Raw genomic sequence first — 288,358 nt, 5'->3', positions numbered from 1 at the left:
TGATCAGGTAAGAGGTTTGGAACAAAAACGGATATGCTGCTTTGCGATTGTTGGACTTTTATTTTGACAAGTTGTTGTTGTTCTGTCTTCCGCATTCATGAAAGGTTTGGTATGAATGTTGAGTCATGTCTCATGAAACAGTCATGAATGCTTTATGTGCAGTTTATGACAGCTGCTATAAATGTGCTACAGTATGAACTCACCCGTCAAGTAAAGTGTTACCGAAGAAGTTTAAGAAAGTCAAAAAGACGCCACACACAATAAATAAGACAATAATTAGTACTAAGAACACAATAAATAAGTCACATAGGTCAGCAGCAACACTAGTGGATAGGTAGAATGGAGCTATGTGGTAGTGTTCAATATTGCTGTTGGAAAGACGCTATTGAGGTGCCTGGTGGTCCTGGTGCCAATAGAATGGAACTTGCGGCCTTAAAGGAGCGGTTTGTAGGATTGTTACCAAACGTTCTGTAGTCCAAAATCAAAACACTGGTGAACGTCCTCAAGACTACCTAGACGCGAGCCTCTTCTGGGTTGCCAGATGTAATGAAGACTTTAACGTTAACGTTAAAGCTAACGTTAGTTGACCTGCAGCTGCTTTAACGTTTCTCCAACCATGACCCAGCTACAAATGAAGTGAATGCGTATTGTAGCAAACACATACACATTAGCGTAGTGTGTATGTGTTTGTGTGTGTGTGTGTGTGTGTGTGTGTGTATGAGTGTGTGTGTGTGTGTGTGTGTGTGTGCGTAATGTGTGTATACTGTAATGTGTTTTCTGGCACATGAGCACATGCGATGATGGCACATGAGCAGTGGTGCAATAACAGCACATACACACAGCCAAGGACTTTACCCTCTGAGCCTGGAAGACACACACACACACACACGCATACTAGTGTGTATATACAGTGAGGTGAAGCACACACTAATCCCGGCGCAGTGAGCTGCCTGCAACAACAGCGGCGCTCGGGGAGCAGTGAGGGGTTAGGTGCCTTGCTCAAGGGGTGTGTGAGTGATCATGAAAACTGATTGGTTACTGGACAGGTAAAAAATTTAATTGTATCGTTTGCCCCCTCGCTGTGTGTCATCAGTGTCGATTCCCTCCAAATTGAAGAACAGCAACTATCAGTCAGTAGTTCTACCATACCGTGTGCGATTACCAGCATAAAAATGAGTAAACGAAGCTTCAAACAAATGGGTTTATTTCAAAGATTTTCTAAAAAGCCTAAATGCAATGATGCACAGGCGTCCTCTGCTTGCCAGCCGTCTCCGGTACCGTCTGAAACGGCTAGCGGCCAGGCTGAGGCACAGTCCTCCACTCCTCCAGAAGCACCCCTTAGCAGCAATGGAACAATCAGTGCCAACTGTCCAGGCCCCTCGCAGGAGCCGGCTGAGACAGCATTTGTCACTGAAAGCTCACAACTTAACTCAACATCCTCTCAATACAATCTCACCTCATCCCCCTTTCCCCGTCTTCCCTCCACGTCAATGATAAATGCTAGCTGTTCATCCTCAGCTTTCCAGACAGATGAACTATCCCCAAGCTCTGCTAGTGCTATGTCCCAGGTAGTTAGCAGCCCACTAACATTAGCACCAGACTTGTCAGACATTGGCAAATTTGAGGCAAATATCCTCAAATGTGCATCAGACTCAGTCAAACTCCATGTCTTGCAGACCCGATTTAAACCACACAGAGGGTGGATAGCTCCCTCAACACTGATTTTTGGTTAACAGAGAAAAGTGGCAGAAGAATTTGTCAATGAGTCGAACTATCCAACCTTGCGCTACAGTCTGTGTCAGGATAGCCTGCTTTGTGTTGCATGCATACTGTTTTCATCCGGTGAGTTAATTCTCAGGACTAAGCCACTCCGAGATTGGAGCAATGCAAAAAAAATAGTTGCGAAACACATAGCCACACAAGCACACCAGGCGGCCCAGTTGCGGGCTTCAGAATTTGTCCAAATATGCACAGGTAAAAAGCCTTCCATTTGCGCAACATTGGATCGCTCCCTCCAAGAGACAACAGAACGTAACAGGCATGGTATAGAGCATCACAGTCCCGCCCACAGGAGTTTCCGGAAGTAAGAATTCAATGCAATTTCTCCATTGACAATTCGGTTATAAGCCATAAAAACTTAACTGCACATGGTAGACTCAAAACCAGCTACGGCTGTACTAAGCGATTGTGTATGCTCATATAGACGCCAAAAGTTCACGGGGCACTAACCTCGTTTTGAGATAAATGTCTTTTATTCGCGATGTCTTGGATAAGTACTTCATTACCCACAATCCCACCGTGATGCCTCTGATTGGTGGAAAGGCCGTTCAGTCATAGTTTGAAACTTGAATCAGCGAAAATTATTGACAAGATGGCGGAGTCTTTTACTGCCTATGGCGAAAATCTTAATGTGAATAAAAACTTTCTAGACGAACATTGGTACTTGTATCAACAAGGATTGTGGTTTATATATCACACGAACTTAGTCAGGGCCAATACACCATCAAATAGAACACTGTAAATGCTAGTTTGAACACTTAACTTTTCAGGTAGCCGATAGGCTAGCTAATCATTAGCCTTTCAGACATTAGAATGTCATTATAATGCTGCTAACATTAGCCTACATGCTGCAACACAGGTATGAAATATATCATGTTTTAGTGACCTTGTTGTTTCTATGAACATGAATTGTTGTTTATATGAAACATCAACTTAGACGAGGCATAAAAAGCCCTGTATATCCCCATTAAGAACTTAAACCTTTGAACTAGCTAGCTAGCTGATAGCAAAGCTGGATGCTACCACCGGGTAGACACTGCAGTAAAATGGTTAGCAAACCGTCCATGCCCCCGGCCCGTGAATATTTCAGTTTCAAGGACGAAATCAACAGTGTCCAAAGGGGTGAAAACCACTTTAAATCGGGTCACATTATTGACTGTTGTGTGTCGAGGGTCAGCTTGTGGGTTTTGTATGGGCCAGCATGAGGAACAAGACCTATCAAACCTACGCCCCTCAGCAACAGTTTGCAAAATCCTGAATGCGATCTACCAACAGCCGCAACTAATGCCACCGCCTTAGTAACACTGCTTCAACGCAAACGAGATACAGCGTTTGGGAACTTGTGGGAGCAGGGCTGTGCTTTGGCAGCCAAAATTGAAGTTCACCCCTCTGTCCCCCGCATTGTGGCATTGCAGACCAAACGGTCAAACACACCTGCATCAAGCCCAGAACACTATTGGCGACTTAACATTTTCCTTCCATTCATTGACCACCTCACAACCGAAGTGAGAGACCGCGTCTGCGTCCCACTGCCACGCCTGAAGGGCCAGTATTTTGCTGCCAGACAAACTTTCGTCCTTGACCAACACGTTATGGCAGGACATAAAAGAGGAGTTTAAACAACTCATGCCGGATGTTAATGGTGCTGACACGGAGCTGGAGCTGTGGAGACAGCTCAATGAGCTACAACCAAAAAATAATGACATTTGTCAAACTTTGGAAAACATGGGAAATTTTTATCCAAACGTTCACTCCGTCTTGAAAGTCTTGCTTACAATGCCAGTATCCACGGCCTCTGCTGAGCGGTCATTTAGTACATTGAGGCGTCTCAAAACTTACTTGCGGAGTACAATGACGGACACTAGACTAACCGGCCTTGCCCTCTTAAACATCCATTGGGAAATGACAATTGACTGCAAAGAAGTCCTAAAACAATTCGATGCAACCGGTAGAAGGAGAATTAGCTTTAAATAGGCATTTTTTTAAACATTTCGGACACGGTATCATGATCTCCAAACCCTCCTCCCCATTTCAGGAGAGTGACAGTATGACCCTCCAGTCGGGAGAAAATCAACATTAATGAAGGTGTACAGTACACCAAGTTTGTTTTGTACTCCGGCTTCTGTCTGGCGTGGAACCGAGGCGTTCAAACGTCAGTCATACGTCAGTGACATGCCCCTGTGCAGGCGGGGACTGAACCAGAGCCCGTCTCTCACTTGAACTCCACTTTGCCCTCATAGACATGAACTAGGACGACCCATCTTGATACGCATTAATTATCTTTGCTAACACTGCTGCTAACACTACTGCTAACACTGCAGCTAACACTGCTAACACTACTGCTAACACTGCTGCTAACAAACACTTATATGAACATGGAATGTTGGAAAACTTTTGTACAAATGGATTTCTTTGTCATTTTGTTTAGATTTTCTTCTTTGGAGTCAATAATGAAGATAGTGACAGTAAAGGGTGCTTAACACCCAGTACACTACGGGTGACCCGTATTCGGGCAAATACAGTGCCCCCCACCTCCCCCCAACAACCCCCATGCATTTCTTTGCACCTTATCATGAACTACCATAGTCATGCTATATACCATTTTAAAGCTGAGAAACTCAAGAATCGATATATGTAAAGCTTTCCATGAATTAACATATATTTCGTGTGTAAAATATAAGTTTATCCCGATATATAACATATCAGAATACCCCCCTCCACCACCCCCCAAAGTTGCTGCGTTCATATTTTGTCACTTGTCTGTATGGCCGTACCAATAAGTTAGCCCAGCATGCTTGGTCTTGAAATTTTCGTAAGAATCCATAGATGTAAAATATCTACATTGTTATATTGCCAATATATTGAGTAGTTGTACACGCCAGTACAAACAAAACAGATACATACGAAAAGAAGCGAAGTAAACACTTATTTTTCGCGGAAATCCAGATATTTCGGTTTTACTTCCATTATTGTCGCTGGATTCACGGTACTCCGCGTGTTCACGAGGCTCTGTCACTCCCCGATGTGAGTCGCTACCGGATGTGAGTCGCGCATGCGTCACTTTGCTACTTTGCGACTACCTGTGCTGTTAGCCACAGAATAATGACATTAGCCTACACAGCAGTAATGTATTATTTAGCGTAAGGCATCACATTTTCACGGCATGATCAATAATGTCAGTTCTAGATTAGAGGCTGAAGTAGCCTGCTAGCGAGAGACTTCTGTAATATCAATACAAATTGACCTACATAACGAAGTTTGTTCACTGCTGGCAAGTAAGTAAGCAATCAAGCACAACAAAGGCTGTCACTTGAATGGCGTTTGCTAACGTTAGCAATCAAACAATCTTAGATAGCTAAAACGTTTTTGAAACAGAAAAGTTAATTATTTTATGGATTTCAGTTGGATCCCTTGGCGTTATGCCGTAAAACCTATCAATCTGAGCATGCGTGACTCACATCGGGTAGCGACTCACATCGGGGAGTGACAGGCTCTTCTTCTTCTTCTTCTTCTTTCGGTTTTTATGGCGGTTGGCAACTAACTTTAATGGTGCATTACCGCCACCAACTGGACTGGAGTGTGGTACTGGAGTCTAATCTTTCCTAATAGGATGCAAACAAATAAAAACAAACAAACAAAACAAAACAAAACAAAACAAACAAACAAAAAGATCATACTAAATTCTTTTAATTAGTCCTGTATTCCTCAGGAATCCAATTACATAGTTTACACACATTTCCCCTGTGTTTCTTTGCAGAATTTCTTCTAAGTTTAGCCTCAGCTGTTCTCCTTGTAATTGTGAGACTAGTCTTTGTCTTTCTTCCTGATATTTATAACAGTGTAAAATAACATGCTCTATAGTTTCTGGACTACCACAGAATTCACAGTTGCCATCAGCATGCTTCTTCATTATTAACAAAGTTTTATTTAAACGTGTGTGTCCATACCTCATTCTAGAAAAGACATCCTCCTCCTCCTTGCTTCTATTCGTATTTCTGCTCTTTCCCACCTTATTCTGAATATTATAGAACTGTCTTCCAGTCTGCCCACTGTCCCACAATGTTTGCCATTTACCCTTAACTATGTTTTTGACCATACTTTTAATTTCTGCTTTGCTGTAGTTCACTTCAACATCTACATTAGCATGTCTAGCTGCTTGCTTAGCACTTTTATCTGCTAACTCATTTCCTATAACTCCTATATGAGCTGGTACCCATACCAGAGTTATAGCAATTCCTGACATTACAAGATTATTTGCAACTTTCAGTATATCATATACAATGTCCTGCCTTGACTTTGACTGAAATGTTTTAATACTGATCAAAGCACGAGGCTTCTGATTCCATCGATACCCATTACATGTCTGTAGGACCAATGAGAGTCGAGATAGATGCCATCAAAGCCAATGAGTCACGTAAGCGATGAATCTGACAACCAGTCTTTGAATGGTCATAGCGCTGCGTCTGAGTGAGCCAATGAGATGGGACCTAGATGTCCGTGTAGCCAATGAGGAGAGCTTTCTTTAGACATGTGACACATCGTCACATTCTACTTCCCTGTCGGCTAAACTCAAGGCGCATAGCCCATGCGTAACCAGATTTCGAAGCAGTGGTTTGGAAGTTTGTTACTAAACAAGCAAGAGACATGTTTTTGAAGGTTTTTGTTCGTAAAACATGCCAAAGAGACAAAAAAAAAAAGACGAAACATGTCGAATTTCTCGGAATGCGACTCCGAGGAGGAGCAGAACTTTTTAGCTGGGAAGGACCCCGATTTTGAGATGTGAGTAGACTACTTATATCCATATACAGTTACAGATACAGTTTAGTTTGCTTTTGTAATGTTTAGTGCATAGTTTTTCATTTAGCTTTGTTTCATAGTGTGAACAGTGTGAACAGTGTTCTGGTACCTGGGGGAGAGGGGAGTTAGGTGAGAATGCAGTGTGTGTTTGTGTGTGTGTGTGTGTGTGTGTGTGTGTGTGTGTAAAAGAGAGAGCAGGGGGAGGTGTGACCTGAGTACACACATTTATATCATTTGTATAAGTTGTTGGGAAGGGTTTTCATATACTTTAGTGGGTCTGAGCCTAACTTCCATCTGTACAATTGTTTCAGTGACAGCGATGAAGACTGGGCCCCGCCAAGCAAAAAAACAAGAGCTGAGGATCCTGTGTCTGAGGAAGAGGAGCCGGTGGCCGAGACTATTTCAGTTGTTCATAACACGTTCCATTTTGTTGACCGTGGTTGCCAACAGAAATACATTTCTATTGCTTTGAATGTGAATCATTTGATGTTTCGTTTGCCAGGGTATTGTTATTTTTTACCTTTGTTTCATTTTATAATACAAATGTTCACTGCATTACCTTGTTTGTCCTTTTTTCATGGAAATCTCAAAGGCGTAGGAGCAAAAGTAAGAGTTTCAGGTCAGATAATGCTTCTCTGGACTCATGGCACAGCCACTGCAAAGCACTCCAGGTACAAGCAACATGACACAGAGAGTGTAACCTTTCATTTGACACCAAGATCATGGTTCTACATAAAGGGGTTCTTGTATAGGAAGAATTTTAGTTTTGGGTAACCAAAGGTCCTTTTGGAGTCTCCAAATGGACACTTAGCAAAACGCATGTGTATGCCCACACAAATATGGGTCCCACACAGTCATACTTCATCCTATAAGGATCTACTTTGACATACAGATTCACAAGACCTGGTAGTGGGCCTCAGTGGTGTTTTCAAGAGAACATAAGTGACCAAGAGGGCAGAATGTGGTCATTTCTAGAGATGTACATAACCGCCTATAAAAAAAACTATCATTCTACCCTTTGCCACTCTCTGATAGTTCATCACACAGTCAATCTATTGGTACCAAAAAATTCTACAAGGCCTTAGCTTTCCAAAGAGGTCAGGCACTTGATTGTAAGTCAAAGTATGTGGCAACAGGGCCATTTTAAGTAGGCGGTGTGCAATTTCGAGAAAAAACTCAAAATAGGGGTGGAAATGTATAAGGTTAACCAAATAACAAACTTAAACATGCTAACAAATTCTAATACAAGTTAGATGTTTAATACATCAGATAAAACAATGCATCAAATATAAAGAAAATAAAACAAACCCCAAAGAAAGAGAGAGAGAAAGAGGCCAGAGAGAAAGAGAGAGAGAGAGGCCAGAAAGAGCAAGGCCTCCTCCAGAAGCCTAGCCAGTCAAAGACAAGAGGCAGAATAGAAGAGAAAGAGAGTGAGAATGGAGGAGAAAAGAGAGAGAGAAGAATCTGTGTTCTTCCCCTTATATCTAAAACAACTTAACATATTAGCATGGCATTAATCTGGAATCACCAGAGCATCTCTCTTATCTGAGAGCAGGGGGTGTGGGCGCATCTCCTCAGAGAGGCCATCAAATATCCCAGGTTACAGAAACATCTATGCATTAACCTCACTGTTCTACAACTGACAGTGTTGTATTTCTCGCATGGAGACTTTAAAAATTATATCACTATCAGACATGCGCAGATTAGCTTTTCTCCGTTTCAAAATACAAATACAGTTAGAGTTCAGGTATTTTCCTGTGGTCCAGGAGAGGCCCGGGTGAGTCAGCAGGGGGACAAGAACAGGACCAAATGTCAGCTGAAAACAGAGGCTTTTTAGTTCACTGTATGTATAAACGGGGTGCTGTTGATTACAAAGGCTTTTGTCAATATGAGACCTTTCCACTGGTTTATGCAAATTGCAGACCTTACAGTGATACTTAGCTGGTTTTGAAGCAAAATGATTTGATTACGTATACTATGTGTGGAGAGCATTCACTCGTCATCACTTTGATCATCACTTTGACGGAGGTGGCGTTGAGAGGCTTTTTCATCTGAACTCTTCATATGCACATACTGTACATTCTATAGGTCTCACGGAGAAAGACGCAGCACTTCCTCCCCTGTGGTCAGGATCTAAGTGTCTGTGGTAAAAAAGCAGTCTGCACATGCTCAGACGGCACGTACTGGTCAGTGAGTTCTTCCTGTTCTAACAGCTGATCTATCACCCACCATGCTCAGCAAATAGGGGCCCCTTCTGTGCTCAGCATGAAAGAATTTGTGGTGAGAACAAACAGAACAGACAGAAGTCTCTCATACGTACACATATAACAAAATCAGATTGGCAGATAGCGGACCGCTGGTGGTATGCCGCTGGTGGTGTGCCACTTGTGGTCCGCCGTTGGATAACCATCTCTTTTCATTTAACTTGTCATGAATATTAAGAAAAGTTAATAAAATGACGGAGTATAACTGAACAAATGAAAAAGATTTTAGACCAATAGTGGCAAAATATTGGCCAATTTGTCTGCAACCCGCCAGCGGACCGCCAGAGAACCGATGAGCAAAATGCCAGCAGACCGCCAGCTATGCCCCCAATGGACCGACAGTGTTCCGCCAGCCTCTTGCTAATTGGAATACTGCATATACATTCTATATGTGTCACTGAAAGACGCAGCACTTCCTCCTGTGGTCAGGATCTAAGTGTTTGTGGTAAAAAGCAGTCTGCACATGCTCAGACAGCACGTACTGGCCAGTGAGTTCTGTTGCTGAGCACGTTCTCAGCAAATGTAGGGGCCCCTTCTGGCCTCAGCATGGAAGAGTTGGTGGTGAGAACAAACAGAACTTCTAAAGTCTTTCATACATACATGATATTTCTGACAACTTAACAATAAATGCAAAGACCTGATAAATCTGGTGTGCCTTGTGTCTTGGTTCACAGACCTTTAAATTGCAAAATCAAATCTGAATCAATAAATATTCAATCAAATAGAAATGAAGAGAAAGGGAGCGAGAGATCTGACTTTGTTCTCCTTTCTAAACCCTAATAGTTACAGAGTGGGCGAAAATACTGCCTCCTGTCTTTACTGTTTTAAGCAGTCGCTACAAGCGAGCATATGAGCTGTAGGAGGATAATCAAGGTGGCACTACTCCTAACACGGCTGCCAACACTATTGCTAACACTACTGCTAACACTGCTGCTAACACTACTGCTAACACTGCTGCTAACACTACTGCCATCACTCCTGCTAACACTCCTGCTAACACTACTGTTAACACTACTGCTAGCTGCCCGTAGGCAGTGGCATAGTGGTTAAGGAACTACTGTAGGCTAGCTTGCAGCTGCCTGAAAAGTTGTGGCTTCAATTTCCGGCTTCCACCGCATTTAACCCTTGTTGCTCTGGGGACAATGGTACTTGTAATTGACATATGTAAGTCCCTTTGAATAAAAGCGACATCTAAATGAATACATGTAAATGTAACAAACACTTATCTGAAAATAGAATGTTGAAATTTTGTATGGATGGATTTTGTTGTGATTATAGTGTTATAGTTTAGATTTTTATTTTTAGAGTCAACCTGAATAATGCAAACACACACACACATGCAGACACACAGACACACACACACACTATTTAAAAGAGCAAATCTCTTCCATGCTCCCAAGGTGCATTCATATGTGCTTTTCTTTATTCTATAATGCTATGTCTCACTGAGAAAGATGCACCACATCATCCTATGATCAGGAGTTTGTGTTTGCACAAGCAGTCTGCACATGCTCAGACAACACAAATCTCTGGCCAGTGACTACTTCCTCTTCTAACCACAATGTATCACCCACCATGCTCATCAAACACTCACTCTGTGGACTGCACTGCTGTTTATTAATGCACTTAGAGTGCAGTTGTCGTCTACCACTGACACCAGTCAGTGTGGGTTTTTTTCACCTGTCACAAAGTTTCTGTGAGCAAAGCAGGGGCCATTCTGTGGTCAGCATGAAAGAGTTTGTGGTGAACAAGCAGAGCAAGCAGTGACCTATTTAATTTTCTCTCTTTCCAGTCACAATGTAACACCCACCAGGTCAATGTGTGTCTCTATCGTATGATTGGTGCGGCCGATGTGTGTCTCTATCGTATGATTGGTGCGGCCGATGTGTGTCTCTATCGTATGATTGGTGTGCAGCACTTTTCTCTTGTGCAACTGGTAAGTTTCAGCTATTCTACTAATTCATATACTTAATGCCTTTTAATTATCCATGAAAACCATAAACAAATGATTGACATTTTAAATCAACTTTTATTAAAGTTTTACAGTTTTTATTGCCTTTATATGCAGAATGAAATTATGTCACAAAGAGACCTCTAGCACTAAAAGAAACAGAAAGTTCAACATAAATGATTTGCATTTATATGAATGCTCATAGCGTTGCAAAGTAGGCATACAGCATTGCAAGTAAGTATTAATACATAGGGAAACAATAAATCCAGATAACAATAAATCTGATCAAAAATAACAGAAAATCTTCCATCTGTTTTCCAGAGAGGAGGCAGTCAAAAGGAGATTTTGCAGATACATCATCTAGGTCACATTAGCAGTGCATTGTCTCATTACTTTCCAGGGAGTTACTGAGAGAACATGCAATGGTGGTGGAGTTGGCAGATAAAGTCCTTTCTAAATGGACTGGGAGGCCATCCTCACACGCAACAACAACATGCTTGGAATACCTGTGTCCCCGATATTCACATTTGGGCCGCTTTTTACCCTTAGACCTCTGCTCACAATCTACTACATGAAATTTGTCGACACTCTCTCTGTAGCTTTTCCCTTTTATCTTTATATCTTTTCCCTTCTGTTTACAGACTTCTGTAACTGTCTTGCTTGAGGCAATTATGAAAGTGTTTTTAAATTTGCACTTTGAACTGTGTGTCTCAGAAATTTTCCTCTGATTGATTATTTTATTACAATCTTGTGCACCCATTTTACTAATAACGTGTTGTCTAATGAACTTTTTGTGTCTCTCATTTTGGTCTGGTTTTGGTCTGTTTGGTCTTCTTCTCTTCATGTGGGAGGATGATGAACTCTGGGCCATGCCACAGACACACAGCAGGATCACCAGCAGACACGGCAGGAGCTGGATCTTCATGATGAATCTTCAGAGAGCCTGGACATCAGGACAAGCATTAAGTCGGACTGGACATCAAGGCAAGCATTTAATCTGACTGGACATCAGGGCGAACATTTAATCTGATTACTGTAGACATCAGGGCAAGCATTTAATCTGACTAGACATCAAGGCAAACATTTAATCTGACTAGACATCAGGGCAAGCATTTAATCTGACTAGACATCAAGGCAAATATTTAATCTGACTGGACAAATGATTTAACCATTGTACATGGGTCCTATCTGCTGTTTTTACAGACAGCATGTTTTACAAGTTTCCATAAATGCCTTTTTATCTATCAGTAGAACTGGAGCATGCTCTTTTAGATGATCTTAAGTAGGCTATTCATTAAAAGCAAACACAAGTCTCAAAAGCATTACACAGAATAGAACTCACCCTCTCTTCTGGTGCTGAGCAGAATGGTGGTCTCTGCGCTAAGGGGCTTTATATGATCACACGGCAGGAAATGGTTGATGGTGGTCTCAGATGAGGCCTGACCACACCACTCGGTGAGTTGCACAGTTTTGAAAACGAATGTTAAGGGTTGTTTTAGGACATGTTTGAGTAGCCTACTACAGTATGCATATTGCCAGCCACCCTGAGAAGTCAAAGGCGATTCAAAACGAGTCAGAAAAGTCGAGACAGGACCAATCGTCAAAATTTCGGTGTCCACCACTCTAAGTCATCCAAAACAAACCAGAAAAGGGCCTTAAAGTGCTAAAAACCGGAATTTTCCTTTAATAAACAGTTGTGTGCATTAATGCAGTCCACAGAGTGGGTATGTTTGATGATGAGCATGGTGGGTGATAGATCAGTGGTTGGAGCACATATGCTGCTTGTTCACACCTTGAGGCAGACCACAGGATTAGGTGTTGCATCTTTCTCAGAGAGCTGTAGTATAGATGATGAATTTCTCACGCACTAAAACAACTATCTTCAACCTTACCTAAAATAGGTTTGAACGTAATTGCAGTTCATATAGTGTGTGAATGTGTGTACACAATACCCAATTAGGCAACATGTTTGTATTTTTCCATTATGTAAGCCTCACTAAGGGGCCACCTTAGTCATTGTTGCCTTAAAGACCCGTTGCAATAGTCAGTGTATTTAATGTAAAGTTGTGGTTCATCTAGTTCATGCCGTAGTTGAGACCTTTCAGCATTTCAAACCTCATAGCTGAGTCTCAAACCAAAGAAAGACCACCAGTGAACTACAGTCATGTCTCAGCGGAACATAAAAGCCCCGTTTGCTGATGAGCTGTCTGCCACTGAGGAAGGCCTCCTGACTAACAGTGGTCTGTGCCTCTGTGTGTGAGAGAAGTAGTGGGGTGCTGGTCCCTGTTTTGTGTTTGTGAGAGTGTGTGTGTGTGTGTGTGTGAGTGTGTGTGTGTGAGTGTATGTGTGTTAGGAGGGTCTCCTGATCAGCAGTGGAAATAGAAGAAACTTTTGAATTTATTGTGACAATTGCTTGACAACAATCAATATTGTCACATGACCTTGAAGGAAACTTTTTTTTATAATGATGATTGATTGAAACTTGTGCTGCTTGAAAGAGGTTGGGGAGTGATGACCTCTCTCTCCCCCATGTCCTGTGATGACCTCTCTCTCCCTCATGTCCTGTGATGACCTCTCACTCCCCCATGTCCTGTGATGACCTCTCACTCCCCCATGTCCTGTGATGACCTCTCACTCCCCCATGTCCTGTGATGACCTCTCTCTCCCTCATGTCCTGTGATGACCTCTCACTCCCCCATGTCCTGTGATGACCTCTCACTCCCCCATGTCCTGTGATGACCTCTCTCTCCCTCATGTCCTGTGATGACCTCTCACTCCCCCATGTCCTGTGATGACCTCTCTCTCCCTCATGTCCTGTGATGACCTCTCTCTCCCTCATGTCCTGTTGTCCTAACGCCTCTGTCTTTGGTCTGTGTATCATCTGTGTGTCTCTCAACTTGTGCAGCACTTACCGGTTATGATGCATACTGGACATTAAGATAGGGTCTCAGTAGCAAGGTGTTCCACTGACCGGTTATGATGCATACTGGACGTTAGAGAGGCGGCTCAGTAGCAAGGTGTTCCACTGACCGGTTATGATGCATACTGGACGTTAGAGAGGGGCTCAGTAGCAAGGTGTTCCACTGACCGGTTATGATGCATACTGGACATTAAGATAGGGTCTCACTACATCCCTGATAGTAACCAAATGCTTAACACCCTTCCTGACTCAGAGTCAATTCCTTGGTTGTGTGTATGTGCTGTTCCTACACCACTGCTCCCTCTAGTGGCCAGGAGAGGAGTCGCAGTGTGCTGTGGTTTCAGACATGGGTCCCTCTGCATTTGCTTGGTTCTGTATTGACAGCATATCTCATAAAAGGCTACAGCAGCTTCACACCAACACCCTCAACAAACAAACACACACTCTACAGGATCGACATTACAGGGACCAGTACACTCACACACAGACACTGGGCGTGCGCGCGGGCACACACACACACACACACAGGGACGTCACTAGAATTTAGAGACTGGGGGGGCTTAGCCCCTTTCAGTTTATGCAATTTGCGCACCAAAATGTTTTCATCACATCTTTAAAGTGCTTCTTTAATTCATAATTTATTACAGTAAAGAATATAGCAGAGTATCGATCAGTGCCTGTTTTCTGTCTCACCCTCTTTTCTTTACCTGCCTCCTGCTTCCCTCTACTGACTCTTCAGGATGTCCTCTTTAAAAATATATAACCTATATTTAAATACAACATCCATAATATTCATTCAAATTATGTCTATTTCATTTATAAGGCTGCAGCCAGCTAGTTAGAGGGGAATTCCTGTGTAAAATGGAATGTTTAGCATGAACTCTTTACAGGACTAGGAAGGTGGTAGGCAGGTGGTGTCCACTATAAAAATAACAAACCCACTACTATTAATAATAAATCTCTCACTATGCATTTACTTTCACAAAATTGCAACACGTCACTCACATGTATTAATCATCATCTCTTACTAAACATATAAAACGTCCTTATTAATGCCCTATTGTAATTTCACCCCTTATCAATCCTTGACCTTTCTTTTTGTTTTTGTTTTTTTAAAGAAGGGGGAGACTCAAACACGCGCGCGCGCACACACACACACACAAACACCCTCGTGCACACACACACACACAAACACCCTCGCGCACACACACACACAAACACCCTCGCGCACACACACACACAAACACCCTCGCGCACACACACACACAAACACCCTCGCGCACACACACACACAAACACCCTCGTGCACACACACACACACAAACACCCTCGTGCACACACACACACACAAACACCCTCGCGCACACACACACACAAACACCCTCGCGCACACACACACACAAACACCCTCGTGCACACACACACACACAAACACCCTCGTGCACATGCTGGCGAGAGACACAGAGGAACACTAAGTGACAAGTCTCGGCACGCAACACAAGACAGTCCTTTTTAATAAACTATCTTTACACTTACGAAGTTAATGCCTCTATTTATATGTAAGGGCCCTCATTGTACTACCAAAGAAGCACCGGGCTACTTTGAGACTTGTTAAATGGATTTCTATTCAACCCCTCACTGCTCCCCGAGCGCTGCTGTTGTTGCAGGCAGCTCACTGCGCCGGGATTAGTGTGTGCTTCACCTAACCTGTGTGTTCACTGTGTGCTGAGTGTGTTTCACTAATTCACGGATTGGGATAAATGCAGAGACCAAATTTCCCTCACGGGATCAAAAGAGTATATACTTATACTAATACTTACTTACTTATACTTTTGGCTGGTCGTTAGTTCATGGACACAAGTAGACTCGACCTGTATGCCTAGTAGATCTTGATTGACTTTGCAGGCTCCGTCAGCATCAGCTGCTCTGCCACTCATCGCGCTCTGCTTCTCCCTCACACTCCTCAGGTACCTTCGTATATCCATCTGGTCAAATGTCACTCTGTGATCTGTAGTCTCTTATGTCAATTTCTCTCTTATTTCTTGGTCCGTTACGCTGAGTGCCAAGTTGCCAACCCGACCCTTCAGAAAATGTAACGTTAACGTGACCCCTCACCCCTAGCCCCTCCCACCAGCGCTCTCGGAAACAATATCCAAATTAAACACAACTTCTAATTGTATTAGTATTTATTTCAACTCATAGTCTGGTTTATTATGTTAAGTGCAGGCATGCTACAATTTCTTTAACCAAAAGAAAAAAGAAAATACAATATTTTTGTACTGTAGGGGGGGCTTCCTGCACAACACACACACACACACACACACACACACACACACACACAGACAGACGCACACACACACACACACACACACACACACACACACACACACACACACACACACACACACACACACACACACACACACACATATAAATAAATATAAATGTGGTTTAGGCCTAGAATACTGAAGTGCAGCACGGATGCAGAATATGAACTAAACATCTTTAAGCTCAGTGTTCAGACCGGCCACAAAATGTCCATGGCCCATCGGAGATCTCCAGCTCCAGATTAGCCACTCCGGCGGCTATGTCTGTTGCTATGTGAGAGTATGGAAATGAAGGAGAGATAAAAGAATAGCAAGTGCTGCTTCTTATGCATATCGTTGTGAAACAGCAACACGTCAGTGTCCTCTTATGAAAAGAAATAAGAACAATCATCACCATCATCATCATCATCACCTTTATTGCCAGACTCAGGGTCCATTCAGAAGACACAGACAGCAAAGAACAAATTACATACAACATACACTTAGTCCCATACGCTTAGAGCCGGTTACATTTCAAAAGTCTATAAAAAAGAGGAAGGAAGAAAACAATACTTGGATGGAAGAGAGACAGAGATAAAAAAAGAGAGAGAGAGAGATAGCGAGAGAGAATGAGAGAGAAAGAGAGAGAAGTTTCCCCTTGACCAAATGCTGCAAACAATTAGTCCCATATGCCTAAAAAGCTCCAGATATACAAGGCTTTGTTCATCTGAGTTTTCTAATATGCTGAATGTGTGATCTTAATGAAAATGTTATAATTAAAGATGAGAAATCAGGGATTCTACTAGTTTAAGTGTTTAGTCTAATTATTAGTTAAAGTTATGATGAACAATCATTTGTTTGGCCTTGTTTTTAGAAATCATTGTTTTACATCAATATAATCAGTACTAGTAACAGAATGTAACTCAAGTACGGACAAAAACACTTTGGGTAGCGAGCAAAAGTCTTGGCAGTCTCCCTGCACACTGCATTTGCCCTCCTGCTGGAGCAGAGGGAGCATTTCCCCAAAGAGGCTGCAGCAGCTTCTTACTCTGCAGGGACCAGCAAACACATTGCAGCACACACACACACTCACAAACGCGCGCGCACGCACACAAGCACACACACACACACACACACACACACACACACACACAAGCACACACACACACACACACACATACACACAAGCACACACGCACACAAGCACACACACACACACACACACACACGCGCACGCGCACACAAGCACTCACACACACACAAACACACAAGCACACACACACACACACACACACACACTATAGGGATAGAACACACACATTACAGTGATCAGCACACACTCACAACAGAGACAGCACATATATACTGTATACACACACACACACACACACAAGCACACACACACACACACACACATACACACAAGCACACACACACACACGCACACAAGCACACACACACACGCGCACGCGCACACAAGCACTCACACACACACAAACACACAAGCACACACACACACACACACACACACTATAGGGATAGAACACACACATTACAGTGATCAGCACACACTCACAACAGAGACAGCACATATATACTGTATACACAATGCTATCCCTGCACCAACTGCAGCACTGCTCCCTCTAGTGGCCAGCACTCCACAGTGCACTGCCAGTTTAGATGTTGGCCCTCCTGCCGTGAGTGAATCTGCAGCTGGATCAGTGCAGATGCTCCATGTAAACACATTGATACAATATAATGTGCTTAAGGTCCAGGCTGCTGAAGTGCAGCATGGATGCAGAATATGAACTAAATAATATCTTTAAACTCACAGTGTTCAGACTGGCCTCAAAATGTTCATGGCCCAACGGAGTTCTCCAGCTCCAGATTAGCCACTCCGGCGGCTAGGCCTGTTGCTATGTGAGAGTATGAAAATGAAGGAGAGATAAAAGAAAGATATCGTTAAGCTGTCAGTATTCAAACCGACCTCAAAAGGTTAATGATAATAACTAGCCACTCCGACTACGCATGGCACATGTGAGGGTGTGGAAATTAAGGAGAAATACAGTGGCCCTTCTCATGCAAAATATCAAGAGACAACAAAAGGTCTGTATAGTTCAGATATGCGTGGGGCACAGAGCATATGGACAGTAAAAGCTATTGACTTCTTAATATTTATTAAGGAAGGAATCATAACAAACCCCAGGCCTATCACCATCAGGCTCAACATCATCGTCATCATCATCATCATCATCATCATCACCTATATTGCCAGACACCGGGTCCATTCAGAATACAGACAACATAGACATGACATACTGCAAAGATTATTTTTTTATTTTTGTTGCCATTCAGGAGAGGAGACATAGGGCAGCCGTGGCCTACTGGTTAGCGCTTCGGACCTGTTACCGGAGGGTTGCCGGTTCGAACCCCGACCAGTAGGCACAGCTTAAGTGCCCTTGAGCAAGGCACCAAAACTCCTCACTGCTCCCCGAGCGCCGCTGTTGTTGCAGGCAGCTCACTGCGCCGGGGTTAGTGTGTGCTTCACCTCACTGTGTTCACTGTGTGCTGAGTGTGTTTCACTAATTCACGGATTGGGATAAATGCAGATACCAAATTTCCCTCACAAGATCAAAAGAGTATATATACTTATACTTACAGTATAGAGAGGGGCAATTTGGGGCATGTAGTGGGGGTGGGGGCATTAGCGGTGAAGGAGGCTATCTGGTGGACAATGGTGAGGCATGTTTGGTAAGGTTGATGGTTGGTGAGGCATGTTTGGTAAGGTTGATGGTACTGTAGGTGAAATCGAAGTCTCAGGCAGAGAGGGGCCAACAGAGCTTATGAGTTTAGGAATTTGGGGAGTGATGGCCAAATGGAAAGGGGATGGAGAGGGAGTTATTACCAGATGGGCTATTTGATACTTCTAGTGAGATGGGATCCAATAATAGGTTTTTCCAGATGGTTGTCTTGACGACAGCTAGCGAGACCAGCAGAGTTTTACTGTTAAGGTTGTACTGCATTTCTATAAAGGACAATTATACCAGTGTTTCCATAGTGATGGCAGGTATCATACAGCATTAATAATCACCTTGATGCTGCCAATAGAAGCATGAGATGCCCAGTTGTTAGTTTGACCTTTTTTGTTTGTACTTGCATGTGGACTTTGGTAGCCTGGTAGCTACTTATCCATCTGAGTGGAATCTGGGAACATACAGTATTTCATTCATGAACTTCTGAAGTAAGAAATGATATCTAGAAGACCCACCAATTCCATTTAACAAAGGCCACTTTATTTCTGTGTTTGGCACATAGTGAACCTGTGCCTCAAAACGTTCACAGCCCTACGGGATTCTCTAGCTCCAGATCAGCCACCACGGCTATGCCTGTTATGTGGATATGAAAATTAAGGAGCCCCAGAAGAATAGCAAGTGGTGCTTCTTATGCAAATGTCTGTGAAACAGCAAACGGTCCGTATAGTTCAGATAGTTGTGTAGCACAGTGCAAACAATGGACAGTAAAAGCTATTGATTTCCCATTAATAAGGTCATTATCAGCTAATAAGGTGGGCAGCCGTGGCCTCCCGGTTAGCACTTTGGACCTGTAACTGGAGGGTTGCCGGTTCGAACCCTGACCAGTAGGCACGGCTGAAGTGCCCTTGACCAAGGAAGAGACCATGCAGAGACCAAATTTCCCTCACAGGATCAAAAGAGTATATATACTTATACTATACTTATACTAAACTTATACTATCCTTATACTATACTTATACTCTACTTATACTTAAAGGGAATAATAACAACCCCCTGCCCTATCATCATCATCATCACCACTCGTAAGACACAGACAACGCAGACATGACATGCTACATACATTAAAAAAGAAAAGGTAAAAATGGCAGAAAAATAGAGAAAAAAGAAAAACCATTGCATTCCTATAAAAGATGCATACCAATGTTTCCAAAGTGATGACTGGTAGGCCTATTGTAAGGCACTAACCCTAGGATTTGCCAGCCGCATAACAATATTGTTCTGGCAGACGTTCAGGTGAGAAATGAATTTGTGTATCAAAAAGACTCAAACATTTATTCAGATTCATCAGCTTGCTGCCTGACAAATAAGCCAAACTACGCAGCAGTCAGAATGGTTCTTCTTGACCTAAATGAAGTTTTTCAAGTTAAATGTTAATGTGGGTGGGATGTTGACACAATTAGCTTGTTTTTTTGGTGAAAAGGGACTTCATATGCAGATATGAATTTTCAAAATGATAAACCTCAACTTTATCCTTTAAAGCAAATAATTCTGCAGACCTCTTGGCTATGGCTCGCGGGCAGCAAGGTGTCTCTGGACCCCACTTTGAGAACCACTGCACTACAGCACCTGGGTTTGTTAAGTAATATCCTCATACAGTCATTACAAGCAACCCTAAGCATCTCCATACGTGCCTTTTTAAACTTAGTACAGTATATGCTTAGTGCTGGTTAAATTTCAACAATCCATACAAAAAGAAGGAAGAAAACAGCACTTGGATGGAAGATAGAGAGAGAGAGAGAGAGAGAGTAGAGTTCAAAGAACCTTTTCACTAAGACAGATTTTCCCTTGACCAAATGTTACTATATGTGGAATGTTATTTAGCCCCAATATTCATGGTCAGGAAAGGATGAAGAAGACGCTGACTGATTACTTGACAATACATGATGTAAATACACATCACATCAAATACATTCTGTTGCTGAATATGTCCCCCCCCCACTACAGTCACTATGGGAGAGTAGGCAAATTATGAGGTTAAGGAGTAAAGGGTGTGTCTCATGCACCCAGAGAGAAGCAGAACAAGGTCTATGAGGTTCAGATAGCTGTGGGCTACGGAGCTTGACCAGTACATACAGGGCCGGAGTGGGGCACGTCATTTTACTGGGAAACTGGACGAATTCTAACTGTGGTCTGGGTCTACGGTGCCTAATAAGGTTTGGATATTGCACAGTGGCCTACTTCAGTTGGTAAAAAGTGTCACTAAAGTACATCACCTATTGCCCACTACACTACCTGTTAGACAGATGGGTAAGGAGGTGAGATGAGTCTTTGCAGGATAGGAGTTAATAGCAAACTTTTCCTTCAACGTAAGAAGAGCCTCCACTGTGCTAATACAAGTTGTTACATTACAGTAATAATCACCTTGATGCTGCCAATTGAAGCATGAGATGCCCAGTTGTTAGTTTAACCTTTTTTATTTGTACTTGCATGTGGACTTTGGTAGCCTGGTAGCTACTTATCCATCTGAGTGCCTGTTATGTGGATATGAAAATTAAGGAGCGATAGAAGAATAGCAAGTGGCGCTTCTTATGCAAATGTCTGTGAAACAGCAAATGGTCCGTATAGTTCAGATAGCTGTGTAGCACAGTGCAAACAATAGACAGTATAAGCTATTGATTTCCCAATAATGCCATTAAGGTCATTGCAGGTATCATATAGCACTAATAATCACCTTGATGCTGCCAATTTAAGCATGAGATGTGCGGTTGTTAGTTTGACCTTTTTTGTTTGTACTTGCATGTGGACTTTGGTAGCCTGGTAGCTACAGTACATATCCATCTGAGTGGAATCTGGAAACATACAGTATTTCATTCACAAACTTCAGAAGAAAGAAATTATGTCTTGAAGATTAAGAAGGGCAAAGTACTGTAAGGCTGCTTTATTTCTGTGTTTGGCATATAGTGAACCCGTGCCTCAAAATGTTCACAGACCTACGGGATTCTCTAGCTCCAGATTAACCACTGTTACTATGTGGGTATGAAAATTAAGGAGCCACAGAAGAATGATAAGTGGTGCTTCTTATGCAAATAGTTGTGAAACAGCAAAAGGTCCGTATAGTTCAGCAGTGTAGTGCAAACAATGGACAGTATAAGCTATTGATTTCCCATTAATATCATTAATAAGGTCATTATCAGCTCATAAAGGGAATAATAACAAACCCCTGGCCCTGGATGGAAGAGAGAGAGAGAGTTTAAAGAACCTTTTCACTAAGACAGATTTTACCTTGAGCAAATGTTTTGGAATGTTATTTAGCCCAAATATTCATGATTAGGAAAGGATGAAAAAGACTCAAAGGGCTGACTGATTAGTTGATCTAAAAATGAAATACATTCTGTTGCTGAATATGTCCTTCCCCACTACAGTCATATGGGAGAGTACATCACCTACAGTATTGCCCACTACACTACCTGTTAGACAGATGGGTAAGGAGGTGAGATGAGTCTTTGCAGGATAGGAGTTAATAACAAACTTTTCCTTCAACATAAGAAGAGCCTCCACTGTGCTAATACAAGTTATTATATTAATAATCACCTTGATTTTTTTTTTTTTTAACTTTGGTAGCCTGGTAGCTACTTGAGTGAGATCTGGGAACATATTTCATTCATGGAATAAGCAGTTAGGACTAGCAGACAAACCAATTCCATTTAGGGCAGCCGTGGCCCACTGGTTCGAGCCCCGACTAGTGGGCCGCGGCTGAAGTGCCCTTGAGCAAGGCACCTAACCCCTCACTGCTCCCCGAGCGCCGCCGTTGTAGCAGGCAGCTCACTGCGCCGGGATTAGTGTGTGCTTCACCTCACTGTGTGTTCACTGTGTGCTGTTTGTGTTTCACTAATTCACCGATTGGGTTAAAAGCAGAGACCAATTTCCCTCACGGGATCAAAAAAGTATATATACTTATACTTATACTAACAAAGGGAAAATAAGGCCACTTTATTTTTGTGTTCCTGTGCCTCTCATCAGCAACCTTGTTGTTGATGATGACCCCTTGCACATCATCAGGGCCGATTCTGACCCATGCTCTGCTGACACTTTTCCCTTAAGCTCCTCACTGTTCTGACAAATGCAGGCTAAAAATATCCAAATATACAAGGCTTTGTTCAACGGAGATTCAAATATACTGAGGGTGTTGTCATGTTATATAAGGAGTTGTCATAATTAAAGATGACGAATCAGGGATTCTATTAGTTTAAGTGTTTAGTCTTACATTCAGTTTCAGTGAAGAATCCTTTGCTTGGCCTTGTTTTTAGATAGCACTGTTTTACATCAATATACACATTACACACTACAGGCACAGACACATGTACGCTTGCACACACGCACAGACACACACATGCACACCAGTGTTGCGCGGTCTGCCCGAAATTAAGCGGTCACCCGCGGTTATGAGTCATAAACAAAATATTTTAATGATATTCGGGTCATTTGCGGGCGGGTCAGTTAAAATTAATTAAATATATATTTTCTACAAATAGGCCTACTTAAAATATCACGAGAAAGCTAGCATCAATACAGTAAAGCATCAATACAGTAAAGTCAACAGTAAAGAAGCAAGACGCGAGTTAAAATAATAAAGACACCCCTTCAGGAAAAGCGATATAGGCTATGGTTATGGTCTAGGCCTACTTCTTGCGAAGCCATTTAAAAGTATGACAGCCAAAACGGGCAGCCTGCAGGAATAAATGTTATGGCACAGACTACACAGCCATATCTACCGGTATGTATAGGTTCGCGCATGCATAAAAGTTACCTTAGTTCGTTGTGTTTGTGACTTTAAACAGTGGATGTGCTTTAGTAAAGCTTTGTGTTTCATTCAGCATTATAAACCAGTTCTTACGCTAACGTTTTGACCAGCAATGTATCTCTCTTGCCTACCTCGCCTCACCATTTCTGTTTTCGAAAGAAAGATGTATGTCCATGGCCTTCAAATCTTATCCTAGTGTTCTTATCCTTTGTGCGTTGCGTGCGTGCTTGCGCTCTTATTCTCATTCTTTCTCCTGCGCAAACATTATGTCCTGCATGCTTACTGCGTGTAGTTCTACTGCATCAAGTTTCGTAAATAAATTAGTTTGTTTTTACAGAAATGGCCTACTGTCACACTGCATGCAGCCTATAACCAAAAGCACACATTTTGTAAATAAGCGGGTCGGATCGCAGGTCGGGTATAATTTTGTCCTAATTAATATTCGCGGTCCGAGTTGCGGTCGGGTTGATTAAAATATCGGGCGACCGCGGGCCGCTTGTGACCAAACCCGCGCAACACTGATGCACACTACAAATGAATGCTCAGACCAAAGCCTCAAAACGTAAACCATACCTTAAACATAGTGTAACCACAACTTAAACACATTTTATGCTTTGCACTTTGTTTGTAATTCTGTTTATAAGATATTTATTGTGAAACACATGGTTTCTTATATTTCTTCATAAACGAAATATCTTGTAATCATTGGGAAAGCACTTCAATTCAAAATGCAAAACACATCTGGTAATTGTTAATAATACCCAAACACATACCTGAAAACACTTACAGAAAAAAAACTGAACATCAATCAGTCTGAGACTTAGACTACACATAGACTTAAAGTAAGCCATTGTGTACTTGTTCAATTCTCACAGTTTTCAGACTTTAAAACGTTGACAGCCAAAAGGAATTCTCCCGAGGCTAGCCTGTCACTATGTGAGAGTATGAAAATGAAGGAGAGATAAAATAATTAGTAGTGTGTCTCATGAACGTTTAGTAAAAAAACACTTCAGCCCACCCCCTTCAGTCAGAGACATTGGGGACAAGGCTGTTGGGACTATCAGTCTCTTGATTTGCATGCAATGAATAGCCTACTTCCTTTGTTCTTTCATTCAAAATCATGAAGTTACAGTAAATGTGTCATCACAGTGTTGCTCTTAGGTGATTGGTCAGTCAATGATGGATGCGATATTTCGGGTTTAAAACCACTTGGTCCTGACCTGAGTATCATACTTTTCCTGGAGGACTCCCATCACAGCCACCATGAGGAAGATTTGTGTTGTCCTTACTCTACTTCTGATAGCAGGTGAGTAGTGGTTGGCATGCTAACTTTGGAGGATATCTGGGCAGCATAGGGCATAGGCATTTTCATTAGGTGAGAAGGGTTATTTTTTAACATTCTGCTGCTATTTCTAGGTCATTTGTGAATGTTTTCAACTTAAAAAAATACATGACTGACAATACAATTACAAATACAAATACCAATACATTATTGGTAACACTTTATAATAACTACACACAATTCATTATTTATTAAGCATTTGCAAACAATTAGTAAATAGTTTGTTCATCATTTGTAAAGTATTGTTCCTACATTAATTCTCATCAGTAAAGCATTTGTACAAAACAGTTATAAATGGTTTGTTCATAGTAAATCAGTCTAAAATTCTAAATTATTTGTAATACTTAATAAATTACGCAATAATAATTTGTTGATTAAGTAATATTTATATTATTTAACAGCTGTGACATATACACATGCAAAAATGATTAGTTAGGGTGTGGATACATGTTTTATAAACCATTTTCAGTAACACTTTATTTTAATGTGTCACTGTTACAGTGTAGGCTACCCACCTAATTAGGTACAGTGGTACAACCTGTGTAACATGTACTATCAGGTACTATCATTGTACTTGCATTATGTATTTGTTGGTACCTACATATAGTTGTTACATTGTAATACTGAATGCTTTTACAAAACTTTGCCAATTTGCCTAAATTTTCATCAGAGGCAAAGAGCTGACCTGATACCTGCTGGATGGGGTAAATCTGGTCATGATAGATTTGATATACAAACCATTCTTAGCTCCAGTCAAGGCCTCATTGTCTTCAGTGTACATGTAACGGCTGTGCTACCTTGTTGTTACTCTTTGATACAGTGGAATAAACCTATTAAGTGTACCAGTTAATTACTTACATGTACATATGGCATGTATGTTGTGTCTTCGATGTCTTCGATGTCTCAGACACTCCGTGAGTAGGCCTAGTGCAAGGTGTTATAGCTTACAGTTATTATTTTCATGTAATATTAGTGAAACATTGCTTTCCCGAAATTGATGATAAATGTGCGCATATATCCTCTGGTAGGCCTATGTCGCGTGCCTCAGCATATCGTATAAATAATCATGGTGGGCCGCCATGGCCAAAAATGCCCGGGCCATTTTTTGTTCCCAGTCCAGGGCCCACTTCCCCGAAAGCATCTTAAGCCTAAGAGCGTCGTAAAGTCCCTCTTACGAACGTCTTAAGATTTGCCGACTGTTTCCCGAAACCATCGTAGCTTAAGAGCATCGTGAAAACACTCGTAGATCTACGAGTGCTCCAGAGTACTCGTTACCGGCTAAGAGCGTCTTAACAGTACTTCTCACTGAGGTCACCAACAGGACATACAGAGGAATTACAACTTAGAATACATAATCCAATTTAGGTTCCCATTCTTTATTGTGTTTACCTGTGATGAATCAGATTTTGGCGTGCAAAATAGCCTACATTTAATGGTCATAATAATGTGATGAAAAGCGGACAAAAATGCAATCAAGTTATGAAACGAGACGTTGCCAGAATAGTTTGACATTATCTTTGCTAAGTGAATATTTTATTAGGCCTATGAGGTAAAAAGCAGAGAAAGCAACATGTGGTTTAGTCTGTAGCCTACTGCATCAAAATCTAAGCCTACACATTTCCTCTCTTTCTTACTCGATTAATGTGTAGATCCGAAGTTTAAATGGTAGGCCTATAGCTGTGACGTGCAGTCACCTGACATCACCGTCAAATCAGAGGATATTTCAGAACTATTAACGTGGACAGCTCCCCTTAAGAGCATCTTAAGAGCAGTGCACGCGCGTTCACGCTACGAGCATGTTCGGGAAACAGTCGGAAAAACCAAACGAACGATCGATGAATCGTAGAAAACCCTCTTAAGAGCGTGTCTCCGTCGTTATCGGGGAAGTGGGCCCTGGACCATTCGTAAGCTCTCTCTTAGCGTTGTTTGAGCTATTAAGACGCTAGTCGCCGCCACTGTGCAGCAGTCTTTAGAAATCAGCGCAGCTCAGTAGCCTACAAGTCAAACTGGTAGGCCGACAGTATGTATAATGTTGTGGCTCAACGATGATTTTATGTTATGGAAATTTTAAGACTAACAAAATATGTTCGCAATGGATGCAGGTCTATTTATGAAGTTTAGTTTATTTGGTATCAGAACTAATATGGTGGTAATTAGCCTAGCCTATTTAGTAATGTCATTAAAGCGTTCAAATTGGCAATCACTTTTGATAATTAAAAGCTGGCAAAGAATTTACCTCTAAATTGCTAAGATCTATAAATGGGTAAGCATGGTGGTGTCCAGTAAGCGACCAACTAGGCCTATGGCAGCGATCCAACGTGTGTCCTTGTATTGAATCAAAAACGCCGTGTAGTCCATGTCGCTCCATAGCTCTTTTTTGTTGCTGTTGCACAAGTTATTCTGAAAGCTGGAAAACGGTGTCACCTTGCGCAAGCTCACCTCGTCCAGCAAAACTTCAAGTTCCTCTGACGAGAAGCTTGGTGCCATTTCTTTACGTTGCTTCCCCTCCATACTGTATCTAAATCTCTCTCTGTTCATTGTAGATATGGCTGCTTTTTATTGAAAACATTAACCAATGGCATTTTTTTAATTTGAACCTTGAATTTCCCCTGGGGATCAATAAAGTATGTATCTATCTATCAATACTGCATTAAACAGAAGTAACTGCAGCTGCTTGCCAATCAATCATAATTGTAAGGTACCTTACCATTAATATAAAAGTGTATTACATCATTTTAAGAAGTTGTTAAACCCATGTCAAGAAGCGGCACAAGTGGCACAACGGGATAAGGAGGGTGGATGATTAGCGAGGGATAGGCCTACCCGGTCTAACAGTCACAACATATCGTGTGAACATATTACTGACAATTTGATAATTTAGTTAATAGTTTATATTTTACTGATAACTTAAACTATGTTAAAATAAATGTTACTGGAATAATTTGAGGAATGTTTCATTTGCATAGAACGTGTTGTCAGAGGCGATTGTAGAGTCTGTGGGGGCCCCAAGCAAAAATTCCAAGGGGGCCCTACCGACAAGTTTTATGACCATTATGTTACATCACCATTAGGTTTTTATGTTAAATAATAAAAATACAAAAACCGTATTATAAAAATTATTATATTTTGAAATGTATCTCACAAAATATAATTTTGAGTGCATGGTGTATGCACTCATAATGATTCTCTACATCTTTTTACTGCATTGCCATGAACAAAGTAGAAGCAAAAAAGGGGTTTCTTTGTTGAACAAATTGGGATGCAATGTGAACCTTGAATTGGATGCCATGCAGGAATTTGCTAGGATTTCAAAACCGGATGATGAACATGCTTTGCCACAAAAACAGACAAAAATTCGTAAACGTGGGGTAAGTCCAGCTATATGGAGTTATTATTTTGCTGTCACTTTGTCTGTTTTATAACCCAGAAGGATGTACTTGATATAAAATGATAGCTCTGTGTCTCCTCTTTCATCTGACGTGCGTGGCATATCTATCCGATCACGGGTCCGCGAGTAATTCAAACGAGAATGGGTGTGCAGCGTTGGTTTGTGTACATGACGTTATTATTTTGCAGTTACTTCGTCTGTTTTTATAAGCCCAAAGGATCGATATTCATGGTACCAATGGATAGCCCTGTGTCTCCTCTTTCATCTGATATGCTTGCCATATCTATGCGATCACGGGTTTGCGAGTAATTCAAACGAGAGTAATGGGTGAGCAGGTGAATGCAGAGAAGTATAGACTGTAATATATGATGCAATTTGATTTAATTTTATGATTTTCTTTTATTTTCATACTTGATCGTACAGACAAGTGCGTAGTCTCGTTGGAAAGCCCCACTTCTGCTCTGTCACGCAATAAAAGTTTATCTCGCTGCAATGAACAGTTCCGGAGCAATGTAACAAAGAAGAAATGGTCTATTTTTTGATGCACTTCGCGTCAATCGGGTTCTAACAAATTAACGCGTATGCTTGGTCCTTACTGCATCGCGAATCGTGATTAACATGTTATGGCTGACAGCCCTAATACAAACATATTATGTTAACCATCTCCTTGCTTAACTAGTTGTAACTACCGCTAGCTAGCTGAAGTTTACTGTCGTATAGATGTAGCAAACCATGTTCAATCTTTCTGTCAATTAACATTAGCCTACTATAACTTCATTGAGTAGGCTAAATGCCAAAATCCGATGTTGATCCGTCATCACTGCACCCTCGATTGACGTTTACCACAGTTGCCTAAATATGTGAGGATTCTTTGAACTTTTTTGAACACAGATCCACTGTCCATAAGGCCATAGCATAGGGCCTACATGTGCACGTACTGTTTGTACAACAGGGCAGGAGCACGCAAAATACATCATTCAATCTCTATGGACGAAATTCTCGCTTGACCCACAGGCAAACGCGCTGAGAACAGGTCGGGGGCCCCCTAGCGGCTTGGGGCTCCAAGCAGTTGCTTGGTTTGCCTGTTGACAAGGTGCGCCTCTGCGTGTTGTGTTTCTTAACGCCGTCATGCACCTTCACCTGAAGTAGAAAATCGATTCCTGAGCAATCGATGTCAACTAATTCAGCACCTTCACTTGGGACAGCGCCTTTGTAACGTCGAACGTAAGAGGCAGTGTGTTAAGAAGCTTCCTAAGGGACACTTCGGGGAACACACTTAGGAACATAAACAACTTTGGTAAGATATATCTTTTGAGTCTTCTTAGCGCGCTAAGAGTGAGCGTTATCGGGGAACCGGCCCCTGGCTCTTAATCAGGGTAGGAATTTCACGGCGGCCACAACGGCCATGGCCGTCGTAGCCCCTTGCGTTGGCCGTGATGCCCCTTTAAAAATCAGAGGTTTACAGGCCACGGTGGCCTTGGTGCCCCATCTTTCAATATTCTGCTTTGCGTCCTACTAATAGCGATTTTTATTTAGCCTGTGGCCTGTCAAAATAATCTTAGCATTCACAGCGCAAATTAATTTAGTCTTTTACGCAGTGGAGAAAGTGACAGTGCAAGAAAGAAAGTGCGTCCAAATTCACCCATTCTTCTCAGTTGAACTACTTGCGAAGTAGCCTACTCATCATCACACAAACATCACAAGTAACACATGAAAGAGCTTTTCCTCAGCTTTTAAACGATGTTAGCCGATAATTGCTGTGTTGAACGGTTCGCGAGAAAAGTAAATAATATAATTCAATTTAATCATTCTACTGAAGGTTTTGCGTCCATGATCTCCCTACCCATTCATCTCTTATACTTCACGAACCCTTCTTTTAACACATGACAAACCATATATCAGAATAAACAGCAGACTTTACCGAACACAAAGGTGTAAAGCAGTCCCCTGTACAGTTAGCCGTTCCAGCGTAATCCAGTTTTGAATTTGCAGTAAATTTCAACATGTATGGATGTCTCCAAATTTGGTCTTTAAGTTTTACAACGTGGTTAAATTGTTCCACATGATTTCATAACGGGCCAAATACAAAATAAACGTTACAAATATCGCGTAGATATTGGTAAACCAGAGGACAGCTGACTAAGAGTTTGTGAAAGTAGCCTTAATGATCACAAAATGCTATGCATGCATCTAGGCTATTTGAGTTTCTTAAAGCTGAGCTGTGCTTAAATTGTTCAATACATGATTTCATAGCAGGCCAAATATAAAATAAATGTTATATATAGCCTAGATATCTGTAATTATTAGATGATCAGATGATTTACAGTTCTATGTAATATGTCATGTTTCATGTTTTTGTAATGTTTCATACAGTGATGCAGGTCCACTGCAGTGAATAGGCTAAATATGGTGAATGGTGAAATTCCAAGCCTGCTCTTAATAGTCTGTGGAGATGCCTCTCGCTAATAATGAATCCCTCCAATGCCAGGCTTTTCAAAAATGTCTTTGTATTTCATTCCCAGCCTAAAATAGCACTCTACCATACTATCCCTGTCCATTGTGTGACAGCGCCTGTTCCTGTTTGAGGAGTTGCGCTTGATTTGCTCATCCAGCTGTCCAGTGCACAGCCTATAGGCCTACCTATTTCGTGGGAACGAATTAATATTTCGTGGCCACAAATTACCTATTTCGTGGCCACAAATTATCTATTTCGTGGGAACGAATTAATATTTCCGAGGTGTCCTGTTATACAGAATTAATGGACGAGGACGAGGGGCAAAGAACTCCCCAACTCCTCCGACTTGCCTCCGCCCGAGTCCATTAATTCCGTATAACTGGACACACCTCGAAGGCCGTTATCCGCTTATCACCCGGTACGTTCTTATGGGTTAAGCATACAATCTGACTCTCTTAAGACTACACATCCTGTTCAGCTGTTTCCTCTGCCCGAAACTGTTCTCACTATGGTAATTCCCTATTAAATAATTTAACCATTTAAACTATCCACCTATTTAACCTATTTAACCATTCCAACTATATTAGACCACCAACTACCTTGCAACCAACATAACAACCACCTCAAGTACCCTAGCAACAGCCTAGCAACCACTTCCTGTTACAACCTAGCAACAAGTTAGTTACAACCTAGCAACCAAAACAACCAATGAGATTAACCTAGCAACCAGCATAGCAACGGCCATGGTGCGATTTGTAGGGGGGGGATGGGGGGGATTTCCCCCCCTCTGGTCTTGATATCCTCCCCTCTGCTTAATTATTTTCATCGCCGGGGGGGACAACATTTATCCCCCTCTGCCCCTCATATTGATTAATGCTACTTCATATAAGTAAAGCGCTGCAACGTGAGAACAGTCTAGTAGGCTAGCCTACATAATAATCTGACATCAGAAACGCACTGTCACCGTCAGCACTCATGCTGCTGACACAGTGGCTGCGTGATAACTTAATTTGGCCTTGATCGTGCAGGACATTTCAGAATGTCGACTGTGTAATCCATCATAAATGGATAGTTTCAATGGAAAAGTTAGCTGGACAAATGAAAGAAAACGAGGATTCAGTGAAGCATATCGTCATATTTTAGAACCTTCAAAATTAGAAAACTGATGCAACTGAGATGTAGGACAACTCCACGTAGAGAAGAACGTAGGCCTATTGTCCGAAGGAACTTACATTAAATGAGGAGATATTTGCTGAATGTCACAAAAAGTGTTACAGAAATTGCTTGGCATCGCTTATTCAATGGCTCTCTACCGAAACACCTGTAGTTTGCGGAGGACGAACGAGAAAGCACTCGTTTGATAAATCAGCCAGTAGGCTAGGCCTAGTAGACAAATAACTTTCAGAAATAATCTGTACTGCAAAAACGAATGTTGGTGGGTATTTAAACTATCTAGCGGGTGTTTTAACAGCTGCAAGAAATAGAAGCTTCATGGTCTTTATTTTCTGGTTCGTAAATTATTTTCATAAAACTTCAAGTTGCCTTATAACTTTACTCTCCAAACTCTTCACTGCACTGTAGCCAATTAAATGACAGTATGATAGTAGGCTATTTATTTTCTGTAGGCTACAATAAACACATTTATTTTTTCAACTTTTGCAATATTACGCACTTGGCTACTGAACGCAAATCAGCAGGAGAGAGAATGCACGTAGCCTACACAGCGTTTAGCGCAATGTGTGCTATTTGGTTACCAACTAACACAGCCAATTCACTAACTCAAGACTTCAGTGCCATCATATACAATTTTACATAACAAATACAGAAAGGATGGAGGCAGCAAAAGTAGAGGAGTCATTTCAGATGGGGCAAGAACAAGGTGAATTTGTATGCTTGTCAAAACATAGTCCTACCCTGCATTAAAGGAGCTGATCATCATACCAAGCACACTCGCTGTTTAAAGTCATACACCACAGTAAACTAAAACTAAGATAAAGGTAAATGTTACAAAGGTGGCAAAATTAATATAGGCTATTATTAGCCATGACATTGCTAGGCTATGAATCGTTCATTCATTTAAAAAAAAAAATTGGGGGGGTTACAAACTTATTCAAAATCATCCCCCCCTCTGGTTTATATACAAATCGCACCCTGGCAACGGCCACACCTAAGTTAGCAACAGCCTAGCAACCACCTCAAGTACCCTAACAACAACCTAGCATCCATGTCAAATAACTTAGCAACAGCCTAGCAACCACTTTTACGATGACAACCTAGCAACCAACATAGCAACCAACATGATTACCCTAGCAACCAGCATAGCAACGACCATAACTACCCACAGTCCACAGTTACCATAACTTCCATATTTACAACCTAGCAACCAATATAGCAACCAACGAGTTTAACCTAGCAACCAGCATAGCAACCACATAACTAACCTAGCAACAGCCAAGCAACCACCTCAAGTACCCTAGCAACAGCATAGTTACCATGTAAAATACTCTTGCAACAGCCTAGCAACCACTTTTACGATGACAACCTAGCAACCAACATAGCAACCAACATGATTACCCTAGCAACCAGCATAGCAACGACCATAACTACCCTAGCAATAGCCTAACAACCACCTCAAGTACCCTAGAAACAGCCTAGCAAACATGTCATATACCCTAGCAACAGCCTAGCAACCACCTCAAGTACCCTAGTAACAGCATAGCAACCATGTTAAATACCCTAGCAACAGCCTAGCAACACTTCCACGATTACAATCTAGCAACCAATATAGCAACCAATGGGATTAACCTAGCAACCAGCATAGCAACCACTTTTACGATGACAACCTAGTAACCAACATGATTATCCTAGCAACCAGAATAGCAACCACTTAATTTGTCATAACAACCATCATATGTACCCTAGCAACACTATATCTGCATTCTTTGTTTTTACTCTGTATGATATTTTACATCATATGTTTAGCATTTTCATGCACTGGTAATTCCTTGGGAATTGCATTTCTTGTATTTTAACATTACCATTTTGCTGGGCTTGAAAATTCCCCATCGCCAAAGTGGGGAGTGAGTGAAGAAGTTTGAGAACCACTTGAGAACTGATAGCCCCAAATATATTTACATCTTTCTAAAACTGTTTTCCTTGTGTCCCCTGCATGAAATATAGGGCCTAGTATAAACATAGATAGCTACTTGTGCATTTACGTAGAATAGCTGATGGGGTATACTGCCTGGTCGCAGCGAATGAAACAGCTGTTTCTTTCGTCCCTACATAGAGATTTGGCCTTATAGCCTGTTAGGCTTCCCTTGAACAAACATGCAATGTGAAAGTCTGGGATTGAGGAGAGCACTAAATGGTCTACTGAATAAGTATAGGCATGAAGTCGAACCTTTAATGAAAAACACTATCAACTTAGCAAATTAAAATGCTAATGAAAATTGTTCATCACATGTAATTCTGTGATAAAAATAACATAACCGTAAGGTATTTGGCTGATAGATGGAGGTTAATATGCTCTATGTTTTGTCCAAATGTCTATCATTGTTGCACTTGAAGAAAACTGGAATGTTTGATTCGTCCCATTTTCGTATCCTACCTGCAATAAATGGAAGATATATTTTCCTTCCTACAGGTGTGTCTGTTGGAGACATTCAGAAGAGAATTGATGGTGGGAGGACGTGCAGTGACGATGAGAAAAAACAGTTTGTATTCCTAACAAATGAGGACTATATGTGCAGTGGATCTGTCATTGGAAATGGTCAATGGGTGCTCACTGCAAAGCACTGTGATACAGGGTACGTTGACAACACATCGGAAGATCTTCTTCTTTAGTTTATTGGCAGATTACTTTGTTCAATTGTTGCATACCACCAGTGTGTAGACTGTTGCAGAACCTTTGGCTACTCCATCAAGCATATAATAATGCAATGCATCAAAGCAATAATAACAAAACAGAAACCAACAAAAAAACAACCAAACCAAACAAAAAAATATTAGATTCTACTTACATTAACTTAGTCTCTTTCAGGAAAGTAAATAAGGGTTTAATTCTGTCTCTTTGCATTCCTTGTTCCCCAAGAATATCATCAATGTTATCGTCCATTTCTTACCATCTCACAACGGAAGTGTTTCCAGAGGATACTTAAAAGTGATGAACTTTCCCACCTTAAAAGTTACATTTAGGAAGTTAGTCATCTTGCTGTTTTATATTCAAAAGTAAGCAATGTAAATTATTGTTTTGTCTTAATTATTGTATTATAATTAGTAAAGGCTCATGGAATGAGTAGTAAAACTATGCACACAGTCTTGTAGCCTACCTTAGCTGGATGACCAACAGAACAATACAGTAAACAAGGTTTATGTAGTATTATCATCCTTTTTTTAAGTTTGCATATTTGTGTTAGACATATTGCTTGCAAAGACTATGAGCATCTCCACTAGGTTGAATTGGTAACATTAATTACAATGGAACCTGCACAAGGTTAATTACTACCACATTAATTACAATGGCACACCTGCACCACACAGCTAGCACTTATGCCCCCTGAAGGCAGACTCCAGCTTCCAGTTTATTCAGCTATACACTGCAACAAAAACAACCTAACCAAGTGTTATTAATCTTTTATTAAGTTCAAAAAAGATTTTTGTTAAAGATCAAAACATCTATTTGGTATTGTTTTTAGTATTATACTGAAACTCTTTCTACTGAAAACAATACCAACTATAGTTTCTCATCTTGATATAAGATTACTAACACTTTAGTATATATACTCTTTTGATCCCGTGAGGAAAATTTGCACTTGGTTAGATTGTATTAGATAAGCAGTTTTTGCAGTATTAACCCTCTAGGTGCCATGGTCGAGTTTACTCAACAAGATGCATCACTAAAGAAATCGGCTGATTTTGTCAAATAGGATGTCATATTTCTTTCAACCTCCACTCCACTAGATGGCAGACATGTCATACGTCATCCCCAACTCATAATAATGTCATGCTTTTAAACAAAATCTTCGAGCTAGAGCGCATTAAATCAGTGCGAGCAATAGCGGAGCTAGTGTATGTGTGAGCCATTTTATCAGAGCGATATTGTCAATGTCAGCGAGTATTTGCATTAGATTATCGTCTAATGGCATCAAAAAGTTTACCCGTAATTAAGTGTTGGGTCTTCTATTCGTGGACCCTGATTCTGAGGGGGAATATCTGCCTTCAGAAAATCATATTGATTCGTTTAGTGACCAGGCTTCAGATGTGTCCCTGCCTTGCAATGGTGCAACTGGACAAAGTGAGAGTTTAGCCCTACACCAAGCACAAACGTTGAATTCTTTTCCCAATGTAAATGGTCCTTTGCCCAATGTCAGTGGTGGGAACAATGTTTCACGGGGTCGGAGTGTTCATTGGGAAGTTAGCAGGCGTTGAAGGTGTTTTAAATGTGATGCCTGATTATATGATATGTGAATTGTATTTTCTAGTTTTACCTTTTCATACGTATGACACTGATATGCTGTCTGATTGAGTACATTTGTCAATAACCATGATTTCCCTTTTAACAGAAAATTAAGCAGCAGCTACACAATTATGAACATCGGTGGACAAACTCAGACTTCATCTGATCTTAAAGTACATCCCAAAGCTGATCTAATGTTGATCAAGTTAACTAAAAAATGGACCAGCATTCCCCTAGCCAGTGCCACTGCGTGTGCAACCATAAAGAAAACCTTCTCCAAGACAACTCCAGTCAACTTTGTTGTTGTTGGCAGGGAAACAAGAGGTGTGTGTAATATTTTTATACATAAAATGGGGAAGTTTAGGGTCATTCTATAGAAACATCAAATTTTTGCATGGCAAAATGTCCAAAACAATATTTATTTATTTTTACATTTAAAGCTGCAGTTGGCAAGTCTGACAGATTGAGGGGACTTAGCCAAAATTCTGAATGTTTACAACTCTCATGGCCCTCGCCCACTACCACCGAGCACGCTCTCATCGAATTTAGTGCTCGTCAGTGCGCACCAGACTGCACCAGACTAGAGCTTAGATCGGGCCCAAACAATCAAGCCCGACCCTACCCGAGCCCGTGCACATTGTGCCCGAGCCCGACCCGGCCCGACACATTAACTGTAATTATGAGCCCGAGCCCGATTTAAACCCGACATTTTTTTTAAATACGTGGGCCATTATAACTGACGTTCTCAACTACAATTCCGAGCTGTTTGAGCTACAGAAATCTGTTTAGAATTATATTAATGATTAATGCAACGGAGGATGAAGAATGTAGGCTAAACTATGTTTGTTTATTCAGAATGGAATGGATTGCAAATGAATCCGAATGAAGAAACGTAAGCCACTTACAACGTAAAATGATGTCCCTGCAGCAAAACTCAACGCATTTCTCTGTGAGCGCTTGCCTCGCTCTCAGGTGTACAGTGTATGCTTGGAGAAGTGACAAAAGAGGACATTGAAGGCTGGCTATCATTATTTCTGCCATGGCAAGCCTGCTTCATGTTCATCTTAAAGTCTTTTTGCTGTCATAGGTGAACATTGTGCGCACTTAATGCACGCAACAAAGCATACCAGACAAATGCATACCTCCGACTTTTCTCCAAACTTGCTCTAAGTTATTTCTCCTGTTTTCATTTTTTTTCTTTACATCTTCAAGCTTCACGTTGCACTTAAGCTACACAATACAGCACAGCAGGCCCGGTATGATGCATGCGAGTGGAGAAGCTGCGCATGACACGTGTTGCAGATGACATTACAAATGACATTTTGTAACTCTGAGCCTAACTTGTATAACTTTGTATACACTTGTTACTTAGGCCTACTTTGATAAATATAGGCTATAATATTTCTGAGTCTGACTATGGCATAGCTTTAGCTCCCCACCCAAGTAGGCTAATGATTAAAAAAAAAAAAAGCTTGATCAAGGACCCGGCCCGGCCCGACCGAGGATAGTGGCTGGAAATATCGGCCTGACCCGGCCCGCGGGTCAGGTCGGTTCAAGTTCGGGCTCGGGCAGAGAATCTAAACTCTATACCAGACTGTGATTGATATTCAGATCTCACACAGCCCTGCTTTGATTGGACCAGAAGAACCAGGAGCTGTGGATTTTTGCAAAACAAGCTCTAGGTGGAGGTAGAAGTGCAGTTTTTTTTTCTAAAACCGGCTGATTCATGTTGTTCTGTCGGAGCATACTGTAGTGTCGGTTTCAGTGAATATGATCAAAAAAATCTTGCCAACTGCAGCTTTAAATTTAGACCACATTATCATTGAAGTAATTTGCTGTAAGAATACACATAAGTTAAGCTTAATTGTTTGTTAAAATTGTACATTTATTTTAGGTTTTACATGTCATCTCTGAGGCACTGGTGTTCATTTACATGTACATCTTTGTCATTGTAAGCTGTCACTAGCATTACCAAAAAGTAACACCAGTGATGGTAACACCAGTGACAATTTCGTGGGAAAACTGCATTTTACAAAATGACTGCTGTAGGGAATAAAAAAGTCAGTTGTTAGTCAGGCTAGATTCACTATAGTATGTCAATTGAATCCATTTGTATTCTATTTTCTTTAATTGCCCTGAGAGTTAAGAAGTTCATACCAGTGACTTTGACTAAGAGCTTCAATAAGAAATCATTATATAAATGCTAAAAATTCTGATATATGAAAGGAGGCTGTGGATTTAACAAGTGCCTTTCTCCATAGACCTTCAGTTATTAAGTAAAAGGAAGTCCAGTGGTGTCATTAGTATGATTGCTTGTATTTCAAAATAAGAGTTGTTGTGCAGTAACACCAGTGGCATGACACCCTGGGACAGATACATTTTTAATAAAACAATCACATTCATTTGATATTTTGTATTTAAATATTGCTTATAACTAATGTGATAGTTATGCATGCATTGTTGCAGTGAAACTATTTCAAAAACATGTTTTTTTGACCTCCGAATTTGGACTCAATCTGTATACATTCAGTGTTGAGTGTTGGGACGGACAATTTTGTGGTGCTTGGAATCCTATAAAATCGATTTAAAAATAAATACTGTCACTTTGACAACAGCTTTGGCAGCAATTTTTTAAAAGACAAAGAAAATACAACATGGGACATGGGTACAGAGCAAAGACATTAACAGCACACTACCACAGAGGACACAGAGTCAGAGACAACAGAGCACACTAACAACAACAGCACACTAACAACAGCACACTAACAACAACAGCACACTACCACAGAGGACACAGAGTCAGAGACAACAGAGCACACTAACAACAACAGCACACTAACAACAACAGCACACTAACAACAGCACACTACCACAGAGGACACAGAGTCAGAGACAACAGAGCACACTAACAACAACAGCACACTAACACAGAGGACACAGAGTCAGAGACAACAAAGACTAAGGAGAGCTAAAATATATTAGAAAACTAGAACACTAGAAGCAGTGACACTGCTCAGTGTAAGCAAGCTTTAAAATACTTTTAAAAACATTTAAGGAGAGTAAGGAGTCCATGTTGAGTGTGTGTTGAAGCTCATTCCAAGCATGTGGTGCAAAGGATGAAAAGGCAGATTTTCCCAGTTTTAGTTCAAAATGACAAAAGACTACAAATATAACTGGGAAGTTTGCCCATTAGGGCCTTTGCTATAAAGATTAAAATATGGATTTTTCTTCTTAGATGCAATGAAGTGCATTGAACCTTTTCATATAGCATGCAGTGATGTGTTCTAGAAGGTGCTCCTATTACAGTACAAACCGCAACGCAGAGTGATACACCACATCCAGTTTCTTTAGGAGGCCTAGAGAGGCATGCATATATATTAAGTCACCATAATCTAACACTGATAAAAAGGTACTTTGGACCAATGTTTTTCTTGCAGTAAAAGGAAAGCAATTCTTTAAACGGAAATAAAAACCTAACTTAGGCCTCAATTTCTTTAAAAGATTATCTATGTGAACATCAAAAAATAACCTGTCATCAAGCCAGATGCCAAGGTATTTATATGAGGTTACCCTTTCTATATGAGTGCCATCCAGTGACAGTATTGTATGGTCAGAAATTGGCCGTGCCCGTGTGAAAGTCATATATTTTAACTCCTTATTTTAGCCATTTAATTTATACTATTTTCAAGTGTGTATGTACTGTAGTGTTTAAGGTAAATCTGAATTATGGTTCTATTGTTTGTCTTAATGTTTTCATATCTTGTGTCCTAGGTGTTATAGGAGACATGAAGGAGTGGATACAACAGGTTTTCAAAGTTAAGTGATGAAATTGCATTTTTGGTTATACATTTGTTTTTAAATTTGACCTCAGATAATTGTTATGATCAAAAAAGGTAATGTGATGTGTGTATCTGCATATTCATGCTTTGGTAATTGCTTATGACCACACCTGTCCTACAGTGACATTGACATGACATTGTGTGTTTTTTGTGAAAATGTTTTGCAGCTATGACTGTCGATAATGTATGTGTTCTCTTAGTTTGCTTGCGGTGCAAGAGTAGGAATTATTCACACCTCTGGCAAATATTGATTTAATGTTTAAATTTTCTCTTGACCAATAGGTTTGTTGTGACTGAAAATGACACTGCCACATGCCAAGAAGTTGTAAGAGAATGTAGTAGTAGCATAGAAATCAAAGAAAGAAGCATTTTCACATTTTTTTATGAAAATGTCATTCAAAATACTCTTTCTAAATAATCAATGGAAACATCTTTATTTGCATTCACAGCTCTCAAAATGGTTCTTATAACACCTACCAAGCCTCTCCATGTCTCCACAATGATTCTAGACCACACCTTTTTCACAGCAATCCAGGTTTTGAGGCCATTAACTTGGCCTTGTGCTCATTTTTTATGGATTGAGGTCTGGACTCTGGCTGGGTCGCTCTTAAATTTTTATATTGTTTCTTGTTCACCATTTATTTCCCACTTTGGCTGGATGTTTTAGATCATTGTCTTGATATAGTTTTTTCTCATGATGCCATTTAGTTTAACAATGTTACCAGGCCCCATTGTCTGCAAAAAACAAACCTAATACATTTCTACAGCTATTCTCCACTGTGGTATGGTATTTTGGTGGTTGAAACGTCCACCCCATCCTAAAATGGACCACTTGGTCATCATGGATGCTGATCATGGATCACTGTTCTCTAAACATGTACAACTCAGCTGAACCTTTATAAGGGCACACCTAGAATTTAGATTTTAGTGATTTCATTTTTTGACCAAAGGGATATGATCTGAGATTGGCATAAAAAAGAAGCATTAAACCCCAATGACGCCATGTCCATTTCAATTGTGGGGGTGAGAAATGTATTCTTTTGAGATGTTTTTCAACTAGTGGGACCTAAAGGATAACAAGGTTAAGGATAGGAAGGTAAAGGATAACACTAAAACAAGGGGCTACATTAAGATTCTGGAGGAAAAACTCAGGCAGACAAAAAGGTTACCTAGTCCTATTGACGTCCAAATGGGGTCATGGTTAGATGTCCAAATAGCGGACCTAGTTTGCATGTTGTGCAGTTGTCCAGAATTGGTCTTGGACCGACTGACGCAATAAGGTATATCTTTTGGGCTTTTTTATGCGTCTAATCAGATAGGATAGTGGAGAATGACAGGAAGTGAGTGGGAGAGAGAGTCGGGGTGGGATTCGTTAAGGACCACGAGGCAGGAATCAAACCTGGGTCGCCGGCGTACGGTGCAGGTGCCCCAGCCAGTCACGCCACAGCTGGGACCACGGATGCAATAAAGACATGATCTGCATCTAATGACGTCTAATATTTAGTGGGACATGTCAAAAAGATGAAAACGTCCATGTCCCCGTAACATGCTTCTACCATTCTGTCATTTTCAGTCAGAACAAACATATTGTTAGATAAAACATTATATCAATATTTGCCAGGGGTTTGAATCATTTTGTTCTTAAACTGTATATATATATCATAAAAATTGCAAATAAGCAAAAAACAATGACAGTGAGTTTTTAATTATACAGGGAAGAAAGAACAGCCCAGGTGTGGAAGCATTGCTATTGAGTTGTGTGTTCAAGAAACCGAAACTGGTGCCATATGTTTCTCTGGAAAGAACGTTGGAAGTTCTACCATCGGGGTAAGTTCAGGCTAACTTAAATCTGCAATAAGAAAAACAACAAAAATAACTAATAATGAATGCTCCCAAAGCAGACAATAAATAAAATATAGCTGCAAGCAGCAATGAGGGGGCCAAGCAGAATAGGCTGAAGTAGCCACGGTGACAAGATAGAACTCAGCAGACACCCGGGATCAACAAGGCTGAAACAGGGCTGAGTATTGCCACCGCCTCCGCCAGCAAGCCCCCCCACTTAATCACCCCAGCCCGTCCCACCCCGTCCTGCCCTGCCCTGCCCTTGCACGCACGCATTAGAATTAACTGGATGGAACATGTTGTCATCAGTTTCACATCAAAAAATAAAAGATTGATAAAACACATCGGCAACTACACATCAAAATGCATTATTGCTAATTGCAGCACCCCCTACAGGTCAAAGGTCACCAATTTTTTTGAGCGTCCTCCTAATGGGGTCATGAATATATGTAGTAAGTTTGGTTATGATACATGGCAGGGTTGCTGAGATATGAGCTCACTTCCAATTTCGATTGGCTGTTACGGGCGAATGCTTTTGGCAATTGTTCCAGAGAGCAATATATTGATAGGTTATGGTCTGAAGATGGTCTGTTCCAATGTTGGTGAAGATCAGATGAAATTTGCGACCTGTGAAAACTTTTTGATGTTTATGATTAAATCTAACATGGCGGCCGAATGAATTACGATGACCTCACAAGTTGGCCTGGGTCGGCCTAAGGACCTCCAACAGTATTACCAGACACCACTAGTACATTTTAATTCCAAACACAACAGCAGCTACAGGCCAAAAGGCATGTTTCTTAATTACAGCGCCCCCTAGAGGTCAAAGGTCACCAGATTTATTGAGTGTCCCCCTGGTTGGGTCCTGAGTCCATGCACCCAGTTTGGCTTTGATACATGCAAGGGTTGCTGAGATATGTGCTCACTTCCTGTTTGGCGGCTTCGCTGCAAATTTCGATTGGCTGCTACAGCCAAATGCTTCTGTCAATTGTTCCAGAAAGCAATGCACTGATAAGGCATGGTCTGAGGATGGTCTCTGCCAATTTTGGTGAGGATCCGCTGAAATTTGTGACCTGCGAAAACTTGTACGTGTTTTTGATTAAATCTAATATGGCGGCCGAATCAATTATGATGACATCACAAGTTGGCTTGGGTCGGCCTAAGGACCTTCAACAGTAGTACCAGACACCACTAGTACGTTTTAATTCTAAGTACAACTGCTGCTACAGGCCAAAAGGCATGTTTCTTAATTACAGCACCCCCTAGAGGTCAAAGGTCACCAGATTTCTTGAGCGTCCCCTTGATTGGTTCCTGAGTCCATGGACTAAGTTTGGTTATGATAGATGAATGGGTTGCTGAGATATGAGCTCACTTCCTGTTTGGCGGCTTCGCCGCATATTTTGATTGGCTGTTACGGGCAAACGGTTTTAGTTCCGAAGATGAAAATCGATAACTTTCGTCCGGCTTGGTCTGAAGATGTTATGTGCTAAGTTTCGTGAAAATCGGACAAACTATGTGAGGCGTGAAACTTTTTAAAGGTTTTTGACAAAATCCAAAATGGCGGAAAATCCATCATGCCGGAAATTGACATCATAGGTTGAACTCAGCTTGGTCCTCTTGAACGCACGTCCAACTTTGGCCTGTTGGTGGCGCTAGAGCGCTGGTGGTGCCGGCATGAAACTTGGTGAAATTAATTATTGGACTGTCCCCAATCAGTGTGCCAAATTTCACAACTTTTGACCAGTCGGTTCTATAGACTTCAATGGCAGAAGCGTAATAATAGGGAAGAAAACATAGAATCACTATGGGTTGCCTCGCAGCTTCGCTGCTTGGCCCCCAATAATAATAATAGGAAAAGATAGAAACACAATGGGTGCCTTCGCAGCTTCGCTGCTTGGCCCCCAATTACGTTTCATCTTTATGGACTAGTCTGACAAAGTATAAATACAATTGTAATGCCTGTCAAATATTAAGAAAGACAATTGAAGGCAAAGAGGGGGGAAGATGTAAAGATGTGCAGGTCTGGAATTAAAAATTAAGAGACCACTGCACATTTTTCTGATGTCATCCTACGGTTTCTAAGTGATATTCAAATGAGTTGATGGTCATATTGAAAATTAAGAGACCACTGCAAATTTAAATATATCCGTCAACTGTCAAATGTCACTCAGCAATCGTAGGATGACATCAGAAAAATGTGCAGTGGTCTCTTCATTTTTTTTCCCAGAGCTGTATGTTCATATGAGTGTCAGAAGAATAATTTTGTGGAAATGCATGGATTCCAGTTGCTGCTACTGGAAGCAACTTTCCATGGAATTATTTTTGGAATCTGATCCTTTATCATACCTGTTCATTCGTACTCGTCACTCGACTTGTGACTAAATTCAAGATGGAGGTGAACGGTAAACTTCCTGAAGGTACTGTCTGTATAAATCGTCTTGTAAATAAACTACCAGTGCTTTTTCAAAGTTCTCAATGTCTCGTATTAAATGTCAAGGCCCTCGGAAGTCTACCAATGAAGTATGGAGCTACTTTGAGCCTCGTAAATGGTGTAAAACAGTGATTTGTTTGCATAGCTAGGCCGATGCCCGAGGCACCCCCTTTGAAAACATGTTGGTAGCATTGGCTAACTAGCGCCAGATTTCGGAGTGCAGGGGCCAAGCTGAGATGAGCTATGAGACATACGTTCACACTCGGTATCATCTTTCCACACACTTTAGGTCAATATCACACCGGAATTCTCCTTTAATGTTACCCTTAACCTCGTTGACAGACAGATAACTCTCAGTTCAAACGTGTTTGTGCCGATAATTGATGTTTACTAAAAGATTTCATCTTTTTAAACGTGTTTTCTGTACTCACGCCGGTGCACCTCCATTAGATTACATGCAATCGAAACATTTTCCCCCATGGGGGTGTTTCAACCACGGTAACCACGGTAACTGGGGGCGGTAACCACGATTATGACTAGATGCCGACTGTATGCATTGCAGTATTGTATGTTTGTATTTAATGAAAATACTATCCTGTTGAATTGTAACTGTATTTGCTAAGTAATTGTCTTTATTTTCTGTCTCTTTCATGTTAAAGGGTGATTCAGGAGGAGCGTATCTGTATAACTCAGAGTTGTATGGAGTTCATTCGGGACGAGATACATATGGAAATCCCATGGGTTTATCCATCTGTGAAAAGGAAATCAGAGACTGGATTGATGATCAAATGAACAACAATCCATAATTGTTATTAAAGGCTTAAATGTTGTCATGTTTGTTCTTGACTTGGCCAAATAAACAGGTGAAACAGTCCAGTTTTATGTGTCCTACCTCATTACCTTTGGGTAGTTAATGTTGAATCTATGCAATTTTGGTTTAACACCACACTGAATGTCAATAATGTTATTATACCCAATAACTACTGTGCAAAAGATTAAGTTTATCTACTTTATTTTCTGAGATATGGAGGATTAAAAAAGATCTGTGGTCTTTCCAGAGAGGACGCAGTCAAAAGCAGATGTATTTCACAGATACTGTACAGTGGGTCCCATTTAGAAGTGGCGACTTAATTTTTATACTTATACACCATTTTTCACTCATTACATAAAGGCTCCTGCTTATTCAAGTGTAAAAAACACTAAGACAGCCAGTGCCGGCCCGAGCCTTTTGGGGGCCCTAAGCAGAATTGGATTTGGGGGCCCCCTCCCACAACGCAGAGTCACCTGTGCTTGGCGATAATTGACAACTTCACACTATAATGTCATATTATAAATTAATACAGTGAGGTTATGTATTAATACAGTGACTGATTATGAACTACTGTCCCCCTGGACACAGATGCATAAGGACCCTCTCCCCCTACCCTATTTGTGCAAATGTGGGTACAAATGGGTGTGTGTGTGTGTGGGCGGGGGGGTCTGGTTCTGGGGGTACTCTCCCAGAAAATTCTGAATTTGGTAAATGTGATTTCCTGTATTCTGGTGCATTTTTGGGATGGTCAGCTGGAGAAGGGCAGTACCTAAATTTGTTCAGATTCATAGCCTTTTGCTTTTTGACTTATATGACTTCACACAACTACTTGGGGTTCAGGGTCCCTTGACCTCTTGGGCTCGGTAGGCTCATTCAGTAATTTATCCTTGCTCATATGGCAAAAATGTTTTGGGGCTCCGCTCTAGGAGGCTAGTGACTGCTGTGAATAGGGCAGCTGGCAACTAGGGAAAGACCTTGTGACAGCACGGAAAGACGGCTGACAGGAGGGAATAGACCCCGCCGGGGCTACAATGGGTTAGCAGCTCATTGTGGCAGTAGCCCAGGCTTCACTAAGCTATGGGCTGCACCCTACTAAGCTACAGTACGACATAATGAAAAAATACCCCTAGAGTCAGCGAGAGCAGGGGCGGAAGATGACTCACTTGTGATAGACATGATTACTGACCCTGGAACGAATTTGATTACGAGTAAGGAAAACATGTTTGTGGAAGCCAGTAGTTTAGAGAAAACTGAGAAAAAGCTGCAGATGTGTGTGTGTGGTTGGCAGAAGGTTACAAGTCTAAAGGGCCTGAAAATTCATCAAGGGAAAAAGAAGTGCTTGGTAGAGGGAACACAGGGTCCCCGCATTGATAGCTATTTCTTAAGAAGTGCATCAAGTCAGTCGGTTGAAGTTCAGCGACAGGAAGAAACCCACAGTTCGCAGGACATCAGTACCCCTGTTGTTGAGGTAAGTTCTAGCACTGAGGCAGAGAGAGAGGCCAGTCAGCCAAGGAGGGAGAAGATTAATGGTCATAGGCCTGGGGTTAGATGGCCAGGCGCAGCAGAATGTAGAATGTGGGAAGATGTTAATAGTGATTTGGTCAGTATCCTGGGTCAGCTCAAGGGGACGGCTGAAAGCAAATTAGAGAAAATGGGAGACATTATTTATAGCTATGGCAGACATCCCAAGTCTCCCGGAAGTTCCGGGAGTCTCCCGTATATTGATAGCGGCTCCCTGACGCCCGCAAATTAGATAAAATCTCCCGGAATCTAGAGTGAGCGATCAAGAGCGAGCATTCGAAAGCGCGTGTGCATCTGAGTGTAGTGCGCACACGACGGGAGAGAGAGAGAGAGAGAGGGGGGTGGTGCGTGTATGCCTGAGCGCATCCAAGAGAGAGAGAGCATCCTGATTGGCCTGTTTCGCTAAATCAACCAATCAGTTTTCAGTGTAGGCGGGCTTTAATTGATCTCTTTTCTCCCGAACTTAATTAATCAGTTCAGTGTATGAATAAGAGCGTCATAGCAGAGTCAGTGCCTCAAAAAAAAACGAAAATGTAAGCTACCCTTGTCTCATAAGAGTAAAAAATAATGATAGGCCTAGTCTTGCACGCTGCCCTGTTTGTAACAGTGACTTTAGCATTGCCCATGCCAGGTGAAATGATTGCAAAAGACATGTTGAGGTGAGTTTAAGTGCCAATTAATGTGCATATTATTCAGGCCTATAGCCTAGATGGCTAGTTGCCAATGCTACATGAAAACACCAAACTACCAAAATCTAAATATTTTCTATCTATAGGCCTTCCTTATTTGGTGTAGGCCGACTGACTAGTCGTGATACCTCTCTGAAATGACTTTTTGCAGGTTGGGATGTCTGCTATGGTAAGGAAAGATTTGGGACTATTGAGAGAAGGACAAAACGGCAACATGAGGTAGTTAAATCTAGGCGCCAGCAGGAGATAGATAAACTTATCAAGGAGAGGAGGCAGCTTAAGAAGCAGTGGAGAAAAGCTACAGATTATGAGAAGGAAGGTATTGACTGTCTACAGGCAGATGTGAGGGAGCGGTTAGTAGTGCTAAGAAGAGCTGAAAATATTAGGAAAAATAGGAAGAAGAAATCACGAGCCCGACTAGCATGGCACCAAATTCAATTAGCAAAGCGTGAGAAGAGAGACCTGCACGTTGTGTTCTTGGATTTGGCTAATGCTTTTGGGTCTGTGCCACATAGTCTGTTGTGGGAGGCCTTTGATTATTTCAGAATCCCAGGTAGCATTAAAAGCCTAGTAATACTTTCTGGATATTCAATTATGTTTTACTACAGCTGATTACACCACAGGTTAGCAACAACTTGAGATAGGAATCATGGCCGGATGTACCATCTCCCCACTTGCTTTTACAATGGCAATGGAGGTCATCATTAGGGCCTCAAAATGGGTAGTGGGCGGGGAGAAGTTGCAGGGAGGGCCACGCCTCCCCCCGATTCCCCGAACAGGTTGCTGGGTAAATTAAATAGTAATCTGCAATGGGCCAGAATGAAGGTGAAACCAAGTAAGTCTAGGAGTCTCTCAATTATTAAAGGGAAGGTAACAGATAAGAAGTTTGCTATAAATAAGGAGGTGATTCCTAGCCTGGCTAACGTCATACCCTCATCTCAAATGAGACGGGGTCTGGAAACTAGGCATTCATTTTCTCGTATTTGAAACATGGTTAACGAATGCCCAGAGCCGTTTATTGGGCGCTACGAATGTCTATCAAATGCGTCTGTACGTAGCTCATAACGGCTTCGGTGTGTCGTCATCGTCTTGCTGCACCCTCCCCGCTCTGTGATTGGTCCCCTATCTCAGGCGAAAATTTGCTCCATGGTGTCCAGGCTGCCTTGCAGCGCGAATTAAATCGCGCGCGCAAGGCAGCATGGGAAAACCCAGGCTAGGTGATTCCCACAGTTCTGGAGAAACCAGTGAAGAGTCTGGGAAGGTGGTATGATGCAAGCCTTAGTGATAAATCACAGGTTGAAGACTTGAGACAGGTCACTAGGCAAGGTATTGCAAAAATTGACAAGTCGGGGCTGCCAGGTAAGCTCAAGCTGTGGTGTTTGCAGTTTGGTTTGTTGCCTCGGCTAATGTGGCCATTGACAGTTTATGAAGTTCCTCTGTCAAAGGTAGAGAGGTTGGAAAAAATGATCAACTCCTTTGTCAGAAAATGGCTCGGAGTCCCACGCTGCTTTAGCAGTGTAGCCTTATATGGGAAGGGTATTGTAGAGTTGCCAATATCTAGTCTGACAGGAATTTAAGTGTGCTAAGGCTAGATTGGAATTGACTCTTACTCAGTCCAAGGACCCAGTGGTGAGGAAAGTTGCACCCACAGTTAATGCAGGGAGGAAGTGGAACCCAGAGCAGGCAGTTAAGCAAGCTCAATCAGCATTGAAGCATAGAGATATAATGGGCCATGTGCAGCACGGGCGGGGGGGTCTAGGGGTGGGTGCAAGTAAACCCTTGTGGAGTAAGGCTTCTGCAGGAGAAAAGAGGAAAATGGTAGTGGAGGAAATGCATAGACAGGAGGAGGCTGTAAGATGTACTAAGGCAGTGTCGCAGGCAAAACAAGGGCAGTGGGTGAACTGGGAAGGGGTGGAAAAAAGACGGATTAAATGGAAAGATCTATGGGGCATGGAAGCTGGTAAGATCAGATTTATGTTAGGTGCTACATATGATGTGCTCCCATCTCCCAAGAATTTAAGTCAATGGTTTGGTGAGGATGATAAATGCATACTTTGCTCGTGTGTGGGCAGTCTCCACCATATCCTATCAGGATGCAAGGTAAGTCTCACCCAGGGGCGGTATACGTGGCGTCATAACCAGGTATTGAAATGTGTGGCAGCGGCAATAGAGGATAAAAGAAGAGAAGTCAATTCATTAGCAGCTAGTAAAGGGGTAAGGCAAATTAACCCTTAGAACCCTAAGCTGTTTTTAGGGCATTTTCACTACCTTTATTCATAAGGATTTATTCTGGTCATTGTAAGTGCCACACACATATATTATATATTATTTTTTTCAGGAGAGTTTAGGCTATTCAGATCTGCCATCATTTCATGTATTAATACTAGCATTGATTTTATTTTGATTTTTAAAGAATTAAAATATAAAAAGTGTATTATAAAAATTCTTATATTTCGACATGTATCTCACCACAGAAAGCTCACAGCTCTACATGCATTTCATGTGTGTGCAGGGCAGACTGTCCTGAATCGGGCAATATAATTGCCATGTTGGAGGGATACTCTGGGGCTGAGCAATTTACAGAAATATTTGCTGTGTGATTTACGGAAATAAATGCCATTTTTTATTTAGTGATGAAAAATGACCTTTCTGCGCTCCATATCTGTGACACGAACTGATCTGACCTGACTTGACCCGAGGTTGCGTGTTAGCCTGCGTGCCTGTGTGTATGCAGTCATAATAATTCTCAACTCTTTACTGCATTGCCATGAACAAAGTAAAGGCAAAAAAGGTGTTTATTTGTTGAACAAATTGGATGCCATGCAGGAATTTGCTAGGATCTCAAAACCGGAATATGAACATGCTTTGCCATAGAGAAACACATGATAGCATTGGATTATAAACATGCTTTGCCACAAGAACAGACAAAAACGTGGGGTAAGTCCAGCTATATGAAGTTATTATTTTGCTGTCACTTCGTCTGTTTTATAACCCAGAAGGATGTACTTGGTATCAAATGATAGCTCTGAGTCTCCTCTTTCATCTGACATGCGTGGCATATCTATGCGATCACGGGTCCGCGAGTAATTCAAACGAGAGTAATGAGTGTGCAGCGTTGGTTTGTGTACATGACGTTATTATTTTGCAGTCACTTCGTCTGGTTTTATAAGCCAGATGGATCGATAAACATGGTACCAATGGATAGCCCTGTGCCCCCTCTTTCATCTGATATGCTTGCCATATCGATGCGATCACGGGTTCGCGAGTAATTCAAACTAGAGTATTGTGTGTGCAGGTGAACGCAGAGAAGTATAGACTGTAAATATGATGCAATTTGATTTAATTTCATTATTTTTTTTAATTTTCATACTTGATCGTACAGACAAGTGTGTAGTCTCGTTGGAAAGCCCCACTTCTGCTCTGTCGTGCAATAAAGGTTTCATCTCGCTGCGATGAACCATTCCGGAGCAATGTAACAGAGAAGAAAGGGTGTGTTTTTTGACGCACTTTGCGTCAATCGGGTTCTAAGGGTTAACTTTGTACGTCAGGGGGATAAACCTTGTTCCGCGAAGGCCAGGTGTAAAACCGGCCAGTTGAAAAATGGGGCGGGCTGGGAAATGAAGGTTGATCTTGGCCAGCAGATGGCGGTACCTCCACATTTAGTGAGTACTAAGCTACGTCCCGACGTAATTCTATGGTCGGATTCAGAGAAGATAGTTTACTTCATTGAACTCACTGTTCCTTGGGAAGACAGAGTGGAAGTGGCCAATGAGCTGAAGAGAGCTAAATATACTGAAATAGCAGAGGAGGCAGCTAAGCGAGGTTGGAGTGCACGATTAAGGCCTATTGAAATCGGTGCACGTGGGTTTGTGGCCAGATCTGCTATTGGCTTGCTGTCTGAATTGGGCATTTGTGGTCGAAGTCTAAGGCAGGTGGTTAGTAACATGTCTTTAGCAGCAGAACGGGCAAGCGAATGGTTGTGGGTAAGGAGAAGTTACCCTTCCTGGGGCGCAAGCTAAGGTAAGCTAACTGGCTCATTTGTTTTGGTCGTGGGTAAGGAGAAGTTACCCTTCCTGGGGCGCAAGCTAAGGTAAGCTAACTGGCTCATTTGTTTTGGTTGTGGGTAAGGAGAAGTTACCCTTCCTGGGGCGCAAGCTAAGGTAAGCTAACTGGCTCATTTGTTTTGTGTTTGTGATGGACTGTGCCTAGGTTGATTGTACTTGGCTAAGGTTCTTTATGGTTTATGGTTCAGTCCGCATCAACGGGACGGACCGACCTAGCCAACATAGACCATGCCTAGGTTGGTTAAGGGTATTTGGATGCTTGGATGCTTGTTGTGGTAATATGGGGCAGCATGGGGCGTAAGCTAACTGCTAACTGCTGGCTAATTTGTTTTGTGTTTGGGATGGGGCCTAAGCTAACGGGCTAAGCTAACTGGCTAATTTGTTTTGTGTTTGTGATGGGCTGTGCCTAGGGTGATGGTTGGTTGGCCAAGGTTTTTATGGTTATGGTTCAGTCCACATCAACGGGATGGACCAACCTAGCCAACCTTGACCATGCCTGGGCTGGTTAAGAGTATTTTGGGTATTGGATATTTCAATGTGGTAATATGGTGGCAGCATGGAGGGGAGTGTCTCCAGGACGCTGGTTTCACTGTTAAGCCTTCATGAGGTGTCGTGGGCCTAACTTAACGAAACATCGGTGAATGAGGGTGCCCACTTGATAACCCCAATGACATGCTATATAGGCTACTGCTGTTGGATAGGCCATTTGTATTGTGCTTGTGACCATTTGTTGGCGGATTTGTGGGTAGTGTGCTTTTTAAAGTTAAACTTGAGCAGGGGCTTCTGAATGTGTTTTTACCTTGGATTTTGGATCCTGGATTCAGGCATCTTGATCATGAAATCAGAATTTTCTTGTTTTGAATTATTAATTGTTTCATTTATTTATTCATTGATGTCACTTGTTTACGTTAGTTATTATGTAAAAAAAAAAAAGAAACTCGATTGGGGGCCCTCTGGTGGCCAGGGGGCCCCAAGCAGCCGCTTAGTTCACTTATGCCTCGGGCCGGCCCTGAAGACAGCAATAATAATATAACGTGAATTGACCTCATTTATTGAAATACAGATTAGTCTTAGTACTTCGCACTGCTTGTCCAATGAGCAAAGACCCTGTAGCACAAGCGGCAGCACCATAACACATTTGGGTCTCAGTGCCCATGGAGTCCCAGGCTCAGCACCATAACACATTTGGGTCTCTGTGCCCATGGAGTCCCAGGTTCAGCACCATAACACATTTGGGTCTCAGTGCCCATGGAGTCCCAGGTTCAGCACCATAACACATTTGGGTCTCTGTGCCCATGGAGTCCCAGGCTCAGCACCATAACACATTTGGGTCTCAGTGCCCATGGAGTCCCAGGTTCAGCACCATAACACATTTGGGTCTCAGTGCCCATGGAGTCCAAGGCTCAGCACCATAACACATTTGGGTCTCAGTGCCCATGGGGTCCCAGGTTCGATTCCGACCTACAGTTATTTCCTGATCCCACCCCATCTCTCTCTCTCTCTCTCTCTCTCTCTCCCATTGGCTTCCTGCCTCTCGCCACTTCCTTATCAGCATAAAAATATAAAGTTAGACTCAGACTCAGACTAAGTAGTGAGTATATACAGTAAGTTATGTAGTGTGATGATAACAGAACAGGTCAGACTCAGACTGGGTAGTGAGTGTGTACAGTAGGTTATGTAGTGTGATGACAGAACAGTTCTAGACTCAGACTCTGCTGAGCAGTGAGTATGTAGTGTGATGACAGAACGGTTCTAGACTCAGAATCATCTGAGTAGTAAGTGTATACAGTAGTGTGATGACAGAACGGTTCTAGACTCAGAATCATCTGAGCAGTAAGTACAGTGAGTTACATAGTGAGATGACAGAACGGGTCTAGACTCAGACCCGTTTGAGCAGTAAGTACAGTGAGTTACATAGTGTGATGACAGAACGGTTCTAGACTCAGACTCATCTGAGTAGTGAGTGTGTACAGTAGTGTGATGACAGAATGGTTCTAGACTCAGACCCATTTGAGCAGTAAGTACAGTGAGTTACATAGTGTGATGACAGAACGGTTCTACACTCAGACTCTGCTGAGTAGTGAGTGTGTACAGTAGGTTTTGTGGCACAAGACTTTAGCTGTTAAATGTCTACTCGGGTTGGTGGTGTATTACTGGATACACTGTAAAGAAATGTAGACATTTCAAGGATGATCTGAATTAACAGTCTTGAGTTACTTTTGTCCATGACCTCTGAGGTCAACCTCCCTTAGGGAATCTAGAGTAATAACAGCTTTTCTTTATCATGACATCTCTTTTATTTTCATTTTATGTAATCCATGAAGAATATCCTGTTTAATCTGTTTTAGTTCTATAAATAGTGCTAAGACTTTGTCTAAGACAGACTTGTTGCTCTGATGCTCGGTAGGATGCTTGTGTGTTAGTAACCTGCCTCCGACGTTGTGAATAAAGCTTTGTACTCTGCAGTACAGTCGGCTTGCCTGTGCATTATATTTTGCCTCTTTGAGGATTAATACTTCATTTTTACCACAGTTATGTAGTGTGATGACGGTTCTAGACTCAGACCCTGTAGTGTGATGGTGGTTCTAGACTCAGACCCTGTAGTGTGATGATGGTTCTAGACTCAGACCCCTGAGTAGTGAGTGTGTGCAGCAGGTTATGTAGTGTGATGATGGTTCTAGACTCAGACCCTGAGTAGTGAGTGTGTGCAGCAGGTTATGTAGTGTGATGGCGGTTCTAGACTCAGACCCTGAGTAGTGAGTGTGTGCAGCAGGTTATGTAGTGTGATGGCGGTTCTAGACTCAGACCCTGAGTAGTGAGTGTGTGCAGCAGGTTATGTAGTGTGATGGTGGTTTTAGACTCAGACCCTGTAGTGTGATGATGGTTCTAGACTCAGACCCCTGAGTAGTGAGTGTGTGCAGCAGGTTATGTAGTGTGATGATGGTTCTAGACTCAGACCCTGAGTAGTGAGTGTGTGCAGCAGGTTATGTAGTGTGATGGCGGTTCTAGACTCAGACCCTGAGTAGTGAGTGTGTGCAGCAGGTTATGTAGTGTGATGGCAGTTCTAGACTCAGACCCAGAGTAATGAGTGTGTGCAGCAGGTTATGTAGTGTGATGGCGGCACTCTGGTTCTCACAGGCCTGATAAGCGCTGGCCCAGTGCCACTAAAATATCAGCCTTCAGTCAGCTCATATCTCATGCCACAAATACCACGCTTCCCAAAATACCGAGGGGTAGATGACCTCTGACACATTTACTGCTCTTGCTATTGTTAAGGTTTTGTAATTGTTATTGTTAAGAGTAAATGCGTAACTAATGACCCAAAACAGACCACAGCACCCCTACATATGAGTCCAAATACCCACAAGGACCCGGGGTCGAGTTCGGTCAGGGTCATTTCCCGATTTTACCCTACAGTATCTCTCTCTTCCTGACAATCTCTAAATGTCCTATCATAATACCCCCCCCCCCCCCCCAAAGAAAACATTATGGCATACCTGATGTGTAGCATCAGACCACTCACTGATAGATACCATTACTGGAGATGCAATTTAATGGGCTAAGAGAGGGCCAAAACAATCATCTCTTACATTATGTGCTGCCTTAAAGACTTACATAATGATGAGAGAGGGCACTAAGACCAGAGCACACTTGGAATGATCACAACCTCACTGCCTCCTAGCAGCATTTGAAAAGAAGGTTGAAAAGAATATCATAATTGAAAATTGCATGAAATTCTAAATGCATTTGTCGTATTTATGAATATCACAACCAAATGAATACTGAAACATAAGAATAAGTAACTATAAGAATAAGTAACTATAAGAATGATTTGGTCTATTGCCACACGTTTAAAGAATTTCAAAAGTATTTATCATATTTTGCAAACTTGCATAATTTTAATTAAGAGTTCTGAGCCAAACAATCAGGGGAAATGGCTCCTCCCATGCCAGCAAAAAACAGAATTAGAAGGTTTCTGGAAAGGATAAGTGTCTTTCTCTGGAAAAGAGTTTTTGTCAAAATTCTACCTACATAAATGCAGTTATTGTTGCATTTTGCATGGCTTGTTATTTACGTTACCTAAACCAAGAAAACTAAATCAAGGTGTAACTCACCCTAAATGTAAGAGTAGAGTTTTGATTAGGGGAGTTTAACTATGGGAAAGGGGTTGACAGGCCACACCTGACCCAAAGATAAGACTTCTCTCGAGGTATGGTCTGCAGGTGGTCTCTGATTGGTGGAGCAGTGACGGCTGTGACACATATAATATACCTGAGGAGAGACCCCAGTACTGTGCTTGATTTCTCTCGTCTGAAGGGAAGCGATGAAGCTGCTGATTCTGACCGCTCTCCTGGGTCTCTGTGCTGCCCAGCACAACCCCCACACCAAGCACGGCCGGACGGCCATCGTCCACCTGTTTGAGTGGCGCTGGGCCGACATCGCCGCAGAGTGTGAGCGCTACCTGGGGCCAAACGGCTTTGGAGGTGTTCAGGTGAGGGGCAGTGGTTTACAGGGTTACCATGGCAGCAGAATAGAGTTCCAGATCTCTCCAGATGTTCAGTGTACATCTGTACAGCTAAATGATGATGATATTTATTTAGTCTTCCCTTATTCTGCCTCCTTGTGTAACTGTTTTTGCGGTGCTGGGACTATGAGCAATGATGTAGGGAGAAGTCACTTTCCTGCATTTAATTATATTGCACTTCTATTCAGGCAGTGTACATGCTTATAGTGCGATGCTACATAATGATGGCCATAATGAAAAGTGGCCAAGCATGTGTGTCTCTGTGCCCCCAGATCTCCCCTCCCCATGAGAGTATCGTGGTGACCAGCCCCTGGAGGCCTTGGTGGGAGCGCTACCAGCCCATCAGCTACAACCTGTGCTCCAGATCAGGCAACGAGAATGAGCTCAGGGACATGATCACCAGATGCAACAACGTTGGGGTAAAGACAAAAACGCACAAAAAGACCAATCACTCACCCAGTGTGTGTAGATACACTTATGTGTAGTTGAAAATGCTATATGATCCTGTTAAAAAACAGTATAGACCGTACAGAAAAACAGTACAAACAGTACAGAAAAACAGACCGATACCATTGCTTTAGCTGAGATATGTAGTATGTTTCTGCATCAGGGAGGTTGTTCAATTAGTGTTTAAGGAAATTTACCTTGACAGCTATGAACCCATATGTATACATCTCCATAGAACCTTCACCATAACCACAATGTATAGATGTCCATAACATTAACCCCCCTAACCACCCTAACCTGCGGTGTACCTGCTGTTGCAGGTGAACATCTACGTGGACGCCATCATCAACCACATGTGTGGCGCGGGGGGAGGGGAGGGACAACACTCCAGCTGCGGCACCTGGTTCAGCGCCAACAGGAAGGAGTTCCCCTCCGTGCCCTACACCTCCTGGGACTTCAACGACGGCAAATGCAAAACCGGCAGCGGCAACATCGAGAACTACGGGGATGCCAATCAGGTAGAGTGCAGATGCCAGTTCAGATGCCATGTGTTTGAGAACTACGGGGATGCCAATCAGGTAGAGTGCAGATGCCAGTTCAGATGGCATCTGCCAGTTCAGATGGCCAGGTGTTTGAGAACTACGGGGATGCCAATCAGGAACATATGCCAGTTCAAATGCCATGTTTTCATTTACACTAACGTTCAAAAGTTTGGGGTCACTTATTATTTATGTATTATGTATTACAATACACATTCTTATGAACCTCTTTACTTTACTCATGTACTATGCAGTATATCCTTACTTGTGTTTACGAATTAATGATACATTTGATACATCTTTGAAATAGCTAGTGTTTTTATATAAAAATGTTACGTTAGTGTGAAAAGACACTGTATATCCATTCCATTCTCAAGACAGTATAATATGATAGATAGATAGATAGATAGATAGATAGATAGATAGATACTTTATTGATCCCCAAGGGGAAATTCAAGGTCTCAGTAGCATACAGACATCACACACAACATGCACTTACACTTATAACAGCGTTGTTATTGTCTGTAGGTGAGAGATTGCCGTCTGGTGGGACTTCTGGACCTGGCTCTGGAGAAGGACTTTGTTCGCGGGAAAGTGGCCGACTACATGAACAAGCTGATCGACATGGGCGTGGCCGGCTTCAGGGTGGACGCTTGCAAGCACATGTGGCCTGGAGATCTGAGCGCAGTCTACGGCCGCCTGCACACCCTCAACACCAGGTGGTTCCCCGGAGGCTCCAGACCCTTCATCTTCCAAGAGGTAAACACACACACACACATACACATACACCCACACACACACACTCTGAGACACACACACACCGACACACACACACACACACACACATACAGTACACCGACACACACACACTCTGACACACACACACACACACACACACACCGACACACACACACAGTCACACCGACACACCCACACACTCACACCCACCCACACACACACACACACACAAACACACTCACACACATCAGGGGATGAACTTCAGAGATACACAACCACCATAAGTTTGGTGACCAAACCAGAGGCACACCATCAGATACAAAGACAGCATATAGCAAGTCTTCTTCCACTGCACACATTAGACCACAGAAACCTCTATCCAACTAAAAGGACCACTATACAAAGACACACTTGGAAGTGCACAGGAGTAACAGCAGTCTAGAGTAGATGGCAAATCCCAGTGGCCAGGAGAACAGGGGGTGTGGACAGGGGTACTAGAGCCCTGTAGCTAAATGCCAAGAGAACAGGAGGTGTGGACAGGGGTACTAGAGCCCTATAGCTAAATGCCAGGAGATTACGGGGGTGTGGACAGGGGTACTAGAGCCCTGTAGCTAAATGCCAGAACAGGGGTGTGTGGACAGGGGTACTAGAGCCCTGTAGCTAAATGCCAGGAGATTACGGGGGTGTGGACAGGAGTACTAGAGCCCTGGAGCTAAATGCCAGAACAGGGGGGTGTGGACAGTAGAGCCCTGTAGCTAAATGCCAGGAGAACAGGGTGGACAGGGGTACTAGAGCACTGTAGCTAAATGCCAGGAAAACAGGGGGTGTGGACAGGAGTACTAGAGCCCTGGAGCTAAATGCCAGGAGAACAGGGGTACTAGAGCCCTGTAGCTAAATGCCAGGAGAACAGGGGGGTGTGGACAGGGGTACTAGAGCCCTGTAGCTAAATGCCAGGAGATTACGGGGGTGTGGACAGGGGTGCTGGAGCACTGTAGCTAAAACCTGCTTTTTTTACCGGCAGGTTATTGACCTTGGAGGAGAGCCCATCAAAGCCCATGAATACTTTGGGCTGGGCAGAGTTACTGAGTTCAAGTATGGCGCCAGGCTGGGGGGAGTCATGCGCAAGTGGAATGGAGATAAGCTGTCCTACATGAAGTAAGTCAGTAAGACTCTAAAACATATGCAGACTGAGTAGTGAGAGAGCTCTGTGTGATTGCTGTGGCCTACAGTAGCTATTGGTGCTTGAGTGAGGTCTCTGTAATGTTGCTGTGATGTTTTTGTTGTGTTTTTACCTCAGGAACTGGGGTGAGGGCTGGGGCATGATGCCGTCAGACAAGGCTCTGGTGTTTGTGGATAACCATGACAACCAGAGGGGACACGGTGCTGGGGGAGCCTCCATTGTGACCTTCTGGGACTCCAGGTATGTTCCTCTCGCCTCCTGCTGCCCCCTACTGGTGATGGGGAGACACTGCTGAGGAGTTCAGCCTCAAACGTTGTTAAAATGGCAGGTAGCCTGCGTGCTAAACAAGTAGATTATTCAGTAGAGCTCCATACCATTCACCTTCCAGTATGAACTCTCTCCCATCTTCAGGCTTTACAAGATGGCCGTAGGCTTCATGCTGGCCCATCCCTATGGGTTCACTAGAGTGATGTCAAGCTACCGCTGGAACCGTAAAATCGTGAATGGAAAGGTACTTTGCTGCCCTCATCTACTTCCGTATAGTTCAGCTCCCCAAACCCTGAGTACTGACTGATGATTTCTTCTCTGGTGGTCTCTTGAGCTGAGCTGCTATAGTGTAGCCCTTACTACTGCTGGGCTGGTTCAACAGTGCTGTGTGTGTGTGTGTGTGTGTGTGCTCTCTCAGGACCAGAACGACTGGATGGGGCCTCCCAGTCATGGCGATGGAAGCACTAAGCCCGTCCCCATCAACCCCGACTCCACCTGTGGGGACGGCTGGGTGTGTGAGCACAGGTGGCGCCAGATCAGGTGAGACCCACACACACACACACACCTGTGCGAAGATGCAGCTGGCAATGGCAAGCCTTGCACCCGACACATTCCTGTTTTCAATTCATTATGTACAATTTTCATTATGTAGCCTACATTTAAATTAAATGTACAATAATTACTTTTATTAGGCATACATGGAATTGTTTAGCTACTATTTAACATGAACTTTTGGTCATCTCAGAAACATGGTGGCTTTCCGTAACGTGGTGAATGGTCAGCACTTCACCAACTGGTGGGACAACGGAAGCAACCAGATCGCTTTCGGACGTGGAAACCGCGGATTCATTGTTATCAACAATGATGACTGGTGAGTTGGCCTGATATCAGTGGTGCTAATCCAATATGAAGTGCATTTATTCAATACAATATCTATAACACAATATAACACCAAAGGCATGGTGGAACAGTCCAAAATCACTGATTTTGTTCCTGATGAAGTAGTATTTCACATAGCTATGATGTTACATACCATCCACACAGGGCATGTAAGACATTGCTGATTCTGACTATCCCATAATGCTCCACAGGAACCTGGACATGACTCTGAACACTGGTCTCCCTGGAGGCACCTACTGTGACGTCATCTCTGGTCAGAAGGATGGCGGCAGGTGCACCGGGAAACAGGTGAATGTTGGGGGAGATGGCCGTGCCCACTTCAGAATCAGCAACATGGACGAGGACTCCTTCGTCGCCATTCACGCCGAGTCCAAGCTGTAAACGTCTCACGTGGCTCTGAAGACTTTCATACTTACATACATGATATAATATTAAGTAGAGATGCTAGCAGTACATACATGATATAATATTAAGTAGAGATGCTAGCAGTACATACATGATATTCAGTAGAGATGCTAGTAGTACATACATGATATAATATTAAGTAGAGATGCTAGCAGTACATACATGATATAATATTAAGTAGAGATGTTAGCAGTACATACATGATATAATATTAAGTAGAGATGTTAGCAGTAAAGGACCATATACATTTGCTGACAACTTAACAATAAATGCAAGGACCTGATAAGCCTGATGTGTCTTGTTTCACAGACCTTTTGAAGTAAATTACAAAATCAAATCTGAATCAATATTCAATCAAATAGAAATGAAGAGAGAAAACCCTAAACCCTAATTGTTACAGAGAGGATGAAAATACTTCCTCCTGTGTTCATATAATACTTCCTTCTGTTTTTTAGCCGTCGCTACAAGCGGGCATATGAGCTGTAGGAGGACACTCGAGGGGGCACTACTGCTAACACTGCTGCTAACACTAACACTACTGCTAACACTGCTGCTAACATTACTGCTAACACTAACACTACTGCTAACACTGCTGCTAACACTACTGCTAACTAATACTGCTGCTAACACTACTGCTAACTAACACCCCAGATAGCAAAGGAGCGTCGAGGGGCGTTGAATCCACGTTTGTTTGAAGCGGCGGAGGTTGATTCAACGTGGATTCAACGCCCCTGTGCTATCAGGGACTGCTGCTAAAACTCTAACACTACTAACAAACACTATGAACAGGGAATGTTGAAAATATTTTGTGTTTTGGCTTTCTTTGTGATTTTGTTTAGATTTTCATTTTTGGAGTCAACCTGAATAATGAAGAAAGTGACAGTAAAGGGTGCTGTGTAAATAACCCCTTTTTAAGAAAGTGAAATATTCAAGAATATGGAAAAGCTTGATTACACCGCAACCCAGCTTTCACAATTTGTGTGTTTTTACACATGAAGAGTTCAGATGCAAACTGTTAAGTTATGCTTCACGATTGCAGCTAACGTTGCATTCGGAGGAAAAGTAGAGATGAACCATCTTTAGCCGTCCTTGGCATATTTATTGTTGTACTGCAGACACATCAGTCTCACGGTCATACAGCTTCTAGTTCAACTACGGCAAATCAATTAGAACAAACATAATGACGCACACGCGTCCTCTATGGCCTGCACCGTAGCGCCTCCTTGTGGCATAACATATAGGCATACATAAACACTGAACAGTACAGCATTACATAGCATTGCATACAACTGAGGACATAATGAACATATCTTAACACAAACCCTTCTAAATCCATCTGACCACTTTTCTTTTAAATTAGCATTTTTTCTATCAGGCTCCTATAGGTTTTTGCCCAATCATAGAAAAGAAAAGAAGGCCCATGGGTAACGGGCGAGGAAAACTCCCTAGAATTGGAGATACTAGAAGAAACCTTGAGCAGATCCACAACTCAAGGGCCTGACCCATCTGCCTATAGGGTCAGTTACAGAACAGTAAGGTCTGTATACATGATAAATGCATAAGTTAGTCAGATGTAGAGAATAGAACATGGTGTTTAAAGCCACCTGAGGTGTATGTTACAAGAGGTGGGATGTTTACATATCCGGTAGATAATGCATGAATCCTGTTTAGTGTCAGAATTAAGTTCAAATAGTCCAGTGTAGGAAATGGAATTGTCCAGGGGGATTAGGAGTTGTCATAGGGCAAGAGGTGGGTTGCTAGGCTGTACGGGCCAGCTTATCCGGGCAGGGGGGACAGTAATAGGCTGATAGGGCAGTTGTAGGGATGGGACTTTAGGTGAGATGAGGGCCAAACACACGGATGGCTGATGACTGGCGATGGTATACCTCACTTATTAACATGGCATTCATCTGGAATAACTAGGGCATCTCTCTTATCTAAGACAAGGGGGTATGGGCGTATTTCATCAGAGAGGGCATCGCATTGCAATATCCCAGGTTACAGAAACATCATACTCATTAACTTTACTGTTCTACAACTGACAGTGTTGTACTTTCCAAATGATATCAGACATAAGCAGATCAACATTTCTCCATTGACAAATGTAAATGTAAACCAGTCAACGTAAATGTAAAATGTAAATGTAAATCAGGTTTCTGGGCCCAGTATACTTGTGTATACAAGGAATTTGGTCTGCATTTATCCCATCCGTGAATTAGTGAACACACAGAGCACACAGTGAGGTGAAGCACGCATTAACCCGGAGCAGTGAGCTGCTACAGCTTACAGCTTCCCCGTTTGGGGAACAGTGAGGTGTCTTTCTCAAGAGCACTTCAGCCGTTCCTACTGGTCGGGGGTTCAAACCGGCAACCCTCTGGTTCCAAGCCCGAAGCCCTAACCAGTAGGCCACGACTGCCCCAAATACAGTCAAGGGCCTGTCACATTACACGTGGCATGCACTATGAAATGCATTATAGTCAATGGCTTGCGCACGCAATAACTGGTCTGCCGCTTTGCCGCTCTTTTGCACGTGCTGCGGTCAAAGTTCAATCAGGTTGAACTTTGACCACGGCGCACAGTAAGTCATTGGTATTTTGCGCAGAGCCCAGCGGCAAGCACAACAAAAATCTTTGAGACGTTACCTCAACCAAGAGCAAGCTAGCGGCGAGCGCAGCGCATACCGTGTACAATGTGACACGATTGCCCCAAATACAGTTACAGTTCAGGTATTTTCCTGTGGTCCAGGAGAGGCCCGGGCCTGAGTTAGGCCCTCAGCAGAGTGACGAGAACCGAGACCAAATGGCAGCTGAAAACAGAGACTAGTTCACTGTATGTATAAAAGGGGGTGCTGTTGTTTACAAAGGCTTATGTCAATATGAGACCTTTCCACTGGTTTATGCAAATTGCTGACCTTACAGTGGTACTTAGCTGGTTTTGAAGCAAAATGATTTGATTACGTATACTATGTGTGGAGAGCATTCACTCGTCATCACTTTGATCATCACGTTGACGGAGGTGGCGTTGAGAGGCTTTTTCATCTGAACTCTTCATATGCACATACTGTACATTCTATAGGTCTCACTGAGAAAGACGCAGCACTTCCTCCCCTGTGGTCAGGATCTAAGTGTCTGTGGTAAAAAAGCAGTCTGCACACGCTCAGACAGCACGTACTGGCCAGTGAGTTCTTCCTGTTCTAACAGCTGATCTATCACCCACCATGCTCAGCAAATAGGGACCCCTTCTGTGCTCAGCATGAAAGAGTTTGTGGTGAGAACAAACAGAACAGACAGAAGTCTCTCATACGTACACATATAGCAAAATCAGGTTGGCAGATAGCGGACCGCTGGTGGTGTGTGCCACTTGTGGTCCGCCGTTGGACAACCATCTCTTTAAATTGAACTTGTCATGAATATTAAGAAAAGTTAATAAAATGATTGAGTATAACTGAACAAATTAAAAAGATTTTAGACCAATAGTGGCAACATATTGGCCAATTTGTCTGCAACCCGCCAGAGAACCGATGAGAAAAATGCCAGCGGGCCGCAAGCTATGCCCCCAAAGGACCGACAGTGGTCCGCCGGCCTCTGCATATACATTCTATACTACGTGTCACTGAAAGACGCAGCACTTCTTCCTGTGGTCAGGATCTACAGTAAGTGTTTGTGGTAAAAAGCAGTCTGCACACGCTCAGACAGCACGTACTGGCCAGTGAGTTGTGTTGCTGAGCACGTTCTCAGCAAATGTAGGGGCCCTTCTGGCCTCAGCATGGAAGAGTTGGTGGTGAGAACAAACAGAACTTGTAAAGTCTTTCATACACACATGATATTTCTGACAACTTAACAATAAATGCAAAGACCTGATAAATCTGGTGTGCCTTGTGTCTTGGTTCACAGACCTTTAAATTGCAAAATCAAATCTGAATCAATAAATATTCAATCAAATAGAAATGAAGAGAAAGGGAGGGAGAGATCTGACTTTGTTCTCCTTTCTAAACCCTAATAGTTACAGAGTGGGCGAAAATACTGCCTCCTGTCTTCACTGTTTTAAACAGTCGCTACAAGCGAGCATATGAGCTGTAGGAGGATAATCAAGGTGGCACTACTGCTAACACTACTGCTAACACTGTTGCTAACACTGCTGCTAACACTGCTGCTAACACTCCTGCTAACACTAACACTCCTGCTAACACTGCTGCTAACACTAACACTACTGCTAACACTGCTGCTAACACTCCTGCTAACACTAACACTGCTGCTAACACTGCTGCTAACACTACTGCTAGCTGCTTGTAGGCAGTGGTAGTGTAACGGATGCCAGCTAGCTTAGCTGTGCTTGTGGAACGTTGGTAAACCTCACTCCCCGACGCCTCAAAAGTGCTGCTGGCATGCAAGCCAGTAGCCTGGGCTATTGGCTCAATTGTTAGCGCGCTCGTCTCCTGATCCGTGGTGCTGCTGTTTTCGTGCATTTAACCCAGAGTTGCTCTGGGGACAATGGTCCTTTGAATAAAAGCGACATCTAAATGAATAAATTAAATTTTGTATGGATGGATTTTGGTTGTGATTATAGTGATTTTTATTTTTAGAGTCAACCTGAATAATGCAAACACAAACACATGCAGACACACAGACACACACACACACTATTTAAAAGAGCAAATCTCTTCCATGCTCCCAAGGTGCATTCATATGTGCTTTTCTTTATTCTATAATGCTATGTCTCACTGATAAAGATGCACCACGTCATCCTATGGTCAGGAGTTTGTGTTTGCACAAGCAGTCTGCACATGCTCAGACAACACAAATCGCTGGCCAGTGACTACTTCCTCTTCTAACCACAATGTATCACCCACCATGCTCATCAAACACTCACTCTGTGGACTGCACTGCTGTTTATTAATGCACTTGGAGTGCAGTTGTCGTCTACCACTGACACCAGTCAGTGTGGGTTTTTTTCACCTGTCACAAAGTTTCTGTGAGCAAAGCAGGGGCCATTCTGTGGTCAGCATGAAAGAGTTTGTGGTGAACAAGCAGAGCAAGCAAACAAGCAGTGACCTATTTAATGTCATTAATTTTCTCTCTTTCCAGTCACAATGTAACACCCACAAGGTCAATGCGTGTCTCTATCGTATGATTGGTGCGGCCGATGTGTGTCTCTAATGTATGATGGTGCGGCCGATGTGTGTCTCTAATGTATGATTGGTGCGGCCGATGTGTGTCTATCGTATGATTGGTGCGGCCAATGTGTGTCTCTATCGTATGATTGGTGTGCAGCACTTTTCTCTTGTGCAACTTGTAAGTTTCAGCTATTCTACTAATTCATATACTTAATGCCTTTTAATTATCCATGAAAACCATAAACAAATGATTGACATTTTAAATCAACTTTTAAAGTTTTACAGTTTTTATTGCCTTTATATGCAGAATGAAATTATGTCACAGAGACCTCTAGCACTAAAAGAAACAGGAAGTTCAACATAAATGATTTGCATTTATATGAATGATCATAGCGTTGCAAAGAAGGCATACAGCATTGCAAGTATAGGGAAACAATAAATCCAGATAACAATAAATTTGATCAACAATAACAGAAAATCTTCCATCTGTTTTCCAGAGAGGAGGCAGTCAAAAGGAGATTTTGCAGATGCATCATCTAGGTCACATTAGCAGTGCATTGTCTCATTACTTTCCAGGGAGTTACTGAGAGAACATGCAATGGTGGTGGAGTTGGCAGATAAAGTCCTTTCTAAATGGACTGGGAGCTCCTTCTCACACGCAACAACAACATGCTTGGAATACCTGTGTCCCCGATATTCACATTTGGGCCGCTTTTTACCCTTAGACCTCTGCTCACAATCTACTACATGAAACTTGTCCACACTCTCTCTGTAGCTTTTCCCTTTTGTCTTTATATCTTTTCCCTTCTGTTTACAGACTTCTGTAACTGTCTTGCTTGAGGCAATTATGAAAGTGTTTTTAAATTTGCACTTTGAACTGTGTGTCTCAGAAATTTTCCTCTGATTGATTATTTTATTACAATCTTGTGCACCCATTTTACTAATAACGTGTTGTCTAATGAACTTTTTGTGTCTCTCATTTTGGTCTGGTTTTGGTCTGTTTGGTCTTCTTCTCTTCATGTGGGAGGATGATGAACTCTGGGCCATGCCACAGACACACAGCAGGATCACCAGCAGACACGGCAGGAGCTGGATCTTCATGATGAATCTTCAGAGAGCCTGGACATCAGGACAAGCATTAAGTCGGACTGGACATCAAGGCAAGCATTTAATCTTGCTAACGTTAGTTGATCTGCAGCTGCTTTAACGTTTCTCCAACCATGACCCAGCTACACATTACGGAAACATTGAAAACAAAAAATATCTCTATAACCAACCTAACGTATTTAGCTGAAGTTAGCGATGCAGATTAAGTTTAGCCTAGGCTACCTGTCATGGAGAAATATGGCCAGCTCTGCGTCAGACTTGATATTCTTCGTTTGACGAAGACGTCGGCATCTCAGGAAGCTCCTCCGATGTCCATTTAATTTGTTTCTTGTTTTAATTTTGGAAATTTGCCTGCCTCTCGTAGGCGTTCATGACTAGGCTACAACTGACAGCAAGTTAGTTTGCTAATTTGGCCTTTGCTAATTTGGCAACACAAATAGGAGGACACGCCAGCCCATTATTAATACGCTATTCTAGAATTCCAAGAGATTCCGCCCCGTAACTCATTTTTTTACAGGTTTTACGGGTTATAGTAATGTTGACAAATAAGCCATTACTTCAATTCATCATGTTTCCTTACTCTCGACATATGGTGATCATTTTTGGAATGGTTACAATTTATTTTCCATTATTTCCTACATACTGGTCCTTTAAGTAAATTATGTTGCCTGTCATGTAATGGCTAAAACCAGACGCAAGAGCAGATCAAACTGGTCCACAATGATAATTGCTATTTTGTCCAGTCAGCTCAATTGCTTCTCTCCTCTGCTGTCCAGACTCTCTGAAGATTCATCATGAAGATCCAGCTCCTGCCGTGTCTGCTGGTGGTCCTCCTGTGTGTCTGTGGCATGGACCAGAGCTCATCATTCCTCATGGGAAGACAATCAGTTGAGGAACGATATAAGATGTTCCTCAAGCAACATGTGATTGACTGTACCGAGATTATTAGTGATAGAGAGATCAAATATCCCAATGGTAAATACAAAGATGCAAACACTTTCATATTTCCCACAGAGCAGCAGCAGGTTAAGAAACTCTGTGGAGATGAGGGAACACATTATGGAAACAAAAACCTTCAAAAGAGCAAGAGAAGATTTAGTGGGGTGGTTTGTTGGTTAAACCCTGATGTTTCCCAATGTTGTAAATACTGGGGACAAACTTTCAATTCTGAGCATATTGTAGTTGACTGTGTTGAGGGCTTCCCAGTCCATTTTGAGCCAATATAACCAACTTTATGTGTTCTGTTTAATACCACCCTTGGAAATAACCATACAGTGCATTGCTGATGTGGTCTAAGTGATGTGATAATGATGTTATCTTTCTGCTTGCATACATATAGAATAGATACAATAGATGAATAAATATTTTTTTTAAATGTTCTCTAAGCATGGTTGGGTAAAGTCACTTCTGTTGACATTTCAAACAAAACAGAGAGCTAGCTCGCCCCTCCATCCCTGACATGAACGCACATCTCGTCGATGATTGGCTGAAACAGTTTGTTATGTTTCATGGTCTAGGCTGGACCAAGCTGTTTTTGTTGCCGATTTTGGAGCCTGTGACGTGAGAAAAAATGCTTTATCTTAGAAACCGTGTGCCTTACTTGCGGTTTAGAGCACATTTGAAGGTAATAATGGGCTGTTCCACTATCCTTAGACTTAAGCTTACCTAGAAATGCTATGATCTACAATCTTTTTGAGTAGACTAAGCCTACTAGCTTGACATTTCTTTACACATTTTACAACCCGAAAACCCATTTTTTAACATGATTATATTTTCATAATGAGACAGTATCATGGGCGGACTGGCCATCTGGCATACCGGGCAATTTCCCGGTGGGCCGACGCACCTTTTGGGCCGATAGAATAGGCTATAATTGAATCATTTTGGCCAACGATCGGCCCAAAGGAAGGACAAGGTTACATTTCCATATTGACACTATTGATCCAATAACAGCTCACGTCAGGCCCCACCCCTCGCATTTTGGCTCAGAGCCAGGATTTTGTAAGCGCATCAAAAGTTAATTGAAGTTGCCTACACGAAATTGCGGCGGGTGCCGGCCGGTAGTAACAATAGTGCAAAAGTAACTCCAATGTAGAAGCTTCAAAAATACAATATATGTCAGCAACATGTTGAAGTTTGTTGAGTTTGAACGAGGATGTAAGCAAGCATACAGAGCAGAGGGACAGTGAGCAGGTGAGCAGGTGGTGGAGCCTAGTTGAGGCTACATGATAAGAACTCAGTGGTGGAGCAGGTATGCTATGTGTGACATGCCATGCTGATGTAGCCTGCAGCAGGAGCTGTTTGTTGATTTGGGGAGGGGGGCTTTTACTTTGACAGAGTGATTGACGGGACGAATAAAGTCTCGTGTCCGTGGCAAAGTATCGTTTGATCTCTATGTCGTTCATTAATAAAAGGCAACACCTGTGCTTTTGCCGAGTCGTCGCTGGTAGAATACTTGTCCTCAGTTCAGCAACGAAGCATAGCATCTCGTTTAGGACGACTACTGTGGTGGTTTAGAGCTTTCATACAGACTGGGCGCATAGTAACTTTGATGGACAAGGGATATGCCAAACAAACACTGGAAGCTCCGTACCCTTGCTGTGTGTGTCCATTATTAGTGCGAGCTGCATCCACACGACGAAGCTGAAGTTGGCCGCACATTCAGAATGCGGTGTAGTCAAGTTTCCGTTCCACCTTAAATATTGCAATTTTCTACCGACAGGGGGCAGTGCTGACTGCAAATACGCGATGACACTGGCATTTGCCTAGTAGCAGACGAACATAGGCTACTCCTCACAGACGAATAAAAGCCTTTTTTTCTGGTGACTCCATTGTCGACCAATCTTTAAGTAAATGATACATGCTTTCTGTCAAATAAATCGGTTCATATTGCACTTGTTTTGGGGGGGCTTTTCTGTTTCTTCTTTACATGAGCTATATTTCATATTTTACAATTTATGCACTAGATTTGATACCCATTGCTCACACATGATTTGCCGTGAGATATTACACCACATCCCGATACAACAGTCTCTGAGCTTTCATTTGACACCATGTATGGCCAATTTCGTCGTGAAAATTCACCCTTTTATTACAATTGAAATTCCATGAGCTGTTTTTCATATTCCACAATGTATGCACTAGACTTGATACCTATTGCCCACACAACATTTGCCGTGAAATATTACACCACATCCCGATACTACCGTCTCACAGCGTTCATATGACACCCAGCATGCCAAACTTCGTCGTGGAAAATTGCCATTTTTGTTACATTTAAATTACATGAACTATATTTTATATTCCACAGTATATGCACTAGATTTGATACCTATGGTCCATACATCATTTGCCGTGAAATATTACACCACATCCCGAGACTACAGTCTCTGAGCTTTCATATGACACCTTGCATGCCAAATTCCATCGTGGAAAATGGCCATTTTCCTTACATTTAAGTTACATGAGCTATATTTCATATTTTACAATTTATGCACTAGATTTGATACCCATTGCCCACACATCATTTGCCGTGAAAAATTACACCACATCCCGATACTACAGTCTCTGAGCTTTCATTTGACACCATGCATGGCCAATTTCGTAGTGGAAAATGGGCCTATTTCATAGATTTAATTTACATGAGCTATATTTCATATTCCACAATTTATGCACTAGATTTGATACCTATTGCTCACACATCATTTGCCGTGAGATATTACACCACATCCCGATACTACAGTCTCTGAGCTTTCATTTGACACCATGCATGGCCAATTTTGTCGTGGAAATTTACCCTTTTATTACAATTGAAATTACATGAGCTGTTTTTCATATTCCACAATGTATGCACTGGACTTGATACCTATTGCCCACACAACATTTGCCGTAAAATATTACACCACATCCCGATACTACCGTCTCACAGCGTTCATATGACACCCTGCATGCCAAACTTCGTCGTGGAAAATGGCCATTTTTCTTACATTTTAATTACATGAACTATATTTCATATTCCACAGTATATGCACTAGATTTGATACCTATGGCCCATACATCATTTGCCGTGAAATATTACACCACATCCCGAAACTACAGTCCCTGAGCTTTCATATGACACCTTGCATGCCAAATTCCATCGTGGAAAATGGCCATTTTCCTTACATTTAAGTTACATGAGCTATATTTCATATTTTACAATTTATGCACTAGATTTGATACCCATTGCCCACACATCATTTGCCGTGAAAAATTACACCACATCCCGATACTACAGTCTCTGAGCTTTCATTTGACACCATGCATGGCCAATTTCGTAGTGGAAAATGGGCCTATTTCATAGATTTAATTTACATGAGCTATATTTCATATTCCACAATTTATGCACTAGATTTGATACCTATTGCTCACACATCATTTGCCGTGAGATATTACACCACATCCCGATACTACAGTCTCTGAGCTTTCATTTGACACCATGCATGGCCAATTTTGTCGTGGAAATTTACCCTTTTATTACAATTGAAATTACATGAGCTGTTTTTCATATTCCACAATGTATGCACTGGACTTGATACCTATTGCCCACACAACATTTGCCGTAAAATATTACACCACATCCCGATACTACCGTCTCACAGCGTTCATATGACACCCTGCATGCCAAACTTCGTCGTGGAAAATGGCCATTTTTCTTACATTTTAATTACATGAACTATATTTCATATTCCACAGTATATGCACTAGATTTGATACCTATGGCCCATACATCATTTGCCGTGAAATATTACACCACATCCCGAAACTACAGTCCCTGAGCTTTCATATGACACCTTGCATGCCAAATTCCATCGTGGAAAATGGCCATTTTCCTTACATTTAAGTTACATGAGCTATATTTCAGAAAAAAAGAATAACTGCACAATGGATGTAATTACACGCTCCTCGTGATCTTTGTCAGTTTTTAACAGTTATGACTGACAGTAGAAGTGTGAAATAAGAGAGCAATTTTCATTTATGCTATACATGAGCACACATAGAATTTGTGAGATTTTTTAAGTAGTGCAAAGTCTGTTAAATCTGGATGTGCTGTATGTCACGCCAAATAGGGATCAAATCTGCATAAATCGTAAAACATGAAATATAGCTCATAGAATTTCAATTGTAATGAAATGGGGATTTTCCATGACAAAATTGGCCATGCATGGTGGCAAATGAAAGCTGAGAGACTGTAGTATCGGGATATGGTGTAATTGATGTATGGGCAATAGGTATCAAATCTAGTGAATAAATTGTAAAATATGAAATATAGCTCATATAAATTACATGTATGAAAAATGGCCATTTTCCACGATAGAATTTGGCATGCAGGGTGTCATATGAAAGCTCAAAGACTGTATCGGGATGAGGTGTAATATTTCAGGGCAAATGATGTGTGGGCAATAGGTATTAAGTATGGTAAAATATGAAATATAGCTCATGTAAATTAAATCTATGAAATATGTCCATTTTCCACAACGAAATTGGCCATGCATGGTGTCATATAAAAGCTCAGAGACTGCAGTATCGGGATGTGGTGTAATATTTCACGGCAAATTATGTTTGGGCCATAGGTATCAAATCTAGTGCATAAATTGTGGAATATGAAATATAGCTCATGTAAATTAAATCTATGAAAAAGGGCCATTTTCCACGATGGAATTTGGCATGCAGGGTGTAGGAACGCTGTGAGACATTAGTATCGGGATAGGGTGTAATGTTTCACGGCAAATGATGTGTGGGCAATAGGCATCAAATCTAGTGCATCATTTGTCAAATATGAAATATAGCTCATGTAACTTAAATGTAAGGAAAATGGCCATTTTCCACGACGAAATTTGGCATGCAGGGTGTCATAGGAACGCTGTGAGATGGTAGTATCGGGATGTGGTGTAATATTTTACGGCAAATGATGTTTGGGCAATAGGCATCATATCTAGTGCATACATTTGTGGAATATGAAAAACAGCTCATGTAATTTCAATTGTAATAAAAGGGTGAATTTCCACGACGAAATTGGCCATGCATGGTGTCAAATGAAAGCTCAGAGACTGTAGTTTCGGGATGTGGTGTAATATTTCACGGCAAATGATGTGTGGGCAATAGGCATCAAATCTAGTGCATAATTTGTCAAATATGAAATATAGCTCATGTAACTTAAATGTAAGGAAAATGGCCATTTTCCACGACGAAATTTGGCATGCAGGGTGTCATAGGAACGATGTGAGATGGTAGTATCGGGATGTGGTGTAATATTTTACGGCAAATGATGTTTGGGTAATAGGCATCAAATCTAGTGCATACATTTGTGGAATATGAAAAACAGCTCATGTAATTTCAATTGTAATAAAAGGGTGAATTTCCACAACGAAATTGGCCACGCATGGTGTCAAATGAAAGCTCAGAGACTGTAGTTTCGGGATGTGGTGTAATATTTCACGGCAAATGATGTGTGGGCAATAGGTATCAAATCTAGTGCATAAATTGTAAAATATGAAATATAGCTCATTTAACTTAAATGTAAGGAAAATGGCCATTTTCCACGATGGAATTTGGCATGCAAGGTGTCATATGAAAGCTCAGAGACTGTAGTTTCGGGATAGGGTGTAATATTTCACGGCAAATGATGTGTGGGCAATAGGCATCAAATCTAGTGCATAATTTGTCAAATATGAAATATAGCTCATGTAAATTAAATCTATGAAAAAGGGTCATTTTCCACGATGGAATTTGGCATGCAGGGTGTCATAGGAACGCTGTGAGACGGTAGTATCGGGATAGGGTGTAATATTTCACGGCAAATGATGTGTGGGCAATAGGCATCAAATCTAGTGCATAAATTGTAAAATATGAAATATAGCTCATTTAACTTAAATGTAAGGAAAATGGCCATTTTCCACGATGGAATTTGGCATGCAAGGTGTCATATGAAAGCTCAGAGACTGTAGTTTCGGGATAGGGTGTAATATTTCACGGCAAATGATGTGTGGGCAATAGGCATCAAATCTAGTGCATAATTTGTCAAATATGAAATATAGCTCATGTAAATTAAATCTATGAAAAAGGGTCATTTTCCACGATGGAATTTGGCATGCAGGGTGTCATAGGAATGCTGTGAGACGGTAGTATCGGGATAGGGTGTAATATTTCACGGCAAATGATGTGTGGGCAATAGGCATCAAATCTAGTGCATAATTTGTCAAATATGAAATATAGCTCATGTAACTTAAATGTAAGGAAAATGGCCATTTTCCACGACGAAATTTGGCATGCAGGGTGTCATAGGAACGATGTGAGATGGTAGTATCGGGATGTGGTGTAATATTTTACGGCAAATGATGTTTGGGTAATAGGCATCAAATCTAGTGCATACATTTGTGGAATATGAAAAACAGCTCATGTAATTTCAATTGTAATAAAAGGGTGAATTTCCACAACGAAATTGGCCACGCATGGTGTCAAATGAAAGCTCAGAGACTGTAGTTTCGGGATGTGGTGTAATATTTCACGGCAAATGATGTGTGGGCAATAGGTATCAAATCTAGTGCATAAATTGTAAAATATGAAATATAGCTCATTTAACTTAAATGTAAGGAAAATGGCCATTTTCCACGATGGAATTTGGCATGCAAGGTGTCATATGAAAGCTCAGAGACTGTAGTTTCGGGATAGGGTGTAATATTTCACGGCAAATGATGTGTGGGCAATAGGCATCAAATCTAGTGCATAATTTGTCAAATATGAAATATAGCTCATGTAAATTAAATCTATGAAAAAGGGTCATTTTCCACGATGGAATTTGGCATGCAGGGTGTCATAGGAACGCTGTGAGACGGTAGTATCGGGATAGGGTGTAATATTTCACGGCAAATGATGTGTGGGCAATAGGCATCAAATCTAGTGCATAATTTGTCAAATATGAAATATAGCTCATGTAACTTAAATGTAAGGAAAATGGCCATTTTCCACGACGAAATTTGGCATGCAGGGTGTCATAGGAACGATGTGAGATGGTAGTATCGGGATGTGGTGTAATATTTTACGGCAAATGATGTTTGGGCAATAGGCATCAAATCTAGTGCATACATTTGTGGAATATGAAAAACAGCTCATGTAATTTCAATTGTAATAAAAGGGTGAATTTCCACGACGAAATTGGCCACGCATGGTGTCAAATGAAAGCTCAGAGACTGTAGTTTCGGGATGTGGTGTAATATTTCACGGCAAATGATGTGTGGGCAATAGGTATCAAATCTAGTGCATAAATTGTAAAATATGAAATATAGCTCATTTAACTTAAATGTAAGGAAAATGGCCATTTTCCACGATGGAATTTGGCATGCAAGGTGTCATATGAAAGCTCAGAGACTGTAGTTTCGGGATGTGGTGTAATATTTCACGGCAAATGATGTGTGGGCAATAGGCATCAAATCAAGTGCACAAATGGTAATATATGAAATATAGCTCATGTAAAGTAAATCTATAAAATATGGCCATTTTCCACAACGAAATTTGGCATGCAGGGTGTCATATGAAAGCTCAGAGACTGCAGTATCGAGATGTGGTGTAATATTTCACGGCAAATGATGTATGGGCTATAGGTATCAAATCTAGTGCATAAATTGTGGAATATGAAATATAGCTCATGTAAATTAAATCTATGAAATATGGCCATTTTCCACGACGAAATTGGCCATGCATGGTGTCAAATGAAAGCACAGAGACTGTAGTTTCGGGATGTGGTGTAATATTTCACGGCAAATGATGTATGGACCATAGGTATCATATCTAGTGCATACTGTGGAATATGAAATATAGTCATTTAAATGTAAAAAAATGGGCATTTTCCACGACGAAATTTGGCATGCTGGGTGTCATATGAACGCTGTGAGACGGTAGTATCGGGATGTGGTGTAATATCTCACGGCAAATCATGTGTGAGCAATGGGTATCAAATCTAGTGCATAAATTGTAAAATATGAAATATAGCTCATGTAAAGAAAGAACAGAAAAGCCCCCCCAAAACAAGTGCAATATGAACCGATTTATTTGACAGAAAGCATGTTGTATCATTTACTTAAAGATTGGTCGACAATGGAGTCACCAGAAAAAAGGCTTTTATTCGTCTGTGAGGAGTAGCCTATGTTCGTCTGCTACTAGGCAAATGCCAGTGTCATCGCGTATTTGCAGTCAGCGCTGCCCCCTGTCGGTAGAAAATTGCAATATTTAAGGTGGAATCGAAACTTAACTACACCGCATTCTGAATGTGCGGCCAACTTCAGCTTCGTATCCACACGGAGGTTGGACTGCTTTACGCAGGGGTTCGGGAGTTTATGTCAACAGCGTTACCATGACGGAACAGGAGCGACTGTGTTGGTAGTGATAATAGCCACTGTTTTGTCTTGGTTTATTTTCGTTCTGTTTGTTTCTTTTACTGAGTGCCACACTGATTTTGTCCATACTGGTGTTTGAAGGCCTATGTTTGGCCCGTTGCAAGGGATTGCGCTGTAGGCCTAGCCTACGTTGAAACTAACCCTTGAAATCATAGATAAGTACCAGCCTACTACCATAAGTATTTCAATACGGAGACTGTTACTCCGGGGCATAGTGTCTATGCTTCCGGCTGTATTAGTTCATAGATTTACTAACGGGTTTACCCATTGACTTAGCGCATCCATACTGGAAACTGGTACTTCTGAGCCATAGGGTTCTATGACTCGTATAGGTTGAATTAGATTTGCTATAACTTAGCACACTTACACTGTGAACATTTAGCAGACTCTTACAGTATCTGTGATACCCTCAGACCTAAGCTTTAAGTACTACATTAATCCCCAGAAGGTAATAATCTTAAGCAGGGCTCCTCACTCCTAAGTGTTTGCTGTGGTCACCCTTGTTTGCTCAGCTTGTAGTGCACCTTACCTTGGCTTAGGCCATTTTGCTGTGCTGTGAATCATACATTTCCCTTTCTTTTGTTTTCTTTTGTGTCCTGTGTGTCACTATTTATTGTGAGGAGACCCCGTCCTGGTTGATCTTTGTGGAGGCTCTGTAAACTTGAAGCCTATGTTGAGTGCCCTACCAAACTGTCATCATTGCTATTTTTTTAAAGACTTATATGTATACAGACTTTTTAGAATATTGAATTAATAAATTGTGAATGTTTTTATTAGTCTTGTTCTAGAGATTGCTGGTGACACTTGACAATTTGGAAAAATAAATATATTTTTGTATCAGTCTCAACTCGTTTCCTGCGTGCTTTGGTAATTCTTAGCTGTAGGTCACACTGACGATGATGATTATGATGACTTATTAATTGCAATAATGTAATGATATGATAATGATAAGTCCGTGCTGTGATTATAATAACAAATAGCGCAACTTAAATGTTCTAAATGAATGATTTGCAAACCTGGACAGCAAAAGAGTGTCAAATCGATGTTAATTGTTGGTCAGATTGATCAGTTTCCGTCAGACGCCCAAAATTCAACATCGATGGCATGAGTGGTGGTTGGTCTCTCAAAGCAGAGCGTAGAAAGTGTTCTATCTTGGAAGGGTTATCATGGTAAAGATGGGCTAAAAGACTGTAGACTGACGGAAATGTACTGTAGGCTACAAAACATCAAGTCATATTTATGCACAAGCCAACTAATATACAGTAACCTATATGATAGGCTACTGGAAGACATTAAAGTCAAGATAACTAGATGTACCGCATAGCGGTACAAAATATGACCGCTGCTCAGTCCTGTACATCCATTCCTCGAAAATAAATCATATTAATGAATTTGTCTCCATCTTCTACTCCATCCCCCACTCTTGAAACTTTTGTGTATGCTTGTTTGGAATGTGTGTTTGCACACCTTCCGCACACAAAGTAGCCTACTGGCGCTGCAAAGGTGAATAGATTTGTTTCTGGGCCAAAAAATGTGTAGCATTGTTATAAAACCTTTAAAATCTCTAAACAATCACAAGTAGGGCAGTACAGTCCATCCAGTGCAACTGGACTGATGAAAGTTACACCTGTAGGCTACATTGTATTTGGGAAAAGCAGAAGGTAGCAGCATAATGTATTTATTTATTTATTATTAAACAAAACAATCCCTGTCAGTTCCATGCAGTTTTCAACAGCTATCAAGAAGAGAGGTCATGTCATGGATTTTTGTGAATGTTTCTTCTTCTACATATGCATAAGTTTAGTCATCTAGTTCAAATGATATTCAGCTTTATTGTCAATGCACAAATTAAATACCAGTAGTCTAAAACAAAATGCCGTTTTACCCAGTGGTGCAAATAACTGACATGTCCAAAAGGGCCTTCATGAAATGCGTTGCGAGACTGTTCATGCCCATTTTAACGGGCAAAGTTGAAGAGCTACTGTCCGTTATTGTTTGTGCAAATAATATGCTGATTCATGTTCCCTTGAATTTTGCAACTATGAGGTCCATGGTTAAGCTCAATCTTTTGACGTAATCTTTTGATTTTCACCCAGCCTAGTCCATTGTAGGCGCCCGATAGAAATATTGTTTAATTTTGCGATTGAGATATCCACGCACTGGCGCCCACCCTGCGACGTGTTCGCCCCCCGGTTCTAGAGCTATTCTAAATGCAAAAATGCATAGAGGGAGTTATGACAAAACCGTGACTGTTAACAAACTATAAGCTATATAAGGTAGGCCCTATGCTAGGCCTATAACACAACACAAATTGTCACTAGGCTATGCTGGCGACCCAAATAAAATCTCCTTTGGAACCAATGGCTTACACCTTACAGTATCAAGCTGCCACCTCTTGGCGAAAAGTTAATAGTTTTGCATATCAGTAGTAATACATTTCACGTAGCTGTGTGAATCACGGAAAGGGCAACACTTCTAAATGGAACCCAACCCACTGTACAGTAGCTCAAGGTCTGTGGCTAAAGCAGCCATAATGAAAGCGTTATCATTGTTTGGATACTTCACACACACGTTTTTTAATCGCATAGACTACAACTACCAAGCTGATCAAAGCACATCGACTCCCCTCTCACACCCTAAACACGCACTTCGAACAAACAAAAAGCGCCTCAGTCTCACGGAATAGCCATAGGCAAAACTGTATCTGACCGGTGTAACGTTGGTACTAAATCATCCATCGCAAAGAATGATTTTTGTAGCACGTGCAACAAATATGTGTAGGTACAGCCCTGCCCTGAATACATCTCAACATGCGCTCTAAAACATCTGGTTTAAATGGAGATCACGGTGCGTTAATAAATCTACATTGCGGCGAGTTGACACAAATTATTCACTTTGACGAATTTATGTAGTTTCAGTTACTTTACTTTGAGCCATGCTCTCCCTTACTTGAATCACCTTTGAAAATAGAGGATTGCAGTAGCCTATATCGGCTTCAAGAGGAAATGGGAATTACATGTCATGCAGAAATCATCATACGTTCTGCGGTAAACTACTGTAGCCTACAGTCTTGTCCTTGTAGGAAGCGTAGTGTCTTTCCAGCCCACTTTAGATTAACTTCCAACAAAACTAGATGTACCGCAGAGCGGTACAAAATATGACCGCCGCCCAGTCCAGCACATTTTTTCCACAAAAAGAAATCACGCTGAAAGGCCTATATGATTCTAACTGTCTCACTAAATTGCATTATCCACACTCAATTCTCACTGATATCTGCTAGACAACAAGTACCAAAACATGATTAGTTCATAGATTTCACATGTAAAATTCATTTTATACAACCCCACCTCCATCTTGCCTGTTCATAATTCTGAGAAAATCTTGAATTGTGTGCATGTGTGCATGTACATGTTTATGTTATGTGTGTGTGTGTGTGTGTGTTTGCCTGCGTATGTGTGTTTGTGCATGTGCATGCATGCATACATATGTCTACTGTGTGAGTATGTGTCATACGTATGATTACTGTGAATGTATGTGTGTGCGTGTGTATCTGTTTATGCACATGTGTGCACATGGAATGGGTTAACATGACCCCTGGAGGCAAACATACGGACAACATTGGTCATCCTAGGCCAGGGGTGGGCAACTAATTTCCCCAAGGGGCCACATGACAAACTGGGACTGTTGAGGAGGGCCGGACCCAAAATACCAAACTCAAGTCTGAACTCAATTCTGTTCAATTATATTTTGTTCTTGTATAACATTAAGTAAATCATATGGTTTTGTTTACTACTCGTAAGAACAGATGAAAATGTGAGGGAGACAAAGGAAAAACAGCAATATTTAATCTATGTCCAGTATTTAATCCTCATTCTCGAAAATGATTTTTTGACATTTTTTTTTTCAGTTTTCAAAGACTGATATAAAAAAGTACTACAATATCTATATAATTAGGCTAGGCCATGGAAATGTGAAGGAGTCAGTACAACCAGGCCTGTGCCACCATTTCATCAACACTCAGCAATATTTCATCATTAAATCATTACCATCATTAAATTAACTCTATGCAGAATTAGACTATGAAAATGTGGAGCAGACAATAGTAGGCTGTCATTAGTTAATCAACAGGCACAAATAAAACTATTTTGAAAATGTAGGCTATGTTTTTGCTTTAACTTTATTCACAAAACTGTGATTGGTCAACTCCCCCTGTGTGTTGAGCAGGCTGCTTCAAGCAACCTGTAGTAGCATCATACCAGTTCGCTAACATAAGCTTTGCGAATAAACTCAGACATATTTTGGTTACAATGACGGGGTTATCCGATTATAAACTGTCTATCTGCCAGTAACGTTTTGAAATGAACACTTCATATCGCCAACGAGCAGCAGTATAGGAGTTCGTTCTAACAACCTTTGCGGTGGTGAGCCACGCAGACATAAGAGACATAAGACTTTGAAATGTTTACGCCGACGTGAAGGCAGCTGCATTGTGTCGACGCAGAAGCATAAATTCTATTCACCAGCACATCAGTGAGGGTGTTTACGAGTAGCCTATGCATCCACGCACAAATGTATGGCCGTACAATTAGCAGTCGCTTTCAAAATAAAAGCAACGATATTGATTTGTGTGCATTATGTCTACGCTAGGCTCTTGACTATTGTTTTTCACGGACCTACGCGGGCCGGTCAGGGAAAGCCCACGGGCCGGATGTGGCCCGTGGGCCGTATGTTGCCCATGTATGTCCTAGGCCCTACGGTTCTCAAGATATTCACAGAAAACTGTGTCTGGCCTACCCTCCTTTCGGGGGGTCCAGTCCAGCGGGGGGGCTACAGATCAAAACGAAAAATGACGGTTCCATGCTATCCATGTGGGGGTACATGCCCACCAAGTTTGGTGTACCCCGGTCTTTCAGTGTCCCGGGAATCCTTGTTGGTGTACGTCACTAAATGTACAAATAAATTATTTTATTGTAAGGTCCCCCATGAACGAAAGTACACAAAACTTGGCATGCATTTGGAGGGTGTCATAATGATCCTACACTTTCAATTTCGTGCAGTTTTGACCATGTCAGCCAGAGATATTGTGATGAAAACACCTAATTTTTTGCTTTTTAATTTTTAACTAGGTGGCGCTATACATGAAATAAGTGGTAATGGGATGGGTTGACATGGCCCCTTGAGATCAACATACAAAAAAAAGGTGGACCTCCTAGGCCCTACGGTTCTCGAGATATTCACAGAAAACTGTCTCCGGCCACCTACAGGCCAGTTGGTGTATAGTAACATAAATTAATTTATTGTGTGGCCCCCCATGAACGGAATTCCACGAAACTTGGCGTGCATTCAGAGGGTGTCATAATGATCCTACACTTCCAATTTCGTGCAGTTTTGACTAAGTTAGGTCACAGATACCTGCGATTACAACACCTCATTTTTACTTTTTTGTGTTTAACTAGGTGGCGCTATACATGAAATGAGTGGTTATGGAATGGGTTGACATGGCCCCTTGAGATCAACATACAAAAAAAAAATGGTCCTCCTAAACCCTACGGTTTTCGAGATATTCCCAGAAAACTGTGTCTGCCCTACCCTCCTTTCGGGGGGTCCAGTCCAGCGGGGGGGCTACAGATCAAAACGAAAAACAATGGTTCCATGCTATCCATGTGGGGTTACATGCCCACCAAGTTTCGTGTACCCCGGTCTTTCAGTGTCCCGGGACTCATTGACGGAAATTTGGGCATGCGAAAAAGAAAAAAAAAAAAAAAAAAAAAAAAATCTGACTAAACCTATATGACCGCCGCTTCGCTGCGCGAATAACATACTAGTTAATAGATTTGTTAAAACATTAGCATACAGATTTTATGCAAACTACTAATATCTAATTAATGATGAAAAAACTGTTAACTTGTGCCAAATAGATATTTTAGTAACAATTAACAAATATTAACAAAGGGTTAGGTAATTACTATTTTGCTATTTATAATGGCACCTTATTTTGGAGTGTTACCGAAAGAAGTCTTTCGTTTCGGCATATGCAACTTATTCGCTCAACTAAATCAAATCAAATCAAATGTTTATTTGTCACATACATTATACAGGTAGCCTATAAATGCAGTGAAATGCTTGTTCCACTGACTCCAAGACTGTGCAAAGGATATATCTATAAAAAAGGGAGATGAATAAAGAAAGTCCAAAGTGCAAAGTGTTTAGGCTATGCTGGTGCTCCTGCTACAATCCTCATTTAGAGTCCTGATAGCCTGGTGGTAAAAACTTTTCCGCATTCTCTCCGTGTTGGACTTCAGGCAGCGGTAACGTTTCCCAGACCATAGTATAGAGAAGAGGCAGTTGTTGGGGTGACTGGGATCCCTAATAATTTTTCTGGTTCTCGACTGACATCTCCTTATGTAAATTTCCTGTAGGTTGGGTAGGGCACTTCTGGTGGTACGTTCAGCTGATCTCACTACTCTCTTCAGAGCTTTACGGTCTAACTCAGTGATATTTCCATACCAAGCTGTTATACTCCCAGTGACTTTCAATGGTGGTTCTGTAAAAGTTCTTCAGTAGTTGTTGAGGTAGCTTGAAGTATTTGAGGCGTCTGAGGTGGAAAAGACGCTGATGACCCTTTTTCACCAGTGAATTAATGTGCTTGGTCCAAGTCAGGTCTTCAGTAATATGGACTCCAAGATATTTAAAACTCTCTACCCTTACCACTTTTTTGGTCTTCGTAACATTCAGAAGGAGGTTGTTTTCCTGGCACCAGTTAGATAACCTGTCTACTTCACTTAAGTAAGCCTGTTCATTGTTCTTTGAAATGAGGCCAACTACTGCTGAGTCATCAGCAAACTTGACAATGATGTTGGAATCATGTACTGCTGTACAATCATATGTGTAGAGGGAATACAACAATAGATATTACTATATTATTATTAATTAATGTATATTAATGTAGAGGCAATACAACAATGGATATTACTATATTATTATTAATGTCACTACTACTGTTGTGCAGCAATGTCATTCATTCATTCATTCAATCACAAGGGGGGTTATCACATCGACTACTTCGTAAAAAGGAAATGGGTGGATCTGTGTGAATGATCCATGCTACAGTGGTGGTGAAATGACATGTCATAGCAGTGAGTAAAGGCTTTGAAATGAGGCATCTCTGTGCTCATGAAATGAGAACAGATGGTAACTTACAGTATGCCAAAAATCCGGTTAAATGTCCAAAAAAGAGTGAACCATGGACTGAGACTGAACCATAGAGAGGGGTGAAATAAAGGCTGCATCATTTTGCCCATCCTGTTTCATTGAAAACATGAATGTTCACTTTTTTGGATGGCAATAGCAGCTGGTAGCGTGGACATACTGATAGCTTTGATTAACGCATATTTATGTGGAAAGCTACAGTAGCTCTACTTGGCCGTCGACTGCCTAGCTGTACATGCCTCATGTCAAGGACACTTTTACAATGTTTCTTTTTTTTCAGTCATGAATGAATGGCTTGCTATTAGTTTGCATATCAAATTACAGCTCCTCTTGGAACTGTAATTTCCTTGTGTTTTGCTACAGGGGATCTGCTTCCCATGCATTCATTGGTAACAACTCACACCAGGCACATGATGACATCATCAAGGAGAGCAAAACGTGTAACAGCGGTCCTCCTATAAGGTACCTGCTGAAAACTAACAAAGAAGATATAGCAGATGGAGTCAGGAGATGCACCTTTGGCAAGAGGAAGCTGGAACAAGTCAGTAAAACTATATTGCTAATGGGGGAGACTGGAGCAGGAAAATCAACCATGATCAATTTCATGGTGAACTACATCTTAGGAGTTCAGTGGGAGGATGAGTACAGGTTTGAAATAATTCCTGATGAACAGAAGAGCCAGACTTATTCCCAGACATCTGACATGACTGTCGATGAGATCTGGGGTCACAAGTCAGAGGCTGTTCCCTTCCCCCTCACCATCATTGATACACCAGGATTTGGAGACACAGGAGGCATCGAGAAAGACAAAGAGATCCCTAAAAAGCTGCAGAGCCTCTTCCAGAAAAGTGTGCAGAACATTGATGCGGTGTGTGTTGTGGTCAAGGCTGATACAATTCGTCTTACCCCTACTCAGCGCTACATATTTGAGTCAATCCTTTCTGTCTTTGGGAAGGATATTGAGGACAACATTCCTCTCTTCACTCATGCAGACAACAACAAACCTCAAGCTTTGGGAGCAATAAAAATGGCAGAACTGCCATATGCTAAAGATAACACAAGTGAGCCAATTTACTACAAGTTCAATAATGACTTTTTCAAGAGTGATGCACAGGAAGTTTCCAGTGACAGTGAGGATGACAGCGATGATGAAAATGACGATGATGCAAAGAGGAACTGGGAGCTGGGAGAGAAAAACATGCTGATGTTCTCTGAAACCCTGAACATCATAGAAGCAAAAAGCTTGATGTTGACTGAGGTAGTTTTGTTAAAGCGAAAGGAATTGGAACTGTCAATAAAGCAACTTCATGAACACTTTGAAACCTTAACATGCAAAGTTGAAAGTATGGACAAACTTATGGAGCAAATAAAACAACATGACGATGATATGCAGACCAATCAAAATGTCACCCATTAGTTTGTAGAAAAAGTGAAAGAGAAACAGCCCTCTCCGAAGAAAGGAACTAATTGCAATGTCTGCAAAACTACCTGTCACTATCCGTGTCGTGGATGGGGGCGATGTCGTGTTATGGTAAAGGGCCAGTGTGTTGTCTGCCCTCGTCATTGCAGTAGAAGTGAGCACTGCAATGAGAAATTCAGATATGTGTGCAACAGCAAAGAAGCAGAGGTGTCATATGAAGAGCTGTTGGAAAAGCATCAAATAATGGAGAGGAAGTCTAAGACATTGGACATGCTGCTTATCCGTCATGAACAAGAATTGCTGAAAACAACAGATGCATTATCTCACCACGGTGTCAGTATGCATGTAACAGCTCAGGAATTGGAGCAAACAGCCTTAAGACCAAATCCAATGGGTGAGGAGGAGTACATTGCCTTTTTGCTTAAGAGTGAGAAAGACCCAGAAAGGCAGAAGAAACTCAAAAACATGGACGATTATATAAAGATGAAGAAGTTCCTGTTCAAGAATCCCCATGATGTGAGTAATTATTCTTTCAGAATACATAATGTTAGCGAAATCCAGAACAAAGAGCTGTTGAAGCATAATATATCAATAAATTAACCTTGTAGTTTCTGTCACAACAGGATGCCAACATTTGAGACCAAAGAACATCCATGAGACCCTCAGCACTTCAGACCACAATCACATCTACAGAGAAAATCGTTCACTCCCCCATAAATGCACAAATAGGATGACACCAGACATAATTTCACTGCATTTCTTACATCCAGTAACTATATGCATGTGACAATAAACTTCCTTGTATCCTTGTATCCTTGAAATTAAAAGGCAGCCCCTCCTTTTCCCAACCTCTGCTGACATTCCCCACAACATTTAAACTGACTACCTTTTACTACATGCACAAACACACTTAGACACACTTAACTTCAACTGTTTTAAATTCTGCGCAGTGCCAGCAACCAGTGCCGTATTAAGGAGTTGTGAGGCCCGGGCTATGTACCAGGAGGAGGCCCTATATCGCCTAGATCTAGCCTGACGAGCCAGACTCGCATTAAAATGTACGGTCTGGGTACTCACCGTTTGCAGTGCTCAGTCCGAGGGGCGGGATAATCGGTTGTCTTTCAAATTCCCTCTGCACACAATAGGACAGCGCTATGAGTCCCATGTTTCCCACCAGCGGAGCTAGTTGGCTAGTTCAAACTTTTGCCAACTCACAAGCCAACGGAGAGTTGCTAGACTAGTCCTGCATGCGCTAGGGTGCGTCTAGATTTTGTTCTGCTATGTTGTTATAGATGCACTTCAAAGCAGTCAATTTTTAAAGTGCTAACATTGTTCACAAAAAGTTTGTGAAAACATGCACATCAGAAGACTGCTTTACTAATGAAACACATAATTATAACATGTTGAAGTATGATGCTTGCATGAGAAATACTTCTCAAAACAACAGCAATTATATAGGTGCCATTGTTTTGGGATGTTTCCCCTCATACAAGCATCATACACTGGTTGACAAAAGGAAAAAATATTGACATGCTTTGAAATTTCATTGAATGCCTGAATGTAAGGATTTAGGAAACACAATACCAGCTTTTTTGTATGTGTACAAATGTCGGAGCAGATAGACGTAAATCACTGATCTGGAGATATTTAACAGGAAGACTTATTATGCTACAATAGCTTTTATATTCAAATTTGAATATACTATACTCAATGCTAGACACCTCATTAAATAGTCTCTGCTCTGCTTTTATGGAAGTTGCAAGAATTCACATCGTTCTATTAAATATCATTAGTTACATAATTAAATTGCCTTCCAACAGGTTGAAGCGGAGCTTTGCTACCAACGTTATCGAGTGGTTTCAGTTTCTCTCGGCCAGACATGCACACACATTAAATGAACGCTCATACCACCACTCAATGGTATGTCTCTATTTTTGATGACACCAAATCAGCAAGTATTTCTTCCTGATTGCAGAAACTTTTTCTGTCGGTCCGCAGTTCCTTGATCATTTGTACATTTTGATAACAAACCAAGACACTACCATCATTGCCCCATTATAAAAAAGGATAACCTGTTGACCATTGACAGTTTTACTTTCTTTGCTGATATGTGCTTGCTGTACAAATTAATTCATGACCTTGCACCACCACCACTCAAGCAATGAGTGTCACTGCAGGGACAATGTAAGAGTATCCAGGGCCTCAATGAGAGGCGATTGTTCCGCTAAATATAGGAACACTGCTTTTGGGCAATTAGCAATTGTGCAACTCTGAACAGTTTTAAAACTTATTTGAAGACTTGGCTGAAAGAGAATCAATCATGCGATCATTGAACCTGTTTATAGAACACCAAATTTATTATGTGATTTGTATGATGTCTGTAATGTTGTTGTTGTTGTTGTTGTTGTTGTGTTGTTGCTGATACTATCTGTAATGTTATGTAGGTATTTTATTGTCTTTTTAACTCCTGCCAAGGGACCACATATGCAAATTAGCTAACTTGCTAACTCTGGTATAGAACTAGTCCTGTACATGGTCCCTGTCAACTAAACTAAACTAAACTAAACAAAGCACCTGGCATAGCCTAATTTCACACCATGGATCCGGCTCATAGTTTGAGAAACACTGGCCTAGATGCACATGACACGCATATAAGCCCTCGAAAGGCACACGCACTGACACATCAGCGCTTTGATGTCCAAAGCAACAGAACCACTATGCAAACTTGTGATTGTGAACTGATTGTGAATTTTTTCCATTGTCGGAGTAGCGGCACTTGACCTTTTTTCAAACATCCTGCCATTCCGACATGAGGTCATTCAACTCATTGAGTGCCAAAAACGTAATATTACGTTTTTAGTTTTTTTTTTAATTACAAAACTAGACACTCTAACACACCTTATATGTGATTTTGGGAACTCTATGATGAATGGAAATGAAATATATGACGTTCGAAAACTCATGAAAACGCACAATCTGGACATTTTATTATAACTCGGTTGCCGCTTTGGGTCGAATCAGTGACGCATGCACGTCAGCTCAAAACCAGGCCATTTTCGTGGGTCTATCACTAGGTGGCAGTCTCGCCAGGTCACTTTCCGGAAACTTTACAGGCAACACTTCATATTTCATGAAAGACGTTATATCTCCATTTCTAGAAAAAAAACAGCGATTTTGATGAAAACTAGCCACTGTTTAGCTTGCGATTTCTCAGGAACAAAAGAAATACACGGTTTGCACCCACTGAGAGCTTAAAGTCTCACCTTTCAAACGAGCCATTGCATGTGTTCATAGCTATAACACAGAATATGCTGTGGCTGTACAAAAATCATCAACAATGGTCTAGATTGCTGGCACTCTAGGACAAAGCTTCCAAAAACAGCTTGGCATTCAATGAGTTAACAGAGGCGTAGCCAGGATTTTTCAACGAGAAGTAGGGTGGGCCTTTATTTTTTTATTCCAATATCGGCAGTAGCCTAGGCCTACAACAATCGTCCCAACTTTAAACAATACACAATTTCATCACAGCTCAGACAATACATGGCAAAAAAACAATAAAAGGCTACATTGATAAATAGCAGGGGCATCGACAGGATTGAATTCTATAATAGCCTACGCACAAGAACTTTAACCGAATGAAACCTAAAGGTTAGTCGCGTCTCAAGGAGTCCAAAAGTGCGCCTCACACACACCAGCTCTGTTGAACAGTGTATTTTTCGTGTTTAAGAGCTAAAAAATGTTGATTAGAGAGTCACATTTGAAATGTAGCCTATAGCGTGTGCATCTCAGAGGAAGAGATTTTGGAGAGAGAGAGAGATGATTTAACCTAGGTGATGATTATTTGTGTCTGGTGGTAATTAGACTTGAGTATGGATACCTAAGAATTGTTTTGAATAAAAAAAATGAAGACAATGAATGAAATGTAAAGTAGGTTCTTTCATGGGGTTGATTTATTATTAATATTATTATTAACTTTATTTGTTATAGAGGGACAGTGTACACTAATTGACATTTTACAAAGAAAATGTAAATGCATAGCCTGGCGGGCCATCCTATATCATTGAAATGTATAGTCTGGAATCGAGCCATTCACCTCGCTTAATCCAAGGGGCGGGCAGAGAATTGTCTTTCAAACTGCCTAGGCATGCAATAGGCCAGCGCTACGACCATATCCGTATCCGGTCGGCAAAACGGCAAATACATCTTCGAAAGAAATGACTTAAGTGTCTTCTCTTTCTTTTCCTTTTCTTTTGTTTCTCTTGTTGGTTCATTTAGTTATTGTTTCATTGTAAAGCTTATGTGTAAAAAAGTTTTACTTGTATTTTTCTTTTGGCTAACATACTTATTGAGTGCAGCCCTTGGAGGGAGGCCCAAGATCTGCCACGCCTTCTACACCTGATTGTGATTCTGTTTTCACATAATGGGCGCTCCTGTCCATGCTATGCAAGGACTGAGGAAGATGCATGAAGCATCGAAACGTTAGTCCCTTTTGTGCACCTTAACTCATTGAGTGCTGCGTTGAGTGCCAAAAACGTAATATTACGTTTTTAGCTTTTTTTTTAAATTACGAAACTAGACACTCTAATACACCTTATATGTGATTTTGGGAACTCTGTGATGAATAGAAATGAACTATATGACGATCGTAAAACTCATGAAAACGGACAATCTGGACATTTTATCTGGACATTTTATCATAACTCGGTTGCCGCTTTGGGTCGAATCAGTGACGCATGCACGTCAGGTCAAAACCAGGGCATTTTCGTGGGTCTATCACGAGGTGGCAGTCTCGCCAGGTCTCACTGACCACTTCCCGGAATGTTTACACGAGTAAGTAACAGGCAACACTTCATATTTCATGAAAGACGTTTATCTCCATTTCTAGAAAAAAACAGCGATTTTGATGAAAACTAGCCACTGTTTAGCTTGGGATTTCTTAGGAACGGAGGCGTGTAGAAATACACGGTTTGCACGCACTGAGAGCTTAAAGTCTCACCTTTTAATCGAGCTATTGTACGTGTTCATAGCTATAACACAGAATATGCTGTGGCTGTACACAAATCATCAGCAATGGTCTAGATTGCTGGCACTCTAGGACAAAGCTCCCGAAAACAGCTTGGCATTCAATTAGTTAATTAAAGTTTATAGCTACTACATTTGTGCTGCTCCGAATTTTGACTTTTATTGTGGCACATTTTGGATGGCAAGGAAGATGCCCATGAAATGTTATGCAATGCCATGTCCAGAAAGCAAAATATCCTTGTCAGATTTTGATTCCTTATAAACACCTCAGACAGACTTAGTCTTATAACTCCCACCAGCATTTTTTTTCTTAAAAAGACCAAAATATCCAACACATGTAAGAGAACTAAAAGAGAACAAAGGGGGATAACAAAGATAAAATAATAGCCCTCCAAAACTGTAAAAACATTCTTATTCTCTCTTAAAATGGGAGTTTTAGTCAAATAGGGATATTTCATAACCTGCTAAAAACAATTGCCCATAAATCCTGTATGTATATATCCTATAATTATACTTTTTTATGTTCATTCCCATGAATTCTACCATTATCAGTTGTAAAACCAGTATAGGCCTATGTACTGGTTTACCAGACATACCTCCTATTTTATGCCATGCCATCTCATATAACGTTGTATGGGCCTGTTGATGTCTGCTGACAAGAGCTCCACAGCGCCTAATCCCAATTGCCCTAAAACTGTGGTCAGATGATGAACTTTAACCACTAAAAAGCCGCCAGGACAATAATTCCAGCGGCAAAATTGGGCACACCTGATCAAACACTTCTCCTCTTAAAACTGACAATGCAATGTCATTACAGTATATTAGTAGCCTAGGCTATTGTAAGAAAATAAGTAGGCCTAAGTCAAATAAGTAGCCTAGTCTACAAAGAGGATAATAAAACAGATCGAAGTCGGTTTCATAACAAAAAGCGGCTTGACATAGACAAAGAAATGTAGACTGTCAGTCCATAGCATTAATAACATTTACGATTAAGGTTAGAAGTTTATTATATGCCATTAGTCATGCAAATTTCTCATATTTCCCATGCATACACTGGACTAAGAGTAGGCTAAATAAATGCAACTTACCGGGATGACGGATCAAACGCAATGAAAATTGTTGCAATCAATGACGGCATTCCCGCGCGAATTGTAGCCTACTGTACATAAGACATGTATAATCGATCACATCATTGATTGCATAGGTTTACACTAACGACTTGAAAAGTCAGTCAAGTGTATTACTCATTTATTCTATTCTAACTAAATTAATCTGATGGACTAAACTTTAAAGGAACCATATGTAAGAAATGTATTTCATTTAATCATAAAATGGCCCTGATATGTCACTAGACATTAAGAAATCATGTTCATTTCAAATACGTTTATCACTGACAACAGTAGTCCGGCCAGGATATTTGTCATTTAAAAAGTGAAGTTGCAGCTCTCAACTGATGTTGATGTTGTGTTTTGTCATGTCATGTTGTGTTTTGGCCTGATGCGCCACCCTCCACCTATCTACTAATCACAAAGTCAGTAGTGTTTCGGCATCCGGGTTGGCAACCTCGAGTTAGGGGGGAGGGGGAGGGGATACAACGCTCTACGGTAATTTGAAAGTGATTGTAGTACCAGTTTTGGCCACAATCTTACATATGGTTCCTTTAATGCTTTAACGCTATTCACTTGTTTGATTCATTTTCTACAGGTGTTAAGGGAGTAGAATTGGTAGTATTTCAGTTATATTTGTTTTAAAATTTGTTTTAAAAGGTGGCAAAGCAGTTTTCTGTGTGACCCCCTTTTGTCAAATTTCATTGATCAAAACAGTGCTCTGAGAAGTGTAATGACGTCACTCGTCAGGACCAATGAGGGAACTGGGAGTGGTCGAAGGAAATCGTGAAGCTGTCCGCGCGCTGTTGGAAATAACAATTGATTATAGAACCCCTGTTAACCTAATGATTCTGACCCCGCTAGATATGGAGAAGTTTCAGTCAAAGTAATATTACTATCCATAGTAGGCCGATGTAGGCCTACCCACGATACTGTTACAAGAATGCCTTCTAGCTATTTAATTAGACTCAACTTTCCCCAAGAATGGTGTGCGAGGCCCTCCTCGGCCGACTAATTCGGGAGGCGCCTTCAACTGAGTAATAATCCTAGTGTGAAAGTTGGTCAGAGGCTATAGTGCTGGCCTGGACCACTATACTCATCTGGACAGAACATCTTACCGAAGCTACAGAGGGTTCAAGGTGTGCTAAGGTTAGCTGTCTAATTCCAGACTACTAATAAAATCAGTAGTCAGTAATCAGTCAATACGATGGCCAGTTCTCATGGTAGCATGCCTACTTTCACTGAGTTAGCCCCACGGCCCTAGGGACTAATCCTAGCCCTTCCCCCTGGCACATCTTAAACTTTGAGGGATATCTAAAGAAATTCTAGAAAACTATGCGGGTCAAAGCATAACAATTTATTTGTCAGGTACAAGCTATTCATCCAATACATTATAGAAGGTAATCTAAATGAATAATGTGAAAGTTACGAAAACAGGTTAAAGGAACATTTAGGAAACCATATGAAGCAATCAGAGAATGAACATACCAGCTCAGAGGATGATGACTACACACCAGAGTGGTGCGGGAGATTCTGACTACAGAATGGCTCCCAGAATGCTCTGTGAGCCGCACTTAAATACTAGTTAGTTTGTGGTTGGTTACTTTGATATGGATCACATGATTGGAGGTCAGCTGATTTGGGATCACATGGTTGGAGGTCATCTGATTTGAGAGTACTTTGATGAGACTTGAGACCATTGTCAAGACATGACAAGGTACACATTAATTACATTTCCTGCTTCCTAGTTAGTTTCTCCTGTGAAAAAGGCAAAGGTTAGAGATATAATCAAAAGTTGTTGTAGCAGCAATATGTGACAATGGGCCCACCATGAGGTCATACCATCATGTGGTAGGGTAATTAATCAACAGTTCACATGATCAGGAGTTTGATCAGTATAGAAACATTAGGACTCCTTACAGAAGAACCAACCTTCGTAGGTTTTCGTATTTGTCGGAAAAGCCCGGAAAAAAATCCCCATTGCGCGTAAGATTACACGCTCCCTTTCTGCTGGCACAAATCAATTGGGACTAAAGGCGTGAAATGACACGCGAAAACGCAAAACGGCGTCTGAATAACACGCTAAATGACATAAGAAATTGGTGTGTCATTTTACGCCGTTTGGTGATATCAGGCTGTCGGGAAAGGCCTACCGGCAACGTAACAGTGTAATTAACATCACAACAAGCATAACATGCTACATCTAAAAGTAAAAGTGTTTATTGTATTGGTGGAATGTATGTGGTGGACAGTAAATTTGATAGAAAGGTAGCCAACCTGTAGAAGGGGTTCACGCTGTCCCACTGGCAAACAGGAAGTGGTGCAACTGCTCCCCTATTTCAGGTAGTGGGGTACGGTTGGCTACCATTGCATAGGAGAGCCACAGGGGGGAAATAATGTGCTACGGGAATGTTATTAAGTAGTACATTTTCCGTATGCATTTAAAGCTTATGATAGTATGAATTTGTCACAGGGAATGTGTTGCAATATATTTTGTATATTTTTGTCATTTCTCATGTGTAATATTGTTAATTGATTTAATTATGTGTTGGTATAGCCTAGAGGTGGGGTTTTGGCCTATTTATAGGGGCAGAATGGAACTTGTGTTGAGTATGTTCTGGGCTATTAGAGAGAGAACATTCTCTGTGCTGTGTGTTGGGCCAGTGAATTTTGGTATTGCCAATTTACCTGCACATATATATTAGTGCATCGTTGCACTTAGGTTTATTTTCTTGTTTTTGCAAAGTTTTTCTTTATTTGTGTTATTATTTAGTCACTGTAAATACTTTTTGCACCTCTGGAATTTTGGGAATAATAAATCTCCCATTGTGGGCCCTCCCACTCCTGGTCTGCTACCATCCTTGCTGCCCCCACTGCCGTCCATCCTAACAGGCTTTATATGATCACACGGCAGGAAATGGTTGATGGTGGTCTCAGATGAGGCCTGCTGACCTCAGACTGACAAGCCCCCCCCCCCCATCACCTCCATCATGCTGCTTGGGTTGGTCTCAGTGGATGATCACTAATGTCTCAGTGATCATCCATTTTCTCAGCATTTGTGGCAAATGGTGGTGGATCGAGTCTAATAAGAGATGGATAAACTTTATTTCTGAAATTTCAGAGGTGGGTAAACTGTGTTTTCTTGTATTTAGTCTTCACTACATCCCTGATAGTAACCAAATGCTTAACACCCTTCCTGACTCAGAGTCAAGTCCTTGGCTGTGTGTATTTGCTGTTCCTGCACCACTGCTCCCTCTAGTGGCCAGGAGAGGAGTCGCAGTGTGCTGTGGTTTCAGATAAGGTTCCTCCTACATGTTCTTGGCTCTGTATTGACAACATATCTCATAAGAGGCTACAGCAGCTTCACACCAACACCCTCAACAAACAAACACACTCTACAGGATCGACATTACAGGGACCAGTACACTCACACAGACACTGGGCGTGCGCGCGCACACACACACACACACACACACAGGCACACAGGGACGTCACTAGAATTTAGAGACTGGGAGGGCTTAGCCCCTTTCAGTTTATGCAATGTGCGCACCGAAATGTTTTCATCACATCTTTAAAGTGCTTCTTTAATTCATCAATTATTACAGTAAAGAATATAGCAGAGCATCAGTGCCTGTTTTCTGTCTCCCCCTCTTTTCTTTACCTGCCTCCTAAGACCTCCTGCTTCCCTCTCCTGACTCTTCAGGATGTCCTCTTTAAAAATATATAACCTATAAGATGAGAAATCAGGGATTCTACTAGTTTAAGTGTTTAGTCTAATTATTAGTTAAAGTTAAGATGAACAATCATTTATTTGGCCTTGTTTTTAGAAATCATTGTTTTACATCAATATAATCAGTACTAGTAACAGAATGTAACTCAAGTACGGACAAAAACACTTTGGGTAGCGAGCAAAAGTCTTGGCAGTCTCCCTGCACACTGCATTTGCCCTCCTGCTGGAGCAGAGGGAGCATTTCCCCAAAGAGGCTGCAGCAGCTTCTTACTCTGCAGGGACCAGCAAACACATTGCAGCACACACACACACTCACATACGCACGCGCACGCACACAAGCACACACAAGCACACACACACACACACACAAGCACACACACACACACACACAAGCACACACACACACACACACAAGCACACACATACTGTCATATGTGCGTTGTGGGGGTAGCCAGTCCAGAACATGCATTATGGGAGCCACCCTTTCCTGAGGCCCTAGAGCCACAAAAAAAATCATGCATGATCAACTGATTTTTCTTAACACAAATGTCACTTCAAATTTCCAGTATGACAAAGTTTAGTTTTGAGCATGACCGGATCGTCACATCTGGGGACTTTTCATGGCATTGGTAGATTTGGGGCCCCTTCTTCACACACCCTGGTTAAACCTTACTCGTGGGTCAACTATTCACACACTCCGGTTAAACCTTACTCGTGGGTCAACTATTCACACACTCTGATTAAACCTTACTCGTGGGTCAACTATTCACACACCCTGGTTAAACCTTACTTGTGGGTCAACGATTCACACACTCCAGGTAAACCTTACTCCTGGGTCAACGATTCACACACCGCGGTTAAACCTTACTCCTGGGTCAATTATTCACACACCCCGGTTAAACATTACTCCTGGGTCATCAATTCACACACTTCAGGCAAACCTGAAGTGTTATTAGTGTTATTATTCGCAACCCCCAGGTAAACAGTTATCCTCAATCAACTATTCACCTACACTTAATGAAAATAAGCTTGAACTTCACAAACATTAGCTAAACTTTATGTAACCCTGGTTAGTCAGCCTGTTCAATAACAGTGAATAGGCATGACATCAGAACAGATAGAAGAACTGCAAAAACACTTTAGAAATGTATCTACAACTAGATAACACATTAATCACTTTGTAATATTTTAAATATTTTTAGAAAATAATTTCTTAATATTTACTTTTAAACATAAGTCTATCGCGTGAGCAGATAGTCTTATGCAAGACGTTAGAACCAGCCCACTTCTTCTTTGGCCAATACAGAAGACAGTCAAGGTGGTGAAAGCCAATGCATTTACTTCGACCACAATTTGATTAATTTAGAAGACATTGAATCTGAAACTCGAAGAACATCTATTGCTTTAACATCTTTAAGAGAATCACTACTTTAAACAACTTCAATCTTGATAACATCTATTTGAACATTGACCTCTGTCCGAGCAACCCGGAGACCTGTCATCGCCCTGATTTGAAACTTGATACCGCATTGGTCAGGTTTGGTCTTGTAAGTATTGTTTGGTACACCTAGCACTGTAGTTGTTGTCGTTCCTAGTAATTCTGATTCCACTAGTGAGTATTTAGTATTTAGTATTTATTCTTTAGCCTTATATCCCCTCCCTCTTTTTGTTAGCCCTTTTGTATAGGAGGGCTACATTTACTTTTTTCCTCCCACATCCATTGGCCCTTCAGAATAGAAGTCTTTATTGTCCACTACTGTGGAAATTCGTCTTTGGCCTACTTTGGACTACACAGCAGGTACAACATGATGCAAACACACACAAAGGCTATACAGCAGGTACAACATATAGCAAGCACAAACAAGACTTCAAAGCAGGTACAACATTATAGCACACACAAGCAAGTCTACACAGCAGGTACAACATATGGAGACATGGAAATGTGCTCCACGGTACCAAAGTCATTCTATAATTTGGGGTAGTCTTGGTTAAGATAAGGTTAAGTAGTGTCAGGAAAATGAACACTGATAAAAAAAAACAACACAAACTAGTAACAACATAACATATACCAAGTAGCATCACTTGTTTTATTCAGTTAAGAGAAAGAGGAACAGGAACTAATCAGTGCCTACAAATTGTTTGATGTAATGCTCCTGTGAACAAAATAGTCTCATACACACTGATAAAACAATGAAAACAGATTTCAATGTGTTAGTGTTATTTTGAACACAACAGGCACTGTAGCAGTGTACCTACTCGATCTCAAGAGCTCTGAAAGGGTGTCCAAACAAATTTAAGAACTTTTATAAATGATTTGCATGAGGTAGACTGTGTACATTCAAACTGCCACAAAACAAAATGCAGTTTTTAAAGTGCTTTGCAGGTCAAAAATATGCCACACTTAAGGAAAATTCAAATCAAATGTATTGTGAATACTGTAGATAATGGAACTGCCCTAATCCCGGTATCTTTACAAATTGAAAATGTAAATGAATGTGCACGACCAATAGTGAACCTCTATACAGGTAGCTTTTTTTTTCTCTCCACAAAATCAAAACTAAAAAGCTGAATCACAGTTGCTTCACAAAATCAAAATATGTTTTAAAGGGATGGCAGTGCCTAACAGCTTACAGTTGCTGCTCAAAATGTCCTTTGGAGGTTGTCTCAAAATAAAAATACTGAAAAAATATACACACAATACAAATACAAAAAGCTCACTTTCCTTTACAAATCAAAACATCAGATGAACACACTTAGTGGAGTTTAGAACTGTAATTCTAGATTAATTCTATTTTTGCCTAAATAACAGATTTAACAGTGTAGTTTTTTATTCTCATTTCATTTTCTTGAGAGCATCAATGCGATTTTTTACATAAAACTTAATAGCTTTCCAATCTCTAGCTTTTAAATGAAGAGGCTCAGATTTCAGGCAGGTATTGCAATCAGATTTCCCAGGCACACGGCATGTCCTAATGAAGTTCATCATATGTTTTTCAACTGCGTGAATTTCTTCAGCCTGCCACATTTTTCTCATGAATGGTCTGCGTACTACATGGGGAAAAACCCAGGCTTATAAATAAAGAAAAACATACCTTTTTACAGTATAATCTTTGTTGTCCTCCACCTAGGTTGTCAGAAATAAATACCTTTACACAATCTGGTCCCCCTTTTTGTCTTGAGGTCTGTCTCTGTTTTACCTTTACTTCCTTCAAAATAAAATGAAATAATCAGATTCATTAAATACAATAGTTACATAACAACATTTAGATTGTGCAAACTGTAGGCTTAATCTATTTCCAAGAACTTGATTTAGTTTACTTATCACAAACAGAAAAGCCACTATACCTTTCTTTGACTTGTTGCATGTGTACAGAGGTGATGCTGCCAGTGTCTGGTTCTTCACCTACATTTGCCATAAAGAGTCAATCAATTAATGTCTTACATGCTATGGGCATGAGACTGCCAGCTAGGCTAAAATTCTGACAAGTAACTCTGACAAGTAACGCTGACAAGAGCAAGATACTCTTCATTAAGTTTACCAGGGGGTGCCGGCAGGATTTGATTCCGTAGAACGCACAAGAACCAACCCATTTGTATGCAACATTTAGCCTATACACCACCATAAAACTCTAATTAAACTTTACATATGTCAATCTATATCCATTGTTAAATGCCAAGAGGCACATTGGTGATAAAACACTTGACTTAGCGATGAAACTGTTTTTTTTGTCAGATTGTCATGGGGCATCGCAGTCTCCACATTGGTGTTCTTCAACTATATCACACTACAAGTTTGTTCATCATTCACAACATTCATATTTTGACAATGTGACAAGAAGATCATGCCACTACCTGTCTGAAACAATGTAGTTTCATCCCACCAGTCATTAATAATTTACCTTCAGACTCATCATGTTTTTAAATGTTACTTCATATTAACTGACATGAACCCTACATGAAACATTACCGTCTACAGCCGTGAGAGAGCGCTCTCAAATGCACAAGTTCTGTGCACTTTCAGTCAGATTAGTGCTTGCACTATGCCTGAAACACAGTGCATACCTAAATCCTCAAATAATGGCCGGGATTCTATTTATAGCTGGGCCTCAGATTCAAACAAATAAAGGTCAGTAATAATTTTGTTTCCATTTAACTCATAAAAGAGCTCTTCTTAATATGCTATATTGTTGGTTGGTTTAAAGCAGGGGTGTCAAACATAAGGCCCGGGGGCCAGATCAGGCCCACCAGCAGGTTTTATACGGCCCCCCAGATGTTCTGGGTAGGAAAGGGAAATTAGAAAAAACTACAAAAAAGAAAACTAACCTACAAAAAAAAAAGAACTACAAACCATCCTCAGGAAGGAAGATGCTGAAAGAACTGACATGGAAGTAGGTTATTTGAAGAGGGAAATAGCGTTATATATGACAGTACATGAATTGTATTTGTTTGCTTATAAGTGGGTATGGTAAAGGAGTATATTAAACAACACCCATACCCATGTAGAAAAATGATAATGACCATGACCATGACGGCTCTCACGAGGGCCCATTCCAACAAATCTGGCCCACTACCTAATATGAGTTTGACACCCCTGGTTTAAAGGATAATTCCAGTATTTAGCACTTTGAGTCCCTTTTCTGGTTTGTTTTGGATGAACTAGAGTGGTGGACACCGACATTTTGACGATTGGTCCTGTCTCGACTTTTCTGACTCGTTTTGAATCGCCTATACTGCTTCAGAGTGGCTGCCTACAGGCATGCACAAACATGTCCTTAAAACAACCCTTAACGTTCGTTTTCAAAACTGTGCTCACAGAGTGGTTAGTGGTGTTCATTGATGTTCCAAAACAAGTAGCGTAGCGAAACAAACGAAAAGTAGGCCTATGTGTCACAATAAAACGCACCACATAAGAAATAAAGGCCTAGCTGCCTCTACAAGCCTGCCACAAATAAAGGTGCTGTGCTTTGCACAGCCTAAATAAAAGACCCCAGCCATAATTTGAGGATTTACGATAGTCTGTCTCCTAAACGTTCCCCACCCGTTATCTAGACATGCATGAAAACATTTGAAAACAAAACTCACTGCCATGTAATATTTGATCGCTGTTTTGCGATCTTTCACGTAATGAATGCGCACACTATAGAGTGAAAGTAGGCCTACTATGCGCTCCATGTCTGTAGCTGTCTGTTCACGTCCGCAATAGATTATAACGTTCCTCAAATGGAGAACACATCCATGTTCTCTCGTGTTATAGGCTGTCATGCTTCTGTGTTTGCAAAATTCCTGACGGCTCCTGATTGCTAAACCTTTGTTTTCCTTTCCTGTCGATAGCGGTTGGTAGAAGCACCTAGGCCAGGGGTGGGCAAACTGCGGCCCACGGGCCGCATCCGGCCCGCCAAGCACTTTCATCCGGCCCGCCGAACATTTCATTTGGTTATCAGGCTGCTCGCTATTTTTTTCCTGCGATAGAGACGACGTTGGTTAGCTTTACTGCAAACTGCTTTTCACTCTCCTTAGAGAATGTTTACAATGTAAATGTCAAAACATCATGTTAAATAGAGATGATAGACCTACTCTTAGTTATCTCTGCAGCAGATCTAACGTGAACGTTATGCGATCCATTCTGTGCTCACGAGAGGGAGAGAGAGCGGCAGGTTCCAGCTGGCTTGTCATTGTTGATATATTAAAAACAAATACAGATCGCGTCTAAATGTGGAGGATGATCTCCGTGTGGCCGTCTCCACAATTAAACCAAGAATGGACTTGCTGTGTTCCGCGCATAGCGCGCATCCATCTCATTAGATGAGATTAACGCTGAAACATAGTTGCCAAAATGTAAATTTGCGCAGCAACAATGTACATATGTTTACAACAGTTTGTGGATATTACCCTGACTGAGATATTCTTCTGTTAAAGCAACACCAAAGAATTTTTTGTGCATTAAAATATTGTTTCCAAAATCATCAACTCGTAACAGGGTGAACGGCACTTCTGCATTCTCTTCGCGACCCTCTATCGGCTATAACCGCACTATGCAAGTTTGCCAGATCGGGTAGCGGATCTGTAGTTCGATGGAATGAGACATAAGAAACTACAAATTTGACTTGCTTCTGATGTCGCAATACATTATACTTTCATAAAATCATGCAACGTACTCTACCTTGTCTGTAGACATCGTTATTTCCAAAGCCAGTGCTGGATAAACAAGCGTGCGTGCGACAGGAAAAGTGCTTTGGTGTTGCTTTAAAATGGAAATTAAAGTATGTTTCAAAGTTAAGTTTGCACATGACAGCAATAATGTGCACTCATGGATATTATTTTTTGACTAAGGTATTCTGCTTTTATCATATAGTAAAGTTCTAAATGTAAAATCATAAGCCTAGTGCGTATGGCCGGTGCGCACATTTTATTTTATTTTTTGAGTCACATCCAGGGATAGTGGGGGTCGCCAGTCTCTGGCACGGTTATTTTGGGGGTCGCGGGTTGAAAAGTTTGGGAACCCCTGCCTTAGATGATTTTGGTGACTTTGGTGGATATAAATGGACATCATTCAGACATGAGATGAACAAACCCAATACAAGCCTATATTACAGTAGCATCTTTGTGTAGAGCACTAGAGCTCCTGGGACCCTGGACCTGGTAGGCCTGTACATTAATCCATCCCTGCTTTTAAGTAGTCACTTACCTGCATACTTATTGCTTGTATAGCATACTGAGACTACAGATACTATAGCCATACCAAGAAAGGTCAGTGGGTGGCAATTATAATGCTCCAAAGTAAACTAGGAATTGATTAGTAGCCTAACCATTGACTAAAGGGCATGAACAAGGAGACATTCATTTTTCTGCAAAATATGCACCATTTATTTTAAATATTTTTTGAAACAGTGCTGAGGCATTTGCAACATTAACCTTTTTGCTGGCAAGGTGCTGTTCTCTCACTGACTGCCTGCATCCTCGTCATAAAATCGGACCGGTACATTTAGAATCGTATCCATGGTTTTGTCCGTGCAGGCCTAATCAATGTTAAGTGAAAACATGTTATTTTTAGGCTTGTCGGACAGATTTCTTTTAAATTCTGGCGAGATGCCGTGTATAATAAGATAGCCCGCATGCTGCCTCGAGACAGACAGATGCGTAAGGGTGAGTTTATCCTTGCTAATTTCTGACACAAAGTGATGAATGGATGAGCAATTGTAAGCGACAGATCAAACTCGGCAATGAAGGAGCACAAGCGAATGTTTAAATCAGCTACGCGATCGGTCATTGAGGGTCGGATATTTGCTGTGGCTGTTGCCCCCTGCAAACGTGAGGTGTGTTGAATTGCTCGGACAGCTGCTTGATGACTAGGGTCTAACTCGTGCTGTGGCAGCACTTTATTCCCGCTATTGTAGTTCCATATAATATTTTCCTTGCGCACAAAGTGCAGAAACATGCTCCTGGTTGCCAGAGTTTTTGACACCAGCTTCCAAAGGGCTTTTCGTCCACCTCCTCTTTCCAAGACCAGCGCCATTTATTCTTTATACCTTTATCGACAAGTTTGGTGTTTTCCCTTGGCTTCATAAAGTTGCACTCTATGACTTTGGCTACGTTTCGCGTTGCCAGTGTGGGAAACACATTCGTAGTGTATGGGAAATACAAAAAATTAGTGAAACACACTCAGCACACAGTGAACACACAGTGAGGTGAAGCACACATTAATCCCGGCGCAGTGAGCTGCAAACAACAACAGCGGCGCTCGGGGCTCATCTAATATCACTACTAGCCATTACAATCACACATGACTGTGGTATATGTTATGTGTGGGGACCAATTCCATGGTTGTCTTAAGTCAACTTTACACACACAGTCAGTCAACCGTGTGGGGTACATATATAACATTAGCTGAAAATGTAAACTTTTGCATTGAAATCAACATCACATAGGCTTCTACCCTATATGAAGTTCACCATCTTCTCCTAAATTTGATCATCTAGCCTGGATAATAAAATATGTCTAAATAACACTGTACCAAAGATAACCTTAGCTCACTGACCAACACTAAATTCATAAATAAATAAACCTTAGGTCAATTTGTGATGGCAAATTATCTGCAACAGAACAGTTCCATTCTATTTCCAAAGGAGAATTAAGAAAATACACTAATTCCGTTACCTCTAGATCTGCTGGAGGGAATTCAACCACAGCAGGATGTGCTACAATGATTGTGCTGGGGTCCTCTCCTTGATATGGGGTCTCAACAACAACATCATCCTAAACAAGAGTACAAACATAATTAAGTTAAGGGTGAACATGTTTGTAGCAACACTTTGAAGCATAGACCTATTGTAATACATGTGTTAAAGCATTTAAAAGCAATAGTCTAGACCTAAAGTAAGAGGTGGTCACCTTTGTAAATATAACAGATGGTTGAAATCATCTAATATCACTACTAACCATTACAATCACACTTGACTGTGGTATATGTTATGTGTGGGGACCAATTCCATGGTTGTCTTAAGTCAACTTTACACACACAGTCAGTCAACCGTGTGGGGTACATATTTTAATATTAACAGCAGTTCCATGGTAGTCAACTTCACACACACAGTCAGTCAACCGTGTGGGGTACATATACAACATTAGCTGAAAATGTAAACTTTTGCATTGAAATCAACATCACATAGGCTTCTACCCTATATGAAGTTCACCATCTTCTCCTAAATTTGATCATCTAGCCTGGATAATAAAATATGTCTAAAAAACACTGTACCAAAGATAACCTTAGCTCACTGACCAACACTAAATTCATAAATAAATAAACCTTAGGTCAATTTGTAATAGCACATTATCTGTAACAGAACAGTTCCATTCTATTTCCAAAGGAGAATAAAGAAAATACACTAATTCCGTTACCTCTAGATCTGCTGGAGGGAATTCAACCACAGCAGGATGTGCTACAATGATTGTGCTGGGGTCCTCTCCTTGATATGGGGTCTCAACAACAACAACTTCATCCTAAACAAGAGTAAGAACATAATTAAGTTAAGGGTGAACATGTTTGTAGCAACACTTTGATATATAGACCTATCGTAATACATGTGTAAAAGCATTTAAAAGCAATAGTCTATACCTAAAGTAAGAGGTGGTCACCTTTGTAAATATAACAGATGGTTGAAATCATCTAATATCACTACTAACCATTACAATCACACTTGACTGTGGTATATGTTATGTGTGGGGACCAATTCCATGGTTGTCTTAAGTCAACTTTACACACACAGTCATTCAACCGTGTGGGGTACATATTTTAATATTAACAGCAGTTCCATGGTAGTCAACTTCACACACACAGTCAGTCAACCGTGTGGGGTACATATATAACATTAGCTGAAAATGTAAACTTTTGCATTGAAATCAACATCACATAGGCTTCTACCCTATATGAAATTCACCATCTTCTCCTAAATTTGATCATCTAGCCTGGATAATAAAATATGTCTAAAAAACACTGTACCAAAGATAACCTTAGCTCACTGACCAACACTAAATTCATAAATAAATTAACCTTAGGTCAATTTGTAATAGCACATTATCTGTAACAGAACAGTTCCATTCTATTTCCAAAGGAGAATAAAGAAAATACACTAATTCCGTTACCTCTAGATCTGCTGGAGGGAATTCAACCACAGCAGGATGTGCTACAATGACTGTGCTGGGGTCCTCTCCTTGATATGGGGTCTCGACATCAACAACATCATCCTAAACAAAAGTACAAACATTATCAAGTTAAGGGTGAACATGTTTGTAGCAACACTTTGAAACATAGACCTATTGTAATACATGTGTTAAAGCATTTAAAAGCAATAGTCTATACCTAAAGTAAGACGTGGTCACCTTTGTAAATATAACAGATGGTTGAAATCATCTAATATCACTACTAACCATTACAATCACACTTGACTGTGGTATATGTTATGTGTGGGGACCAATTCCATGGTTGTCTTAAGTCAACTTTACACACACAGTCAGTCCACCGTGTGGGGTACATATTTTAATATTAACAGCAGTTCCATGGTAGTCAACTTCACACACACAGTCAGTCAACCGTGTGGGGTACATATATAACATTAGCTGAAAATGTAAACTTTTGCATTGAAATCAACATCACATAGGCTTCTACCCTATATGAAGTTCACCATCTTCTCCTAAATTTGATCATCTAGCCTGGATAATAAAATATGTCTAAAAAACACTGTACCAAAGATAACCTTACCTCACTGACCAAGACTAAATTCATAAATAAATAAACCTTAGGTCGATTTGTGATGGCAAATTATCTGCAACAGAACAGTTCCATTCTATTTCCAAAGGAGAATAAAGAAAATACACTAATTCCGTTACCTTTAGATCGATCTGCTGGAGGGAATTCAACCACAGCAGGATGTGCTACAATGATTGTGCTGGGGTCCTCTCCTTGATATGGGGTCTCAACAACAACAACTTCATCCTAAACAAGAGTACAAACATAATTAAGTTAAGGGTGAACATGTTTGTAGCAACACTTTGATATATAGACCTATCGTAATACATGTGTAAAAGCATTTAAAAGCAATAGTCTATACCTAAAGTAAGAGGTGGTCACCTTTGTAAATATAACAGATGGTTGAAATCATCTAATATCACTACTAACCATTACAATCACACTTGACTGTGGTATATGTTATGTGTGGGGACCAATTCCATGGTTGTCTTAAGTCAACTTTACACACACAGTCATTCAACCGTGTGGGGTACATATTTTAATATTAACAGCAGTTCCATGGTAGTCAACTTCACACACACAGTCAGTCAACCGTGTGGGGTACATATATAACATTAGCTGAAAATGTAAACTTTTGCATTGAAATCAACATCACATAGGCTTCTACCCTATATGAAATTCACCATCTTCTCCTAAATTTGATCATCTAGCCTGGATAATAAAATATGTCTAAAAAACACTGTACCAAAGATAACCTTAGCTCACTGACCAACACTAAATTCATAAATAAATTAACCTTAGGTCAATTTGTAATAGCACATTATCTGTAACAGAACAGTTCCATTCTATTTCCAAAGGAGAATAAAGAAAATACACTAATTCCGTTACCTCTAGATCTGCTGGAGGGAATTCAACCACAGCAGGATGTGCTACAATGACTGTGCTGGGGTCCTCTCCTTGATATGGGGTCTCGACATCAACAACATCATCCTAAACAAAAGTACAAACATTATCAAGTTAAGGGTGAACATGTTTGTAGCAACACTTTGAAACATAGACCTATTGTAATACATGTGTTAAAGCATTTAAAAGCAATAGTCTATACCTAAAGTAAGACGTGGTCACCTTTGTAAATATAACAGATGGTTGAAATCATCTAATATCACTACTAACCATTACAATCACACTTGACTGTGGTATATGTTATGTGTGGGGACCAATTCCATGGTTGTCTTAAGTCAACTTTACACACACAGTCAGTCCACCGTGTGGGGTACATATTTTAATATTAACAGCAGTTCCATGGTAGTCAACTTCACACACACAGTCAGTCAACCGTGTGGGGTACATATATAACATTAGCTGAAAATGTAAACTTTTGCATTGAAATCAACATCACATAGGCTTCTACCCTATATGAAGTTCACCATCTTCTCCTAAATTTGATCATCTAGCCTGGATAATAAAATATGTCTAAAAAACACTGTACCAAAGATAACCTTACCTCACTGACCAAGACTAAATTCATAAATAAATAAACCTTAGGTCGATTTGTGATGGCAAATTATCTGCAACAGAACAGTTCCATTCTATTTCCAAAGGAGAATAAAGAAAATACACTAATTCCGTTACCTTTAGATCTGCTGGAGGGAATTCAACCACAGCAGGATGTGCTACAATGATTGTGCTGGGGTCCTCTCCTTGATATGGGGTCTCAACAACAACAACTTCATCCTAAACAAGAGTACAAACATAATTAAGTTAAGGGTGAACATGTTTGTAGCAACACTTTGATATATAGACCTATCGTAATACATGTGTAAAAGCATTTAAAAGCAATAGTCTATACCTAAAGTAAGAGGTGGTCACCTTTGTAAATATAACAGATGGTTGAAATCATCTAATATCACTACTAACCATTACAATCACACTTGACTGTGGTATATGTTATGTGTGGGGACCAATTCCATGGTTGTCTTAAGTCAACTTTACACACACAGTCATTCAACCGTGTGGGGTACATATTTTAATATTAACAGCAGTTCCATGGTAGTCAACTTCACACACACAGTCAGTCAACCGTGTGGGGTACATATATAACATTAGCTGAAAATGTAAACTTTTGCATTGAAATCAACATCACATAGGCTTCTACCCTATATGAAGTTCACCATCTTCTCCTAAATTTGATCGATCATCTAGCCTGGATAATAAAATATGTCTAAAAAACACTGTACCAAAGATAACCTTAGCTCACTGACCAACACTAAATTCATAAATAAATAAACCTTAGGTCAATTTGTAATAGCACATTATCTGTAACAGAACAGTTCCATTCTATTTCCAAAGGAGAATAAAGAAAATACACTAATTCCGTTACCTCTAGATCTGCTGGAGGGAATTCAACCACAGCAGGATGTGCTACAATGACTGTGCTGGGGTCCTCTCCTTGATATGGGGTCTCGACATCAACAACATCATCCTAAACAAAAGTACAAACATTATCAAGTTAAGGGTGAACATGTTTGTAGCAACACTTTGAAACATAGACCTATTGTAATACATGTGTTAAAGCATTTAAAAGCAATAGTCTATACCTAAAGTAAGACGTGGTCACCTTTGTAAATATAACAGATGGTTGAAATCATCTAATATCACTACTAACCATTACAATCACACTTGACTGTGGTATATGTTATGTGTGGGGACCAATTCCATGGTTGTCTTAAGTCAACTTTACACACACAGTCAGTCAACCGTGTGGGGTACATATTTTAATATTAACAGCAGTTCCATGGTAGTCAACTTCACACACACAGTCAGTCAACCGTGTGGGGTACATATATAACATTAGCTGAAAATGTAAACTTTTGCATTGAAATCAACATCACATAGGCTTCTACCCTATATGAAGTTCACCATCTTCTCCTAAATTTGATCATCTAGCCTGGATAATAAAATATGTCTAAAAAACACTGTACCAAAGATAACCTTAGCTCACTGACCAACACTAAATTCCTAAATAAATAAACCTTAGGTCAATTTGTAATAGCACATTATCTGTAACAGAACAGTTCCATTCTATTTCCAAAGGAGAATAAAGAAAATACACTAATTCCGTTACCTCTAGATCTGCTGGAGGGAATTCAACCACAGCAGGATGTGCTACAATGATTGTGCTGGGGTCCTCTCCTTGATATGGGGTCTCGACATCAACAACATCATCCTAAACAAGAGTACAAACATTATCAAGTTAAGGGTGAACATGTTTGTAGCAACACTTTGAAACATAGACCTATTGTAATACATGTGTTAAAGCATTTAAAAGCAATAGTCTATACCTAAAGTAAGACGTGGTCACCTTTGTAAATATAACAGATGGTTGAAATCATCTAATATCACTACTAACCATTACAATCACACTTGACTGTGGTATATGTTATGTGTGGGGACCAATTCCATGGTTGTCTTAAGTCAACTTTACACACACAGTCAGTCCACCGTGTGGGGTACATATTTTAATATTAACAGCAGTTCCATGGTAGTCAACTTCACACACACAGTCAGTCAACCGTGTGGGGTACATATATAACATTAGCTGAAAATGTAAACTTTTGCATTGAAATCAACATCACATAGGCTTCTACCCTATATGAAGTTCACCATCTTCTCCTAAATTTGATCATCTAGCCTGGATAATAAAATATGTCTAAAAAACACTGTACCAAAGATAACATTAGCTCACTGACCAACACTAAATTCATAAATAAATAAACCTTAGGTCAATTTGTGATGGCAAATTATCTCTAACAGAACAGTTCCATTCTATTTCCAAAGGAGAATAAAGAAAATACACTAATTCCGTTACCTCTAGATCTGCTGGAGGGAATTCAACCACAGCAGGATGTGCTACAATGATTGTGCTGGGGTCCTCTCCTTGATATGGGGTCTCAACAACAACAACATCATCCTAAACAAGAGTACAAACATAATTAAGTTAAGGGTGAACATGTTTGTAGCAACACTTTGATATATAGACCTATCGTAATACATGTGTAAAAGCATTTAAAAGCAATAGTCTATACCTAAAGTAAGAGGTGGTCACCTTTGTAAATATAGCAGATGGTTGAAATCATCTAATATCACTACTAACCATTACAATCACACTTGACTGTGGTATATGTTATGTGTGGGGACCAATTCCATGGTTGTCTTAAGTCAACTTTACACACACAGTCAGTCAACCGTGTGGGGTACATATTTTAATATTTACAGCAGTTCCATGGTAGTCAACTTCACACACACAGTCAGTCAACCGTGTGGGGTACATATATAACATTAGCTGAAAATGTAAACTTTTGCATTGAAATCAACATCACATAGGCTTCTACCCTATATGAAGTTCACCATCTTCTCCTAAATTTGATCATCTAGCCTGGATAATAAAATATGTCTAAAAAACACTGTACCAAAGATAACCTTAGCTCACTGACCAACACTAAATTCCTAAATAAATAAACCTTAGGTCAATTTGTGATGGCACATTATCTGTAACAGAACAGTTCCACTCTATTTCCAAAGGAGAATAAAGAAAATACACTAATTCCTTTACCTCTAGATCTGCTGGAGGGAATTCAACCACAGCAGGATGTGCTACAATGATTGTGCTGGGGTCCTCTCCTTGATATGGGGTCTCAACAACAACAACATCATCCTAAACAAGAGTACAAACATAATTAAGTTAAGGGTGAACATGTTTGTAGCAACACTTTGATATATAGACCTATTGTAATACATGTGCAAAAGCATTTAAAAGCAATTGTCTATACCTAAGGTAAGAGGTGGTCACCTTTGTAAATATAACCCATGGTTGATATACATGTAATCTAATATCATTACAAACTATTACAATCACACTTGACCGGGTATATGTTATGTGTGGGGACCAATTCCATGGTTGTCTGAAGTCAACGTCACACACATAGTCAGTCAACCGAGTGGGGTACATATTATTAGCTGGAAATACAAACTTCGAAATCGACATCACTCAGGCTTCTACCCTACTACTCTACCCTAGTATGTGTCATGTGTGCAGTCCAATTCCATGGTTGTCTGTAGTCAACATCACACACAAATCTGGTTAACCTCATATGGTACATAATAACCTATAACACTAGCGGCACAAACACTTTTACAAATAGACCAATTCCATAGTTGTCTGTAGTCAACTTCATGAACACAGCCAGTCAACCTTGTGGGGGTATATATTAGTTGCAAATAAAGACTAACAAAGAGATGAACTTCATTTAAACTCATTGTTTAAACTTGATGTACTTCAACTTCTCAATATGGACACCTAGCTCGGGACACTACATGCTTCTAAACAGCATCATAGCCAACTTTAACTCGCTCATTGCCATTATTTAGGACAAAATAAACAAAGGTGGATTTGTAATGGTAAATCGCAGGAAATAATTGTGCACACGAAGGCTACAGTGTTCTCAGCTTCTGTTGTGTTGATCTTGCTGTTTTAGTTTGCTTTTCTAGCAAGGCTATTGGGTGTTTATGTAGATGCTGCATCAAAACTGTAGCTAAACTATTATGTTGCAATCAAACTGTTGTTTACCTGTTGCGCTACGTGTATGTTTACCTGGCTGCAAGACAAGTTACCCTTAGGGGACAATAAACTGAAACTGAACTGACAGGGGATGCTCCCAGGGTCCAACAATGTAATAGATAAACAAAGACTGAAAGGACTGGGGAGGAGGTCGGCCTTGTTAAAATTCTCCAAACCTTTACTATTGTATATGTCAATTTCATATACACATCCAGTCCACCTCACAGGGTATGTTTTGGTTAGGTCTAAATAAAGGCTTTCACAACCAGAAGAATTTAGCTCAAATTGCTTCTCCATTTGAAGTTCTCCAACTTCTCATTTCAGCTACCTAACTTGGGATTAGTGCATTCTTCCACATTGTATGGTATCCAGTGCAAGAACAAATTCACTCATGGTGGATTTGTTGTGGTGCATTGTGTGGAACAAACAGTGGGACTGTTTGGGTTTCAAATACTAACAAATTAAATGGGATTAGGTTTCAAATACTAACAAATTAAAATACAATAATGCAGTTACCTGTAGATCTACTTTGCAGTATTCAACCATGGCAGCATGTGCTGCTTCCACACTGCTGGAGTCATCTACTTTGTCTGGGGACTGCAGTGCAAGATCATCACTCTGGAAATGAATATAAATAGTCAATGTCAGAGAAAACATTTCATTATAAGTATTGCTAATTGCACACAAGGAAGTTCTAGTGATCAGCAATCATCATATATAGGCCAAGTTCTCATATACCTTTTGTATTCCCAGTCAATGTGGCAATAGATAACTATCCTATTTGTTTCATCTTCACTGATCCTAACCAAATATTTATATAACTTGGGTTTCGTAATTGCCAAACCAAATTAACTTGTCTGAACATTTAGCTATTTTCTCAAGGTTTTGTAATGTACACTTCATAGCTACTTGAACTGGATTGTCTACATGTGAATCCAAACAGCTGCAGATGATTCAAAGTGTTGAGACAAAGTTGGTATTTCATCAGCCAAAGAGAAGATGCTACTCTGCTAGAATTTCAGTCCTTCACTGTGGCCTGTAGGGCATCCATTTGTCACACACTTACAACAACATATGTGTCTGTCAGTGGTGAAAACGAGTGGATTACAAGAATCTTCTAATTTAATGATAGAGCAATGTTGAACTAGGGCTGGGACGAGGGTTTCCGTTGTCCGCTAATTGCCAGACATTGGCTGGGAAAAAAATGAAATGTCCAACAAAATTAAATCTCTCCGGTCAAATTGTCCGATTGAAATTGGGTAATAATCTCGTCCCCCTAACACAATCTGAATCTGAGAATAAGCCTAAAATGTAGGCCTATATGTTCTTTGGCTATGTTTTAAAGGAACAGGCTCTACCGTAAAGTTATCAAACAACACGCATATGCTGTATTTCAAATAAAGCGCACACTTGAAATGTCTGTTAAACAACAAATGAATGAGTGAGATGGTTGAAACGTGGCCAGGCCCAGGCAGAATTGCCTTAAAGCTACAGACCCATGGCTACACTTGACATGCAACTGTGTTCTGTTTCCAGAGCATGCTTTCGCTGTCTATGGTTTCTAAGGTTTCTGATTGCGAGTTATGGATTATGAATTTTGTGCTGCCATCACAGCCAATTAAACTTTAGAAACTTTTTTCAATGGCTGCGTCAGGTTGTAACAAAGGTAGGTCCTAGGCTAGCCTAGGCCTACATGCCACTGTTAAGTTAAATTCTTAACATACTAGAACAAAACAGACATTTTTCAATGGCTGCGTCAGGTTGTAACAAAGGTAGGTCCTAGGCTAGCCTAGGCCTACATGCCACTGTTAAGTTAAATTCTTAACAAACTAGAACTAAACAGAAATTATTTTTCGACTTTCATGGAGTAAACATGTATGACTCCTTTCTGGCCAAATTTTACAGCTTTCACGTTTAACAGCTTTGTGTAAATCGAGTTTGAACGTAGAGAATAGAAAAGTGTTACGAATGTGCCAGCTCTCCCCTACTCTTGCATAGTAAACAAATGGAATGTTGGAACATTGCGCTCCCCAACACAACGCTAAAGTTCAGCTTAAGACCTCTGCAGGCGGATACATGAAGTCGAATCCCCCAAACTTTTCACAAATTTCTTAATTTTTTTATGCATGATGACGGTGACGAGCTCAGACCCGCGGTAGGCGTCACGTGACCGCAGTATTGCGGTAATGAGGTTACCGTCCCAGCCCTATGTTGAACTCAACAAAATAAAAACAAAGAGCTTGGTTCAGAATAAAAATGTCCTATAACATGTTCTTGTATGGCTATAACTATCAATGACAAAAAGATTTTCCTTGCAATAGTTAACACTTACCTTTTCTCTCCATGCCCAGTCCATATCACCGTAGTTGTAAGTTATTTCTTCTCCTGGTTGTATTTGCCGTATGGCAACTAAGCACAGGTGAGGTTCACCTTTGACGGTAATTTTCGTCATCCTGCTGTTTGGATTGAGGCGATCATCATTGACTAATCGGCCAAAGGAGTTGTCATCTCTTGCAGCATCAATACTGAAGACAAGACATACATTAGTCATTCATAAACAGGAATATAATCACATTTGTTAGATTCTTAAAATAATTAATACATTATTAAAATTGTACTAATAGTTTGAAAGTTTATTTGTATTTGTCTTTTCTATTGCCTATGTTCTCTTTCCACAGATACTGTAGGTCATAAAATAGAAAACATAGATAAAAGACATTGAAAAACTAGATGCCACAGCCTAACAGCATGTGAAGAATGAATAATCATCAGTGTTAGCTATCCTCTCCCATATATATGACATGCCTGTGAAAAGGGACCATTGACTGATGTAAAAAGTACCTACCAGTACTTTTTCCCATTGACCTTAAATTCAAAAAGATACACTTGAAGTGCAGCATGGTAGATCCTTTTGCGTCTTTGACATTCATCAAATGAAATGATCTCTCCTCTGTATTCAACTAAAAAATCTCCTTTTTCAAAGTAAGTTTGGCTGAACACTCCTCGACCTATTTTGAACAAAAAGAGGTTGGTTTCAATTTTAAAGACTTGGACAGACCACTCACACAGGAAGGGTTACCATTTCAACTGGCCAATAATGTTTGAGTAGCTGAGCTGTTCAACTTTAAACCTTTTTTATAATATTTCTGAGAAGATGCAATCCATAATACATTTTACATCAAACACAAACAAAAACACACTGTGTTTGGTTCATTGCTCACAGATTTCCGTCCAGCCAATGTGGCCTTTGTTAAGATAGAATGTGTTTCTTTGTTAGGAAAGTGTATCTTGTATTATTTTTATTAGTATGGGAGCGCCGGGATGATTGAAACGCGGGGCGAATGAAACATTCCAGTGCTGATGATAGACATTGCAGTGCTATGATGATAGACAGACTTCCTTAAGTCAAAACAAAGAGCACGTTAACCTCCTTCTATCAGCCAAATATTTTCCTGTTATTTCCTTTTATCATGGAGTTACAGGCGATAAAAGAGTTTTGATGGTCGAAAGTAAACTACATAAGCGGTTACATTTTTTTGATTATTAATGAGTCATTTAAAGGTTTGACAACATGCTTACATGATCAGTAGACCATTTAGTGTTCTCCACAATCCCAGACTTTCATATTGCATGCTTGTTTACATGGAAAGCAAAACATGCTATAATGACATATGTGTTTCAATTATCCCTTACCAGGCTGTAACTCCATGTATTTTAAAGGTTGTATCAGCGATGGCGGGGTAACGTCACTTCTGTTGACGTTCAAACAAAACAGAGAGCTAGCTCGCTACTCCCTCCCCCTCCCTCCCGTGCAATTGAAACTCTCCTGAACGCGCATCTCGTCGGTTATTGGTTGGAACAGTTTATTTTGCCTTTGAGTGGTTGGAAACGTATTGTTCTAGCTATAAAAATGCCAAAATCATCCACAGTGCATGATATTTCAATAACCGCTTCATACACGCTTCACGATGATGGCAATGAATTGTTAACAGACATTCGCGGAGACGTATATCCCAGCAACAATCTATCTAAAATAACACCTTTTGAGAGTACCATTCACGATATGTAGTACAATTTTGAAGTTGTGGGAAGTTTATTGGCTTAAACTGTATGTTTAATTCGCCCCCTTATGGTGTTTCAACCGTCCCGACCAGGAGGGATGAATGAAACATTATGTACGTCCCACTTTTGCTGTAATAATTCCTGAACAGTTTTGTTCAAAGCTGGAAATGCAACTGTATTTGACAGAGGACAGATGTGGGTTGCTAGTGACAAAATATTAGCTTTCAGCGTGGTATGATCACTTTGTAAATTACGTAAAAGTGTTTCAACTGTCCCGGCTCTCCACTATGTATGGCCAATGGATAAAAAATAAGGCAGAGAGTAGAGGCAAAATAAAGGATTCGGTTTAGGGTAGTTACACTAACAGAGTAGCAGGCATAATTTAGACCTAGTTGAAGTAAACGTTCATCAAAAACATCATCAACCATCATCACCAACACTGGAACCCCCCAAGGTTGCGTACTCAGTCCCTTCCTGTACACACTTTACACAAATGACTGCCAGAGTTCACTACCCAACACCACTTACTACAAATATGCAGATGACACAGCCATAGTAGGACTACTTACAGACAACAGTTCCATCACAGCTTACCACCAGTCCATCACAGATTTTGCACTGTGGTGCTCTGATAACTACCTCCAACTCGACATTGACAAGACAAAAGAACTGGTCATTCATGCATCAAAATCACCCTCTGGACTCACTCACATCACCATCCATGGCCAACCAGTTGAACAGGTCAGCACTTTCAAATATCTTGGTCTCACCATTGACAATAAGCTTAACTTCAATGAACATGTCACCATCACACAGAAACGTGCACAACAGAGACTGTATGCCATACGCAAACTAAGATCACTGTATGTTGCCCCCCCCCCCATCTCCTTCTGCTACTCTACAAAAGCATCATCCAACCCCTTCTACTCTATTGCTCCCCCATACTAAATGTCACCAGCAAGAACCAACCCATTAAAATCTCACACTTAGCATCCAAGATAATACAGCTTCCCACCCCCAGCCTCACTGTTGCAAATGACACAGCCACCACATGCCTTGCCCGCACCATAGTAAGCAGCCCTGACCATCCCCTGAACCGGTTCTTCACCCTACTCCCATCTGGCCGCAGATACAGAGCCCTGGACTGGAAAAAAGCGCACTTTAAGAAAAGTTTTGTACCCTCAGCTATCACTGCACTAAACAAACTCCTGTGACAATCATCCATCCCCCCTATTCTTTTGTGTTTATGTTTGTCTGCACTGTCCACCTTTTGCTTGCATTTTGTTGAGGAGGGAGGGAAACTAGGGGGGGGGGGGTATGGTGTGTGTTATGTTATATGTTATATGCTATATATATGAGGCTGTGTATATCCTGCATGTACATTAACATCAGATGCTGCTGTCTTTGTTTGGAATGTAATGATGTGTGTGAAAAATAATATCCTTACAGGACAATAAAGACTATACTATACAAAATAATTATCTACAGAATTATCTTAAGATCTGAAGTCTGTAGATAATTCTGCTTGTGCAGTGTGCACAGGTCTTGTATCAAATTCTAGAATTTAATATAGTACCTACTCAATAGCCTCTTAGTCCATCCAATCTGATCTGTATATTACGCATCACAAATCAGCAAACATAAATTTAATGTTTGACAACTCTTGTTTCTGGTTATTCCACTTACCTTTGACAGAGTTTATATATTTGGCAGTTAGTTCTGGCCTGTCTGCTGACAAGGAGATGTAATGTATTCCTTCTGCAACGGGGTCTCTATGACGTTGCTTGCTGCGACGCATGTTCTCCTAAAACAATTTACAATTTAGTTTGCTTACAGAAGTTCACAAATGTATTAAATGAAGAAGAAGGCTATTTCAAACACCTGCCTAATAGTTAGCTGGACCATAAGATTACAGTAATCCTACAGTGTTGTCTAAAGAGACCAAAGGAGGGTTGTGGGTATATCATCCACTTAACAGTGCTGCCAGTTTTTGCCACCATAGCCTATATATCTACCTAGAGTGCCTCAAATCTGAGCTGTTGTCAGTTTTGTTTAATAGCACAACTGCATTGTCTTTATTCAGACTCAACACATGATGGACTATAGGCTATACACATACATTTGGTTTGGAAATTATCCATTGCAGGATTACCTACCAAATTGACATATAGCCAGCTAATTCTCATGTAGGCTATTCAACTCGTCTGTTTGTTAAATACCTGCTCAGGCACATTTGAATCAAGTTGTGGATTGCAGGTTGTGATAACAGTTGGTTGAAATCGAGTGAAATGTTTGTCTGAGTAAATTGTATAAATACATAACCTGTCCGTTTGGGAAACATCAAAAACGTATGGGTAGGTCAAGATACATTTCAAGCTTTGGAGACATTCCAACGTGAGCAACAAACACTCCCTACCAAATAGCCTACCTACACATTCACACTTCCCTACACATACACAATAGGCGAATATAAGTGAAAGGTCTGTCGTTTAAGGTGTGAACGACCTATCGTTAAAGGTGTGAAAACCGTAAGAAAAACATACCCGTTGGTTTGGTGTGGAGGTAGCCTCAATGTAATGCCTGGCTTATAGTTAGCTTAATAAGGCTAACGTTACATAGGGAATAATAGGTAGGCTACAGCTAATGCACTAGCATGCTATCCTCCTCTGAGTATCACGACTTATCACCACTGCAAAACTACGATGTTGTCTGTGTAGTTGCCTCAGATAAAAATGTTTTAATGAAAATACCTTTGACCAACCTCACATTTGACATAGTGGCGAGCTAGCTCAGGTGCTAGCTTCCTGACTGCCACATCGTGTAGCCTAAGCTATTTCTATATTTGAATTATAAATAATACAATTGTACAATTTACAATCAATGTTTCCAATTCATTATCACTTATTATGACACGATTTTATAATGATGTCTGGACATTATTGCAAAATAGTTCATGAGTAATGAGTCAACTATAAAACCTACCGTCAATTCAAGATGTCTACCCACATGTGGAATCGTCTTCTTCATCCATGAGTAGACTTCCTTCATTGCTCTTGAATGTTGTCCAATAAGGTTGCATGAATGAGTCACGTGACATACAGCCAACATCTAATTGGTTAAAGGTGTGTGAAGAGTGTGTGTGGAACAGGCCTCTGCAGTTCCGATCCTTGCCACTATTGTCACTATGGCGCTTCGCTTAACACACTCTCAAACACACACATAGACGGTTTTTCTGCATTATAGGGCACGCTGAGATAATTTAAGGGACACATCAGTAACCCATCCTGACTGAAAATATTTGGTTAGATTTGTGGGGAACGGCAATTTGTACCCCATGAGGATTTTGTACCCCACGGCGTGAGTGGGCTATCAGGTCACGTTCCCCACAAAGATAGGAATGAAAACACACACACACACACACACACACACACACACTATAGGGATAGAACACACACATTACAGTGATCAGCACACACTCACAACAGAGACGGCACATATACTGTATGCCAGGGGTGTCCAAACTACGGCCCGCGGGCCAACTGCGGCCCGCCACGCACTTTAATCCGGCCCGCCGAGCATTTATTAGTTTATCATAGATCCGGCCCGCCACGCACTTTAATCAGGCCTGCCGTGCATTTAATTAATTAGGTTATCATAGGCCGCTCGCTATTCCAGCATAGACAACGTTGTGATTAACTTTAGGCTACTGCAAACGGCTTTACACTCTTCTTAGAGAGCGTTTACCATGTCAATGTCAAAACACCTTGTTACATCGAGATACATAGTATCTCCATTGCAGCAGATCTAACTACGTTATGCTACTCCATTTAATTGGAAACGCATTTGAGCGTGCACAAGAGGGAGATACAGGGAGCGACAGGTTCCAGCTGGCTTGTTATTGTTGATAATTGATATCTCCTTTTTATAAGAAACTTTTAAAAGGAAATCGCGATGGCAACAGTAGTTTCCACTACTGACCATTTATAAACTGTAAGTCATAGGCATAGCTGTCAACCCTCCCGTTTTTTCACACGTATTTTAACTTTTTTCCCGCTGTCTTCCCGTTTTAATATTTTCCTTGCTTGCTTGAAGGCGACAGTGACTATTTAAGATGACGGCGTGGCACCTGCATAGTGTACGGTCGCACGCACTGTGTGTATCTGCCTACCTACTCAGCTACGAGTAGAGAAAGAATTCCCCCCGTTTGTATATTCACTCCAAGTTGGCCTACCATAACTTCCCAACTCTGCACTGTAGCCCATAAACTGCATGACAGGCTATTTATATTTTCTCTCTAAAATCTCTAAAATAACCAAATGCATTTGTTCAACTTTATGAAGAATTACGCACTACAGTAGGCTACTTGGAACGCACACATTTTGTTTGCGCAGGAGAGAGAATGGCAGCACACAGGGCAATCGATTAGGCTACAGAACTTTAACCTTGCTAGGGCTGTATAAAGTTGACCAAATTAATATAGGCTGTTAGGCGTAAATAAAGTAGGCTACTTTGTTGTATTGTTTAGTTGACCAATGCACGAGCTTGCAATTATGAAACGGACTAATACTGCAACCCTTTCAATGTTGGGGGACGAATGTTGACATTTTCCCGTATTCTGCGTGAGAAACCCAGGAAATCTCCCTTATTTTCAAAGCTCAATGTTGACAGCTATGGTCATAGGCACAGCACTAGCCATAGGCTAGTGGAGCTAGCAAAAGAGTCTTAAAGTGACAGTGCACCATTTACAAATGAACAAATGAACAGTATTTCTTAAGAAATTAATTTTCTACAACAGAATTACTTTGTCGTTAAAATTATACAAAACATTATATACACACACACACATATATATATATATATATATATATATATATATGTGTGTGTGTGTGTATATAATTATATATATATATAATTAATTATATATATTGTGTGGCCCGCCGGCCAATTTTCAAAACCCAATTTGGCCCTTGAGTCAAAAAGTTTGGACACCCCTGCTGTATGCTATCCCTGCACCTGCAGCACTGCTCCCTCTAGTGGTCAACACTCCACAGTGCACTGACAGTTTCAGCTATAGGCCCTCCTGCCGTGAGTAAATCTGCAGCTGGATCAGTGCAGATGCTCCATGTAAACACATTGATACAATGTAATGTGCGTTAGGTCCAGGCTGCTGAAGTGCAGCACGGATGCAGAATATAAACTAAACAATATCTCACAGCTCACAGTGTTCAGATCCGCCTCAAAATGTTCATGGCCCAACGGAGTTCTCCAGCTCCAGATTAACCACTCTGGCAGCTATGCCTGTTGCTATGTGAGAGTATGAAAATGAAGGAGAGATAAAAGAAAGATATCGTTAAGCTGTCAGTATTCAAACCGACCTCAAAAGGTTAATGATAATAATTAGCCACTCCGACTACGCATGGCACATGTGAGGGTGTGGAAATGAAGGAGAAATACAGTGGCCCTTCTCATGCAAAATATCAAGAAACAACAAAAGGTCTGTATAGTTCAGATAATTCTGCAGACCTCTTGGCTATGGCTCGTGGGCAGCAACGTGTCTCCGGACCCCACTTTGAGAACCACTGCACTACAGCACCTGGGTTTGTTGAGTAATATTCTCATACAGTCATTACAAGCAACCCTAAGCATCTCCATACGTGCCTTTTTAAACTTAGTACAGTATATGCTTAGTGCCGGTTAAATTTCAACAGTCTATACAAAAAGAAGGAAGAAAACAGCACTAGGATTAAAGAGAGAGAGAGAGAGAGAGAGAGAGAGAGAGAGAGAGAGAGAGAGTAGAATAGAGAGAGAGAGAGAGAGAGAGAGAGAGAGGGAGAGAGAGGGAGAGAGGGAGAGAGAGAGAGAGAGAGAGAGGGAGAGAGAGAGAGAGAGGGAGAGAGAGAGAGAGAGAGAGAGGGAGGGAGAGAGAGGGAGAGGGAGAGTAGAATACATTCTGTTACTGAATATGTCGTCGCCCCCCCCCCCCCCCCCCCACTACAGTCACTATGGGAGAGTAGGCAAATTAAGAGGTTAAGGAGTAAAGGGTGTGTCTCATGCACCTAGAGAGAAACAGAACAAGGTCCATAAGGTTCAGATAGCTGTGGGCTACGGAGCTTGACCAGTACATACAGGGCCGGAGTGCAGGGGCGATTCTAGACCTAACGCTTTGCTGGGGCACAGGCCCCCAACTCCCAATACATAAAAAAAAATGTGCGCGCAATATTAAATAAATGGCTAGCCTACGGGTAGGCTACTCTGATTCTGTGTAGATTATTATAGGCTACATTTGCAAATGCAGCAAACTTATTTAAGTTTGCCATTAAACCATAGATCAAATCACAGCACTGGCTACCAACATAAATGTTAATGTTGCCGTTAATGTGGGCAATTATCATACCTCCCTCGTCCTCCTCATCTCCTCACTGTTCCTCTCCCTCTGCCTCTGTTCAGGAAGAATTTTCTGATGTCCATCTCTGAATAGTTTATCAGAAGGCTATGTTTAGTTTTACAGTAGTACAGTTTCACAAACAGTATAGGCTATTTACAGGACTCTCTTTACAGTAGGCTAAATCATTATTAACTCTCCGCATGTGTGCATGCAGCCTACACACGGTGTGAGTGTGTGTGTGAGGGAGAGAGCACAAGCCGGTAAACTGTTGCTAAATTTAGGCTACAATGACGCTAAGCATTGAAAATCAGATGCTAATTATGTGGGCTACATTCTCTAACAGCGATCAACTTTTTTCTGTTAAACAAGTTGTGAATTTGTTGTAGCTTAGCATTAAAACAGGGGACGACTTACTCTGCGCTCAAAGTGATCCAGCGGTTTCCACTGTACAACGAAACACTCGGAAGAATCATGTGAACGATTTTCATTGGTTGTTGCGTTCAATCTTACCCAGCTACAGAGGTGCTATTTCCTGATTGGCTATTATGGCCCCTTTCTTTTTTTCCTTGTTTATTTTTATTGGCTGGTAAGTGACAGGCTCGAGCCATGATCAAAGCAGGCACGAAGATGCGCTCATGAATGCCGTTTCCAGCGAGAGCAGCGCTAGAATTTTACTGGGGCACTGGAGACTTTTACTAAGGCACGTGCCCCAGTGAATAAGGTCTAGTGACGCCCCTGCCGGAGTGGGGCACTTGATTTTACCGGGAAACTGCACAAATATTACTGTGGTCTGGATATTGCACAGTGGCCTACTGTAGTTCAGTCTGTAAAAAGTGTCACTAAAGTACATCACCTATTGCCCACTACACTACCTGATAGACAGATGGGTAAGGAGGTGAGATGAGTCTTTGCAGGATAGTAGTTTATAACAAACTTTCCTTCAACATAAGAAGAGCCTCCACTGTGCTAATACAAGTTGTTATATTAATAATCACCTTGATGCTGCCAATAGAAGCATGAGATGCCCAGTTGTTAGTTTGACCTTTTTTTGTTTGTACTTGCATGTGGACTTTGGTAGCCTGGTAGCTACTTATCCATCTGAGTGGAATCTGGGAACATACAGTATTTCATTCATGAACTTCAGAAGTAAGAGATTATGTCTTGAAGACTGACCAATTCCATTTATTAAAGGGCAAAGTAAGGCTGCTTTATCTCTGTGTTTGGCATATAGTGAACCCGTGCCTCAAAACATTCACAGCCCTACGGGATTCTCTAGCTCCAGATTAAGCACTGTTACTATGTGAGTATGAAAATTAAGGAGCCACAGAATAGCAAGTGGTGCTTCTTATGCAAATGGCTGTATAACAGCAAACGGTACGTATAGTTCAGAAAGTTGTGTAGCAAACAATGGACAGTAAACAATATTGATTTCCCAATAACAGAACAGGTCTGGACTAGAGCACCTGGATTTGTTGAGTAATATCCTCATCCAGTCATTATAAGCAACCTTGAGCTTCTGCATACTTGCCTTTTAAACTAAGTCCTCTGTCCTTAGTGCCGTTTAAATTTCAACAGTCCGCAAACAAGAAGGAAGAAAACAGCACTAGGATGAGAGAGAGAGAGAGAGAGAGAGAGAGAGAGAGGGAGAGAGAGAGGGAGAGAGAGAGAGAGAGAGAGAGAGAGAGAGAGAGGGAGAGAGAGGGAGAGAGAGGGAGAGAGAGAGAGAGGGAGAGAGAGGGAGAGAGAGAGAGAGAGAGAGGGAGAGAGAAGAGGGAGAGAGAGAGAGAGAGAGAGAGAGAGAGGAGTAGAGTAGAGTTAAAAGAACTTTTTGACCAAGACAGATTTGCCCTTGAGTCCTTGACCAAATGTTGCTAGATTTGGAATGTTTTTTAGCCCCAATATTCATGGTCAGAAAGGATAAAGAAGACTAAAAGGGCTGACTGATTACTTGACAATACATGATACATGTATACATGTACATGTACATTCTGTTGCTGAATATGTCCTCCCCCACTACGGTCACTATGGGAGAGTATGTAAATTAGGAGGTTAAGGAGTAAAGGGTGTGTCTCATGCACCCAGAGAACAAGGTCCATGAGGTTCAGATAGCTGTGAGCTAGGGAAGTTGACCGGTATATTGTAACATTGCAGGACACATCATATTTATTTTGAACAAATTCATAGTGGAGATTACATAACACGCTGATGTTCTCTGTCTTACCAGCCTCTTCCAAGAGGTCTTCACACTGATGTCAGTGGTGAACTAGCAGCCTTTAAGTAGGCAACAGGAACCTTACTTTTGTGCACTTCTTTTCATCATAGTCCTTGCTCTCTCACTTGCTTATTGTAAGAGAAAGATACTCAGATAAGATAAACCATTATTGTTCCCATTATATTCAACTGACAGCAGCAAGCAGACACTGTGTCAATATCTAGTCAAATGTTAATGATGTCATTAGTGTGCTCTGAGGTGATTGGTCAGTCACTGATGGATGCGATATTTAGCGTTTAAAACACCAATGGGACTTCACCTGAGTATCATATTTTTCCTGGAGGAATCCCATTACAGCAACTCACAGCCCATCAAAGACTTGTGTCATCCTCACTCTCCTTCTGATAGCAGGTGAGTAGTTGGCTGGTTGGTGGATATCTGGCCAACACAGAGCATAGGCATAGGCCATTACGGTTTTCTTTTCTTAACATTCTTCAGTTCTTCCTATTCTTTTCTTAACATTCTTCTGTTATTTGTGAATGTTTTCAACTAAAAAAAACAACATATATTCCTTTTTTCAAGGGTACCGTCTTTGACTTGGTAAATCCATGACTAATGTTACAAATTACAGAGGTTTTATAGAATAGTATCGTAAAGCAGCCATTGTATTTATTATTAAAGGAACACACATCTTATTGCTGTCTACCCCAGGGTTAGATAAGAGGATAGACCTACAGCTTTAGCTAGATATATACACCTTCCTTTTGTTGTTGACATTCACCTTGTTGTCAATGATACATTTCTATTTAGTCAAAACACAGGGATTAACATTCTCCGCCATGGTTTTCTGTGGCCATACAATTGTTGTAGATCCCAAGGGAAATGTACATCTCTCCAGGTGCGTGTGGTAAAAACTTCCTTCCCATATAGCACCTGTACACACCTTGAAAATGTGTTTTGTGTGTATTGTCTCTTATGACATAGGAGTTAGAGAATAAAACCACAACAACAACACAGGAAATTGCTGTGTGTTTATCTAGAAACCCTAAATGGGCAAAAACTGTAATTCCTCTCAGCTTCAGAAGATGTATAACCTGACACTTGCCAGATGAATTTCGGGTAACACTTTATAATAACTACACACAATTCATCATTTATTAAGCCTTTGTTACTTATTAGTTAATGGTTTGTTCATCATTAGTAATTTCTTGTTCATACATAATTTATCATCAGTAAAGCATTTGTTCACACAGTTATACATGGTTTGTTCATAGTAAATAAGCCTATCCAAAAATATGTTTGTAAATGTTTATACTTAATATATAATGAAACAACCACTTATAAAAAATAATTTATCCATTATAGACCAGTTGCAAACTATTACAAAATGCTTTGTTCATCATTTGTAAAGCATTGCTTTTATGTTAATTCTCATAAAAAAGTATTTGTGCACACAGTTATAACTTGTTTGTTCATAGTAAATAAGCCTATATCTAAAATATCTTTATAAATTATTGTTAATACTTAATAAATTATGCAATAATATTTTGTTGATGAAGTACTATTTCCATTATTTAACAGTTGTTACATACACATGCACTAATGATTAGTCAGGGTGAGGATACATATTTTATAAACCACTTCCTAATACTATAATTCATGATTAACTCAGGAGTTAACAACAAGTGGTTAGTTAATGACATTTTGTGAGCTTATCTAAAGTGAGGACTTTCTATGCCTTGCAACACATTTTCAAATAAGTTGTAAAGATTACATTCACGTTCATTCATTTAGAAGACAAGCAACACACACATATCAATTAAATTGAAGGCCATTGACATAACAGTGAAAGCCGGGAATCAAACCCCCAACTTTTCAGGTTACTGCATGCTAGTCCAGCTCCTTATCCACTACACTACCTTGGCCCAGATAGAAACACCTATGCAAGAGTTTCTTTTTCTTCTACTGCACTGTTAAGCCTTTATTAAACATCTGTAAACTATTATTAAATGCTTTATTCTTCGTTTGTAAAGCATTATTCCTACATTAATTCTCATCTGTAAATCATGTTTACACACAGTTAAAAGTTGTTGCTCATAGTAAACACGCATATCTATATTATATTTTTGAATTGACTGTTGTAATGCCACTGGGCAGTGTGGATAAGGAGCAGGGTTAGCATGCAGTAACCCATAAAGTTGGGGGTTCAAGCCCTGGCATCCACCAATGTGGCCTTGCCCTTTAATTTCATTGACATGTGTAAGTCGCTTTGGGTGAAAGTGTCTAAATGCAAATGTAAACTTTATAACTCATTTGGGTAACACTTTACCTGACGGGTGAGTTCATAACACATTCATAGCAGCTGTCATAAACTGCACATAAAGCATTCATGACCGTTTCATGAGACATCATGCTGCTTTGCGATTGTTGGACTTTTATTTTGACAAGTTGTCGGTGTTCTGCCTTACACATTCATGAAAGGTTTGGTATGAATGTTGAGTCATGTTTAATGAAACAGTCATGAATGATTTATGTGCAGTTTATGACAGCTGCTATGAATCATACACATGCACTAATGATTAGTTAGGGTGAGGATACATATTTTATAAACCACTTCCTACTACTATAAGTCATGATTAACTCAGGAGTTACAAGTGGTTAGTTAAAGGAACCGTATGTAAGAAAAATATTTCAATTAATCATAAAATGGCCCAGATATGTCACTAGACATTAAGAAATCATGTTAATTTCAAATACTTATATCACTGACAACAGTAGTCCGGCCAGGATATTGTCATTTAAAAAGTGAAGTTGCAGCCCTCAACTGATGTTGATGTTGTGTTTTGTCATGTCATGTTGTGTTTTGGCCTGATGCGCCACCCTCCACCTATCTACTAATCACAAAGTCAGTAGTGTTTCGCCATCAGGGTTGGCAAACTCGAGTCAGGGGGGAGGGGGAGGGGACACACCGCTCTTCAGTATTTTGAAAGTGATTGCAGTACCAGTTTTGGCCACAATCTTACATATGGTTCCTTTAAAGGAAGATACAATTTGATATTAAAGACTTCAAGATGAAGGGCCCTAATTTTGGCGACCAGAAACAGATGGTCAGAGGCACAAAGCTTAACGTTGTGTGTCCAGTCCACATTTGGAGTGATTTTGTGATCAGACGTCAGGCGAATTAAAATGGGTTGTTCTTGTGGCCTGTAGCATAATATTTTTAGTAGTGACTATGCCACTCCCAGTTAGAAGGGTGGGAGAACCCTGTACCATACACCTAGGTTAATTCCCCAGCAAGTCCACTAAGAAAATAAACTGATCAGGATACAGCTGTCATATATTCAAATTCTTATTTATTTCACAGAGTGGTTTACAAATACGGAGTGTACGAATAGCCTTGGCCACACAACTGGGCTATTCACACCCTGTTACATAACAACAAAAACAGCCAAAATAAAAAGTTGTGTTTTATTTTCATAATCTTTGTTCAGTGAACACATACAACCGTCAGTTTGTTAGCTAACAGAAATTTCGTGAATATGACGTTCAGGCCTTTAAAGTTCAAGTTTACCTCAAACCACACTTCTTTGAGGAAGCAGATAGTACAGTGGTCACAGACAAGGGCTGGCATGCGGGAGACCCGGGTTCAAATCCCATATGGTACATTTTGGCAGAGTGTGCATGTGTACCAACATCTCTGGAGAGAAAGCGCGCAATTTGAACAAGAAATCGGTTCTCAAACGGAAGTTTTGATAGCAACAATTAGCTAGTTCATGCACCAGGGTGTAAATAGCATGCAGTACTATAAACACCAGGCTACGAATAGCATCCACTTGTAACTGTACATTGATGCAAACAGCATACCTTATTCAGAGTGTCTATTACACAGCTGAGCTATTCATACTCTGTCAAAAAAAACATGTAAAAACATGTTGCTTGTTTTTAAAAAAAAAAAAAAATATATTATTACATTGTGTGATTAATATGCCAGATTAAATGCACAGGGGTGCAAATAGCATACACTGATATTTGTACCAGACGGGGTACTAATAGGACACATTGCTATGTGTACCGGGTTACGAATAGCATACATTGATATTTGTACCAGACGGGGTACTAATAGGACACATTGCTGTGTGCACCGGGGTATGAATAGCATACATTGATATTTGTACCAGACGGGGTACTAATAGGACACATTGCTGTGTGCACCGGGGTACGAATAGAATTCACTTCTTATTGCACCAGGGTACGAATAGCATACACTGCTAATTGTACCAGGGGTGCAAATAGCCTTACCCTTACAAATACAAGGAAGACAATGGGCTATAATCGCCACCAGTAAGGGTAACCGTAGGCATTGTGCAAAAGGCAATAATCTCAGATATTGTGCAAATGGCAATAAGTAGTATGATGGTATACTAGCAGATAATAAATAGGAGTAATAAATAAGGCACAGATATTATGAAACAATAATAACAATACATACTCTCACTGAAATACTATTAAAGGATTATAAATAACATTCAGTCAATACACTGTGCAAAGTTGCAATAGTCCAAGGCTTCAGCCTAATATAATCAGGATGGTACTCAACAGCTAATACTGAGGCCTATAGATGTAGTGATAGTACCAACCAACACAGCAAAGATGTTTCACAGCAAACACTAAATAAACAAAACAAAAACACCTAATGTAGGCTACAAATGAAAACTAAAAAAGCATTTCCTGAAGGAAATACAGTGCATGCAAAGTTGTTGCTAGGTTGGTTGCTAGGGTAAACATGCTGGTTGCTAAGTTGGTTGCTAAGTTGAAATTTTGAAAGCGGTTGCTAGGTTGTTGCTAGGGTACTTAAAATGATTGCTAAGCAGAGATGTTCAAAAGTCATTTTTTGGAAGTCAAGTCTCAAGTCTTTGAGCTCGAGTCCAAGTCAAGTCTCAAGTCTTTGGGAGCAAGGTCAAGTCAAGTCTCAAGTCTTTTGTCACGAGTCCAAGTCAAGTCTCAAGTCTTTGGCCATCTGATTTCTCCTTAACACTGTATTGTTAAATCATATGTACAGTAGCTACCATCCATACAGTACAGTATCAAAATCAGTTGTAGGATAACTTCATGGGGTTTCTGCCTGCACTACAATCTGAAGAAACACAAATTAAGAACTCTGTTTATTTTGCTTGCCACTCATAAAATCTGCATGATACAACTGATATGTGTAGTGGGGGGAAATTATTCTAATACTGCAATGTGCAAGCTTGGAATTTCATAATTTTAGGGGCAAGGCCACTTGGCCTTCAGTTGGGCATATTTGGCGGGGAGCAGAAGGGCCACACGTCAGGGCACCAAGGCCAAACTTAACTATACAGTATTCTACATAAAAATGATCAAAGTTGTATTTAGCCTATTCACAGCAGTAGACCTGCATCACTATGAAACATGACAAAAACATAAAACATGACATACTGTATTACATAGAATATGATCAGAATCATTTGATTTTAATATTTACAGACATCTAGGCTATATTTAACATTTATTTTCTATTTGCCTGTTATGAAATCATGTATTGAACAATTTAAGCACAGTTCAGCTTTAAGAAACTCAAATAGCCTACATGCATGTTTAACATTTTGTGATCAATGGCTACTTTGACAAACTCTTAGTCAGCTGTATATCCTCTGATTTTAATATTTACAGATATCTACTGCAGGCGCTATTCGTAACATTTGTTTTGTATGTGGCCTGTTATGAAATAATATACTGAACAATTTAAACACATTGTGACTGAAATTTAAGTTTAAAGTTGGAGACATGTATGTAAGAATTTGGTACAAATTCCAAAACTGGATTACTCCCTAATGGCTAACTGTACAGGGGAATTTACACCTTTGAGTTCGGTAAGGTCTGCTGTTTATCCTGATATATGGTTTGTCATGTGTTGAGGGAAAAGTTCGTAAAGTATTCCACCGAGATGAATGGGCAGGGGCGCAGAACTCTATGTAAAATAATATGATAAAATAAAGTTACTTTTCTCGTTCTCGCAACTAGCGGCTTACATTGTTTAAAAGCTGAGAATAAGCTCTTTCATGTGATGTGATACATGTAATGTCTGTGTGATGACTAGGCTACTTCGCGAGTAGTTCAACAGAGAAGAATGGGTGAACTTGCTGTGCGCTGTCACTTTCTCCACTGTGTAAAAGACTAAATTATTTTTCACTGTGAATGCTAAGATTATTTTGACAGGCCATACAGTGGGTCCCAGTTAAGTTTGGACGGGTTCCTTCATGAATCACGCACCCCATTTTCTCAGCAGAAATGGCACAAATTGCAGTTGACACAAACAACCACAAGGTGTCACTTGGGAGTTCTGCCACTACTATTTTTGATGCGACTTGACTTAACTGCTTCCATGACGCAGTGAGCCATTACCAAACACATATGATAATACAATAGCGTGAGTTTATATATCTTATACCCTATTTGTCACGGTTACTTATAGATGTGATAGTGTAACAATAAGCGCATGAGACTTTCAGCAGGGGCACGGGAACATAAATTGATCACGGTAGTTTAAGCTTACACTTAAACAGACAAAACATTCTAATATGAAAATGTAGATGCAATTGTGCAAAATGGTGCAGCTCCTTTAAGAAAGCCCCGTGGCAGGGATGGAAAGAGAGAAAGCGAGAGGGGATGTGTGTTAGAACTTAGATGGGTGTGGAAAAAGTAGACGTGCTGTTGAGACTGGAGCGAGTCATATTCAGAATAATGCAAAAAATAAATCCGCAGATAAAACCAATTATCCTCATTCATTGCAACCGCAGCATGCCTGCTTGCCGACGTTCAAACGAAAAAGATATCAAAGCATCTTTTTGCGTTTGAATGTAGCACGATTTTTTTTAAAACAGCTGGACAAATGATTTAGCTAATTGATTATAGCCTGCACACCAGCAATTGTTGAACATTTACCTGTACAAGACAGTAGCCCAGCCTAACAAACATGTTGCATGTTGTAAGCCTACTGTAGAAATTTCACTTAAATTGCAACCGCAACATGCCTGCTTGCCGACGTTCAAACAACAACAAAAAAGATATAAAGCAACAAGAGGGTTGAGTCTGAATGACACGGAGTTCAGACTCATATTGCTCCTCATAACCATCTATAAAAAAAGTGTTTTTTCTTTTCTTTTTGAGCACGTCCGAATCCCAGGACATAACGCACTGGACCTTATAATAGGCTCGAGATATAATTCCAAAGGGTGCAGATAGGGGCCTACTGCACTTAAAACTTGAAAAGATGGAACGAAGCTTCCCGAAATTTGAAATTGCGATCAGTGACTGGCATCGGGTGAAGCTTTTCGAAGTTGAACAGGCTATTAAAAACTATTTGCGCACCTCAATGTCACAGGAGAGACTGGGCTCTCCCTTCTATGAATTGAAAAAGACGTTATGCTACCTGCAAAGAGGGTTGAGTTCACTGTGAGGCCAAACCCAAGAGCAGAGCCTATCTGTTAAGGCACTCGATAGGCTATATGGTAACGAGCTGTGTGCGCCTGGAAAGACAATAGAAGATGCTTTCTTAATAGCACAGTGATGACGGCTCTGGTCATCCCATACCCTCCCCCCACTTCCTGTAGCCTACCATTATGACTTGTTGCCGTTTTGGGACACTAAGCTTTTTCACGTTAAGCCCCCCTCCCCCACCCCCTTCTTTCACAAGCAGTGGGGGAGCGCGGGGCACAAAGTAACACTTTTTGGTAGACAAAGGAGGGTTCTCCGCGCTTCTGTCATTTGGGGACAATCCGGTGCAACCAGGCCAGGACAGATATTTTAGAGAGAAGAGAGACGCCGGTGCAGCTCAGATGTCTTCTTAATTTTCTTTATTCTTTAGTAAAAGGTGCAGAACATTATTAAACTTTGACTAACGTTTCGATGTGTTGATGTTTTTGACTAACAAACATCGAAACGTTAGTCAAAGTTTAATAATGTTCTGCACCTTTTACAAAAGAATAAAGAAAATTAAGAAGACATCTGAGCTGCACCGGCGTCTCTCCTTCTGTCTTTTTGGCTTTGGCTAAATATTTCTAAAATCATTTGAGTTTCACTAGTCACATGTTTTAACAAGGAAAACTTGTTGTTGAACTAATAACAGACGTGTGTCGAAAATTGACTTTATTTTCCATACGGAGAAATAACATGCAGAGTCTAACCAAGGTCAATCTTGCCAAAAAAGCCCTCAAACCTGAAAACACATGAGGCAAAAGTGCAAAACATCACAAAACTAATTAAACTAACACGCGCATATTTTTGTATTGCAATCATTGTAGCCTACAGTTGTAACATCGGATAACAGTCGTTTTACTACCCGTATGCGCTCATTATAAAGAACGTTTAACGTGTCCCAAAAACAGCTATCAACTAATCACCAAACGTCTTATAAACAAGTATTGCCAGGAGCAACACCTTGCAAAAAATGATAACAATAGGCCTAGGCCTATTTATGGCTCTGCTCCTGCCTAGATTCGAACTCAGAACTGCCTGAAAGTTGCAGACCTGTTCTGGAAATACGCGCATTAACCCACTCCACCGTCAGACAACGCTATCTGCTTCGAGTAGGCCTATTAGGTAGGACTGTAGCCTACACTGGTTGCTGTGGCACAGTCTTGAGTGACCGAATTCGTTTTCCTTTGTCATATGAATGCTGTCATTTTGTTAACATTACTGTTAAGGAGATGCTGTAGGCAAAGGCTATATTTAACATCGTTAGTGTAGTAAAACAAATCAGAACTATTCACGAGGTTTCTGGGCAGCATATTTATGTTCTGTTAGCAAGCGAACTTCTCATGACTGCTGACAAAGTAGCCTACTGCCAGCTGACGAAGCTCTCATTTTAAAACATTACTGAGAGACAGGCACTGTACAATCAAGACATCTTGCCACTGAATCCAAAACTATGTTTAACATTATGTACAAAGCTTATAGGCTACAGTGGACTAGCATGTTGCAGGGGCTGCTAAAAACACAGAGAAACGCACTGAAAACTCGGCCAATCACAGCCCTTGCTGTCGAATGCTCCGTCCGGTTCGACCGTGGAATGCCACAGCGGACTATGCTGCCCCCAAGCGGCTGCAGTTGTACTTACATTTCACCCAGCTGCGTGAATCACCTTGATGGTGAATGAAGTGTCAATTCTTAACTGGGACCCACTGTAGGCCCAATAAAATATGCTATTAGTCGGATGCAAAGCAGAATATTGAAAGAAGCGGGCACCAAGGCCACATTGACCTGTGAACCTCCGATTCACGGACAATGCAAGGGGCAATGACGGCCATGGCCATCGTGAAATTCCAACCCTGCCAACGTCTATCATGTTTTTTTCTGAAATAAAATGTGGGCAGCCAAGAGTGGATGTGAAACTGAAAATCACATATGCTTTAATGGAGTTCGCTTAATTTTCTTTACATCCAGAACATACATTTTGTAACCAAAAGTAGCCTAGTGACAAAAAACGCACAACTCCGGGAGGACTTGGTGTCGCCATGGTCATTTTTGAGCTGTGAGTGCACGCACATAGCACATGTACGATGCACATTATGGCAAAGGGGACCGCTCGCCATACGTTTCCCCAACATATGTACCAATAAAATTAAATAGAAATACATGAATACATTTACATTTAAAAAAGCAATAATTGCATGAAATGCAGGTTGTTCACGACTCGCGAGTCTCGAAGCTTGAGTCCGAGTCAAGTCTGAAGTCTTTGAGGTGGAGTCGCAAGTCAAGTCTGAAGTCACTGTGCGACTTAAGTGCGACTCGAGTCCAAGTCTCAGACTCGAGTCCTCATCTCTGTTGCTAGGGTAAACATAGTAGTTACTATGCTATAAAAAGTGGTTGCTAGGTTGTTGCTAGGGTACTTAAGGTGGTTGCTAGGGTGGTGCTAGGGTAATTATAGTGGTTACTATGCTATAAAAAGTGGTTGCTAGGTTGTTGCTAGGGTACTTAAGGTGGTTGCTAGGTTGTTGCTAGGGTACTTAAGCATGAGGATTCACTTATGTATTCCTTCTGGTATTGCATGAGGGTTAAACAGATATGGAAGGATATTGAGCAGTGGTTATCATCAAAAATAACAATGAAAATTATTTTCACACCAAGGCTATGCATTTTTCAAGATACAGAGGGAATAAGGTACCCAACTGATTGGCAAATTCTGTTCTCTTCTTTAATTTTCAAAAAGGTCATTCTTAAATATTAGAAAAATAAAGATGTACAGTACATTCACTCCTAGCCTAGAAATCTAGACAATTATCTAGACAATCTAAATTACATTTGCTGCCAGGGCTAGTCTAGCAACTCTCCGTTGGCTTGTGAGCTCCAGAAACCGAAACTTCGACGGGCCAATGAAATCGTGTATAGAGTCGTTAGGTGGGCTTAACATAATTATTAATGGCAGAGTTGCAACGGTTTGGCTTGAATTCCCTGCTACTTGAAAACAAATAAGATGGATGTTGCTGTTGGCGAACAGTGTGACACGAGTTAAGCTTTTATTAAGTTGGCAAACGTTTGAACTAGCCAACTAGCTCCGCTGGTGGGAAACGCATGGGACTCAAAGCGCTGCCGCTGTCCTATTGCGTGCAGAGGGAATTTGAAAGACAACTGATTATCCCGCCCCTCGGACTGAGCACTGCGAACGGTGAGTGTTCAGACCCTACATGTTAATGTGGGTCTGGCTCGCCAGGCTAATTCACTCCAAGAGTGGAGGGCATTAATGAAATATCATTTAAATATTGAAAAAAAACACTGTCAGAGGATCAAAATAAAAATAAACAATTTGATAACTTATGGAAATCTGTTTATGATGCCTTATAATTTGTAATTTATGTAAATAACTTGTATAATTTCTTACAGTAGCTATACTTGAACCCTTTTCTGTGCGTGTGTGTGTGTGTGTGTGTGTGTGTGTGTGACTGTGTGTGAAAGGTTGGGGGGAAGTTGAAGGGGGCTGGGGAAGTGGGGGATGGGTGCGGGGAGGGGTTGGGGTTGGTGTTATGAAATGTAGTTTTTGTTTCCTTTTTTTAATGAACGTGTTTAGAGAGAAATGTAATTTAAAAATTGCTATTATTTTCCCTCTGTAAGTACTTGATTTGAATGGTATCTTCAGTTGTAAAGTGCTGACCCTCATAACTTCATACAATAAAAAAATAATTATATAATATAGCCGCAAGCGGCAATGGCGGGCCCAGCACCTGCGGGCCGCAACCCGTGACATTTCGGAATCCACTAAAGCACCAACGTGATGCGTTTGTGAAATGTACATATTTGATGCGTGTGCTATTTGTTTTTTCATTTTATTTTCTGGCACATTTACTTGCTTGGCCAGGTGGGGGCGCAATGCAAGGCAGGCCCAAATATAATATATATTAACCTGAGAAATTTCAGACCATTCATTTTAAGCAAAGAACATTTATGATACACTTTTTGGTTGGCCAGATGGTGGTGCTATGTCAGGCATGGAAATAACACATGTGAATATCATCAAAATAATGATATTTAATGAAAATTTTGTAAATAAATTCCAAAAACTATTCTGACTTTGGCCAGCTGTTGGCGCTATGCCAGACAGGCATATTGGGTGTTTGGATGTCATATACACCTAATCTGATTAATCTGATGCATCTGATTGTGATATCCAACAGACGTGGAAAAAAACACATTCCTTCTCTTGCCAATTGGTGGCGCTATGCAAGGCATGTTAATAAGACATATGAATATCATCATCATCATGATATCTAATTTTGTGTAAAATTTCAGATCAATCCATCACAGCCTTGAACATTTTTGGCACATTTCCTGCTTAGCCAGATTGTGGCACTATGCTACAGTAGGTATGTGAATTACACATGTGAATATCATCACAATAATGATATCCAATATTTTGTAAAGTTTCAGATCAATCAATAAAGGCATTGCCAATTTCTGGCACATTTCCTGCTTGGTCAGATGGTGGCGCTATGCTAGGCATGTGAATTACACATGTGAATATCATCACAATAATATCCAATATTTTATAAAGTTTTAGATTAATCAGTTAAGGCATCGTCCATTTCTGGCACATTTCCTGCTTGGCCAGGTGGTGGCGCTATGCCAGGCAGGCCCATTGGGTGTCTTCATAATCATAATATCTATTAATAGTCAGGGGGCCTATGTGGTTTCTGTGGGATTGAAATGTTAATTTTTGGAGAGTGGTTGGACTGTCTTTAGAGGTCATTGAACATGGAGAAAAATTATGTCTCCATTTTTGTTTTACCTGTTTTAACCCTATTTTTGTGAAATTGTATATTTCACTATAATTTGCGTTTTTCCTTCCCATGCGTTGAGTGCCAAAAACGTAATATTACGTTTTTAGCTTTTTTTTTTTAAATTACGAAACTAGACACTCTAATACACCTTATATGTGATTTTGGGAACTCTGTGATGAATAGAAATGAACTATATGACGATCGTGAAACTCATGAAAACGGACAATCTGGACATTTTATCTGGACATTTTATCATAACTCGGTTGCCGCTTTGGGTCGAATCAGTGACGCATGCACATCAGGTCAAAACCAGGCCATTTTCGTGGGTCTATCACGAGGTGGCAGTCTCGCCAGGTCTCACTGATCACTTCCCGGAACGTTTACACGAGTAAGTAACAGGCAACACTTCATATTTCATGAAAGACGTTTATCTCCATTTCTAGAAAAAAACAGCGATTTTGATGAAAACTAGCCACTGTTTAGCTTGGGATTTCTCAGGAACGGAGGCGTGTAGAAATACACGGTTTGCACGCACTGAGAGCTTAAAGTCTTACCTTTTAATCGAGCTATTGTACGTGTTCATAGCTATAACACAGAATATGCTGTGGCTGTACACAAATCATCAGCAATGGTCTGGATTGCTGGCACTCTAGGACAAAGCTCCCGAAAACAGCTTGGCATTCAATGAGTTAACACCATAAATTTCGCCTAAATCACTGGCTATGTTGAATAAAGTTCACAAAACAGTTATTTTCTTATTTTCAACAGTATGATTGTATGTCAGTATTATGATTGTATGTCAAACATTTAGAGATAAGATCAATAACCAATCAGTTTCACCAAATACACATACTCCATTGCTGAAAGATAGCAAAATCACAGAAGAGACCTCAAACAACATTTAATTCATTTACATATACACAACATATCAGATCTCACCCCCACAATTTCCTCATCAAAATCTACAACTAGTCTACTAAACCCTATTTGTACTCACCTTCTTAAGACTGGTCTCCCCTTCCTGGATAATGTTTTGCTCTAGATTATAAATAATTCTATCAGGGCATGTACCGCAGTTAAGACATCTGTTATTAAGCCCTTCCTCAAAAAATCTAGCCTTGTATCGATACTGGTCCTCCTGGACCTCAGCGCTGCCTTTGACACCATAGACCATGACATACTACTTAGGCTTGAAAATTTGATAGGCATCAAAGACTCAGCACTCGCTTGGTTTATATCATACCTTCCTAACCGTCAACAATTTGTACAGGTCCATAATAAACCATCTACCCAGATTATGGTAAAAGTGCCTCAAGGCTCAGTACTGGGGCCCCTGTTGTTTAGCAGATGATACATGACTATACCTCTCCATAAAACCTGATGAATTAACCCTGTTAGCCAAACTTGACACATGTATAAAAGACATGGATGACGAATAATTTCCTGCTTTTGAACTCAGATAAAACAGAAGTCATGGTTTTAGGTTCTAAAAAGATGAGGAATATCCTATCCACATCACAGGCTACAAATAGTGATCTTCCACTGACCTCATCCACAAGTGTTAAAAACCTGGGAGTTATAATTGACCAGGACCTAGCACTAAGTAATCACATAAAACAGATCACCAAAACTTAATTTTACCATTTAAGGAACATTTCAAAGATAAGGAAGTCCTTATCCTTACCAGATGCCGAGAAATTAATGTTTTGTCATCTCAAGGATAGAAAATTGCAATGCTATTGCAATGCTATTATGCTGGCTGTAATAATACCTGTCTAAAGAGCTTACAGCTTATTCAAAATGCAGCTGCTCCCACACACAAAAAATTTGAACATATTTCCCCCATCCTAGCATCTTTACACTGGCTACCTGTAAAATGTCATTGATTTCAAAATATTACTTATAGTTCTTGGTTGGTTGCCTGCATTGAAAGAGGACACTTCATGAAGACGCTCTTTTGTCTGCTTCTGACAGAAGAAGCACTTATCTATGCTGGCAGCAGCTGCTGCTGAACAAGTGTACAAAGTCCTCTAGATGGACTTGATGCAGTTGCAGGTGTTGCTGCAGGTTCAGAAGGTGGTCTACCACGTCTTTTCTGAAGACACTGAGGTGGATTTGTAGCAGTTCCTGTGCCAAACTGCTTTGTTCTGTTGTAAAATAACTGCACTGTAACAATGTAATCGTTGGCTGATCTGTGATCCACATCTCCATACTCTCTCATGGACAAAAACAAGAAATTTGGCATACGTCTCTAGTGATGGGTCATTCACCAGTCCACACATATCTGCCACTGGATACATAGCCCAAAATCTGTTTCTTTTAGAATATGTGTACCATCACCTGACTAACAGAAAGACACCCCTCAGAATATAACCTAACTAGACTGTGCCACCATGAACTATGAAAATGTGCTTCCTCAAATGAAGAAGGCTAGAAGGTCACTAATATCACCAACCATGAAGAACAGAGCACTATGTGCTTATTCGATATTCTAAATTCTATCACTGCCAGCTATCATCAGCCAACTGTCACTGGTAGTCAGGGATGGATTACTGCACAGGCCTACCAAGCCCAGGGGCCCAAGGAGTCAGGGTGCCCAAGCCATTGCATGGAATCATTGCTTCAATAATCATATCAACACATAGGCTATGAATCTGATTGAACTAAAGTATTGACCATCCCCAAAATGCACCAGAATACAGGAAATCACATCAAATCAATTTAAAAAATGTCCCCACAACAATTAGTGGGGGGCCCTTAATACATCTGGGCCCAGGGGCCTGAAAGTTCATAATCCGTCCATGCTGGTATCTCTCTTTCTCTTTCTCTCTCTTACACACACACACACACCTGTCTGTTTGTCTATCTGATCCTTTACCCTTTCTTTTCTTCACACTTACATAGGCTACTGAAGGCCTTACAGACTTCAGCTGGTGCTATGTAAAAGTCTATTAAATTTGATTTAACAGAGATTTCTGCACTTTGTGCTCTGAATGGGTGTAGACAATAACTGACAGAGCAGGCTAGGCCTACACTCAAGCACACTAATAGGCATGAATTGATAGTATTGATATTGAAGTATTATTTTTTTAAGCGGACAATTTCGAGAAATTTCATCATCAGCCTAAAAATGTTTAATAATGTTGTATTGTTTATGTGGCCCACTTTTGCACACTACCTTGTAGAATATCTTTGCTTTTTGGCACCAAACCCTATGCTATAATACCAGCAATGTGAGGTTTATGGACAAAATACCAAATTTGACCTTTTCTGAATTTGACCTTTGATTTGGGTCCTTCAAAACCTTCAAAAAAAATGGAGACATGTTTTTTTTACTCTTAAGAACCCATAGAACAAAGATATAATACTCTCCAAAAATTAACATGCGAATCCCACAAGCCCCCAAATTAGACACATAGGCCCCCCTACTATAACCTGCAAAGTTTCAGACTGTTCATTCAATGCACTTTGACTTTATGGCACATTTCCTGTTTATGTGTAAGATATTAAAATCATAACATACAGCGGGAAAAAAAAGTATTGAACACATCAACATTTTTTCAGTAAGTATACTTCCAATGAGGCTACTTGCATGAAATTTTCACCAGACATTAGTATTAACTCAGATAATCCACCCATATAAAAAAATCCAAACATTAAAGTTCATAGGTAGAGTTATGTGTAATAAAGTGGAATGACACAGGAAAAAAGTATTGAACACGCCTGCTGAAATTTCTTAAATACTTTGTGGAAAAGCCTTTATTCGTAATGACAACTTCAAGGCATTTCCTGTATGACGAAACTAACCAGTTATAGTATTCTGGTGTGATTTTGGCCCATTCTTTTCAACAGATAGTCCTTTAATATTGAAGATTCCAAGATTTCAGGGCCTTTATTTCCTTTCTCTGAAACCAATTGAGAGTTTCCTTTGCTGAATAGTTTGGATCATTGTCCTGCTGGAGGGTCTAACCATGTCTCATCCTCATCATCAAGATTCTCCCAGACCAAAATAACTCAATTCATCATTCCCTCAACTCTATGAAGTCTGCTAGTACCATGAGATGAAAACCAGCCCATACCATGATGCCACCACCTCCAAACCTCAGTTGGTAGGGTATTTTTAGGGTGATGCACAGTTCCATTTCTCCTCCAAATATGTTGTGTAGTATGACATCCAAAAAGTTAAATTTTGCTCTCGCCTGACCAGAATACATTCTCTCAGTATTTCATAGGATTGTTTAAATGTTGTGTAGCAAACTTTCAACAAGCTTTGACATGTTTTTCTTCAGCAATAGAGTCATGCGGGATGAGCGTGCATAGAGGCCATGGTGCTGGAGTGCATTACCTAAGTCTTTTTGGAGCTTTCTCAGAGTGGTCCTTGGCTCTTGGGCTACTCTTCTGACTATCCTTCTGACTTCCTGGTCAGAAATCTTGCAAGGAGATCCTGTGCATGGCCAGTGATGATGCAGTGATGTTCCTTCCACTTACAGATAATGGCTCCAATACTGCTTGCTGGATGCTTCGGAAGTTTTGATGTGCATCTGTAACTAGTTCCATTGATATGTTTTGCAACAATAAGGTTGCAAAGGTCTTGGGAGAACTCTTTGCTTTTACCCATTATGAAATGTTTCTTGTTTGACACCTTGGTAACAAAAACCTTTTCATAGCCCACCAATATGTACTAACCCAGCTTATATCAATTTGCACAGATAGGAGGGATAATTTCTCTAACTACTTATAGATTCCAGTTTGTTCCTTGCCATTTCTTGCCTTTGTGTACTGCTTTTTATTAGCGTGTTCATTACTTTTTCCCTGTGCCATTCCACTTTTTTACTCATAACTCTACTTTTAGACATTAATGGTTGGATTTTTATATATGTGTGGATTACCTAAATTAATACTAATGTCCGGTAAAAAAATTCATGCAAATAGCCTCACTGGAAGTATACTTATTGAAAAAAATATTGACGTGTTCAATACTTATTTTCCCCGCTGTATTACAACATATCAAAAATCCCTTAGCGATTTAACATCAGCGTCATCTTGCCATCATATTTGCCAAATTTCACATGAATCTGACAAACTAGGTCTAGGAGGAGTATGCTCAAATCTATTATGTGACATCAGTGTTCTTGTCATTCTTTTTGTTGCCAGTGGGTGGCGCTATGCAAAATATGGATTATGGGCTTGTGAATATTGTCATTACCATGGTATTCAATAACCTGTGAAATTTAAAACATTGCAAGCCATGTATGGTGAATTAAGACACATTTATCTCATCTAGGCAGTACTGTGTGAAGTGAGGCAGGCTCACACAGGTGGCTGGGTTTTGTCCACAGCATTTTCTCTCCCAATTGGTTGGCATGTCTCTGCAGTGTGTACAAGTACACCAAGGCATCCCTGGCACAGGTGGGGGAACGACATGTCTGCACTGATGAATCATCAAACACCAGACCTGGCTGCCTCACTAGCAACTGTGTGGTGAGGTCCCTGTGCTCTTGCAGGCTCATTCCGTCCACAAGTCTCTTAAGAAATAAGACACAAGAAATAACATCAGATAGGCTTGTTTAGGTAGCAAAGTTAGATTTTTAGCAAAGTAGTAATAGTACATTTTTCTTTTTTTTGAAATAGCCTATATTTCTGGTAAATGAAATAAAAATGTTGACGATCACAATTACCGTTTTCATTTCAAATTTAAATATCATGGTTGATTACCACGGTGTGGAAACAGTGATAGCTTTTGACATACAGTAGGCCTGGTACAATGAAACATAACTGGTACCCTACTGATTCTGTTGTCTAATTGATGGTTTTAACTGTGATTAGACTAGGCCTGATTTTAAAAGGCGGAACATTTTCACCGCAAAACGTCACTCGCGTCTTTATGTTCGCATCCACATTAAATCCATTCCACTCATGTTATCAGGAGAATACAGTAGCCTAAAGTTTTAATTCAAACACTTACTTTGGTCTCACTCATTGGATCCAAATAACAGAAATAGCAAACTCCAAGTCATGGTAGGGTAACAGGACACTTTTTGAAATTATTTCAGCTTGTGTAGGCCTGTCAGTGCTTTCTGAACATATTGAACACACTTTTAAAAATACCACGATAATACCGAAAACCGTGATTATTTTGGTCACTATAACCTTGAGGTTAAATTTTCATAACGTTACATCTCTAATCAGGTTTCTCGGCCAAGTATACTTGCGTATACAATAGACCGCGAAGCCATTTGTTTTGAGAATAATGGCTGTCTGATGAAGTTATTGGCTGGCTAGCCGGCTCAGCCAAAACCTAATGACTGCTGCAGTCGCCAAACTTTTCATGGCTATATACTAATGGCTGAAGCTTCATGTACATATGTCTGTTATATTGTAGATCTCAATATTTCCAAGCAATGCACTTTATATTTCTACAAAATGCAATACAATGTAATAACTAGATGTACTGCAGAGCGGTACAAAATATGAACGCCACCCAGTCCAGCACATTTTTTCCGAAAAAATTAGTCATGCTCGTCAAATTGTGTTCATTTCCTACTTTGTTCCTTTTTTGTGTGTTTGTAATTGAGTGAATCTGCAATCTGCAGAGTGTGTGGTTGTTTTTGTGTATATGTATTTTGTGTGTGTTTTTTTGTGTGTGAGTGTGTGTGTGTGTGCGTGCGTGTGTTTGTGTATGTAGGTGTGTTTGTATGTGTGGGTGTGTGTATGTCTGTTTATGTGTTTGTGTGCGTGTTTGTGCGTGTCGTGTGTGTGCATGTGTGTGTGCGTGTCTGTGCGTGTCGTGTGTGTGCATGTATGTGTGTGTGCATGTGTAGTGTGTGTGTGTGTGTGTGTTTTTGTGTGTGTGTGTGTGTGTGTGCACATGTGTACATAAATAAAGCAAATCAGGGAACCACCTACTCTTTGCGATAAGTGCCATGGGATCTTTAACAACCATGGTGAGTCAGGACCTCAATTTAACATTCATGCAAAGGAAAACATCTCCTGCGTTACAGTGTCTCTGTCACTGCAATAGGACATTGGGATTGATATTTGTTTGGTGGCTTTTGGCCACAGGGAAGAGTGCCACCTACTGGCCAGCCACTAACACTGCTTCCAGCAGGAACCTACTCTTCCAAGGAGGTTTCTTATCCAAGTACTAACTAAGCCTGCTTAGCTATAGTAATTCAGCAAAATTAGAGTATCTGGTGTAGAGGGTAACAATTTTTCGGGACTCCCGCGGGTCACGGTATTCCCGCGGGAATCCTGCGGTACGGGAGTCAATTTCACTGTTGGTAACGTGATAGGGACGGGACGGGACGGGCAAAAATCAACGGGAGTGGGCGGGAGGGGAACGGAGCCAGAGATTAAATTAAAACATGCGGTGAGTGCACCCAAAGATTGCAAGGCATTTCTAGAAAAGAGAACCACTTACAACTCACAACAGTGGCGCCGGCAGGCGTAATTCTGTACGTACTGTGCGTACAATTTTTTCACAGCTTTATTTATGAAATCATTCAATATTAGCTTACAACAATAAAAAAACACTTGTGTGACAACTAGCCTATATTTATTGACTCATGTGCAATCTGAATATTGGCATTATTCCGAATAAAACCGGAATATGGTGTGCATGGAAATCATAGACTATAAAATATGAAAACATAGCATTGCCATGCCTTGGCCTGTGTGGCGTGGCTTTGCATGGGTCAATTCTGACGCTTAAAAACACAACGTTCCATTCAATTATAGGATAATAGCCTAAATCATTCAGTCATGAAAAGAAAACAACAGCAGCAGCTTCATATTTTTCAGGCGTTTAACCGTAACGTTAAAAGACGCACTGTTCTTAGCAGTGATGCTGACACTGACAGCAGCGAGAAATTGTCCTCTACGGTCACGGTCTACACATGTTTAAAATGTTGAATTGTTTGCTTTCCTCTGTAGGCTTATTTAAAAAAAATAAAGCACTGTTTGGAACAAGGATTCAGTTAATGCGTACAGCAGAGGTTCTCAACCTTTTTGGGGCTAAGGTGCGTCATGACGAGTAGGGTTGGTGCGGGTGTTAAAAATCCTTGACTGCGTAGTCATCTAAAAGTTTGGGAAAACCAAAACAGCAGTGCAATGTATTTAGAGTGTTGTGAGCAAATCATTATTGTTAGTAGATTACCATAACTGTGTTTTTCTCTATCGCAAATTGCGACATAAACTTGTTTTTTTCTTTTCCTTTTTCGCGGGTTGGGCAGTGAAGTTAATGTGCATAAGGTATGTTATAGCCTATTTGCTTGTATTGTAGCCTATGCAACTATTCTATTTAACGCTGTGTGCTAGTCTAGTAAACACTATAGGCTATGACCACTATGTCCTTGCACTATTTTCCCCCATGATCATATTGTTTCAGTTATCCAAAAGGCTCAAAGGATGCTCTAATTTTGGAAAAATAACCAATAAAAGTGAGGTGAGGTGAGGTTTGTGCCCATCCCTGCACACACTGTTATATTATGTTGGACAACTGCGCATTTCACTTCAATGTAGCCTACACTGAAGCCTGCGTCGTGAACTAGCAACACAGCAATCTCTGGAAATGGTGGAATGTTACTGCAGTAATACCGCGTTCAATGTTGTAAATCCCTCCGTTCCAGAATTTGGTTCAGGCGTTTGTGTAACTGTGCCCTGAAGATCTAACAAAAGTTTCAGTATAGGCCTACGTAGGAATTAGGAAAGGAATTAGGAAAGAAATTAGGATTATGTGTGAAGTGAGACCAAAATTACTTTGTTTGCTTCTTTCCACCATTTAAACTCAGCGCGAGAAAAAAATGAATTGCTTCTTATACGGAAAACGTGTAATTTTAATTGGTCGTCAATTCACAGTGAGTCCTGTGTATCATAGCAACGAGTCTCTACGTATGTGATAGATACTGTAGATTTGGCCAAAAGTGGGCGGAACGACTTTTGTATGTTGGTCTCAAGGTGCCATCTCAACCATCCCATAACCAGTCATTTGTGGTATAGCGCCACCTAGTTATAAAATAAAAAGCAAAAATGACCCATCCCCACACAGGTACACCCTGCCATACACACACATACAACCAACACCCCCCCCCCCATACACACACACACAGATACCCCCCCCCCCCCCACACACACACACACACAACATTACCCCTCCGTAGGGGTGGATACAAAAATATCATGATATTTCTTGTCAAGGCAAAAATCTGTCTCGTGGAGAATAGGGGGGTGATGAGATCTCGTGCCAGAAGATGGCGATATACGGCTCTAGGCCGCAATATTTCTCGTCAAGGTAGATCTATCTCATTCGGTCTCGTCGAGAGGTATCCAGCTGTAGCCAGCATGACTGATGAGTCTGTCTGATTTAAAATTCAGAGATTTGCATATGAAGGAGGGAACAACCATAAGGTTTTCCATTCTACGTCTGCCTTAATGTTGAATACATCTGGGTGTTGACTGTCTCCTTCTTTTCTTCTGCTTGTGTTTCAGATACTCTCTTCAGGATGACTTACCGTGTGTTATACCTGCTTTTCTTAGTGCCCCTGTGGTCCTCCACCGAGCCAACAGGCCTCAAAGTGCGAATCACCACGAGAGCACAGGATGTCTGTAAGTTCTGCACATTGTATAAAGTACATACAGTATGTACATAAGGGTCATTCCGTGCCAAATCAACAGATTTAGAAAATCTTCCTGCCTGGCCCTCAATTTTCTACAAACATTATGTCAATAATCTCATAGTACCTGTAACAACAAACATGCAAAATGTTTAGTCTTGTATTATACGTTTTTCGATATATGGAAGCTTAAAAATGGGGTTGTGTCTAATAAATGAGAGTTGGTAAAAATGATAAGTTATAACTGCGTGTGTCTATGTGTGTGTGTGCATGCGTGCGTGTGAATGTGTGTGTACATGTACGTGTGGGTGTGCATGTGGGTGTGTGTGAGTGTGTTTTGTGTGTGTGTGTGTGTGTGTGTGTGCATAGATAGATAGATAGATAGATAGATAGATAGATAGATAGATAGATACTTTATTGATCCCCAGGGGAAATTCAAGGTCTCAGCAGCATACATACAACACAACCACATTCTTTAACATCAGAAAGAGTAATAAAGTATATAATATAAAAACACAACTAAGCAATAAGGACAGAAGATAAAGAATGCTAAATATACTAAAATACAAATTACATAACTAACACTTAATGCAATATATAAAAAAAAATATAAACAAATTACAAAAATACAGATTATACTAACACTTAATCTAAGTCATTCTAGAAATAGTATCCACATAGTGTTGATTAATCAATCAGAGGCGCTTGCAATGACTGAGGCAGGGACTGAGCCTGTGATTCTCTGTGCATAGTAAGATATGGTAAGGTGCTCTAGGTGCTCTGTGCGAATGAGTGTCATGGTGGTAGTGCAATGGTGATAGTGGTAGTGGTCATGGTGATAGTGCAAATGAGTAAGTCCAACAGTGCAGCAGTGCAGAAGTAAAGTAAAATTCAGAGTTAAAGTTCCTTTGGCCAGCATGTTAACTTGTGTGCCACATGCAGATGTTGTGGGTGGGATTTTGTGAAATTCTGCGCTGTGATTGGTTGTCATGTTCTATTTGGACATAGGGAGCCAATAGAAAGCCTCAATTTCCAGAGTTCTCCGCCTCCTAATTTTAATTCTGCGCCACTAGCTGACTAGTGTGAATTTAGGCTTCAACTAGTTTACTACTTACTATACTAGTAAACATTTGTGTACCTTACTAGTTGACTAGTAAAATATAGAAGAGCATTACTAGTTAACTAGTAAGATATGAAACATATAAACTAGTTAACTAGAGATAATTTGGGCCTTACTAGTTAACTAGTGAGCATTTTGGCTCTCACTAGTTAACTAGTTCACACAGAAATGGCTCACTAGTTAACTAGTGGTCACACCCCTTTGATTTGCATTACATTAAATACGTTTCGGTCACTGTCAGGTCTAGAACCTGGTCCGTCGGAGTGGCAAACTGACTTTTAACCCACTAGGCCACTGAGACTAATGACTCAAGTGTAGAGCAGACAAAGTAAGATTAACTGAGTTTATTTCAGGTTTTAGACACAAAAGCTCAGAAGATCCGAAAAAGTCAAAAACAGTCCAAAAAGTTAAATCCAAAAACATCAATCCAAGGCGTAATCCAGAAAAACAAAGTCCAAGAGCCAAGCCAGGGTTCAGATAACAGGGTTCAGTCCGAGGCAGGAAAGGCAAACAAATCCAATAGGAGAATCCAATACAGATACCTTAAATAGTCCGGGTCAACACAGAGGTAAAGAATCCACAGGGCAAAAATTTCCACAAATTTCCACAAAGGCTTAGAGCTTGAGACACACAGGGTTTCAGGAAGACTTAGCAAAGACACAGACAAAGAGCAGGGTTTAAATACACTGACACAATGAGGAAATGAGACATGTGACCAGAGACAATGAGGAACAGGTTAATTGGATAACAAGAGGATTGGGTAACAAGTGACTAGCTAGGGACAGAACTCTTGTTCTTGGCAACATCTAGTGGCCAAAATAGTTAATGCGTGATAGTTTCAGGCTATCAGTGAGTCTCTTCCCCATAGTAGGCTACTTTACTCACTGGCTCGACTTCGACTATCAGAATTCACAGGTTTCACTGGCTGAGTAGCAGCAAGCGAAATGATGGTTCCTGAAGCTCCTGAAGTAAATGCTGTTATCCTAACCAACAAAACATTTAGCGCAGCTTTGAAATCTTGTGAAATATGTCGTCCCGACCAGGCTGTTACTCCATGTATTTTAATAAATGCACAAATATCTGTGTTTAAACAATCATTTATGGAGGTGAGACATGGAAAAACAGTTTTAGGAAGATGAAAATACATTTGGGCCCACCAGGTAGGGGGTCGAGTTTTCCCATGTTATCCTATGGGGACTGACGGCCGGTGGGTCGATAAGCCTACTTATTTGGATGTGCTGTGCCTAACCCATGTAAAAACCTAGTGAAACGACATTTTTAACAATATAGCCTAAACATGATATAAATGGGAAAGCTTCTAGTTATAAACATGGCAGAATCATCCACAATGAGTTGTTATCAGACATGCACGAAGACATATAGGGGACATATATCCCCTTGTGTAATTCCTCGGAATTGCATTCCTAGTTGGGGGCCAAGCAGCGAAGCTGAGAGGACCTCATTGTGTTTCTACGTTTTCCTATTATTAGGGGTCCGAGCAGCGTAGCTGCAGGAACCCTATTGTTTCTGTACCGTTCATTTTTTGGCCAAAATTCTGTAAAAATCATACTGCAGCCTAAACCGTAACTCCAAAACTCTTGAAATTTTCAGGTATGGTTACCAGTACCCCCCTCTACCCATAACCCAAAATGTGGGGTACTGCACCCAAAGGTGGCGCTATTGAAAAAAAAAGTTAATTATGCTTATTTCTCCTTACCAGATTCACCTAGACTCAAAATTCTTTCAGAATATTAATCTCTAAACTCAGGTGCATCTTTTTGGCCCTGGTCTTATGGTCTACAAATGTTTACTTTTTCCACAATTTCATGGAAAAGCCAAACATTATAAAAAGTTTCACACTCTTCAAAAATAATCGAATCTTCACCAAAATTCTCACAGACAATGTTTAGACCAAGCCTCACAAAAGTTATCGCTCAGAATTTTGATATTTTGTTCCATTTCAGAGATATAGGCCAATAAAGTTAGACCACTTAGGCCTTTTTTCCTAGATCACCTATATTCCTATAAACCGTAAGTCCTAGAAACTTGACATTTTCAAGTATTGTTACCAGTACCCCCCACTACCCATAACCCAAATTTGGGGTACTGCACCCAAAGGTGGCGCTCTTGTCAAAAACGCTTATTTCTCCTTACCAGATTCACCTAGACTCAAAATTCTTTCATCATATTAATCTCTACATTCAGATGCATCTTTTTCACCCTGGTCTTATGCTCTAAAAATGTTTACTTTTGCCACAATTTCAGAGAAAAGCCAAACATCATAAAAAGTTTCACAGGCTTCAAAAATTATCAAATCTTCACCAAAATTCTCACAGACAATGTTTAGACAAAGCCTCACAAAAGTTTTCAAAAGAATTTGGATACGTTGTTCCATTTCAGAGATATAGGCCAATAAAGTTCGACCACTCAGCCCATTTCTCCTATATCACCTATATTCCTATATGAGTAATTTTTTTTTCTTGGATAACAACCATACAACCATCATTAGGTGGATACCATTAACAGTGCACATTTTCAGATATGTACTCTTTTTTATAAAGCCCTTAATTCTATTGTCAAATGTATGCTAGGAATTTTCTTGATGTTGTGTGTTTGCCAACACACATTTTCACCATTTGAATGTGACTGCTCAATGTGTATGATTGTCAGTGGCTGAGTGGGATAATGCCTAGCGCTGGTGTTTGTTAGGTTGAGAGTTCGAATCCTGCTAGAGCTTTAGGCTCAAGATGCACATGCTATTGGTTATTGAAGATTCACACTATTGAACAGCACCTGAATGACATCAGACAATTAACATTCACACTCATTAGTTGCCAAGAATCAGAATGCCGACACACTCTATGACATATAGGGGAACTTCTTTGTTTACTATTTTTCCTTCATCATTAAGTCTATCATATTTATATTTCATCCATTACTGTTCTTCTCTATAAATGTCTAATTGCCCCAGAATATCCAAAAGTTTTCAGGTGTATTTTTTCAGGAAAGCCCTTCATTTTATTGTCAAATATATACTTGGAGTTTTTCTTGTGTGTTTACCAACACACATTTTCACCATGTGAATGTGACTACCCAATATGTAGGATTGTCAGTGGCTCAGTGGTATAATGCCTAGTGCTGGTGTTTGTTAGGTTGAGGGTTCGAATCCCCGGTAGTGCTTTAAGCTCTAGCTCAAATACTATTGGTTATTGAAGATTCACACCATTGAACAGCACCTGAATGACATCAGGCAATCAACATTCACACTCATTAGTTGCCAAGAATCAGAATGCCGACACACTCTATGACATATAGGGGAACTTCTTTGTTTACTATTTTTCCTTCATCATTAAGTCTATCATATTTATATTTCATCCATTACTGTTCTTCTCTATAAATGTCTAATTGCCCCAGAATATCCAAAAGTTTTCAGGTGTACTCTTTCAGGAAAGCCCTTCATTTTATTGTCAAATGTATACTTGGAGTTTTTCTTGTGTGTTTACCAACACACATTTTCACCATTTGAATGTGACTGCTGAATGTGTATGATTGTCAGTGGCAGAGTGGGATAATGCCTAGTGCCGGAGTTTGTTAGGTTGAGAGTTCGAATCCTGCTAGAGCTTTAGGCTCAAGATGCACATGCTATTGGTTATTGAAGATTCACACTATTGAACAGCACCTGAATGACATCAGACAATTAACATTCACACTCATTAGTTGCCAAGAATCAGAATGCAGACACACTCTATGACATATAGGGGAACTTCTTTGTTTACTATTTTTCCTTCATCATTAAGTCTATCATATTTATATTTCATCCATTACTGTTCTTCTCTATAAATGTCTAATTGCCCCAGAATATCCAAAAGTTTTCAGGTGTATTTTTTCAGGAAAGCCCTTCATTTTATTGTCAAATATATACTTGGAGTTTTTCTTGTGTGTTTACCAACACACATTTTCACCATGTGAATGTGACTACCCAATATGTAGGATTGTCAGTGGCTCAGTGGGATAATGCCTAGTGCTGGTGTTTGTTAGGGTTGAGGGTTCGAATCCCCGGTAGTGCTTTAAGCTCTAGCTCGAATACTATTGGTTATTGAAGATTCACACCATTGAACAGCACCTGAATGACATCAGGCAATCAACATTCACACTCATCAGTTGCCAAGAATCAGAATGCCGAGACACTCTATGACATTCAGGGGAACTTCTTTGTTTACTATTTTTCCTTCATCATTAAGTCTATCATATTTATATTTAATCTATTAGTGTTCATCTCTACAAATGTCTAATCGCCCCTCCATGCTTGGAGTTTTTCTTGTGTATTTACGAACACACATTTTCACCATGTGAATGTGACTAGCCAATATGTAGGATTGTCAGTGGCTCAGTGGTATAATGCCTAGTGCTGGTGTTTGTTAGGTTGAGGGTTCGAATCCCCGGTAGTGCTTTAAGCTCTAGCTCGAATACTATTGGTTATTGAAGATTCACACCATTGAACAGCACCTGAATGACATCAGGCAATCAACATTCACACTCATTAGTTGCCAAGAATCAGAATGCCGACACACTCTATGACATATAGGGGAACTTCTTTGTTTACTATTTTTCCTTCATCATTAAGTCTATCATATTTATATTTCATCCATTACTGTTCTTCTCTATAAATGTCTAATTGCCCCAGAATATCCAAAAGTTTTCAGGTGTACTCTTTCAGGAAAGCCCTTCATTTTATTGTCAAATGTATACTTGGAGTTTTTCTTGTGTGTTTACCAACACACATTTTCACCATTTGAATGTGACTGCTGAATGTGTATGATTGTCAGTGGCAGAGTGGGATAATGCCTAGTGCCGGAGTTTGTTAGGTTGAGAGTTCGAATCCTGCTAGAGCTTTAGGCTCAAGATGCACATGCTATTGGTTATTGAAGATTCACACTATTGAACAGCACCTGAATGACATCAGACAATTAACATTCACACTCATTAGTTGCCAAGAATCAGAATGCCGACACACTCTATGACATATAGGGGAACTTCTTTGTTTACTATTTTTCCTTCATCATTAAGTCTATCATATTTATATTTCATCCATTACTGTTTTTCTCTATAAATGTCTAATTGCCCCAGAATATCCAAACGTTTTCAGGTGTATTTTTTCAGGAAAGCCCTTCATTTTATTGTCAAATATATACTTGGAGTTTTTCTTGTGTGTTTACCAACACACATTTTCACCATGTGAATGTGACTACCCAATATATAGGACTGTCAGTGGCTCAGTGGGATAATGCCTAGTGCTGGTGTTTGTTAGGTTGAGGGTTCGAATCCCCGGTAGTGCTTTAGGCTCTAGCTCGAATACTATTGGTTATTGAAGATTCACACCATTGAACAGCACCTGAATGACATCAGGCAATCAACATTCACACTCATCAGTTGCCAAGAATCAGAATGCCGACACACTCTATGACATATAGGGGAACTTCTTTGTTTACTATTTTTCCTTCATCATTAAGTCTATCATATTTATATTTAATCTATTAGTGTTCATCTCTACAAATGTCTAATCGCCCCTCCATGCTTGGAGTTTTTCTTGTGTTTTTACCAATACACATTTTCACCATGTGAATGTGACTGGCCAACATGTAGGATTGACAGTGGCTCAGTGGGATAATGCCTTGTACTGGTGATCCTTAGGTTGAGAGTTCAAATCCCACTTGAAGCTATTAGTGGGTTGTGGATGTTAGCATACTACAATAGAATGCTGTTGGGTTGTGGAGGATAACACACTATAACATTACAGCTACTTGTCAATATGGACTTGTAGTGCAAGGCAAGTATTACTGTATAATTATAAGCTGTAGCCTATAATTATTTGTTATTCTTATAATATTTGTCATTTCTTTGACAGAACAACTCTATATCGGTTAAGGATGTCACGCATGAAACAATGCTGCAGAAACATGAAAATACGACTTTGAGTTTAGTAGGCTATAATTTTCAGTTCCTGTTTATCTATTGCACAATGGGTAATAATTTAAAGGAATCATGTTGCAGTCTTGTAAATAGTGACCCTGCAAGATCCCTAGTCATTGCAAAATCATAGTCTGTGACTTAAAACTCTACTACTTGTCTTTAGATGTGAGAGGGTCTGAGACTGTAGTCTTTCAAAAATCTTTTCCAAATCTTTGCAAATCTTTCCAAAGTTTACCCGCTGGGAAACCCTGTAGCTCCGGAGCAGGGGCTCAGACCAGGATAAATTGTTTGCTCGCCCTCAGTTCGCTCTTTTGTTCATCTCAACCCAGCACCAGTGTGTCCTGCTCTGTGTGCGTCTTTGAGTTAACGTAAGTCATCACTTTAATCACCCTCACTATGACTTTTGTGATGTTTATCAGTTTGTAGAGTAGCTCTGCCATCCTGTGTAAAGTTAAGGTCTTTGTTTGTTGGTTTGGTGTGTTGGAGTCCCATGTGAGAGATGATTAGGTGATGTTGGTTGACTTGGGATGTCAAGTATTGTTTAGTTGTACCTTATATAGCCATATGATTTCAGTTTATTGTTCAAATGTCAATTGGTTTGTTTGTGAGTTGGGATCTGTACTGATTTACCCCATTTCACTGATTACTCCATTTTCTGTTTGTTTCCTCTTTGATGCAGCACACATACAAGTAAAGAACAAAAGAACAGATGAATTGAAACTCAAATAAAGTTAACTTGTGTTGCACCAAAACCTGCCATCTCCGTGTCATCACTCCATACCATTGAGCCTTCTGAGTCACACCATTGAACAGCACCTGAATGACATCAGGCAATTAACATTCACACTCATTACACACTGCTGGTGTTTGTTAGGTTGAGAGTTTGAATCCTGCTAGAGCTTGAAGCTCAAGATGCACATGCTATTGGTTATTGAAGATTGACACCATTGAACAGCACCTGAATGACATCAGGCAATTAACATTCACACTCATTAGTTGCCAAGAATCAGAATGCCGACACACTCTGACATATAGGGGAACTTCTTTGTTTACTACTTTTCCTTCATCATTAAGTCTATCATATTTATATTTTATCCATTACTGTTCTTCTCTATAAATGTCTAATTGCCCCAGAATATCCAAAAGTTTTCAGGTGTACTCTTTCAGGAAAGCGCTTCATTTTATTGTCAAATGTATACTTGGAGTTTTTCTTGTGTGTTTACCAACACACATTTTCACCATGTGAATGTGACTGCCTAATATGTCGGATTGTTAGTGGCTCAGAGGGATAATGCCTCGTGCTGGTGTTTGTTAGGTTGAGAGTTCGAATCCTGCTAGAGCTTTAGGCTCAAGATGCACATGCTATTGGTTATTGAAGAGTCACACCATTGAACAGCACCTGAATGACATCAGGCAATCAACATTCACACTCATTAGTTGCCAAGAATCAGAATGCCTACACACTCGAAGACATATAGGGGAACTTCTTTGTTTACTATTTTTCCTTCATCATTAAGTCTATCATATTTATATTTCATCCATTACTGTTCTTCTCTACAAATGTCTAATTGTCCCAGAATTTCCAAACGTTTTCAGGTGTTCTCTTTCAGGAAAGCCCTTTATTTTATTGTCAAATGTATACTTGGAGTTTTTCTTGTGTGTTTACCAATACACATTTTCACCATGTGAATGTGACTGGCAAATACACCACAAATACAATTCAATTCTGTGGGGAACACTGCCTTCCATTATCAAACCCTTCATCTTATCCACAACAAATAAATAGTCCTGTAGAATCAAGTATTGTTAGAATACTGTTGGGTTGTGGAGGTTAGCACACTATAATGTTACAGCACAGGGTAATCCTAATTTTATGCATCAAATTTATTCCAATCCAACTCAAAAGTTTTGAACGACACAAAGTGAAGGTTTTATCCAGATCAAAACCAAGAATAGATTATGTGATCTAATCCAATTTCAGGATCCTTGTTTCCCTTTGAACAACCCATTTTCAAGATTTGATCCAATCCGATAGCTGAAATCCGGTAACTGAAATCCGATAACCGAAATCCGATCACGTTTCTTTTGAACAATTGTGGCCAAACAATCAAAGCATATGTAAAACTAAAAAGCTATGCCATCATGTTCGTTTTGCTCGGACCCCGTAAATCACCGCTTGCGGTTATATTTATTATTATATGCAATGGGAGTCTATGGCAGCCCATAGAATCGTATGGTAAAAAGTTGGGAAATTTGGCACACTGATTGGGGACGGTCCCATGATTCATGTCACCAAGTTTCATGCCGGCAACTCGAACCCTCTAGCGCCACCAACAGGCCAAAGTTGGAAGTGCGTTCATGCACGTAACGTTTGACCTGTTGGTCCGATTTTCAAAAGTCAGGTATTGTTGGAATCCTTGGACCAAGCCGAGTTCAACGTCATTTTCCGCCATGATGGCTTTTCCGCCATTTTGGATTTCATCAAAAACACTTAAAATGTATCAGGGGTCACATACTTTCTCTGATTCCCACCAAATTTGACACAGATCATCTTCAGACCAAGCCTCACAAAAGTTATCACTTTTTGTCTTCGGAAGGATTACCATTCGCCCGTAAAAGCCAATCAAAATTTGCGGCGAAGCCGCCAAACAGGAAGTGAGCTCATATCTCAGCAACCCTTGCATGTATCACAACCAAACTTGGTACATTGACTCATGACCCCATCAGGAGGACCCTCAAGACATTTGGTGACCTTTGATCTCTAGGGGGCGCTGTAATTCACAAACATGCCTTTTGGCCTGTAGCTGCTGCTGTGCTTAGAATTAAATTGTACTAGTGGTGTCTGGTAATACTGTGAAAGGTCCTTAGGTCAACTGAGGGCAACTTGTCACATCAACATAATTTATTCGGCCGCCATATTTGATTTGATCAAAAACACCAACAATTTCACACAGGTCACAAATTTCATCTGATCTTCACCAAAATTGGCACAGACCATTTTCAGACCATGCCTTGTCACTTCATTTATTTCTGTAACAATTGATAGAAGCGTTCGCCCGTCACATCCAATCGAAATTTGTGGCGAAGCCGCCAAACAGGAAGTGAGCTCATATCTCAGCAATCGTTGCATGTATCAAAACCAACCTTGGTACATGGACTCATGACCCCATAAGGTGAATGCCGAAGAAATTGTGTGACCTTTGACCTCTAGGGTCACTGCAATTAGCAAAAATGCATTTTGCCTTGTAACTTTTGACGTGCTAGACGTGAAACTTGCTTTGACAGCTTATGGCCATACGTCTGATTGCAGCATTGAGCTAACAGCATTTCGTTGCCATAGTTACTCTGGCCTATCTGCTTGGCCCCCTCATTGCTGCTTGCAGCTATATTTATGAGTTGGTCTTTCATCCTAGACAATTTGAGGAGGCTAGGAATAATATTTGTCAAGATATTAATGCCCAAACATGGCACATGTTTTTCAAGCTGTAAAAATGAAAGAATTTCAAGGTCTGAAAAAGATATATAAGTTTTATATATAACATAAGTTTTGCACAACTGGTTTTAAGTAGTGATGGGCAAATGAAGCTTTGGCGAACCACTGAACCACAGCAGTGTGAACCTAGCGACACTAGCTAAAAAGCAAAAAGATGGCCGCCACACATACATTTTTCAACATAAAAGTCCTTAGCAAACCAATATTTTTGGTTACATATACTGGTTTGGGTAAGGACTTTTATGTTGAAAAATCTACATGTGGCAGCCATATTGGATTTTTTCATTAGTGTTGCTAGCTTCACACTGCTGTGGTTTAGTGGTTCACCAAAGCTTCATTTGCCCATCACTAGTTTTAAGACCCAGTGATGATATAGACAAGATTTTAACAAAATCTGAGATGGTTCAGCAACAACCTTATCTGATTTGACACGGAATGACCCGTTTTCCAACATTAGTCTTGCAACATTATTTTCACTGAACATCAAATTGTATTTGTGTTTGTGTTTGTGTTGTGTATTTGTGTTTGTGTTTTTGCAGTGAAAGATTTTGGTTTCAGTTTTTTGACGGAGCTAGTTGACAAACCTCTGACAGGTTCCGGCTCTTTTAAAAGGTAAAATAATTCTCAATACAATAATCATTCTTTTTTATAATTTTTTGAAAGATATGTAATGAATTCATTCATTATATGAATAGAAATATGTATTATGTATTTTATATTTATTTGTTTATTATTTGTGCATCTGCCCACACTAACGTGCCTAGATGCCATCCATCAGTCTGTGTGTTGCTCTCTTGTGGTTGCACTGTATCTCCCAAGGACTAAAAGTTATTGGGCAGCAAAAATGTTGTTGATGTATGAACAATAAATTACTAATGATGAACAATTCATTAACTAATAAGTAACAAAGGCTTAATAAATGATGAATTGTGTGTAGTTATTATAAAGTGTTACCCAATATAGATACAGTATATGCAGTGTATTAACAGAATATATTACAGAAAAACTGATTAAATATGGATATTTAGTATTAACCATATAAACAGATATGTACAGTATGTACAGCTATGTGCAGTGTGGTAACAGTACCATTGTAGTGCAGAAACAGTAACATTATAATAGTATTAAGAATAAGTGTGTGTGCAGGATGAAGAGCAGTAGAATATGGCTATGTATAAGTGTAATTACAGAATGTAAATTTGTAAATAGACACTATGGATGGGATAGGGTAGTGCAGTTGTGGGGGGGGGTGCTGGGGGATGTCCGCCTCCTTGTTGTCCCTGTCAAGGCTGCCATGGTCGTGGACACCAATAGGCACAGGCAAGGAGGCATCAGGCAGGGGTGGGGCTACTATTAGACCTAAGTGCAGCTTTTGACACTGTGAACCATAACATTTTATTACATCGCCTTGAGCACAGAGTTGGTCTAATAACAGGGACTGTTATTAGATGGCTTAGGTCATATCTAGAAGACAGGACTTTCTATGTGTCTATTGGCAACTGTACCTCTGCACCAGCTCCTCTGTCTTGTGGTGTCCCCCAGGGTTCCATCCTGGGACCACTACTGTTTAATATTTACATGCTCCCACTTGGCCAAATTATGAAGAATAACCTGCTTTCATACCAAACCAATGTCAATGACACTCAGATTTACTTGTATCTGTCCCCAGAGGACTTTAGCCCTCTGAAATCTCTTTATCAATTTCTTAAACAAATCAACAATTGGATGTCCCATAACTTCCTCCAGCTGAGGCAATCATTTTTGGTAAAAATAAAGATAGAATAAAAATGGCCACCCTTCTGGACACAAAAGGCGTTAAAGCCAAAAATGTGGTCAATAATCTGGGGGTTCTTATTGATCAAGATCTTACTTTCAATAACCACGTGAGAGCAGTTACTAAGTCAGCTATCTATCATTTGAGAACTATTACAAAATGAAGGGACTAATGCATGCCTTTATTTTTTAGTAGGATTGACTACTGCAACGCGGTATAGGCCTTCCAAAAAAGATCATAAAGCAAGTTCAGAGGATACAGAATGCAGCTGAGTCCTTACAAAAACGAGATCTGATCATATCACACCAATCCTGAAATCACTCCACTGGCTCCCAGTGAGTTTAAGGATTGATTTTAAAGCTCTCCTTCTGGGTCAGGCCGGGCTATCTGACATGATTCACCCTGTAAGACCTCTAAGATCACATAAAAGATGATCTGCTTACCAAACCAACAGTTAAAAGCAAACATGGTGAGGCCGCCTTTACTCGTTATGCTGCCCTATTATGGAATGAACTACCCGACAATATAAAATACGCCCCCACTGTTACCAGTTTCAAATCAAATCTGAAAAGTAAACTGTTTTCTGACAGCTTTTGATAGCCTGGTATGCCGCTCCAAACGAAACGCATGTCTCAAAATGAAACGCACCTCGTAAGAAACAGAGCTAGTGAGTGGAGCTGAGCGGTGCGAATATCCCGCTTCCTGCTCAGTTTGCTGTTCACTCGGCCGCTCCTCTGCTCAAATTTACATCAGGCCGCTCCGCTCAATTTTGCTCCCCACTCCACTTAAAAATCCTCCCGCTCCAGTGAAATCGCTCCACACTCACTCCAATTTAAAAGAGGGAGAAATAATCTACAACCCCAAAACAGAAAAAGTTGGGACGTTGTGTAAAATGCAAGTAAAAACAGAATGTGATAATATACAAGTCTTGTAAACCCATATTTAGCAGCAGAAAGATCATAGACATAGACAACATATCAAATGTTGAAAATGAAAAATTGGACTATTTCATGGAAAATATGTTCATTTTGAATTTTATGCCAGCAACATGTTTCAAAAAAAGTTGGGACGGGAACATGTTTACCACTGTGCTGCTTCACCTCTTCATTTAGAAACTGAGGAGACCATTTGCTAGAGTTTTTAGAATGATATGTTGTCCCATTACTCCCTGATACAGGATTACAGTTGCTCAACAGTATGGGGTATTCTTAGTCATGTTTTTCATTCCATTATGCACCATACTTGACCAATCTGAACTGCAGACAGACCATTTTAGCACCAGGATTCTTCCTCTATGGAGAAAATATTATTAAAATATGTGCTGAATTCATTTTGGCATTGTTTTCCTGAAATATTCAAGGTCTTCCCTGGAATAGACATTGCCTCGATGGCAGTATATGTTGCTCAAAACCTGTATCCATCATTCAGAATTGACCCTTTCTCCATGTTACCTCAGTCCATTTTAAACAAGCTCAGGCCCAGATAAGATGGTGGTATTTACTGTATCATGTCTCAATACAGTTTTGGCTGTTACAAATTTTGGCTGCAGTTTTTGAATTGAGTATCAAACTGTGCACATAGACAATGGTTATCAGAGGTTTTCCTGAGCCCATACAATGATAGGTCTAGAAACAAGTCTGGTGTTGATGCAGTGCCATCTGAGGTCCAAAAGACCACGAACATGGCCATCCCATTTGTTTTTCAGCTATTTCCCTTGTTTGCAAATATTTCTCTGGATTCTCTGAATGTTTTAATAATATTATGTCTGGTAGATGATGAACTCCCCAAATACTTCACAATTTCATGTTAAGAAGCATTAAAATTACATTGTTTCATCATTTGTGCACACAGAGTGATGAATACCCCTACACAGGGTAGGAATTTCACGGCAGCCACGACGGCCATGGCGTCGTTGCCCTTTGCAATGGCCGTGATGCCCCTTTGAAAATCAGAGGTTTACAGGCCACTGTGGCCTTGGTGCCCCCCTCTTTCAATGTTCTGGTTTGGGTCTGACTAATAGTGTATTTTATTAGCCAATGGTCTGTCAAAATAATCCTAGCATTCACAGCGCAAATTCATTTAGTCTTTTACACAGTGGAGAAAGTGACAGCGCACGGCAAGAAAGAAAGTGCGTCCAAATTCACCCATTCTTCTCAGTTGAACTACCCCTGAAGTAGCCTACTCATCATACAGACATCACAAGTATCACATCACATGAAAGAGCTTTTTCTCAGATTTTAAACAATGTTAGCCGCTAATTGCTGTGGTGAACGGTTAGCCGCTAATTGCTGTGGTGAACGGTTAGCCGCTAATTGCTGTGGTGAACGGTTAGCCGCTAATTGCTGTGGTGAACGGTTAGCCGCTAATTACTGTGGTGAACGGTTCGCGAGAAAAGTAAATAATATGATTAAATGTAATTGTATTATTCTGCATAATGACGGTTCTGCTCCTATCTCCCTACCCATTCATCTCCCTACCCATTCATCTCCCTACCCATTCATCTCGGTGTAATACTCCACAAACCCTTCATTCAACACATGACAAACCATATATCAAAATAAACAGCAGACCTTACCGAACACAAAGGTGTAACGCATCCTAATGTACAGTTAGCCGTTCCAGAGTAATCCAGTTTTGAATTTGCAGCAAATTTCGACATGCATGTCAACAAATTTGGGATTTAAGTTTTACAATGTGTTTCCATTTTTCTACATGATTTCATAACAGGCCAAATACAAAATAAATGTTACAAATATCGCTTAGATATCGGTAAATATTAAAATCAGAGGATATACAGCTGACTAAGAGTTTGAAAGTAGCCTTAATGATCACAAAAAGCAGGCATCTAGACTATTTGAGTTTCTTAAATTGTACAATACATGATTTCATAACAGGCCAAATATAAAATAAATGTTAAATATAGCCTAGATATCTGTAAATATTAGATGATCAGATGATTTACAGTTCTATGTAATATGTCATGTTTCATGTTTTTCTAATGTTTCATACAGTGATGCAGGTCTTCTGCTGTGAATAGGCTAAATACAACTTTGATCATTTTTATAGCCTGCTGTATACTACTGTACAGTTAAGTTTGGCCTGGGTGCCCTGACATGTGAAGTAGTGGAAGTGTGCACATCCCCACCGGTGAGGTGCAGGGCAAATGGAAATAGAACTGAAAAGGAATGAAATGCCCGCACTCTGCTAAAACTCCCATATATTTATCGTGATGCAACGTTTCGACCTGGCTGGGTCTTCCTGAGGCAAATGTGAAGAAGACCCAGCCGGTTCGAAACGTTGCAACACAATAAATATATGGGAGTTTTAGCAGAGTGCGGGCATTTAATTCATTTTCTGCCCTGACATGTGGCCTTTGTGCCCCCCACCAAATATGCCCAACTGAAGGCCAAGTGGTCTTGCCCCTAAAATGGTGAAATTCCAAGCCTGCCCCTACATCTTTACTTCTAAGAGAACCTGCCTCTCTGGGATGCTCTTTTTCATACCCAATCTTGTTGCCAGTTACCCTAATCAGTTGTGAAAAAATCCTCCTTTTGTTTTCTTTACCATTACACAACTTTTCCAGCATTTTTTTTACCCCCCGTCCCAACTTTTTTTGAAACATGTTGCTGGTATCAAATTCAAAATTAACATACATTTTCCATGAAATAGTCAAATTTGTCATTTTCAACATTTGATATGTTGTCTTTGTCCTTTTTGCAGCTAAATATGAGTTTAAGAGATTTGCAGATTATAATAATCTGTTTTTATTCACATTTTACACAATGTCCCAACTTTTTCTGTTTTAGGGGTTGTATAATGGCGGCCTTACATTGTACGATTTTGGTCTGTTTTCACAGTCGGTGACTAAATTTCCAAAGTCGGACAGATATCATGGGAGTTGTACTGGAAACGCGGCCCGCTCCCGTCAACTAGATTGTTAGGTGTAAGGTGCCAATCTTAGCGGTTTTAACTCAGTCGGAGTTAATCTTTTTGCTGTTACAATATCAATATCAAACATGTTTGATGCATTCAACATTCCCGGTAGAATTCTAAAACTTTTTTGCCTCTATGTGTCCAGTTACATAGTCTCTGTCTGTTCTTGTGAAATACATTTCTAAATAAATGCGACTTATAGTCTGGTGCGACTTATATGTTTTTTTCCTCTTCATGACGCATTTTTTGACTGATGTGATTTATACTCCGGAGCGACTTATAGTCCGGAAATACGGTATATATGTGCATATATTTTTTATCTATTTATTCACTTTTTAATTTAATCTATTACATTTCTATGGTTTTATATATTTCTATGGTTTTATTTGTTTTTTGTGAAGGACGTTGGGTTGCCTTGCTGTATGAAATGTGTATAAATATATATAAAATATATAAATAAATCTGCCTTGCCTTTCTGCTGGCCATCTCGGTGCCCTAAGCAGAATTGCGGTTCTGTTTGCAACTGTTTGCTATCTTAATGGAATACATTTTACTGGGCTTGGCATATCATGTGCTTCATCTAAATGCTTGGAAAACAAATTTTTGACTCACCAATTCCATTCTACAAAGGCAAAGTAGTAGACTAGTCTTCATATTCTTGTCTATGTTTCCAAATCACATTGATTGCAGCCTATGCACTGCAAAAAATGAAATCTAACCAAGTGTTATTAATCTTATATTAAGATTAAAAAATCTATTTGGTATTGTTTTTAGTATGAAAAGACTTACCTAGCGCCCTCTCAAAAGAACATTTTGACTTAATTTAAGAAGATTTTGACTTATTTTAAGGAGTCTTATCAAGACAAATTTGCTCAACGCACTGGCAGCCAAATTTGCTTGTTTTTAAGACACATTTGCTTAACGCACTGGCAGCCAAATTTGCTTGTTTTCAGGATGAGATGTCTTAAAACAAGTCAAACTTTTTTTAAATTAAGTGAAATGTTTTCACAAGGAAGCGCTAGGTAAGTCTCTTTATACTGAAAACAATACCAACTAGTTTTTTTTTATCTTGATATAAGATTAATAACACTTGGTGAGATTTTGTTAGATAAGCAGTTTTTGCAGTGTGCTAAAGATCCCTCTCACCAATCTGAGTTTAAAAATGGTCAGTAGTGGGAACTTCTTTCTAAAATTAAAAAGGAGATATACAATGGCAAGCCAGCTGGAATCTGCCACTCTGTTTCTCTCTTGTGTGCGCAAGATGCGTTCCCAATTAAGTGGAGTAAGTAAAGTTAGATCTGCTATGTGGTGGAGATTATCTGACTATGTTGTGGCTTGTTCCCCCTGTACACAATGCAAATGCTTTTGTTGTGGAGGATTAACAACAGGCAAAACAGGCTCTAGTTCCTTTCTCTTAATTTCCCTTTGCTGCAACTCTCGCTGGTAACTTTGTTAACTTCTCCAGCTGACTAGTAAAACTATAAAAACTTGGCTGCACAACAGCCATTCACCTGTGCTGGTTTACTAGAGCGCAGTGACGGAGGGGGCATTTGCGATATCCAAGGGGGTTGGTGGCGCAAACATTTCATGTCACATTTAACTCATTGAATGCCAAGCTGTTTTCGGGAGCTTTGTCCTAGAGTGCCAGCAATCTAGACCATTGCTGATGATTTGTGTACAGCCACAGCATATTCTGTGTTATAGCTATGAACACGTACAATAGCTCGATTAAAAGGTGAAACTTTAAGCTCTCAGTGCGTGCAAACCGTGTATTTCTACACGCCTCCGTTCCTGAGAAATCCCAAGCTAAACAGCGGCTAGTTTTCATCAAAATCGCTGTTTTTTTCTAGAAATGGAGATAAACGTCTTTCATGAAATATGAAGTGTTGCCTGTTACTTACTCGTGTAAACGTTCCGGGAAGTGATCAGTGAGACCTGGCGAGACTGCCACCTCGTGATAGACCCACGAAAATGGCCTGGTTTTGACCTGACGTGCATGCGTCACTGATTCGACCCAAAGCGGCAACCGAGTTATGATAATATGTCCAGATAAAATGTCCAGATTGTCCGTTTTCATGAGTTTCACGATCGTCATATAGTTCATTTCTATTCATCACAGAGTTCCCAAAATCACATATAAGGTGTATTAGAGTGTCTAGTTTCGTAATTTAAAAAAAAAGCTAAAAACGTAATATTACGTTTTTGGCACTCAACGCATGGGAAGGAGTTAAGGAATTAATGCCTAATGTTATCCGCGAGTAGTAAAAACCCAGCTAACCACCAAAAACTCAGCTGTTCTACCAGCTAAGGTTCTTAGACTACATGCTGCTAACTGCTGATAACTTTGCCTGTTTAAAGAGTTTTGTCTCTGCGATTTACTTTGTTGTAATAAGAACAAACTAGTTAATTTGCAAGCATGTGTATTGAACTTAATTTGCGCTGCGGTGTTGATTGATGCTAACCTTTAGTGAACACCAAGCTGAATTGTCATTCGGCCGCAGTTTGTGTGTGTGTGTGCGTGGAGAGAGAGAGAGAGGAGAAGCCATGTCAGTTTTCTGCTATCGACTACTGTAGTTGCACGAAAGGCTCTCAGTGAGCTTGTTTGTTTCCTATGTATTTATTAGTGTCTACACGGACCCAGTTTGCACCTAGTGATTTAGCATGTTACGATAAAGAAGGACGTGTAGACACTAATTACATTCAGAATAGCGGCAGGTTCAAACACACCTGGCTCCACAGGAAACAAACGAGCTCACCGAGAGCCTTTCATGCAACTAGTCCATTGCAACGAAGCTGAAGTTGGCCGCACATTCAGAATGCGGTGTAGTTAAGTTTCGATTCCACCTTAAATATTACAATTTTCTACCGACAGGGGGCAGCGCTGACTGCAAATACGCGATGACACTGGCATTTGCCTAGTAGTAGACGAACATAGGCTACTCCTCACAGACGAATAAAAGCCTTTTTTCTGGTGACTCCATTGTCGACCAATCTTTAAGTAAATGATACAACATGCTTTCTGTCAAATAAATCGGTTCATATTGCACTTGTTTTGTGGGGGCTTTTCTATTCTTTCTTTACATGAGCTATATTTCATATTTTACAATTTATGCACTAGATTTGATACCCATTGCTCACACATGATTTGCCGTGAGATATTACACCACATCCCGATACTACCGTCTCACAGCGTTCATATGACACCCAGCATGCCAAATTTCGTCGTGGAAAATGCCCATTTTTTTTACATTTAAATGACTATATTTCATATTCCACAGTATATGCACTAGATATGATACCTATGGTCCATACATCATTTGCCGTGAAATATTACACCACATCCCGAAACTACAGTCTCTGTGCTTTCATTTGACACCATGCATGGCCAATTTCGTCGTGGAAAATGGCCATATTTCATAGATTTAATTTACATGAGCTATATTTCATATTCCACAATTGATGCACTAGATTTGATACCTATAGCCCATACATCATTTGCCGTGAAATATTACACCACATCTCGATACTGCAGTCTCTGAGCTTTCATATGACACCCTGCATGCCAAATTTCGTTGTGGAAAATGGCCATATTTTATAGATTTACTTTACATGAGCTATATTTCATATATTACCATTTGTGCACTTGATTTGATGCCTATTGCCCACACATCATTTGCCGTGAAATATTACACCACATCCCGAAACTACAGTCTCTGAGCTTTCATTTGACACAATGCATGGCCAATTTCGTCGTGGAAATTTACCCTTTTATTACAATTGAAATTACATGAGCTGTTTTTCATATTCCACAATGTATGCACTGGACTTGATACCTATTGCCCACACAACATTTGCCGTAAAATATTACACCACATCCCGATACTACCGTCTCACAGCGTTCATATGACACCCTGCATGCCAAACTTCGTCGTGGAAAATGGCCATTTTTCTTACATTTTAATTACATGAACTATATTTCATATTCCACAGTATATGCACTAGATTTGATACCTATGGCCCATACATCATTTGCCGTGAAGTATTACACCACATCCCGAAACTACAGTCTCTGAGCTTTCATATGACACCTTGCAAGCCAAATTCCATCGTGGAAAATGGCCATTTTCCTTACATTTAAGTTACATGAGCTATATTTCATATTCCACAATTTATGCACTAGATTTGATACCTATTGCCCACACATCATTTGCCGTGAAATATTACACCACATCCCGATACTACAGTCTCTGAGCTTTCATATGACACCCTGCATGCCAAATTTCGTTGTGGAAAATGGCCATATTTTATAGATTTACTTTACATGAGCTATATTTCATATATTACCATTTGTGCACTTGATTTGATGCCTATTGCCCACACATCATTTGCCGTGAAATATTACACCACATCCCGAAACTACAGTCTCTGAGCTTTCATTTGACACCATGCGTGGCCAATTTCGTCGTGGAAATTCACCCTTTTATTACAATTGAAATTACATGAGCTGTTTTTCATATTCCACAATGTATGCACTGGACTTGATACCTATTGCCCACACAACATTTGCCGTAAAATATTACACCACATCCCGATACTACCGTCTCACAGCGTTCATATGACACCCAGCATGCCAAACTTAATCGTGGAAAATGGCCATTTTTCTTACATTTAAATTACATGAACTATATTTCATATTCCACAGTATATGCACTAGATTTGATACCTATGGTCCATACATCATTTGCCGTGAAATATTACACCACATCCCGAAACTACAGTCTCTGAGCTTTCATATGACACCTTGCATGCCAAATTCCATCGTGGAAAATGACCATATTTTATAGATTTACTTTACATGAGCTATATTTCATATTTTACAATGTATGCACTAGATTTGATACCCATTGCTCACACATGATTTGCCGTGAGATATCACACCACATCCCGATACTACAGTCTCTGAGCTTTCATTTGACACCATGTATGGCCAATTTCGTCGTGAAAATTCACCCTTTTATTACAATTGAAATTCCATGAGCTGTTTTTCATATTCCACAATGTATGCACTAGACTTGATACCTATTGCCCACACAACATTTGCCGTGAAATATTACACCACATCCCGATACTACCGTCTCACAGCGTTCATATGACACCCAGCATGCCAAACTTCGTCGTGGAAAATGGTCATTTTTCTTACATTTAAATTACATGAACTATATTTCATATTTTACAATTTATGCACTAGATTTGATACCTATTGCCCACACATCATTTGCCGTGAAATTTTACACCACATCCCGAAACTACAGTCTCTGAGCTTTCATTTGACACCATGCATGGCCAATTTCGTCGTGGAAATTCACCCTTTTATTACAATTGAAATTACATGAGCTGTTTTTCATATTCCACAAATGTATGCACTAGATTTGATGCCTATTGCCCAAACATCATTTGCCGTAAAATATTACACCACATCCCGATACTACCATCTCAAAGCGTTCCTTTGACACCCTACATGCCAAATGTCGTCGTGGAAAATGGCCATTTTCCTTACATTTAAGTTACATGAGCTATATTTCATATTTGACAAATTATGCACTAGATTTGATGCCTATTGCCCACACATAATTTGCCGTGAAATATTACACCCTATCCCGATACTACCGTCTCACAGCGTTCCTATGACACCATGCATGCCAAATTCCATCGTGGAAAATGGCCCTTTTTCATAGATTTAATTTACATGAGCTATATTTCATATTCCACAATTTATGCACTAGATTTGATACCTATGGCCCATACATAATTTGCCGTGAAATATTACACCACATCCCGAAACTACAGTCTCTGTGCTTTCATATGACACCTTGCATGCCAAATTCCATCGTGGAAAATGGCCATTTTCCTTACATTTAAGTTAAATGAGCTATATTTCATATTTTACAATTTATGCACTAGATTTGATACCTATTGCCCACACATCATTTGCCGTGAAATATTACACCACATCCCGAAACTACAGTCTCTGAGCTTTCATTTGACACCATGCGTGGCCAATTTCGTCGTGGAAATTCACCCTTTTATTACAATTGAAATTACATGAGCTGTTTTTCATATTCCACAAATGTATGCACTAGATTTGATGCCTATTGCCCAAACATCATTTGCCGTAAAATATTACACCACATCCCGATACTACCATCTCACATCGTTCCTATGACACCCTGCATGCCAAATTTCGTCGTGGAAAATGGCCATTTTCCTTACATTTAAGTTACATGAGCTATATTTCATATTTGACAAATTATGCACTAGATTTGATGCCTATTGCCCACACATCATTTGCCGTGAAATATTACACCCTATCCCGATACTACCGTCTCACAGCGTTCCTATGACACCCTGCATGCCAAATTCCATCGTGGAAAATGACCCTTTTTCATAGATTTAATTTACATGAGCTATATTTCATATTTGACAAATTATGCACTAGATTTGATGCCTATTGCCCACACATCATTTGCCGTGAAATATTACACCCTATCCCGAAACTACAGTCTCTGAGCTTTCATATGACACCTTGCATGCCAAATTCCATCGTGGAAAATGGCCATTTTCCTTACATTTAAGTTAAATGAGCTATATTTCATATTTTACAATTTATGCACTAGATTTGATACCTATTGCCCACACATCATTTGCCGTGAAATATTACACCACATCCCGAAACTACAGTCTCTGAGCTTTCATTTGACACCATGCATGGCCAATTTCGTCGTGGAAATTCACCCTTTTATTACAATTGAAATTACATGAGCTGTTTTTCATATTCCACAAATGTATGCACTAGATTTGATGCCTATTGCCCAAACATCATTTGCCGTAAAATATTACACCACATCCCGATACTACCATCTCACATCGTTCCTATGACACCCTGCATGCCAAATTTCGTCGTGGAAAATGGCCATTTTCCTTACATTTAAGTTACATGAGCTATATTTCATATTTGACAAATTATGCACTAGATTTGATGCCTATTGCCCACACATCATTTGCCGTGAAATATTACACCCTATCCCGATACTACCGTCTCACAGCGTTCCTATGACACCCTGCATGCCAAATTCCATCGTGGAAAATGACCCTTTTTCATAGATTTAATTTACATGAGCTATATTTCATATTTGACAAATTATGCACTAGATTTGATGCCTATTGCCCACACATCATTTGCCGTGAAATATTACACCCTATCCCGAAACTACAGTCTCTGAGCTTTCATATGACACCTTGCATGCCAAATTCCATCGTGGAAAATGGCCATTTTCCTTACATTTAAGTTAAATGAGCTATATTTCATATTTTACAATTTATGCACTAGATTTGATACCTATTGCCCACACATCATTTGCCGTGAAATATTACACCACATCCCGAAACTACAGTCTCTGAGCTTTCATTTGACACCATGCATGGCCAATTTCGTCGTGGAAATTCACCCTTTTATTACAATTGAAATTACATGAGCTGTTTTTCATATTCCACAAATGTATGCACTAGATATGATGCCTATTGCCCAAACATCATTTGCCGTAAAATATTACACCACATCCCGATACTACCATCTCACAGCGTTCCTATGACACCCTGCATGCCAAATTTCGTCGTGGAAAATGGCCATTTTCCTTACATTTAAGTTACATGAGCTATATTTCATATTTGACAAATGATTTGATGCCTATTGCCCACACATCATTTGCCGTGAAACATTACACCCTATCCCGATACTAATGTCTCACAGCGTTCCTACACCCTGCATGCCAAATTCCATCGTGGAAAATGGCCCTTTTTCATAGATTTAATTTACATGAGCTATATTTCATATTCCACAATTTATGCACTAGATTTGATACCTATGGCCCAAACATAATTTGCCGTGAAATATTACACCACATCCCGATACTGCAGTCTCTGAGCTTTTATATGACACCATGCATGGCCAATTTCGTTGTGGAAAATGGACATATTTCATAGATTTAATTTACATGAGCTATATTTCATATTTTACCATACTTAATACCTATTGCCCACACATCATTTGCCCTGAAATATTACACCTCATCCCGATACAGTCTTTGAGCTTTCATATGACACCCTGCATGCCAAATTCTATTGTGGAAAATGGCCATTTTTCATACATGTAATTTATATGAGCTATATTTCATATTTTACAATTTATTCACTAGATTTGATACCTATTGCCCATACATCAATTACACCATATCCCGATACTACAGTCTCTCAGCTTTCATTTGCCACCATGCATGGCCAATTTTGTCATGGAAAATCCCCATTTCATTACAATTGAAATTCTATGAGCTATATTTCATGTTTTACGATTTATGCAGATTTGATCCCTATTTGGCGTGACATACAGCACATCCAGATTTAACAGACTTTGCACTACTTAAAAAATCTCACAAATTCTATGTGTGCTCATGTATAGCATAAATGAGAATTGCTCTCTTATTTCACACTTCTACTGTCAGTCATAACTGTTGAAATCTGACAATGATCACGAGGAGCGTGTAATTACATCCATTGTGCAGTTATTCTTTTTTTCTGAAATATAGCTCATGTAACTTAAATGTAAGGAAAATGGCCATTTTCCACGATGGAATTTGGCATGCAAGGTGTCATATGAAAGCTCAGAGACTGTAGTTTCGGGATGTGGCGTAATATTTTACGGCAAATGATGTTTGGGCAATAGGCATCAAATCAAGTGCAAAAATGGTAAAATATGAAATAAGTAAATCTATAAAATATGGCCATTTTCCACGACGAAAGTTGGCATGCAGGGTGTCATATGAAAGCTCAGAGACTGTAGTTTCGGGATGTGGTGTAATATTTTACGGCAAATGATGTTTGGGTAATAGGCATCAAATCAAGTGCACAAATGGTAAAATATGAAATAAGTAAATCTATAAAATATGGCCATTTTCCACGACGAAAGTTGGCATGCAGGGTGTCACATGAAAGCTCAGAGACTGTAGTTTCGGGATGTGGTGTAATATTTTACGGCAAATGATGTTTGGGTAATAGGCATCAAATCAAGTGCACAAATGGTAAAATATGAAATAAGTAAATCTATAAAATATGGCCATTTTCCACAACGAAAGTTGGCATGCAGGGTGTCATATGAAAGCTCAGAGACTGTAGTATCGGGATGTGGTGTAATATTTCACGGCAAATGATGTGTGGGCAATAGGTATCAAATCTAGTGCATAAACTGTGGAATATGAAATATAGCTCATGTAAATTAAATCTATGAAATATGCCCATTTTCCACGACGAAATTGGCCATGCATGGTGTCAAATGAAAGCTCAGAGACTGTAGTATCGGGATGTGGTGTAATATTTCACGGCAAATGATGTATGGGCCATAGGTATCAAATCTAGTGCATAAATTGTAAAATATGAAATATGGCTCATGTAAATTAAATCTATGAAAAAGGGCCATTTTCCACGATGGAATTTGGCATGCAAGGTGTCATATGAAAGCACAGAGACTGTAGTTTTGGGATGTGGTGTAATATTTCACGGCAAATGATGTATGGGCCATAGGTATCAAATCTAGTGCATATACTGTGGAATATGAAATATAGTTCATTTAATTAAAATGTAAGAAAAATGGCCATTTTCCACGACGAAGTTTGGCATGCAGGGTGTCATATGAACGCTGTGAGACGGTAGTATCGGGATGTGGTGTAATATTTTACGGCAAATGTTGTGTGGGCAATAGGTATCAAGTCCAGTGCATACATTGTGGAATATGAAAAACAGCTCATGTAATTTCAATTGTAATAAAAGGGTAAATTTCCACGACAAAATTGGCCATGCATGGTGTCAAATGAAAGCTCAGAGACTGTAGTATCGGGATGTGGTGTAATATCTCACGGCAAATGATGTGTGAGCAATAGGTATCAAATCTAGTGCATAAATTGTGGAATATGAAATATAGCTCATGTAAATTAAATCTATGAAATAGGCCCATTTTCCACTACGAAATTGGCCATGCATGGTGTCAAATGAAAGCTCAGAGACTGTAGTATCGGGATGTGGTGTAATTTTTCACGGCAAATGATGTGTGGGCAATGGGTATCAAATCTAGTGCATAAATTGTAAAATATGAAATATAGCTCATGTAACTTAAATGTAAGGAAAATGGCCATTTTCCACGATGGAATTTGGCATGCAAGGTGTCATATGAAAGCTCAGAGACTGTAGTCTCGGGATGTGGTGTAATATTTCACGGCAAATGATGTATGGACCATAGGTATCAAATCTAGTGCATATACTGTGGAATATGAAATATAGTTCATGTAATTTAAATGTAAGAAAAATGGCCATTTTCCACGACGAAGTTTGGCATGCTTGGTGTCATATGAACGCTGTGAGACGGTAGTATCGGGATGTGGTGTAATATTTTACGGCAAATGATATTTGGGCAATAGGCATCAAATCTAGTGCATATATTTGTGGAATATGAAAAACAGCTCATGTAGTTTCAATTGTAATAAAAGGGTAAATTTCCACGACAAAATTGGCCATGCATGGTGTCAAATGAAAGCTCAGAGACTGTAGTATCGGGATGTGGTGTAATATTTCACGGCAAATGATGTGTGGGCAATAGGTATCAAATCTAGTGCATAAATTGTGGAATATGAAATATAGCTCATGTAACTTAAATGTAAGGAAAATGGCCATTTTCCACGATGGAATTTGGCTTGCAAGGTGTCATATGAAAGCTCAGAGACTGTAGTTTCGGGATGTGGTGTAATATTTCACGGCAAATGATGTATGGGCCATAGGTATCAAATCTAGTGCATATACTGTGGAATATGAAATATAGTTCATGTAATTAAAATGTAAGAAAAATGGCCATTTTCCACGACGAAGTTTGGCATGCAGGGTGTCATATGAACGCTGTGAGACGGTAGTATCGGGATGTGGTGTAATATTTTACGGCAAATGTTGTGTGGGCAATAGGTATCAAGTCCAGTGCATACATTGTGGAATATGAAAAACAGCTCATGTAATTTCAATTGTAATAAAAGGGTAAATTTCCACGACAAAATTGGCCATGCATGGTGTCAAATGAAAGCTCAGAGACTGTAGTATCGGGATGTGGTGTAATATCTCACGGCAAATGATGTGTGAGCAATAGGTATCAAATCTAGTGCATAAATTGTGGAATATGAAATATAGCTCATGTAAATTAAATCTATGAAATAGGCCCATTTTCCACTACGAAATTGGCCATGCATGGTGTCAAATGAAAGCTCAGAGACTGTAGTATCGGGATGTGGTGTAATTTTTCACGGCAAATGATGTGTGGGCAATGGGTATCAAATCTAGTGCATAAATTGTAAAATATGAAATATAGCTCATGTAACTTAAATGTAAGGAAAATGGCCATTTTCCACGATGGAATTTGGCATGCAAGGTGTCATATGAAAGCTCAGAGACTGTAGTTTCGGGATGTGGTGTAATATTTCACGGCAAATGATGTATGGGCAATGGGTATCAAATCTAGTGCATATACTGTGGAATATGAAATATAGTTCATGTAATTTAAATGGAACAAAAATGGCAATTTTCCACGACGAAGTTTGGCATGCTGGGTGTCATATGAACGCTGTGAGACGGTAGTATCGGGATGTGGTGTAATATTTCACGGCAAATGTTGTGTGGGCAATAGGTATCAAGTCTAGTGCATACATTGTGGAATATGAAAAACAGCTCATGGAATTTCAATTGTAATAAAAGGGTGAATTTTCACGACGAAATTGGCCATACATGGTGTCAAATGAAAGCTCAGAGACTGTTGTATCGGGATGTGGTGTAATATCTCACGGCAAATCATGTGTGAGCAATGGGTATCAAATCTAGTGCATAAATTGTAAAATATGAAATATAGCTCATGTAAAGAAGAAACAGAAAAGCCCCCCCAAAACAAGTGCAATATGAACCGATTTATTTGACAGAAAGCATGTATCATTTACTTAAAGATTGGTCGACAATGGAGTCACCAGAAAAAAAGGCTTTTATTCGTCTGTGAGGAGTAGCCTATGTTCGTCTGCTACTAGGCAAATGCCAGTGTCATCGCGTATTTGCAGTCAGCACTGCCCCCTGTCGGTAGAAAATTGCAATATTTAAGGTGGAACGGAAACTTGACTACACTGCATTCTGAATGTGCGGCCAACTTCAGCTTCGTTCCATTGCATGTAACTAATGAAAGAAGACCGTATCTACATGAAATAGAAACAAAATAGAAACATATAAGAATTATTACATGTTTACAAGGCTGGAACTACAGCAAATATAGGCCTACTACTGTGATGAAGCACATAAAAAATATTTAAAGGAGCGATTTGTAGGATTGTTACCGAACGTTCTGTAGGCCAAAATCAAAACACTGGTGAAAGTTCTCAAGACTACCAGACGCGAGCCTCTTCTGGGTTGCCAGATGTAATGAAGACTTAGCTAACGTTAGTTGACCTGCAGCTGCTTTAACGTTTCTCCAACCATGCTACATATTACGGAAACAGTGAAAAAAAACCTCTCTAACCAACGTAACATATTTAGCTGAAGTTAGCGATGCAGATGAAGTTTAGCCTAGGCTACCTGTCGTGGAGAAATATGGCCAGCTCTGTGTCAGACTTGATATTCTTCGTTTGACGAAGACGTCGCCATATCCAGGGGCGATTCTAGACCTAACGCTTTGCTGGGGCACAGGCCCCCAACTCCCAATACATAAAAAAAAATGTGCGCGCAATATGAAATAAATGGCTAGCCTACGGGTAGGCTACTCTGATTCTGTGTAGATTATTATAGGCTACATTTGCAAATGCAGCAAACTTATTTAAGTTTGCCATTAAACCATAGATCAAATCACAGCACTGGCTACCAACATAAATGTTAATGTTGCCGTTAATGTGGGCAATTATCATACCTCCCTCGTCCTCCTCATCTCCTCACTGTTCCTCTCCCTCTGCCTCTGTTCAGGAAGAATTTTCTGATGTCCATCTCTGAATAGTTTATCAGAAGGCTATGTTTAGTTTTACAGTAGTACAGTTTCACAAACAGTATAGGCTATTTACAGGACTCTCTTTACAGTAGGCTAAATCATTATTAACTCTCCGCATGTGTGCATGCAGCCTACACACGGTGTGAGTGTGTGTGTGAGGGAGAGAGCACAAGCCGGTAAACTGTTGCTAAATTTAGGCTACAATGACGCTAAGCATTGAAAATCAGATGCTAATTATGTGGGCTACATTCTCTAACAGCGATCAACTTTTTTCTGTTAAACAAGTTGTGAATTTGTTGTAGCTTAGCATTAAAACAGGGGACGACTTACTCTGCGCTCAAAGTGATCCAGCGGTTTCCACTGTACAACGAAACACTCGGAAGAATCATGTGAACGATTTTCATTGGTTGTTGCGTTCAATCTTACCCAGCTACAGAGGTGCTATTTCCTGATTGGCTATTATGGCCCCTTTCTTTTTTTCCTTGTTTATTTTTATTGGCTGGTAAGTGACAGGCTCGAGCCATGATCAAAGCAGGCACGGAGATGCGCTCATGAATGCCGTTTCCAGCGAGAGCAGCGCTAGAATTTTACTGGGGCACTGTAGACTTTTACTAAGGCACGTGCCCCAGTGAATAAGGTCTAGTGACGCCCCTGGCCATATCAGCAAGCTCCTCCGATGTCCAATTAATTTGTTTCTTGTTTTATTTTTGGAAATTTGCCTGCCTCTCGTAGGGGGGGGTTGCAATGATATTTCTTTCCAAAATTGTTCAGCCCTACATGCAAGTGGATAATCAGGCCCAACAAGGTGATATACACGGCAAGGAGAAGGGGCCCCAGCACTGAGCTTTGGGGCACCCCTGTGGCAAGATGATAAGATGTGAAAGTTTGTCCCATGAGCCAGTGAGGTAGGATTCAAACCAGTAGTCTGCCTTGCCTGTAATGCCTATGTTTGAGAATATGGATTTTAGGATGCGGTGGTGGACCATGTGAAAAGCAGTTCATTTGTCAAGCAAGATGAGTACCAAGGACCGAGTGGCTGCTCTGGCTGATTAAGGCTCCCGTCACAGACAACAAAAGAAAGGAATGGGAGGAGTGAAAGTGGGTGGTAGTTCTCTATTTGGGTGGGAGCAAGGGAAGCCTTTTTAAGCAGTGGTGTTACCCCAGCCATTATAAATGCAGTTGGAAATGTACCAGAAGCCAGTGAAGCATTATTCACATGTGTTATAGCTGGCATGATGGTAGGAGATGACTTGGAGGAGGTTGCTTTGAATTGGCTCCAGTGGACATACAGTAGGACGGCTACGTGCTAGGGGTTCGACATCTCACTCTCAGTCAGAGGGGTGGCTGAAGGGCATGATATCTCCACTACTCATGGTCTTGGACTTTGCCCTCCTCCAATCTGCCAAGACTTGCTGATGCCATTGTCCCTTCTGAGGCATGCTGGTGTAGTGATTAGCAATGCAGCTGATACTATGGGAGACCAATTCCCATGCGTTGCAGGAGGTACCCATGTTCAGTTTCCTCCTAGGGCCTGCTGTTGCCACTCTGCCTAGTCACAAATACCATATTCATATGCTGTGCAATGTTCCAATGCTGCATGAACCCCATAACCCCATCACCACTTGCCACTTTATTTATTAAAATTATTGTTATTTATTTTCCCTGCAGGTTGACATTGAACGATCTGGAGCTGCCTCAAGATCAGGTTGCTCTTCACTTCGTGCCAGATTCAGGTCTTCGATTTCAGTTCAACCAGCTGAGCTTCACTGGAGAATGTGACCATGCCACATAGTACGTAAAGTACACTTGAAACCAACGATTTGTAGGATCATAAATTATATTCTGCTTAAAGGTGCAGTCAGCGAGACTGTTTTTTTTTTACAGTGTACAGAATGGGCAGTTAGCATTAGTTATGGGCATGAAATTGTGTAAGATCGCTGACGGCACCTTTAAACTGGAAGAGATAGATAACACAGTCGCACACATGCTAACCAAGTGGTGAATAATTACATATAAATCATAGTTATTTTCAATAAATCAATCATATTAACTCATGTAACTGATTATGACTATTGCCTAAATATATTGATAAAAAAAAAAAGCCTAACTGTGTTTGTGGAGTTAGTTTAGTAACTTTGAAATGTATGTATTCCCCAAGATACGTTGCCAGATTAGGGTATAAAATTTGGTCTGTGTAATATTGAAAATGTAGTTTCAAACAGGAAGATATGCTAATATACACTGCAAAAAGAGTTATTATTATGTACAAGTATGTACATTATGACAGTACAACCATATTTTGCCCTTCAGGGTATCACAGTTAGCTCATTTTATGGCAATAGAAGGATGGCTAAAAGAGCGAGAGAATGAGCGTGATAGAACTTGAGACTGTGAATAGTTCTGCTGAGGAGGAGGAGGAAGAGGCGATGAAACAAATGCCTAAAAAAAGCTAAGGAATTTAGGTGACATACAATTTAAATTGAAGGACATTTGCCCATATTTACTGAAGTGAGCAGGTCAACCAGCTTAACCAATGAGCAGTCCCTTACAGAACTCAACAGTCACCACCCACCCCCTAGGCCTGACCAGCTATGGTGTGAATTGTGATCATACAAGACATTTTGTGCAAAACAAAAACTAACAGAAAAACAAAAATGGCACAAGACTATATACATTTAATTTCCAATTGAAGGAACTACTAATCCCATCAGCTATTGCGAATGATAGATTTTCCAATGTTTGCCAACATAACAATAGTTTAACACACTTCTTTTTGAATGTAAGACAAGATGACTTACTCCACATTTCCACTTTCAAGGTAAGCAAAACAGTTTTCACTGGATACTGCATAGACCTGTGAAGTTTTATATGAGCGTATGAAATCGCTTGATCATGCCATAGCTGGTTTTAACCATAGACTGTATAAAATAGGTTTTAAGTCTACTTTGGACATTTATGATTTTATGGCTTTTAATCCAGATCTCAAAGGAGAATGTGAATTAGATTGTTACTTCCCGAACCTGAGTGGGCTGTGACTGTTAAGGTCTTAGTATGGATGGCTCCCTGCAAATTTCCCCTGTTATACACATAGCATAACACTGTTTGAGTATGGACAGGCTTTATTTTGCTGCCATTTTGGTATATCAAAAAGAAAAGCCAGATGAATGTACAGAAATACTGACAAATTGGCAAGTTATCTCATTCAATAACTATGTGTACTTCTGCGTTTTTATACAGTTGGCAGAAGAAAAAGTTTTAAGCACCTGTCAACAGCAAAAACCAGTAAATTCAGAACATCCAATAAGATGTCGTCTCTCCATACTATTTAGTAGAATTTGATAAAAAAATAAAATCCATTTTAAAAATAGTATTTATGAAACAAATGATCAAGGAAAGCAATAATTTATCAGTTATATGTACCTCGGAACCAAATCTGACAGCAAGCAGTTTTGGAGTTTTGGAAGTAGGCTGCAGGCAGGCAGCTGGTGGATACATAGCTGGCATGCGTAGGCTTTCGGTAAGGTAAAAGCAACGATCAAAATGCAATGTTGAAACACTTGGAGTTGGGGGGCCAGGCCCGCCCAAACCGGCCAGTGTGCCCCCCCAACTCTCCCTCACATAAAAAAAATCTAAATATTATTATGCCTATGATTGAAATTAAATCCATATTGAACACTTAGCCTACTCAAAATGAAACATGACGTGTGTCAACTATGCTACTGTTGATTGTATGCGCAAACTGCGCGATGCAAACTGCATGATGAAGAGGGATTCTGCACACTCGGACACCGTTGCAGTGAGTGCCACATTTACCACGAGAGATACATTTACCACGACTCCTGCAAAGCCAAATAGGCATAAATCTCTACCAGTAGGGTTTTTAGACACTGCTGCATAAGAAATTCAGCAAAAGGTCTCAAGAAAGTTCTAGGAAGATAATGGAAAATACAAGGTTTTTCACCTTTCTGACCGCAGGATGATCCAAGCACCCAAGCTGAATGCATGAGCTGTTAATCTAAATTGCAGAAACCGTAAATAAATGGCCAAACTGACACGTCGCATTTCCTATATTTTCCAATATTGTCCAGTGCTAATGATAAACTCGAGCAACGGAGACGTACTGTATAGTGCTTTGGATCATGTAGGCTACTTTAAGGGGAGATGGAATCGCCCTTTACTGAGCGCAACACAGCACGGGTTATCCAGAGGGATACATTATTGGAAGTAGTGACAAAAAGCCTATCATGGACCTGGCTGGGAAATGCGACAGTTGTGGAGTCAGCATTCGTAGCCTGTCACTGCAAACTCAAAAACAGTAGACTAAAAATGGCAATAAAAGTGGACTGTCAGAGCAGCACAAAATACTAAAAGCCATGTCGAGTGTCCTGTTCGCTCTTAAACTTTCCATCACTGTTGGTGCATCTACCTAGCCACTTCGTAAATGTGTTAGAATTTGTTCTTTACTTTAAAGAACATTTTGAGGGATCACATAGCCTATGTGCAATGTTGTGATATTATCAGTGCAATTTGCTTTTGAGCAGGATCTTACAAGAACATTTCGAAATGAATGGAAAGACACAGTGTAGCCTAGGCTTGCTAGTGGTGAGTCTGTTATAGCCTATTTACTTGTATTATAGCCTATGCAACTAGCCTGGGTTTTCCCATGCTGCCTTGCGCGCTCGATTTTATTCACGCTGCTAGGCAGCCTGGATTCTATGGACTTCGTTTTCACCTCAACGAAGGAACCAATCACAGAACGGAGGGAGGGCAGCAAGACGATGATTGAGCTACGTACAGACGCATTTGATATACATTCATAGCGCCCAATAAACGGCTCTGGGCATTCGTAAACCACGTTTCAAATACGAGAAAATGAATGCCTAGTTCCCAGACCCCGTCTCAATGAGATGAGGTCTGACAGGCTACTATGGCTACTATGCAACGCTATTCTATTAAAATTCTATTATTCTAAACGTTGTGTAATCTATTCAACACTATAGGCTATGACAGCTATGTGCTTGCACTATTTTCCCCCATGATCATATTGTTTCAGTTATCCAAAAGGCTCGAAGGATGCTCAGTGCTCATAGCCCCCACACCCGTTGCTCTCTGGCGCCGATGCTGTTCCTCGGGTAGGGCTTCCATTACCTGTTCGCTGTTTGATGCCACTTTATGTAGCCTCAGGTTAGACTCTGCCAGCATCTGTCTGGTTCTCATGAGCAGGGGCGTAGCACCAAATTCTGGGCCCTATGCACAAGTGGTGGCCATGCCCCCCCCCCCCCCCCCCCCCAACCAACCAACCACCGGCTGTAAGCATGAAGCATGAGGTTCACAACTAACTACTATCTAATCACACATTGAATTAATCTAACAACTCTTATATGTACTGTATAACAGAAAATAATCTTATTACCCAAGACTTCACTGAATTTCTGTTTTATTTGAAGAATGTTTAAAAGCTAGAACATGAAATGAATGAAAACACTTTTGGCTGAGAGAACAGCTATCTATACAAATTGAACACTTTTGACTGAGAGAACAGCTATCTATACAAATTGAACACTTTTGACTGAGAGAACAGCTATCTATACATATTGAACACTTTTGGCTGAAGAGAGCTATCTATCAAGGAGCATATTAAAGAAAAATGCCACATTAACAAAATGCTTCATTTCAATGAAAGAAAAAAAAATCATTAAAAAAACAGACTTCCACAAAGTGCTAAACACTGAAATTTACACTCTAGTAAGTGCCCACTGACAGGTCTTTTTGGTGGCACAATCCTTGATGAATCCTTCAATGGAGAGAAGGGCAAGGGTTAACCCTTCCTGCTCATGCAGTTTAGTAGTTTAAAGTAATAATAAAATTGGTATGCAAAGGTTGCAATGTTAGGGGAAGGTTCCCTAAAGGTTGCAACGTTTAGGGAAGGGAACGTTCCCTAAATGTTGCAACGTTTAGGGAACGTTATGGGAACGTTCCCTAAAAGTTGCACCGGTTAGGGAACGTTAGGGGAATGTTCTCTAAAGGTTGCAACCTTTAGATAACGTTATATAACCAAGAACTAACGTTTCCGGAACATTCAGCAAACTTTCCATGGGAACCAAAACTTACTCAAAAACTAACCTTCGGGGAACGTTTGGGAACCAAAAACTAACGTTTCCGAAACCAAAAACTATGGTTCCCAGAACGTTTTGGAAACCATAAATTGTTAGCTGGGAAGGCTGTTCAATCTATCCTGACTCATTGTTGATCTCACTGAAACTGAGTGTGAGGCGTTTCACAAGTTAGCTTTGCTACTAATTTGACAGCCTTTCCTCATGAACCTATATAACATTGAGCCTGCTAAGTTAAGCTAGCTCATAATAATTTTCGAATTAGTAGACTATTGAAATGTTGTGGTAGGCTATAAATCAGGCATCATGTTATTTCTAATTTTGTGTTAATGCTGTTTTAGCACTGATAATCGCGGATTCGCGGTGGTATTGAAGTGTTTTGTAACCTTCAAGAGTTCATTTCATTTGTAGACTATTGCTTTCACATTGGGCTCACCTTTCTTGGGAAAGAAGGCTGTTAACACTTGTTTTCCCTCATTTCTTTTTTTCTCCCTTTCTTGCCTCTCTTTTCTTTTCTGGGAAACGGATTTAGCTTTCTTAGACTTAGACATCTTCACGCCATGACCGTCTGCATTGCCGCTTCGGCAGAATGAACGTTACTTCAAAAATGCGCCTAGGAGGGGAAGGCGGACTGAACCATTTAGTGCAAGGGAGAGGGTGCCTGCCCTCAAACAATGTTGGCTTGGACACAATTTAATACATCAATCAACTGATGCATTTACCCGAAATATTTGCATCTATATTAGTTAATAACATTTATTAAGATCTTTAAATTAAGGAAATTATTTATTATTAAGGAAAATAAAATTCAACTCCTTAGGGGCCCTCCCCCCAATTGGGGCCCGGGTAATTTATTCCCACTTGTCCCCCCACTACGACGCCCTTGCTCATGAGCAGTCCTATTGCCAGCTCAGGTGAAGCAACAGAAGTCAGCCCATCATCTACATAGAACTGACGATCCACGAACTGTCTAGCATCAGAGCCGTATTCTGCTTCCCCTTTCCCGGCAGCATGTCTCATGCAGTATATTGAGATGGCGGGTGATGGGGTGTTTCCAAATACGTGGACTTTCATCCTGTACTCCACCACATTCCTGTCAAAGTCATTGTAGTCTCTATGATTGCTTCTGACCACAAAGCAGTAAAACATTTGCTGCACATCTGCTGTACAGTATCAGCTACTGGCTCTTTGCGGAACCTCAGAAGCACTCCCAACATCGTGTTGTTCAAGTCTGGGCCACTGAGGAGTATATCATTCAGGGATACGCCTTCACATTCAGCGCTCGAGTCAAATACTACTCTTATTTGACCCGGCTTCTTCGGGTGGTAAACACCAAAGGAGGGGAGGTACCAGTGTTCTTTACCTGCCTCCAGAGCTGGCGCCCGCTCGGCTTGGTCGTTGTCCATCATTTTCTGCATGAACTCGCGTAGTGGCTTTTCATTTCTGGCTTTTTCTCCAGGGTCTTTATGAGCGATCCATGGAATGGCAGGGGTGCTACCCAGCTATGGTCGTCGTCTTGGAAGACCTCTCTGTCCATGATGGTCAGGAACGCTCTGTCATCCACTGACAACGCTGTCTTGTTGTCGTCTCTGGAGCTTTCAAACACAGAGAGGCCAAGGCTGTCTGTGCTCGTTGCCCAGCCTGTGTCTTCCTCACAGGTGAGTGGGAGAGGGTTGTGTCGCTGCGATGTGCTGCTTTGGCCCTCCTTTACCATGTTGTTTGGACAGGGATGGAGGAAGGATGTTCTATTATGCAGCACATTGGCTTTGTACACATTGACTTCGGTTGGTTTGTGGGCTGCACCCAGACAGATGACACCCACCATGACCCAGCCCAGGTCAAGCCGTTGCACATATGGAGCGTTGTGTGGCCTGTTGATTTGCTCATGCACCTTATGAACTCTGAGGATGTCTTTTCCCAGGAGCATGAGGATGGGTGTGTCTGGGTCCACAGCTGGAATCTTGTTCGCCACAGGCTGTAGGTGAGGGTGGGATTTCAGATCTATCATCCGGCACCATGTCACACTCGATTAGTGTGGGGAGAGGGAGTTGCAGTTTCCCATCCATAGATTCAAGCATGAAGTTATTGACTCGTCTGCCGGAGGTCTCTGTTGTCCCCGCGCAGGTCTTCAGTGTGTAAGGAGCTGGACCGGCTTTGATGCCGAAGAGGCTGAAGAACTCTGACTTTGCGAGTGACTTGTTACTCTGTTCATCCAGCACTGCATACATCTTGACGACTTTGTCTTTTCTCCCTGCAGGATAGACGTTAATCAGGCAGATCTTAGCACATGAGCGTGGGCTGTCTGCATTGCCGCATGTCTCTGTGCACTTGGATGTGACTGTGGGTGCGTCTTCATCTGGCTCCCCGCTTTCCTCCTTCCCCGTGTGAGCTCTCGCGCTGGATGTAGGAGGGCCTGGGTGTAGAGCCGTGATGTGCCTCTCACTGTTGCACTCGCCACATTTGATTGATGCTTTGCAGTCTTTCGCCATATGCTGAGTTGACCCACAGCACTTAAAGCAGATGCGGTTGTCTTTCAGGTAAGCCTTACGTTCTTCAATAGGTTTGGATCTAAAGGTCCTACACTTTTTGAGTGGGTGAGGCTTCCTGTGTATCGGGCACTCGCGATCTGGTCCACTCGTTCTCTTCTCCACAGAGTCAGTGTACTTGGGTGTGACTTCGGTCGGTGTGACTTACTAGGGCTTTGTGGCTGTGCCTCGCGGCTTTCTCTGCTTGCTGTGGAGGTGTGACTTACTAGGGCTTTCTCTGCTTGCTGTGGAGGTGTGACTTACTAGGGCTTTGTGGCTGTACCTCACGGCTTTCTCTGCTTGCTGTGGAGGTGTGACTTACTAGGGCTTTGTGGCTGTGCCTCGCGGCTTTCTCTGCTTGCTGTGGAGGTGTGACTTACTAGGGCTTTGTGGCTGTACCTCACGGCTTTCTCTGCTTGCTGTGGAGGTGTGACTTACTAGGGCTTTGTGGCTGTGCCTCGCGGCTTTCTCTGCTTGCTGTGGAGGTGGCGATGGCGAAGCTTGGGTCATTCCTCACTTTGGCCTGTCGCCGGACGGATTGAGAGAAGAGAGAGAATGGAGGGAAGGCTACCCCATGCTCTTCTTTGAACTTGGATCCAATGGTTATCCACCTCTCTTGCAGACTGTAGGGTAGCTTTCCTGCGATCAGATTCACGCCGCGAGCTGTATCTAGACAGGCAAGGCCTGGTAGGTATCCTTCTTCTTTGGCACAGTCCAGTTCCAGGAGGAATGGAATGGAATGGAAATCTATTTATTTGAATCAGGGACAGTGCACAAAATAACATTTTTCCTGGGATCCAGGAAAATATGTCTTGGGCCAGGTTGTAGCAGCAATTGCTAATTTGCACCTGTAGTCCCTGGGCAAGTATAAAAACATAAAATAAAATAACAGTAATATAAATAAATTACATAGGACTAAAGATGATGTGATGGCCATAGTATTTAACAAACAAGCAGTCTTAGAACAGAAAACATGGACGCCAGCAGCCCACTTACACTCTCTTACCCCCCTCCCCAGCATACACATATAACTAAAGCCTGTTTGGTATTGTCCAGCTCCACACACAGACACACACATACAAACACCCCCCCCCACACACACACACACATACAACATTTTAAGAATGTGTGCAAACTTGTTTACTTAACATCCACCTCTTAGTCAAGCTTGAAAAGGTATGAGAATTTGTACATAATATGTATTCTGTGGGGAGGGCATTCCACTGTCTCATGGCCACACATGAGAAAGAGGAACTTCCAAATTTGGTTATACGACGAGGGATGCTACACTCCCCCCTTGTGACACGTCGTGTAGTTCGCTCAGAATTTTCAGAGCAGAGTGTTACAAACTTTTTCAAAGGGGGAGCAGTAGCACTGTAAACTATTTTATGTAGTAAAGACACATTTGAGTGTTTCATTAGATTTTCAAAACTCAATAAACTATATTTGGCCAGTATATGACAGTGATGATAATGGCGTGTCTTTTTGTCATGGATTTTAAGGCAGTTTTTGTACAAAGATTCTAAAGGTTTTATCACTGTTTTACTTGCCTGAGACCAGGATGTGATGCAGTATAGAAGGTGAGGGATGATCAGTGTGTAGCACAATTTTTTAACATGGTCTTTAAAAGTAAGATTAGAATCAAGAGTTACTCCCAAATATTTAAATTTCTCTACATGTTTTATGTTTTGTTGATTTACTGAAATTTTGGGATAGGTCTTGGGTTTAGATCCAATGGTAAAGAACATAGATACAGTCTTTTCAACATTCAATGTAAGGCATGAGTCCTGTAACCAGTCAGTAACCCTGCTCATAACACTTGTTAGCTTATTTGCCACATCTGTTGCACTTCTCCCATGGACATACAAAACAGTGTCATCAGCATACATAATAATATTTATGCTCTTGCAAACGGAAGGCAGGTCATTAATATACAAGCAAAAGAGCAGAGGGCCTAGAATTGACCCCTGTGGCACTCCCATGGTAGTGGCAAGTGATGTAGATAATGTGCCATTTACTTGCACACATTGAGTTCGGCTACTTAAATAGGACTTTATCCAATTTTGGACATTTGAGGAGATCTCATACTTTGCAAGTTTATGAATCAGTACTTCATGACTCATTGTGTCAAAGGCTTTACGTAGATCAAGGAAGACTGCTCCCACCACTCCTCCTTGATCTAGGCTAGATTTAATTTCCTCCAGAAAGTAGCAGCATGCGGTTTCAGTGGAGTGTTTTTTCCTGAAGCCGAATTGCATAGGATATAACAAGGACTTGGAGTCCAGATGAGTAATTAGTTGTTCTGCTACTACCTTTTCAATAACCTTAGACACAGCTGGGAGAATACTGATGGGTCGGTAGTTTGAGACCACTTGAGTATCCCCAGATTTGTGCACCGGGGTGATAATAGCAGGTTTAAGAACGCTGGGGAAAATATTCTCACTAAAGGATTTATTTATGATCATGGCTAGCGGTATCATAATTGATGTTTTGCATTGTTTTAAAAAAGCTGTATCCCAACCAAATATGTCTTTAGCTTTGCTATTTGTTAAAAGTGAAATTACCTTTTCCACTTTCTCTGAGTTTATTGGGGAAAACTTGAAAGCGGAGACATCACAGGTTGATAGTTGTGGGAGTTGAGTTTTTGGAAAGCTTAAACTCAGCTCTTGTACTGAATTTATGAAATATTCGTTAAAACATTTCCCAACAATCTGCCCGTCATCCTGGATATGGCCATTTGTCAATAGTTTTAACTGTCTATTTACAGATTTTTCCTTCCCAAGTATCTTATCAATGCTCCTCCAGAGCTTTTTAGAGTTTCCCTTTGCCTCGCTGATAATATTGAGGAAAAAGTTTGCTCTAGCTTTTCTAATTTGTTGTATGACTTTATTTCTTAAACTTTTAAAAATGAGATGATCAGTATTTAATTTTGATTTTAAAAATGTTTTCAGAGCAGTATCTCTCTTTTTCATCAACTCCCAGAGAGCTGTATTGAACCAGGGTAAATTATGTTTCCTATTTGTTTTCTTGCCCCTTGTTTTGGTGTATTTTAGTAGAATGTCTTTAATGGTAGACATTAAATCAGTGCAAGCTGACTCACAGGGTATACTACCAATAGTCTCATGCCAGTTTACCTGTTTTATTTCATTTTCAATGAGAACCATGTCTTTTTGTGGAATAAAAGGCATTGGCTTTCCTCTCATTGAGCTTTGATCTTTAAAACGTGTTTTTGATAGTTTTCTAGCAGCCAGAGTAAGATTATGATCTGATAATCCAGTGACAAGATTATAGATCTTTTTAATTCTCTCTGGTTTATTTGTAAAAATTAGGTCTAGCAGTGTTTGGGAAGACTTTGTAATTCTTGTGGGCATATGGACCATCTGTGTCATCTGAAAAGCGTTGGCAGCCTCTTTAAGTTTTTTCCTACGAGTTTTGTCTTGCCAATTTAGATTAAAATCACCCATAAGAATAATTTCCATTTTTTCATGTTGTTTAAGTATGACGTTTAGGGAATCGAAAAATTCATTTGAAGCAGCAGGGGGGCGGTAGACTGCAAAAACAGCAAAAGACATTTGGGGAGATAGAGTAATTTTTACCCCCAGGCATTCCAGATTATTTTCTGGTAAGGCTATTTGTTGACTTTGAATATTGTCTTTTACATAGATCAGGACCCCACCCCCTTTCCCTTTCCCTCTATCCCGTCTGTATACATTATACCCTTTGATATTAAAAACAGATAAAGGTGTTGTTGGAGTCAACCAAGTCTCTGTGAGGCATAAATAATCGATGTTTGAGTCTGTCAGCAGGTGCTCTAGCTGTTCAGTCTTTGAAATAACGCTACGTATGTTCAAGTGTCCACCGAAAATGCCCTTCGGCTTCGTTTTACTGTCCCACAGAACACTTGCATGATTGACAGTCTGGAACAATTTCATCTGCTGCTGTTTGAGACACGATGTAACTTGTGCGGTGATTGTTGGAGGGGGTCTGCGCTGACCTGATGCTCCCACCATGCGACCAGAGTTTCTACCAGACAAGATGTTTGTTGGGTGAATATTACCTCGAATTCCACCAGCACCGGTAAAAGCAGCACGTCTCACCAGTCCAGGACCGTCAGGATCGACTTGGACCTCCAAACTTCCTGGACCGGGATTCAAGTGTACATCTCCGCACAAAAGAAGGACCGCGCAGAGAACAACAGCTGGACTCTGTTTTGATGGTATGGATGCCGTAGACGAGTGTCCATGTAGCTCACTTTGCACACCCCTTGCTCGACCATTATCCAGGATATTGGAGTATACGATAAACTGACTCCACGAATCTACCGGTAGGCCGAGAGCAAGTTTTCCAGGTGAGTTTATAAGCACACGTTTGGAGGCCAAACACCAGCTCCCCAACATTTGCGTACTCAGCAGCACGAGAAAGTGTATCACTAAGATACCATGTTGTAAAAACGTTTTACATTTAACAGACTTATAGTATCGCCGCGGCGCCCAAGAGGATATCACCAAGTTCTCTGAGTTTGCCATTGTCTTTGTTGGTTAGCTTTGGAAACTCTTCTATCTTTTTAAAGAGTGCATGTTCTACGGCTTCTGGTGTCCCATAGCATTCCTCCACACGTTGCCACACCATGCGGAGGCCTGCAGCAGGATTAAGGACATGCACTGCACTGATTCTCCGTGCTTGTTCTGCTGAGTCTGCACCTAGCCACCAGCAGGTCCCGTTCTTCCCTGGGTGTCAGATTCAAGTCCTGGGTGGCACTCAGGAAGGATGTTTTCCATGACCAGTAGTGTTCAGGACGGTCATCGAACTGTAGGAGACCGGTACGTTCATAGGCACCATACTCGGGACGTATGGCTTGTAGCGCTTCTCCCACGCTACTTGTTTTGGAACATCAACACCACTAACCACTCGGTGAGTTGCACAGTTTTGAAAACGAACATTAAGGGTTGTTTTAAGGACATGTTTGTGCATGCCAATAGCCAGCCACTCTGAAACAGTCAAAGGCTATTCAAAACAAGCTAGACAGTCGAGACAGGACCCATCGTCGGTGTCCACCACTCTAGTTCATCCAAAACAAATGAGAAAAGGGACTCAAACTGCTAAATACTGGTATTATCCTTTTTAATATTTGTGAAACTATGAGTTTGCTGAAGTGCGAGGCGAAAGCAAATTAACTTCAAAAACAATATATTTTAGCTTGCGATATTCAGAGCCCTCCAGGAATCCTCCCAAAGCTCCCGATTCACCACTCTGGCTCTGTCTGAACATAATATTTCCTTAAAAAAAAAGAGTAGGCTAAAGTCGGTCATACTATGAATTGCCTCCAAAAACAGCCCATTTCATTCATAACATTGTGTATACAGGGCTACATTTTATTTTTCTAGATTGTGAAACAGTTAAAAAAAAGATAATAAAAAAAAACATGCACACTTAAACTAATTGGTTTCGTTTTTGACAATTGGTTGACGGTGTTGAGGGACAGGTGATTTGATTCTGGAGTGCCAAATAAACACTGGAAAAGAGCAAAGGAGAGGAGAAACGAGCAAAAGATTAATGCAGCTATGGAGTCTGTTTATGAGTAGCCTATTAGCCCACACATGTAATGAAATAGGCTAACATTAATTAAATGTTATGGTTGTTAGCCTCTATTATACATAACACAACAGTAGTTTTTTTTTTATCTTTTTCTTTTTTAGGGGGGGGGGGGGGGGGGCATGGCATCATACAAGGTTGGAAAGAAACCCAATGTCTTTGCTGTTTTGTATGAACATGTAATACTTCTCAGCACATATCTAAACTGTGATATGTACAGTATCTTTACATTATTTATACAAGATTACTTTCCTACCCTTTATTGATGTGTAAAGATTAAACAGGAAGGGATTGAGAAATGAGCTTAGGGTATAGGGCACTTGACCTGTGATGTGGTGTTGTGTTCATGCAGCATGTGATGTGTTTTCTGTTGTCATTTCAGTGGACTGCAAGAGATCAAAGGAAAACATATAAGCGGCACAATTGAAGTGAATCTTCAAAACAAACAAGGACATATGGAAATTGAGATGAATGAATGTACATTTGACTATCCACCTTTCGACATCACGGGGGACAGCTACACAGTTTGGTAATCATGACCTAATTAGAGAGCAGCTACTTTGTCATAGTTTCAAAAAAAGATGCAAAATCAATCCAACCAATACAGTGCTCTCCTCCAGGTGGCGCTATACATGAAATAAGTGGTAATGGGATGGGTTGACATGGCCCCTTAAGACCAACATACAAAAAAAGTGGTCCTCCTAGGCCCTACGGTTCTAGAGATATTCACAGAAAACTGTCTCCGGCCACCTACAGGCCAGTTGGTGTACAGTAACATAAATGAATTTATTGGCTGGCCCCCAATGAACGGAATTCCACGAAACTTGGCGTGCATTCAGAGGGTGTCATAATGATCCTACACTCCAAATTTCGTGCAGTTTTGACCAGGGCTTTGAACCGGTTCAAGGAACGAAAACGAAAACCGGGAACTTTTTGTATTTTACAGGGAACAGAAACGAAACCGGAAACATTATTATGTTTTATGTTCTGGAACAGGAACACTTATTTAAAAATAATGGTAACCGGTTAATACCGGTTTTATTTCGTTCCTCAAAGTTTTCGTTGCCTAATTAACTAAAAAAAAAAAAGTAGCCTAATTATTTTCCTGCGCACGTTACCATGACGGCTGAGGTTCACTTCCTGTGTGACATCACATCAGACATTCGCTGACTGAATGGAGAGAGAGCGGTGGATTACAAAGTCTCCACTCCACATCTTAAATAAGAGGTAAATTACGATCCATCGTTAATTAAAACGCTGATTCCAAACACAATAACAATAGCTATATTTGTCGACTCCACGTTAATGATGGACTAGCGAACATTTGGCTAAATAGCGCCAACACCTCTGTTTGCCGAATGCACAGATGGCTTGTTACGGTATGAGTAGGCCTACTGGATGGCCTTTTCCCCCGACAGTTGGAATTTGTTGTTGCCCGAGTGGCATAACCAAGTGTCTTAATAATGTTGTTACGTTTGTATGGAAATTTTCTCTTTTAACAATAAACTACACATTTGAAATAATTGTAGGCCTATTTAATTATTATTATTATTATTAATAATATAATTATTATTATTTAATAATGGTTGTAATATTATTACATTTGGTTTAAGCTGGATGAGAAAGATGTGACATAATTCTATAGCATTAAACAGCTGACAGGAACGAAATTAACCGTTCCGGGAACAGTATTTTTTTGTTCTAACCGGTTCGGGAACGTCAATTTATTGGTGGAACTCATAACCGGAAACGTTATAATTCCGTTTCTGTTCGGAGCGAACCGATTGGGGAAAAAAATCGGTTCAAAGCCCTGGTTTTGACTATGTTAGGTCACAGATACCTGCAATTACAACACCTCATTTTTACTTTTTTGTTTTTAACTAGGTGGCGCTATACATGAAATGAGTGGTTATGGAATGGGTTGACATGTCCCCTTAAGAATAAATTTGCTGCCCTTCAAGGTTGGATTTTGTTTTAATATTTATACCTGTCACCAGGGGCCCCAATAAGGAGGACACTGTATTTGCTGAAATATTTCACCCTGGAATAAAGTGATGGCCAGGCACATTCACACAGAACCAGATATTCAGTGACATCCTCAACTAGAGGGCTATGTCTATCAGTGCTGCTGCAAAATCACTGCAGATCAAGATCATATTTATCAATGACTATGATTTTCTTGTTGTATTTTAGGATAGTAGGTAAATTCGTTCAGGCAGCCGATATGGTGGTTGCCAAGACAGAAATTCTCACAGGGGTCAAGAATATCCTCACCTATAAGGTTTGTTCCACCTTCAATAATTAACACAACTAGAGCAGTTCTCCATGATGCTTGTTTGCTGGGATGCTTGGTTTTCATGAATGCATGTACCAGTCATGCCAACCAATGCTATAGAAGGCCATTAATATTTCACAATAATTGTGAAACAAGAACAAGATCAATTGGATTGTGATAACGTGTCAGAATTTTCCCGGTGGATTTTAGTGCCCCACTCTGCCCCTGCAGTAGTGTAACATTTATTCACCATATAATAATAAAGTTGAAGTGGCTCTGCAATGTAGGCTATGTTTCTGTTTTTTGGCAACACCATGTTCCTTACATGACATGGCCCAGTGTCCTTGTAACATGCATGCAAGTCTATCTAGCACATACTATTAATATAAGTGAATCACACTCGCCTCCCGTTTAAGTTTGTCACCCAACAAAGCTAGATATGAGTTTGTATACATGTGTCTCCATGTCATACTGCAGTCTTTCAACGGATTGTAAATGATTGTAAATGAATTTAGGTCCGTGGCTCTCTAAAAGAGCCTCTTGTGCTGTAACTTTTACAGAGTCTTAACAGCTACTGTACCATTGAATTTCTAGACAACTCCGTTCTGAGTTTGACGGGCTTATTAACAATAACTAGGGGGCGTGTCTTTTGCGAACGGTCAATTAAAGGTAAAATCAGCTTAGTTTAAGTTTCCCCCCTCAGTTTGCACTGCGGTTGCTATGTCCTCCTTTGATGTCCGGTACAAGTTGATGTCACAATGTACTTTTGTTCATTCAGTAACGTTAGTTCAGCACAGCATCGTTTTCGTAGCAAGTAAGTTTCAATTAGCCATGGTTAGAATGTGTTTCTTTGTCATGATTTCGTATGCCTCAGACCCCGTTTACACGAGCATGTATAAACGAAGACATTTCCCTATGTTTGAGCCTTTCATTTAGACGCAAACGGAGAATTCGCCCCGTAAAACGGTTATCCAAAAAAACTCCGGCCAAAGTGTTTTTTTTGGAAAACTCCGTTTATGCGTTTGGTTCTAAACTGTGGTAAACGGAGTTTTGGGCAGCCAACGTCACAGTATGCGACAGAAGTACATCAAAGGTGCCACCATGGGTGCGACCAATGTTTACATTTACATGTTCTCACGTGCGACTTTTCAGGGTTCTGATTGGTTAATGTGAGCTTGAGCTTATCGTTAGACTGCCACTGTGGTTTGGCGTGCTCATGACAGCATGTATGTACACGGGTTCGTGTAAACACATTTTAAAAATAAACGGTCACGTGTAAATGCAGTTTTATTTGCAAACGTAGATGGCCAGATATTCGTTTAGGAAAATACCCTACTTCATGTAGCTAAGTAAGTCTCGTCTTGTGACGCTAACATAGCCTAGGCTAGGCCTACTCAATGGATTATAACATGTTGGATTAAATCATCTTCATTTCCAAACCTAGAGGATGTACATGTATGTAGAAGATAAGGTAGGCTATGTTTGTTATTCTGGCCCACTGTGGCATGATTAATTGCCGTATCTGAGAAGTTATGCTATGGTGAGTTTTAAATGGGTTTGCTATTCTGGTTAGTTTTGGCATGACGTGCGAGTTTTAGCGTTATTAGCGCATTGAAACGTGTTGTGATGTTGGCTCTGCATGCTGCCAACACTGTCATTAAAACAGCCCCATTCCCCCGACCTTCTCAGTTAAAAGGCCCTATGTGTGCGTGCAGACTAGCTGGATCATTGTCCATGAACACTAGTCTGGCAACTCATGGATACTCAATATCCTACCACACTTACATCACGGCAGTGTTATTACATGTCTTTATTAAAATGCAGATATATTCTCATGAATTAGCCTAGGCCTATTATTGGATGTAATTAAGATCGCAGGATGTGTGGGCGTACTGTATACACGCACGGCATTCTAAATCGCCTGTTTACGTTGTGGATAGCTAAATAAATGTAGCCTAATGTTTAATGTTAACCAGTCATGGGTGTCTTTTGGGTGTAAAACCAATGAGAGTGGCATTCGTCATTCCAGCAAGCAGTGCAACATAACAGCTCATCAGTGTTTTCATTACTGATTTGGTGTGGCGTTGATATAAAGCAGGCGCCAACCTATTTTCATCCAAGAGCTGCTTTGACAAAATGAACATGGGCGAGAGCTAATGTTTATAGGCTATTAGTAGGCTAGCATGTAATCCGTGCCCTCTTGAACTTTCCTCACTTTATACTGTACTAAGAGAAAGTAGCCTAGTTCTACCTCGTCGGTCCACATGTAGGCTATGGGTTGCTTTATGAGTAGCTTTTTGCCATAATTTCCCTTCGGTTTAATCAGCCTAAAACGCGTAGCCTTCTGTACATTTTAAATTTACCTAAATTTATTCTCGGATCTGCAATTGAACTTTGACTGGGATAGTGCAATCTGTTGGCCTGGCGTGTTACAGACGCCGAGTTGTGTAAAGTGAACAGTGAGATGTTGGTAGGCTTTTGCACATTTTAATCGTTCCTTGCCACGATATAACATAACTGACAACTCATCTCCATCTCATATTGTGTATTGTTGGCCTATCATAGCCTACTGTGTTGTGCATGTAATTTCTGCCAAACTGATAAACTAGTACTGGTAAACCAAAGCGTCTTTCCTCTCCTGCTATTAGGCTAATTGAGGGGAGGAGGGCAACGCAGACAAGTAGATGACCTAGACGACACTTTAGGTTCTACAAACATTCGCCTTTGGAATCATTTTGCGTTCTAGTGTGTATGGATATATTTTCTAATCGAATGTCATGTAAACGCGATTAAAAAAACAAACGCATACAAAAATATCCGTTTTTTTTTTATATCTAGATACGTGTAAACAGGCCCTCAGTCTCACTCTCTGGGTTTGATTCAGGCTCAAATTGGTAGAGCTGAACTGTCACAATAATAGCTTTGAGATGAATAGGCTACAGCTGGAATACTGCTACCAAGTGTAAATCAATAATGTATTGTAAATCAATTCAAGACCATAAAAATAAAATTATAAACAGTGAAAATGCCCATAATAGGGCCTCTTTAATGCCACAGCTTTAAACACCCAATCGTTCTTACGCTGGGATTAGTGTGATTTAAAAAGTTTCTTGAATCACATGTGACCCCTGTTGTGGAAGGAAGAGGATTCCTACACCTAAATCCGCACTGGTTTTTATGTTCAGTTGATAAATGAGGGCCAGTGTGAGGGCCAGACTAAAGGCCTATTCACACCAAAAACTATAACCATAACGATATAAACGTTCACACTGAACAACGATAAACAAAGGCTCACCTTGTGTTAATGAATGAGACAATTAAAATTCGATGAGTTCTGATTGGCTATTATCTTTTTATCGTTCTGAAAATCGCTCTGAAAGTGATCCCCAACGATATCGTTCTTCATATCTTTATCGTTATAGTTTATGTGTGAACGTAATCATTCATATTAATGAGAATGATATTTATTTATAGTTATTGTTATCGTTCTTGGTGTGAATGGGCCTTAACACCTGATGCACCTAACTGTCTGTCTGTATGTCTGCAGCTTTGTCCTTTAATCAAGGACAATGTCATCTCTGTGCTGAACACCAAGTTGAAGGACATGACCATGCGGATAACAATATGCAGTCCTTCCACGGGCTTACCTGTCATCATTAAGATGAACTATCTAAATGGAGATATTACAGTGACCCCTGACTACCTTGATGTGCCTCTTCGTGTGAGCATCAAACAATCTCTTAGAACATCTCACACGGACCCTACAAATTACCGGCTGCCTTACAGCTAATGTACCCTAATACATAAGAATTACAATTTTCCAATACTGTTTGCATGTGTGTGTGTGTTTTAGGTCTTAGTGTCTTCTCAGGACAAACTTGCAGAACCACAGTCTAACACACCAGTAAGACAATGCCCAGGACAACTTCCCATACAGGGTATCGAAATGGCTTCTGTATGCGTCTCTGAACTCTTTGTCAACAGCTTCGCTATAGCGGTCTACAATGGAGGACTCTTGCGGGATACTACAGTAGGTGTAGTTGAGTTCATATGAATGCACTATCTCCGCTGAGGGGGAAATGTTTTTGGTTCATTTTGTCTGACGATATGAACTTCATTTCTTTCTTATCAGAAGTTTAACCAAATCCTGAAAAACACGTTGGTAAAGGCTGGATTGAAAGTGTATGCACTTAAGGTAAGCAAAAACCCAAATAACTGTTTTCAGGTTTATAAGTGGTGAATTGTATCCAACACAAACTTTTAGAAAGTCTACATAATGATTACTGTTCCATTTAGATGTACATTTATGCTTACCTAATAATTATATGCACTAATCACACTTATACGTAATATATTCATAACAAAGTATGGTATTTATGTGAGGGATAATGTGTTGTCTGTGAGTTACTGTAAGAAAATAAGCCCCAACATATTGGATGGATATTGGAGCATTTGAATTGCTGAATTTGAGCAATTGTATTGAGAAAACATATTTAAATAGTATATTTGGAAATTGAATTCATATGTTTGCAACTGAATCCCATAAACTTGAAAGTTAATGTTATATTTTGAAATTGATTTAATTTGCTCCGATACATACATTACTCACTGAAAATCCCACTTTCTATGCACTTCCACTTTCAGTTCTCACAATTCAGTTTCAGACTGTGAAATTCAATTTCAATCTAGTGAGACGCAACAGCTGTTGGCTGAAGAGCAATTGAGTGCAGATCACAGCTCTTCCTAAAGCCATAGACAGGAACAGAAATAATAGGGTCATTCTGTGCCAAATCAACATATTTTAGAACAATTTCCCGTCTGACCATCTTGGATTTTCTTCAAATTTTAGGTCAATAATGGTATTATACCCAGCAACTACTGTGCAAAATTTTAAGCTTGTGTCTACTTTATTGTCTGAGATATGGAAGCTTAAAAAACAGGCCATGGCTAGTCTGGCTTTCACCAGACCAAGCTCAATCTTTTAAGAAAGACATTTCGAGAATAAAGTTGAAATGTCATAGCGACTTTAATCTCGACGTGTCGACTTTAAAGTCGCCATGGTGACATTAAACTCGACATTTCGAGAATAAAGTTGAAATTTCATATCTACTTTAACTCATTGAATGCCAAGCTGTTTTCGGGAGCTTTGTCCTAGAGTGCCAGCAATCTAGACCATTGCTGATGATTTGTGTACAGCCACAGCATATTCTGTGTTATAGCTATGAACACGTACAATAGCTTGATTAAAAGGTGAGACTTTAAGCTCTCAGTGCGTGCAAACCGTGTATTTCTACACGCCTCCGTTCCTGAGAAATCCCAAGCTAAACAGTGGCTAGTTTTCATCAAAATCGCTGTTTTTTTCTAGAATTGGAGATAAACGTCTTTCATGAAATATGAAGTGTTGCCTGTTACTTACTCGTGTAAACATTCCGGGAAGTGATCAGTGAGACCTGGCGAGACTGCCACCTCGTGATAGACCCACGAAAATGGCCTGGTTTTGACCTGACGTGCATGCGTCACTGATTCGACCCAAAGCGGCAACCGAGTTGATGATAAAATGTCCAGATAAATTGTCCAGATTGTCCGTTTTCATGAGTTTCACGATCGTCATATAGTTCATTTCTATTCATCACAGAGTTCCCAAAATCACATATAAGGTGTATTAGAGTGTCTAGTTTCGTAATTTAAAAAAAAAGCTAAAAACGTAATATTACGTTTTTGGCACTCAACGCATGGGAAGGAAAAACGTAATATTACGTTTTTGGCACTCAATGAGTTAAGGGAAGCAGATTGGGAAACCTTTTCAGGCAACAGTGAGAGTAGTTTAGTGGATATTGGAGATAGTGTCAGTGTTGACTCTATGTGTTACTCAGTTACAAATAGTATAATTAGGGCTGCTGAGCTATCCATTCCTAAGTCAACATCAGGTAGTAAAGGAAAGATTGTACCTTGGTGGTTTGAGGAATGTAGTAAGGCTGTCAGGGACCGTAACAAAGCTTTTAGAACTTTAAAACAAACTCTAAACTGTAGTGAGGCACACAGTCAAAAGTGCAAAAAGGGAGTTTTGGAAAAAGTTCTGTGATTTAATTGAAAGAACAACTCCAATTCAAAGTGTATGGAACATGATCAAGAAGATGAGAGGGAATGGGAGGGAATTTGAGTATCCAGTAATGACTAATGATCAAAGAGTTATCACAAATAGTAAAGATAAAGCGGAGGCCATAGCGAAGCCATTGGTAAAGGTGCATAGCTCAGAGAACCTTAATCATGAAGAGAAAAAGGGAAGAGATATGTCGCTAAAAAATATAGATGTGTTTTATTTGAGGAGACAGGAGATGGGTAAAGTTTAAATGCTCCTTTCAGCCTACAAGAACTTAATAGGCCATTAAAGAAAGTTGGAAAGTCTACCCCAGGGAGGGATATGATCTGTTATGTCATGCTAGAGAATTTGACTGATAAGAGGAAGGAGGTGGTGTTGATGGGTGTGGTCAGAGGGAGTCATCCTAGCAGAATGGAAGCAGTCCGTTATCATTCCTATTCGGATGGTGGTGTGGCAGGCACCGGGGACACACTGGTGAGTGGTGTGGCAGGCGCTGGGGACCAGCTGGTGGGTGGTGTGGCAGGCGCTACATTCGCATAACCCGTGCCAAGTGAAGCAGCCGTGCCAGTGGGACCAACGAGTGGGGGAGGTTCCAGGATGGGGACAGTAAAGTCCTCCAACTCCTCTGCCTCAGGCTCAAAATAGCCCTCATCATCAGCCACAGACGCCTCCTCTGTCTCCAACGCAGTGAGTGTGTGTTTGTAGTCCTCCAGTGCACTGCCAGTCTGGTGATACAAATGGTTGGCAGCATGCTGTTGAAGGCCACTGTAGGAGTGGGGCTCCACTCTCCCCTCCGCAGCCATGCCCCTGTTCCACCTGGCAAGGCCATGGATCAACCAGATAGGCCTGGAAGAAGGTGGCACTGTCCAGTTCCTGAAGATATAAATAGTTGTTTTAGTCAATTGTGCTTTACAGCAATTCTCTACATAAATCTACATGTTTTTGTGCTAAAGTTTAGGTGATATTTTACCTGGGATTGGAGAAGGGAGGGATAACCATTTACAGAGTCAGAATAAAATGCCACTGTGCTGTGACTCCCATACCCAGACCTCTCAAGTCTCACGCATTGAGCGTAAGACACACGCATTTCAATGACTTCACACGCTCACACGCCACACATGGCATTTCTCACTCCGAAAAATTATTAACTTGCCCGCACAGAAGTTTCTAAGGGCTATATTTTACAAACGTGTCACACAACGTTGCTGTCTGTGCGCTCATTCAGTTCAGAGAGCTGCTGTTCAGTTACTAACCTATCGGCCAATCAGAAAATAGGATTTCTCAACCAATCAGGAAATAGTTTTGTTTTGATGTGGGTCCGCAACGTGAGACTGCTGGTCCGCGGAGTCGTGGAGTGAAATTAGGCCCGGTGCTTCGTCTGATAATTTGCTGCGCAGTTGATCAAGGGGACCGACAAAAAAAGAAAACAAACGTTTCTGCTATCGATGTCATTAAGCCATACAATAAAGTGGTGGTAGGCTATGAGCGTTCATTCAATGCAGGCGTCTGCGTGAGAGAAACTGAAACTAATTGATAACGTTGGCATCAAAGCTCCGCTTCAACCTGTTGAATGCTATTTTATTGTTTAACGACACTTAATAGAACAACGTTGATTTTTGGAACTTCCATAGAAACAGAGCAGAGACTGTATAATACACTGTATAGCACTGAGGGCCAGATGTACTAACGCTTTTGCGCCCACTTCAGGCGTATTTGTTTCGCAATGTGCGTGTAAAATCATTGCAAGGTATGTACAAACAGGCCGCAATGATGTAAAAGCGCAAACTGCCTGTCGCGGGAGCTGAGAGTGCCAGATTGCGTTTGTCATGTCATGCATATGCATTCTTGGGAGGATCCAGGGGAAAGTGGGAGTTTAGCGTAAAAAGATGGGAGGGGAAGAGTAAATAGCGCCTAGTTATGTATTCCGCGGTATGTACAAAGATTGCTCCTGAAAGCGCACGTCTATTCTGCGCCTAAATACTTCCGCCTTGTAAAAGCAGGTGTTAATCCAAATTGCAGTTCAATGCGTCAATAAGAGAACCTTTGAAAGACAACAGAATCACTATTTAGAGCACCAGTTTTTTGTGGTGAAAGTATTTGTATTACCAAAAGCAACCTTAACTTTCGTTGGCCTTTCGAATGTCTTACTTTCACTTTCACGTCATTCACTTAAACTTTCCTACTTGCTAGATTTGACCAATCTTCCATAGCCTAGGAGTAGAACTACTGATCTTCATTATCTCCCTGCTTGTTTACATCTTATCATGTATAATATTGTTTCATGATCGCTAAACGTTTGATTCTTTTTAATGTTGTCATCAGTTTACTTCATTCAACTGGGCTTGTATAGGCGCTGCCATTCAGTTGTGGATGTTCGTAAATTGCGTTTATGGGGGGAGAAAGGCAGAGAAAGGCTCAGTTTACACTAAGGATTGAACTATTGATAAATACGACGGAAACTTGTGTCTGACAGCGTTCGCAGTCTGCGGCGTGTCCATGACGCTGATACCGCTACGTTCGCAAATGTACGTACATCTGGCCCTGAGTATTGTATAGTCACATTTGAATATAACGTGGCCTTTCTATCTGTTAAAGATCAACAGATCAGTGATTTATGCCTATCTGCTCGCCAAAAAAGCTGGTATTGTGTTTTCTGAATCCTTACATTCAGGCATTCAAATTAAACTTCATTAAAAAACATGTATTTTTTTCTCCATTTCCTACCAATGTATGATGCATGCATGAGGGAACATCCCAAAACAATAGCACCCATATAATTCTTGCTGTTTTGAGAAGTATTTATTTTCTTATGCAAGCATCATGCAACAGCAATGAAACTAATTATATCTTACATTAGTAAAGCAGTCCTCTGATGTGCATGTCACAAAACATTTAAGTGAAAGTGCATGTATAACAATATAGGCATAATAATGATTGTGATAATGATAATTATCTTTGATTTGGAGGGAGTGGGGTTAGGTACATGTAGATGAGCCCTATGACCCCAAAGTCTGCCATGACTGGGCCTCAGGTCAAAAAAGGCTGGTCTACATAACCTGCATCAGATTGAGGTTTGCAGTGATGCGCCTGAAGGCACGGGTTGAGGACCCAGTCAGTTACGTCACAATATGCACATTTGTTTTAATTCATACCTACGTAATCACCATGACCAAAATTTTACTTTTTTTTACTTTGAATCTTGAAAAAAAAAATATTGACCTACCTACCGACCCATTTTTTTAAATATTTTTGGCTGTTACTGCAAACAAGAATATTTTTAAGGATGGCCTCATGACTGTGAAAATGGCTGACATTGAACCACAATGCTTTATATGGGAGCCCCCAGTATCAGTCATCAAGGCATCAAAATCTGCCACAAACACTTACAACACACATCACTCATAAACACACACACACACACGGACAGAACCACCACTGTTCAAGAGACCATTTTGGGGCTAAATGTGCTTTTTCTCATTTGGTTGTTTTCTGTTTGTTTAGAGCAGAATGAGCCACTGCTGTTCAAAGGGCCCATTTGGGTGAAATTATTATTATAATTTATGTTATTATTATTTATTATTATTTACTATAGGGTTCTAGAATAAATAAAACAGTGTGTTTGAAATAATGGAATTTGTGCTCTCTCATGAAGCTGGGTCTATGGGACATGGGGAGGGTGGGTCTCTGTTGATCGGGGGGAGGGGGCGTTGCACCACGAGTAGTTCAAGCAGACGTAGGACTTTCATGTACTTCGATCAGGGGGGAGGGGGCGTGGCACTGTGCCAATGCCACGCCCCCTCCCCCTGAGAAACAAAGGGCTGTATTTTGGGTCACCAGCACATGGCGTAAAGTTCATTTTTCACCCCCGCGAAGTTGAATTCGGTATTTTGCACGTTTATTTTTTAAGCATTGCGCCCAGGGGTGTGGCAATTAACAACCTAGGTAGGGGCCTAGCGCGTTGTCTAAAAATCGCTATCATACACCACCTAAACCTGGTCAGAAGTCAATGGCGAGTTGTTCATATGCTATTTTAAGAGCGCATGTCAACAGTCATATTGGCAGGTGCACGCACCATCCTTCTATCATTCATGAACGCACACCAGTGCACGTCCATGCAAGGCATTACAAATTGCACGATTACAATGGGAAACATAATTAGAACAAAGATATTACGAAATACTGTACATCTCATAATGAGTAGTTATTCACCATCATTTGCAAATTGGTAATGACTGTTAAAAGTGATTAGGGGAGAGGCGAGAGACACCTATGGAGCACAGCTGAAGACGCACTGTCACGAGATATAAGCAACTCCCTGCAGGATAAATGTTGTTTTATTCAGTCATTTTAGCAATATTAGGGTAAGTGTTGCTTTTTCCAGCCTATGTTTTCGGTGGTAACCCATTGTCAGTCAGTTGTGAAAGTAACTGCATATAACTGTCTTGTCGTTGACTGACTCCTTGGTGAAGTTAGTTTCACTTTGCCAATGAGTTCAAATAGACAAGTGCAAATGCGTGAAGGCTATGCTAGGTTTTAGTAAAGCATGGTTTAAGAATGACTATTCTATACGGTCTCGCAAGCAGCCTCCTTCAAATGCGCCTTTGAATGCCAAAATACCGATGCATTTATTTGACATATGCGCCGTTAAAGGGAATGACAGATGTCATTCTCATTGGTTTAAAATGATGTTACGCCCCAAACACACCCATATGACTGATTAAAAGACCTAGGAACACCTTGTTACGCCATGCGCTCCACTTTTGATAGCGAAACCCCTCCCAATGTGAACTGGACATCCTACTAAATTTGAATAGACTTTTGACGAGTGACGATGCACTTTAGAATGTCATGATAGGGCCCAATGTCTCACTCCTTGCAAACTTCAAAACTTGAGAGCCCTGAGCGTGCCTGTTGTTAACTCATTGAGTGCCAAAAACGTAATATTACGTTTTTCCTTCCCATGCGTTGAGTGCCAAAAACGTAATATTACGTTTTTAGCTTTTTTTTAAATTACGAAACTAGACACTCTAATACACCTTATATGTGATTTTGGGAACTCTGTGATGAATAGAAATGAACTATATGACGATCGTGAAACTCATGAAAACGGACAATCTGGACATTTTATCTGGACATTTTATCATAACTCGGTTGCCGCTTTGGGTCGAATCAGTGACACATGCACGTCAGGTCAAAACCAGGCCATTTTCGTGGGTCTATCACGAGGTGGCAGTCTCGCCAGGTCTCACTGATCACTTCCCGGAATGTTTACACGAGTAAGTAACAGGCAACACTTCATATTTCATGAAAGACGTTTATCTCCATTTCTAGAAAAAAACAGCGATTTTGATGAAAACTAGCCACTGTTTAGCTCGGGATTTCTCAGGAACGGAGGCGTGTAGAAATACACGGTTTGCACGCACTGAGAGCTTAAAGTCTCACCTTTTAATCGAGCTATTGTACGTGTTCATAGCTATAACACAGAATATGCTGTGGCTGTACACAAATCATCAGCAATGGTCTGGATTGCTGGCACTCTAGGACAAATCTCCCGAAAACAGCTTGGCATTCAATGAGTTAAAGGGAATGTGAGATGACGCTCTGATTGGTTTATTGCACGTTACGCCCAAACCACACCCCTGATTAATGTAGCTACTTCAGACCACCCCATTTTAGATTTGCATCGGGCGCAACAGTCATTAACCCGCCGGTAAAATAGAAACAGCACCCAAGATCCGCCCACAAAGCGATTTGCGCAAAGTCAATTGTGTTAAAGTGCACGATAGAGCCCTTAGAGTTACAGCTTCACAAGACCTGGTCTAGGCCTCAATTGTGTTTCAAGGGTACCTAGGTGACTTAGAGGGCCCAGATGTGGGCAGTTCCAAAGATGTATGTTACAAAGAAAAAACAACATTCAAGCCTCTGTAACTCAAAAGAGGTCAAGCACTTGATGATGGGCCAAAGTATGTGGGAACAGTGTCCTTCTAAGTAGATTATATGCAATGTTGGGGAAAAAAATAATTAATCCTCACCCCCATTTTAAGAGGAAGGAGCACAACATCAAACAGTGCATTGATATTTTGACAGTTAGCACATGGAAGCACAAGGAATCTGCTTGTACATGAGACTGTGTATGCAATACCAGGATTCTTCTAGACCTTGTTGTACTAAATTGTGTGTGTGACTAGCAGAGTATAGCCTACAGTACATGCATCTGCACTCGCCTGTTACTTGAACTCATCCAAACTGAAACTAACTTCACCGTAATTTCATAGTCAACGACAAAGCAGTTTTACACTTAGTTATTTACTTTCACTATTGACTGACAAAAGGATACAATCAAAAACTTAGCCTGGGAACTACACATCCCCCGTCAGTAATAAGTAATATTTAATATGCAAATGACTGAATAGAAATCCTCAGGATATTCATCCTGCAGACGAGTCATTGCCTGGGACTCGTTGCTAAGGGCTGCATACATTTCGTGACAGTGTGCCTTCAAAATAGCTGTGCTTGTATGCACTTTCCACTTAAGACGACACTTTTCTTGGTCAGTGGCGAAATGATTTTTAGTGGGTTTAAGATAGCAATTTTTGGATAATGCGCCTGACCACACATATTTTTTTTAATTGACACGCCCGTGGATGCAATGTACAATTGAACTGGATTGCATGGCGAAAAATTCATCACTGCCTTGGGTGTATAGGAACAAGACTTGTGTCATGCTACGTTGTAAGATAGGAACAAGACTGGCTTGACGCTATGTTGCGCAGGGTGTAAGATAGGGCCCTAAGAGTTGTTCCTAAATTGGCCAGTTAGGAGCTACTTTTAGGATGCAAATACAGGCCCAGGTTAACAAATGTAGAGCATAGCAAAGGAACGTATTCAGGTGGATTTGGCATTCACCCAAAAACGTTTTCATTAAATAATCAGACATATTTTTATGAAAGTTGTATGAGTATTTATGAGACATAATTGTTAGTTTTACTGTTAACTTTCTTCTCACTTGTTATTGCTAATGTTGTGTTTCTATAGAAACTTCGGCATGTCAATAAACCTCTCGCTGGTGAGGTGGAAGCCATTGAAGTCCCCACCATTACCTTCAGTGAGCGGGAGAGAATCAGTGTCAGTGTCAAAATCAAAGCTCGAGTATTTTCTGGAAATGAGGAAAGAAGACGGAAGCTCCTCACTGTGCCAGTGGTAAACACACACACATGATGGTGGTGGTGGTGATGGTGATGATGAAGATGGTGGTGGTGATGTTGGTGCTGGTGATGGTGGTGGTGATGTTGGTGCTGGTGATGGTGGTGGTGATGTTGGTGCTGGTGATGGTGTATGGAATGATTCTTGTGCCACTACAAACTGGGGTATGGTTATGCTAACTTTGTGTCTAGGCTGAAGTACTACAGTTATGGTTAATTCACAAATTTTCCCACCTGACCATCTTGGATATTTACTATAGGGTTCTAGAATAAATAAAACAGTGTGTTTGAAATAATGGAATTTGTGCTCTCATGAAGCTGGGTCTATGGGACATGGGGAGGGTGGGTCTGATCGGGGGGAGGGGGCGTGGCGCCACGAGTAGTTCAAGCAGACGTAGGACTTTCATGTACTTCGATCAGGGGGGAGGGGGCGTGGCACTGTGCCAATGCCACGCCCCCTCCCCTGAGAAACAAAGGGCTGTATTTTGGGTCACCAGCGCATGGCGTAAAGTTCGTTTTTCACCCCCGCGAAGTTGAATTCGGTATTTTGCACGTTTATTTTTTAAGCATTGCGCCCAGGGGTGTGGCAATTAACAACCTAGGTAGGGGCCTAGCGCGTTGTCTAAAAATCGCTATCATACACCACCTAAACCTGGTCAGAAGTCAATGGCGAGTTGTTCATATGCTATTTTAAGAGCGCATGTCATATTTGCTTCAAACTTTATGTGAACTAGATGAACTGCATAGCGGTAAAAACAATATGACTGGCTCAGTCCTGCACATTCTCCTCGCAATAAATCAAGCTTGTCAATTTGACTCCATCTTCTACTTCGTATATAAGTGAGTAAGTGTGCGTGTGTCTTTGCTTTTGTGTCTGTGTGTGTGCTTCTGCGTGTGTTCATGCTTGTGTTTGTGTGCCAGTTTATTAATGTGTATGCCTGTGTTTGTGTGTGTGTGTGGAGGGGGGGGGGGGGGCTGAATGTGTGCTGCTATGTGAGAGTGAGCCTAGCGGTGGTTATAATAATTTAACTGCACATAACAACAACCATGCAACAGTTTAGCATATGGAGGCTTAGAAACGGGCTCCTAGCTCTAAAAGGCTACTGTACATATTATTGTTGAACAAGAGAATTTCCAGCGGGAAGGTGTGATCAAAGGCAATAAGTGGGCAGAGTTAGGCTGAAGTTGATTAATAAAAGATTAATAAAAGATTTGGTTAAAGCTGACCAATAGTAGTGTTGAGTATTACCTTTACATAGTAATTAAAGTATAATATATAAAAACACAACTAAGCAATATAATAAGGACAGTACAAGATAAAGAATATGCTAAATATACTAAAATACAAATTATACTAACACTTAATACAATATATAAAAATATACTAAAATACAAATTACAAAAATACAAATTATACTAACACTTAATCTAAATCAATGCTAAAAACAGTATCCACATAGTGGTGATTAATAAATAAATCAGAGGCGCTTGCAATGACTGAGCCTCCTCAGGAAGTACAGCCTGCTCTGCCCTTTCTTGTAGAGTGCATCAGTGTTGGCTGACCAGTCCAGTTTATTGTCCAGCTGGAGACCCAGATACTTGTAGGTGCTAACCACCTCCACATTGACCCCATCAATGTGGACTGGTAGCAGAGTGGGCTTAGACCTGCGGAAATCCACCACCATCTCCTTGATCTTTGAAGTGTTAAGTTGAAGATGATTTGAGTTTGCACCATTGCACAAAGTCCTCCACCAGGCTCCTGTACTCCTCCTCCTGCCCGTTCTTGATACACCCCACAATTGCAGTATCATCAGAAAACTTCTGCATGTGGCATGACTCGGTGTTGTAGCAGAAGTCAGATGTGTACAGGGTGAACAGGACTGGAGAGAGCACAGTTCCCTGTGGCGCTCCAGTGCTGCAGATCACGATGTCAGAGAGACAGTTCTTCAGTCTGACGAACTGTGGTCGCTCGGTCAGGTAATCTGTAATCCAGGTTACCAGGTAAGCGTCCACACCCATCTGCAAGAGCTTGTCTCCCAATCTGAGGGGCTGGATGGTGTTAAAAGCACTTGAGAAATCAAAGAACATGATTCTCACAGCACTTTTCCCCTTGTCCAGGTGGGAATGTGTCCTGTGTAGGAGATAAGTGATGGCATCGTCCACGCCCACTTTCTCCTGGTAAGCAAACTGTAACGGGTCTAGTGCATGGCGTACCTGGGGACTCTGCGCATGCCTAAGACCAATCGCTCCATTGTCTTCATCACATGTGATGTAAGAGCGACAGGTCTGTAGTCATTAAGCTCACTAGGGTGTGGCTTCTTAGGGACAGGGGTGAGACATGATGTCTTCCACAGTGTTGGAACTTGTCCAAGGCGTAGGCTCAAATTGAAGATGTGCTTCAGTGGCTCCCCCAGTTCAGCAGCACAGGCCTTGAGTAGCCTTGGGCACAGTCTGTCTGGCCCAGCTGCTTTATTGCTGCGCAATTTCTTAAGTTGGACTGTCACTTGATCTTTTGTAATGGTGAGGGGTGTAAGGGGAGGGGAGGGGAAGGGGTGCATCTGGGATCTGTGTGTCTGATGGCTGTTGACTGAGGTCGTTGTCACATCATTGTTCGTGACCGCCATGTGGGGAAGGGGTGCAAAATCCAGTGATGGTGGGGGTACGATAGCCTGTGATGATGGAGGTGAGTGTGAGTGTTGCGCTGGTATTGAGGGGGTGTGAGGGTGGGGGCTGGGGGATGGTGGACAGACCACCGCCATTGGAGCTGGAGCAGGGCAGTCAAACCTGTTGTAGAAGTGGTTCAACTGGTTCGCCCTGTCCAGGTCCCCCTCCACAGAGCTGCTGTTCTTCTTCAGGCCAGTGATAACCTTCATGCAGTCCCATGTCTCCTTCAAGTTGTTTTCCTGCAGCTTCTGTTCCACCTTCTTTCTGTAATCCTCCTTAGCTTCCTTCAGCTTGAATTTGAGTTCCCCTTGCACGCGCCTCAGCTCTGCCATGTCCCCCTCTCTGAACGCCATCTTTTTCCTGTTGAGAAGGGTCTTGACATTGCTGGTTATCCAAGGCTTGTTGTTGGGAAAGCAGCGTACAGTTCTGGTGGGAACAACAATGTCCATGCAGAAGTTCAGGTAGTCAGTTGTGCACTGTGTGACCTCCTCCAAGTCCTCTCCATTCTGTAACACACTCCAGTCAGTACAGTCGAAGCAGTCTCTCAGAGCCTCATCCACTTCGGGTGTCCACTTCCTGAAGGTGCGTGTGGGAACTGGTAGCCTCTGTACATTGGCTGGAGATGAATGAGGTTGTGGTCTGAAATGGAATGCTTAAATAAGTTTACAGTAGTCTTTGAAGTCTCAATCTTGCGGCCTGTGAGCTAAAGCAAATGATTTTCAGTCCTTGAACAATCATGCAAGAACCGTATGGGACAAACACAGAATGGCAGCAGAACTTTTGCAAAGATATGCTTCCATTGACTACACCAGACGAGCAAGCTTTTTTTCCTTTTTACGGTCTATGCACAATTTCAATTTAATGTTACAGATGTATGGCTACATACAGTACATTCTTAAAATGTTTCTGGTCTACAATTAAATGTGTGCCCTCCCCACAAGCCAGCACACCCCACAAAAACTGGTGGCTGATTTGACATGAAACTATACTCTCATTCCAGCATATTAATGAAGGAACACCATGGGCACCGCAGCGCAAGGATATCATGCAGCACCTGAAAATAGTCCCTAAAGGCTAACTTCCAGCCACAATACAAGGTTGAGCTGCAGCAGACAAACTGGTTAGTGACTGGATTATTACACCTGAATGCGAGTATAGTTCCATGTGGAGGTCTGCACAGGACTGATTTTTCAGTCCCGCGCCCGCCCGCTCCTGCAATATTCTGTCCCGCTCCCGCATTAATGTGTCATTTTTAGTCCTGCTCCCGCCCGCATCTGTAACATGATGTCCCGCTCCCACCCGCATGCAGGAGGGATAGTCTATTCAGTTTTTCTTTCTGTCTCACGAAAGGAGCACACAGTCCTAGTCTGGTGCCCTCTTCCTCTATCATGCTTTCGATTTCGAGTTTTGACAATGAGCAGCAGGAAGAAATTGAACCCACGTAAACGACAATATAGGCTACAGGCCTGCTATCCGTCAGTTCTTGAATTTCCCCTGGGAATCAATAAAGTATCTGTCTATCTATCTAGTTATGCTTAAATCCCGTTTTTTAATGCTACCTAACAGAACATCCAGCTGAACTATAGTTATGAACACTACTTTCCTTACTCATTTCCATATTTAATTTTATGCACATATTTAATTTGCGGGAGTGCAGTGAATCATCGGTTTGTCCCGCACCCGCGAACGCACCTCTCTCATCCCGCCCGCTCCCGCAAAGAGCGTTCAAAAGTTGTCCTGCGCCGCACTCTTTTGCGTCGGGACCCGCGGGTCTACCGCGGGAGTGCAGACCTCTAGTTCCATGTCAAATCAGCTTAGAAAATCGCCAAGTTTAATTTTCCGTTGGTCTTACACTTTCTAACGTGAGAGGAGACAAGTTTTAAATAGGAAAATTACCTGAAATCTTAGTCACTTAGTCAAAGTGATGCTAGCAAGCAAGATGCTAATGGTCTAATCTGATTCAATGACCTATGCTAGGCTGGAGCTAAAAGTGTTATCGCCAGACTCAGAGAATGGCTGGATGAACTGGAGAAAGGTAAAAATCCATTGTTTAACTCAATGGTCGAATATCCCTTTAAAAAGTGAAGCAACACTGTGGTAAGCATGCCCCTGTCACAACTGTTTTGAGACATGTTGCTGACATCAAATTCAAAATGTCAAAAGTAAAAAAAGAAAAAATAATAATGAAAAAATGTCCAATTTCTCAGTTTCAACAATTGATGTTCTCAAGTGAATATAGAGTTGTCATGATTTGAAAAATCATTCTTTTTTATTTATTCTTCTTCAACTAAATGATCAATCTGTTTCTTTCTCCTTTAGGCTTGTCAGGGTGTAAATATGGGGGTTGCTATCGAAGGAAACAATTTCAAGGTTTCCTTGGAGAGAGTTGTGTAAGCGCACTCACACTCGCAATTACACATTATTTACACACACACACACACACATTATAGTTAATATTTAATTGAGCATTTACAACGACCAAATACATAATTTTCCATAAGCCAAGTATAATTTTTCTTACACATTTTCTTTCTGTTTGCGTCACTCCGTGCCAAATCAACAAATGCCTCCCGCCTGACCATCTTGGATTTGCTTCATACTTCATGTCAATAATGCTATAATACCCAACAACTACTGTGCAAAAGTTTAAGCTTGTATTTACTTTATTTTTTGAGATATGGAGGCTTAAAAAACAGGGTCTTTAGTCTGATAAAATGCCAATTTTTAAAATCACTAAGTTCCTTGGGTCACTACATTTGAACAATTAATGCTAGATACTGGACATTTTCAGGGAATATTGCAAGACTAGATGTTTTCAAATAGATAGATAGATAGATAGATAGATAGATAGATACTTTATTGATCCCCAGGGTAAATTCAAGGTCTCAGTAGCATACAGACAACACTCACACATTCACTAACAGCAGAAAAAGTAATTAAAAGTATATAATATAAAAAAACACAACTAAGCAATAAAGACAGAATATACTAAGTATACTAAAATACAAATTATACTTACACTTAATCTAAATCAATTCTAAAAAACAGTATCCACATAGAGGGTGATTAATCAATCAAGAGGCGCTTGCAATGACTGAGGCAGGGACTGAGCCTGTGATTCTCTGTGCATAGTAAGGTAAGGTAAGGTAAGGTGCTCTGTGTGAGTGAGTGCCATGGTGATGGTGCAAATGAGTAAGTCAAACAGTGCAACAGTGCAAGAATAAAGTCTATATATCTATATATATATAACTATATTAAGAAAAGGTATAAGTGTGGCCACAGTTCGGCTGTGGCATGGAGGGAGGGGTTATGTATATGTGCTAATATAGCACGCAAACAGTGAGGCAGAAGACATGCATAATTAAACATTACCTCGATTTAGGCTACTTGGGTATGGCTTAAGGCTTGATTACACGGTGGTAACGAAATAACTGTTCAGAATTAATCTGTGGCCTTGGGTAGGCTTCTGCAGAAAACAATGTTGTTGGCAATTTAATACTATATAGCGACGTTTTTAACAGGCTATGCAATAGACAACTATGAACCACGTTTTGGTTTCGTAAATTAATTTGGCCTACTTCTTGACTGCAATGTAGTCAATTGACTGCTTGACATGTCATTTTTATTTTTCTGTACAATAAACAAATACATCTGCTTTATGCCGCAGAAATACATTCATATTTGGCTGACTTCTGCAGACACGCAAAAAAAACACTGCCACTTCCCTCCCCATATTCCACTGATCACACATCAGGCATCAGGGGTGCGTTTCCCAAAAGCTAACTACGTTAGCAACTAACATGGTTGAAACTATATAAGTACGACAAAACTGTTTCCCAAACGATAGTTTGAACTATGGTGGTGGAACTTACATAGTCCAATGCATCGTTACACTACGTTAGTGTTTCCCAAAACCATAGTAGCAACGAACGTTCGCAACCACCATCGTAAAGTTGTGTAGTTACAAATACACCTCTCAACCTGTGGTAGAATGATAGTAGAAGCATAGTTCTGGGGATCTTCATGTCAAAGACGTCACTGACGCCAGATATTTGTTTGCAAATTAATAATTACAAATATATTTAGGTTTCTAATTGATATTTACACTTCTAACCACCATACATCCATATTTTAAAACGCCCAAGGCAGAAAATACATAAATTAAAAGTCAATTTGCAGCCACGTGCACGATTTTCATGGGGGGGGGGGTTCCTTGCAGGAGCGCCACTAGGGTTGTATTCCATAGTATGCCCAGCCCAACCACCCCCCCCCCACTAGGGTTGTATTCCATAGTATGCCCAGCCCAACCACCCCCCCCCCACTAGGGTTGTATTCCATAGTATGCCCAGCCCAACCACCCCCCCCCCCCCCCACTAGGGTTGTATTCCATAGTATGCCCAGCCCAACCACCCCCCCCCCACTAGGGTTGTATTCCATAGTATGCCCAGCCCAACCACCCCCCCCCCCCCACTAGGGTTGTATTCCATAGTATGCCCAGCCCAACCACCCCCCCCCCCCACTAGGGTTGTATTCCATAGTATGCCCAGCCCAACCACCCCCCCCCCCACTAGGGTTGTATTCCATAGTATGCCCAGCCCAACCACCCCCCCCCCCACTAGGGTTGTATTCCATAGTATGCCCAGCCCAACCACCCCCCCCCCCCACTAGGGTTGTATTCCATAGTATGCCCAGCCCAACCACCCCCCCCCCCACTAGGGTTGTATTCCATAGTATGCCCAGCCCAACCACCCCCCCCCCCCCCCCACTAGGGTTGTATTCCATAGTATGCCCAGCCCAACCACCCCCCCCCCCACTAGGGTTGTATTCCATAGTATGCCCAGCCCAACCACCCCCCCCCCCCACTAGGGTTGTATTCCATAGTATGCCCAGCCCAACCACCCCCCCCCCACTAGGGTTGTATTCCATAGTATGCCCAGCCCAACCACCCCCCCCCCACTAGGGTTGTATTCCATAGTATGCCCAGCCCAACCACCCCCCCCCCCCCCACTAGGGTTGTATTCCATAGTATGCCCAGCCCAACCACCCCCCCCCCCACTAGGGTTGTATTCCATAGTATGCCCAGCCCAACCACCCCCCCACCCCCCACTAGGGTTGTATTCCATAGTATGCCCAGCCCAACCACCCCCCCCCACTAGGGTTGTATTCCATAGTATGCCCAGCCCAACCACCCCCCCCCCACTAGGGTTGTATTCCATAGTATGCCCAGCCCAACCACCCCCCCCCCACTAGGGTTGTATTCCATAGTATGCCCAGCCCAACCACCCCCCCCCCCCCCCCCCCCCACTAGGGTTGTATTCCATAGTATGCCCAGCCCAACCACCCCCCCCCCCACTAGGGTTGTATTCCATAGTATGCCCAGCCCAACCACCCCCCCCCCCCCCCACTAGGGTTGTATTCCATAGTATGCCCAGCCCAACCACCCCCCCCCCACTAGGGTTGTATTCCTGGTGGTTTGCTGGTTGACCAGCTTGTTGACCAGCTTGTTTGACCACCATATGATGGTTGACCAGCTAGACCAGCAAATCTCTTGCGAAAACATACCTTCAGCTGGTTTACCCACCTAACGATGGTAATTCAGCTGGTTTTGCTTGTCGTACCACCTCAAGCTGGTCATTTTAGCTGGTGTTGCTGGTCTACACTGCTGGTTTAACTGGCTGTGCCAGCTTATGTTGGTCAAACCAGCATGACCATCTTACACCAACAATGTCAAGCTTGGCAGGCTGGTCACCAGCATGACCATCTTGCACCAGCTGTATCCCACACGACAGGCTGGTCAAACCAATATGACCAGCTTCCTCAGATGGTCACGCCAGCATATCCAGCTGGTGGTCCAACCAGCTACACCAGCAAAGACCAGCAAGAGCTGGAAGAAAACCAGCAAAGACTAGCTTAAACCAGCTAAAACCAGCTACCAGCATAAGCTGGTTTCTAGCTGTTTTTTTCAGGTTGGTTTTTGTCCATAAATAATAGGCTAAATATATCTTGCATTGTAGCTATGTGCAACTCGACCAGAGTAGCCTAGGCGATAGAAGTAGGCCTACCTCAACACAGACTCTCAATAAGTCCTTGCCCCTTGCGCACTCTCTCTCTCTTTCTCTCAGGCGCATCCCTCCTCAGCATGCACATGTAATCCAAACATTCACAATCGTGCAAGACGACTGCTAAATTGCTATTAAATCCGGTTAGCATAGTACGAACGAATTTGTTCAAAACTGTTGCATTCAAATTGACTGCTAAATTCTAATCATCTCAATCCCGATGCAAAAGGAAAAGTATTTTCCCAGACTCAAACGGGCCTGTCCCAAGGAGAAAAAGTATTCATTTGAAACATAAACACACATGGGGAAACTGAACAGTCTAACCAGTAGACTATGATAAACTAGCAAATTAAGCTGTTTACAATATTTCCAGGCTTCAACCAGTGCTGCTTTTCATTCAGACTTATGTGCACATTTATTTATTTGAGTGTTTTTCATCATTGTATTGCTATTTTTTCCCCTGTTTGATTGATAACTGAGGTGATTAAAATCAGAGGAATTGGTTAAGTTTAAAATAAGTGTTTAAATTGAACTTTTTTCTCCCTTCTGGTCCTTATCTGAAATAGATTAAAAAAAATAAAAATAATTATCGATATCGACTGATATGAAATACTTATATCGTGATAGAGTTTTCAGCCATATCGCCCAGCCCTAGTGCAACAACTCCTGTGCTACAGCTAGGCATATGATAAACTCATATGACTCCATGGCTCTTGTGAGGGAGGATGCTTTAGACTACGTTTACACGAAGCAGGGTATTTTCCTAAACGAATATCTGTCCATCTACGTTTGCAAATAAAACTGCATTTACACGACACCGTTTTTTTTAAAAATGTGTTTACACAAACCTGTGTACATACATGCTGTCATGAGCACGCCAAACCACAGTGGCAGTCTAATGATAAGCTCAAGCTCACATTAACCAATCAGAACCCTGAAAAGTTGCACGTGAGAACATGTAAATGTAAACATTGGTCGCACATTTGGTGTACTTCTGTCGCATACTGTGACGTTGGCTGCCCAAAACTCCGTTTACTACAGTTTACAACCAAACGCATAAATGAAGTTTTCCAAAAAAAACACTTTGGCCGGATTTTTTTCCGATAACCGTTTTATGGGGCGAATTCTCCGTTTGCGTCTAAATGAAAGGCTCAAACGTAGGGAAATGTCTTCGTTTATAAAAATACACATGCTCGTGTAAACTGGGTCTTATCGCAGCAATTGCCGTCTCCCTCTGTCTTTAACTCAACCATCGTAGTTAAAATGTCCTCATAGCTTTCAATGACTGTAGACATACATGCATCATGCTGAGACCAGCGGGTGTCTGAGAATTTCTGCAGCCGTTTTTTGTTGCTATTTTCCATGAAAATATGCATGCGCTTTGGTGAGGCTGTAATAAAGCTCACTATTTCTTGAACAGTGTCTAGAGTGTTACGAACAACCCTGATCCTAGTAGAGTGCACAATCGCTAGGTTAAGTGTGTGGTTTCTGCAGTGAACGTAAACTGCTGCGGGAAATTGTGCTGCAATGCGTGCCTGAACGCCGTGTGCTTTCCCGCTGACATTACCCACACCGTCATACCCCTGCCCAACGATATTAGTAGGATCTAAGCCAAGCTCTCCTAACTGGGTCATCAAAAGCTGTGTTAAGGCCTCCCGTGTAGTGACAGATGTAGAAACAAATCCCAAAAAGTCCTTTCTGACTGAGTAACTCTCAGTACAGTCTACATACCGAATGACAAAGGCCACTTGTTCAGAGTTACTGATGTCCGCAGTCTCATCAGCCAAAAGAGAAAACCACTTGGCATCCTTGCATTTCTGGATAATTTCCCCTAGTATGTGTCTTCCACAGAGCTCAATGAGGTCATTTTGAATTTGATGACTAGTATATTTCCCATTGGTTGGTGCGTTGTTGACATACTGTCTGAGCATCTCGTCTCCCTTCATACGGTATTTAAAAATCGCCTGGAAATTGCTGCGTTCGTCGGTGTGGCCACGAGTAGGTATGTTCTGGTGTCCGCAAGTGGCCACAAGATCGATGATGGCTTTGAGTCCATACCTATTCTGCTCTAGTGCTTGCTGGTGTGAGTGATCCAGCCTGGAGCAGATTGACTGGCTCTTCCCCGAGGCAATGTTGACAAACTCAGCTGCGCGTAGTTGGGCACTTGTATGTGCTGCTGTTCCCAAGTGTCTCAAAAGATTTTTTTTGGCATCGCTCCAGTCAGTAAGAGCCTTTGTTGTCAAAACCATGTCCTCAGATGAGAAAATCATACATGAAACACAAAAAGCCATCAACACTCTGGCTATAACGCAGAGTGGGGTAAAGGCCCTCGTCGAAAAACTCCTCTGGCATCTTCCGTTGCTTCCCACAAATATTTCTACTTGGAGCTGTCCAACCTCTAGGGGGTTTGAAACGTGACTGTAGTTACTTTAAGCTTCACAGAATCAGATGTCCTTTTCAGTTCATCAGCTTTAACACTGCCGATATCATCTATAAACACCACGGATGATTGCAGTGTAGATAGGACTGCTAGGCAGTCATCACCAATATGCAAAGCAGGAGAATGTAGCAGGCTAGCTTCGGAGGTCACATCAATGCTAGGGACCAAGGGGGATTCACTCACATCTTCACTAGAAGAAGACACACTGCCCAGGCTCGTGTAGCTGTCCGCTCCACTGTCACTGTCACATAGGCCTACCGTTCGCTTTGGTTGCTGTGCATGTGTCGACAATTCATTTATTTTAAACCAGTCTGAAGCAGGATCACCTAGATGGCGACAATTGTTAGCTTCAGAGATGCAGCAGAGGACTGGTGATGTTCCAGTATCCCTGCTGCTAGAAGTGACAGTAGAGGACAATCTCTCACTGCTGTCAGTGTCAGCATCACTGCTAACAGTACGTCTTTTAACGTTGTTAAATGCCTGAAAAATATTAATCTGCTGTTGTTTTCTTTTCTATTAACACCTTCCACCTAACCCCGGTGAGTGGGGGTCGCCATAATGCGTGTGAAATAGCACCATTGAGCAGCCTATACGAAATAGCCTTAACATTGTTCCGGCGCCACTCTCTTGACAGGCTATGGACAACATGCTGGTTGAAATAATAGCAAAGTATGCATATGTTGCATACTTTTTGTGCACTTTCAGTCACCTACACTACGCATGATCCGTCTTTTGACTCCTGAACAGTTTACGTAACTCAGAAGGTTAGTTGTGTTAACCCAAACTAAAAGGAAAAACACTTTCCTTTGTTTTTATAAACAGAAATCATATTATATATTATATTTACCATACAACTACTGATGACAGTTGATTTATTTGATGTTATAGTTTAGACACAAAAATGACCGCAGTGTAGATTAAGCTATGGCTCATGAATGCGGAAGTAATTGTTTTTAATAGAGGCGGTCTTGTGCGTCTCCACGTTTCACGATAGGCCAACGTCATCCCAACACTGAGAACGTGCACAGATGTGAGCTGAAAGCCTAGTTTGACAAATATATTACATAACTGCTATCTAGTATCACTTAACGTATACCCCTGAGTCAAGGCTTTGTGAAGCCTCGATATGTCTAACATGCTTATACCCCACTGGAAGAGCAGAGTTAATATGTATAAGAAATGACAAATATAAGAATAACCCATAATCATATAAGCTACAGCTGTCGCTTACTTTGGCCCTTCCTGTTTGGTGTTGGAGAGAGGTCACAATTGTTTTTTTATATTGTTCACGTCACTATTTGCATGAGCCACGACTAAAAAGACTTGCTATAATATCAAACCTGTTTGATAATGTCGTAATGGCAAAACTAGAAAAAGACTGACTCCGACTGACTTAAAATCGCTAAGATTGGCACCTTACACTTAGCGATCTAGTTGACGGGAGCGCGCCGCGATTTCAGTAGCCTATAACTCCCATTATTTCTGTCGGACTTTCGAAATTTACGGCTCCCACACACAGCTGCGTTCCGTCAACGCATGCCAGTGGGTGTTCCCGACGGTAGCTATGCAAATGACTTGAAGTAAAACCGTAATGTGATTGGTTGGTGCCGTCCGTAGATTGGCTTGATTGACTGGTGCCGTCTGTCGGTGCAGCAACAGCTGAACTCCTCAACGCGAGCGGCGGGAGAAACGCGACGTGACGGACCCACAATTCAGTTGGGCAACGGATCACGTGAGCCCATGTAAAGTGAATGGGATGCGTCTCCAGCAACGCGAAGCACGCAGCTGTGTGTGGGAGCCGTTAGTCGCCGACTGTGAAAACAGACCAAAATCGCCGCTATTAATAAACATGACAGGGAACAGGTGAGACAATGATTACTCTAATAAGCAGATTCAGGTGAGGGGCGTGGAGACAAACAAGGAGCCAGAACACATGGCTATATAAACAAATCAGCACATGGTATAAGTAAACAAATGTCCATAGGAAGCCAGGAAAAAATATTTTGAGCATGTACTAATGAAAACATATTATTTTCAGTGATTGTTTTTGTGGTAGACCTTGTCATACATGGGGAATATGCACTTGAAAATTAGGTATGAAGTTATTTTTTTCATATTTGATGCTCTATAAATTATATATTTTCATTTATTTTAGACATGCAACATAGTTGGTAAGGAAGTACTAAAATAGTAGTATTACTTAAATAAATAACTTCTGATGGGATTTATTGTGAAGATATTGTGGTCAAAACATACTTACATTTTTCATAAATGCAATTTTCAGCAAGTCATAGCTTGACAAATATTCAACTGTAGGGCAATTATTTCAGAAGTTAAAGAAAATTAACATAGTAGAATACTCCCTGAAAATGTCAAGAATCTAGCATGAATTGTTCAAAAGTAATGACCGAAGGAACTTAGTCATTTTAAAAAACAGCATTTTTTAAGACTCATGAGCCTGTTTTTTTTTTTTAAGTTTCCATATGTCAGACGATAAAGTAGATACAAGCATAACATTTTGCACAGTAGTTGCTGGGTATAATACCATTATTGACCTGAAGTTTGAAGCAAATCCAAGTTGGTCAAGCGGGAATTTTGTTTAAAATCTGTTGATTTGGTACGGAATGACCCGTTTGTATAAGCAGAGATGCTAGTGTCTCTGCTGCTCTGTAGCTGCTGTTGGTGGAAGGTTTTTATTTTGATTTGACACTAATCATACCAGTTGATGCAATGATTGTGCCAGAAGAGCACAATCAAAGTGCAAATGTCATACCAATACGGGTAATATACAAGGCCTTCTTTGAGGCAGGCGTGTCAACACATGAGCTAAAACCTATGGGTGCTAGCAACTCATTCATGCAAGGAAAAGTTGCGATTGTGATTTGTGAACTTGTGATTTTGTTTTTTATAGCTGTACTATCACACACCATGATCAGCCTGTTAATAACGAGGTAAGAAGCAGACACACCTAGCTGTTTTTGATTGTCTGACCATCTGTTAATTATGATAATGACGATACTATACTCTGTGTTTCTAATCAGGTGGTGACCCATATAAATAATTTCTTGGAGAATAAAGTGCAAGAGTTCCTGCAGAGTAAGCACAAATACACTGACGTTCCCAGAGCACTCATTCACTGTAGTTATAAGCTCCTCTCACACAAATCTCTTTGATCTGTTGCTGATCTGACATATTGGTTTCCTGTTTGGGTTCCTGTCTGGTCCAAGCAATACAACGTAGGAATTGGTATTCAGACCCCTTATCATCATGTAATAGGCTGATGCCTCAGCTACGGAAGGCGTGGCTGGACATAGTAGTTAAGGTGGTGCTCTTTAAGAGCACAGATGTGAATCTCAATGATTGTGGCTGCCGCGCATACAGGCATCAGAGAGACACGACACAAAGCTGGGGGTTCGTTAAGATCCTGGGAGTGGAGAATGGTAGCCTGGGTGTTCCCATGCTGCCTTGCGCGCGATTTGATTCACGCTGCTAAGGCAGCCTGGAAACTACCGCCCTAATTTTTGCCTCAGATAGGGAACCAATCACAGAACGGGGGAAAGCAAGACGATGATGAGCTATGCACAGACGCATTTGATAGACATCCGTGGCACCCAATAAACGGATCTGGGCATTTTTTTCAAATACGAGAAAATGGACGTTTGGTTCCCAGACCACGTCTCATTGAGAAGTGGTGGCGCTAGCCAGGCTAGGAGAATGGTCTCAGGCCGTGACAAATTGATGTAAGGTGCTTGCGCAAGGACTGTAGTAATGTTGTAGGCCTACTTCCTGGCTAAGAGACAAACTTCAAATCACAGAAAACCTGTTGGCTGCTGCTTTGCTGCAAGCTACTGTTGCCGGCGGTCGTGTCCGTCACATTGGACTTCTGCTTCTCCGGCTGCTGGCTAGCCGCTGCTTGCTTCACCTAGCTTGCTTGCTTTACAGCTTGCTGGCTGCATAGCTTGCGTGCTTAACCTTTCTCCTTTGCTGCATTGCTGTATGCCGGTTTGCGTCGATAACACGCGTATCTCTGGCTTGTGTGGTTTGCTTGGAGTGTGTCGGTGGATGAATGTGAGTGTGCTTGCATGGAATGGTTGTATGGTGTGAGTGATGTAAATGGTGGCTGTGGGTATAATTGAGATCTTGACCAAGTGATTACGTTGCTTTGTTTTGCTTCTTTGTCCATTTTTAATTTGTTGTATGTGTGTTTCTTTATTTAATTTATTTTCTTTTCATTTAATCTGGGGGGTAACTCAGTACTCATTTGGCACATTACATCTTGGGGGCTGTGCAGGGTTGCTGCCTAGACTTTTTGGTGTAGTTTGTAATTATTTGTTTGAATTGGGTGTGTGTGTGTTTATTGCAATCTTTAATCCTTGTTGTTTGATTTGGGGTGATTTTACAAGTATGGCGGACTTGGACTTATTTTTGGTTGGGATTATTATTTGTAGTTTTCTTTTTGTTCACAAAGCCTAGGTCTAGGCCTCTGTTACACCGTCCATGCCTTTGTGACCCTGATTGTCCTATGGATAAAACCCTCATCTACTGATTTTAAATAAATTAATTAACATTTGAGGAATCCTGAATCTGTCATTCATTTGGTTGAGTGGCCTGTTGGGGGTAACTAGGGTGAACACATTTTTTGGGGTCATTCTCATAGTGGACTGCTTAGATAAAACTGATTCTAGGTCGGGCGATCCTGCCTCAAATTTACAACGTACTACATTTAACACTGCAGTACCCTGTACATCATAAACAAATAAAAAGGGTTGTTGTTCCTGCATGGAACAACAAAGTGATATTACAAAGTTACTTACATTGATAGAGATATCATTCTTCATATTATAATTACCATTAAAATAAGTTTGTGGCCGTTATTTTAAGATAGAAGTGTTGCGTTAAGCTTATTTGTAGGTTGGTGTGACTCTGGGGCAGTGTGGAGTATACCAAGATACTAATACACGCACGTCACTTTAAGTAAAAAGGAGCTACTCACGTTGCCGGGTGCAGACCAAATCTGCCACCCGGAATATAGCTTGTGCGCAAATAAAACGTAAATAAATTCCATTTTGCACACTGTGAATTCGCTCTATGAATTATCAACATTTTTTACAGATCAAAATGGACATAACACTAACAACCATTTTGACACTGGGTTTTGGTGACATTTAATTGAAAAGCTATTGTATATAAACTTTGGATTATAATCTTTCATTTTTTTTGTGTTTATGCAGCAATATCTGTACCAATTCCACTACCTGAAGAAATGGGCTTCACTGAGAAAGGGATCAAGTATCATGATGTGAGTCCTACACTGAAAAATAATACCCTACAGTATATTATATTATTAGTAATAGTAATAGTTCTATTCTATTAGTCCATGTGAGGGGAGAAACAGCATGTGTTGATATACAGTCTGATTTTCTTAGTATCAAATCAATGTACATCAGGCTTGAAACCCCTTGAAATCCTTAAACATTTGAAAAAAGAAGAGTGCTAATATTTATTCACAGTCAACTTCAAAGATCCAGCCTAATCCTACAAAGCAATAAATATTGCACGTTAATAAAATGCTATTCAGCAATTTCCAGTGTATAAGAGGATTATTGAAGGAACCACATTACAGTGTTTTATTCTTTCTGGTTGGAAAACTAGCCTGACCCAGGGTTGTTATACCTCAAGACATTAGGGCAGTGTTTCTCAAACTTTTTTTCTGGGGACCCACTTTTTAAAAATGACAGACTATCGCAACCCAACTCGAGACTGTGGTAGTTAACAAACTAGGTGTTTGCTTGAGAACAAGATAGTTTATAAAAAAAGAGAATTTTTTGGAGTGGGACCAATCTTTGATTTTCTTTAAGTTTCCTGGATAACGCACCCACAAAAAACAAACAAACAAACAGGAGAGCGTGGTGTTTGCAAAAAGGGACTTGCAAATACAAGCAATTTGTGGCATACTGTCAACTTCAAATAATAGCCGAGTCCCAAATAGATGCCAGTCTCTTTTAAACACCTTGTGTGGCTACAGGTTTGGGTTAAAGGCCGGTCTCAAATAGAGGCCTGGTGTGTTTTTGTAATTGTAATTGTGTTGTAATTAATCTTCTAAAACCTGTCAGCACGTCTGTTTAAGCCAGTAGCCTACAGTGCAGACTGCACATGCTAACGTTATGATTAGATGGCATTAAAAGACTGTGGTGGGGAAAAGCTAGAGTTCCAAATTGTATAACTTTTTTCAACATGAACTATGCCTACAGTATATGTCCGACTTCGACATTGTTCAATTCATCCCTTTTGTTTCAAATGTGCTTATAGGCAGATGGTAAGCTTGTTTTTATACTGGTAACAAAACAAAAGGGTTCACAAACATTATTCTTTATTCTAAGTGCATACCGCTATGGCGATAAAGAGAAAGAAGTAAGCTATTATTGGAAATGTAATCTGACTCAAATTTGCCAAATAAAAAATACGGGAGAAACGATATGGTTCATGCTCTCTCATGCTGTTTCATTCGTGCCGAAAGAAGGGAGACTGAAAAATGACGCACGTTCCACTTTTGCATAAATAATTCGATTTTGACAGAGGACAGATAGGTTGCTAGTGACAAAATATGAGCCTAAAGTTTGTAAATTACGATGTTTCATCTGCTCTGGCTATTCCCACTATGGATCTTATCTCACTCAATTAACAACATCTCAACACTAAATGAATGATGATCCGTAGCCTAATTGTCATCGGATAGCCTAGTCATATGGGTAGACATTCAGTGTGTTTGAATTAATTAATTCGATACTATTTTCCATCTTTGCATAGGAAACGTTTTGTGTAAAAGGAATTGAAAGCCTGTCTCATATAGACTCTGATATATGGTCTCTAGTACTAGCCGGTGCAGTTTGGCAATTTGGGAAAATAAAAACCTGGGCTATTATTTGGAGTTTCACGGTATACAAGCTATGTAGGAAGATGGGGTAAAGCACAGGATTGAAAACTCCTGCTGGATGTTGGAAGGCAACTGTTCCACAGTGTATTGTTGTGACTGTTGTGTTGTATTCGGAGAGTGAGTGCATCTACTTTATTGAGGAAACTATTCCCTTTGAAGATTTGATTGAGGAAGCCTTTGAAAGGAAGAAGTTAAAATATGCAGAACTAGTAGCAGAAGTAAGTAGTATGGGAAAGTACAAGACCAGTGGAGATAGGTGCCAGAGGCTTTGTAGCAAAGTCAGCCACAACACTGTTAGATTTTGGTTCTCAAGAACAGTGACTGAAAGGAGCTGTAAAACAGTAGTTATCTGAGGCTGCTGAAAAGTCAATGGCTAAGGCTTAGGTACTCACAGACTACTTGGGGTTATATTGTAACCTGAATTAACTCTGAGATGTGAAATCGTATCGCTGTGTTTCTGAAGTTGTGGTGCCCGCAAGGGCTTGTGGTTCGTCTGGTTTTGTTGCTGATTGGATCATAAACAGCGACAGCAACGTATCGATTCTTTCACGACCGACTCATCTTTACTACATAGCTCGAGTTACCCTGCTAGTGGCTAGTGCACAGGGTTTCCGCGGGGTATTAAAAATTCTAAAATTCTGAACTTTAAATTTAAGGCTTTAAAACGTCTTAAAAACAGACAGATTTTCATCCGAGGTCTTAAATTTCATTTAGTCAGGTCTAAACAAATATTTTACCATCGTTCATTTCCAGGAACGCTGGCCGCAGAAAGCTATTACAAAGTAGCAAAAAAGCATTGAGTCGTAGCCTGCAAAGCGGAGGTCTAGCATCTTTGCTACAATTGTAACAAAACCAGTAGAATGCTGCCCTCAGAATGTTGGTTCGGTGTGTTGTAGTTCTTTCTGGGGGATATTGGGGGCCCACAACATTTGAGGTCGGGAAATTGGGTCCGTTGTGGAGCAACTATGCTCGCCCAGAGCGATCCAATCGGGCTTTACGATGATGGATAGGTGAGCAACAGCGCCTCGTCTATCACATCATCTGAGCATGCTTAGGTTGATTACGTTTGCAACAAAAACACTGTGGCTAGAAGGAGACAGATGGCTTCTAAGACCCCATATGGAAAATGCATATTATTTCAATGAGGTTTTGAAGTTGAAGTTGAGATGTGGGAAACTCAAGGTTTCACTTTCATCAAAAGAAAACAGCGTGTTGCATTGAGACATGTTGTTCCCTCGTTCGTTTGAAATTTCTGATTGACCAGAGGGGTATTTCACAAAACCTAGATAAGGGATTAAACTGGGATTTTTAGGTTATCCTGGATGAATTTAGCCTTGACTTGGTTTCACAAAAGAGATGGCACATAAGTTACCATGGGGAGAATTTAGCCTTGTCTTGGTTTCACAAAAGAGATGGCACATAAGTTACCATGGGGAGTTATTCTCTGCACCTAGTAGATTAGACGGATTTCAGAAAAAAGGCCTTCTATAAAAAGTGAGAAGCATTTATGGGTACAAGTCGGGAACCGGCCTATCTTACATATTTCAAGGGTGCTGAGTCCAAAACAAATGGTACCCAAGCAAAATTTTGAGTTTTTGACCTTCTGATTTGCATATCAAAATGGACAGCAAATTGCCCATCTTGCACAGTCACAGGACAATTTCCCCCTAGTTTTTTTTTTTGTAAGTAGACAATCAAGATGAGGAAATTAAGTTTCTAGATCGATAGTGAAGCGTCAGAGCAAGGGTATAGTGGAAGCCCACTGCCTTTTTTATGTATATACATGCAAATGTACAACTTCTAAGGTGGAATTAAGCATTATTTTTAAGATGGACATAAATATTCAATAAATGTTACTCTTGAAATTTCCCCTGTTGATATGACATATAATGTACATCATATTACATGATCACAAAAAAGAAAAAAATCCACTGCAAGTTGTCTGAGATTTTTATGCAAATTAAGCATTTGTTCTCTAAATTCTAAGACGGGAAAAACCCAGGTGAATAGGGAAAAATATTCAAAAAGAGACCACCATGAAACTTCCCAAGTTGAATATTTAGATCAGGACATAGCATGGTCAGTCCCATCTCTGAGGACCCTTTACCTGAGGTGAATGTAACAGCAAAGAGGATCGTAACAGTTTCACACGCTTTGATAAGTTTCCTGTTTTTTTATTTTTTTAGACAAACAATGTCAATATTCCTTAGTTATTGATCAAACTTGTTAACCCTATCGAGGAAGCACTCACAGCAACTTTCATGGCAATTGGATAAAGAATGGCTGAGATATCAGCTCATATACTTTGTTACATCGCCCCTATAGGCCAAGTTACACAAATGTCCTTGTGCATTCTCACAATCAGCTACCATGTCCCTGTACCAAGTTTGGACTTCATACATCAAAGCGTTGCTAAGATATGAGCTCACTTCCTGTATTACAGCGCCCCTAGAGGCCAAATGATGGCAATTTCCTAGTGCGTCCTCACAATCAGGTACCAAGTCCCTATACCAAGTTTGGACTTTATAATACAAAGCCTTACTGAGATAAGAGCTCACTTCCTGTTTGGCGGCTTCATCGCCATATTTGATTGGCTGTCACGGGAAAATAAACTTGAGATTTTAAAAATCTTACATGTATCATTTGTGTAGGTCGGTCTGAAGATCATCTCTGCCAATTTCCGGAAAAATCGGCTGAAATTTGTAACCGCTGAAACTTTTCGTAGAGTTTGTACTAAATCCAAGGTGTCCTGACTAATGGTATTGAGTTTTGTTATGTTAACTCAAAGCGTCACCGAGATGTTAGTCCATTTCCTGTTTGCCGGCTTTGTCGCCATATTTGATTGGCTGTCACGGGCAAACAAAGTTAAAATTGAAAATGGCAAGTATCGTTTTTGCGGCTCAGTCAGAAGATCATCTCAGTCAAGTTCCGTGAAAATCGGATGAAATTTATGACCGCTGAAACTTTTCATGGAGTTTGGACTAAATCCAATATGGCGGAGGTAATATGGCGGAAAGTGACGTAATAGGAGTCATTGAACTCAGGTTGGTCCAGGGATTTCAACAGTGCCTGATTTGTGAAAATCGGATGCACCGTTCAATGGTCACATGCGTGAATGCAATCCAGTTTTGACCCATTGGTGGCGCTAGAGTGTTGGGCATAGAGTTCTGTAAATTGGTGAGAATGATCATGGGACGGTCCTGAATCAGTGCGGCAAATTTCATAACTTTCGACGCAGCGGTTCAATTTTCGGCCAAATTTTGAAAATTTTGGACCCGTTGGTGGCGCTAGACGGCTGGGTTTTGAGATCCGTAAATGAGTGTGAGTGGTCAGTGGAGTGTCTCAAAACTTTCTGCCAAATTTCAGCACTTTTTAGCCAGGTGTTCTATGGGCTGCCATAGACTTCAATGTCAGAAGTATAATAATAGGAAAAGCTAGTAACTCAATGAGTGCCTTTGCAGCTTCGCTGCTAGGCCCCCAATAAAAATAATAATAATATTTACAAACACAATGGGGTTCTCGCAGCTTTGCTGCTAGACCCCAATGATACTTTTTCAACCATACAGGGTCAAAATAGGGTATTTCAATGATATTGAGACGGCTAGCAACTGGGAGTAAACTACCTAACAGTTTTGGAGGAAAAAAACAGCTAGCTTTTTCCCAGTTGTCCCCTAAAGATTACCGCCTCTGTTGATACAAGTTTATTTCTTATAATTCCACCCCAAACATAGTATATGATGTGCATAAAGCAGACTCTGATGCAGCAAGGCATATACTTTTCTCCTGGCTTGACATAGTCGCTCTTACTCATCCTGGATTGGCATTAGTGAAACGAGTTGAGCTAGGATGACCAGACAACGCTATGTCAAACCTCGCTTTATCAGTTATCTTGGATATCTTAATTCTGCCTTTGTGAAATACCCCTCAACTGTTCGAGGGATTTGCGACAGCCTTTCCCAGCTGTTTATAACATGTTTGTAGCATATCAGCGTTAAACAGAATTATTTTTAAAAACGGAGGGGATATAGGCTATCAGTTTTTTCCTGATAGTACCCTACTACGTATCTCTTAGATTTCGCTAATGAGTGTTGTAGGAGATATTGACGGCACAATAACTTTTACAAAAGACCAGAAAACAATGTTAAGGCATTTGTGGAGAAGAAGGATGGTTCGTGTGTTCTTCCTACATCTCACAGTAAGCCATTTCGTTGCTCTGATTGGTTAGGTCTATCCAATTGAGTGCAGAGGTATTCCCCCCTATATCAATTGAAACACGCCCCATAATTAAGTCCCAAATGCAGTATCAAACTCATATTCTGACTAGAATTTGAGTATGACAACGTCAGGCTAAGACATGGCTAGATCACAGCGTTTTCCGCTGTTGGTTACAAGCGGTACCCAGCTCTAGGTACGAGGCTCGCTGCAAACTCTTCAATTAGGGACTCTGGGTGTGAAGGCGCTGGAGAGAAATATAAGCTAGCCACAACATGTGAACTGTTTATCAGCACTAGCCGCTAATATAATTCGAACGCTCTGGTTTCACTCTTTCAAGTGACATCTGTGTAACTTGTGTGAGATAAGTACTCTGTGAGCAATTCAACAGAGAATAATGGGAGTGAATTTGGACGCATATTAATACTATATAGGAGGGCTTTTGATTATCTTTGGGTGGTTTCAGCTCCCCTAAAATACTGTAAGCCTAACGACGTCCCTGCCAACACTCCTCATTTGGTAATGCGTCGTGCAGGTCTTAAATGTCAATCTTTATGGTTTTAAAATGTCTTAAAAAGGTCTTACATTTCACTTACTGAAACCGGCAAGAACTCTGAGTGCAGCCAGACGGCTACAAAGCTATAGCCTACTATTGGGACAGACCTTAGACTGTGTACCTCTGAACAGACTCAAAATGTTAAATACAAGTGCTACGCAACATGAACAGGTCCTTACGTGACATGATGCATGTTTAAATTGAAAAAAGAATGCTATGATCTTTCTAGATTGGCCATTCAGATCAGAAAAGGTTAGTTGTCTATTCCTGAACATCATGCAAGAAAGTTGTTTTCACTCTGGTGCATGCAGAGTAGCCTAAAGAAAGAGATAAAGAACATGTGGCCAATTGGGCAGGGGTACCTGTATAAGGCAGCCTGGGGTGAGTAAGAATAGGAGCAATGAAGAAAGAAGCAAATATTGAAGTGATATTGCATTTAAGAATGGTCTCATCCAGTTAAAATGTTCCATAGCTTAGTCTAGGCTCCAGGTGTTGTGGTTTGAATACTGTTCATGATCACATGGAATCATGGTTATTTAGCCACACATAGGCCTACCCACAAAGACAAAATGAAAAGAAAGTATAATGAAAATGCAAATAATTGCACACCAAAGTTTTCAAGCAAAAAATGCTGTAGTCATGGTTGTGATTTATTCATCTCATTCGTTATCTCCTTCCCCTCATGTTGTCTCCATGGCCTACAGCCTTGGGAAACACTATACTAATACATGTTTACCTGTCACATACCCATTACACAGACAATACCTGATACCTCTGTTGTGTATGTGCAGGGATATGTGGTGATTGGGGGGAGCCTCCACTACACTGCAGATGAGATGCGGAATGTGGCACAGGGTGTCGTGAATAAGTATTTGTTCCAGCCTGAGCAGCAGCCCGAGCAGCAGCCTGAGCAGCGGCCTGCACACTAGCCTGAGCAGCGGCCTGCGCACTAGCCTGAGCAGCGGCCTGCGCACCAGCCCAATGGTATAGACAGCTGAACATGTCTACTCATCTAAAGCTTGTTCTATCTTGCATACACTGTTTTGCAGCAATATTAAAATTATTGATGTTAAATTTGGTTAATCACAGTGATGACATTAGCCATAACATGTAGACATTAGTGGTTGTGATACTGCTGTAACATTAAAAGTACAGTACACCAATGTAGAAATACTGTTACAAATACCCTGTAACCTATTTTACCAACGCTTGTTAAACTTTTACAGCTTGCCATTCTGATTCTCTATCTACAATAAACAGCTTCAGCATCCATTTTCATGTTTGCATCCTTCATTTGGGTTGAGCTACACCAATCATACGTTACAGACATGCAGCTGCACCAATCATACTTTAGAGACCCATATCGGCAGACCAAACTGTTTGATGCTGACCAAAGAATGGTCTCTGCTTTGCTCACATAAACTCGGTGACAGGTGACATAAATACCAGGCATGCAAACTGGTCAGGGGTGAAAAAGGTGAGAAGGGCACGCGAAGTGACAATAGTGCATAGCTTCCACGGAGTATGAAATGGCCCAAAACCAGAGATTTACAAAGAAGACAAACTATAAAATCACTAAAAAAAATGTTGTGGCCAAAAATACCATGTGTATGATAAGAATAAGTGAATATAAAAAAAGTGTCTTCTTCTCTGTGAGGGGCCCGTTGCATTGTTTGGCAGCATGCTTCAGCATGGCCCTCCTCTCCTCCTAAGCAATCTACATGAGTTTTCTTTCTTTCTTTTTTCTCTGTGCCTGAAGTTCAGACATTTCTGAAGATTTCAGGCCTATTGGACATGAAGACATAGTAGGCATAGTATTAGATTAAAGATGATAAGTTTGAATATTTGTTGAACCAAACCAGGTGAAACTTGCTTGAGACACACTATTTCAGACTAACATTATATAAAATAGGGTAGACTAGACTAATTTGTAAAATGTATTTGAAATGTTTTTTCTTCCTATGGAATGGGTATTTTTGTGTCTAGACCAGGGGCCTCATGTACAAAGCTTGCGTACGCACAAAAATGCTGCGTACGCCACTTCTCACGCTCACGTCCGGATGTACGAAGACTGACTCGAACGTGAGAATGTGCGGTCCTCCACGCAAACTTCATGTCTGGCGTACGCACATTTCCAATGTGTATTTCTATTAGCACTCGTCAGTTGGCGACCCTTATAGGCAATGTAGCGCAACAACATTAGTTGATCGCGAATCTAGGCCTTTATTTGCACAGTATATTGTGAAACGTGGGTTATTAAAAATGATAACACTTCGAAAGTATGCCCATGTTTCTATATAAATGGACATGCAACATGCTCAAATTCTACTAAGTTATGCAACAACCTATCTATATGTCTATATATAATGACAACTGTAGACTTATTAGAGGATACGAATTAAAAGGGAATGTGAAACCTATAGCCTACATATAGATAGAATAGATAGGCTGACTAATAAGCGCGGATATAGCCTATCCCTTAGTGTGATTGACTGCGGATACTTTGACTTTCCTCAAGTAGCCTAAGCATTCGCATTATTGTTGTCACACTGTGTGCAAATATAGGGATATGATCCAGAAATCGTAATGTTGTGGCAATGTGGGCTGGATCAACTTCGTTTATTCCACCTCGAGTGCGCCATGCGTGGTAGCCTACTTGGACACGATTGATTTAATGTTTTTTAAATTAATGCAGTGTTGTAATGGTTCAAATGCATCAAACCCAGTTATGCGAACCCTGTCACCTACTTGCAGACTGACCAATAATTCTGCCACGGTCTCTGACCCTATAACTAGCCACTGCTACGCTCTGCCACTACTGTTTTTTTTATTATTATTAATTACAGATGATAAAGACGTAAGATTCTTGCCATTTCGTCGGATAAACACTCCGACGAAACACCTCGCATTCGCTGGACATAAACTTTTTTTTATTAATTTGATGATTTCAATTAATCAACTTTGGAGCAGTTTCGAGTGTGAATGGATCCACAAATGAGTTTTCATTGTTATTAATATTGCAGGATAGGCCATTTTGTCTTTGCGGAGGTCTGCGCTCTCGAGTGGCCTTCTAGTTAGCATATTAAAATGAGTGTGATTGAGGGAGGAGAGAGGGTGGAGTGTAATGCTCGTGCATGTACGCTTAATTTCACGTTAATTGGGCTGTACAAAGAAAAGCTGCGTGGAATGCTGCGTACGCACAGTTTCATACATCAGGATTTTTTGTGCGTACGCTACTTTTCAGGTTTGCACGTACGCAATGTTTTAGTATGAAATCCACGCAAGTCTTTGTACATGAGGCCCCAGGTCTTGTGAAGCCGTGTGCAAAAGTAGATCAAAATAAAATGAAAAATGAGTCATTTAGACCATTATTTGCTAAGGTATGCTCATACGTTTTGTAAAATGCCCAATGGAAACTCCCCATAGGACTTTTGGTTACCCAAAATGCATACTGACAATAAAAGCCTTAATGTGTGGTTTCTGGACTATTTGGATTGTTTGTCAGAGGTTCTGATGGAATGACTACACTATGGAATAATTACAGAAATGTCTTTGCATTTTCTTTGTTGGTTCAATGGGTGTGGATAAGATGGATTATACATCTGCACAACAAATATTGGATAAAACAATAGATAAAAATATGGATTCCTGTGACTATTTCAATACCCAATTTGCTGCATCTATCTTATTGATAAGGATACACACTGAAGCTAGAAGGTAGGGAAGCACCGGAGGGGGAGGAGGGCAATTTGATACAATTTAATTGAGACATAGTAAGATTAATCTGATAATGTAAAGCACTACAGATTGTACATGAAAAAGGTTGTCATATATGGATTCCCAAGTGTCCAAGCTTTCAAATGGTGTATAACATTACTACATATCAATATGGTGCAATTGATTTATAATGTTGGGGGAGAGGGGGGTGGGTGTGTTGTGGAGGGCACACTGTTTCATAACAAGTGTTATCCTGCAGCCTTGGTTACTTACATATTGTGGCATTGTGCTAGTTAGTTTGTTTAACCAACCAATAAAGTTGTGTTGTGTGAATAGTGTTCACACTACATGTTAAACTGTAGCCTATCCTATAGGCACAGGCTACTTCAGATCAGGGGCCTCATGTACAAAGACTTGCGTGGATTTCATACTAAAACATTGCGTACGTGCAAACCTGAAAAGTAGCGTACGCACAAAAAAATCCTGATTTATGAAACTGTGCGTACGCAGCATTCCACGCAGCCTTTCTTTGTACATCCCAATTAACGTGAAATTAAGCGTACATGCACGAGCATTACACTCCACCCTCTCTCCTCCCTCAATCACACTCATTTTAATATGCTAACTAGAAGGCCACTCGAGAGCGCAGACCTCCGCGAAGACAAAATGGCCTATCCCGCAATATTAATAACAATGAAAACTCATTTGTGGATCCATTCATACTCGAACCTGCTCCAAAGTTTAATAATTGAAATCATCAAATTAATAAAACAATAAAAAAAGTATCTCCAGCGAATGCGAGGTAGAAGTGTTTATCCGACAAAATGGCAATAATCGTACGTTTTTATCATCTGTAATTAATAACAAAAAAAAAAAACAGTAGTGGCAGAGCGTAGCAGTGGCTAGCTATAGGGTCAGAGACCGTGGTAGAATTATTGGTCAGTCTGCAAGTAGGTGACAGGGTTCGCATAACTGGGTTTGATGTATTTGAACCATTACAACACAACTGCATTAATTAAAAAAAACAATCGTGTCCAAGTAGGCTACCACGCATCGCGCACTCGAGGTGGAATAAACGAAGTTGATCCAGGCCACATCGCCACAACATTACGATTTCTGGATCATTTCCCTATATTTGCACACAAGTGTGACAACAATAATGCGAATGATTACTTGAGGAAAGTCAAAGTATCCTATGCAGTCTATCACACTAAGGGAAATAGCTTATGTCCGCGCTTATTAGTCAGCCTATCTATTCTATCTATATGTGTAGGCTATAGGTTTCACATTCCCTTTTAATTCGTATCCTCTAATAAGTCTACAGTTGTCATCACAGATAGGTTGTTCCATAACTTAGTAGAATTTGAGCATGTTGCATGTCCATTTATATAGAAACATAGGCCTACTTTCGAAGTCATTCGAATCATTTTTAATAATCCACGTTTCACAATATACTGTGCAAATAAAGGCCTAGACTCGCGATCAACTAATGTTGTTGCGCTGCATTGCCTCTAAGTGTCGCCAACTGACGATACACATTGGAAATGTGCGTACGCCAGACATGAAGTTTGCGTGGAGGACCGCACATTCTCACATTCAAGTCAGTCTTTGTACATCCGGACGTGAGCGTGAGAAGTGGCATACGCAGCATTTTTGTACGTACGCAAGCTTTGTACATGAGGCCCCAGGGACTAGAAGGCCACTCGAGAGCGCAGACCTCCGCGAAGACAAAATGGCCTATCCTGCAATATTAATGTAGCGACCGTGCTATGTGTATAACCCTGGGCATGCTGATGATTGGCAGCCTGGTGAGAAGGGGCGGACCCAATAGGGATATAGGGATTGGGCTAAGGAAGTTCTGTCTCTTTTCAGTTCTGGGCCTGACACGGCCCACTGTGTTCTATGCATTTGTGCTTGGTGTTAATAAACTCGTTAACCGAACTCTGGCTTTTGGTCGGATGTTACACTGGTGTCAGAAGTAAAAATTATCGAAGGAGTGATTAGGGAAGACCGAGGGTGCACCCTGCACTGTTAGTTAGTGGCCAGTTTAGTTAGAGATTAGCGTTAGCAAGACGGTGCTGCCCACAGAGTGTGTGGGGTGAAAATTTTCGCATCTTGTGGAATGGCTGGTGAGATGAGTGACGGAGACGGAGCCGGGGAATGGACGTTTGGCGACCTGACAAGGGAGCTGCGACGGCTGGAGGACAGAAGAGGCCATCCTCGGAGCACGATGGAAGAGATGACCTCCGAGGCTGGCTTTAGCGGACGAGGGCCCGCACGCTGCGCTATCCGCAAGCCAAAGCTGGAGGGGGACATAGACACTAACGTCACCTCCGGCGCGGGAAGCTCAGAAGTAAACAACAATGGCGGCGCCCAGTCCACAATAACAGCGGCTAGCTCCGTGAAGACTCCTAAGTACAACGGGAAGGTGAGCTGGGAAGCTTTTCATGCGCAGTTCGAACTGCTTGCTAAATCACAGAACTGGTCGCAAGAGACTAAAGCGTTACAATTGGCGATGTGCCTTACGGATGAGGCTTTAGCATGCTTGCTGCTCTTAGACGTGGATGACAGAGGGAACTACGACGCACTTGTAGGGGCTCTCCAACGACGGTTCGGGAACTTTACAGGAGCAGAGCTCCTCCGCAATGAACTAAATAACAGATACAGAAGACATGGCGAGCCGCTACGACAACTACCCAACGACATTGAGAGCCTTACCCGCAGAGCATATAGCAGCATGCCCCCGGCGGTACAGAGCGAGTTAGCCCGCGACCGGTTCATGCAAGCCCTCTCACCACCTGAACTGCGTGTGGAGGTGCAGTTGACACACCCACGGTCCCTGCACGAGGCGTTGGAGAGGGCGTCAGAGAGAGAGACGGCCCGCGCCTACATCACAAGGCCCACACAGGAACACAACAGCCCCCAGGTCAGAGCAACAGCAGAGGTTCCGCAAACACCAACATGGGCAGCGGAGCTGACGGAGCTAGTGCGGGCAGCCTCCCTGGGCACTCAACGGCGCCCGGACCGCTCTACTAGACTGTGCTGGGGCTGTGGGAAACCCGGTCACCTGGTACGCGCATGCCCAAAAGCACCCAGACACCAGGGAAACGACCCCGGGTCCGCATAGAGGGGGCAACGCGGACCACAAATCACAGGCCCTCACATACACCCTCAGGCGCGGCTGGCCCGATGGCGGTGGCGGTAGTGGGCCGGACTTCAATTGGGGACCTCTGCCACATTCCAGTCACTGTGGAGGGAGTAACGTGTGTGGCACTGGTTGACACCGGCTCTACAGTGACATTAGTGCGGCCCGATGTGCTCCCCAGGCGAACTGTGTTGGAGCCAACAGCAGTCCACCTGCGGACGGTGACGGGGGAATTGTCACCCATGAAAGGCAAAGGGACACTGACATTTGTGGTGGGCGGAAAAACAGTGCGCCACCCGGTGTGGGTGGCGTCAGTACAGGACCCCTGCATTCTCGGACTGGACTTTTTGAAGAACACGGGCTGCCGGCTGGATCTTGCAGAGGCCACCCTGTGCTTTCCGGGGGAACGGCCTGTCTACCTGGCTCCACCCTCCCTGGGCTTCAACCCTACAACACCCCAGGTAACCACTGTGTCAGCAAACACCGCTGAAGCCAACAATGACCCTGTTGTAGGGACCGGGAGGCCCACTCCTCGAGACCCCTGTAGCCCCCCACCCCCCCACTCAGGGCTGAGCAGAGGCATGTTACCTCCCCCACTACCCCCCTCACCTCACCCAGCCGCCTCACCTGCGCCACAGCCTGTACACACTATACAGACCCCTAAGAGCTGGACACCTGAACCATTGGCAGCCCAGCTCCCCCAAACGGAGGAGGGAAGTGTCGTGTCGGCAGTACGGGGTGTATGGCGACGGAACTGTTCTCATCTAGACCCCCAACAGGGTGAAGAATTGTGGCAACTATTGTCGCATTTCAAGGACATTTTTGCATTCAAAGAAGGTGACGTGGGGCGCACACACCTAATACAGCACGACATAGATACGGGTGACAGCCCGCCTTTCAAGTTACGCCCACGTCGCCTCCCACTGGCACGCCAGGAAGCAGCAGACAAGGTGTTATGGGAGATGCAGCAGGCGGGCATTGTGGAGCCGTCTGACAGCCCGTGGGCCGCTCCTGTCGTCATGGTCCCAAAGAAGAACGGTCAGTGGAGGTTCTGTGTGGACTACAGACGGCTCAACGGGGTGACAAGGAAGGACTCCTACCCCCTGCCAAGGGTGGACGAGGCTCTGGACAAGGTAGCGGGCTCGGCCTGGTTCACGTCATTGGACCTGAGATCTGGATACTGGCAGGTGCCCCTCTCCCCCTCTGCCAAACCAAAGACTGCTTTCTGCACAAGCCGTGGCCTCTGGCAGTTCAAAGTTCTCCCATTTGGCCTTTGCAATTCACCAGCCTCATTCGAAAGACTGATGGACAAAGTGTTGTCAGGAGTCCCTCGGCGTGAGTGTGTGGTGTACCTGGACGACATTCTCGCCCATGGCCCCACTTTCCAGGCAGCTCTCCAGTCTTTACGGCATGTTTTGGAGCGTATAGCAGCAGCGGGTCTCAAACTCCACCCGGAAAAGTGCCACTTCATGCAGAGAGAGGTGTCATTCCTTGGGCACAGGCTGGGCAGAGAGGGCATTGGCACAATGGATGAAAAGGTACGAGCGGTCAGAGACTGGCCCACACCAACGGACCAGCAAATAATGTAACGTAATGTAGCGACCGTGCTATGTGTATAACCCTGGGCATGCTGATGATTGGCAGCCTGGTGAGAAGGGGCGGACCCAATAGGAATATAGGGATTGGGCTAAGGAAGTTCTGTCTCTTTTCAGTTCTGGGCCTGACACGGCCCACTGTGTTCTATGCATTTGTGCTTGGTGTTAATAAACTCGTTAACCGAACTCTGGCTTTTGGTCGGATGTTACATTAATAACAATAAAAACTCATTTGTGGATCCATTCACACTCAAAACTGCTCCAAAGTTTAATAACTGAAATCATCAAATTAATAAAAAAAAGTTTATGTCCAGCGAATGCGAGGTGTTTCGTCGGAGTGTTTATCCGACGAAATGGCAAGAATCTTACGTCTTTATCATCTGTAATTAATAATAATAAAAAAAACAGTAGTGGCAGAGCGTAGCAGTGGCTAGTTATAGGGTCAGAGACCGTGGCAGAATTATTGGTCAGTCTGCAAGTAGGTGACAGGGTTCGCATAACTGGGTTTGATGCATTTGAACCATTACAACACTGCATTAATTTAAAAAACATTAAATCAATCGTGTCCAAGTAGGCTACCACGCATGGCGCACTCGAGGTGGAATAAACGAAGTTGATCCAGCCCACATTGCCACAACATTACGATTTCTGGATCATATCCCTATATTTGCACACAGTGTGACAACAATAATGCGAATGCTTAAGCTACTCGAGGAAAGTCAAAGTATCCGCAGTCAATCACACTAAGGGATAGGCTATATCCGCGCTTATTAGTCAGCCTATCTATTCTATCTATATGTAGGCTATAGGTTTCACATTCCCTTTTAATTCGTATCCTCTAAGTCTACAGTTGTCATTATATATAGACATATAGATAGGTTGTTGCATAACTTAGTAGAATTTGAGCATGTTGCATGTCCATTTATATAGAAACATGGGCATACTTTCGAAGTGTTATCATTTTTAAAACCCACGTTTCACAATATACTGTGCAAATAAAGGCCTAGATTCGCGATCAGCTAATGTTGTTGCGCTGCATTGCCTATAAGTGTCGCCAACTGACGAGTGCTAATAGAAATACACATTGGAAATGTGCGTACGCCAGACATGAAGTTTGCGTGGAGGACCGCACATTCTCACGTTCAAGTCAGTCTTCGTACATCCGGACGTGAGCGTGAGAAGTGGCGTACGCAGCATTTTTGTGCGTACGCAAGCTTTGTACATGAGGCCCCAGGTCACTGAACGTTTCTTAAAGACATGTCAATCAACACTGATTTTGTCTCTGAGCAAGATCAGTATAGCAAAGATCAGTAGGCCTATTGCAAAGGCTAATGTGAATAATTAAAGAGTTAAATGTGAATAATTAAAGAGTTAAACGTTTTGCACAGCCCAGTTTAGGAGACATTTAACTCTTTAGGTTATTCACATTAGCCTTTGCTATACTGATAAGGTCTGTGTATTTGCTTCACCTTTTGCCGATCTAGACAAAGTAGGCTACAGCACGTAACCTATTCATCAAATTAATTCGTTGTGTCTATATTTCTGTCTCATATCGCTAACTTTAACACAAAACCGCCAATGCTACGTTGCTACACTAATCTCAACGTCTTTTGCTAACAGAAGCTGAAAGTTTCAACTGCACCTGTGACATCTCTAGGCACCTCTCCTCGCCGTGCTCACATTCCAGCTGACATTTCAGACGCATCTAGGCCTATCTGCGCTCACAAATGGAGGCTATACCTGCGCGAGCGTTCTGTTCACGTTGCCTCTGCAGTCTGCAGCAACAAGCTTCCACTGATGTTTAGTAAACGCACATAGCCTAACATTCGTTGCTGAAATTTTTAATGGCGCTCTGGCAACACCAAGATGTGTTTGCGTCTGCACAATAGTAAACTCAGCTCACATTGACCCCCCCCCCCCTAAATATTTTCTCATCGGTTCTGCAAAAACCACGTAAGTCAGTCATTTTGGATTCAAAACGGCGAATTTCGCCGAAAGGTGAGGAGTTTGCATGCCTGAAATACACACTGACTAATGTCACTGGTAGAAGACAACTGCACTCCAACCACATTAATAAACAGTTGTGTGCATTCCTGCAGATCACAGAGTGGGTACGTTTGATGATGAGCATGGTGGGTGATAGATCAGTGGTTAGAGCACATATGCTGCTTGTTCACACCTTGACAGGGCCGGAGTGGGGCTACTTTTCAGCCCGGGAGTTTCAGGCCCAAGACCGGCCCACTTTTTTAGTGGTGGTGGAAATTGGATAAATAAGGCAACATTTCAGCTCTTAGCCTACTATCCTGTAGTTTTTATTATAGGCTACCAATATTCCACTATTCCACAAAGATAGGTTGATAAGTTAACAAAAAAAGGAAGGAAGAAATAAAGCATTTCAAATGTATCCCACAATTCCACTAAGAGGCATATTGAATTACTGTATTGTTTACATGTTTTTTTCTGCATGGGTCAGAGCTATCATGTTATTGTTTGGTAATTTGCTCCTTTACTCAAAGTTGCAGAGCATTTTCAAAAGGATGGACACCCATACGCTCTATGGCTTTGAAGAATTTGAATTTTGTTGTAGGCCTACTTACTTAGAGTATGCAATAAAATGTTATTACAGTTTTTTTCCATCGCTAACAAGCGCTTACCAATACCTAGATACTTTATCTAAACTCTTAACACAGACTCACACCTACAAAACACAATTGGCCAAATGGATAATTTCCTTCTCAAAAACACATTTTGTTAAATATATTACTAACACATTTCTCTGCACACACTAACTTTACCAAACACTGGAAATCTGACTCAAAATGAAATTATTCTGTCAAAGAATAACACTTGTTTTCACTTCACAAGGTACATGCAGTCAATCAAAGTATACCAGGTTTCAAAATACTGGCTATTGTTAATTGTTAACATTACAAAAACTGCATAGACTTTTATGTTTCAGTTTTACAGGTATTTGCATGCAATTTTTACACTAAATGTATTGGTTGGGAACTGTATGTCCACATGTTATGTTCACATTCAAAAGCATTCCAGTAAAAAGCAAATCAGTTTATTTTTTCCTTTACTGTTTACTACAGGAGGTACAGTAGAAATACTGTTTACAGTATGATAGAACAGAAAAAGTTTTACAGTATTGCTTACAGTGAACAAAATATCCATGACACACACAAGAGCATTCTGAACAAAAATAACAACAGCAAAAAGCCCAGATAAAAAGGGGGGAGCTAAAAAAAAGCACAAAATTACTGTATCTAATCTCTACGATCTTCAGGATCTTCAGGGTTAGGCCACATGTTTTCATCAACATCGCATTGATTACATGGTCAATGATAGTGGCACGAATTTCATCACTGACAAAAGTTCTTGCAGCCTTTGGAGTGCCACCACCACGCATTCTTACACCTCTACCTTGCCCTCTCCTTAGGCCTGCTCTTCTCCCTGACCCTGCTCCTCTCACTGCTCCTGCATCTCTCACTGCATCTCTCACTGCTCCTGCACCTCTTTGCATCTCTCACTGCTCCTGCACCTCTTTGCATCTCTCACTGGGCCTGCTCTTCTCCCTGGGCCCCTTGCTCTTACTCTTCCTCGTCCAGACATTACAGTGTTTGTCTTTTTCTGTTTCTGTTTCATCACTCCTCAAAGTCCTCCTTTTACTGTATAAGTGTCAATGTAATAGAAAAAAATAACCTGCCACTGAGTCTAAGCCAGACTGGAATCAGCTGTGGTTGGCCCAATTTACCCAACATAAATCAGTTGTGTGTCAATTATTCAATTGTTTGTTTATTATCAGCTGAGATATTATTGTTTTTGAACTGATATCATTGCAGAAGCAGACGTTTTTATACTGTATCTAAGGTTTGGAATATTGTTTTTGCTATTGCGGGATGTTGTGTGTCAACATTCGTAAATACTGCAAAAAGAGTCCATAATTTTTTTGGGAGGTATAGCTTGTCTGTTAAGAAAATGTAAGCATTTGTTCACTGACTGCATATCGTGTGAAAACGACATGAAATGTGTGAATGGTATGGCCACAAAAGACCGATGCTGTGCTAACTGTATTTAGAGTTTTGAAAATGTGACAACTGGTTGGACAAACGCTTGTTAGCGACTGAAAAAAACTGTAATAAATTGAATCCATTTTCTTGTCTCAACACAGCAAGTTAATTTATTTTGCGATGCCGTCAACCCTTAAGCCATGTCTCGTCTCCCCCCTCCCTCCCCTCATAGAAAATGGTGATCTGCTACTTTTATGTTACGGTAGGTTATTCCTATTAGACATTCTCTGTATTAGTTTAAGTTAGCTAGCTAACTACCCAGCTACAAGAACGAACACATTTGACACATGGGAAATCAGTCATTGTTTTTTTGATATATATTATATTAATCCTTACACGTCATAGACATATCTATATGTCGATAAAATAAACCGCTACTTATTTTACATAGTTGTTACACGTCGTAGACATCTCTATTTTCTACATGTTGACGAATCTGAGTTACCTCGGTGTTGAGAAAGGTAGCTTAAAATGACAATGTCATTCTACTCCCATCATTCGATTGTGACAGGTTTTTCAAATGCGCTTGTGCGGTAGCTCAACTCGACAGGTAGCCCAGTTCGACAGGTAGCTCAACTCGACAGGTAGCCCAGTTCGACAGAACACTGGCCCTGCACATATACAGTGCAGGGCTGGTGTTCTGTTCTGTTCAATAAAAATAGTTGATATTTATGCAATCACTTATTTTGCTTTATATATTTTTAATAAATTAACATACCATTACATTGTAGAAATGCTTTTAGACTTTAAAGGGTTTTTTGTAAATTATTGTAAATTGTACCCAACGTGTAAATTATTGTAAAAAACAAAAGGTCCATTTATGAAAGCAGTAAAATGGGAAATATCCAAGGGGGGGGGGGGGTGAATACTTTTTATAGGCAATGCATGTATTGGTACAGTAGGGTATGGACTCGGAGTAAACTAAAATTCTTTAATTACACAGTTCAAAGAGGAAAGGCAGTACAGCACATCATTATGATCGGCACTTTGTGTAGAAATGTACACTTGCACAGCATGCTGGTCCAACAGCTAAACTCTCTCTTTTAGCGCCACTCAGGACAACACTATACGACTTAATGGTATTATAATCAGTTGATTAATAGAAGCCTATAACCTATTTGATGATGAATTTATAACCCACTTTGCAGTTATGACATATGGTCACACACACACACACACACACACAGGATGGACAATCCCAGCCAGCTGTTGCAGAACCATACACCCCCCCCTCAGCCCAACCCATCAGTCACATGACCCCAAGGCTACAGGCTAATGATGGAACACCCAATATGATATACAAGGAACCGCGATTTTATTTGGTACAATTAAAAAAAGGCACGCCAAGCGTGCACACGTGTGTGTGTGTGTGTGTTGTGTGTGTTTTTTTAGAAGTAAGTGATTGGGTCCTGCAGGGTCTTGTTTTTCTGTAGGCCGTCGAGCTCCAACTTAAGGCCATGGCAGGGAAGGCTCTGGAATACTCTGATGTGGATGTAGTCATCTCCACCCACATGCACCTGCAGGAGAGGAGAAGGTTGGAGGGTTACACACAAACACATACACACATACGCATGATGCCCATGTGCACAAACAAAACACACACGCAAAGACATGTGGCCACACACACACCTTGATGAAGTAGTTGGTTCCGGCCACCACTTGGGTTTTGTATTTTATGGCTATGAAGATGCCATACTTCTGATTAGCTTTCTCTTCTACATGATGCTTCATCTGAGAGAGAGGGAGAGACGAGCGAGGGAGAACTTATTTCTCTCAGAGGTTCTTAAAGTCATAGACAAACATGCACCTTGGACATCTGTTAAGGTCAAGGGTAGTCATTTACCTTGGATTGATGGTGACCTAATACATTTATTTAAACAACGAGATAACGCCTGGGTCAGATACCACATGACAAAGAACGCTAAAACAGTATCAGGCGAATCGGACTCTGACATCTGAGGATGTCCTACAGGAGACATTATCATGCCCATGGATATGCCGACTCGTCACTGGAATCAACTGACTAGACGGATTTCTGAATCCTCATTTTAACATTTGCTTCATCTATCCTATTTCCCTACATACATATTGCGTTTTTGACCTTGCCTATACATTTAGAATAGCCTACAACCTACATCTGACTTGACTTCAGTCTGCAAAAAGATTCCAATATTTTGTTTAACTGGACAGGCTCCATAAAATGTTATCCTGGAGATAAAACAACAACAACAAAATATGTTGAGCAAAGTAAAAAGACACACTCTTTCTTTAGGAATCCTCCGTGTATTACAAGCTGTTTGGCATGTCGGACAGAATGATGACACAGTGGTGGAGAATAGAGAACTAGTAAGAAAAACCCACAGAAGCAACCTTTGCCTCTTGCTTCAGCTTACCTTGGCACAGATGTCCTGGATCTCAGGAGTGGCAGGTTGCTCGTCGGTGAGTCCTCCAAAGTTGCTCATTTTGGCGAACTAAAGTGATTTCAAGGCTCAAGAATTGATTGATACAACTGACAGTGCAAAGACGAATGAAGACAACCGAAACGCCCGCTTTCATATTTATGTATGCTCTCAATCTCATGTGACAGTGAGTCGCTGAAACCCTGCCCACTTTAGGAATGTTGCAGAGCTTTTCTTTATCAGGGGTGTGATTGGCAAAGGTAAAAAAAAAAGGAAAATATACGTAGCACCCCCCCCGGGTATATGGTTCGAGTGCTATAGTGTACTATAGTGTTGGCTATCGTATGCATTCACATCACCTAAACTCATGAGGCAAATCCTATGCAGGGGTTGCACTAGAAAAGGGCCTTGAAGGAAATATGTTTGGGCCAAAAACTAGGGGGGTCCGGGGGCATGTCCCCCCGGAAGAAAAATTTGGGTAACACTTTACGGTAAGGGTACATGAATCATCATGAATTTATGCATGAATTAATCCATGATTTATGTATTACTTTATTCCTTAATATCTCATGTATCATCAGGAATTTACATGAGTTCATAGTTTGTCATCTGTGACCTCATACATGAACAACACATCAACTAAAGCAGTAAGTATGGCACATCATTATGATTTATGATTTATTAAGAATGATCACAATTATTTCTTTTTCTGCCAAAAATGTGGTCATCACTACATACATTCTGATTTGAACACAACTTGTGCAGTTCTCTAAACATATGCCATTGTTCACACTTCAGTTGAGGGGCCACAAACATGATGAAATCATGAGTAATTAACCTTAAATTCATGTAATCATGATGATCAAGCTTTAGAAATCATAAATCAGAATGATGTTCCCACTGTAACTAATGCTTTAGCTGATGTGTTGTTCATGCACTAGGTCATGAATGAGAGACTTTGAATTCATGTCAATTCCTGATGATTCATAAGATATTCTGCTCCCACCTACTTGAATGCCCTCATACAGACATAAGCTACCTCCAGACCGTTGCGCTCATCAGACGAACGACGTCTAGCTCTGCCACCGATACGCTCAGGCCAATCCAAACTTTTCTCATCTGTTGTTCCTCGTTGGTGGAACGCACTGCCAGTTCCTACAAGGGCAGGGACATCCCTCTCCATTTTCAAAAAACTCCTGAAGACCCAGCTCTTCAGAGAACATCTCCTCTCATAGCACTACTTACAACTAGTCTTGCTGATCCTAGCAGTTACCACCTGTCTTGAACTGACACTCAACTGTTTAAAAACAGCACTCACTGATGCACTTATTCTTAGGGACTGTACGATATTTAGCGGGGGGGGGGGGGGCGGTCGCCAGACGATCGGGTTAAAAATGTTCTGCCTGGCCCTCCCCCCTGGTCAAATTTTTTTTTCCAGGGGCCTCCCCCCGGCTCATAAAAATTTTCCTAGGCCCTCCCACCTACGTGAATCAAATAAAACTGGTCGAAAAATGACGTTTACAAGGTTAAAACGGCCAGCAAATGTCATAAGCACACATACACACACACGGGGCTACAAACCAGTGTTGCGCGGGTTTGGTCACAAGCGGCCCGCGGTCGCCCGATATTTTAATCAACCCGACCGCAACTCGGACCGCGAATATTAATTAGGACAAAATTATACCCGACCCGCGATCCGACCCGCTTATTTACAAAATGTGTGCTTTTGGTTATAGCCTGCATGCAGTGTGACAGTATGCCATTTCTGTAAAACAAACTAATTTATTTGCGAAACTTTATGCAGTAGAACTACACGCAGGCATGCAGGACATAATGTTTGCGCAGGAGAGAGAATGAGAATAAGAGCGCAAGCACGCACGCAACCACCAAGGATTAGAACACTAGGATAAGATTTGGCCATGGACATACTTCTTTCGAAAATAGAAATGGGGAGGCAAGGTAGCCTAGGCAAGAGAGATACATTGCTGGTCAAAACGTTAGCGTAAGAACTGGTTTAAAATGCTGAATGAAGCACAAAGCTTTACTAAAGCACATCCACTGTTTAAAGACACAAACACAACAAACTAAGGTAACTTTTATGCATGCGCGAACCTATACATACCGGTAGATATGGCTGTGTAGTCTGTGCCATAAGATTTATTCCTGCAGGCTGCCCGTTTCGGCTGTCATACTTTTAAATGGCTTCGCAAGAAGTAGACCTACATAGACCATAACTTGTACTACTGTCGTCATCTTCTTTAAGAACTTTTCCCAATATTTCCCATAGCCTATATCGCTTTTCCTGAAGGGGTGTCTTTATTATTTTAACTCGCGTCTTCAGCTACTTTACTGTTGACTTACTGTATTGATGCTTTACTGTATTGATGCTAGCCTTCTCGTGATATTTTAAGTAGGCCTATTTGTAGAAAATATATATTTAATTAATTTTAACTGACCCGCCCGCAAATGACCCGAATATCATTAAAATATTTAGTTTATGACTAATAACCGCGGGTGACCTGCAAGCTTACAAGGAGAGTTGTGGGAGATTCAGGTAGGGTTGCGACTTTTTGGACTCGCCCACTCTGTCAAAGAGACGTGAATCATGTTTTGGCCTACAAACCTTTTAAAATATCGAAAACGGATCATTGATCAGGGGAAAAAAATATCATGGATCAGGAAAAAATAATTTTCCTCGGCCCTCCCCCCAGGCCAAAACATTTCTCCTGGGCCTTCCCCTAAGGCTTAAAAAATTCTCTTAGGCCCTCCCCCCCCTGACGACCGCCCCCCCCCCCCCCCCCCCCCCCCGGTAAATATCGTACAGTCCCTTACTGTACTCTACCGTTTTAAAATTGTCCTAAAATTGTTGAGAGAACTGCTTTAAAACTCAACTGTTACAATGTTGTTAGTCACTTTGGTTAAAAATGCGTCAGCCAAATGTAATGTAATGTAATGTAATGAGTCCCATGTGTTTTCCTACCAGTGGGGCTAGTTGTCTAGTTGATCAAACTTGCCAACTTAAAAAAACCTTAACTCAAGTCCTGATTCAAAGACCGCTGTTCGCCAGCAACAGCATCCATCTTCTTTGTTTTCAAGTAGCTGGGAATGTAAGCGGAAACGTAGCCGACTCTATAGCCTACGCAATGTGATTGGCCTGATCAAAGTTTCATTTTTCCAGCCCGCAAGCCAACGGAGATTTGCTAGACTACAAATGTAAATCAGGTTTCTAGGCCAAGTAGGCTATAGGGCCTACTTGCATATACAAGGAATTTGGTCTCTACATTTATCCCATCCGTGAGTGAACACACAGAGCACAAAGTGCACACAGGGAACACACAGTGAGGTGAAGCACACACTAACCGGGAGCTGCCTTGCTACACTGCGCTCAGGGAGCAGTGAGGGGTTAGGTGCCTTGCTACACTGCGCTCAGGGAGCAGTGAGGGGTTAGGTGCCTTGCTACACTGCGCTCAGGGAACAGTGAGGGGTTAGGTGCCTTGCTACACTGCGCTCAGGGAGCAGTGAGGGGTTAGGTGCCTTGCTACGCGGCGCTCAGGGAGCAGTGAGGGGTTAGGTTCCTTGCTACACTGCGCTCAGGGAGCAGTGAGGGGTTAGGTGCCTTGCTACGCGGCGCTCGGGGAGCAGTGAGGGGTTAGGTGCCTTGCAAGAGCTAGAGGGTAGGGAATTACCAAGGGAATAATGTAAATACAAACTCCAAAGTAATAACCTGAAGGGAACTTGGAGAGTGCAGATCAAGGTCAAATGGCAACAATAGAGAATACTGCTGACACATGCATAGACTGCCTGTTTTTCTCTCTTTTGTGCATTTTGTGATCAGTATATGTAGCCTCTCTTAGCTTCTGCTGCTTTCCATTTTATGCAGTGGTAAAGTGGTCTAGATGGTAAAAATGCCCCATGATCAGGTCATTCTTTGTCTTTGACTAAGACTGTTTCAGTGCTGTGATATAGGCTCTAAAGGTGGATTGGATGTCTTCTTGAATGCTGTTTTTTCCTGCAGAAAGTAACTATTGATAAAAAAGCAGGAGGGTTTACATCATATTTTGGGGGTGTTTCACAGTGGTGCATCAAGAGAGTGCTACAGGGTCACAGATATATATATATATATATATATATATATATATATATATATATATATATATATATATATATATATTATATATTATTATTATTTAAATGCAAAAATGCCAGGCAAATTCAAGTTGGAAATATTCTTCATTGAGGTCAAATCAGAAACACAGTCTTTATTGAGGTTTACCGAGCCACAGTGTAGATAAAGGTGGGCCTTTCTCTGCTGCTGAATTCTGGAGATTCTTCCTCGGACACATTCCAGTTCCCTGTCTGTCTGTCTGTCTGTCTGTCTGTCTGATATCACACTCAGTTTTTGAAATTTTGGACTGATAGTCAGAAACCTTATCAGAGAAAGTCTTTACCTGACACTCAGTCTTCTCCACCTCCTCTTTTGCGACGTGAACTGCCTTTTCAGCTTCACTGATTTCCACACCACCACGAACTGCCATGGTTATTGCTGGGGGAAGCAAACACTAGTAATGTAAGATTTACAGTATATCATATTGAAGAACTCAACTGACAGTCTGGCTATTGTGTACAGTATATGGTTATATGGTTATACATTTAAACATTTGCTGTTGAACTTGTGTTTTACACCTGACACCTTTCTGCTTGGTGAGAGATTTGTTGGTAAATTTCAGAATTATATAAACATCACTCTAATGTCAGATGTTTATGATCATGTGGATATTGACTGATGATATTTACTGGCAATTAAATTACATTAATACACAGGATTAGATGTTAAAATCCCTTGTGCCAAAATCCAAGGTAAAAACACATTCAGAAGCCCCTGCTCAAGTTTAACTTTAAAAAGCACACTACCCACAAATCCGCCAACAAATGGTCACAAACACAATACAAATGGCCCATCCAACAGCAGTATGGAAAATTATTTGAGTCAGCATAGTGACAATAGCACAATGTTTACATTTACATACATACAGATTTTAAATCTTCCATAAATGTGTGCATAGGATTGTGGGTGTTCCAAGCAGGCAGAGGATACACGCATGCATCCTCGAAAATTCTCCGAAATTCTCGATGGACGATAGAAATTTAAAGCACCCTTGACATTGGAACAGTGCTTGGCAAGATTCGATGACATAACACCCTTGAAAAAGCGGCTTTGAAGGACCCATCCTTGACTTTGAGACACGGTCATTGAGTACTTTTGCTATCTTAGTTTAATGAGGTCCATGAGAACTTTCAGATACTTGGGATTTCCCCAACTCCAGGAAGGAGGAAGGTATACATTTACATCCTCGTTTCAGGTTGGTTTACAGTGGTCTTTGACCTGGCAAACATGGCAAGACGTCTGGGTCACATTTGCTATCTTAGTTTAATGAGGTTCATGAGAACCTTCAGATACTTGGGATTTCCCCAACTCCATAAAGGAGGAAGGTGTACACTTACATCCTTGTTTCAGGTTGGTTTACAGTGGTCTTTGACCTGGCAAACATGGCAAGACGTCTGCTGGCTATTTAATCTTTAACTTATCTTAGTGAATAGGTCATTTTTTATATTCTTTCCTTACACTTACAAAGGTAAAAATAGCCTACTTCAGTATTGTTGTGTCTGGGTGGGAGCATGCATTAAAAAAATGAAAGAGGCGGTGAAACTAAGCTTTCTCGGAGGAGGGGCAGCACTGTTGAGCTCTATGTCCACATTGACAGTGTGATTTCAGGCCGATCTCTGTGCCAACTGAGGGCACCGAACTGTACTGTTATTTTCTGATAGCTATATGTGTCTATAATAGGGCTGTCAAAATAACTGATTAATTTCGATTAATTAATTTGAGAACTGATTAAAAAAAATAACGCAGATTAATCGATTCTGTATGACCTTTGACCCTGAGCAGTTGTAGTCAGTAACTATTAGACTGTAAAATGAAGGAGAGAGAAGAAAATGTGCTGCCTAGATCATTGATTGGAACATTTACTTTTCAAAAACGGCCTGATGGTGTTGATAAAAATAAAGTGTTGATTAAAATAAAGTCCTCTGCAATGTATGTGATAAAAAAAAACTTCTTCCCGAAGCACTTTTGAATTTATTTCCTCAGCATATTAGGTCATATCATAGATTATAATATAATATAAATAATAATAAAAGAGTTTTTGAACTTTAATGTTACTAATGCTGATTATTCAATGATTCATTTGAATTTAAATATTTAAAATACTTTCACAGCAAAAATCATATATGCGATTAATTTAGATTAATTAATCACAGAGTATGTAATTAATTAGATTATTTTTTTTAATCGATTGACAGCCCTAGTCTATAACACACAAATGCATCATGGACATCTGGGACTCACAGCTGAAGCTTAGTAGAACACTCAATATAGCCTACAGGTAGTGTACAGTATGTCACAAAAAACCCTAAAATATATGCCCAATGTATTATGCATGGGCAGCAAAGTGAGGAGGGTGGGAAATGTCAAAACCCATATGGGTTCGCATTCTGAGAGTATCAGCTTTCAAAAAAATATGGTTTATATGGTTGAATCAGTTTTCCCTTCATGGTACTGACCGAAATGTACTAGGTGTACACTTTTTTCACCTAAATCCATAAAATCCCATTCATTTCAATGGGGAATTTACTTAAACAATCATTTTAATAGGCCTAATTTACGAAGTACATCTATTGCCCATGCATTACATCCCATACATTACTTTCCATTTTGCATATATGTTCAGTTAGCTATCTAAACCAACAGCTTGACTGAAATATTGTAAAACCGTTATATATCGTTTTCAAGACAGTGGCTACCCATATCTGCGAAAGTATGTTGTGATCATACTTAATTAATATGTTAAGTAATTATGTTATGTCAGCCTATATGTCAAGGAAAAATACTTTGTGTCTCATGATTGTTACATTCATGTCACCTGGATCATGATGGTAGACATATCTATTCAAAAGTATAAGTATACAATATACTCTTTTGATCCCATGAGGGAAATTTGGTCTCTGCATTTATCCCAATCTGTGAATTAGTGAAACACACTCAGCACACAGTGAACACTCAGTGAGGTGAAGCACACACTAATCCCGATGCAGTGAGCTGCCTGCAACAACAGCGGCGCTCGGGGAGCAGTGAGGGGTTAGGTGCCTTGCTCAAGGGCACTTCAGCCTTGCCTACTGGTCGGGGTTCGAACCGGCAACCCTCCGGTTACAGGTCTGAAGCGCTAACCAGTAGGGGGTGGTTTGTTGGTTAAACCGTGATGTTTCCCAAGGTTGTACATATTGGGGACAATCTTTCAGTTGCGAGAAAATTGTACTTGCGTGTGATGACCAGTCACAGTCACCAGTCCATTTTGAGTGTGTGACCATTGTTGACTGTCCTTTTTACCACCACCCTAGGAAATAACCATAAAGTGCATTGCTAATGTGGGCTATGTGATGTGATAATTGTGTTATCTTTCTGATTGCATACATGTAAAGTGGTTAAAATAGATAACAATAGGTCAGCAACACATTTTTAAAAGGAAAAAGTGAATGACGTTTCCACTATCCTCTGACTTAAGCTTACCTAGACATGCTATGATCTTTGAGTGGGCCAGGCCTACTAGCTTGACATTTATTCATAGATTTTATTATTTGAAAACCCACTTTTTAATATGATTTTATTTTTCATAATGGCAATATAAATACAAAAAAACTATTTCATTTATTATTTTGTTTTAGTTCACTTTTAATGTTTTAGAGAGGACTGGACCCCTCAGTAGCCTACTCGTATGTCCCATGGTCTTAGTTGTTTGTATAGTGAGTGTTCAAATGAATGATGTGTGACAAGTCCCTGTCTGTTTTAACATGTGTGTCTATGAACGAGGACTCTTTACTGCAAAACAAATAAAATAGAATAGAATAGAATAGAATAGAATAGAATAGAATAGAATAGAATATACTTTATTGTCATGCCTGCATGAAAATTGTCTTTGGTCTCACTGATAGGAATAGTATAAAACACATAGGAAACATAGAGTAGACACATTCATTCCATTACACACAGACATATAGCCACAGGATGAACACAGCACATCACATGTATCCCCTCCCTCTAGCCCACACACACATGCATACACATCAGATACAAGTCTAGTTTTTCCATTGTTAGTTGACTATGGAAATTGCATTTGGAATAAAAGAGTTTTTGTATATATTTTTCCTTGCCATGTGTACCCTGTAGCGCCGCCCTAGGGGGAGCAGCTCAAATTCAGAATGGAGGGGGTGTGTGTCATCATCCAGTATGTTCATGGCTTTTCTGTGTACTGCAGTGCTGTATAGATTATCTGGTGTTTTTTGAGGTCGCCCTATGATTTTCCCTGCCATTTTAACAATTCTGGACAGCTTGTTCTTATTGTGTAAAGTCAAGTGACCATACCAGACAGAAATGTTATAAGTAAGGATGCTCTCCACTAAACTGACATATATCCTCTCAAGAATATTACAGCTGACTCCAAATCCCTTCAATTTCCTAATTAAAAACAGTCTTTGGCTGGCCTTTTTGCTTATAGCATCAGCATTTTCAGTATAATTCAACTTATCATCAATGTATGTTCCCAAATACTTAAAACAGTTAACAATTTCAACAGTTTGATTGGTTAATGTCAGTGGTGTTGGATAACCTGTTTGATTAAGAATTAGCTCCTTTGTTTTACCTGCATTGAGTAAAAGTGAGCTGGTCTTACACCACTGTTCTAGCTTAAAAACATGTTCAACATAATCAGATATACTGTCGTCCTTGTGAAACAGTCCCACCAGTGCCATATCATCTGCATATTTGAATAATTTAAAAGTACTATGATGTAGTGTCATTTCATTTGTATACACAGAAAACAGGACAGGAGAAAGAACACATCCTTGAGGGGCCCCTGTATTAAGTACTATTTCATTAGAGGTCATGTCCCTGGCACACACTCGCTGTGGGCGGTCAGTTAGGAAGTGCTTGATCCAGTGCACCAACCCCCCATCCACCCCCAAGTCAATAAGTCGTTGCAGGAGTATGTGAATTTGCATTGTGTTGAAGGCAGCAGTAAAATCAACAAATAAAATCCGTACATAAGTATTGGTATTTTGCAAATGTTTGGAGACCATGTTAACCATGGTGAGGGTGGCATCCTCAGTCCCTCTATGAGGCTTATAGGCAAACTGTAGAGGATCAAGATGTGAGTTCAGGGATGCGGTAAGTTGTTTGGATACAACTCTCTCCATACATTTGGCTAAAATAGGGGTCAAGGCAACCGGACGGAAGTCATTCAGTTCTTTGGATCCAGGTTTCTTTGGGAGTGGCTTGATAATTGATAATTTCCACATATCCGGCACAGTACAGGTGTTCAGTAGTAGTTGAAATAATTGAGTAAAAACTGTTGCTAGTTCAGTGGCGCATGCCTTCAGTGCCCTTCCATGGAGGCCATCAGGTCCAGGCGCTTTATGTGGGTTGATTTTTGAGAGACATTGTTTAACTGCCTCCTCTGACAGCTGGATTGTGGTGATTTGGGGTATGTTAATGCAGACAGTATTGCATTTGTCTTTACTATCAGAAGAGTCAAACCTTCCATAGAAATTATTAAGCTTGTTTAAGAAGGGAGGTCCATGGTTGTATCCATTTGGTTTTTGGGGGCTCTGCCCATCATTTTATTAAGCCCTTCCCAAGCTTGTTTAGAGTTGCTTGTGCAGAATTGTTCCTCCACTTTATTTTTAAAATCAATTTTAGCCTTCTGTATCTTCACCCTGAGCTCCTTCCTTATGTCTCTGAGTTTCTCAGTGTCACCCCCTAAGAAAGCCTTCTTTTTCTCATTAAGGCAAGTTTTTAGGTCTTTTGACAGCCAGGGCTTATTATTCGGAAATATAACTATTCTTTTGGTTTCAATTGCAGATTCCTCACAGAACTGTATGTATGAGGTGATACAGTCTGTTAGCTCATTGAGGTCTCTGCATGAGTCAAAGAATAAGTCCCAACTTGTGGTTTCAAAACAGCATTTTAACTTGTCCAATGTCTCCCCATTCCATACTTGTACTGTTTTTATGGTGGGCCTTTCGCGCTTCACTAGCTGTCTGTACTTTGGCAACAGGTGTATAACGTTGTGATCTGATTTCCCTATAGGTGGGCGGCATCTCGCTTTGTAAGCATGCTCTATGTTGCCATAACAGTGGTCCAGGATGTTAGATGCGCGAGTTGGGCAGTCTATGTATTGTAACCTGAACCTGAACCTCTGTCTGTCTGTGGTCTGTCTTTGTGCTGTGGGACTGCCAGCTCTCTAAGCGTAATGTGGCGCTATCCAGAGACTGTATGTGATGCATGCTGGACTTGAGGCTTACGAGTTAGAGAGCACAGAGTCAGTAGCGAAGAGAAGCAAGTGGAGGAGCTGCAGCTAAACACAACAGCCATTAGCTATTTCAAACCCTTAAACGTCAAAGACTGTTATTCCTCTCAGCTGCAAAACAGAAGGTAGGCTTTGTCTACAGTGGAATGCTTTTGAGACTTCGTTTTGCTTTAAATGGATAATCTATGATGTTTTCCACACCTTGAGTGAAACAAAACTCAAACAAACGGATTAGTAGTAGTGTTTAGTGTAAAATGTTAATTACTTCACCAAATCAGTTGAGATCTCTTGTCTTGAGACTGCACAGCATGGCCCAGTTTTTAAGTTACATAAAGGCATTTATGAACATCATAACATGTAAAACACTTACTGTATATCCACAGTGTAATAATGAAAGGTAGCAATGCATGAATAGTAGGCTACTTTAGTAAATAATGTTGTCTGTTATTCTAATGATCAAACTATAGGGGTAGGTCAGATCAGGATGAAGTAAAATTGAGCGTCAGCGTCAGTTCTGGCAGGCCAAGTAGTCAAGGCGTTGCTAACCGCTATGGGCGTCAGCTGATCAGCTGTCAACTCCCTTCGCACTCCCCTCGCTTCTAAATGGCTACATCCAAACATCCTAACTGCTTGCTGCTCGCATTTACAGTATGCAACACAACTCGTTAATGCATACCAAGCTCATGCTACTGTCATTATCTAGAAACTGTGTGGTCTTACTCACTTTTCTGACGGCCATGACTTCCACCACTGTCGACGAGGATCTAACCTTACTCGAAGTCATCAACGACACCCAGCCATCACAGATTCAACCAGGCCCGGGCGAGGATGACAACAACACCGTCCGTCGAAGCTCACCGCCGTAATGCTATCCGGCAAAAGATTATTTGGACGCCGCCATTGGCCGAATACCGGCGCCCATTGACATGTAAACAAAACGTCAATTGACCGATCCCAGGCCCCGCCCCCTTTTACTATGTCACAATGAGGACTTCGGAGGACCTCGGTCAACCTCGGTCAATTTTGAATTTTCTAGTGTCCATTCTAGGGGTGTAACGGTTCATGTATTCGTATTGAACCGAAACGGTACGGGCGTCACGGTTGGGTGCATGAATTTACACGGAGAATACACGGTATAAAAATACATAAAACTCGTGTGCGGATTAATTAATGTCATGCGCAATTACTGTTAAGTAGCGAGAGTTACGGGAGTTCTTTAGCGACACCTAACGCTAATCTGTAGCCTCGCCTTAGCTCTGAAGCTCTGATTGGCGCCTATGTTTTTTTTGTCAGGTCGTCGGTCGAGTCCGTCAGTCATTAGCAGCACTAAGATTAGACCTACAAGAGTTAGAGGATCCGCTAGTCTCTTTAAGATCGCAAGTTTGAGAACTTCAGTTACAGTAACGTTAGTACAGGCGGAAGAGTGGTGGATAAGATGAAATTGTGTGTCGGCGTTGTTCAGCATTGGGTATGTGAGTGGAAAAAATGCTACACATATTCGAAGCCATCACCCAGATGATGTAGGCTACCAATCACTGAAACGAGGGGAAATAAACTTCCCGTGCGCTTCAGCAGCCTTTGGATACACATACAAATAGGGCCAAAACCTATGGCTTAAATTAAATGATTTCGTAATGACAGAAAGCTATGTAAATAGCGTGGTAATTACCTTTATGTTGGGGTAACTTGTAACTTCTCACATGAGGAGCTGGTAGTGTTAAGTGCATAGACAGTAAAATAAAGTGACAACGCTAACCAGGCTAATAAACAAACCATGCTACGGTGAGTTAACGTCAAAGGGCAAAGTCACGTGACTTCTAGTTGTAGTCTGTTTATGAAATGAAAGGAGCAATTTCGTTTTTAAAAAAAAGGCAAAATAGTGTGATATTTTCACAGTTAGTAGGCTAGATTATTACTTTACACACAATGAAAAATATTGAGGCAAATTGTAGACCCTTCCATATACAACTTAACACAGATGTTGAAGGTCTTGCTTAAGTGGATTTTTAAAAATCATTTTCTATGTAATTTGCACTTTCAGAAATAAGAGATGCTGTAGGCCTATTTTCAGTTTTATAGCTGATTGTCTTATTTTGTTTACAAGTTACAGATTGAGTCTGGGCACTTATTGTACTGTTTAGCCTACATCTTACACACTTCAGGCTGTTGCAGATAGCTCAGGGAAGAGACTGTATGACACTAGGTGGTACAGCCTGAGACATGTACAAAAAAAAATGCTTTCTGCATTTTTGTTTTGCTTTTCCCTCCATTGTACCGAACTCGTACCGAACCGTGATGTCCGAACCGAGGTATCAACCGAACCGTGACTTCTGTGTACCGTTACACCCCTAGTCCATTCTGTATGACAATACGCCGGGTATGCGAATGCTATAGGCCTAATGCTTCTTTTGCGAGTAGCCTAAGTAACTAAATAACTAAAGAGCTCAAAAAGGTTCAAAGATAAGCCTGGGATACTTGTAGAAGTGACATCCGATATCCTGACCGTGTGAAACGTTAACACACATAGGCCTAACTTTGCATAACTTTGGATAGGCTGCTACTTTTCAGTAAAGAAATCGTGTGTACGAAAATTTTCCCTTTATTTGTGTTCATAACTACACACAAAAACATAACTAAATCTGGTTTCCACAGTTGAAACGACAACATAAGCCTACGCAAAACATTATACCTACCTTGCAGGAACTGAACTTGCACATTCACGATAGGAAGACGCGAAAAAGGCTACATCTTTAATCACGTATCGCCTTACACACAACAAGAATACTTTAAGCTGTGCTACCTTGCCATGTAGGGATAGAAGACTGTTCACAGAAATAAGCTAATGATCATTTTTTGAACAAACGCAATAGCCTGATGCATTATTGATGGTTGAACGAGAGATAGCCAATGTCTTACAGATCGAATCATGTGCAGATTCAAAACTATGCTATGCAGTCTCAAAATCTCCAATGTTAGCCTAGACCATACTACATCGCCCACATTTAAATTAATTATAGCATAAGCGGGCACTGATGAAATCTAGTGCAAGACAAATCACGTAGCAAACTGCAGATATGTCATGCGTGGTGTGGGTTTGAACTCGGAATGGTTTCTTTTCAATACACTTGTATCATGTTTATTTGAACTCCTTCTAAAGCAGCCATTCAAAATAAGAAGTAGGCTATCGGCCGACCGAAGAGAAGCTATCTCTCCACCTCCCCAACATGAGCTGCTTAACAAGCTAGTTACTCTCCCAAGTTGCGTCGGAACCAATTGGATCGCAGCACTTGGTCCCGTCTTCAATTAATCCTCGAAATATGGTTAGATTTTGTTATGGACACGTCAACACCATATGTTCGCACAGACCTGTTTAGTGAATCAGAGTCACATCTGCAGCAAATAAGGTAAATAAAACAGGTAGGTAAGGTAAATAAAACTACCTGCTCGATAACGTGCTAATTATTTATCCCCAGTTAACATGCATCCCATTAAGATCCACGACACCGCGGATTTGTTTGTCCTCAAATTGTGGTGTTCCACCTTGTTGATGACAGCGGACATTGTGAATGTGTCCTTCTGCATACTGAAGGCCTTTCTGACCTCTGTTTTTTGAATATATCAATATTATTTGACGCCCAGAAATCCAGCATACACTGTTGCACTCGGCTAAATGGGGGTGCTGCGTCCCCATGTTGAACACGCGTTCTCCTGCAAACTTGTCCGACTTAGCAACAGTTACTATGGGACTGACAGTGTGGGTACCTGATCTGCACGGGTTACCAGATCTGCATGATTACGTCATAATAGATGATGTGTCGCCACCTCATTCGTCCAAAGTCGAGAGTAGAATTCGGATGCCTGAGGTAAAAGTTTTAATATTTAAAGTGGACCCTTTCACAGCAACAGTGGTGTGATTGGCTGGTTTGTGTGACGTCACCTACGACTGCATACAACGCTGTCTGATTAACCCTGCTGTAATTGCGGGAAAATAAGCTAACTTTAGGTTATACTTTGATCTATTTTTATGTTTCTTAAGTGTAACGCTATTGCATTGCTGTTTGACAGTAGTGAAATCAACCGTAAACTAGCTCATATTTGCGAGTTATTTAGCTAATGCTATTGTATTGCTGTTTGACAGTAGTGAAATCAACTGTAAACTAGCTCATATTTGCGAGTTATTTAGCTAATGCTATTGTATTGCTGTTTGACAGTAGTGAAATCAACCGTAAACTAGCTCATATGCTAGTGGAAACATCATATAAGTATAACTGCAGCAGAAGTTTATTATTCCTGCCGCTCTCAGAGTAGCACTTCCATTGTCAAAAGCAATCCTCAGCCAAAAGCTATATTTTCTGAAAAACGACTCTTGGATATCACCTTGTCGTGGGAAACAGCAGATCACCACCCTCCAGCTAACAACAACTCTCCACCGATCAAGGTAAGTACATGAATTACTTGAATTTACCATAACAATTGCTTGATAACATTTTTGAAGTTACACAACTATCACTTTCTCTCATGAAAACAACGTTAATCAGTCCTTTGGTCTTATAAGTAATGTTACCCTAGCATAGTTATTTCGGGAGAAGAAATGTAAGTCTAACAGTGGCTAACAGTCTAATTTGTGAATGGGTTTTCCAACTCTCGGTCAGAGTCAATCTTACAGTTGTAGACCTATGGAACCTTGTTTTTTTACGTGTATCGGTAGAGTAAATACATGTGTGTTTATTAACCTTTTCCTCAGTTTATAGCTAAGCGCCACGGTTCAGCCTCTGGTTTGTGGTCAACCATTTGCGCGTAAAGCGACGAGCTATTAGGAGTGGGTTTTCCTGTGGCCATCACTCGATAGAGTCAATCTTACAGTTGTAGACCTATGAAATCGTTGTTTTTTTTACGTGTATCGGGAGAGGAAATACAGATCGTATTGAAAGCATTTCCCATATCGTAGCCTACTAGTTCGCTCGCAACAACAGCAAAAATGAAACATGGAGAGTGGATGTCTCCGCAGAGACACCACTGTTACATTAGATGCGCACTCAATCGCAATTCGACGCAGGAAAAAAAAAAGCAACGACTGGTAGAAACGAAGGTAAACTGGATTAAAGCAAAACTTGGCCAAAAACATTGTGTATGCACTTGCGGTGAGCCTAGTGAATAGCGGACTATAGCCTAACCAACAAAAGTAAAGGAGATTTGCACCAAAGGCAGTGCTGTGGGTTGTGTTTCTACAACATGTTGGCACCAAGTTAATTTCTGTCATAAACGGAGTAAGCTAAGCGTTTTCTCCATTGTCCACTCCATTTTCGCATATACCTCTGTACCAGGCAGCCACAGCACCACACTCTTGGGGGCATGCTCATGAGCCCCCATGTTCATGCCCCCAAGACTGTAGTGCTGTGGCTGCCTTGTAACCTGCATATTGTTTTTATTTTTTCCCTATTATTAACACTCTATGATTTTCCGAAATAGTAAAGGGGAATTCCTGCGATTTTCGCATAGACCTCTTTACCAGGCAGCTACAGCCGTTACACTTACTGCCCATGTTCATGCCCCAAGACTGTAGCGCTGTGGCTGCCTGGTAACTCGAGCTAGGTGAAACCAACTGAAACAGATTTATGAGAATTATGTTTTAACCAAGGACTAAAAGCGTCAGCGAATACATTTTAATCATAAACATGATAACACATGAAATTTTCTTGTTCTAGTTCGATGTATGTTATACACAGCAGTGGTCATGCTTTTCTATGTATGTCCTTGTGAAGTTTGTACAAGGGTCAATGATTGTCCTAAATTTGTTTGTCCTTTGTTGTTCTTTGTTTGTTCTTTGTTGTCTGTCAGGCCTCAACGAAAAAGACCACCTTCAGCATTCACTCCGCATTACTCCCGGCAGAGACAGGTGTCTTGTCCTACTAACACCCCACTCGTGGCCTGCACCTTGATGTGGTGAGTGGGCTTTCAACTATACAAGTCTTACTTTCATGTTCCCATGGAGTATGGAGGTTAACTGGCACCATAATTTGATGTAAAAAGTAGTGATGCTCCGATTGAAGTGGCCTGAATGCGAGGCTATTGACCAGACGGATAAGCTACCGAGTTTAATTGAACATAGCCTCACGCAGACACACACACACAGTGAACCACTTTGCGCTTACGCAAATCTACTACGAAACCATGGCAAACTTATACATCTGGAGAGAGCTCCTTGCTAACTGTAGTGGAGTAAAGAGTACAATATTTGCCTCTCAAATGTACTTGAGTAAAGCCATGAGTACTCCCCAAAAATGATACTCGAGTAAAGTACAGATCCCTCAGAATTGTACTCAAGTACTGTACTCAAGTAAATGTACTCCGTTACTGTCCGGCTCTGTTCATTCCCAAACACCCACTAGGCTACTTCAATACTCTATTTTCAAAATTAACGCACCCGTGATGATCTACATCTAAACCAAATATTTTAGAGCGCACTTTGAGAGATGTATCCAAGGCAGGGCTGTACACATAATCGTAATATTATTTGTTGCACGTGCTACAAAAATCATTCTGTGCAATGGAAGATTTACCAACGGTACACCGGTCTGATACAGTTTTGCCTATGGCTATACATGTGTGAGACTGAGACGCCTGTTTATTTGTTTGAAGTGCGTGCAGGGTGTGAGAGGGGAATCGATGTGCTTTGATTCCAGCTTGGTAGTTGTAGTCTGTGAGATTAAAAAGCACGTGTGTGTGAAGTATCCAAACAATGACACCTTCATTATGGCTTTCATTATGGCTGCTTTAGCAACAAACCTTAAGCTACTGTGTAGTGGGTCCCATTTAGAAGTGACTAATTAATTCACGCTTTCCGTGATTCACGGAGCTGCGTGAATTTTATTAAAACTTTTCGCCACGATGTGCCAGCTTAAGTCCGCTTGATACTGTAAGGCGTAAGCCATTGGTTTCCAAAGGAGATTTTATATGTGTCGCCAGCATAGCCTATTGACAATTTATGTTGTAAATAGGCCTACCTTATACCTGTAGCTTAGGGAAGCTAACAGCTTTCTATTAGGATCTAGTTTGTTAACAGTTACGGTTTTGTCATAACTCCCTGATGCATTTTTGCATTTAGAATAGCCAGAGCGTGGATATCTCAATCGGAAAATTAAGCAATATCGGGCGCCTACCATGGACTAGGCTGGGTGAATCCAGCCTGATCTGCCGGTGATTTATTTTTTGATTTCTTAAAAGATTGAGCTTGGTATGGTGAAAGCCAGACTAACCATGGACTTCAGTTACACAATGCAAGGGAACATGAATCAGCCTATATTTGCACGAACAATAACGGACAACAGCTCTTCAACTTGGCCCGTTAAAATGTGTATGAACAGTCAGTTATTTGCACCACTGGTTAGATGTAAAACTGCATTTCGTTTCAGACTACTGGTAAGCTTACTTAATTTGTGCATTGACAATAAACTATCACATGAACTAAAGATGACTAAAATCTTATGTAGAAGAAGAAACATTCACAAAAAATCCATCCATCCAAAAATGACCTTTGTTTTTGATAGCTGTTGAAAAATGCATGGAACTGACAGAGATGTTTTTGTTTATTAATAAATAAATAAATAAAAATATAACATTATGCTGATACCTTCTGCTTTTCCCAAATACAATGTAGCATACAGGTGTAAGTGACCTTTCATCAATCCAGTTGCAATGGATGAACTGTGATGAACTGCCCTTCTTGTGATTGTTTAGAGATTTTAAAGGTTTTATAAAAATACTACAACTTTTTTGGCTTTTCTACAATCTATTCACCTTTGCAGGGCCAGTAGGCTACTTTCTGTGCAGCCGCACACACACACACAGGCACGCCAAACAAGCATACACAAAAGTTTCAAGAGTGGGGGATGGAGTAAAAGATGGATACAAATTGATTAGTGTGATTTATTTTCGCGGAACGGATGTACAGGACTGAGCGGCGGTCATATTTTGTACCGCTATGCGGTACATCTAGTTTAAAAAGCAACTGCAGCTACATTGTGCGTCTACCCTGATTCTGATACCATGGCGGTATTAATTAACCCGTGGTGGTCCGCCATGCTGAAATAAACGTAGAGGAAACACTGTTATGAGACCTCTTTGCACAGAGATTAATAAACTACTAAAGAGACAAAAACCTTATTTCAGACTTATTTCAGACTCTCTTCAGTTCTTCCACAGTTTTTAAAACCGGTTTAAAACACTGATTGTTTGTTGGTTTTATTTTCACAGGTTGACAGGCCTCAATGGACAGTGAGACCTTGATCTACCTTTGGACTGGCACCGACCAGACATGGACACTGAAACTTGATTTCTCATGAATATCTTTACAAGATGCAACACACATTGTGGAACACTTTAGACACTAATAAACATGTCCACTGTTTTCTCTGGAATTGTTTTGTTTGTCATTTGTGGTAATGGATTTCCAAATGTATGGACAAGCTTAATTTTACTGTTTATGTGTGTAATCAGCTGATATTAGAAATTATGTATTTTAGAAATGTATATTTAATTAGAAGCAAAGGTAGCCTAGACATCATATTACAAGAGTGGCCTGTTTAAACTTAAGAAAACATTGATTTAAACTAAAGGTACTTAAAGTAAGATTCACAGAAATGAATTTAATTTGCTGCCCATTTTATTCACACATGTATAGCTCGTCAATTTCTTTAGTCTGATTTGGTTTTGTCAAGGGTTGGGTTAACGACGTCAATGTTTCCGGTAGTTTGCATGTAAATCATATTACATAAATTGTAATGTCCGATATATCGAGGATATATCGAGGGTTCCGTTTTAACCTCATGTCAGGTAGGAGGGTTGTGCCCATAAAGATTCACTGACGAATGTTGTCGGGCTGTAAGCGATAAAATATATATATATACAGTGTTGCCACAGTTACCTTGAAAAAGTAATCTGATTACTGATTACTGATTACTCCTTTAAAAAGTAACTTAGTTACTTTACTGATAAAGTAAAGTAAAAGTAACTAAGTTAGATTACAAGTTACTTTATTAGTTACTTTCAGCAGCTGCCGACAACACCCCCAACGCCTCAACATAAAAATGATAACCGGTTTTGCCAATACTCAATATACTGGAAGTGCATTTTAACAGCAATGTATAGCAGACATCCCAACCTAACCTACTGAAATTCAGATGTTTGTTCAATAATGTCTAAGTACACCAAATAAGGAAGGCCTATTGATAGAAATTGTTATAGTAAAATATGTAGATTTTTTTTTCATGTAGCCTTGGCAACTAGCCATCTTGTAGCCTATAGGCCTGAGTAATATGCAAATGAAATTACACTTGTTAAACTCACCTCAACAAGTCTTTTGCAATCATTTAACCTGCCGTGAGCAATGCTAAAGTTGCTGTTACAAACAGTGCAGTGTGCAAGATTATCATTATGTTTTAATCTTTTGAGACAATTGGGTACACTTTTGTGTAGTCTGATGTGAAATGGGTCTTAAATCTTCCTTTTTGAGGGGCACTGACGCTGCCATGACACTTCTGTTCCTAGATACACTAACTGAACTGATTAATTATGTTTGGGAGAAAAGAGATATAAGCACTTACACTGAAAACGGATTGGTTGATATAGCAAAACAGACCAGGATGCTCTCTGTCTTGGATGCGCTTCAGGCACAAACGCACCACTCCTCTCTCTCTCCCTCTCCGTTGTGTGCGCATTAAGCTATGCACACGCGATTTGAAGCAAAGATTCTAGAATCTTTGATTTGAAGTCCGGTCTGGCTTGCGTGCTCTTGTTCGCTCTAGGTTCCGGGAGATTTTATGTAATTTGCGGGCGTCAGGAAGCCGCTATCAATATGTGGGAGACTCCCAAAACTTCGGGAGACTTGGGATGTCTAGCTAGACAGCACTTTGTCGCCAGCACAGAATGTACAATGTACCTTAATGTTGTCATGTTTAACTGACACAAACTCAAAGTAATGACTGATGAAATGTGCATCTCTCTCTCTCCCTCCATTGTTGTTTACGTTTGTGTCGCTGCACGTGAATTGCCCTCATGCTGAAAACGTGAGCATAGCCTACATGACATTAATACCCAAGACAAGAAGAAAGCAAAGAATATATCTTTTTATTAAGGAACATGACAAAAATAGTAACGCACAGTAACTTAGATAAGTAACTTTAATCTGATTACTGGTTTGTAAATAGTAGCGCGTTAGATTACTCGTTACTGAAAAAAGTGGTAAAAATAGACTAACGCGTTACTAAGTAACGCGTTACTGGCATCACTATATATATATATATATAACTAGGTGGCAGTGCAGGATAAGAAATAGAAGAGCCATATATATTAACAGGCTAGAAGTTTGCAATTTAGGAGCCTACTGCAACAAATGTTTTCTTTAAATTACAAACAGTAGGTAAGACTGCATGTTTTGGTGGCTAGCTGGGTAGTTCTGTATTTCAAGGTTTGACAGGCTAGTTCGCAATTCAAATTTCCACTGGAGCTCCAAGCGGATTTCTACACGCAGCCTTCAACACTGTTTACAGCTCTTTGAGTCACGGTAACATGTATTTTTGGTACATAGCTAATTTAGATACACGTGTGGGTGCTTGTGTTTCTTTAGGAATCTGCCGTCTTGGTTTGTATAGAAATGAATATTAAGTGACACACGTAAGAGGTTGGAAATACATACATACATCGATGTTTGATGGCTAGCTAATAAGTGACAGTCTACTACACTAAGAGGTTGGAAATACGTTCCTATAAGTAAGACAGAGTACATCAATGTTTGGTGGCTAGCTGGTAGTTCTGTATTTCAAGGATTGACAGGCTAGACGTTTGCAATTTAATACTGCAACTAATGTTTTATTTGTTTATATTACAAAAACGGTAGGTAGGCCTATCGGTGTTTGGGTGATTGGGCGGCTTGCCGACTAGTTCAATATTTGAGGGTACCTGATCTGCACGGGTCAGGGTACCTGATCTGCATGATTACGTCACAATAGATGATGGGCGGCTAGTTCAATATTTCAAAGACACTTGCGTTCCTTCCTGTACGTTGGGTCCTTCAACAGAAAACAATAAACAGGCAAATTATCGAACAGCAATCAACATTCTGACCAATGAAATTCTGGAAGTGCAACGGCTAATAGACCAATCAGAATGTATTTTATGTATTTTGTGACGTAATCATGCAGATCTGGTAACCCGTGCAGATCAGGTACCCACACTGCGTCCCCATGTTGAACACGCGTTCTCCTGCAAACTTGTCCGACTTAGCAACAGTTACTATGGGACTGACAATGGGAGGAGGGGCTTGGGATCGGTCAATTATGTGCTCAAACTAACGCCGCTGACTTATGACAAAAACCATTCCACTTTAATACGAAACTACATTTTTGTACAACATTTATCCAGCAAAAATTACAGAATTTGGATTAAGTAATGTGGAGAAATATCGATATTAAGAAAATTGCCGCTGCGTGACGCCGAGTTAATGGCATTTCCCCTTGTCCATGAGTCACGTATAACAGGTCACGTCGGTGGCCGTTATCCCTCACATGTCAGAGTAATGACATTCAAAAACGTACCTTTATATTACATTACAATTTATAAAGGAACGAAATGTCAAAAGAATTAAGCAATATGTTTGCTGGATGACATGAATATTAGTAAGGAAAAACAAGATTTTTACCGTAATGTCCAGTGAAATTACATATGTTGTGGCGCTATTGCGCGGCACGGCCAGCAGATGACATCATTGCACTACAGCAACCAGGAACCAGCAATAAACCTACACGAGATTTTAGGGCCGTTGTCAGCCACAACGCACCATCTGAAAATCTGAATTGTGAAGTAGACCTACTCCATAGTCACGTGTGCCTGTTCATTCATTCCATGTCAATAGAACAAACCAAATTAGAATAGGCTAGTAATGCAATACTACATAGTGTGTGTGTGTGTGTATATATATATATATATATATATATATATATATATATATATATAAATATATATAACACACACACACACATATATATATATATATATATATATATACATATATACAGGGAGAGAGAGAGCAATACAGAACAGGTTGTCAGTCTGAACTGAAGTTAGTGCTGCATGTAAACACACACTTGTCACGCTACAAGTATATATATATATATATATATATATATATATATATATATATATATATATATATATATATATATATATATATATATATATATATACACATATACAGAGAGAGAGAGAGAGAGAGAGAGAGAGAGAGTAATACAGAACAGGTTGTCGGTTTTACTGAACTGAAGTTATTGCTTGTAAACAGTTAGTGCTGCATGTAAACACACACTTGTCATGCTACATTTATATGTGTATGTATGTAATGTGTGTGTGTGCATATATATATATATATATATATATACATATACATATACAGAGAGAGAGAGAGAGAGAGTAATACAGAACAGGTCGTCGGTTTTACTGAACTGAAGTTATTGCTTGTAAACAGTTAGTGCTGCATGTAAACACACACTTGTCACGCTACATTTATATGTGTATGTATGTAATGTGTGTGTGTGTATATGTATATATATATATATATATATATATATATAAATATACAGAGAGAGAGAGAGAGAGAGAGAGAGAGCGAGCAATACAGAACAGGTTGTTGGTCTGAACTGAAGTTAGTGCTGCATGTAAACACACACTTGTCACGCTACATTTATATGTGTATGTATGTAATGTGTGTGTGTGTGTGTGTATGTATATATATGTACATATATATATAGGTAACACTTTATTTTAATGTGTCGCTGTTACAGTGTACCTACCTAAATAGGTACAGTGGTATAACCTGTGTAACAACATATACTATCAGGTACTATCATTGTACTTGCATTATGTATTTGTGGGTACCTACATATAAGCCTAGTTGTTACATTGTAATACTGAGTGCTTTTACCAAACTGCCAATTGGCCTAAATTTTCAGAGGCAAAGAGCTGACCTGAGACCTGCTGGATGGTGTAAATCTGGTCATGATAGATTTGATATACAAGCCATTCTTAGCTCCAGTCAAGGCCTCATTGTCTTCAGTGTACATGTTTTTTTGCTCTTGGGTGCTCCTTGTTGGTGCCCCCCCCCCCCATAAATGCACAAATAGGCTGACATCAGACATAATTTCACTGCATTTCTTACTTCTAGTAGCTATATGCATGTGACAATAAACTTCCTTGTATCCTTGTAACAGCTGTGCTGCTAACCTTGTTACTCTTTGATACAGTGGAATAAACCTATTAAGTGTACCAGTTAATTACTTACATGTACATATCTGTATGTTGTGTCTTCAATGTCTTGGAACAGGTCTACTAATTCACTACATCAACTGTGTTGGTACACACTTATTGGTCTTTGACACAGTGGTATAAGTACTAAGTACATGGGCAATTCCATGGAAAATTATGTTTTTTGTAACATCCATAACGGCAATAAAATGTGATGGTATGGTATGATGTGAATGATGACATGAAATTTGAGCATTTGCTATTTTTGGCTGAAGAATGCACATGAGAAAAAATGCACATAAAATGAATAGTAACATTCACATCATACAAATGCCAAGGCATTTCACTGGCGTTATGGATGTGACAAAAAGTCCATTTTCTGTGGAATTGCCCATTTACAATTACATTACATGTTGTGTCATTGGTGTCTTGGAACATGTCTGCCATTACCCTACATACTGTAGTACATGTATCAACTGTGTTATTTATTACTCTTTTGATACAGTGGAATAAACCCATTCAAATAAAGTGTACCAGTTAAGTACTTACATGTACATATTATATACATCCTGTCAATGATGTCATGCATCCTGTAATTGATGTGTTGAAACGTGTCTGCTGTTACACCACACAGTACATGTGAATTAGTAGACCTGTTCCAAGACATCGAAGACACAACATACATGTCATATGTACATGTAAGTAATTAACTGGTACACTTAATAGGTTTATTCCACTGTATCAAAGAGTAACAAGGTTGTAGCAGCACAGCTGTTACATGTACACTGAAGACAATGAGGCCTTGACTGGAGCTAAGAATGATTTGTATATCAAATCTATCATGACCAGATTTACCCCATCCAGCAGGTCTCAGGTCAGCTCTTTGCCTCTGATGAAAATTTAGGCAAATTGGCAAAGTTTTGTAAAAGCACTCAGTATTACAATATAACCACTATAGCCTATGTAGGTACCCACAAATACATAATGCAAGTAATGATAGTACAGTACCTGATAGTACATGTTGTTACACAGGTTGTACTACTGTACCTAATTAGGTAGGTACACTGTAACAGCGACACATTAAAATAAAGTGTTGCCAATAAATTTCCCCAGTAGTGGACAATAAAGACTTCTCTTCTAGCCTACACGTCACATGTAGCCTACTAGAAGTGATGTTTCAGCTAGAAGTAATGTTCATAAATTAACCCTCCAACTTTGCTGATGCACAGAACAGGTGTGCTGAGCTTTGTTTTTGGCTCTTCAAAGTGTTGTAAGTAAGGTGGTGTAAATAGCCTATAGGCAGGTGGTGAGACAGGTCAAGAAATATGGTGCAGTGAAACAGTACTATACAGTTGATTTTCAGAAGGTGGTTTAGAGTAGTATAAATGAAATATAAATATGTGCACTGTATTACCTTATAAGAGCAGAATAAATATGGCTATGAATAACAATGTCAGTTGATATTATTTTAAATGTTGGTGACACTACATTAATAAGGAGAATAGCAATACTAAACAATAATGTGAATGCAATATCAATGGGCAATAAATGAAAATCAACAAATACTATAACATACAAACAATGACTCAGAACAGCCTAAGTGCATGGTGAACAAATATGTCTTTACACCCCTGTTGACAGGTGCATGCAAAAACACAGAAAGCAGACAAGGATTTTGTTTTTATAACACATGTAATAAGCAATGAACATTTGAAGATGTATTGTTTTGTTCTTCTAACATCAATAGTAGTTGTGCAGAGGTTGTAACATAATGATAAATACATGCTGAATACATTATGAATATACCCTGTCTTGTCTTGCACATCAGCAGCAGCAGCACTATGCTATTACATCGTTCACTGTAGGGACTAGTATGAGGGAGACTGAGCTGCCAATCTCTCTTAACAGGTCCTGCATCATATCTACAAATATCTGTTCTGCTCTGCACAAACATAAGCAGGGTCTGATTTAGCGTGGCAGAGTGCTGATTGACAATAACATGGTTCCCTGCAGTGTTTGGTTGATTCCCATTGATGTTTGTGGGTTCTGTTTGACTGTACATTTTATGTGTGGCATCTCATTCCCCAGTTGTCTAACATGTTTTCTGACGCCCACTGATTGCATTAGCAGCTGAAAGACCAACTTGTAACAAGGTCCCAATTGTGGATACACCCATTAACAGTCCTTGCGACCAAGGACATCCGGATCAACTACAAACTTTTGATTGATTTTCAACAATGAACAGTTAGTTCAGTGTAATATGTTCAGCTCTCTCCCCCATCTTAATAAGTCAACATTATATGGTATGACCCTATTTTTACATTATAGCCTACATATGTTATAGCCTAACCCTTATCTATAGGTGACTGATGAGATTCATGTTAGCATATATTCATTGGGGACACAATTAATATTGGAGCTATTTCACTGTCGCAGACCCAGACGTGCTTGGTAGCCTAGGCTACGTAGTCATAGGCCAACATGAGACTTAAGCCCCCGTGTCGTCATGACTTAGGTTAGCCTATGTTCTACTGTTGTTATTATCTGTAGGACATATTGTCTGTGGAACACAATTGTAGGCTAGGCCTATATTTGATTTTCAGTGAGCTTATATATCAATGATAAAGCTTCTTTACTTTTTGATGTAATTATTATGACCGCCGCTAGCGAAGCTAGCGAAGCGGTCATATAGGGATTGTCAAAGTTTTTTTTTTTTTTTTTTTTTCCCGTCATCTACTTCCTGAAATTTTGGTCAACGATACCCGGGGCACCGAAACACCGGGGCACATGAAATTTGGTGGGTATGTAGCCCCACTAGACTTTTACGGAAAAATTTCGTTTGGTCCCCGGGGGCCACTCCCCCTCCGCGCTGGGCCCCCCGAAACCCAAAAAATGCAGTTTTTCCTAAATAACTACCTGAACCGTGGCACCGAGGATGAAGACATTTTTATGGTATGTTGGTCTCAAGGGCCCACATCAACTTAGCCCATAATCACTCATTTGTGATTTGCACCCCCCCGGTAAAAAATGAAAATGCAATATCATTCTGCTTTAATCGCCCCTCTCTTCAGTAAAGACGTTCAGAACTGCACCAAATTTTATGTGTATGATTAACCTGACATTCTCTGGGGGTATGCCAAGTTTCGTAGAATTTCATCCATGGGGGGGTCTAAAAAATTAAGTTATGTGTACATTTAGTGACTCTACACTCATTGGCCTGTAGATGGTGGTGCACACATATACACATGCACACACACACACAGGCACCCACATACTATCGGTATTAGAACGGCTGATACATAATTACAAATTCAGTAGGATTAAAAGAAAGCCAAAATAAATATTCATCATCATCATCATGGCTGCATTTCCAGTATTGGCGATAAGTAGTCGTTTGTCCACTAGATGGCGCATCGTTGCAGTAAGACGTAATTTTGTTGGAAGTTAATCTAAAGTGGGTTAGAAAGACACTATGCTTCCTACAAGGACAAGACTGTAGGCTACAGTAGTTTACCGCAGAGAACGTCTAAGGGTAGGATGATTTCTGCATGAAATGTAATTCCCATTTCCTCTTGAAGCCGAAATAAATCTGAGAATGTTTATCGTGGTTGTTTTTTACTGCAGGTAGGCTACGTTAATCCTATCAATAGCAGAACGTAGGTAAAATAATGTTACCGTTAGCATGGTTGAGTGATGGAGGCCAATTTGATTATTGATGTATTTGTAGAAAACCATAAATGCGTTTATAGGCTACCAAGCAAATCGATAACAGCACTAATTGTATCTTTCGACTGTCATCTCATTTGCTTATGACCATAACCTAGGCTACTAACAGGAGCTAAGTGAGTTAGCCACAACACGTTCGCTATGTGATGGTTTTTTAATGGAAAATATATAGGCCTAGGCTACCTGAAAGATAACCTGTCTATGATCCCGTGATGATCTACATCTCCATTTAAACCAGATGTTTTAGAGCGCACGTTGAGATGTATTCAGGGCAGGGCTGTACCTACACATATTTGTTGCACGTGCTACAAAAATCATTCTTTGCGATGGATGATTTAGTACCAACGTTACACCGGTCAGATACAGTTTTGCCTATGGCTATTCCGTGAGACTGAGGCGCTTTTTGTTTGTTCGAAGTGCGTGTTTAGGGTGTGAGAGGGGAGTCGATGTGCTTTGATTCCAGCTTGGTAGTTGTAGTCTATGCGATTAAAAAACACGTGTGTGTGAAGTATCCAAACAATGATAACGCTTTCATTATGGCTGCTTTAGCCACAGACCTTGAGTTACTGTACAGTGGGTTGGGTTCCATTTAGAAGTGTCCACTTCATTCGCCCTTTCCGTGATTCACAGCTACGTGAAATGTATTACTACTGATATGCAAAACTATTAACTTTTCGCCAAGAGGTGGCAGCTTGATACTGTAAGGTGTAAGCCATTGGTTCCAACGGAGATTTTATTTGGGTCGCCAGCATAGCCTGGTGACAATTTGTGTTGTGTAATAGGCCTAGCATAGGGCCTACCTTATATAGCTTATAGTTTGTTAACAGTCACGGTTTTGTCATGCAATGTCTATGCATTTTTGTATTTAGAATAGCTCTAAAACCGGGGGGCGAACACGTCGCAGGGGGGGCGCCAGTGCGTGGATATCTCAATCGCAAAATTAAACAATATTTCTATCGGGCGCCTACCATGGACTAGGCTGGGTGAAAATCAAAAGATTGCGTCAAAAGATTGAGCTTAACCATGGACCTCATGGTTGCAAAATGCAAGGGAACATGAATCAGCATATTATTTGCACAAACAATAACGGAGAGTAGCTCTTCAACTTTGCCCGCTAAAATGTGTATGAACAGTCTCGCAACGCATTTCATGAAGGCCCTTTTGGACATGTCAGTTATTTGCACCACTGGGTAAAACGGCATTTTGTTTTAGACTACTGGTATTTAATTTGTGCATTGACAATAAAGCTGAATATAATTTGAACTAGATGACTAAACCTATGCATATGTAGAAGAAGAAACATTCACAAAAATCCATGACATGACCTCTCTTCTTGATAGCTGTTGAAAACTGCATGGAACTGACAGGGATTGTTTTAGTTTAATAATAAATAAATAAATACATTATGCTGCTACCTTCTGCTTTTCCCAAATACAATGTAGCCTACAGGTGTACCTTTCATCAGTCCAGTTGCAATGGATGGACTATGATGAACTGCCCTACTTGTGATTGTTTAGAGATTTTAAAGGTTTTATAACAATGTTACAGATTTTTTGGCCCAGAAACAAATCTATTCACCTTTGCAGCAACAGTAGGCTACTTTGTGTGCGGAATGTGTGCAAACACACATTCCAAACAAGCATACACAAAAGTTTCAAGAGTGGGGGATGGAGTAGAAGATGGAGACAAATTCATTAATATGATTTATTTTCGCGGAATGGATGTGCAGGACTGAGCGGCGGTCATATTTTGTACCGCTACGCGGTACATCTAGTTTAGTTTTTTTTTTATCTATGTAGGCTATTTTTTTTAATGTTACATTATTATTTTGTTAATACATGGAATAAATCACCACAAACACACGCGACTGTAGCCTATGGGCTTCTTCTGTAGCCTAACCGGCTTGCGCAGCGTGGCTAACAACGCCCCTAAAACAAGTGTAACCGTCGGCTCCTCGAGGCTTATATTACTTAAACGAAGTTACAGCAGCTATTAGGCCCGAGGTGCAGTGAAATGGCGTCATCTGGTGGTCATGCAATTCACCCGCTATTAGACCCGAAGTGCAGGAGAAGTGGATATTCAACCACGCCATCCTTCAGGTCGCAGCGACACGTAGGTGTACTTTATGTGCTGTGTCATGCTCCCATCTAGCGGTTGTGGAATATTTAACACCCATTATAGTTCTGGGAATAGATGTGCCCTCGAATATTATATGGGTAATCCATCTGATAAATTGTGTTTTCCTTTTTATACTTCGTACCTTTATGAATTGAAGTGTATCATTAAGGTACCTTTTTCAATGTCATTACTCTGACATTCGACATTAGTCCACCATAAATTTGGGCAATGGGCACATTGTTAGGGGTTGACACTTTGCATAAGATTTCTCCACATTACTTGATCCAAATTCTGTGATTTTTGTTGTATAAATGTTGTACAATTATGTAGTTTTGTATCAAAGTGGAATGGTTGTTTTCATAAGTCAGCGGCGTTAGTTTGAGCACATAATTGACGTTTTGTTTACATGTGTTCAATGTAAGTCAATGGGAGCCGGAAATACATAAATAGCGGCGTCCAAAGAATCTTTTGCCGGATAGCATGACGGCGGTTCGAAGCTCCCGGTTGGCGAATAGAACCCCGAGTGCCATTAGCCTCGGCGACTGGCCGGTGTCCAGGATTCTGGAGACCTTGTTTCAGGCCAACATCCAGCCTCCGATCGGCGCCTCTCATGAGGATCTATTTGTCCTCCTCTGCGACTCCCAGGACATCCCACCGGCTGCCGACATCCTGCTTGGGCTTCCTCCTCCTCAAACATCCGGAAGAAAGCAAACTCAAAAAAGGAAACATATCGAGCCAGCCGGTGTTGTGTGCCTTCTGGTTTCTCCACCTACTGGTTTCCTTGCGCGTGCATGCGCTGCAGCAGTTGTCAGACATTCACAAACAAGTTGTTTTAGGTGGTTTGAAGTCGCTTTTCATATACGCCATGAGCGCTCGGCTACATTACAGCCACTCGGACGAAAGACATAAAAAATATATATGTTTTGAAAACTAGCATTAAACTGGATTCGATCCCGCAAAAGCAACAGTATGAATTTCTCCAGCCTGATTCCCTACTCCTTGAGCCAAGTAATACCTGGCTGTTATGCGATACAATTAACTATTGTAGGCTACCATCCATTAATAACGTAGGCAACACCCAGGTAACATGTTGTCCAGTCTATCTGAAACAAGTGGTTGCCTTTCATCTAAAACAACTGGTTACCTTAGGCTGCTACGGCCGTCAGTGCACTGTGCACAGTATGCTACTCTTTGTGGTTGATCAAATACAAATAAAAGATGTATTTGGTGATGACGTTATTGTAGGACTAGTAGACCTAAATTCGTATAAATGAAATGGTACGACAGAAGAAACGATCTACATTTTAGCGCACCAGACCGCGATGTCTTCAAGGGTTGAATGGAGGCAAATTAGCGTATTTTTCAAGTCAATATCCATTCTTAATTTTCGAATGTCTTTGTCAGGGAACATTTGACTTTTCAAAACCATATGCCAGGTATCACTCAGACAAGGAGTTATACGATAAAGGCAATACCATTTGTGTCACCTAATGCAAGACAAAATGTTGCTTGCGTGGTTAATTAATAGGTGATTTGATGACGGTGTTCAGCTAATTGGAGTGGCTCAAAGAGATAATGCGCTGAATAGGTCGGTCTGGTTCATAGGTGTGCGTATTTATTGCAGGTTCGAATCCATTTTAATGCTATAAAGTCTGTAAAATTATAGCCTTTATTTTACATGTATTTTGTACGAGTGGTTGTAGTGTAATGATCATGGGATAGATATGAAATGCAACTTCAAATCCGTCTAAAACAACTTGTTTGTGAATGTTTGAAAACTCCTGCAGCTGTGGTGAGCAACGCGAGCACGCGCAAGGAAACCAGTAGGTGGGAAAAACCAGAAGGCACACAACACCGGTACTGCACACAAACGGGCCGGTGGCCAAGTTCGTCCGGGTCCAAGCGCACCTCCAGCCAATGACCCAGTGATAGCAGCGCTATCTAATATCCAAGCTTCACTCCTTGACATGACGGCCAGGATTTCCACGCTGGAAAGCGACTCCATCAGACCTTCGTCTTCACCGACCGTCATTTCCGCATCAGGAGTCTCCACCGCACCTGAACTGCGTCACCTCCAGCACCAGCATCAGCGTGATGACGTCACTCCAGAGTTAATTCCCAGAAGGTCCCTGGCCACCGCTGTACCCCTAACCATTGGCTCGCCCTTCTTCCCACCGTCTTCTGCCATCCCTCATCACTTGAGGAGCCAAATATTAGCAGGTAACGATATTAATCTCGTGAAAATTCTGCTGGGCTCTGAATTGTGCGAGCGGCATGTCGTAGACTGTGGGGACATATCAGTTGCGTTAAAGGATGGGGACCCTAGACTGATTAAGACTCTGACCTTTCCCGAGTTCTGCGTAGCCTTTGGGGTATACAGGGACGTAATTTGCGAAGTCTATCCGGCTCGTAGAGCCGAACTTGATAATTATCTTGCTATTATTTCCGACCTAGCTCTCTCCTATGGGGGAACATTGTTTTATGAGTACCACAAATCATTCTCTGCAAAGACCGCAATGTTCATCCAGCGCTTCAATCAAAGACTGGACTGGTCCGCGGTCGACCTCGCGCTGATAAGTAGGCACTTCACAGGCCACCAAGTCCTGTCTTGCTCTATCTGTGGCTCTCTTGCGCACTCCTCTTCTCTGTGTCCAAAAACTGCCTCTCGCCCTTCCCATCCTGGCCCGAGCCGCAATCCTGGCTCCCAGGTGAATAGCACTCCTCTCTGTTTCAATTTTAATGAGAATGTTTGCAGGATGTATAACTGTAAATATCTTCACGTCTGTAGCTACTGCGGGGATGCCCACCCCAAGTCGGTGTGTCCGAGGAGAACTCGCTTCATGAAAGAGCGAAAGAAATAAAACCATCAACGCCTGTCAACGTCCCTAAGCTGGGTCGGGCATTGAAAAAGCATCCTAACCGCTGTTTCGTGGATTATTTATTGACTGGTCTTGTTCAAGGTTTCTTTGCTGGTCTGTTGCATTTCCCTGCCGTGTCATTCAGCTCTAAAAACCTGTTGTCTGCGTCAAAGGAGCCTGAGATAGTGGATGCCTTGTTGGAGAAGGAAGTCAAAAAAGGTTTTATGATCGGACCGTACGAGGAATCTCCTTTCCCAGTTTGTAGGATAAACCCCATAGGGATCGCCACTCGGAAATATTCAGGAAAAAAACGATTGATCATTGACCTTTCGGCTCCCCATAACAATTCAGCTGATAGCATCAATAGCCTCATTCCTTTAGCCCCTTTCTCCCTATTCTATAGCACCGTCGACGATGCTATTAAGTTCATCAAAAAGGCAGGACGAGGAGCTTGGCTTGCTAAGGCGGATATTTCAGACGCTTTTAAAGTGATGCCATTGCATCCTTCTCAGTGGCATCTGTTTGGCGTTAAATGGAGAGGCAAAACCTATTTCTCGGTTAGACTCACTTTTGGCTGTCGTAGTAGTCCAAACATTTTCGATACCTTATCTGAAGCCTTGTGCTGGATTCTCCTCAATAACGAAAAATTACAGTTCGTACTTCATCTTTTAGATGATTTTCTTCAGCCAAGTCAGATTTTTCCATCTCGGCACTCAAGCGAACTTTTTCGGATTTGGGTGTTCCTCTCTCAGAGGAGAAGACCCTAGGTCCCGTTAAGGTTCTAGAGTTTCTGGGCATCACCCTGAATTCCGACCTAAACCAAGCCTCGCTTTCCCTCGAGAAATTATCCCGCATAAGACAGGTTATGCATGCAGCTCAGGATTCAAAGTCATTCTCCAAAAGGGAACTGCTCTCTCTTCTAGGCCATCTTAATTTCGCGATGAGAGTCATTCCTCAAGGCAGGTCATTCATATCCAGGCTTCTTGACTTATCCAAATCGGTTAAAGATCTCCAACAGCCCTACTAGAGCTGTATCCTATTGTTGTAGCTTGCATTCTCTGGGGTAAACATTGGGCTAGGAAACAAATTCTTTTTTCTGCGACAACGAGGCAACTGTTAACATCATTAACAAGATGCGCTCATCTATTCCAATCATTAATAGATTCATGAGACGTTTTACATGGCTGTCAATTTTGGGCAATTATACCTTTCGCGCAGCTCATATCCCTGGTCTAAATAATCAAGTGGCCGATTCTCTCTCTCGATTTAATTTACAGAAATTCCATCGCCTGTGTCCAGAAGCAGCCCAGTCAAGCCTGGAATGCCCCCCGTTCAGCCAAACCATTTTAGATTAAATGATCCGCTGCAATCTTATGTGCGCGCTGCTGCGCAGTACATGCGTGGAGGTCTGTCTAAATCTACATTAAAAGCGTACGACTCAGCTTGGTCTTATTTCACCACATTTTGTGCTACTTTATCTGTACCCGCTCTGCCTGTGAATATATCCTGTGTTAGTGCATTTATAGTCCTTTGCTTTGAGTCTCGAAAAATGCAGCCTTCCTCCATCAAAAGTACTGTCGCTGGCATCCAATTCCATCTACGCTGCCTGGATCCATCCGTTACCAGCATTCTGGAAAACCCATCCATACGCCTCCTGCTGAACGGCCTCAAAAAGGAGTCACCTCGAGGCAATGATAAACGTCTCCCTTTCACACTACCTTTAGTTAATACAATTATATCACGTTTGAGGGAAGGGTGTTTTGGGCCTTACACAGATCAAATGTTAGAGACAGTCATTCTCACAGCTTTCTTTGGGTTCCTACGGGGTGGCGAAATCTCTTCACGCACGTGTTTCTTTGACCCAAATCACGATCTCACCATTTCCGATGTTTCGATTAATGATCACCATTTCACCTTGTTTCTCAAACACTCCAAATCAGATAGAAATAGTGACGGTGTAATTGTTTATATATCAGAGTCTAATACTGTCTTTTGTCCTCTATCATCCATGCTGACCTACTTGAGGAGCCGTCCTCGTGCTGGTCCGCAGGAGCCGCTGTTTGTCACTCAGGAGGGGAAACCAATGTCCAGAGCCTGGTTTGCATCTCATCTACGCCTCCTCTGCCAATTCTGCGGACTGCCTCCAGACCGCTATACAGCCCATTCCCTGCGCATAGGGGCCGCAACTACTGCGGCGGCATCTGCTCCTGTTTCAACCCTAAAAGCCATGGGCCGATGGACGTCTTCTGCATACGAACGTTACCTTCGTCCTGACGTTCGCGCCATTCTTGACGCTCAGAAAGCTATGAGCTCTGCTCCCTGATCTGCTTCTTGCCCTATGTGCTCTGCTCCCTGCTCTGTTTCCTGACCTATGTGCTCTGCTCCCCTGTGCTTAAAGGCTACTTAAATTCCATCATCTTGTGTTGATTGGTCACAAGAGGATTGCCAGGTACGGTCTGTTTGGGGGGAATAGTTAGCTCGCTCAGTGTTAAACTGTGAGCGCCCCCTAATGCTGCTGCTGTCCCCAGGCTCACTGCTCTTTCATGGTGCTCATGAAAGGTCTGGGGACCCTTCTGAACAGAGCCATACCGCCAAATTTAATTGGTAATATATTCAATAAAATTGCCTAAAGAATTTGTATTGCCTGTGTTGTTCTTGACTTAATGGACCTGACAGAAATTGAGAGTCAGCGTCAGTTCTGGCAGGCCAAGTAGTCAAGGCGTTGCTAACCGCTATGGGCGTCAGCTGATCAGCTGTCAACTCCCTTTGCACTCCCCTCGCTTCTAAATGGCTACATCCAAACAGGGCGCCTTATTTAAAGCTGCTTTAGTTATTCCTAACTGCTTGCTGCTCGCATTTATGCAACCCACCTCCTCCCCTGCTCCACCCTGTCGTGTATAACATGGCATAGGCTTTATGTCATAGTTGCCTGCTCTGTTCATATGGGGGAATAGTTAGCTCGCTCAGTGTGAGCGCCCCCTAATGCTGCTGCTGTCCCCAGGCTTACTGCTCTTTCATGGTGCTCATGAAAGGTCTGGGGACCCCTCTGAACAGAGCCATACCGCCAAATTTAATTGGTAATATATTCAATAAAATTGCCTAAAGAATTTGTATTGCCTGTGTTGTTCTTGACTTAATAGACCTGACAGAAATAGTTTTATGAGCTTTCAGTCGGTTTATGTGCTTACTCTCCTCTGCTGACCAGACTCTCTGAAGATTCACCATGAAGATCCAGCTCCTGCCGTGTCTGCTGGTGGTCCTCCTGTGTGTCTGTGGCATAGTCGCGAGTTCATCATTCCTCATGGGAAGACAACCAACACTAGTCCCAGATGTTCAGGAGACCCTATATGAGAAGTTCCTCAGGCAACATGTGATTGATGTAATGGATGTAAATGACTGTACGAATGTTAAATAAATGTTAAAAATGTAAAAAAAAACGATAAATTGGCTGTGGAAATGGTCTGTAAAAATGGAAAGCCGACTGTGAAAAACTTGAAGAAAAGTGTCAGTAAGTTCGACTTGATAGTTTGTCAAAAGACTTCACAAAGTGACAAATATAAAGGAACAAAATGTTCCAACTTTGTCATACTTGCGTGTGTAAAGAGCTTTCCTGTCCATTATGATGGAGATTGTAGCAACCAGTATGACAACTTTCTGTGATCTTTCAGTCTCACCCTCAGAAATAATCAAAAAAGAGCAATGCAAAAGCTGTCACAGTGCTTTATCTGTTCATTCTTTGGTAAAGTTTATGTACAGTAGCTCACTGCAGTGCTATCAGCTAAGCTATCGTATATAGAACGGCAAACATTTAAAGGAAGATGGGATTGATTGCTTCATGACGTATCCTCTGAGCTTGAGATAACAATGTTAGGATCTTTGCTCCTTGAAATAATTTTCTTTTGTCTCCTTTTTTTGAGTACTTCATTGATGTACATTTATTTGTGAGCACATTTACATTTTAGTGTTAATTTTGTATTATTAAGGAATATCAAAGCAATAAAAACATCAAATACCAAAGTAAATATCAAATAATTGTGTCATACTCTATTCAGATCAACATGAACAAATGTGTTGCACTACAGAAAAGATAACAAATAAAAGCTGATGTTGGTGCGTCAGCGTGAAGCTTGCCGTTGGATAGTGACAGATATCTACATGAAGGAGCCCTTGTGGCTAACCTCAAACAGCACCGTGGTTAACGTGCTGACTGAGCATGTGCAGTGTGCTTGTGCCCTACACAACACCTCAACGCTGAAGTGGCCCTGCATGCTCACAGAAACTCACAGTGATCAGGCAAACGTCCACACTAACTGAAGACATGAGTAGAAATCTCCTTCGTTGGAATACTTCACCACAATAATAAACATAATAGCATTTTTGTGTGTTTGTGTGCTACTATAGTGTGTGTGTGTGTGTGTGTGTGTGTGTGTGTGTGTGTGCCACAGCCCACAGAGTGAGCATGTTTGTTGAGTTTGTGTGTGTGTGTTTGTGCGCTGGTCCCTATTGTATGTGTGTGTGTGTGTGTGTGTGTGTGTGTGTGTGTGTGTACTACAGTCCACAGAGTGAGCATGCTTGTTGAGTTTGTGTGTGTGTTTGTGTGCTGGTCCTTATAGTGTGTGTGTGTGTGCGTTTGTGTACTACAGTCCACAGAGTGAGCATGCTTGTTGAGTTTGTGTGTGTGTTTGTGTGCTGGTCCCTATAGTGTGTGTGTGTGTGTGTGTGTGTGTGTGTGTACAACAGTCCACAGAGTGAGCATATTTGTTGAGTTTGTGTGTGTTTGTGTGCTGGTCCCTATAGTGTGTGTGTGTGCGTGTGTGTGTGTGTACTACAGTCCACAGAGTGAGCATATTTCTTGTGCATGGGTGGGTGAAAGATCAGTGGTTGGAACAGGAGGAAGTTACAGTAGCAGTCAGTAAGTGTGTATGTGTGACTGAAACTACAGAAATAAACACTGCCACAGAAGGACCATCTGTGAAATGCCAAAGTGTTACTGTATGTAGTTCCGTTGCTTTGCTACGGTCGACTCCATAACATTACAGATGCAACTTCTGCTGCACCAATGGACAGCAATGCAAGGCAACAGCCAATCAAATTACGATTATATTTCAAGATATAAACCATAGTACACACCCCCGACTGTCGGGAAAACCCACCTGTATGCAGTAACGCAACACAAACGTGTGACTCTAGGGTACAGGATGACCAATATCTAAGCCTGCAGCACAGTGTGACTCCTCTCCTGGCCACTAGAGGGAGAAGGGACAGCAAATACACACAGCCAAGACTAAGGCCCAATCCCAATTCTCTGTCAGTTAGGAAGGGAGCTATGCATTGATCACTTGAATTTGATCCTTCCTCCATAAATACTTTAATTAGCTAAAGTTCCCCTTCTGTGTGTGTGTGTGCGTGTGTGTGTGTGCAGAGTGAGCATATTTGTTGAGCATGGGTGGGTGAAAGATGAGTGGTTGGAACAGGAGGAAGTTAGCAGTCAGTAAGTGTGTATGTGTGACTGAAACTACAGAAATAAACACTGCCACAGAAGGACCATCTGTGAAGACTGAGAGGAAGGAACATTATTTGGCGTAGTGGTTTGCTGTTTAGGAGAAGTCTGTGGAGCATTATTTGGCATAGTGGTTTGCTGTTTAGGAGATGTCTGTGGAGCATTATTTGAGAGTAATTACTGTAGCTGTGCAGCCAGATGATACAATCAAGGGTAACGTCCAGGCTTCCTTGAAGAATAGGATTTTATAAGGTTAAGGCAACAAGAGAGTAGTAGCATGACATTTATCTTAAAGAGAAACTATGCAGTATTGGCAATTTCTTCGCTGTTTTCTCGGTTTTTGCTTCTTTTTCTCTGGCTCTGTCATGATGAATGTCTGAGAAACTCCATTGCTACCTTGTTCTAGCTGGTGCCTGGTGTATGTGTATTTGAATGCAGTACAGCAATTTGTTACACTCGTTATACTTCCTGACACTGAGGCCACCGGCCCGCCGGCCCAAAGTTTCAATGGTGATGGCCACCATTCAACCTGAAAAAAGTCATATAACCATTCCAATGACTCCGAAGCTGCATTAAACTTAAAAACCTGCATATTAAGCTAAAAAACCTGCATAGTTCGCCTTTTGAAGGCTACTCTGAATAGCGGAAAAAATAGTTTATTTTACTGTCTACAGAGAAAAACGAGCAGCTCTGAAAGCTGTTGGACTCGGAAAGCAATTTATTATCCCATTATTGCATCATTTAGATTAGATTAAATTAGATCAGATTCAACTTTATTGTCATTGTGCAGAGTACAAGTATTATCATCAATTAATAACCAAATAGCCTGTTGGTGTTTTGACATCAAGTGAGCGCTTCTCTGCAGAAGGAATCTACTTTTCTGCAACACTGTATATGCACCAATCATACGTTAGAGATATGCAGCTACACCAATCATATCTGTAGCGCCTCTCTAGCGTGTTTGGCTATAGTGAGAGGTGGCTATCCTGAATTCTTTAACTATACTATCAATCAAATAAGTGGGGTTTCACTAATAAACTTATCAGTGTGTAATCAGTGTTTAACTTTTGTGTGTATAATTGATAACTTATCATATGGAATACTCTTTCCCTTTAAATCACGTTTTAAGCATTAATATGTACACTTTAACATCAAATGAAATGTCTTGGACTTACCTTTATCCTTTAAACACTCACTTTTTAACCAAAATTACTCTTTTTCTTAATTCACTTAAGATATCAAAGTCAAAGTCACAACTGTTTTATAAAAAAGTATAAAAGATTTACTTAGAAAAAGTAGGTAAGTATGTAAAGGTGTCGTTTCAACATCACTTTTCAAATCATAAATGCATACAGATTCACATTGAAAACCTAAGGGCCCAAGAAAATAATATAGCCGGCAATAACCTAGTCTTATAGTAAATACCCTTCAAATGTTCAAACGATGCAGGCCTGAATGCAGCTCGGGTGCGTTGTAGCCCTAAACAAAATGGCTGCTTCACCACGAAGGCAAAAACAAAAGAAAATGGTACCTTTACTCAATGGGAATGTAGCCTCACACGCGCAGTATCAAAGGCAACAGCAGCAGGAGATATGACGAGAAGATTCACCACGAAGAGGAGACGTTTGAAGAGAAGCTTCATGCAGCTGACGACCTCGCAAAGTCCACCACTCGGCAACGCTATCCGGCTCCGTCGGGTCTTTGGTTGTCGGTCTCGCAGTTTCACACAGGCTTAACTAGTCAAGGTCACTGGTTGCTAGCTTGTTAGCAAAGTCCATGCAAAGCACTAGCCACTAAGTCAGCAGCTAGCTTAAACTTATTTCTGTCTGTGTGTGCTGAGTCGTCCACTCAACCGGACATAAACTATCACCATTTACGCTTTTTATAAGAGTTCTTGTTGAACACTTACTAAACTGGTGCATTACATAAACAGTTCTCTATCCGCAAACATGCTTCTCGACTCGTACTCTCTCGTGCTTTTTCCCAACTCCATTTCACGTTGTCTTCACGTTTCTCTCCCGCACCACTCACTTCCTTGTCCTTTAAACTTGAATGTGATTGGCTCATTCACAAAACTTTCAGAAATAAAATAAATTCACAAAACATTTGTGTAACTCTTTTTTCCTATTCTTACAGGCATTTTAAAGCGTTTATAACATATTATTAAACAACAAATATTTAACATTTTAAATGCTATTCTCAGTAAACATGAACATTACCCAATATGCATTTCCCTAAATGAGCAAACTCATAACTTCATTGCGGGTCAATGAATCTTAACTTTTTAACCTTACATTATATTTATTAAACTATGAAATTATGTATTCAAATCTTATGTTAATGTATACATTTTCAACAGGGTTACATATACATGCAGCTACACCAATCATACGTTACAGACATGCAGCTACACCAATCATATGTTACAGAAATGCATCAGCTGCACCAATCATATACAGACATGCAGCTACACCAATCATACTGTAACGTCGGCGCACAAGACATTAGGCAAGTTCGACTTCAGCTGAGTCATGGTGCATTCAGAGCACCTCGGAATGACAAGGACCGCCCCCATGGCTAGTTTGTTTTTCCGACAGCAAGTGTTCATGTGCTTTGCCAACGGAATGTGTGACAAACACGGATGCCACAACAAAGGTTAAAACATACACTCACTAATCCTAAACAAACAACTGCATTTGCTTAAACTATAGTGTAAGATGCTCGTGAAAGAAAGATATTCAGCTTTCAAGTGATAAAAAGGGCAAATTCCCAAGTTCACATTAAAACTGTTGGACATGAAAGGCCACATGGACTACAAACGAACTACAACGTGACGACAAAAGTGAGGACGAGCCCCTAACTGGGCAACTCTGTTAGCAAAATCTAGCTGTTCATTCTTTGGTAAAGTTTATGTACAGTAGCTCACTGCAGTGCTATCAGCTAAGCTATCGTATATAGAACGGCAAACATTTAAAGGAAGATGGGATTGATTGCTTCATGACGTATCCTCTGAGCTTGAGATAACAATGTTAGGATCTTTGCTCCTTGAAATAATTTTCTTTTGTCTCCTTTTTTTGAGTACTTCATTGATGTACATTTATTTGTGAGCACATTTACATTTTAGTGTTAATTTTGTATTATTAAGGAATATCAAAGCAATAAAAACATCAAATACCAAAGTAAATATCAAATAATTGTGTCATACTCTATTCAGATCAACATGAACAAATGTGTTGCACTACAGAAAAGATAACAAATAAAAGCTGATGTTGGTGCGTCAGCGTGAAGCTTGCCGTTGGATAGTGACAGATATCTACATGAAGGAGCCCTTGTGGCTAACCTCAAACAGCACCGTGGTTAACGTGCTGACTGAGCATGTGCAGTGTGCTTGTGCCCTACACAACACCTCAACGCTGAAGTGGCCCTGCATGCTCACAGAAACTCACAGTGATCGATCAGGCAAACGTCCACACTAACTGAAGACATGAGTAGAAATCTCCTTCGTTGGAATACTTCACCACAATAATAAACATAATAGCATTTTTGTGTGTTTGTGTGCTACTATAGTGTGTGTGTGTGTGTGTGTGTGTGTGTGTGTGTGTGTGTGTGCCACAGCCCACAGAGTGAGCATGTTTGTTGAGTTTGTGTGTGTGTGTTTGTGCGCTGGTCCCTATTGTATGTGTGTGTGTGTGTACTACAGTCCACAGAGTGAGCATGCTTGTTGAGTTTGTGTGTGTGTTTGTGTGCTGGTCCTTATAGTGTGTGTGTGTGTGCGTTTGTGTACTACAGTCCACAGAGTGAGCATGCTTGTTGAGTTTGTGTGTGTGTTTGTGTGCTGGTCCCTATAGTGTGTGTGTGTGTGTGTGTGTGTGTGTACAACAGTCCACAGAGTGAGCATATTTGTTGAGTTTGTGTGTGTTTGTGTGCTGGTCCCTATAGTGTGTGTGTGTGCGTGTGTGTGTGTGTACTACAGTCCACAGAGTGAGCATATTTCTTGTGCATGGGTGGGTGAAAGATCAGTGGTTGGAACAGGAGGAAGTTACAGTAGCAGTCAGTAAGTGTGTATGTGTGACTGAAACTACAGAAATAAACACTGCCACAGAAGGACCATCTGTGAAATGCCAAAGTGTTACTGTATGTAGTTCCGTTGCTTTGCTACGGTCGACTCCATAACATTACAGATGCAACTTCTGCTGCACCAATGGACAGCAATGCAAGGCAACAGCCAATCAAATTACAATTATATTTCAAGATATAAACCATAGTACACACCCCCGACTGTCGGGAAAACCCACCTGTATGCAGTAACGCAACACAAACGTGTGACTCTAGGGTACAGGATGACCAATATCTAAGCCTGCAGCACAGTGTGACTCCTCTCCTGGCCACTACAGGGAGAAGGGACAGCAAATACACACAGCCAAGACTAAGGCCCAATCCCAATTCTCTGTCAGTTAGGAAGGGAGCTATGCATTGATCACTTGAATTTGATCCTTCCTCCATAAATACTTTAATTAGCTAAAGTTCCCCTTGTGTGTGTGTGTGTGCGTGTGTGTGTGTGCAGAGTGAGCATATTTGTTGAGCATGGGTGGGTGAAAGATCAGTGGTTGGAACAGGAGGAAGTTAGCAGTCAGTAAGTGTGTATGTGTGACTGAAACTACAGAAATAAACACTGCCACAGAAGGACCATCTGTGAAGACTGAGAGGAAGGAACATTATTTGGCGTAGTGGTTTGCTGTTTAGGAGAAGTCTGTGGAGCATTATTTGGCGTAGTGGTTTGCTGTTTAGGAGAAGTCTGTGGAGCATTATTTGAGAGTAATTACTGTAGCTGTGCAGCCAGATGATACAATCAAGGGTAACGTCCAGGCTTCCTTGAAGAATAGGATTTTATAAGGTTAAGGCAACAAGAGAGTAGTAGCATGACATTTATCTTAAAGAGAAACTATGCAGTATTGGCAATTTCTTCGCTGTTTTCTCGGTTTTTGCTTCTTTTTCTCTGGCTCTGTCATGATGAATGTCTGAGAAACTCCATTGCTACCTTGTTCTAGCTGGTGCCTGGTGTATGTGTATTTGAATGCAGTACAGCAATTTGTTACACTCGTTATACTTCCTGACACTGAGGCCACCGGCCCGCCGGCCCAAAGTTTCAATGGTGATGGCCACCATTCAACCTGAAAAAAGTCATATAACCATTCCAATGACTCCGAAGCTGCATTAAACTTAAAAACCTGCATATTAAGCTAAAAAACCTGCATAGTTCGCCTTTTGAAGGCTACTCTGAATAGCGGAAAAAATAGTTTATTTTACTGTCTACAGAGAAAAACGAGCAGCTCTGAAAGCTGTTGGACTCGGAAAGCAATTTATTATCCCATTATTGAATCATTTAGATTAGATTAAATTAGATCAGATTCAACTTTATTGTCATTGTGCAGAGTACAAGTGTTATCATCAATTAATAACCAAATAGCCTGTTGGTGTTTTGACATCAAGTGAGCGCTTCTCTGCAGAAGGAATCTACTTTTCTGCAACACTGTATATGCACCAATCATACGTTAGAGATATGCAGCTACACCAATCATATACATGCAGCTACACCAATCATACGTTACAGACATGCAGCTACACCAATCATATGTTACAGACATGCATCAGCTGCACCAATCATATACAGACATGCAGCTACACCAATCATACTGTAACGTCGGCGCACAAGACATTAGGCGAGTTCGTCTTCAGCTGAGTCATGGTGCATTCAGAGCACCTCGGAATGACAAGGACCGCCCCCATGGCTAGTTTGTTTTTCCGACAGCAAGTGTTCATGTGCTTTGCCAACGGAATGTGTGACAAACACGGATGCCACAACAAAGGTTAAAACATACACTCACTAATCCTAAACAAACAACTGCATTTGTTTAAACTATAGTGTAAGATGCTCGTGAAAGAAAGATATTCAGCTTTCAAGTGATAAAAAGGGCAAATTCCCAAGTTCACATTAAAACTGTTGGACATGAAAGGCCACATGGACTACAAACGAACTACAACGTGACGACAAAAGTGATGACGAGCCCCTAACTGGGCAACTCTGTTAGCAAAATCTAGCCCCAGTTTCCGACCTCTGACTCACACATTAAAAAGTGACGTGAATGACGCGGAATGATGATGTTTTCACTCGGAGAAAGGTTTTTCCTAAGCACATGAACCAAAGATTGTTAAGGCGGAGCAAGATACTTCATCAGGAGCCACTTCCGGGAACCCGGATCGCACGAGGGGGGGGTCAAAATCCCCCTTTATGCAGAGCAGAGGCAGCGACTGCTCCATTGAAGTCTATGGGCATAGCTCAGAATTTTACCACATATGCTAAGGTCTTAGTTCTATAGAGTTAGGAATGTGAATTTCGGGCACGTTTTCATGATCCTCAAACCCTTGTGAACATTTCAGGTACATTTTTAGCATTTTTGAGCATTCCAGTCTGGAGAAAATCGACTTTATATCAGGTGTGCGCCGGTTATTTATGCCGCTGCTGTTGGCGGTTTGCAACGTACGCTCATCAATACGTCATTGACACGCCTCTTTATGCAGACAGGATTCGATCCCCATTTCGCGCCCATAGACATGAACTACGACGAAGTATCTTGCTCCGCCTTAACAATCTTTGCATGAACGCTAGGTAAATCTAGCCCCAGTTTCCGACCTCTGACTCACACTGTCACTCCCCGATGTGAGTCGCTACCGGATGTGAGTCGCGCATGCGTCACTTTGCTACTTTGCGACTACCAGTGCTGTTAGCCACAGAATAATGACATTAGCCTACACAGCAGTAATGTATTATTTAGCGTAAGGCATCACATTTTCACGGCATGATCTCTAATGTCAGTTCTAGATTAGAGGCTGAAGTAGCCTGCTAGCGAGAGACGTCTGTAATATCAATAAAAATTGACCTATAACGAAGTTTGTTCACTGCTGGCAAGTAAAGTAAGCAATCAAGCACAACAAAGGCGGTCACTTGAATGGCGTTTGCTAACGTTAGCAATCAAACAATCTTAGATAGCTAAAACGTTTTTGAAACAGAAAAGTTAATTATTTTATGGATTTCAGTCGGATCCCTTGGCGTTATGACGTAAAACCTATCAATCTGAGCATGCGTGACTCACATCGGGTAGCGACTCACATCGGGGAGTGACAACACATTAAGTGACGTGAATGACGCGGAATGATGATGTTTTCACTCGGAGAAAGGTTTTTACGAAGCCCATGAACGCTAGGTCTGACTTGGTCTGGCTTACTACGTAAACGTGATCTTCAGAGGCTAGCCGGGAGGAGCTACAACAGAGGGCAGCTCATCCCGGACAGGCAGGCTACAGTCTGCCTGACGTGACTCGCGGGTAGTGTTGACGAACTGACCGAAGTGTCGGTTAAATAACCCGGTTCGTGTCACTGAGCCGGGAGAATCGAGTGCCAAACGTCAAAAACCGACTCAGTGTTCCTAACATCCATTTTCACATATAGAGCAACACTGGCTTGATTGGCTGTGCTCGAGTGTTCTTGTCGCTACTCTTTCATCGTATCGCGTATTAGCGCCTCTACTGGAGTGGTAGTATAATCAGTCAAACTATGATGAGCCTGCTCTGGGCCTCATAACCGTGGCTGTCAAACGAGTCAAACAGTTCGCTAGGTTCTCCGGGCCTCGTAACCGTGGCTGCCACACGAGTCAAACAGTTCTCGGCAAGTTGTAATCAACCGATCACATAAGGCTTTCTAGTGCAAACTAGATGCTTATGTTCATGGACATTTTATTGATGGGAAAGTATTATATCACATACCTACAAATACACATAGGCCTAATGTTATCTTAGTAGCCTAGTCATGTTAAATAAATGCTTAGAAGTGAATGACTGTAGGCTGCAGGCGGTCACGAGGAGACCGAATGTAACCGTGCAACAACCGCTGTAGCCTACCCTTTATCTGGTTCTCGGCAAGTTTGATGTTAGTGCATCGTAGCCTAGATTATTTATTCATGGCAATTCACACATTATCGATGGGGAAGTAGGCCTACATCTCATATTAGCCTACACGTCATATTATCTTAAAGTTATAGGCCTAAAGTTAAATGTTAGAGAAATGAATGTTGCTTAGCCTCACGAAGACCGTGCCAGGCTGAGCAAGACCGTAGTCGAGGGTGAGTCTAATGTTATCAAACGGTCTAGGTTCTCGACAAGTTAGTTATTAACCAAGCCTTAGTAGCCTATCGTAGATGATTGTGTTCAATTTACACATTATTGATGGGAAAGTAGCCTACATCACATAAGCTTCAAATAGGCTACCTGGGTAGCCTAGTTATAAAGTTAAATGTTGCTGGCTTCGTTTGTCACGAAGAGACCGCGCATCAGGCTACTTCGCCTACTAAACGAGACCGTAACCGAGGTATAGGCTATGAGTCTATGTAATCAAAACGGTTGTCTAGGTTCGCGGCAAGTTATTAACCATGCCT

The 288,358-nt window shown here is 40.9% G+C and overlaps 4 protein-coding genes and 1 long non-coding RNA gene across 5 annotated transcripts; 4 read left to right on the top strand and 1 right to left on the bottom strand.

The window, feature by feature from the left end:
* Positions 1 to 24,775: 24,775 nt before the first annotated feature.
* On the top strand, positions 24,776 to 45,198 carry LOC143111466 (venom plasminogen activator-like). Its single transcript, XM_076273708.1, has 6 exons — positions 24,776 to 24,877; positions 34,403 to 34,565; positions 36,321 to 36,538; positions 39,986 to 40,030; positions 41,768 to 41,880; positions 44,986 to 45,198. Exons 1-6 carry the CDS (start codon positions 24,835 to 24,837, stop codon positions 45,130 to 45,132), a joined length of 729 nt encoding a protein of 242 aa, XP_076129823.1. The 5' UTR covers positions 24,776 to 24,834; the 3' UTR covers positions 45,133 to 45,198.
* Positions 45,199 to 55,735: 10,537 nt separating this feature from the next.
* On the top strand, positions 55,736 to 60,388 carry LOC143111397 (alpha-amylase-like). Its single transcript, XM_076273625.1, has 10 exons — positions 55,736 to 55,903; positions 56,209 to 56,355; positions 56,704 to 56,901; positions 57,451 to 57,681; positions 58,682 to 58,815; positions 58,958 to 59,080; positions 59,252 to 59,351; positions 59,526 to 59,647; positions 59,853 to 59,978; positions 60,199 to 60,388. The coding sequence occupies exons 1-10, from the start codon at positions 55,736 to 55,738 to the stop codon at positions 60,386 to 60,388; spliced, it is 1,539 nt and encodes a 512-aa protein (XP_076129740.1).
* A 63,030-nt stretch (positions 60,389 to 123,418) lies between these two features.
* On the top strand, positions 123,419 to 228,289 carry LOC143111485 (phospholipid transfer protein-like). Its single transcript, XM_076273730.1, has 15 exons — positions 123,419 to 123,480; positions 144,846 to 144,962; positions 156,093 to 156,165; positions 176,025 to 176,147; positions 188,969 to 189,115; positions 190,780 to 190,867; positions 194,409 to 194,582; positions 194,715 to 194,891; positions 194,994 to 195,056; positions 203,997 to 204,161; positions 209,147 to 209,217; positions 218,238 to 218,277; positions 218,368 to 218,422; positions 220,558 to 220,625; positions 227,820 to 228,289. The coding sequence occupies exons 2-15, from the start codon at positions 144,860 to 144,862 to the stop codon at positions 227,955 to 227,957; spliced, it is 1,485 nt and encodes a 494-aa protein (XP_076129845.1). The 5' UTR covers positions 123,419 to 123,480; positions 144,846 to 144,859; the 3' UTR covers positions 227,958 to 228,289.
* A 12,657-nt stretch (positions 228,290 to 240,946) lies between these two features.
* On the bottom strand, positions 240,947 to 242,020 carry LOC143111965 (cystatin-B-like). The gene is made up of 3 exons (XM_076274211.1): positions 241,952 to 242,020; positions 241,188 to 241,289; positions 240,947 to 241,075 (listed from the first exon to the last, which is right to left on the bottom strand). The coding sequence occupies exons 1-3, from the start codon at positions 242,018 to 242,020 to the stop codon at positions 240,947 to 240,949; spliced, it is 300 nt and encodes a 99-aa protein (XP_076130326.1).
* A 14,339-nt stretch (positions 242,021 to 256,359) lies between these two features.
* LOC143111693 (uncharacterized) lies at positions 256,360 to 260,792 on the top strand. Its single transcript, XR_012984583.1, has 3 exons — positions 256,360 to 256,813; positions 258,214 to 258,318; positions 260,629 to 260,792. It is a non-coding gene; the product is annotated as an uncharacterized LOC143111693 (long non-coding RNA).
* Positions 260,793 to 288,358: the final 27,566 nt, after the last annotated feature.

The sequence above is a fragment of the Alosa pseudoharengus genome, unplaced genomic scaffold, assembly GCF_046254945.1.
Source record: "Alosa pseudoharengus isolate Yale_2024_CS ecotype anadromous, Long Island Sound unplaced genomic scaffold, YU_APseudo_1.1 YU_APseudo_1.1_scf_8, whole genome shotgun sequence".
In the NCBI taxonomy this organism is placed as follows: domain Eukaryota; kingdom Metazoa; phylum Chordata; class Actinopteri; order Clupeiformes; family Clupeidae; genus Alosa; species Alosa pseudoharengus.
Note: the sequence above shows the minus strand (reverse complement) of the source record. Positions and strands in the feature narration are given on the sequence as shown.

Bases quoted from the DNA above. Each gene is read 5' to 3' on its own strand.
- LOC143111485 (XM_076273730.1), top strand. From the start codon at position 144,860: ATGACTTACCGTGTGTTATACCTGCTTTTCTTAGTGCCCCTGTGGTCC. The intron at 194,892-194,993 runs GTAGGTGTAGTT...CTTTCTTATCAG, and splicing joins GACTCTTGCGGGATACTACA to AAGTTTAACCAAATCCTGAA. The intron at 209,218-218,237 runs GTAAGCGCACTC...TGTTTTTTATAG, and splicing joins GTTTCCTTGGAGAGAGTTGT to CTGTACTATCACACACCATG.
- LOC143111466 (XM_076273708.1), top strand. From the start codon at position 24,835: ATGAGGAAGATTTGTGTTGTCCTTACTCTACTTCTGATAGCAG. The intron at 24,878-34,402 runs GTGAGTAGTGGT...TCCTTCCTACAG, and splicing joins TACTCTACTTCTGATAGCAG to GTGTGTCTGTTGGAGACATT. The intron at 41,881-44,985 runs GTAAGTTCAGGC...TTCATGTTAAAG, and splicing joins TTGGAAGTTCTACCATCGGG to GGTGATTCAGGAGGAGCGTA.
- LOC143111397 (XM_076273625.1), top strand. From the start codon at position 55,736: ATGAAGCTGCTGATTCTGACCGCTCTCCTGGGTCTCTGTGCTGCCCAG. The intron at 59,081-59,251 runs GTATGTTCCTCT...TCCCATCTTCAG, and splicing joins GTGACCTTCTGGGACTCCAG to GCTTTACAAGATGGCCGTAG. The intron at 59,979-60,198 runs GTGAGTTGGCCT...AATGCTCCACAG, and splicing joins GTTATCAACAATGATGACTG to GAACCTGGACATGACTCTGA.
- LOC143111965 (XM_076274211.1), bottom strand. From the start codon at position 242,020: ATGAGCAACTTTGGAGGACTCACCGACGAGCAACCTGCCACTCCTGAG. The intron at 241,290-241,951 runs GTAAGCTGAAGC...CCTCTCTCTCAG, and splicing joins TCCAGGACATCTGTGCCAAG to ATGAAGCATCATGTAGAAGA. The intron at 241,076-241,187 runs GTGTGTGTGTGG...CCTCTCCTGCAG, and splicing joins GAACCAACTACTTCATCAAG to GTGCATGTGGGTGGAGATGA.